At 42.9% G+C, this 245,048-nt stretch overlaps 13 protein-coding genes across 26 annotated transcripts; 7 read left to right on the forward strand and 6 right to left on the reverse strand.

Annotated features, from left to right (window-relative positions):
• Positions 1 to 9,827: 9,827 nt before the first annotated feature.
• rpl10a (ribosomal protein L10a) lies at positions 9,828 to 12,133 on the reverse strand. Its single transcript, XM_084553656.1, has 6 exons — positions 12,086 to 12,133; positions 11,564 to 11,635; positions 11,393 to 11,473; positions 10,413 to 10,561; positions 10,148 to 10,320; positions 9,828 to 10,038 (listed from the first exon to the last, which is right to left on the reverse strand). Exons 1-6 carry the CDS (start codon positions 12,088 to 12,090, stop codon positions 9,868 to 9,870), a joined length of 651 nt encoding a protein of 216 aa, XP_084409782.1. The 5' UTR covers positions 12,091 to 12,133; the 3' UTR covers positions 9,828 to 9,867.
• Positions 12,134 to 13,195: 1,062 nt separating this feature from the next.
• fance (FA complementation group E) lies at positions 13,196 to 17,329 on the reverse strand. Its single transcript, XM_084553999.1, has 10 exons — positions 17,031 to 17,329; positions 15,610 to 16,153; positions 15,448 to 15,492; positions 15,300 to 15,356; positions 14,850 to 14,993; positions 14,639 to 14,762; positions 13,973 to 14,048; positions 13,799 to 13,865; positions 13,593 to 13,718; positions 13,196 to 13,494 (listed from the first exon to the last, which is right to left on the reverse strand). The coding sequence occupies exons 1-10, from the start codon at positions 17,228 to 17,230 to the stop codon at positions 13,390 to 13,392; spliced, it is 1,488 nt and encodes a 495-aa protein (XP_084410125.1). The 5' UTR covers positions 17,231 to 17,329; the 3' UTR covers positions 13,196 to 13,389.
• A 142-nt stretch (positions 17,330 to 17,471) lies between these two features.
• mkrn4 (makorin, ring finger protein, 4) lies at positions 17,472 to 21,576 on the reverse strand. Of its 3 annotated transcripts, XM_084553008.1 has the most exons (9): positions 21,445 to 21,576; positions 20,484 to 20,612; positions 20,126 to 20,388; positions 19,907 to 20,042; positions 19,822 to 19,867; positions 19,457 to 19,722; positions 19,248 to 19,355; positions 18,484 to 18,583; positions 17,472 to 18,388 (listed from the first exon to the last, which is right to left on the reverse strand). In XM_084553008.1, the coding sequence occupies exons 1-9, from the start codon at positions 21,513 to 21,515 to the stop codon at positions 18,233 to 18,235; spliced, it is 1,275 nt and encodes a 424-aa protein (XP_084409134.1). In that variant the 5' UTR covers positions 21,516 to 21,576; the 3' UTR covers positions 17,472 to 18,232. The 3 variants fall into 3 exon arrangements, with proteins under 3 accessions (XP_084409134.1, XP_084409133.1, XP_084409132.1); XM_084553007.1 differs by having other exon boundaries at positions 19,822 to 20,039; XM_084553006.1 differs by having other exon boundaries at positions 19,822 to 20,042.
• A 148-nt stretch (positions 21,577 to 21,724) lies between these two features.
• On the reverse strand, positions 21,725 to 29,850 carry ppardb (peroxisome proliferator-activated receptor delta b). The gene is made up of 8 exons (XM_084553256.1): positions 29,498 to 29,850; positions 26,908 to 27,312; positions 26,669 to 26,820; positions 26,422 to 26,560; positions 25,709 to 25,911; positions 25,268 to 25,474; positions 24,926 to 25,169; positions 21,725 to 23,750 (listed from the first exon to the last, which is right to left on the reverse strand). The coding sequence occupies exons 2-8, from the start codon at positions 27,251 to 27,253 to the stop codon at positions 23,503 to 23,505; spliced, it is 1,539 nt and encodes a 512-aa protein (XP_084409382.1). The 5' UTR covers positions 27,254 to 27,312; positions 29,498 to 29,850; the 3' UTR covers positions 21,725 to 23,502.
• Positions 29,851 to 31,580: 1,730 nt separating this feature from the next.
• LOC311494417 (differentially expressed in FDCP 6 homolog) lies at positions 31,581 to 39,536 on the reverse strand. 2 transcript variants are annotated; one of them, XM_084553458.1, is made up of 12 exons: positions 39,360 to 39,536; positions 37,762 to 37,902; positions 37,484 to 37,669; positions 36,512 to 36,739; positions 36,281 to 36,427; positions 35,300 to 35,353; positions 35,062 to 35,170; positions 34,682 to 34,980; positions 34,423 to 34,589; positions 33,923 to 34,121; positions 33,251 to 33,341; positions 31,581 to 32,745 (listed from the first exon to the last, which is right to left on the reverse strand). In XM_084553458.1, the coding sequence occupies exons 1-12, from the start codon at positions 39,453 to 39,455 to the stop codon at positions 32,549 to 32,551; spliced, it is 1,914 nt and encodes a 637-aa protein (XP_084409584.1). In that variant the 5' UTR covers positions 39,456 to 39,536; the 3' UTR covers positions 31,581 to 32,548. The 2 variants fall into 2 exon arrangements, with proteins under 2 accessions (XP_084409584.1, XP_084409585.1); XM_084553459.1 differs by lacking the exon at positions 35,300 to 35,353 and having other exon boundaries at positions 31,584 to 32,745.
• A 1,282-nt stretch (positions 39,537 to 40,818) lies between these two features.
• troap (trophinin associated protein) lies at positions 40,819 to 48,977 on the forward strand. 3 transcript variants are annotated; one of them, XM_084553112.1, is made up of 14 exons: positions 40,819 to 41,146; positions 41,601 to 41,708; positions 41,904 to 42,141; positions 42,229 to 42,724; positions 42,973 to 43,085; positions 43,259 to 43,310; positions 44,545 to 44,675; positions 44,802 to 44,856; positions 44,950 to 45,023; positions 45,120 to 45,197; positions 46,352 to 46,459; positions 46,565 to 46,904; positions 47,022 to 47,224; positions 48,614 to 48,977. In XM_084553112.1, the coding sequence occupies exons 2-14, from the start codon at positions 41,647 to 41,649 to the stop codon at positions 48,686 to 48,688; spliced, it is 2,025 nt and encodes a 674-aa protein (XP_084409238.1). In that variant the 5' UTR covers positions 40,819 to 41,146; positions 41,601 to 41,646; the 3' UTR covers positions 48,689 to 48,977. The 3 variants fall into 3 exon arrangements, with proteins under 3 accessions (XP_084409238.1, XP_084409240.1, XP_084409239.1); XM_084553114.1 differs by having other exon boundaries at positions 42,979 to 43,085; XM_084553113.1 differs by lacking the exon at positions 40,819 to 41,146 and having other exon boundaries at positions 41,544 to 41,708.
• A 4,617-nt stretch (positions 48,978 to 53,594) lies between these two features.
• Positions 53,595 to 63,171, forward strand: pfkma (phosphofructokinase, muscle a). Its single transcript, XM_084553464.1, has 22 exons — positions 53,595 to 53,735; positions 54,396 to 54,473; positions 55,542 to 55,731; positions 55,992 to 56,157; positions 56,284 to 56,328; positions 57,119 to 57,227; positions 57,328 to 57,423; positions 57,518 to 57,610; positions 57,697 to 57,822; positions 57,907 to 57,971; positions 58,498 to 58,561; positions 58,686 to 58,832; positions 59,043 to 59,113; positions 59,195 to 59,282; positions 59,399 to 59,551; positions 59,640 to 59,804; positions 59,938 to 59,999; positions 60,303 to 60,414; positions 60,526 to 60,625; positions 60,861 to 60,966; positions 61,050 to 61,838; positions 63,133 to 63,171. Exons 1-21 carry the CDS (start codon positions 53,664 to 53,666, stop codon positions 61,189 to 61,191), a joined length of 2,250 nt encoding a protein of 749 aa, XP_084409590.1. The 5' UTR covers positions 53,595 to 53,663; the 3' UTR covers positions 61,192 to 61,838; positions 63,133 to 63,171.
• On the forward strand, positions 63,131 to 75,909 carry larp4aa (La ribonucleoprotein 4Aa). Of its 4 annotated transcripts, XM_084553460.1 has the most exons (18): positions 63,131 to 63,783; positions 65,769 to 65,886; positions 66,135 to 66,293; positions 67,817 to 67,901; positions 68,003 to 68,139; positions 68,225 to 68,328; positions 68,435 to 68,545; positions 68,652 to 68,705; positions 68,816 to 69,025; positions 69,125 to 69,157; positions 69,877 to 69,980; positions 70,182 to 70,223; positions 71,444 to 71,680; positions 72,127 to 72,181; positions 72,279 to 72,437; positions 72,535 to 72,674; positions 72,761 to 72,965; positions 73,296 to 75,909. In XM_084553460.1, the coding sequence occupies exons 1-18, from the start codon at positions 63,667 to 63,669 to the stop codon at positions 73,686 to 73,688; spliced, it is 2,463 nt and encodes an 820-aa protein (XP_084409586.1). In that variant the 5' UTR covers positions 63,131 to 63,666; the 3' UTR covers positions 73,689 to 75,909. The 4 variants fall into 4 exon arrangements, with proteins under 4 accessions (XP_084409586.1, XP_084409587.1, XP_084409588.1 ...); XM_084553461.1 differs by lacking the exon at positions 69,125 to 69,157 and having other exon boundaries at positions 63,132 to 63,783; XM_084553462.1 differs by lacking the exon at positions 70,182 to 70,223 and having other exon boundaries at positions 63,133 to 63,783.
• A 2,603-nt stretch (positions 75,910 to 78,512) lies between these two features.
• asb8 (ankyrin repeat and SOCS box containing 8) lies at positions 78,513 to 83,549 on the forward strand. The gene is made up of 4 exons (XM_084553898.1): positions 78,513 to 78,612; positions 79,583 to 79,759; positions 79,840 to 79,944; positions 81,323 to 83,549. The coding sequence occupies exons 2-4, from the start codon at positions 79,631 to 79,633 to the stop codon at positions 81,956 to 81,958; spliced, it is 870 nt and encodes a 289-aa protein (XP_084410024.1). The 5' UTR covers positions 78,513 to 78,612; positions 79,583 to 79,630; the 3' UTR covers positions 81,959 to 83,549.
• A 1,679-nt stretch (positions 83,550 to 85,228) lies between these two features.
• Positions 85,229 to 100,687, forward strand: atf7a (activating transcription factor 7a). Its single transcript, XM_084553897.1, has 12 exons — positions 85,229 to 85,264; positions 90,308 to 90,379; positions 93,461 to 93,557; positions 93,722 to 93,834; positions 94,215 to 94,379; positions 94,554 to 94,702; positions 94,932 to 95,025; positions 95,124 to 95,243; positions 96,196 to 96,342; positions 96,585 to 96,773; positions 96,989 to 97,094; positions 97,648 to 100,687. Exons 2-12 carry the CDS (start codon positions 90,332 to 90,334, stop codon positions 97,878 to 97,880), a joined length of 1,461 nt encoding a protein of 486 aa, XP_084410023.1. The 5' UTR covers positions 85,229 to 85,264; positions 90,308 to 90,331; the 3' UTR covers positions 97,881 to 100,687.
• A 3,734-nt stretch (positions 100,688 to 104,421) lies between these two features.
• On the forward strand, positions 104,422 to 148,273 carry dip2ba (disco-interacting protein 2 homolog Ba). The gene is made up of 38 exons (XM_084553896.1): positions 104,422 to 104,683; positions 127,042 to 127,113; positions 128,378 to 128,533; positions 128,623 to 128,748; positions 128,974 to 129,207; positions 129,300 to 129,428; positions 130,182 to 130,301; positions 130,689 to 130,886; positions 131,182 to 131,273; positions 131,356 to 131,466; positions 131,653 to 131,776; positions 132,097 to 132,206; positions 132,993 to 133,095; positions 133,280 to 133,344; positions 133,452 to 133,545; positions 133,764 to 133,883; positions 134,021 to 134,135; positions 134,872 to 135,011; positions 135,132 to 135,268; positions 135,702 to 135,782; positions 135,948 to 136,075; positions 136,250 to 136,364; positions 136,897 to 137,098; positions 137,211 to 137,323; positions 139,596 to 139,676; positions 139,832 to 139,955; positions 140,077 to 140,198; positions 140,717 to 140,828; positions 141,906 to 142,015; positions 142,287 to 142,417; positions 142,513 to 142,681; positions 143,116 to 143,286; positions 143,400 to 143,461; positions 143,567 to 143,624; positions 143,756 to 143,830; positions 144,057 to 144,231; positions 144,948 to 145,071; positions 145,191 to 148,273. The coding sequence occupies exons 1-38, from the start codon at positions 104,599 to 104,601 to the stop codon at positions 145,441 to 145,443; spliced, it is 4,737 nt and encodes a 1,578-aa protein (XP_084410022.1). The 5' UTR covers positions 104,422 to 104,598; the 3' UTR covers positions 145,444 to 148,273.
• Positions 148,274 to 149,688: 1,415 nt separating this feature from the next.
• LOC311493791 (transmembrane protease serine 11D) lies at positions 149,689 to 155,967 on the reverse strand (the record flags this gene model as incomplete). The annotated part of the gene is made up of 6 exons (XM_084552575.1): positions 149,689 to 150,340; positions 150,415 to 150,574; positions 150,933 to 150,936; positions 151,491 to 151,806; positions 152,215 to 152,399; positions 155,868 to 155,967. The coding sequence occupies 6 exons, from the start codon at positions 155,965 to 155,967 to the stop codon at positions 150,107 to 150,109; spliced, it is 999 nt and encodes a 332-aa protein (XP_084408701.1). The 3' UTR covers positions 149,689 to 150,106.
• A 1,786-nt stretch (positions 155,968 to 157,753) lies between these two features.
• On the forward strand, positions 157,754 to 194,284 carry scn8aa (sodium channel, voltage gated, type VIII, alpha subunit a). Of its 6 annotated transcripts, none has more exons than XM_084553107.1 (26): positions 157,754 to 158,098; positions 162,361 to 162,494; positions 165,032 to 165,112; positions 166,239 to 166,367; positions 166,927 to 167,018; positions 170,096 to 170,317; positions 170,489 to 170,552; positions 170,733 to 170,874; positions 172,455 to 172,661; positions 172,763 to 173,044; positions 174,289 to 174,603; positions 176,135 to 176,267; positions 176,504 to 176,742; positions 177,779 to 177,952; positions 178,099 to 178,455; positions 178,566 to 179,039; positions 179,706 to 179,823; positions 180,311 to 180,465; positions 180,867 to 181,040; positions 185,824 to 185,946; positions 190,403 to 190,687; positions 191,076 to 191,129; positions 191,693 to 191,830; positions 191,934 to 192,038; positions 192,142 to 192,412; positions 192,509 to 194,284. In XM_084553107.1, exons 1-26 carry the CDS (start codon positions 157,820 to 157,822, stop codon positions 193,666 to 193,668), a joined length of 5,907 nt encoding a protein of 1,968 aa, XP_084409233.1. In that variant the 5' UTR covers positions 157,754 to 157,819; the 3' UTR covers positions 193,669 to 194,284. The 6 variants fall into 6 exon arrangements, with proteins under 6 accessions (XP_084409233.1, XP_084409231.1, XP_084409232.1 ...); XM_084553105.1 differs by lacking the exon at positions 166,927 to 167,018 and adding an exon at positions 167,224 to 167,315 and having other exon boundaries at positions 176,132 to 176,267; XM_084553106.1 differs by lacking the exon at positions 166,927 to 167,018 and adding an exon at positions 167,224 to 167,315.
• Positions 194,285 to 245,048: the final 50,764 nt, after the last annotated feature.

The following is a 245,048-nucleotide window of genomic DNA, read 5'->3' on the forward strand; positions in this document are numbered from 1 at the left end:
GCACAAAGAGGTACAGGCAGAGGAGCGCCCATCGACAGCGATACAGCCAGCGGGTCAGAGGATTTTGCTTCCACACAGACCCATACCTGAAGAGAGCAGTCAGTCAGTGTAATTATGATTATTATCACTGCTAAAGTATGATGTGGTGTTCACTTACGTGGCCAAGGAGATCCGTCTGTAGATGTTCATTGTCTTTTTTTCCTTTTTCTTTGTTGACGCCGCTCTGCCCTTGTGTCTCTGCTGCAAAGTGTCCACAGAGGAACTGCAGTAAAGGCAAATGTGTTAATTATTTCAGTTTCACACGTAATTAAATAAGACTCGCAGTAATTACAGACTCACTTGTGCACACTGTTCATGCTGATTTTAGAGTTGGTTACTGACAGAAGATGGAGTATAAGTCATATATTTACACGTTACACGTCAGATATTTAAAGGTCCCAGGGCTAAATGAAAAGTGAGACTGACTAGAGAACTCAAACCCACCCCCACCTTCCAATTGACTTGGCCTCAGGCCTCCAGAAACCAGAGACACTGAAGTTAATCAAACACAACTGCACAGCTGACATCCAGAGCAGACTCTCTTATTTTGTCCACCTCCTACAGTTCACTAAAATTTACTTTTTGTTTTGCGTCTTTCTGGCGGCCTCTTGTTTTGAAGAAGGACACTCTGGGTTGGAGGAGGGGGACGGGTCTGGAGGATGCTGAGCAGCCGAGCAAGCTTCTGGTGGATCTTCTTGTGGAGCCGAAGCTTCCTCTGCATCCGGTGGTCTGAAACAAAACATGCTGATTGTTAATATAAGCTTAAAGTTCAGATAATGAGCCGCAGAGTTTGAGTGTCTAGCTGACCTGTCATCCACTAAGCAGCTGGAGTCTGAGCTCTGGGAGGGGACTCGCTTCTTCCCCCCGTCTTGCTTCCTCTTCTCCTGTGGAGACATAGAAGACGCTCATCGTAGTTTGTGGATAAGAACATTTGCGATGAAAGTAGCAGTAATCACTAATAAAATCCACCGTACCTGAGCTTGGCAAGTAATGATTGATACACTGACTCTTCGGCGTAAAATAGTCTAATAAAAAAAAAAGGGACAACCACGAATGAAAGGCAGATCCAACTGAGGAAGAGGAGCTGTATTAATATTATGATCCAAATATCTTCATACCGGCTGAGAGCTTGCATTTCTATTGTCCCCTTCCTCTCGATCTGCAACAAAGAGCTCACTCACATTCTGCACACGACAGCAATGACAAGACAAGCGCCAAGAAACAGAGCAGGGCGTCAGAAACCTGGCGAGCCTCTGGGGTTGACGACGCTTCTGCAGGAGCTCTGCCGCTGCACCATCTTCCTGGCTTCTTCCAGCTCCGCTGCATTTCTCTCGTGTCGCCTCCTCAGAGTCTCCACGTGAGCCACCATGAGCTCGACCGCCCGACTCACTCGAGCCTCCTGTCCCAAGACAGAAAATAAAACGTATCAGGTGATGATTGCGGCGCCGTTTTAAATAAGGGGCACCATGGAGACATCAAATGAAATGTTTAAATGTTTAAAGCATGTGGCGGAGATTAAAGTCAAGACATAAACAGAAAAAATAGTTTGAGTTGGCAGGTTTTAAATCTACTTTTACCTGTATGAGCCCACTGATGCTGCCTTTCAAATGAGATCAGAGATATTGTTTACCATTCAGACTCATTTGGGTTTTATCCTGAGCCAGTGTGCGCTTGCTGTGTTTTTTGTGGTCAGGAAAGAGGTCTTCTTGTGACTTAATCATCTTTTTTTATATATATATATCTGGAAGAACTCTGCAGAGTCATTTTGTAATAATATGCAAATATGTACCTGATGCACAGCACCGAGCACCTCCGCCGTGTTGGAGATCCGCTCCACGGTCCCTCCGAGGATGTCCAGACACAGTTCCAGCTTCTGCAGGATCTTACTGCGCTTACTGTCCAAACACAGGCCCTTCAGTATCTGAAAACACACAGCCACACGTGAACCTTGCTCTCCGGCGGCAGCGTGAAGACAGCTACTCGGATCATTCTTCTCACTCTTCTGTACCTCCAGGGTCTCCCGGCCTCTGGTCAGCTCCAGCTGGACGTTCTCCTCCGCCAGGTTGCGGGCGTGCTCCTCGGCCTGCAGCCTCTGCTTCAGCGTGTACTGATCGCAGCGGAAAGCCAGGGTGATCTGAGAGAAGGCCGTCTGGGGGCAGGAGCAAAATTATTTACTTGGCTTTGGGTTTTAGTGCACCCATAGATTTAATGTTCAAGTTCAAGAGTCTGGTCCTGAAAAGAAATGCATTCACTTTCCAGTTCATTAGGTACACTAGTGAAAATGAACACATTCTGATATAACAGTCCTGCTGTAAATATTATCTTCATTGAAGGTTATGGTGTTCAGAATTTGTTTCAAATAACTGAGAGAGATGTTAATTCAACTGTGTTTTCATTTTGGAGCCTGTGGTTTGTAGTACTATTGAACTGTACTGTGTTGTACCAATGTTTCTATTATTTTGACAACCCCATTTTACTCAGTGGGCCAAACTATATCCTCCAAAATCATCATCAAACCTTTCTGATGCTGTTTCAACATAAACTGAACATTATAACAGTCATGAAGGAGGATTTAGTGCAGCACTGTCACATTAAAACATATTTGTTTTCACTTGTGTACCTAATGTTTTGGCCGCTTGGTGTAATATTTCATCAATTCTGCTCTACCTGTTTCCTACTCCTGGATAATTTTTGAGATTTTAATTAAAAAATGTGGGACTCAGGAAAATATATACATGTTGTTGCCCCCAAATCCCAAATGGCACAATCTGTCATGGGGTAGATAGAAGGGGGCCCATGGGGTGGTTGTGGAGTATTGTCAGTGCACTGTATGGCCTTAATAGGTTTTAGGTAGCCATCTAGTGGCCCCCTTTCTAATTTTAGTTGACTGGTTAGGCATCCTAGCATCACGTGAGTAAGCGTATTGCGTCATTTCCTGCTTCTGCACCGTGTGGTATTGCTGTTTACAGAGTGTTAGCGTCGCTCAAATTCCAAAAAACGTTCTGTTTATTGCGGGGAATTCTTACGCATCTTCAACCACCTGTCCTCTATAGCTACTTTTTGAACCACACACACTCTCTCTTCTAATCAACTTTGTCTGCTAACGTTAGCGAATTAACCATGGCTTCTCCCTCTGCTTCCCCTTCTCTCTCCTTCATCTCGTGCCACATGTTTAGTTACTCCTCTGCCTCCTTTAGTGGTAATGGTATGTGTAACAAATGTAGTTTATTCGTAGCACTGGAGGCGAGGCTTTCCGAATTGGAAGCACGGTTCCGCACCATTGAAAAACAACCAGCAGCTAGCCAGGGCCCTGTAGCCGGTGCGGACCAACCAAGAGTAGCTCCTGCTAGCATAGCTCCAGTTAGCTGTCCCCCGACAGCTCCCGAGCAGCCGGGAAACCAGGGCGGCTGGGTGACGGTTCGAAGGAAGCATAGTCCCACAAGGCCCGTGGAGCACCACCAACCCCTTCACGTCTCCAACCGATTTTCCCCACTCAGCGACACACCCGCTGAGAAACCAACTCTGGTGATTGGCGACTCTATTTTGCGGAACGTGAAGATAGAGAAACCAGCGACCATAGTTAGATGCATTCCAGGGGCCAGAGCGGGCGACACTAAATCTTACCTCAAACTGCTGGCTAAGGCTAAGGTTAAATACAGTAAAATTGTTATTCACGTCGGCAGTAATGACACCCGGTTACGTCAGTCGGAGGTCACAAAACTTAACGTGGAATCGGTGTGTAAGTTTGCTAAAACTATGTCGGACTCCGTAGTTTTCTCTGGTCCCCTGCCCAACCTGACCAATGATGACATGTTTAGTCGCACGTCGTCATTCCACCGCTGGTTATCTAGGTGGTGTCCAGAAAACAACGTGGCCTTCATTGACAATTGGCACACTTTCTGGGGAAAGCCTGGTCTGATTAGGCGAGATGGCATCCACCCCACTTTAGCGGGTGCTGCTCTCATCTCTAGGAATATGGCCGATTTTATTAACCCCCCGAAACCATGACAACCCAGAGTTCAGACCAGGAGGCGGAGTTGTAGTCTTACACACTTCTCTGCCGCTTCTCAAGGACTGTCTCACACCCTAAACTCTATCAACTCTATAGATGTTCTATCTGCTCCCAGATTATTTAAACCAATAAATAACAAAAGAGGAGTTTCTCGTAGGAACCTGATACAAATCAGTACAAGTTCATTGGTAGAACAGAAGAATAGGAAAATTAAATGTGGTCTTTTAAATGTCAGATCTCTCTCATCTAAATCTCTTTTAGTGAATGATCTGATAACTGATCATCAGATTGATCTATTTAGTTTGACTGAAACATGGCTACAGGATGATGAATATGTTAGTTTAAATGAGTCTACTCCACCCAGTCATAGTAATTATCATATTCCTAGAAGCACAGGTAGAGGAGGAGGAGTGGCAGCAATCTTCCACTCTGATTTATCTATTAATCCTAGACCTAAGGAGAGCTTTAATTCATTTGAAAGTCTTACTCTTAGTCTTCCCCATCCAGACCAGAAAATACAAAAACCAATTCTTTTTGTTGTGGTGTATCGCCCACCTGCTCCTTATTCTGAGTTTTTAGCTGAATTCTCTGAGTTTTTATGTGATTTAGTTCTTAGAACAGATAAAGTCATTATAGTAGGTGACTTTAACATCCATGTTGATGTTGTCAGTGACAGCCTTAGCTCCTCATTTACATCATTATTAGATTCAATTGGCTTTTCTCAGAACGTAAACGGATCAACTCACAGTTTTAATCACACCTTAGATCTTGTCCTAACATATGGCATAGAAACTGAAGGTTTAATAGTATTTACTCATAACCCTCTTTTGTCTGATCATTTCCTCATAACCTTTGAATTTGCAATAATGGATTACACAGGAACTGAAAAGACATTTCATTACAGTAGATGTTTGTCTGACAATGCTGTAACTAGATATAAAGAATTAATTCCTTCTTTATTTACCTCAGTGCCATGTACCAATGTTGTGGACGACAGCAACCACAATTTAACCCCTGCACTAATAGATTATTTTGTCGATGGCACTGCAGCATCGCTTAGTTCAACTTTAAACTTAGTTGCTCCTCTGAAAAAGAAGGTCATAAATAGGAGGAGGCTAGCTCCATGGTATAATTCACAGTTGCGCTGTTTAAAACAGGCAGCCCGAAAGCTAGAAAGAATTTGGCATTCCACTAATTCTGAAGAAGCTCGCATAGCCTGGAAAGATAGTTTAACAACTTATAAAAAAGCTCTCAGTAGTATTAGAACAGCATATTATTCATCATTAATAGAAGAAAACAAGAACAAGCCCAGATTTCTTTGCAGCACTGTAGCCAGGCTGACAAAGAGCCACAGCTCTGTCGAGCCATCTATTCCTTTAGCCCTCAGTAGTAATGACTTCATGAGCTTCTTTACTAATAAAATTGTCGGCATTAGAGAAAATATTCAAGGCATCCTTCCAACAGCTGTTAAAGATGCAAGTACAGCGACATTAGAAACTTTTGTAAGACCTTATCAATATCTGGAATCCTTCTCCCCAGTAGATCTTCTTGAGCTCTCTTCAACAATTACAGCATCTAAACCATCAACCTGTCTTCTAGATCCAATCCCAACTAAATTGCTCAAAGAAGTTTTTCCATTAATTAACACCTCCATATTGAACCAGATAAATTTATCTTTATTAACAGGATATGTGCCTCAGTCTTTTAAGGTTGCTGTAATTAAGCCCTTACTCAAGAAAGCCACTCTAGATCCAGATGTTTTAGCCAACTATAGACCAATCTCCAACCTTCCTTTTATTTCCAAAATTCTAGAAAAATTTGTTGCTAATCAGTTGTGTGACCATTTAAACAGGAATGGTCTGTTTGAAGAGTTTCAGTCAGGTTTTAGAGTTCATCATAGTACAGAAACAGCTTTGGTTAAAGTTACCAATGATCTCCTCATGGCTTCAGACAGTGGACTTGTCTCTATACTTGTTCTGCTAGATCTTAGTGCTGCATTTGACACTATTGATCATAATATTTTACTACAGAGACTTGAAAGTGAGGTCAAGATTAAAGGAACTGCATTAGACTGGTTTGAATCCTATCTATCTGACAGATTCCAGTTTGTTCATGTCAATAATGATTCCTCTACTTATACAAAAGTAAGTTATGGAGTTCCTCAGGGTTCTGTGCTAGGACCAATACTCTTCACGTTATACATGTTGCCATTAGGCAAGATTATTAGAAAACATGGCATAAACTTTCATTGCTATGCAGACGACACCCAGCTATATTTATCTATGAAACCAGATGAAACTAATCAGTTGGTTAAACTCCAAGCATGCCTTAAAGACATAAAGGCTTGGATGACCTGTAATTTCCTACTCTTAAACTCAGACAAAACAGAAGTTATTGTATTTGGTCCTAAGCATCTCAGAGATTCATTATCTAATCACATGGTGTCTTTGGATGGCATTACCTTGGCCTCCAGTACTACTGTAAAAAACCTTGGTGTTATATTTGATGAGGATATGTCCTTTAAATGTCACATAAAGCAAGTGACCAGGACTGCCTTCTTTCACCTGCGTAATATCGTCAAAATTAGGAACATCCTGTCTCAGAGTGATGCTGAAAAACTAGTTCATGCATTTGTGTCGTCCAGACTGGATTATTGTAATTCATTACTGTCTGGCTGTCCAAATAGCTCTTTAAAAAGCCTCCAGTTGATTCAAAATGCCGCAGCAAGAGCATTGACAGGAATTAGCAAGAGAGATCATATTACTCCAGTTTTAGCTTCTCTTCACTGGCTCCCTTTAAAGTCTAGAATAGAATTTAAAAACCTCCTCCTTACATACAAGGCCCTTAAAGGCCTAGCTCCATCGTATCTTAAAGACCTTATTGTACCATATCATCCCAGCAGATCACTTCGGTCTGAAAGTGCAGGCCTACTTGTGGTTCCTAGAATTTCAAAAAGTAGAATGGGAGGTAGAGCTTTCAGCTATCAGGCTCCTCTCCTGTGGAACCAGCTCCCAGTTTGGGTTCGGGAGGCAGACACTCTCTCTATTTTTAAGGTCAGGCTTAAGACTTTCCTTTTTGATCAGGCTTATAGTTAGGGCTGGACTAAACCATCCCTTAGTTATGCTGCTATAGGCCTAGGCTGCTGGGGGACGATGCACCAAACACATGTCCTCCTCCTTTCTTCTCTCTCCTCTCTCGCATCCTCCACTTTCTTTTCTCTGGCACAGAGCTCTTGCCCTCTAATTTCCTATATACTACTAGTCATACAATTCTGTGCTATTACTATGTAGAATGTTTACTGCTGTGTGTGTCCCACCCCCCTTCCCCCCCTTCCCCCCCTTCCCCCCTCTTCCCCCCTCTTCTTGTGAGTATCTCTGGCCTGGAGTGGTGTGTTTCCCGTGGAGCTCTATACTACATCTGTTGTCGTGGTCTCATCAGCCTGCCCAGTCTTCATGGAATCCTGCAGTTATCCACTCCTACCTGAATGAACAATTCTCCAACCTGCCTATGATTCCTCTTACATTTTCAAACTGTCATGTAACATCATCAGTTTGTATCATAAGATTCCTCATGTACACTTTAGTCAGATATGTGTATCTATGACAGATGTATGTTTATCTTGCTGTTCTCTTCTCTTCTCTCTTTGCTGTTCTCTTCTCTCTTTCTTCTGTCTGTACCCGGCTGGCCTTAGGCAGATGGGTCCCTCCATATGAGCTGGGTTCTGCTCGAGGTTTCTTCCTGTTAAAAGGGAGTTTTTCCTTGCCACCGTTGCCTTCAGGCTTGCTCTGGGGGTTTCAGGCCGGGTTTTTGTAAAGCGTCTTGAGACGATTTGTATTGTTATTGACGCTATATAAATAAAATTGAATTGAATTGAATTGAATTGGTTTGCCTGTCGTGAGGTGCACCCCTGCAAGCAACCATTCAGCTCTATTGTTTAAATAACTTCACTACAGAAACCCAACTCAAGACGGATCACAGTTTAAATATTAACAGCGCATACAACAGGAACAATGAACATATGATGTGCTACATATCAAATACATGAAAATGCACATGTTGCCAGAAAGAAGAAAGTCTGTGTCTGTAGAAGACGTGTGGGATACCTACCTCCAAATCCTTCTCTGACATCTCTACACTGTCAAAAAAAAAAAAAATAAGAAAAAGAAGCTTAATAAACAGCTGAATTAAAATCAGTAAATATATCTTTATTGTGGTGATAGCAGTAAACTGTGACACCTGTTGAGGCCTACACGCTCTATGATGGACAGGTCACTCCAGCACGTGACCGTCGACTCCTCCTGACTGGTTTCTGTTATAAAAAAAAGATGACTTTTACATTCAGAGCCACGCCGCTGACTGACGGTCTTATTATGAACTTTATTCATCTTTTACCTTCCTCACTGCCCTCGCTGTCCGGCATGGCGGGCAGGTTGTAAGTTTCCGTCTCCGTTTCAGGCTGAAAACGGTTCAGAAACGCGTTGATTACAAAGTGTTCACAGGAACGGATAAGACGCCGGGTAGATTACTGGACTCACCTCAGCCTTCATCACCGCACCAGATGATGTCCTCACCAAAATAATCCAAACCTCTTGCTCGGATGAACCCTCAAATCCACCTCACAGTCTAGGGTGGCCGTCCCACTGTTATTAAAACTCTGATATATTCCCTCAAGCCCGTGCTTGGTCCATTTCTTCCTCTGCCTTTCTCCTCTGCTGAGAATAGATAATCCTATTAAGAGATCCACAGTCAAACCTGAGCAGGTAGACTTAACCAAGAGGCTCATGGGAAGCTGTGCTTGTATCAATAGTAAATAGTTGAACCAGGTAATCAGACGTGTCACTTTAACGGGTCTCCCTCCTCCTTTGTAAAGAGTGATGCATTACAGTAAACTGACAGTATGTAATGTCAAGCTCACTTTTGTTCTGAGTGCAAATTCAACATGAACATGATCTGTAAATATCATGAACCAGTTTTACAGATTTACTGTCAAATTCCATACTGTTCACTTCCAGAAATAATCTTTACTGTTCCTTTAATAAATAACTCATGTATTAGTTTAGCGTCCCTCAGTTTTGATCTGATGTATATTTAAATTTTCCTCTTTTCCTTAGTTTAATGTAATAAAAAGGCTGTTACTAAGAGTATAGATGATACTTTTCTCATTTTTGCATCGTTTAATACAAGAAGCAGGACCTGACCCTCTTTTTTCTTTTATACACTAAGCAGATTTATTCATTTATTGCATATAAATGAATCGGTCACATCATTAAAGCTTGATATTGTGTAGGTCTCCCTGCACACCCAAAGTATTTGACTCATCAGGGAGCAGACACAGTCCTCGGTACTGTAAACCTTTGGGAGCTGAGTTGAGGGCCTCTGGTTTGGGTTTGAGCCAGGATATCCCACAGATACGTCATTTGGGCCCAAGTTTAGAGGCCAGGCCAACACCTTCTGCCACTTTTCACATTTTTGTGGTGCGGTCAGCCACATTGTTCTGCTGTGAATGGCTGCTGCTGCTCCTGTCAGGGAATGTCGTTGCTGTGTGGTGTGCACAGCTCATCAGCCACAACGTTTAGGTGGGCGATACCTTTCTAACATCCACATGAATGTCAGCCTTCCAAGCAGAACATTGAATTATAACTTCAATCATTAGCAGTTTTAATGTTGTGGCTAATAGGTGCAAGTTAGATGACCGATACCAACGGATAACAATGAACCTAGAGGACATTTAAAGTTTACACTTTGGATAAAAGAAAATTGACCAAGACCAGAAAAATTTGGATCATCTCCACTTTTATTAATAGAAAAGCTGGAATTTAGTAGAGGCGCTGGGGTTTGCCCATGGTGCTCTTGACGTACAGGGCTCTCACGTTCTGCCAGTTCTTCTTCAGCAGGGACACCAGGAAGTTGACAGCCAGGTGGATGTTGTACACGAGCTCATCCTCGGTCATCTTCACGTGTCCAACGGCCACAGCCAAACACAGCACCTACAACATGGAGAAAGGTTACCATACAGGGAATAGATAATCGATTTCAATGTGTCAGATAGATAACGCTTGGACAAAGCTTGTTGGTGTGACAATTTGCTGAACGCACCTTCTTCATCTGGAATTTGATGGTGGATTTGACCTCGTCCACCTTTGTGTTCAGGTTCTCGTTGTGGGTGAGCAGGGAGGGGAACTTGCCAGCCTTGTTCAGTCCAGGTCCGAGGATACGAGGGATCTGCTTGATCAGAGACTCGGAGGCCAGGAAGGCATCGTACTTCTTGGCTGTAAGACGGTAGAAATAAGTTAGAAAGCCTGTCAGCCTTTTAATCATCGGCCATCAGGTCTTTGACTTTGTTGCGACGTTCACTCCGTACCGAGCTTCTTGACAAGCTTCTTGTTTTTGTTGAGCTTCTTGAGAGCCTCGATGTCCATGTGTGGCATGTCGGCGGCCTTGGCCTCGTCACAATGCTGCTGGTCTCCCAGCACGCACACGGAGAACTTTGGCCTGGGAAGAGTCTTCAGCCTGCACATTACCAGAACAGTTAGCAACAGAGCTGGAGAGCATGCTTCAAAGCCACAGGTGTCAGATGGTTGTTAGAGTATGTGCATGTATTCATCATATGTAATATATTTTAGGTAAAAACCAATAATAATTACTAATGGGATCTTAGGTTTTCAGCATATGAATAAACCCCAGCTATTCCACTGTATAAATGTGTAAATGTATAAAACTACTGAAAGGCACCAGGACTACATTCACAATAGTTTTCCACGGGGTCTTTTATGGGACAATTTAAAAATGATTTAACAAGATTTCTCCCACTCGGTTGCATGCATCCGTTTAAGATCATGAAATAAACTGGTGGGGCTTCCTTTAGATGCAACAGCGGTTAAACTAACTCTGCAAGTAACTTGTTTGTTTGAGGTCCTAAACCACAAATTGTGACTTAACTGAAAAGTTAAATACAATCTGAATGAGCCCTCTCTGATTTTACAGTGTTAATAGAAAACGTCTTACCCATACCACCACAGTGGTTGGCGTCCAGCTGACCTCTTTGGTAATAAAACGCAAATTGGTCGGCTTGAGGACATGAACTAACCAGCTCAGACACTCAAAGCCTCCCCTCATGTTTTAAGACCCAGGGTAGGGGTCCGCCTGCTTCGCCTTCACCAGCCGAAGCCGGGGTCGGCTCAGTCAGACTACCCAGAGTACTTCTCCCATGTCTGCCCCGTGGCCCGTCTGGACTTTTGAGAGTTTTAATCCGATTCTTGCCGTATTAAAGGCTGTTTTGACACTCAGACAGGGCTGGACGCAAACAGGGAAAAGGGTGGGTGAGACAGTAAAAGGTCGAACCTGACGGTGCCGGAGAAACGCTTGTCCTTCTGGGGATCATAGTTTTTCAGGCTGATCTGAAGCTCCACCGACTCCACAAACCTAGAAAATGAAAACAGGTTACGCACTCTGCTCCTGCAATTACTTTTTATGGTTCTGTGATAAGTCTTTGGGTTCTACTTGACTACTCACTTCCTTGGCTTGGTCAGAGAGCCCTGCAGGACCTCCTTCACCGCCTCGTACAACGTATCCCTGGAGACCTTACTGTAACACAAAAATCACCACAATATTTATTAAAGCCACTTGATATAACTACTAGTGTTAACTAGTTTAACGTCCCATATGTGTTCACCAGTGCCGCTACATTAAAGCGCCAAAAAAAGGCTAAATTTTAGTACAAACTGTTAAAATTTTCAAGTTAATGTCATCTAAGAGAGTTTATCTAAACATTATATGGTGGCTTGTAGACTTAGAAACATTATACATGTGTGGATGATGGTGGATTACATCTAAAACCTTAGCGCTACACCCTCACGTCACACCAGCAGACGAGCCGGCTTCACCTTTAGCTTCAACTAATTCTGAAAAACTCAACTAAATGAGTTAAAGTCCGCTCAAGAATACGACTCTGGACGCTTAGGCGACGAGTAACAACTCAAAGTAGACGTGTCTGGGTTTAATTTTAAGACATTTATTCGTTAAATCAGGTCAGACCTCATTTCTGCTGCTTGTCCCTCTCGTCGTGCGACGCTGAAAAGGAAGTAAAGCAGGAAGTTACGCAAAATAAAGGCGATCGTTGGTGACGCCATCAAAGAGCGCGAACTATGGTAACAACGCTGCTGGTAATTAATGTTTATAAAATTGAATAAATATGCAATAGAGGAGTAAAATGAACACATCGTAATGAAATAAAAAAAAACAATATATAAGTGTCATTAGAAAGGGAACTATTTAACATTGCCCACAATTTAATGTAAAGTAATTTTTTAATAAATATTTCGTATCCATAGGTCCATAGGAGACTTTAATTGCATAAATAATATTTGTAAATAAAAGAAAATTATTAACAAGACAGTCAAGCTTTTCATCCTGGATGCCAATAGGAATGTTGAGATTCATTCGTTCATTCACTTATTTTACTATCATTGTTGAGCTTTACTCCTATAACCCTTACAAAGTGATCAGATATTGCATTTAATTTTTGAGAAATTTATGGCAATTTAGAATGCATTTCTTTTGGTTATGGAGGAATAGGAAAAGCAAGTATTTGATACAGTACTCCTTCAATACTTTCTCCTAACCTTATTATATTTTTATCATACAGGTGCACGTAAATAATGCATTTTTGCTCAATACAAGGTATGGGAATAACAAGTTATCTCAACATTATTTAATCAAGATAATTTTATTTATTTATTTTATTTTTCGTATTTTACACATATAATCTTTGAATGGCAATTTATAACAATGGGCTCTGTACTCAGCTATGGAAAGAAAATGTCAAAAGGGTGTTGTAGACATTTTTGACTAAATGTAACAGCTCCCAAAATGTTCATATATATATATATATACACACACACATACTTACATTCTTTGAAAAACAATTAAAGTATAAAGGTATAAACAAAAAACAATATCTACATATATTAATACATTCCATCGGGGAGTTTAATCCCTAAGGATCATACTGTATTTTATAAATTAATTTTTAATATCTTGCACAGATGTAGTGCTAAATGAAAATATTCCTTTCTATATGTAGCTTAAAATTTATTTTACCCACAGCACTTGACTAAATATGACACAAATGTTTTATTTGTTTTATTGATTTATTTAGGCAGAGAACCACAAATAATTCAAGTCAACAAAGGTCTGTATTGCAGCGATCAGCATTTCAGAGCAGTTTTTGTTAGACCTCTAGTATCAGTCACAGTCAAAGTGGTGAACTGAGGCACTTCATTTTCCAGTTCAACTTATTTGCAACAGGTTTATTAAGGTACATTAGGTCAGAGGAAACGTCACGTGTGAGTGATTCGTTTCAAAGCAGCTTGAAGAGACTTCTTCAGGAAGGTCTCATTTACCATCAAGCAGCTGGACAAGGAGTGTTTGTGTGCAGCAGTCACCTGCGAAAACAAGACTCATTCATATGCAGAACGATCACACGGACTACGTCATCATCCACTCTTCAGCCGTTATGCATGACATTAATTAACAAACTTACATGACTGCTATATTTGGTGAGTACTGTTAGCATCATCTTCGCAAACTTCACAGATTTTGTGAAGTGAGGACCCTGGCTGACGAGCTGTTCAGTGAACTGGGTGAAAAGTTCTTCATTCAAGACCGGCTGGAAAAAACAAAACAACTGTCAACTCAGAGACTATTTTGGTTTTGCGGCATGTCGCCTTGAATAAACAAATGGGTCACCTTGGAGTCAAGCAAGCAGTGGATAATGGAGAGAACTGGCTCACTCCATGCTATTTTGAATGTCATTCTGAAATAAACAAAACGTGGATGAGTGCATATGAGTTTATTATTATGTTGAGCTTATTTTGTCACAGCAGTTTCAGACCGCCCAGAATTTAAAATGCCTAATCTTACTGAATCAGTAGTAATCTGTAGTGAGAATCCAGGCAGCCTTCTATCAGTCTGTTCAGCAGCTCAGCCTGTGGATGCCCTGAAAACAAAACAAAGTTCAAAAGAGACGATCAATTGATGATGGGGCAAAGGACGGAGGAAAAAGTCCTGGTCCAGACCTCAGTAACATCAAAGCATCTGTCCTGTTAATGTTTACTCAAAGCAGGACTGAATCCCCGCCAGCTCTCAGGCTGCTGCTCTGTAACTGACTCTGATCTCTCTGAAACAGACACTACGACTGTTCACACTTTATACCTTATTCTTGCACATGTACTGCATGCACATATATTTTCAGATGTTTGTTTAGGCGCTGAGATGTCGTGGTTAGCACTGTTGCCCCACAACAAATAGGTGCTGGGTTTGAGCTGGCTAATCGGGGTTTGCATGTTCTCCCTGTGCCGGTTTTCTCTGGGTGCTCCGGCTTCCTCCCACATCTCAAATATATGTTATGTAAATAGGTAATCCGCTTATTAATTTTACCTTTTTCATATATATATTTATACTGTATACAGATTCTTACTCAGCAGCACTGTCACAGTAAGAAAAGCACAGGTCACAGTAATACAGTGTATGATGGGTGAATTCCTTTCCCCTTCCCTATATTTAGTCCTAGCTCGACTTTCGCCTCACCTATGTTCTTCTCCTCTAGCATTGGTCCGATTAGAGCGTGGCACACTGGTCTGGGGTACTGGCTACACAGAGATGTCACCGCACTGACCAAACATCTGGAAGCCGGTTCTGACAGGGACAGGACCTGGAAGGTTCAGTAAAATACTCAAATGTCTTTACAGGGTAAAACAGCCCTTTATACATCACATCAGTATCTAGTGAGGTACAGTACCTTCTCCAGCAGGAGGCTCTTGATGAGCATTGCTGCTGTGCTGTAGCTGAGGTCAGAAGGCAGAGCTAATATGCTGCTGCACAGTTTTGGCAGAGTCTGTTCTGGTAAGTCAGGTAAACTCAGCATGCTACATAACACCTCCACCTAAACAAGGAAGGCAGTGACATTAGTCCCATCGCACCCCGTCAGCAGAAAATATTTAATATGTCTGACTGTAGTGGCAACTAGGTGGTAGTAACAATCTGTTTGTTTCTAATAAGATTTTATATCAGGGCTGCACATGTTTGACGTAAAACAACATTTCTAAAAATACCTGTATATAATATTGTGAAACTATTTGCATTGCTGCAGAGTTGAAGCCAAATGAAATATGTGTCTCCTTTGGATGGGCAAACACATTAAAATATAGCATAATTCAGAGAAAACACTTGGTGAAGTAAAAATGCATACTTGTCTGGGGTCACAGTCATTCAGCACTTTGAACACATCTGTGGAGCTCTGGTCGCACTGAAACAGAAAAGAAATAATTACAGTTACACTAACTATCACTTCCACTCAGCGCTGTGCTAACTAGTGGAAAGAAAGAAAATCCTCCTACCTCTGTCTGACTTTCCAGTAATTCTCTTATTTGAAGGACACAGACCTTAACAAACATACAAATGGTAGAACGGGTTTGTTATTGTACATTACATGAATAGAATAAAAATGGCTGATAAATTTGTGGACAGGACGGACTAAGCCTTCCTTTAGGTTTGTTTACCCTTATGTGTTCGGGCAGGGCATCACTCTGAGTTTCTGCTGGAGCATCACTTTCTGATTTTCCTGTTGTCTCGGGTGTTACACTCTGTTCTTCTGCATCGACACACTCATCCTCATAGCCATCCCTCTTTACTCGTTTACTCATCTGTCCCGGTTCTTCGTCTTCTGAGTCCAGATTGATAAAACTGCTCTTCCTTTTCCTTTGCGTCCCCGAGGCTAAATCAAAGGCACCCTGAGATTGCGATTCTCGACTGCTGAAGCACTTGGCCCATCCACTGGTCTCACTAAAACCAACCAAACGCTGGGACAGCTCCCTCAGTCTCTGGCTGCACAGTGTTGTGTACAGAGGCTCCTCATGCTGGGTCCCCAGGTTTCTTTCCAGCTGTCTACTCAAAGCAGTGACCCAAGGGTTTGGATGAGAGTCTTGGCTGAGGCATTTCAGCAGACTGTGGACGGCCGTCTCAGGAAGAACAGAGCGGACCAGATGGACGAAGGACAGCAGGTTTTTTTTGAATAATGCAGAAAACAGGCAAACTAGTGGCTTCCTAGAAAAAGCGAGGAGAAAAACAGGTATGAGGCAAAGGACGTTATTTTTTAAGCCAACCAGCCGTTTTTTGGTGCATAGCTCAAGATTATTGTTTCACGGCACTATACAGACATCTGAAGAGTCACATGTTGTCGTTTAAGCCTCATCCTGTAATCCAGGTGTAACAGAGGCAGGTAGAGAAATATGATCTGAATATGTCTAGTGTTGTATTGTGCAAATTGGTAGCAGCGGAACAGGAAGTCAAGAATTTAAACATGTCTTACTTAGTGTAAGTATTAAAAATACAGTAAAAGAACTCCACGTTATTCGTATATTACTATGCAACATATGACGTTAGTAGATTAATAGATTAAGCATCGGTGCTTATGCATCATTGTATTGATGAAGGTGTGGAGCTAGTTTTGATGTTTGGTCCAAATGATCACCAAGGTACTGTAAATTATGATTTATGCAGTAAGAGGACGGAAGAAAGAACTAAATGTACTCTTGATGTAATATATATTGTGCCATACATGTGCTCTTCTCATATAAAAATGTTTTAAATGTTTATTTTGTGGAAGCACTGGTATAACTACATTTCATAACGTTTGGATGTTTAAAAATTATGATGTGGCTGATTGGTGGCTTTTTAATAAATGTAAAAACAATAAAAACAATAAATAAATATGCTGCCACTGCTCACCTTCATCTCTTAACATCTTAAATTGAGAAGTTCAACTAAAAGCTTTCCTCCCAGAACTTAGGTTCAGTCGTTGCCTATAGCAACAGATGTCAAGGCTACGTTGCTATGGTAGAACGTAAAGAAACCCGGTGACACGCACTCCGACATTACAAAAGTATTTTACGGTAGGTAGTTAGTGCTGAGCTTTACTCACACAGTTAGCGTCACCCCTTCAGCCTCTGCACGGGTTATTTCGTCTCGGCAAAGTGTTTGTATGAAATTACACAGCGACATATCCGGGTTAGCCCTCTGCTGCTTGTGGAAGACCGCTAGCGCTCTGTGGGGCCCAGAGGTTCCCGACATCAGCGCCCGAACCAGCAGCCTCGACTGGCCGTCAAACCGACTCAGAAACATCCCGGTGTTCACGCACTCCCATGTGAAGCTTCACACCGAGTCTGACTGACGACTCCCCGCCTGCCACCCATGAATGTACTGAAACCCAACTACCAAACACCCCGCCGCCAGCTTTGACTGCTCTTCTTCGTGAGTGTAGTTTGACTACATCTGTGCTCCACATCGCCATCTAGGGGTACAAGTCGGAAGTAATCGATTCTGGCACCAAAAAAAAGTCAATGAAGCACAGGACAGGTTTTCAATGAGACAAAGTGAGAAACAATGTTTTATTTTCTGTGTACAAGTACAACTTGTTTAAAAGAAATAAAATCTTAACATTTTAACTTCCTGCCAAAGTATAATTTGAGGTATTTATCAGCAGTAGTGGACAAGAAACGGTACAGTACACTTTTTACCTTTTAGGAAATTAAAACTACCATCCACAGAACACTTAAAATTCCAAAATTGTGCAAATCACTAGGCCAGAAGCCTAAACTGAGCAGTCCCAATAAACAGTAAATGGTAAACGGGAAAAATATCAATCTGCTACATGTTTGAAGCACTATGGCTGTGGAGGGGAATATAAACCCCCAGCTAGAACAAAACAGGTTAACAATATATGTACACTGGAGATACAAACTATGTGCCAAATCAGGGATGCCTATATCAAGAGCAGAGACAACATACCATGCGTTGTGGAGAGCCATGTGCACACGTGCCCATTTCCAACCAGACGACAGCAAAGAATTTCACAAGTTAGTTCCTCTCTGGTTAAAGGAGTGCTGGTCAGTGAAATTAACTGCTGTCGACTGGCTCATTAACAACTGTACACATTTTTCACTCCATGATGTATGGCCGATATCTCTGATCTTGATTAAGGGCTTCTCAAAAGGTTGTTTCAATACGGATTTCAAAGAGGATAGAAAGGTCAAAACACAGCCATGTGTTCTCCAGGAGCCAATGATTATTTTTTAAAGGCCCCATTCAGTGGTTTCAGGCACTGACAAAAACAATGGATAAAGCTCAGAAACCATACTGCGAAGCTAGGTAAAAAGGAAAATTGTAGTCGTCATCGTCGTCGTCATCGTCGTCGTCGTCACCAAGCAGGGTCATGGCTATGAAGAAATTCAGCAGATCTACACCGTCGCACTCATCTTCGTCCTCGTCTTCTGTAGGATACTTTGATCAGAAAAGAAACGCAAATTAACACACACAAATTATCTGGTGCATACCAACGGTAGTGAGAACTCACTCAAGGATTACTCAGCATTTACCCGAAGTGACGCGTGATGTGCATATCCATCGTGACGATAAAGGCACTCTGTTTTGAAGGGACACCATCTGTACCGGGTGTAGTAACCGCAGCTTTTCTTACTGAAATCATAAAGAGACAAGAGTACAAATAAACATGTGAACGTCTCAAAATTAATAAAAACTACTGTAGTACCTCAGATTTTAAACAATATGCAATACTAAAAAGGGAAAAGTGTGTAGCTCCACGTCAAGCTACAGGTTTATAATTTATTCAGTGCACACACATTTTATATTGCACAGTCAAGTGGCATCTTGCAGTGTGTCTTAGTTCAGAATATAATGGCAATGGGAAATAAACACATCAGATACAGCTTAAGTTGGGGTCCAAATAAGTGATTATGGTTAGGCAAGGTTGGTCATGCAAAGAAAGTGTTCAAAATGGTCTTCAGTGGCACAGTGGTATTCTTTGCATGAATTAAATAACTTGATTAAACCTCAGTTTGCAAACTTTGGTGACATTCTCTAAACTGGACATAAGAACCAGATATTTATCAAGGAAGGTTTGGGGCCATTTTTACTCCAGAAAAGAATAGACTACTGAAACCTATGTACAGTATAAAAATCTAGCAAGTATAAAATGAGTTCCAAGTCTAAGATGTATCCACACCACACAAAAACATTTCAACTGAACTGCTGTGGACATTTACATTTAAAAATGTCACCAGTCACGTTAAACTTGAAGCCTATGCTTTAGTGACGTTCTCAAACCTGAATCTAACCGTACCCGAATTTGTCTTTGAATGCAGCAATCACACTACTCTTTGCTTCTCCTTGAACCCAGTATTTGTGCGGCACATAAAAGGGAGATTTCACTCGGCACTGTGGGCAGGTCCTGAGGAAAAAAAAAAATTAAAAGCCATGATGTCAAGTAAATTTTTTTTTGGCTTATCGTCAGATACTGCCATGCTGGAGTCAAATTTTACTGAAACTTACTTCACCACGTCCGGCCCAAGGTCTTTTGTTTTCCTCCAGGTGATGATGCATTGTAAGCAGAAGGAATGGTTGCAGTTTGGCAAGATTGCAAAGACCCGGTTTCTTGCATCCGTCTTTTCATATACTGTGTCCATGCAGATGCCACAGGTCACATCTTTACTCTGGATGAAGGCTTCCGTTTCCTCTACTTGACTTTGCGTACTAGAGGCTGAAGCAGCAGCAGCAGCAGAAGCCCCATCCTCTGGTGTCGCTGATGAAGAGATTGCCTGAAAACATAAAACACATTTACAGTCAGAACATTCAGCTCTGGTCAATTTCTTACCGTGATCACACTTTAAATGAAAACAGCCAAATTAGATGCCCACCTCTTCATTCCTTCCTTGGCATGCACCTGCTTGAGCAACGTCCGACCTCTGGGCCAATTCCGAGTCAGCTTCCGCAACGTCCGACCTCTGGGCCAATTCCGAGTCAGCTTCCGCAACATCTGATCTCTGGCCTGATTCCAAGTCAGCTTGTGCAGCATCTGAGCTCTGAACCGAGTGCCAGCCAGCTTCTGAGCTCTGGATCAATTCTGGGCCAGTCTCTGCTAAGGAAAAACTGAGTCAAGTATTGAGAGATGCCGACTTTAAGCGCATTACACCTGAAAAAACAAAACAAAACACAGAATACCTTGTGACTGTTCTGCAGCGATATTTGCCGCAGCGATATTTGCCGCCCGGTATCCAACGTCATGTTGAAAATTTGAGATGTTAACTGCAGACTCCGGTCTGCTGAACTGCTGCCTGGTCATCACCTCAGCGAGCAAAACTGTAGCTTCTGACCCTCTTCTGTCAAGTGGAGAGTAAGTATGCCTAGAGTGGGAGAAGTTAGGCACAAAGCCTCTTCTACTTGCAAACGTCGGATCGACTTCTGGATGACGAATATGCCGATACCTGGTAGTGAAACACAACTGAATGAGCTACAGATATCTGTGTGTCAACCTCTTAATGAAATTGATTGGAAAAAAACAAAACAAAACATTGCTTACCTGCAGTTGTCACCATACCAGCATGCACCTTTCTGAAAGTACCTACATATTTGGGGTGACGGTCTAACTGGCCATTCATGTCTGTAACTACACCTTGCACCGTATCGGCAAAAGCCATTAAGGAAATGCCTGTAATGAAAAGGGAAAGGAGTACATTTCAACCACCATTCATCATCATCATCATCATTAATATTTCAGTCAAACATTTTAATAACCAAATTCAAAGTTAAAACCTCGTTGTAGCCAGTGCCATTATGGTAGTCATAACAGGCACAACATTTCAGTATTTAAAAGTGAGACACACACTTGTGCATCATTTCAAATTGTTTTAATTCAAGGTCAGGTAATTAACAGTAGTGTCCATTTAAATGACATATTCTTAAAAGTAAACACACAGGTCTCCATTGTAAACCAGAGGAACTGTTTATCAGTGCGTTTTAAAAAACAACAAATGCAAGTTCCGCACTGCAAAAAGTAAAAATCAGACACTGTACTAATATAATTAATTAATTTTTGCTGGATGCGGATTTAACTTCCCGTTTAGAGAATATTTAGTTAAGACATTAAGAGAGAAACGCTAAAAAAAAAACTATACAGACAGGATATCCTTATAATATGCAACGTTTATGTGCTGTCGGAAAGTTTCCAACAGTCACTAACGCAGTTAGCCGTGACAACTTTCGACTAATATTCAGCCTTTATGTTCATTTTTTGGTTGATACATACGCATGAATTCATACAAATATTCTATTACTCCTTAATGATAGGTTAAGCATCCACTTAATTGTCATATTTTACTTATTTTTAGCAACTTTTCATTTAGCTAAAAAGACCCATTTCGCCGTAGCGACTGCATTCGAACGCAGCATTTTAAAGCGCCACAGTTTGACAAGATAAGCGGTAAACTCTCCCACTTTTCGTCCACTTTGTCGGCTTAAAAAAAACACAACTGTTTGCTTACCTACAAATACTTCCACTACGAGCCGAGTCCATCCTCTGTGAATTTTGAGAAAGCCGCCGATTACGCTCCATCTCACTATCTAAATAGTTGACAGCCGGTTCTCCTTGTCAATTAGCGTAGCAACCAACCAATAGGAACGTTAAGATGACGTCAGCACGTCACGCACGCACCCCGTATACAAATAATCCACCCACGTGACCGACCCACGTTTCCGTATTTTTCATTATACACAAAAATAAAGATAAAAATGAAGAAAAAATCGGTGTTAATATTTCTAATCAAGTTTATAAGTGTGATATCGCTAAACTAAATCTGCAGATAGGTTACATGTGACCATCAGGAAAAACTAATTCAAGTCTTAAAACGTCTTTTTTTGTCAACAAAAATGTCAATCCATCACTTTTTCACAGGCATAGAGGTAGCTTACATCAACTTTTTGGTGTACTTTTCTCGTTTTATCCATCCACACACACAACCTCGCTGACTTGGCACACCGCACATCAGCCAGTAATTTCAAATTTGTAACGTGTACCAAAAGCAGGAATTAAGGCAAAAATAAATGTCAGGGATTAGATTAGACAGTGGAATAATGTCACAGATCGTACATTAGAGGTAGATAGGGATCGAGACAGAATAAGAGCATAAGAGGAGGACTCTGAAGGTGGACTGTGTACACCAGCGCTGACATAGTGAAGTCCATTCAGAGCATGCACAGTGAAAACAAGATACAGAATATGGGAAAAGAAACATTGGAAACTTCTGGATTTCTGGCTACAGTATTGTAAGGCTGTTACATTTTGTGACTCTCCTAAGAAACCAGACTGTACACAAAAAGAGTAGTAATCTAAGACCGTGTATATGATGAATACAAAAACAAAATACTAGATGCCGAATGTTGACTTTCAGTTATCATCAAATTTCCCAGTAACGATATCATGGTTCAGTATGCTGGTTTAACATAAATCCTGCTGATCCACAAAAACCCAATTCCTCATCACCAAATAATTGTCGGTATATGTTCGATGATATAATTGGTGCAACCTAAAACTAAACAGGCAGGTATGTAATACAAAAGAACACATATAGTTAATACATAAAACATGATGATAACTCATGTTTTGCCCTTACAAATATGATCAACAATTACAAATAATTAGTAACAGAATTACAAAAAAAAAAAAACTAACAAAGATCTTAAAATAGAAGGTTTGCGGTATTTTGCAAGTTGAAAGAAAAAGAAAGAAAAAGAACAAAGATGCTGTCCCTTGTACTTCAACGGGCCATGTGTTTCTAGTGTCAGCTTCAGAAATAAAATCTGTGCAGCACAGTTCAATAGTTACCGCAGGGGTAGATGGCTTTAAGACAAAACCTAAATTACTTGGATCTCACATTTATTGATGAATGTTAACGGTATTGCACAGACACATTGCTCTACACTGCTGGAGCCAGCCCAGTTTGTGTTCTTTAAACCAAATGGCATTCATTGTTCTTACGATGATGATGATGATGATGATGATGTAAACAAACATATCAATTTGTGCATCTTCAGCTTCACTAAAAGTCTGAGAACAATTACAATCACTCTGGCAAGGTATACACGGATGTCACCTTGCTAGTTCAACAATGCCAATGGTGTAAGAACCTGAAATGCTTTCCCTTTACAGCAAAACACAGAGCTGAAGTGAGCGAGGAGAAGCTCCCTCTAGACACTGCTCTGGGGTCAGCTTTGCTATTAGGATGAAACAGGAGCAGCCTTGGTGAGAAAACATATCATTCTTCCTGTTAAGTGACCATCGTGGGAAACTAGGACTTTCAGCAAATGATTCCAGATGCTCATCACACGCACACACACATACACGCATCGCTGTGCTGAGGGTAACGCCGACATTGTGAAGACTTTGCTGATTGTTGTCACCCTCCCGGGTGAATTCCCCTCATCTGCACGTTAAAACCCATGCCCATACGTGGAACAGTGCTTGAACTGAACGCAGTGTTTTATTATAAACGTTATTTCAGTCTGTAACAGTATTGCAAAAAGCAAGTCTGTGCTGGAGAACACTAATACATGTCTTTGTAGATCTCCTGTAGTAGAGGGTGGAGCGAGGTCTCCGACTCAGTCTTTTTGATCTTTTGGACGAGCAGAGCGTTCTCAGTAACCAGCTGACGGAGGTCGGCCATCTTCTGAAGCAGCTTGGGGAAGAGGTAGACAGAGTCAGAGTGGTTTGCTTGGAGGTGGAGGTCCAGGGCCTGGAGGATGTTGTCCTGACTCTGCTCCACCTGCTTCACGTTCATAAGTCCGGGACGATCTGCGTAAAACAAGATGACTCACAATTTACACTATGCTAGAAAGAAATTCCATTTTCATATCACACACACTGCAATTAAATACCAGTTTCACAATAATATCAATAATGCATGATGGAAAACGATATAGCTTTGAATTATTTATTATCATATCACACTTTTTCAGTACTTATTTTTAGCATAAATCAATTATAAATAACTGTTAATGCAACTGGCCTGAACTTGCAGTAGTATATATTCAAGTTGACTTATTTATGTATTTACCTTTATATCTATAAAGGATAAGGATAGTTCAGTTTCTTTAAAGTGAGGTTGTATGAGGTGCTACTTCATAATCACTGCTATATTATCACCACTTTACTTTGGCGTCAGACGGCCTTTCTCTGCGCTATGATATCTTCTAAGCCAACCACCAGACTCCACTGATGAACAAGTCTCTCGTCTACCACCCTCAGCTGATAAGTTTGCTTATGTTCCTGTGTGACCATGGTGCGTCATGTCATTTTGGTTTCAAATCAACATGTTAAAACACGAAAGTCACACAGTGGTAGACCAGCAACCCTGGTGTGAAGCAAGGTAAACTGTTTTTGTCAATGGAGTCTGGTGCTATGGAGACAGCCACAAAAAGTACAGTTACCTGTCAGAAACGGTTTTCTGCTTTAAAGGCAAAGCGATATAAGCATTCTAAATATAGCAAGCTGATTATTTTATGTGTGCCTTGTTCTGGTGGCTAAAACACACTTTGCTGCTCATCCCGCCCACAACAGTTCATCGCATGGCTTCCAAGCTGGTACTATTGCTTGCTTCTCCAAACTGGGGGAATGCTGACAACCATGTATTTACCATAGATAATTACTTCAAACAAGTTTAAAGAAATCGTACAAACCCTTTAACTAAACCCTTCAACTAAAATCAACACTCGGCCATTATGAGACAAGGACTTTCCTAGCAACAACAGCTATTTGTAGTAAAAGTGCTTCAGTTACTTAGTTAAAACAATGCTATTTTTAGTTTTATGAGACGGGCTGTCTCCCTACAGCCCAAATATTTAAACTATTTAAGATGTTTGTCAGTAAGATTAAAGACTTTATACTCTTTCTTTTAAAACTTTTAAAATCTAAAAAGTTTAAGACACACAGACAACAACATCTTTTACCATAAAACCCTTCAGCCTCACCTCCACAGAGAATTATGGCAGCGACAAACAGGGCCAGGTCGCTGTCATCCAGCTCCAGAGCGTTGAACTTGACCGCAAACTCAAACTTAGGTTCCATGATCTCACTGAAGGGCTTGCGTAGGCTGCGCAGGAACTCCCTCGTCACAAAGCCTTTACCGTTGGCCACCAAAAGTCCATCTTTGTTCATGAGAGACGGGAGCATAGCAAAAATAGCCTCGTGCACGCCATACTTCAGCAAAGTCACCTGGAAACGGCAAACAAACAGTTGTCCACTAGTGCCTTCCTACACAGCCACATACAATTCATCTCTTTGTACAGGAAACTGGGGAGACAGTGACTCACCTGGTCATTAAGGTAGAGGTCCACAAACCCTGGAATGCACTTGGCAAACTCTGTGAGCTCCCGCACAGTCTCCACCGTAGTGCACTGGCAGCGGTAGAAGACATGAACCCCAATCTCCTTGGTCAGGGGTGCGCCTGGAAGTAACTGGCTCCATACCAAACCACTTTCTGCCTTCCAGAGTGTGTCCACGTCGTAGATCACAAACGGCTAGAGGGAGGACAAAGACAAACTTTCAAACTCAAGCTACAACATAACTGGTTGACATTCAAGGTGGAGAGATGATGTGAGTGGAATATGTACATAACGAATGTAAACATTGTGGTCCCCTTGCATATTTTCACATGAGGCTTTAAACAGAAAGAATTATAATTATATGGAGTCTTTGCCAGATTGAGTTTCATGTATTATATATGAGCTATGACTTCCAAGACCAGAACTTACTGCCAGGCTGCTGGTTTTGCCAGTCAAGATGCTGCGGGCCCTTTTCTTGGTCATACTAAGGTTCTTCAGGTAGGCTGTGTTGACTTGTTTGGCCAAGGTCTTCAGGTCTGAGCCGCCTGGTTTGCTGACGTTCTGTTCCTCTGCAAGCAGGCCCGCCACCAGCTTCTTCCTCTCCGCCTCAGGCATACGTCCGTATCGGATCGCTGAGCAAAAACACACACATGCTGGGTCTTATTTTGAGTGGATATTCCCAAAACAAACCAGTTCTCGTGCTCGGTTTCGTTTTGGAACAAGTTCCAGGTCAGAGCACGGACAAATGAATTTACCAAGACGGTGCCAGGAATGTACATTTCCTTTTGAGCCTACCAACGTATTATATAAATAAGGAAGATCAGTATTTGATCGGTTGAGATTGTCAGTAAACTCATCTAATCCCAATTTATGTCAGCTGATGGATTTGTAAAAACAGATTTCAGTCATGCAGGTTATGGTGTATACAAAAAACAAATAAAACTGGACGTTTGAGTTTTCTTGAAGACGTTTTTCACCCAGGTGACTTCTTCAGTTCTAAAAGGGGAGTTTAGATGAAACTCACATGACCACATGAGTCTGTTAATGACACAATACTGCTCTGCAATTAGAAGGATATGCTCGGGTGGGTCTATGTTTTTTCCCAAGTAGTAGAACTTTAACTTTAATATTTTCCCTCTCACCATCGTGGGACATTCCCAAAGACAGGCACTTCTGGAAGCGACAATATTGGCACTTGTTGCGATTCTTCTTCTGAATCTTGCAGGAACGCTCACATCGCTCATATTCCAGTTTCATCCGAACAGTCCGCCGAAAAAAGCCCTGAGTGAGAGGGAAAAAAAAACACAACTGGTTCAGCAACTCATATCGGGGCAGTACAAAAACTGGCTTTACTCGACTATTTTGCTGTGACACACAAACCGCATTTACCTTACAGCCTTCACAAGCGTGCACACCGTAGTGGAAGCCAGAGGCCTTGTCCCCACAGACCTTACACTCCACACTGATCCCTGACCCCGTGTTGTCTTCTCGGCCAAGACGCAGCTGTTCTGACAGCGAGGGTGATGATGTATGGGACAGGTCTGCAAAAAAAACAAACAAAAACGTATGATCAGTCTGTCATGGTGCAGTTTCTATGAAGTCTTGGGCTACTGATATAAAAGTCTTACCTGTGTAGCTGGATGATGCGCTGCTGTTTTGTTTGTTGTGATTGTTTTCTTCATGATCTTGATCCTCTTTCTTTTTTTTCTTCTGGTCCTCTTTAAGGCCTTTAGAAGCGGGCGCTACCTCCTTCTCCTCCTCCTCCTTGCCCTCCTCATCTTCACTTTCCCTGGCCTTCAACTCTTGCAAGTCCGTTGACTCTGACACACTTGTCTCCCCACAACTGTCTGGTTCTCCGGACTCTCCCTTCGGTGGTGTCCACCTGACATCAGTCGTGTCCTGGGGGGACTTGGGCTCGCTGTAGCCGTTCACCCTGTCATGCTGCTCGGTAGCAGTTTGCTGAAACCCTTCCATGGTTCCTGTTGAAGCTGACTCAGCGGCTCATCTTCTGTCACGTCGCCATCATAACCCCACTATAATAATAATCACAGGAAAACTTGGTTTTAAGTGTGCAATAGTGAAAAACACATTAACACATGGCTTTGTATGCAGAGATAGAATGAAACTTGATCCAAGAGCATACAGATTGCTGCTAGATCCAGCATGTGAGTGGTTAACAGTCCAGATCCAGCTTGTCATAACATGCAGCAGAGCCTAATTGGTTTCCTAAATGCCAAGTTTTTCGAACAGGCCCATGGGTAAAAAGGTGTGGTTATTTAGCGCGAGTATATAAGCTATGTGTGTATTTAATCATCTCCGACAACATGTTTGTTTAGGTGTCCCTCAGTCAGGCAACTACTACTGCTTTTGTTTGAGCAGCCAGAGAATGTCCTTGGTAGTAATAGGCTTATGACATGCTGTACACATGCTGTGTAGTCATGCCTGGATTACCTGGGGCAAGCAGGGGGCACCGAGTTATCCTCATATTAGTAATATGAATATAATCCTCCACCATGAGATGTGTAATTTTGTCTCTGGACGGGAAAATGGACAGTAGATTGCACAGGAATATGAAAGAGGAGAAATACACTCACAACAACACAGCATTTGTTTCAAATAACTGAGAAAATTGCTCATTCGGCTGTGTTTCCATTCTGGAGGCTGTGGTTTGCAGGACTATTGAACTGTGTTGTGTGGTACCGACACATGTTCCTTTTATTTGAAGAACCCCATTTTAGTCAGAGAGCTAGGCTACATGACAGAAACGCTTTAGTGGCAAATTCAATCCAGGTTAAACAGCGCCACAAACTACGTCATCCGAAATGATAGTACGGTTGAAACACCACCGTAAAAGAAGTTAAAACACAGTCAAAAACGACATTAGATTAGATTAGATTAGATTAGTCTCTCTAAACCTCTCCGTAAATTATAAATGTCTAACAATACTTTGTGACTATGAGAGTAATGAAATGGGGGCTACACTTATAAAAAAAGTTTACAACAGAAGAACAACAACTCTACCAGTTCTTGGTCTGACATAATCTCGCTTGGCTGAACATTAAATACACAAATGGAAAAAAAAAATTAAGTATTATAGTATAACTAGTGCTGCACTAAATCCTCCTTTATGGCCGTTATACTGTTCGGTTCACGTTGAAAGGTGGCAATTTAAGTGTACGATCATTTCGGAGGATGTTGTTTATGGCGCTGTTGAACTGGATTGACTTCTATTATTTGGCCTAGCCCTCTGACTGAAATAGGGTTGTCAAAACAATAAAAACATGTGTCGGTACACCATAACGCAACTCAACAGCACTACAAAACGACGGCCTCTGAAGTGAAAACGCAGATAAATGAACAGCTCTTGAAACCAAGCCAAGATTTAGTGCAGGACTGTTGTATTTTAAATGGATTTGTTTTCACTACTGTACCTAATGATCTGGCAAATGAGTGTATGTTCACTGTGAACATTTCAGTCTGCTATCTTACAGCTTTAATGAAGCAGGAGGAGGTTGGGGGGGGGGGGGACATCTGTATTATTGTTTGCCTCGTTTCCAGGCCAGGGTGCTTTAAGGGGACAGGGTGCATGCACTGTGTACACACTGAGCTGTGTTCATGGATGGTGGAGGCGGTGAAGAGGGCTTTAGTGGTGGTGGGTGGGGGGGTTACATTTTTTTTTACCCCGTGGCCCCCTAGTGGATTAATCGGTCCATGAATGTAGCCTTGACAAACAACTCATTAGAAATGTGCGTTTTCAGAATGAATACTGACTCTAAAGTTGCGTCCAAAGGGGGAAGGATGAAGTCTGAACACTGTGTTCAAAGCGTTTTCCGTGATTAAAAATTAAATCGTAAGTGTTAGGACTTGTCCGGCGGGCAACCTGTCACACTGGTTCGAGGAAATATCTCCAAACATTACCGTGAATCGCGTGAGTCACTGACAGGACTGTAACTGGATACAAGCGTTTTGAGAAAATTAAAGGACGGCCAGGTTGTAGACACGGCCGTCCGTTAAAACTTTTATTACCAGCACTGTCGCCGAGCACTACTGCCACACACACTACCAGACCGCCGTCGAACGACAGTCGGCTCAGTTAGCTAACTTAGCTAGTTAGCTACTAACCTTGACTACTACTACTAGCTAGCCGTTAGCCTGGCTGACCCACATTCCCCGTGTGTGCCTTTAAATAACGTTAGCTGCCTTGCCAAGTTAGCTTACCTCTCCCAGTAGTGCTGCTGCCTCTGCCGCCGCTCCCGAAGGCAAAATGCCGAGCGGCTTAAAACAAACAAAGTCCCAAAAACAGTCCAGCCCCGAAGTCCAGTCCAGTCCGGGATCGATCGGCTGTTGACAAGTAGTTTGTAGTCAGCAGCAGCAGGAGTTAGCTAATAGCAGGAGCTAACGTCAAACCGCTAACTAACACAAACTTAAAGGCTGTTTCAGGGCCCCCCCTCGGTGTTGCTGTCAAATCGGTGAGATGAAGAGACGATGTGGACTCGTTTGCTGACTAGTATATCACATGAAAGTAGTCATAGTTGACTGGTAATCCCTCCCCGAGGTTGCTCCTTGCTGCTGCTGCTGCTGCCTGCTTTGCTTTACTCTGCTTTGCTTGACTCCCCCTCCTCTCCTCCTCTCCTCCTCCTCCTCCTCCTCCTCCCTCGTCACATGCCAGGACAACACAGCGCCCCCCGACACAACACTCACCAGACTGGATCCTGCAAACAGCTTTCTGACTGAAGAGTCAAGGTCTCTGCTGAAGACAAGCTGTTGTTTTCGCACTGATACCGGAATAAAACAACCTTGTGTGACACTGACTGTGTCTGCAGAAAACACAGACAGAGAGCATGTATGCAGAGGGATATATATATATGAGTTTTAAATGTGTGTTACGTAGATATAAACAGATTAAACTAGACTGGATGATTTGTGCACATTGGAGAAGATTGTTTTAATTCATTATGGTGATTTTTATTGCTAAACTCTAAAGGTAAATTGTCCCCAATACCCCAAGGAGCCCTCAGAAGATTGGTAAACCGTGCATTAAATATGCCAAATATTAGACTTGTAATATCAATAGATGAGGAGAACTACAGCCAACCTTATTCTGCCGCAGTACCAAATCAGATTCGCCAAAAAATAAGAGTAATGGGCTACAACCAGGCCTGCTCCTGCTTCATTACTGGATCTTGAGACTCTATACCAAAGAGAAACACCTCCTCAAACTCAAATATAACCCTTTTATTATTTGATGACTTGTATTTTGATATATATTTCTGCTTAAATATAGTTTAATATTAGCTCATAGGGATTTTATAGAGCTGATTATCAAAAAGGTAAACTGTCCCAGGGCCCCAGATCCTTAGGGGCCCTCAGAAGCCCAATTCAAGGGCAACATGCTTTGCATTGCAGGATCTTGAGGCCCTGCACTGAAGGCCCTGCACAAACTCTAGTTTTAACACTTTTTTTTAACACTTGTATCATCTCATGTGATATGTTTCTAAATAAATTTCTAAATAGACGTCATTTAATATGCACCCATGGTTACTGTTAAAGCAACATTTCTGAGATTAAGACTTGATTATCAACAAGGCAAAGGCTTGGGTTTTTTAAAAAAAAAAAAGGCAAATGCCGTTGGGAGGGAATGGACGAGAAAAACTAAAGCGTGTGATTTTAGTCTCCTGCGTTACACAGACACGGCACCAAATCGGATTAATTGCTGAGATTTGAGTTTTGCAACATCATAAAAACAGGTTTAACGGGCGACGAGCTTCATTATCGGATCTTCTGCACTGAAGAGAAACAACACGGCACTCAACACGACACGTCTGTTTCATGTTATGGGTCACATTTCTAAATTAATTTCGGTTTAAACTAATTATAAGTTTAATATCAGAGCAGGAACTCTGTACTAGAGAGACCGAGTTGCTCGATGTTCCCCTTAACCTTTATTTGTCCCACCACATTGTGGGACAAATAAAGGTTTTCTTATTCTTATTATTGTTTTCTTATACAGCCAAGGCTCTTGGATTTAGAGCAGCTATGTCAAAAAGTATAATCCCCTCAAGAGTGCTGCTACCTGGAACACAAAATAGCTGCCTACTTTCTATAGTTTTTCAAAACATACATTTCTATTTCTTATATTATATTTATTAATTCTTGATTTGTAGTTAGTAATTGTGACTTTAAATTTAAAACTTCTGAAAACTGCCTAATACAGCACACGTAATACAATACATTTAATGTAGAGCAGAAAAATAAACTAAAAGTATAAAGCAAAAAGACACAGACTGAGAAAGTAGTTATATATTTTAAAATTCGATCCAGCCAGCATGTAGTTTGCATACTTTGTCAGGGGATGTCTCTGTTCGCTGTATATGCATCGCTGGTTTTTGCAGGCGAAAGGCGTCAAATTAGTCAGTGATGACACATTTTCATCTCGCAAAAAGAGGCAGACTCAAATTCAAACCAAAGCGGATGTGCTGTGCGCAAGTTCTGCAGTGTGGGCGTCAGCTTCTTCCATTCTTTGGCATTTCTGTGGCTGTTTTAGAAGTAATAATCAGGGGCAAAATGTGGTTAATGTCTCTAAAGTGTCACGCTTTAATGTGAGTCATTTGAATTAAATTACGTTGCATATAATTTAACACAGTAAAGATACAAGTGGAAATCTGGTTACAGCATCGGCTCACTCTTTTATTTACAATAATGTTAGGTAACATAAGAAACAGGAAGTTTAATGAAAGTCTGTCTCTGTCGCCGCCTTTGTCTCTCTTTCCTGTTTATCAGGAGTTAAAATGTGGTAAACTTTAACACTGAACCGAATTTCTACACTAAAAAAAAAAAAAAAGTCAAGCCACAAATTACATATGTAAAAATTAAACACTGGTACGTGTCTATATTACAAGGCTAAATGACTGAGCTTCATTTACGTGGATTTTTTAATATTTAAACATCACAACGAACCTTCAGCATCTTTCTGGCAGCTCATTTTCTTTGTACTGAGGTATCATCCAAACACTCCCCACTCAAGACGCAGCCAAAGCGTTAGTCGAGCAGTGAATACGGTGAATGCGCTTTCTCATTAAACTGTCTGTGATTTGAGGTCAGTAAATTCAACACTTAATAGAAATGGTAGTACTGTCAATTCAGTTTCGAATGCAGATGTCCTGCTGCTTTCACATGGTTCACACATAAGACGACCGTCTCTTGCATTTCCTGTCAGAAAACCTCCCGCAGAGTAGAAGTGACCTAAGCAAGCCCCTCTGATTCATGTTTTTATGGGATGTCCATGTCTCCGTTAGAGGCGTGGGAGTGGCGTTTCTCAAGCTCGCAGCCAGCTCTGTTCTCAACGTTTTCTTTGCTCTCCTCGTCCTGATCCTCCGATCCCGATCTCCTCCTGAGGCGCAGCCCGGGGTCTCTCTGTGTCGGGATCTGGAAGCTTGAGAAGGAGCTTCCCAACGATGGTCTCTTCTCTGGAAACGAGGATGCGTAAATGTGATAAGAAAGAAGAAATTCACAGGTCACAAAACAAAGAATCAAATTTAAGGAAGTGTACCGACAATGCGGTATGAAACATCTATTTTGCCTCCTTTGTGAGAAACGGTACAGCGCAATATTCACTATGCGCTCTGACAAAATGCTCACATCAGTCCTCAGTTCTCTCTTTAACTCTGGTGCTTAGTGAACTTCAGTATGATCTAATGAGATAATTCCAACGTGAAGAAGTGCTCTTTAAATATATATTTATATTACTTACTTGCCTATTTTTTTTTATACTTGGTTAGCTAATTTTATTCTATTTTTATACTTTTACCTATACTGTTTCTGCTTTGGCTTGCACTGGGACCAGGGTAACTAATTTCCTTCCGCCTCATGTACCAACATGTGTTGAAATGACAATAAAACTCCTTGAATCCTTGAAAACCACGTTCTCCTGTCCCGTAATGCTTGGCCTCGTTATGCAGGTAGGACACATACCCCCCGGTCCGATTGGTCGCATCAGTCTGTTCATCTGGACGTTCCAGTGTTTGACGTTGGTGCTCGCCTGGCGAAGCTTCCTCTGGGCAGCCTGAAATAAATAGAGCCGCTGAAGCATTAGGTACTGATAAATAAACAGACTGATAAATACTTTAAACAAAAAGTGGCAGCAGATTAATCAGTAAAAAAAAACACACAAAAGAAGATAAGTTTCGAGTCAAGTCTATTTTTTAGGGGTGGGTTTAGTTTTTGAGGCAAACCAACAAATAAATAAATGAGCTACTGTTAGCATGACAGCTCGCTTCAGTTGATAACCGCACTCATTATAAGTAACGACATGAGAGGTCCAGAGAAATTAGAACGGAGACACTTCTAATGAAAAAAGACGTGCCGTCACTTTTAAGTTTAAACTGTTTGTGGCTGCGTCTGACGAAATTTGTCTGTCTGCAAATGATGTGGACCACGTGTCATGTTTTCAGCTATTCCGAGCAATCTGAGAATTGCGCCTCTATACAGTTCAGGACTCTCACACTGATCTCATTAGCAGCATACCGGCGGCACTAGGCATGACGCCTCTATGTAATACGTCCGACAGAAGTGTCATCTCTTGATGTTGTGGTCCAGTTCAGGTGTAAGGTCCCACCGTTTTTTGTTGTGTGTTTATTTACTCACCACTACATCCTGGTCAACCCTGTGCCGGTTTGCGCGGACCTCCTCCAGCTGCCTCTGCGCCTCGTCCAGGGCCCGAGACTTGACCTCCATTTCCTGTTTGAGCTCCTGCTTCTCCCTCTGCGTCTTCAGGATGTACTCCTCCTGTTCCTCCTGCAGGGCCATCAGGGCCTTCATTTTCTCCTCCTCCTCGGCCAGTAACCTGAGCACAGACGAGAATAGGGTGAGTTACGCTGTCTCCAGCCCCTCATTGTTTGCAAATGAGGCACTTCAGCGAGGTTTTGTGTGTGACTAGTACATCATTAAGTGCACAGCGACACATTGATCGAGGTGACAGCAGCAACAACTTCCTCTGTTGGCAGCTCAACTTCCTCAGGAACATAACGCAACATGAACTTATTTTCTTTCTCGACGTTTGCTGTTTGCACAGAAATGCAGCTCCCCTCTAACAGCTTCCTGTACTGTGATGGTCAACATCTGTTTGGTGGCATATTCTACTTTACCCTGCTTGAGCGTAGCGGAAGGCCTCCTCATCCAGCCTGGCTTTAATCTCCTGCTGCAGCGCCTCCTCCAATCGCTTCTGCATCTCCTCAAGCTCCTGGATCCTCTTCCTCTGCCTCTCTGCTTCCTCCTCCTTCAGAGCCATCTCCGCCTGCATACTGACCCGCGCCTTGAGACACACAAACAGAAACAAAGGAATAAACACACACCTTTCTGTGTTTTTAAATGATTTTTTTCCCCTGTCTTTGCCCTCACGCTCACCTCCTCGGCCTCACGAAGCTGAACCTCGAGGGCGCGCTGGAGCTGTTCGTGCTGCTGGCGCCTCCTCTGCTCGTCCTGCTCCAGGAGGGATTGCGCCTGCTTCTGCGCCTCCTTCAGGAGATCCAGCTCGGCCAGCTTCCGCTCCCGCTCCTCCTGCAGGGCCCGCAGCCTCTGCAGCTCCTCCTCCTTCGCCTGTCGCCTTTTCTCCCGCTGCTCGCGCTGTTCCCGCCGCTTTAGCTTCAGATCCTTGTGGAGGGACTTTTTCCCTTCCACGTGCAGCCGGATGGCCGTCTGAATGGCTGTGAAGAAGATGACGGTCAGTGTCTGGATAGATAGAAGCTTTACAAAGGTAGATTTATAAATGCTGAGTCTCCTCTGACCTGTAGTCCACTCCTGTCTCTGTTTGGTGTCTGAGGCGCTCATTTCATAAGTCTTCGAGAGGGTTTTAAGACAAAACATGCACCTCTTCCCATCTCGGTCTGGCAGCACCTGTTCAAACAAGGAATGCTCATTTTATAAATATCAGGTCAGCGTGAGTTGTTTTGAACTTTTGTACATTTGTTGTGACTATGTCTTAAATACACAGTGATAAGGAGGAGAAAAAACCATTGAACTCACTGTATTTCTGATCCATTTTGAATCACCAAACAATATTTGACCATCGTCTACATCCTATAATAAAGCATGGTTTTAGAACGATTGCTTGTTTTTCATCTGGAGGTGCAGTGCTGCATGTTTATCACGACTGGTTTTGGTTCTGCGTTGCATTGATGGGCGACCACTTGAGAAACTCTCCCTCTCTCTAACTCTACCCTCACTGCTCCAGGCTTCAACTTTCAGAGAGGCTCTTTCATGAGTGAGGCCTAATGTGAGGACTAATCAGTTCAGTTCACTTGAGCTCTGTGAGATTTGTGGGGAAATCTGGTTGTGAATGTGAAACAAGGCAACATTCAGCTACAACTGTTGCACTTCTTATAAACCTTGTGTGGGTTTCAACACATAAATACCACTGCCATGAAACAGTGTCTTCTTCAGAAATGCATGAAAAATGACTGGAAGAAGTGGTGGTGAGAAAAGGAAGTCTCTTCTAATTCTTTAGCTGGACAGATGGTGGTTTAAATATTATGTAAGACAGTGGCCTGAGGGGTATTGGTTAAAAAAAAGACTTTACGTCGGCTTCTTTCCTTCTCTACACATTTTTATTATTATAATTCATTCTTAATAATTTATGTAAAGATTATTTGCACCAACTGAACTGAGATTAGGTACTCTATCATAAAGGGAGGGTATTACAATGTTGTTCTTGGTCGAGATAATGATAAGATAATAAATTGTTCAGCCCTACAGTCATTTCATTTTAAAGTAAGTATTTCACAAGAAAAAACACAGATGAAATCATTTAAACATCTACGAAGGGATTTTGTAACCCCTTAAGCTTCATCTTATGCCACCGAGGGAGAGTCCCCACCTCAAGTTGAAAACCAGCGTCATAAAGAAAAGATGCTTTGACTCAGCTGAAGAAGCAAATGAGCACCATGAGCTTCTTTTGTGGATGGACCGCCATGCAGCTTTGAAAAATGATCACCTCCACCTGCTTACCTCCACACAGCAGTTCCCATCCAGGGCTATATTGCCTTGGCAGTCCTTGCGGTCCTCCCCGGTGTAGTAAGACAAGTTGCTGGGCCGTAAGGTGAACCAGCGTTCCTTCCAGTTTCTCCTCAGCTGGCCTTTTTTCCACAGGTAACCCTGAATGCACCCAAACACACGTATGCCGTCACCAACACGAAGTCTAGAACCAAAATATAAATGACCTCTGGTGGCAGATCCTACCTCTTTGAGGACGTCGCCAACTATCTCCCTGTACACTTCTTCAATGGCCATGCTGATAATGCTCTTATCAATTCCTCTGGTTACCTTTCCGGAGTTCATCATCTCCAGAAAAACCCAAACAGTAATGCCGCTCTGCTGCACTGAATCCTGGGAGAAGAAGTCCTCTAACTCCACACAGTTGAACTCAATACTCATACACATGCATATCTTCTTGAGGAGGTACTCCACCTGAACAGGAGTGGGATGAATTAATTACAATACATTATAACTTAATTTAAATTTTACTTCAGTGACTTTCCTCTGAATGACTCTTGCTTCACTGCAGGGCTTTTCACAATAATGTTTTTTAATGTATACACTTTATTTGGTTGGTTCCAACTCAGTAAAAAGTATATCCAACAAAACAAACTGTAAGTAACTTGCTTTACCTATGTTGTTTTTAGACTTAAATTTGTTAGTAACAGTATCTACCGCACAGTAGTATTCATGACACCACAGCTCTATGCACTACAGTGGTGGCCGTGTGAGACCAAAATAAAAGTGGATAATACTTTCTTAAACTCTGCATAACAGAAACTGCTCTGCCCTTGAAATTTAGGGCTTTCTCTTGGCAGCGGCTGAGAAAAAAACGCACAACAGGAAACCAAAACGAGACTTTGCAAGTGAGAAACAAGCCCACAGTGCAGCATGAAAAGAGCATCGTGTTCCATGATGGCAAGAAGCAAAGTTTCATGGGCTGTAAAAAAAAAAATCCAGCCATGTTTTTAGGTCAAAGATCAGAGACTCATAAATATGCTCAACAACAGGGATCAACAACCTTAAATGTCAATAAGGCTAAATTTAGACTCTACAAGGTCAACTACGCGTTCAAGAATTATATTTTTAACCACATAAATTGCTTCATCAGTCCATATTCTTGCGCTTTGTCACGATTATTAATAAAAATTAAAAAAACAACAACTTCACACTCACCTCGTCAGGAACCATAACCAGAGGGTACTTGTCTTCAGAAAGAAAATTAAAAAGGCACCACAGCCGAAAAGCATCTTTGTCTGGCAGAATGGTGCTGCTGTTTCTGTCTGGCTGATAGTTTTTCTTTGCCGTAAGAGTCCAACAGAGCTCATCTACGTTTTCCTTAATAAAAGAGCCTTCAACAACCTGCAACAGCAAAAAATGTAGGGATTAAAACTGCGTCCTTGACTAGATTACGCTTCTAATTTCGTGAAACAAAAAGCTGTTGTTGTTGTCACCTTATCCAGGATGTATTTGTTGAGGTAAGGCATGTAACCCTGACTGGAGACTGGGCCGTCGTCATCATCCCTGAAGTGCTCCTCTAAAGCCACAGGGTCGTGTGGGATGGACAAGACTGTGCACAGGTTGTGAGATAGCACCTGAAAAGGCACAATGTAAAAGGAAAGAGCTAAATTACAGTTTGGGATTAAATTTCTCTGGATTCAGAATCTGAGGGCGAACGAACCAAGAAGAGAAAACTTGGTTTCTGAATTTCTGCTGCATAAAATATATCTCACGGAAAGATTAACATAACATTTATCAGTGTGAAAACAGTTGTGAGGCCAGAGTCAGCCAAGTTATTAAGGAAACACGTCATTGTAAACCCAATCAGACATAATCGAAGATTTGTTGGTTGGTTTATAGGGTGATTAAATCTACCAAACTTCATTTATACAGCATTTGTCATGCATGTTAGTTCTGAAAGGGCTTCACAGTTGACAGAAAAATAATAAGAAGAAAACAAAAATATGTAGAGATGTGCAGCTAAAATGTAACGTATATAAATGCACAATATATAAAGGCAATCAAGAATTAAAAAAATCCACAAGGAATTAAGTGTAATCAGTGTCAAAAAAGGTGTTATACTATAAACACCTTTCTTCCTAACTGAACTTTTTCGGTGCAACATCTTGAAATTTCTGATGCATACTATCAGATAACTTCGGTCTCTCTGTGTTAAGCCATAACCACATCCTGTCTCCAGTCTCCAGTGCTCTACAACATCTGTCACGGCATGCAAACTGCTCGCTTTTGAGCAGGCCTAAAGAACGTGGCGCCTGTACACGGGCTGCACGCATGAAGGGGGATAAGCCGAGTCATGAGGGGTGACTAGCTGCAATCCAGGAGCGCAGGGCAGCAGCAGAACGCTGCAGGAACGTGGAGGTGGCTGGAAATTGAGTCTGAGCCACGGCAAGTCATATAACAATGAGATCAACAAAAGTACAGTGGCCTCGTTGAAGCCCTGTAGCGAGAGACAGCCATCACCAGCATGTTTCCACTTTGTCCGCGCTCTCGTTGTAACAATGTTCTTTTGACGTAGATGGGCTCGTGCTGTGAACATACTCTATTCAGCAGGCTGTTCTCTGGGCCGGTCCAGTGCCAGAGGGCCCTTTGCACTACAAGCTGCTGCATCGAGGCCCAGTGTGAGCACAGCTTGGAGATGAGGGCTCCTATTCATATACAGACTCTTGTGCTGCTACCAGACAGAGGTGTATATTGTGCCCGCTTCCAGCAGTGAAAGCATTTCACTCGACATACAGGGAACAAATTTGTTCCTTGTTGAACGGTATGTTGTTCAAAACAGAACTTCACACAGGAAATATTAACGATGATATGTAAGATCAGATCGTGTACGCTCTTATTTCCTGACTCAAACTGCCACTGAGCAAACAACAAAGTAGTTGTGACATTTAGTTTGCTAAGAATTTGAAACAGTTCTAATCTTCTTCATTGTTGGCCTACAGTATGAGCTGACGTGTAGAAACGAGGGAAAACAGTGCGTCCTCAAGCAAGTTTCCTCAAGTCCCATCTTCCAGGTTCAGGTCCCTCCACTCACCTTCAGCTGAGACTTGGAGACCTTCCCACTCCTCTCCAGATCCAGGGCCGTGAAACCGTACCAGATGGACTTGAGCAGCTCAGAGCGCAGGTCCATGTCTACAGCAACGTTATTTGCTGGTTTCCTCCTTTACGTCTCTTCTTCTTCCTTCTGTCGTTGACACGGGGCCCCTGGGTGACAGGCAGACACCCACTCTGTGTTGCTGCTGTCAGGCAGTCATGAAGGCATTATCAGACTGCAGGCAGCGACACCTGCTGGACGTGGTAACTGGTGAAGAGGGAGGGCCTGATTGTTTACATCCTTGGATCCTGCCATCCAGTGGTAGAAGTGTTAGGATCCTAAAAGTAAATAAATAAATATCATGACATAAAAATACTAAATATAACTAAATTAAGTACAAATCAGTGGCATATGTAAGGTATAGCAAAGACATGTTATTAGCGTGACATGGTTGTATTATTATTATATATTTTCTATTATTAATATTATTGCAGGTAGACATGCATGTAATTTAAATGTATGCTCAATTAAAATCTTAATCTGTAAAGTACATTTTATATATTTACTAAAGTAGTGGAGTACTGATATAACACTCTAATAGTACTAATAGTACATTGATGTTGTACACTAGGCATTTTCGCAAATGCTGCCTTCAGGGTCTAATAACAGAGTAGTACCTATGAAAACCCTAATTTTTAATATTTAATATGAGATATGACGGTTTGGAGTCTGAAGTACCAACTCAACTTTTATTAATAGTTATGTAATATGCAAACTTACTGAGTGCCTTTTGTTAATCTTTGATCGTTGGGTTTAAATTTCAGCTAATTAGCAGTTGGCTAATGCCTAGCCGAAATTAGAACTTAGCTTAACGTTAGGTTTGCTCGGTTTTGCTTGTCTCTCAGTGTAACGTTGTATTTAAACAACGTCTTATGTATATTATGTTATTTAGAAGTCATCCAACAACTATGTGCTAACCTATTGTGTGTCTTTTTTGCATTGTGTAGAAAAGATAAATAAAAATTGAGTCAGTTCTTGTTTTTAACCTTTCTATATTTTAGCCTTTAACGCATCGCAACTCTCAAATCTCGCGAGACGCCTGAATCTGAAATCAACGCTTTTTAGGAAGGAATTAGATTAAATATTGAAATAACGTAAATAATTAATACAATTAAAATTGGTTGAGCCAGAGCAGAATATTTCCCCGCATCAAACATGAGGTTAAATAACATACCAACTGATGCTGTTCTTTAAAACCCAACAGTGGTTAATGAGTTTGCAGTGATATTAGTTAATTTAACCTTAGAAAATAAAATAGCACATATCTATCTATCAATCTAGCGATCACTGCCTAAACTGCAAAGGCTTCATAAATTAGAGACGATCACAAACAATAAAACAATAAGATGAAACTGAATTTCTGTGGGGGGAGGCCGCGGCAAAACGCCGTCACGTGGTAAAACAACTTTCGCCCTCGTTGCCATGGAGCTGTTTATGAAAATCCGTCGCTGATTGGCCGATGATGTTGTCATGAGCAAAGTGCACGCAGTCATTGGCTTATACGGCTTCTTATCTCGACCAATGGGGGAGCGCGCTTTTTACAAACTGTTGCGAGTCCAGGAAGTTGACAGCCCCACTGTGGTGTGAAAGGACGGGACAAGGGATCTTTAAACCTCCACAAAACGGCTGGAAAAACAAAACATTTGGAATTGATTGGATCCGAAATAAATTATTGGATGTTCAGAAGGAGCTAACAGAGGCTCTCTGGTATTTTCAACGTTTGTAAAGTATGTAACTATTGGCTCAATATCCGTATGTAGCATGTGCTAACGAGAAAAGTCTTTAAATGTAGCTACCCATCTGCTCGGGTTAAAGCTAACTTCTCTGGAAATGGTAATCAACGCGTTAGTTTGTGCTGTACACATGCTTCGCTGCCATCAGGCATGTGATCCACTTAATAGGCAAATCAATTTCATTATTTAGTGCACGACTGTTTTGTTACCATTACCACTGTAGCTGAAGCTGGCATCTGCCTGCATGGAGCTTTATCCACTTGATTGTTCTTGTGCTTCTTATCTTTAACCTTAAAGCTGTTGTTAAACGCTTAAAGTCTGATGGGTTTGCCATTGCATGCTTTATGTATTTTGCTCATCTTCATATTTACTTTGCTATAAGCCTGTGTAGTGTTTCATATTTAGTTGCCCAACTTTCATTTGTTTTTGGCATTCCTTGCTCCTCCAGTTGTTCTTCACACCTTCACCACTCACTTCCCCCTCTTGTCATCATTATGGACTCCTCTCCAGTCCTCCGGCAGCAAAGCCAGAACAAAATCCGCAATGACTTTCTGAGGTAAGACTTTTTATAAAGTAGAATGTTAATTTATTCGTTGTCCAGATAGTTCCTAATTTACTAGCAGCTTTACACCGCGGTTCATTAACGTTTTCACATATTTTGTCTGCTTTTGTTAAATGGAAAGTAGGGCATCGGTATTCTCTGCTCCGTTTACACATCTCATTCTGCATCTGACTGTTTTTCTCCACACAGAATGAAGAATGAGCACAACAAAAAGCACCCAGACCCAAAGGCTTCCAAGCTCGTGTCTGCACCTCACCTTTCCTGTAAAGACAATGAGAACAAAGATCCAGGAAGCTCAGAACATGGTCGGAAGGCACCTGTGCGACCAGGTGTAAGCAGACTTCCGGTACTTGCAAAGTCCATTCATCTTCAGACTCCCTCTGACTTCAGTGAGTCCCACTGCAGGTGGGAGGAGAAACCTCTAGCTGTAAGTGGCTCCTTTCACTCCTTTTAGATGTTTTTATTCAATTAGAGAATTCTGGTATATTGAACACTTTATAATTTTTTTCTGCAGGGGAAATCTAAGAAGAAAAAGCCATGCACCAGACCTGTACCTTTCAACCTGTCTCAACCCAGAAGTACAAGAATGGCCAGCAAGGATCAGCAGCCCCTGTCTGTTCAACAATCAAGGACTGGCACTCATGCTACACAACCTGAAAACAGTTTATTCAACGCAAAAACAACTAAACATCCAGTTGTCTTAAACATCAATGGGGACTCAACCAAAGCTATGGGGAGGTGTCATGGAAAGATGACAGAAAATGCATCGCACCTGCCGGGACAGTCTGGGCCTTCCAGCAATTTTAAGACTTCCACTACTTTGTCCAATCCTCTGTCATCCATTGCTAATAACACGATGCATCAGACCAGCACCACCTCTTCTGTGCCACCTGCTGTCAGTGTTGCTGGTGCAGAGGCCTGCTTGGATAACATGAACCTACTGAGTCTCAAAGATACGTCCCAGACTGCTCAGCTGTCTACACAAGGCAGTTCTTCAAAAGCTTTAACTGGTAAGTATGTGATCACTTGCACCTTGCAGAACATATTTGGATCTGTCTAGTTATGTGTTCATACTAAATTGGACTCAATCTATCCTTGATACACTCGTAATTACACAATAAAGACAGACAAGTCTTGCAGCAGTTAGAATAAAATTTTCCTCCTGGTCTCCATTCTGTTGACTGCACTGCAGATCTATTTGTGTATTTGTTAGGAGTCATCCACAGTGTTTCTTGGCTTGATCTCTTAAACATTTCAGACAAAGGTGAGAACTTCCAGACCGACCATTCGGCTCTGCTCAGCATCCTCCAGAATAAGGGAGTCACCGCCGTGGCATCTACAACTCCCCAGTCCAAACCATATAACTATTTGGTGAGTTGGTTTTAAAATAGTCCTCTTACAGTTCCGCCTTTCGCCGAGTATTTTAGTCCCTTCACTGGCTGATGGGTTAATATTGGTTTTCAGTGTTTATTTTTGTCTTGACTGCTCTTTTCACCTGTTTTAATCTTTTGCGAATGTGTTCAACACAATCATCTTGTCCGCAGCCTCAGCGAGTTCCCGTGACGAAGACCCGACAAAAAGCTGCACCCTCTACAGGTTAGTATAGGACGGAGAGCAAAACATGTACTTTTATGTACAGCGTGTGCTCTCAATTGATGTAGTTTTGTTAGAGGTTGTGAAGAAATGTCTTTTTACATTTAAATAATTATTTGATAAACCTCAGATTTTACTGAGAGTCACATGAGAAGACGCTAATAATACTCTCCTGTCTGCAGAGTAAATATAAAGCTACAGGCAGGGTCTGGTTAGCGGAGAATAGCCTAAAGACTAGAAAAGAGAGAAAACTGCTCGGCTGACTCTGTACAAAAGTGACAAAAACAAAACAAAACAAAGAAAAGTGGCAAAACTCCAGGTTTTAGTTTGGTGCAAACGTCCGTGCCAGACTAGTTTTTGATGGGATGCAGTAATTTCCTGGAGTCTCAAAGGTTCCCGGTCAGACTTCCTGAGCTGACAAACATGTGTGCGTTTTTTGATGACAAGCGACATGTATTACAACATAATGAATGAGACTGAGAGCTGCTGGTAAGCAGATGCTGTTACCTTTGCACTTGTTTTCTAGCTTTTCCCCCAGTGCTCTCATTTCACAATATTTCTTTAATCTAAACAAAGTGACTGCTGTCTGATTATATCTACCTCATTGACATTAGAGCGCTATTTATCGAGAATAAACCAGAATACACCAGTGATCACTGTAATGATAAGAAAAAAATGCACTAAATCTTATCTTCAAGAAGCTTATGGTATTCAGTATTTGTTTCGAACAACTGAGAGAACTGTCGATTCAGCTGTGTTTTAATTCTGGAGCCTGTGCTTTGTAGTACTGTTGAATTGTGTTGTGTGGTGCCAGCACATGTTTCTGTTATTTTGACAACACTATTTTAGTCAGAGGGCTAGGCCAAATAACAGAAACAATTCAGTGTTTAATTCAATCCAGTTTAACGGCACTACAAACTACGTCCTCCACAATGATCACACGGTTGAAATATCACCTTTCTGATGCTGTTTCAGCATAAACGAGACATTATAAAAGTCATGAAGCTAAGATTTAATGCAGGACTGTTATATAAGAGTGTTGGAACTTTCACTAGTGTACCTAATGATGTGGCAAGTGTGTGTGTATGTTACTGTATTTAGTGTCATTACCAGTGGGAAAACCCAAGATAATTTTAGAATTAACAAGGTCACTTTAAATAAAGCAGAACATCATTGTCACTATTAGATGAATTTGTCTCTTTCGTGTCCGTTTAATGCTTTTGTTCACTCCTCACAGCGGAGTTCTCCCCGGACCCGGCCGCTCTGCAGAGTATCCTCCAGAACGAGGGTGTGAAAGCTGGAAGGGTCACTGGTGCCACACCACGAAACTCGGTCTGTCCGCCAGGCAGAGGAACTTCAATCTACAGAGTAAGGGCATATAGGATTTATTTTCACTTCTGCTCCTCATCACTATGGTTGTATTTTTAGTACAGTGTCGTTTGTAGATTACTTTTGAAACACGGTTTCATTTACTGTGTGGCTTCCTTTTCTCAGGCTCAGAGAGTGCCTGTTAGAAAGAATCGCGCGGAGTCGACTGGCGGTCCAGTGGGTAAGACGCAGCATCATTGTTATCTTATGAAACCCAGTGCGCCCTTATCTACTTGTCTTGTACCCTGATGTGACGCGGCTGTTTCCTCCTCAGCAATAGCGCTCAAAGAGATCAAATGGACCCCACAGAGAGTCCCCAACACCAGACATCAACCTATGTCTGCCATGGTGGGTATACATGTGTTGTATGTCCGCACTCTGTTCATTTGTCATGTTGTGTTTGTGTTGTGTCACCGCCTTATCTCATGATGCTGTCGTTTTCAGAAGTGGCACATGTCGACGAAACAGTACAGCACACCCGGACGCAGAGGCTGCAAGAGCAACGTTCAGCCGCAGCAGGAGGTGAGAACGGATCATGACGGTTTTAATGATGTGTTTAAGAACGAAGCAGAAGTGTTGTAATGAGGAAATGAAAGAGAGAATGATCCAAATATAATATTAGTGCAGTTTAAGGATTAAAAAAAACAAAACTTGAAGTTCAAGCCTTTCAGTAATCACTATTTTAAAGAGTGGTTTATAGCAGATGGCAACATTTTACGATCAGGCACTGCATTATGACCACCTTCCTAACATTGTGTAGGTCTCCTTTGTGCCACCAAAACAGTTGTGATTCATCAGAGAATGGACATGGTCCTTCTGAGGGTCTCCTGTGGTGTCTGGCTACAGAATGATGTTAGCAGGCTCCTTTGGGTCCTATGGGTTGAGGGGAGGGGCCTCTGTGGATCAGGCTTGTTCCAGTGCATCCCACAGATACTTGATCAGTTTGGGATCTAGTGAATTTGGAGGCCAGGTCAACACCTTGTGCTGTTATTCATGGTTTTTTGAGTTTGTGTGTTTGTGTCAGGCTGCATCCTGCTGGGGACGGCTGCTGCCATCAAGGAGTGTCATTGCTATGGGGTGGAGGTGCCTGGTCTGGTCTAGGTGGGTGCTACATGTCTAAGTAACATCCACATGAATGAATGCCAGGTCCAAAAGTTTCCCCAGCAGAACATTGTATTGTCACAAGATGCTTAAATGGTATTTACTTCATCTGTCAGTGGTTTTAATGTTGTGGCTGATCGGTCTATTGGTTGGAAGTGTTGCTGTGCTGCCATGTTCTGCCACCTCTTGGAGAGAGAAGGTAAAAGCACAGATGCACGTTTGAATGTCTCCCCAAGCTAAAATGATGTTTCCGTAACTTTTGATTATGTCAGCAAACCTACATCGATCAGCCACATCATTAAAACCACCAACATGTGAAGTGAATGACATTGAAGATCTCATTTAGAGGTAATGTTCTTCTGGGAACCTTGGGTCCGTCCTGGCATGTATGCGGATGTTCCTTTGATACGTACCACCACCTGAACGTTGTTGCGGACCAAGCACATCCCCATGGCAACAGCAAAGGGGTGTTCCCTGCATCCTGGTGCCATATGATCCCCGTCTAAGCGGCACACAGTGTCTGATGGCTGATTGATGTATAGAGTAAAAGCTTCAACTTTGTTGTTTGTTAACAGGAGGTTGTCCAGAGACTATTTGATGATCAAGAGGAAGAGAAGAGCACGAACGTGACTGACAAATATTCTGAGGCACAAGCGGAGCAGCTCCCAGTTGAAGCCTCGACTGTAAGAAGTCAAATCCAAAACGACCACATAGAAGTCATGAATAAATAAAGTTTATTTAAAAATGTACTGGATATTAATTTGTAATTTCCATCCACACTTCTTTAGGCTAAATCCCACTGTGAAGAAAAGGTAGAGACGAGCGAGACCAGTGCTGATGAGGACGAGGACGAGGACGAGGAGGAGGAGGAGGAGGAGGAGGAGGAGAAGTTTGTGGGAGGACAGATGTTCTTACAAGCGCCACACAGAGAGTCTGTTATTTTTTTCTCAACGGGCAAAAAACTGATCAGAGCCCCACGAGTTGAGAAGCCGGAGGGTTTGGCCCTGCAGCATCGACACGGTCCGGTTTCCTCAGAACAGAGACGGTTTGTGCCGGTGCAGGATGACGTGTCAGCGGAGTCCGAACCGAGCTGTCAGATCAACCCTTCTGTTCAGCGTCTGCACAGAGGTAACACTGACCTCTGCCCACCCCCCCCCCCCCCCCCCCCGTCCCACATACATACACCTTGTCTAGTGACCCGATATTTTTTACAGTGTGTGTTTTTTTTTTTTTGTCCTCTTACAGACATAATTGTTCAGAAGACTAGCTCACTGAGTCCTGCAGTGGCGATGCTGCGGAAGCGTCTTCCTCCGCTGGAGGAGCTGCGTATGGATGAGGAGGTGGCCACCTACACCTCGCTGTCTGGCCCCGCTCCTCCAAGGTTCCTCCCTCCTCCGCCTCGCTGTGGAAACCCACTGGCCTCCATCTTGTACTTTGAAGAGTCCACTGTAAGTACGCCGTTAGAATAGATAGGAAGCTGTTAATTGAGGTTGTCAAGTTCATGTTCAGCTGGTTAGTCGTGCAAAATGCTGCCATTTGAAATGCAAATCCGTATTTTATTTGCAACAAACACAAAAACAAAGGTGAGAATAAATGTCTCAAACCTAGTGTCTTCTAAAATAAGCACACTGCACACCGTGAAACCACAGCTTCAGTAGTCGTCCTTCCATCTTAGAGCAAATGTCACGTCCTCACAGAGGGGATGATATTTTGGTAAACACAGGCGCCATATTCTTCAAACGGGGACCTTTATTTACCTTCACAGGTCTGTGTTTGAGGCAGGCTTGTTTTAGAGGCAGGCCGTTATTTCTGATTCCCTCTGATTGGTCTCATGTTAACATGAAGCTCAGTTCTGATCTGCTCCTGCTTGCCCTGTTAGAGATATTACAAGAGGCTGCTAATTCAAAATCAGCACTTCCTGGAATCCTTTCAGATTAAAAGCGTTTCATTGGCCAGAAGTTTGATCACAGCCTGAGGGATTCTCGATTGTACGGAGTTGTAATAAATGTATGGTATCAGTCATGTAGAGCCAGGAGGCCAAAATGGGTCAAAACCTGTCCCCTTGTGCTTGGTGAAGGGAACAGCAGCTGTAACATTATCAGCAGGAGAGGTGCTAGTATGGTACAGTACAACTTCTATCTATGAGTTTCTTACGACGTATTTTACACCTTTATTCAGATTTATGTTCTTGTCTGACATGAACCTACCCAGAGATGTAACTGCTCGTTGAGGTGGTGCAGACCATAACTAGTAATGGGTCTAAAATGCATTTATCTGTCCACTTATCTCAGTGCCAGAACAAAGCACAGACAATTCAAAAACAACTGATGATCAGCATTTATTTACTTCATTATGAGACACTCATTGTTCAAAACACCATTACACAGAGAAACTACACAGCTGTTTAATTACAGAACGATACCAACTCACCGGTTTAAATCCTTACAGTGGTGTAAATCCATTACAGAGTTATGAACCAAGCTTTCCATTATCTTCTCTTCACCTGGTTTAGCTCTGGTGTAACACACATGAACTGGAAAGTAACTAGCCCTGCTGTAAACGAGACTGTCACTCTCAGCTGAAATTACACAAGTGCACTTACCATAGGGACTAGATATCAAATAAATATGTTCTTAGGGAAACGCTAGAGTTTGTCCACACTTATTTTAGCACCCTGACTTTATTTATGGAACCACCTACATGTCGTGGCCGCAGATTTTATTTGTGAAAATGATGCATGTATAAATGTATTACATTTATTTTATGACGGTGACTTCCAGTGACGTGCACGCATGTGAAAGTCCAACTAAATTATTTAATTTCATTTTCTTTTCCAGAGATTTGTGCCGATTGCCTTCGATGTCTCGCCCGGCTCCTCTTCTCCTCTCAGCTCTCCTCTGCAGGAGAGATGATTTGCACTACAAATACAGTATTTCTTCTGACTGTGAGAAGCTAACACCAGTGTACTGATTAGACTAGACATGTTTGTCCGACACTGTCGCTGCCTGTTTCATAGATGCTCTCTAAAAAAAAATATATATATAAAGTGATGTCTAAATGAGGCATTTGTTACATGCATACTTGTCGATAATGTAGATTAGAAACTTAACTCTAGGAGTCTGAGAGAATGTTATTTTTTAATAAACGTTATGTGGATTAAAAATGATGTTTGTAATGTACAGTGTTTATAATAAATCTCTATATATGTATGTCACTGTTGGGCCATGTATGAAATCTGTCAGTCTTGGAGGTAGGAAGTTGGAAAGATATTTGAGTATAGCAGGTATAGATGGTTACGACCATTCATTCATTTTCTGTAACCACTTGTCCTCTGGTCCTGTCATTGGAGTACACCCTGGACAGATCTCCAGTCTATCGCAGGTCTAACACAGAGAGACAGACAACCATTAACACTCACACCTACGGCCAATTTAGAATCATCAATGAACCCAACGAGCATGTCTTCAGACGGTGGAAGGAAGCCGGAGTACCTGGAGAGAACCCACGCAGACACAAGGAGAACATGCAAACTCCACACAGAAAGGACCAGTCAGCCCATGGATTCGAACCCAGAACCTTCTTGCAGTGTGCAGGATTTATTAGCTATAAAGTAATATGCTTTCACTTGCCAGTTCATTAGGTACCCTTGTGAAAGCAAACCCATTCTACTATAACATGAAGGTTATGGTATTCAGCATTTGTTTAAAATAACCAGAACAGCTGTTGATTCAATAGTTTTTTTTCCAATATTATAGATGGTACCAATACATATTTCTATTATTTTAATCCAGTTTAGCGGCACCACAAATTACATCATCCAAAATGATCATAAGGTACTTCTTTAACTATTATCAGAGTCTCTAATCAGGTCGGTGTATGTGGGTGCTCACATTAACTGCTCCACATTAATATCTGCAAGAGATCTTTATTACACAACGCTGTATGTCATGCTGTCAAGTCTTTTTTTTTTTAAATATGGCACAATAAGCCGCCCGGATCGCATGTTAAATTATATGAGAGGAGTCAGTACTGTACAGGTCAGCACAACTGAAACGCAGCCTGCTGCTCAATACACTTAACTCTGATTTTATTTGATGCTGTAAAAAGTCAAACAAGTCTCATACTTGTGATAAAATTATACAGCAAAAGGAAAATAATTCAAGCTGTGGCAGTTAAGGTTTTTTACACAATTAACTACACCACACTGACACACTCTACAGGAAGGGACAGAGCAGGCTCTACCTTCTGAGGCGACTGAGGTCTTTTGGAGTGAAAGGGGCACTCCTGAAGACCTTCTCTGACTCTGTAGTGGCATCAGCCATTCTGTACGGAGTGGTCTGCTGGAACAGTGGCATCACATAGAGGGAGAGGAAGAAGCTGGATAAGATCATCAGGAAGTCCAGCTCTGTCCTGGGCTGCCCCTTGGACTCAGTGAGGGAGGCGGGTGACAGGAGAGTTCTGGCTAAACTGTCCTCCATGCTGGACGATGAGTCCCACCCCCTGCACGGTGACCTGACGGGACTGAGGAGCAGCTTCAGTGACAGACTGCTTCACCCTCGATGTGTGAAGGAAAGATACAGAAGGTCTTTCCTTCCTGCTGCTGTTAGGCTTCAAATCGAGCACTCCTAATATGTGCAATATTATTACACCATAAGGTGTAATAACTTTACAACCCAGCTACACCAGTCGGTGCAAAATCTGACTATTCAATCTGTACAATCTCTGCCATGTCTGTATGCTGTTGCAAACTGCAATTTCCCCATTGTGGGACAAATAAAGGTTTTTCTTATTCTTAGTCTTATCGACACATCAGTGTTTTTCATATTATAATCCAGGGATGGGCAACTGACGGCCCGCGATCTCACTCGAAGTGGCCTTAGATTCATTTTTGAAAATTATATAACAGTATCCTCTGCGGTACTGAATCAGTTGTAATGACACCGTTGGCCACTAGATGGCGCCTCCAATGCAGACGCCGCCTCGTACACGCTTCCACCGGGTCTTCTCCACCAGTGAAGAAGAGACGTTGCGCCTTGGCTAAGAGCGGAGGAGAGAGAAAACTTGTAGATCGTGTGTGTGTTTCAGGTATAATGGGAAGAAGATTATCCGTTCACAGAATTTAAAAGCAAACCTATGTGCTTAGTCTGCTTAGAGACGTTATCTGCCATTAAAGATTTCAATTTAATTTGCCGCTACAACACGTTGCACAAAGCTAAATACAAGAAGTATACTGAAGCTGCCCACTGCTGATAGTGGTGAGGTAGAGTGGGTATACAGGGAAAACGTTAAACTCTTTCATAGTGTAAAAATGCACAAATTAGTTCTTGCAATTAATGTTTGTCTGCTGTTGTGCAGCTTTCTGTCATCCTTGAGATGGATGGTGATTTGTTTGTTTTATTTTCATGAGCCCCTTGCATTGAAAAGAAAAAAAAGAAAAATAACAGTAAGTGGTTATTTTTTTTTTTTGCTTCAATACACATATATATACAAACATATTTAAAATGGCAGTTTTATCATATCTGGTTATGTGTGCGTTCGTATGCGTTCAATAGCACCCCCAAAACCTTTGACAAATGTATTCTGTGCTTTTTCATTTATTTATTTATTTATTTGTTTTCTACAGAAACAAAACGCCTACTTAATACCTAAACCCACAATGAAAAAGGTGACAGCCCGTTGAATTTAGTAGGAAGTTGTTCCACCTTCAGCAGCAACAACTGCAACCACACGATAGTGATAACAAGATATCACTGTGGTGGAAATCTGGCCGACACCTGCAGTATTGCTTTTGGAGGATTAATTTGAGTATTAACTGCTCCTCTCAAGTCTCACCAAACGTCTCTGTGGTGTCCACACTTTGACTGGGGTGCTGAAAAACCTCAGAAGTGGACTTACCCTTATGATATCACTGCCTCGCTGCACTTGAGCTTTAACTCACAATCATATTGACTTGATGACGCGTTACACGTTATTTTATGTCGTAGAGCAGAATTCAAATTTCTCTCAATTACAGTAAAGTTGCCGCACAACTTTATGCTGCCACCTCCATGCTTGGCTGTAGGTGTAATGTTCTGCATATAACGCTCAGCTCCGATGCCATTTTTGACCGGTGTAGAGTCATGAACTCTGACCTTTATTGAGGTGAGAGAGGCCTTCAGTTCCTTGGATGTTTTTCCTAGAGCTCCCTTGGATGAGTCGACGTGGCTTTGCTCTTGGAGGAATTTTCGAAGGTCGTCCTCCTTTGGGTAGATTAATTATTGTTCCAGGTCTTAGTCATTTGTAGATAATGTCTGTTGACAACCTTTTTAGAAACTACCTTTTTCCAGACTGATCTCATTCCTTCCTTCCAGTGAATCTATTCCAGTTAAAACCATTTATCAATACAGCTTGGTAATTTTTTTTAATTGGATATAACTGATTTGAGATTAATTAACTCTGTATCCTGTCGCCTTAGTGCGGGTGCATTGTGTTTCCCTGTGTGTAACTGTCCCTTGCAGGTGACGACTGGGCCTGATTATATTTAGTAGGGCTGCGTGAGGGAGTGAGTGGTGGGAGGGGGCAGGACCAGGAACAGTGGTCTATAAAGCCTTCGCCTCCGCTCGTGATTCCCCTGAGAAGCTGAGAGTGAAGGAAGGGCACTCTGCTCCTTCTCCTTTCCCCGTCTCGTGGAGACCACCTGTCTGCCCGCTTCACCTGGAAACATGTCCAAGAATCTCCAAACGCCGCCCATGGATCCCACTAAGATGGGGCTGGGACGGTCCATTGCCGTGCTGACGTCAGGAGGAGATGCCCAAGGTAGGCAGGGGATGAGGCTCCACTGTTTTTAATCTCAGCTTTATTTTATAATGTTAAAAACGCCAAATGAGTCTGAAAAAGGGCTGTGTCATCTCTGCCAATGTATCTGAGCGCAAAACTGGCACCCAACCAGCTGCAGAAGTCTGTCTTGTGGAAACCATGTTAATGATCCGACTGAACGACATCTTATGATCAGATGCCAAAAGGGGGCGAGCAAATTTCTTCCAAGATGAGTGGCGCAGTCGAAGGCCAGCTGTCAAAAGGTTGATGGATGTTTGGCTCCAAGTTCCTGTTTGAAGACGTGAACTTGATCCGAGGATTACGTCTTGGATCCACTGCACCATCTTTGACTGATTATCAGTTAAAAGATCAAATTAAAATTGAGTTGCACACTTTACAAATCCCTGGCGACCTGTCCAGGGTGTACTCCCGCCTCTAGCCCGATTACAGCTGGGATAGGCTCCAGCAGACCCCCGCGACCCTTAACAGGAATAAGCGGGTACAGAAGATGAATGAATGAATGAATGAACTTTACAAATCCACTTTAACTTTGCAATATTTGGCGTTATTACCTATTGAAGTTGTTTTACTTTGCACGCTCCTGTGCAGTCTTTCTCGCCAAACCAGCCTTTGTGTTGAGACTTGATCCGCCTCTTGTCCCCCTCGTGTGTTCCCTTATTTTACATGTTTGGGGCTAATTTTAGTGGCAGTGACCTTTTTCTGGTATGGAGGAAAGAAACGCCCCCCTATCCACAGCTGCTGTCTCCTGAAACAAGAGCTGCAACGTGCCAGCCTGACACAACACAACCTCACCGCAGTGGCCTTTAGCGTACCGGGCATCCAGAGGCGAGATGTACATACAGTCCCCCTAAAACCCAGCTCCCGTCCCCCCCCCCCCCCCCCCGACGACTATTTTTGTCTCGTCCGTTGCCAATGTACAGAACAGACTCACTTGAAGGTTAAGAGGTTAAGACGGAGCTGAGAGGCTTTTAGCTTATCTCTGACAGGAAGCGTAAAGGAGACTCCCACTTGCATTTGCATTGACATGAAAAAGTCAGTCATCACAGATCATGTTGTTTTTGTGTCTCAGGTATGAACGCTGCAGTGAGAGCAACGGTCAGAGTTGGTCTCTACACCGGCGCCAAAGTCTACTTTGTTCATGAGGTTTGTGCTGCACGAAGGTGACTGTACACGTCAAAATACTGCAAATAAATACTCAAAAAGACTCTTTAGAGATATATACATTGATCAGCCACAGCATTAAAACCACTGACAGGAGAAGTAAATAACATTGACCAACTTTTGAACCTGTCATTTATTCATCTGGATGTTACTTAGACATGTAGCACCCACCTAGACCAGACCAGGCACCCCCACCTCATAGCAATGACACTCCTTGATGGCAGCAGCCATCCCCAGCAGGATGCAGCCTGACACAGGCACACACACAAAAACGGTTTAGGAACAACTAAAAAAAACATGAAAAACAGCACAAGATGTTGACTAGATCCCAAACTGATCAAGTATCTGTGGGATGATCCACAGAGGCCCCTCCCCTCAACCCATAGGACCCAAAGGCCCCCACTAACAACATTATGTTGCCAGACACCACAGGACACCCTCAGAAGGCCCATGTCCATTCTCTGATGAGTCAAAACTGTTTTGGAGGCACAAGGGAGACCTACACAATATCAGGAAGGTGGTCATAATGTTATGCCTGTTCAGTGTATCTATAATATGAAAGTTAGAATAAGAAAGAAACCCGTCCATGAGGTGATATAAATAAAGATATCAACCAGCGTGTTCGTGATTGTTTTGCTGCAGGGCTACCAGGGCCTGGTGGATGGAGGAGACAACATCCGTCCCGCCACATGGGAGAGCGTGTCCATGATGCTTCAACTGGTGAGAGATGTGGAGCTGAATGAACTACACACACACACACATAAAACACGTTTGTTTTTGAGTTTCATTGCATTATTACTAGCCGTTTTCTTTTTTTAATCAAGAATAACAGAATAACTGTCTAAAATTGACCAGTTTTCTGGAACTGAATGAACTGAACTGAACATTTGCCGTTGTTGTTATAAAAAAGTGGAAATAAGCAAAGACAGAGAGTAGAGTAGGAAGATGGAAAGAAACCAGTATTGTTTTTGGTCTTCAGTGAGTTGAAGTCAGTCACATCGACCCATATTTTTGGTTCTGTTCTCCGTGTTTTGAGATATCCACAATAAAGTCTTTGTTGCCAACACAATAGAAGCAGATGTAATTTAATTGTCTTTGGCACATCATTAAAACAGTCACACGTCTTCCCAGAAACAACTGGCACCTTTGAAAATCCACCGAATTCACAGGAAAAGTGCAGCCGAGTGTGACAGTAGCTCTTTTTAACCGGACTAAAAATGAAGTATAAGAGCCTCATGTGACTGTCGACTGTCGCTCTTGATATGGAAAGACATTGTGTTGTTGGAAGAGAACTCAAAACCTGTGGAGTAAAAGGTTAAACGATCCTTCCTCACTGAACATGACTTTAGGTAAGTGAGTGGATCTATTCTGTGAAAACAGGCATAACAAAACTGGCTTTAACCTTTAACACACCTCCTCCGCTTGGAGTCGGGAGCTTCCTCTACATCTCACAGGCTCTGATCTTTGAGAGATGACATTAAACTTGGCCGCTGGAGATGCGAGGATACTTGTGGAGCTCATGATTTGCATTTCTTTCTACCATCTCTGTTGCCTAAATAAAGCGTCCTGGCAGTGAAGAAGACATGTTGATCATTTCTGTGGCACCATCTTCAAAGCGTCCTCCTTGTTTACTCACAGAAGAGGCAGCCTCACTCACTTAATGACTTGTTATAAACCTGTCCTCATGCACACCACACCACACCACTGAGATTTATGTTTTGGAAGCCAGTAAATGCATTTGTCCCCTATCTCTGTGCTCCAGTAAGCTGCTTCTTTTCACGTCTTCAGGGAGGTACTGTCATCGGCAGTGCTCGCTGCAAGGACTTCAGGTCCAGGGAGGGTCGCATGACGGCGGCGCGCAACCTGGTGAAGCTGGGCATCACCAACCTGTGTGTGATCGGAGGCGACGGCAGTCTGACCGGAGCCAACGAGTTCAGGACCGAGTGGAGCGGACTGCTGGCCGACCTGGTCCGAGCCGGTACAGAGAAAAATATAAAGCACACGTAAAATCACTCAGGTTCAATGAAACCAGTGTTTATTGACTTATAATGAAGATGTTATTTATTCCATAATTCATAGCGTTGATTAAGTGGAAGTAGAAATGTCCATTTTTCCCTGACCTTTTAAAATCTTACTCTGGCCTGGTGATGGGGACAGACTTTTTAAATGTCCAACATGTATATTTTTGCTGATAAAATGTCTGACCTGTGTGTGTTGTTTTTGTTTTCTTTCCTGCAGGTAAGATCACAACAGAGGAAGCCCAGAAGTCGTCCCACCTGAACATTGTCGGCATGGTCGGCTCCATCGACAACGACTTCTGCGGCACCGACATGACCATTGGCACCGACTCCGCCCTGCACCGCATCATCGAGGTGGTGGACGCCATCACCACGACTGCACAGAGGTCAGACACCACTGTGTAACTCTGATGAGTCTGATGTCATTCTGAGCTCTTACGATTTTGATCTGCAGATGTACGATGTCATGTTACCTTCCTAATTTGTACTAAACGCTCTGTACTTGTCTACAGCCACCAGAGGACATTCATACTGGAAGTGATGGGCAGACACTGTGGGTCAGTACCTTGTGTGCTAAATCTAGAATTTAAAAAAACTGAGAGAGATGTTGATTCAACTGTGTTTTCATTTTGAAGGCTGTGGTTTGAAGGACTATTGAATTGCACTGTGCATATGTTTCTAGTATTTTTGTCACACCTGTTTATGCTGTGGGCTAGACTAAATAACACAAACACTTGTTTAATTCGTGTTTAATTCAATCCAGTTTAACAACACCACAAACTGCATCCTCCTAAATGATCATCCAGTTGAATTACCACCTGTTTCCAATATGAACTGTATTAGTTTTTAATAGTGTGTGTGATCTCCTTAAACATATTCTTTCACTTTGTTTGCTATGAAATCAAGACTACTAACAATAATTTATTTGCAGAAAGCTATGCATTAAGTCCTTAGCATGGATTAAATAAAGTAATTGTTGTATTGTGTGTCCAAAAACACATTTCCACTCAATGAATTGATAGTGTATGTTATTAATAAATGCTCCATTAGTGCAGCCTGTTGGCCAAGTGGTTTAAGAACAGTTTCACACTGTTACAGGTCACATCTCTGCTGCCAACTATCAGAATGACAGAAAAAATCCTTTATGAATTTACAAAAAAGTCTCTGTGAATGTTTACTTTTGGTTGCAGGACATACTTCACATCAATGATAGTGTCAGTTATTGAGATCTAGCTGCTGTTCAGAGTTTAGAGTTTTTCAGGAAGCATGTTTTCCTGTGAACAGACGTGTTTTCCTGTGTCTTAATTATGTACAGACTCTTCTGCTCTATGCTGCATGCGGCTGCAGGTACCTGGCTCTGGTGACGGCTCTGTCCTGCGGCGCTGACTGGGTGTTCATTCCAGAGATGCCGCCAGATGAGGGCTGGGAGAACCACTTGTGCAGGAGGCTGACAGACGTACGTACGTCTTTGTTTGCAGACTCACACTTTTCTCTTTCAGAATGCGTTAATGTCATTATTAGGAGTATTAATTTTATGTGCTGCTGATTATTTTTAGCAAAGGGCCAGAGGTTCCCGTCTGAATGTGATCATTGTGGCTGAGGGTGCCATATCCAGGGACGGCAAACCGATTACATCTGACCAGATCAAACAGGCAACCTCTTCTCTCTATTGTCAACATACTAAAGCGTTATTCTAAGTTACACGGACAGCATACCAAACAAATAGAGGGATTTATTTGTCTCCAGCTGGTGACCGACAGGCTCGGCTTTGATACCCGCACCACAGTCCTTGGACACGTGCAGAGAGGAGGAACGCCCTCTGCCTTTGACAGAATCCTGGTGAGTAAGAAATATAAAGCTCTACCTCTGCTTCTGCTCGCACACCTGGTGTTACGATCGAGTGTGTGTGTGTGTGTGTCCTCCAGGGCAGCAGGATGGGTGTGGAGGCCGTGATGGCGCTGCTGGAGGCCACGCCAGACACTCCCGCCTGTGTGGTGAGCCTGTCCGGGAACCAGGCAGTCAGACTGCCGCTCATGGAGTGTGTGCAAGTGGTACGTCAAAGTATTTTCACCTCAATGTAAAGATTTCATCAGCTGCAATAAGAGATTTCTTCATCTACTGTTTTTGCTTCACAGACCAAAGACGTTACTGCCGCGATGGCTCAGGGCAGATTTGAGGATGCCATCAAGCTCAGAGGAAAGTACGTATTTACCTGACTGTGATAACAACAAGAAATTAGAGTGCAATGCTAGATATAATTATAAAATTATAATCCTGATAAATTAGTACATTGGAGGCGTCTAAATGTTAAAACAACCTCGAAGCCTTTTCCCTGTGGGTTGACCAGTTTTAATTATGATATGGAATATGATGCACTTACAGATTAGTGAACAGAGCGACAAAAAGTTAAATTAAAAAAAGTTTTTACTGTGAATTTGGCAGCGTAATTCAATATTTAATTAATTACTGATGGCAGCAACTTTTTCTAAAGTTTAATACCACACTTAATAATAATTTATATGATATATTTTTATTAGTCTGTATGATTAAACATTGTTATGATCAAACAGTCCCATTGATTACTGATGATAATGAAGTGGAGGCAAAAACGAAGTAGAAAAATCAGCAAAAACCAAACTGATTAATATCACCATTAAAATATTTAAAGGCAAAACTCATTGTTTATCTAATAATGACGCTCACGCAGCCTGATTTATGATGTGCAGGAGTTTTGAGAACAACTGGAACACGTACAAGCAGCTGGCTCACATAAATCCTCCAGATGTTAAGGTGAGTCGCACTCATTACCTAAACCTCACCACTGTTATTATTATAAATAAAAAGGATTTAATGACAATGGCTACAATATCAACTTTTTATCTAATATCCTTGAGCCGTCTCGCCTCCCTCTCAGAGCAACATCAACGTGGCCATCATGAACATCGGCGCTCCCTGTGCCGGTATGAACGCTGCGGTCCGTGCGGCGGTCAGGATGGGCATCATCCAGGGTCACACCATGCTGGCTGTCCATGACGGCTTTGACGGTCTGGCTCAAGGACAGGTAACTATAGATTTCTATCGCTGTCCCAGACCACCTTCTCTACAGGTCTGAAGACATATTTAAACAGAAATGTGTGTTTCATTTTGGTCGTAAAGTCTGCAGCTGCAAAAAGTAGAGTTTTTGTGATAGACTGTTGATAATCACACTGACAATTTGACCATAGTAACAGCTTCAGGAGTGGATAAATAAGTGAATACCTTTACTTTTTAGGTTGAGCCCATCAACTGGACTTCGGTGAGCGGCTGGACAGGAAAAGGAGGTTCGATGTTGGGCACCAAGAGGTAAAACAAACTATTTTTGATTTTTTTTAAATGTTTCTTTGTCTAAAGATTATAGAGATTTTTTTTGTTGTTTTCCCAAAGAACTCTTCCAGCCAAAATCTTGGAGCAAATCAGCCTGAACATCGCCAAGTTCAACATCCATGCTTTGGTGATCATTGGTGGATTTGAGGTGAGACGTGACAGGAGTTTTTCCTTCTTTCTCTCAGTCATATGAATCCCAACATTTTCCTGCATCTTTTAGAAGCACACAAACTAATTCACCTCCGTCTCCTCCCCGTGCTGCAGGCCTACGTCGGAGGCTTGGAGCTGGTTCAGGCCAGAGAGAAGTATGAAGAGATGTGCATTCCTATAGTGGTGATCCCTGCCACCGTCTCCAACAACGTCCCCGGCTCTGACTTCAGCGTCGGCGCTGACACGGCCCTCAACACCATCACCTCCGTCAGTGGCTTAACAGCAACTAAACACACGCTCGCTTAAAAGTGAATAAAAAATAAAACAGCTAAACAGATATTCTGGTTCTCCGCAGACTTGTGACAGAATCAAGCAGTCTGCAGCGGGGACCAAGCGCCGCGTGTTCATCGTCGAGACTATGGGCGGATACTGCGGCTACTTGGCCACCATGGCTGGTCTGGCTGCTGGAGCTGACGCCGCCTACATCTATGAGGAAAAATTCAGCATTAAAGATCTGGAGGTGAGAAAGTCAAGTCTCACCTACGAATCCTGCACACTATTCACTTCCTTAACACTACACTACAATCTTCAGATCTTTTTTTTGCAAGTTTCTGCAGACTGAGCATGGTTGTGTTTGTGAATTCTGCCTACAGACGAACGTAGAGCATCTTTTGCAGAAGATGAAGACAACGGTGAAGAGAGGTTTGATTCTCAGGTAGGTTTTGCTCAGGGGTCAAGTGAAGTGCATCAATATGAATTCAGGTACAAGACTAAAGTACAAGTAGTCTCAGTGGACATTTAATTTAATTTACATTCACTCAAGTATCAATCTATTGACTTAACAGAGGCTTAATCATAAATTCAAAATACGGGGGCTTTCATTTCACCCTTTGACCAAAGCATAAATATAGGTTGTGTTATTTAATACGTATTTTTCTATACTCTGAAAACATGTACATCAGCTGAAAGTCCAAGTCCTTCCAGATAACAGTAGAATAATCTATAAATTCTTCTAAAGGAACGAGAACTGCAACGCCAACTACACCACTGACTTTATCTTCAACCTGTACTCAGAGGAGGGCAAAGGCATCTTCGACTGCCGCAAGAATGTCCTCGGACACATGCAGCAGGTGCGTCCCCGTGGGGAAGTGTTTAAAGAACATGAAGCAGCAATGATTTTCTTCCTGTTTTTCATCGTATACGTGTAACTATATACTGCCTGTTCTCTATTTTGTCCAAAGGGCGGCACTCCAACCCCCTTCGACAGAAACTTTGGCACAAAGATGGGCGCCAAGTCTGTTCTGTGGCTGACAGAGAAACTCAAGGAGTGCTACCGGCATGGTACGCAGACCTGAAAACAAACTCTGCAGCACATTTAATGACAAACGATGGGAAAAAATGGGAGTACGAGACAGACCTGTTCATGCTTTTGATGCCTGTGTAAATTTGAATTCTGCTACTTGACTTTACTTAAGTCAAGCATCTGAATACATGAATTATGAGTCATCTGTGTCTCTAGTGTTGCTATTAGTGAGAATGTCACTGATAGTTGTCTGTTCCCATTTCTGTTTTTTAGGTCGTATCTTTGCTAACACACCGGACTCTGCCTGTGTACTGGGCATGAGGAAGCGGGCGCTCACCTTCCAGCCTCTCGCGGACCTGAAGGGAGACACAGATTTTGAGTAAGATGCATGTTCTCCATGTGATATATTGCAAGTGCAGTTGCAAGCGTTAAGCTGACTGACGCCTCCTCCCTCTGCTGCAGGCACCGCATCCCTAAGTCGCAGTGGTGGCTGAAAATCAGGCCCATCATGAAGATTCTGGCCAAGTACGACATCAAACTGGACACGTCCGAACACGCCGACATGGAGCACGTGATCAATAAGAGGAGTGCACTTGGGAAATAGTCTGATCGCTTTCAGCACGTGGTCGGACGGAGGGAAATGTTCTGCCTTATTATAAAGCTGTCCACAAAGAGCTGCTGAATGTGTAGTTCAGTGTCTTGTAGCTCTACCAAGTCTCAAATACTTGTAGTGACTAGATTTTGCAGACGATAACAAAAATTTCATGAGAATGATTAAAGATATATCCTAAAAGAAATGTTGATTTGCTGTTGATTTGTGATGCAGAGTGTTGAATAGCTTGAGAAATCTCTCTTTTTCTAAAACTGGAGCTGTCTGGAAATGAATCAGAATCAAATTTATTGTCACGTATGCTCAGACATACGAGGATGTTATTTGGATTCATGGTGTTTTGATTAACAGAACGTACAGGCCATAGTCCGGGAAAAGTGCATTAATGTGTGTACTTGTGGCACGTAAGCTCACAGATGTTGAAAAAGATGTTGTGAAACACATCCAGATAAGACAAGAATGTGTTAGACCGTGTAACCACCTGTGTTATGATGCATAACATAAAGTGGGGACGAGAACGTCGTAGTTACAAAAAATACAGAGCGGTGTGATGATAGGTCATATCTGACATAGTTTTCCCACAAGAAGCTTCATCTTCACCCCACGGATGTGCCTGTAAGGAGACCAGGCGGTTTCTGCAGGTAAGACGTGAATTAGCCACCAAATATTACTTTGACTAAAATGGATGTAGCACTTGTTTCGCTTCATTTCCTTTGAATCAAATCTGGTCGAGGTGCAGTTGAGAGTTGTAGTTGTAATTTACAGTTTTGACTGGGAAGTAGATTTTGAAATCTCACTCTTGCCTGCTCATACGGATAATTAGACAAATTATATTTCTAATGTATGCCTCTCATCAGTAGAGCCAAAAAATAATGATTAAATGAAACCTAATCCTTATTATTGCTAGATAAAAGACATCTCCTACTACATGCTCTGTTTGAACACTGCAAGCTTCATGTTTCTGTCTTAAACTCAGATTTAACAGAAACTTTACATCACAGAATCTACATATTATGTTTTATAGTTATTATATCAATCTAGTCATTAAAGAGAAGATTGTATGTCGTGAGGTAAGTGTTTTGAGATGAACATTGGGATTCCAACAAGATTTTTTATTTTTTATTTCAATTAAGAAATATACTGAACTTTTTCACTGATTCAAGTCATTGCAAATCATAATATTTATATTTTCACTATTCACTATCATTTCTTCATTTTGAAGGAAAAATTAACGGTGGAGACATTTCTATCCACAAAGCTAATGATCTGTTAAAATAGTTGCCGTAGTAATACTATATGTCCTGTCTTTAATCAACGTTTTCAGGCTAATTTAAAGAGTTATCAATTGCTTATCGTCAGTTTGTGATTACATCTAAAGAAGCCTGATTACATCACAGCTCTCCTTTTCTTTTGCTGCCACTCATTAAACCTGCTGGTAATCACTGACCCCCCTTTTTGCACAGTGCCAGCAGCATATGAGCTCAGACTGAAGGCACCGCCTTTTCAAAAAAAAAATAAAAGAAGACAGGTGATGAATGTCGGAAATGGAAAGTTTCACAATGACATTTTGCAAATAGTAAGAGAAAAACCACATGTGGAGGATGTTCAAGCCTACAGAAAGAGAGGCGTGTGTCTGTGTTATCGTACAGATGTGGTTTAAATCAGGAAAGCGAACGACGGTTTGCTTTTTGCAGTCTTCTCTAATCCCTGGCTGGATGTCATATTTGAGAAATAAATAATTTTAACATAATTTTGAAGCTTTACAGGATGGCTTTAAAATCCAATGTTAAACTAAAAGTAGAGAAAATTCACCTCTTGTAATTTTTAAATAAAAAAAATAATATGCAAAGAATAAATCTACAAAAAACATTGACTGAAAGTTAAAAAAAAAATGCTGCAATAAACTAACAAACACTAATTTACCAGTATATACAGTCAAGGTAATTTACAGTGTGGATCCGGAAGAGGAACCGGAAATGGTTTCTGCAGAGGTCACCGAGAACTCGCGGTGGCAGCCGGGACGTCGGCGGACTGTGTGCCTGCGCTGAGGAAAGGTGCGTGTCCCCAGTGTCCGCTCCGGTCGCCCGGTTAGGAATGCGCCTCACGAACCCGGTGTGTGGTGTAATAGTTGATGAAACGCCAGCGGGGACTGTGGTCTAAGAAGAGTCATGGTTTGGCATCGCTTACAGCATTAGTATCTTAGCGTGCAAGCTTGATTCATTGAGCTAGCTGTCGTTAGCCCGCTTCGTTGATTCATAGCACGCTAGCTCGCTAGCCGCAGTCTGTAGCATACCTGCTAGCCGGCTAGCTAGCTAGTAAGCTAGTTTCAGTGTGCTGCTGGCCAATCCAGTCGAGCGACAGAGAACCAGACTGACTGCTGAACCCAGCCGGTGTTTCGGAGAGAGGAGGTGGTGGCAGGCGGGGGGGCCGGGAGAACGCGACGGGGTGGAAGTGAGTCAGGAGCGGCTGATGAGTTCAGACCAGAGCGGAGAGCCGCCGCTGCTGCAGGAGGAGGCTGATCCCGGACCGAAGACCGGTGGGAAGGACGAGGCTCCGCTGGGGAGCGAGGGAGGGTCAGGCGGCATGGTGAGTGCGGCCTTCTGCGGCTAGCTAGCTAGTTAGCTTGCTGGCTAATCGCCTGCTACTCGCCGGAGACCTGTTAGAGCAGGCAGTACGCCCCCCTCTGTGTGATGAGCGGCATTAATCGCACAGCAGTTTAAAATTAACCCAAACAAAGCGACTGTTAAACCACAAACCTTCAGCTTTTACCTTGTCAGCTTTTGCGTAATCTATTTACCACAATGCTTAATCATGAGACGATGTTGATTACCAACGGAAAGCGGTTACAGACACATACGGCAGCAGTTGCTCGACTACTTGTAGGTAATTTTACACTTAACATTAGCATTAGCTCCACTGCAGCTCCCCCCCCCCTACACAGCTAGCTAACGTTAGCTTAGCCACTGCAACAAGCAAGCTCATTAAGTAGTTTGCTGAGTAATCATTAGCCTACAAGTTCAGTTTTTACAAATATGTAGAATGGCGGTGGCGTTTTTTTTTTTTTTTAAAAGCCGCGAACCGCTGATTCAGTTTGTTTTTAATTTCTTGGCGATCGATGCTTCGTTTGTTGACCGTATGGTAAAAGGTTCATTCACTCCAACGTTATCTGTTAGCTAATCGCGCCGCCGCTAGCATGCCTAGCTAGCGCAGTGACATGCGTTGCAAATACCTGGCCCTGAGCTGCGCAGTGCAGTCAGCTGACGTGAACTTGGCTCGCCACGGCCTGTTACACAGCAGCACGCATTGTGACCATGTGTCAAGTTGCACCGCACATAAATGCCCCTGCTTGCTTTCTTTCTTTCTTTTTTATTTTTTTTGTTTTTGACCGACACAGAAGGCCTGTTTGGTTGGGCATAGCCATTCTTGTGGGGGTGAGGAGAAGTGTCTCAAGGCGTATTGTGGCTGGCAGCTGTTCTTGTCAGGCTGAGTGCTTTAGCCAAAAAAAAAAAAAAAAAAAAAGGAGGGCTGGATTAGCAGGTGGCAAGTGACAATGTCAAAATAGGAAGCTAGTAAAAAAAATCAGACAGTTACAGAGGCTCCAAAGTTGTCAGAAAGCTGCGATGAGAACATAATCTACAGTTAGTTCACATTAAGTTCATGTCAGTATCCGTGTGCCTCATTATGTACAGTATGTGATCTATTCTTGGCCACAGATCTTTGCAGGGTCAGGATTTCTCCTTCCCATACCAGAGCTAGTTTTAATATGGAGGGAGCTTATCCTTAGATAGCGCCGTTTAAAAAAATACGATTTATATTTAAAACATAACCATCCAGACTTGGGTCTAAAAACAAGTCGCAGGGTTTGTTTTAGATATACCATGACGTGAATGCGACACGGCGTCAGCTTTAGTTTTAATCAACTGGTTTATAACAGCTGATATCTTGACGACAGCAACAATTTTATTGCACCTCTTTGGTTCCCAATAATATACAGTAGCGGCTCAGTGGTGATCATGTGTTCCTGCCTTCGGAAAACAGTGCCAGTTATTTAAATATGAGGCTAAAGTAATCCATAAAAAGCAGATGTAATGGTGGTTGCTTATGACCTATATACTCTCTTCCTGTAAGGTACATTTTTGGACGTCACAGTGTTCTGCAGCTTTTTTTTTTTTAACCTTATTTTTGTAAACATCTGAAAAACATGAAGTACTTTGGGGGAACATCAACGTACAGAATATGATTAGCATGCATAACTAAATAGTCAACATTGAATCTGTCTTGCATTTCGTATGAGTTGGTATGCAGCAAGCGCAGATAAGATGACAAGTCTTTCACGAAGCAGCAAGGAGATTAAATACAGAGTAGTCAGCATAGAGTAGGTCTCAGTTATAGATGAGGCATTTTCTGATCTGTTTAAATATTAATAAGCTGCAAATTGGCAGCAGTCTCATTTAGATAACCAACTTGTTTCTCACACAAGATACTGTCTGCGTTGTTTTTCCATCCCTGAGTGTGTGTGTGTGTGTGTGTGTGTGCTGAACTCGGCTCATCCTGCTGTTTCTGTTTTGAAGGTCACCTCTAAGGGTGCTGGTTTGAACCCAAATGCCAAGGTGTGGCAGGAGATGCCTGTGGCCCCCAGCGAGGCTGTCACCAGCAGTCCTCATTGGCCTCCCTCAGACATCAGTGAGGGTGAGATGCACTTTCACCAGCACAATGAAATACCCATCTCATCGCACGTGACTGATATGTGACAATTTATCTGGATTTTAATATTTGAAAGCTTTATTTTCATTGAGATCTTTACATCGCTCGTATCAGTGTCTGCTAATAGAAAAACTTTGACATATAAAACCAAACCCGGGGAGATGTGGGGACTTTTTGCTAGTTTAAAAACGAGACTCTCCGTAGTTGTTTCTGAAATAAACTCTTGTTCACAGGTTATTCTGAGCCTTCGTCTGCTGGGTGCAAACAGTACACTGTGGGATTCACGGCCCCGGATGACGGCAGCTCCACAGCAACAGCTGAGATAGCAGTAAATGGAATGGACCCTCCAGAGTTGGGCTTTTCCCCCGCTGAGCCCACGACTGGGACCTCAGGTCAGTCACCACACATCACACGCAGTCGTCTCCGCACGTCGAGCGTGCCTGCAGCTGAGGATTACTCTGTTTCCACTACATGTGAAAATGATAAAGGGTTGGACGGCAAATAAAACACATGCACTGAGATAGCAAACTGTTTGGTCTAATACCATAAACGGTCTCACAGGTAAACCGTGTCACAGTGCATTAAATCCTCCTTCATGACTGTTATAATGTTCAGTTCGTGTTGAAACTGTGTCATAAACGTGGTGATTCAACTGGATGAACATTTTGGAGGATGTAGTTTGTGGTGCTGTTAATCTGAATTGAATTAACCGCTAAAGTGTATCTGCTATTTATCTTAGCCCAGTGACTAAAATGGGTTTGTCAGTAGGGTTAAGGTTGTCAGTAGAAACACGTGTCAGTGTAGTTCAGTAGTTCTACAAACCACAGGCTCTGAAAATGAACCGACAAGTGTTGCCTCACAAATTTGCTTTTCATGTTTTCATGTTCGCATATATCAGCTGATCACCTCTGCGTTTCAGCTTAGGTCTGTGTTTCAGCCGGGTGAAAGGTAGCACATAATGCTGGACCACACCTGTTTCAACTTTGGAATGAAGGACGCAAACCAAGCAATGCATGTGTGTCAGTTTATATAGCTCAGACAATGTTGGGAAAGTGTAAATATTTGTTATCACCGAAGTCACGTGTTCTAAGTTTGTGTCTTTCTCACGTTCATACATATCCAGTACGACACCACGATGACTTAAATGATATCCCCTTTAAAAAAAAAAAAAAAAAAAATTGACATGCAATAATTCACCTTTCTCCCCATTTTAACTGCGTTACTGGCAAATACTCGCAGAAATGACAATGTTCTGTTTTATTTCAAGTTCTCAGGGATATGATCAGTAGTAGTGCAAAAAACACGGCTAAACAAACATGAGATAAATGGTCATTAAACAACACATGCCTCTCCTTACCCACATGTGACGGCATGGATCTGTAATTATGCCACTAAAACAGTAGTCAGGGTGTACTTCAAACTGAGCGACTCAAGTTGGAGCTGATAAATGTCACTTAGAAAACAGTAATGAAGTGTAGGAGGCAGAAGGAGGGAGAATTATCTCTGCTCGTCCGGCCGCTGAGAGGTGCAGGGTCAGGAGCTGTGTCGTACCTAAACAAAGGTGACTGGACTCGAGTTTCTTGAAGGTCTTTCAAAGCTCATCCAGTTCTAAGTGACAGTGTGGGGAGTTTGGGAACTTATTAGCAACATCTGTGGGTGCTGCCCACCTGAAACTCAAACGACAGGGGACCCTAGTAATGACTAAGATGAGTGGCAGAATATCATCTACAAAACTAAAAACAAGTCCAGCTGCCTTAGTTTCAGCTTTTGTTTTTACTGATATACTGAGACTCTTCACAGAAATACAGATAACAATGATTAAATGTGGCTTAACCCTCCTCAGTCAGTGAGACGATCTGGAAAGTCTGTGTTTTACAGATGAACTAAACTCTATATTATTATTTTTGATTCCCAGTGGATTCCAAAACCGAAGAACAGCCGATCTCCTCCGAGAATCTACGAGAGTCTCTGAAGAAGGAGCTGGAGTTTTATTTCTCGAGGTAAGCGGAAAGCACCGTTTGCATATGTTGTCATTGTAAAGCGGGCTCATTATTTGTCAAGACGTGGCCAATCTTTATGTATTTGTCATTTTGTGATCCAGAGAGAACCTCTCAAAGGATTTGTACCTGATGTCCCAGATGGACAGCGATCAGTTTGTCCCTATTTGGACTATAGCCAGTATGGAAGGTATCAAGGTCCTCACCACTGACATGGACCTCATCCTGGATGTGTTGAGATGTAAGTGAAAGGTTAAGGATGATGCGTGTTAAAAATATCTTGATGTGTCCTTCTTTAAATATCGTTAAATTTGTCCCCACCCCAGCATCTCCTATGGTACAAGTGGACGAGAAGGGAGAGAAAGTGCGTCCTAATCACAAGCGGTGCATTATCATTTTGAGAGAGGTCCCCGAAACCACACCTGTTGAGGTCAGTCTTGAGTTGTACACGTCAAAAAAAAAAAAAAAAGCGTTATTCAAAGTGTGACATTGTGGTTGAGCTGAAGTGAGGTGGTTGTCGTGTGTCTAATTTACAGGAAGTAGAGTCACTGTTTAAAAATGACAACTGTCCGAAGGTGATAAGTGTCGAGTTCGCCCACAACAACAACTGGTACATCACATTCCAATCTGACACGGATGCTCAGCAGGTACAGCCCTCCACTTTTTATCGCTGTAGTGTGCTCAGTTGAAATTAAAATGCAGCGCCATGAATTGCCTGTTAACTCTTTTTACCTTGTTTTCCCCCCCCTCTAGGCTTACAAGTACTTGAGAGAGGAAGTAAAAACATTTCAGGGAAAACCCATCATGGTGAGTTATACTGAAACATCTGTCTTATTTAAAATAAAAATAAAAAATCCCCTTTTGTAAAGTCCTTGTCGCCTGCTCACACGTTCCCCCCCCTCATTTGCTCCCGACAGGCCAGGATAAAGGCCATCAACACGTTTTTTGCAAAGAACGGCTACCGTAGCATGGACAGCAGCCTGTACACTCAGCAGTCCCAGAGCCAGTCGCAGTACAGCTCTCCCCTCTACATGCAGCACGTCTACCCCCAGCAGCAGTACCCGGTCTACGGCATCGTACCGCCCACCTGGACACCGTCGCCCACACCGTATTTTGAAACTCCTCTGGTGAGTCCGTACGCTCGGAGCATTGAATTCGGTTAAAAGCTAAAAAGGCCTCGTAATTTAAGACGAAAACCTTATTGATTGACGTTAAATATATTACAGGTACAAGAAACATTTACAAGATTAAGTCACAAAGTAAGTAACTAAAATGAGGTGGTGGGAAAAACAAACGTGAAGTGATGGAGGTTTAATATACACTATGGACATCATGAATATCAGAAATACTGACAACTGTTCAAGAGTCTGCCTGCTGCTGACTTTATTAAAGTCTTAAACAAATTTACTGAAAATTGTTCTCTTGCAGTATTCATTTAAAAAAAAAAAAAAGGTTGTGTCCACAGCTGTCTGTAAAGCACAAATTTAATTGATTGTATCATTGGAAACAGTAATTAACTGGCGTGACTTAAAAAATTTATATAATTAAAATAGAAAATACTTAACAAAGAGGTATTAAAGTGCCTTAGAAATTAAGCAGAAATCCACTGCTCATGCACCTGAGATGCGGGAAAGTAACTTTTAAAACCAGACACCAGAGTCACTTGTCCAGTTTATTTGTTAAAGGGTCTGAAGTGAAACACACGGACTGAATGCAAATGAGACGTTCGCTTCTTGCCATTTGAATTCACTGTGACATAAACACCGTTTTGCATAACAACGAGTCAGGCAGGATATTCTGTTTTTTTTTTTTTCTTTTCTAAAGCAGCTCTGCCTTTAGACTCAGCCAATAGAGCGAATAACATTTATTTGTTCAGGTTCTTGTAGCTGCAGAGTAAATAAATGCACCAACTTGAAATGAAGTAGGATTAGTAAAAGTTTCTTCTCTTTACTTTTTTTTTTGTTCTTCCCCTGAGCAGGCACCGTTTCCCAACAGCAGCTTTGTGAATGGATTTGGCTCGGCTGGACACTACAAAACCAACTCCACTTCTCTCAATATCACACGCCCGTTCAACAGAAACCGGTAAGGAGGTCTTTTTTTTTTCTTTTTCTTTTTCTCAGTTTATTTGTATAAACATACTGTAACTGGGAAGTTGTACCATTTGCTCGTTTGCATGAAGTTAAGCAGTGAACGTCAGACCATCTGTAGTACAGTTTGTCTAAAGATAACGTCAGCCCACCAGGGAACTGCTCTTCACTCCCTGTCTTCTTACTGTCCCCACAGTGTGCCCCTCTATTCAAGAAAGAATGTAATAAATGCCTTCAGGTACCACTGTTATACTCTAAGCTTTCATCGCTACCCTCATCTCTCACCGTACTGCAGCAGCCAAATGACTAAATCCATAACTGGACACGGCCAGAATCCTTTTCATTGCTGTGATGAACATCCTGGATTCATTCTGTCATTTGATGAAATGTCAGCTGCTAATCTGATTGGCTTTTTCCAGTACCGGCTCCAAAACATCGTCTTTGCATTTACATTATTACATGTGACCGTTTCTGTCCATCTCAACTAACCATTCAGTTCATTTTTTTATTTATTTTTATTGTTTACTGCTGCCTTCATCAGTGATTGTATTACCATACGCCATGCGGTGTTAACGTGCAATAACAAAGACATGCTGACAGTTCTGCCGATCTTTGCCGTCATGTGAACGCTTTAAACGTTTTGTGAAAGAGATGACAACTTCTTACAAGGAGACTTGCAAAGAAATAAGTCAGACCTGATGATGAGATCATGATGCGCATAGAGGGAAGCCAGCGGGTGAAGTAACTGGCTTTGGTTCTCTCATTCTCTCCCACCTTTTCATTTTCTCTCTCTATCCTCTCCTTTCAAAGTCAAGTGCTTCACTCTCATCCCGATGAGCGTTCAGATTATGAGATCTGAGGGTCAAAAAGTGACTGAAAGATCAATTTGTGTCAATCATGCTGATAGGATTTTGATCTAAAAGTTTTATTCGTGGTACGTCAAGTTATTTTTAGCCTTGTCGGGTCGCGCGTTGGCGTTGTCAGCTCTGCTCAGTGACTTTGTGATTGGTTGTAGACAGGTTGCCGCACAGACGATGCGGTGCTTCAACCAATCATGGGCACAAGTGTAGTTGGAAAATCATCTGCATGTCTGCCTTTACTGAGAAGACACAGCATGCTGTCTCAGTCCTCCAGCGAACTGTCAGGTTTAGTTTGGTGTCACCAGTGTTTCCTTTGAACTCATTTAGTTGTTACAGCCTCCGTCACATCTGCTCGTGGACCCTCGACAAATACACTTTACAGTTACAGTGTCATTTTAACACTTTTATAGAGGCTGACGAACATTTATGCAAACAGTTGGAAGCTGTAAATTGACTTAAAGAGAAAACCATATGGCCGGTGTAACGCCCTATGAAGTTTATTCTTAAGTTCAGCAGGAAGCACTGGTTGCCGGCGGGTTTTCAGATTTTACACGATTGCTGACCTTCGCCTTCGATTTCCTTCCGTTCGCTGCGTCAGAAACCACGTGAAGCCCCAGGTGAGGACGGGCGAGGTCACCCCGGCGTCCATAACGCCTGTCCCGTTGGAGAGTCTGACTGGCCTGCGCAGCCCGCAGCCTCCTGCTCCGGTTGCTGCGGCGACCACCACTAACCCGGTCCAGACCACCGCTGACCTGAGCTCGGCGTTCTCGCACCTCTCCTCATCTTCCTCCTCTTTGGACCCCAGTGATGACGGCGGCATTTCAGGGCGAGGAAGGTAAACCTGATCTTCTGGTCTTAAACATAGTTCCTGCCGCTCATGGGCTGGTTTCCATAATTGATGTAGAATTACCTGCTGTTCAAACTCATAAGTGGCTTTTTTCCAAACGTATGACAGAGTGGATGAAAGGAGAGATTGTGTGGAAGTTGTGTGTCCTTGTTTTTAAACCCAATTCAACTGAAAGTAACACAAACTGCTCTGTTGAAAGTCTGAAACATTAATTTCCTCTGCTCAACATTTGAGCACTAAAATCAGTCACTTTAAATTCTAACACTGTCAGACGGTGGGAAAAAAAAAAAGTCAGGAAGCAGCATTTTCAATCACTGCACAGTTAAAGTCACAGAGTCCTTCCAAAATAAATCGGGAGAGTGTACATAAACGCGCTGACTGACACTGGACTGATGCTGAGTCACTGTTGACGAATCATTTCCGTTGTATTTCAGACGAAGCACAAACTACAGAGGAACGCGAAGGAGGCGAGAAGATGATAGGATTGCGGTAAATGCCAGTTCCTTGTTGTCCTGCGTCGTATTTAAAGCGTGAACCGCCTTGTGATCCGTCTGTTTGTTGGCTCTGCTTCAATTTCCCTTCACAGAGGACTGTTCCGTCAGCAGAGGTCAAGGTTCCTCCACCCAAGTTTGACTTGGCTGCCACCAATTTCCCCCCTCTTCCTGGCTGTGTTGTCAGTACACAGGGGGAGCCGGTGCTAGAAAACCGAATGTCTGATGTCGTACGTGGTTTGTACAGGGACAAGGTAAGAGTTTGAATCTCTGATTATTCTGCGTTGAGAGGCTTGTTGAGACCAGAGTCTCAGATGTTTAATGGGAATGCCTTCTTCTTGTGTTTTTTAGACCGAACAAGCCAATAAAGAAGCCACTGTGAGCACAGGTTCAGGCCAAGCCCCAGTCACAGAGGAAGCTGTGGCTGTCTCAAGTCCTGCCCTGGCACCAGTGAAACCTGCTCCTCAACCACTCGGACCTTCAACCCCCGGGTATGATTGCCTTCAGTTCTTAAATTTAGGATACTACGTTAAAAATAAAATACTAATCTGAACGTCTACAACCTTCGTTGTGACAGTATCCCTCGTCAGGAGAAGAGGGTTGAACGGCCAGAGCCCCCGGCTCCGAAAGCAACTCCACGCACACCCGTTCAAACCACCGTCAACTCGTCCCCCTCCACACAGCCGGTGCCTAGCCCCAGGCCTCAGCCCCCTGCTGCTTCCACGCCTGCGACCCCCAGCACGCCTGCCCCTGCTACAGCCACTATCCCCACCCCTGCACAGGTGAGACTCTGCTTCTTTGTTATGTCTTCAAACACCTGAGCACAGTTAGTCTTCCTGATGATGAGATCTTTTGCGCATAGAGGGAAGTGAGGTGGTGAACTGACTGGCTTTGGTTCTCTCTTTTTTTCTGTCTCTCCTCCTTTACGCTCATCCCTCCTTCCTCTCTTTATCTGCTCTATCCCACCAAAGTCCAGAATGTTCACTCCTACCCCAATGAGCGTTGAGATTATGAGATCTGAGGGTTTGACCACAGAAAACATGAATATATAAACAAAAAATTGTGATATGTTTCTTAAAAATATGTAATTTGATCTTCCCTCTATGGCTCAGGAGCCCCGTAAACTCAGCTACGCCGAAGTGTGCCAACGGCCACCCAAGGACCCTCCCCCTGCAGCCCCTGCCCCAGCTTCCTCTGGCCCCGCGTCAGGCCAGCCGTTGCGCGAGCTGCGCGTGAACAAGGCTGAGGAGCTGGGCTCCGGCAGTAGTCCTGGAGACAAGCAGGAGAAGGGCCACGACAGGGAGGGGGCGTGGGAATGCAAGGAGAGCCGGCCACCACGTGAACGTGACTCTCAAGGCTACTACCGCAGCAACGGCCCCAGGGGCACTGGGGGCCTCAAGTTCCGGGACCAGAGGCGCCCGCCCCCGGCCCGACGCAGCTCCCCCCAGGGAGGTTACAGGCACACTGGCAAAGAGCAGAATATCCCACCAGTATCGCCAAAGTAAAAAAAAAAAAACAAAAAAAAAAACTTGATATGAATAGAAAAAAAAGATGTATGAATATATACATGGATATATATAATTATATAAAAATGAATAACATAAAAGCAACAACATTATGGTAGCCGCCTTCCCCCCCTGGAACTTGTCCAAAGAAAAGCTTTTAAAATGACAATGAGACTGTGACAACCAGGACTCGAGGACAAAATGACAACTGAAGAACTTTTGACGAGTGATTGGAAAAGGAAAGAAAAAAAAAATCTTGTTCTGGCCTCCGGCATTATGCTTAAAAGAATTTAAGTGCGATTTCTCTGGAGGCCATTCATTTACGCTCTGCTAGGGACAGGTGGGATGCTGGGCCGCGTACCGGGCCCTCTACCTTTTTTTTTTTGTTTGATTTTAAAGAATAGATGTTGGTCTGCAAGAACAATATGCACTAAGAAGAAAAGAACATGCATATATGTCATGTACATATACAAAGATATCACTAACACGCAACGAAGACATCAGTTTTTTTTTTTTTTCCTTGTGTGCTTAGGTTTGCAAGTATGACTGAAGGGTTGACTGATGTCCATGTATGCATTGATTGTTAAGCAAAATGATTGAAGTGCTACAGAGTGCTGTTGCACTGTTGTAATAAGAAAAAGGATGATTTTTACATCAGAGATTCAGAATCATTGTCCCGAAAACTGGACAGTGTGATCTTCTAATGTATATTAATCAAATGTGTTCTATGGTGGTATTTTGATCCTGGTTCGTGATCGGCTTAAACGCTATCAGATATCAGAAGCTGTTGATGTACGCCGCAGTCAGATGTGTGGTTTTGTTTGAAGCCGAGAATACGCTTTGGGGGTGCTCACCGACCATCGGTGAACCTGCTAGCCTGGTCCAAAGTTTTTCATGTTGAGTTTTATCTCTGTCTATCTGAAGTGTTTTGGGTCTGCCCACTCCAATGGATTCAGAGCATTATCACGTTGATAATCAAGTCAGGTTTTTTGTTTACATGTTTGTTTGGGTAGTAGGGTTGTTTTTTTTTTGTTTTTTTTTCATGAGGAATTAAAAAAATAATAATAATAAAGAGTGGTTAGGTTAATGCTAAGATTTGACTGTTCAGTTCGCCTGGTGGTTTAGGTGAGGTTTGGCTTTTTCTACATCATCACAGGATATCCAGGTTAAGCTTATATCTGTGAATTGTTCTAAACAAAGGCATACAAAAATAGTGAGTGGTGCCGTTAGCTGAGGATGATAGCGATGTGATATCTGGCAGCCAAGTCGTGGGTATAAATAAAATTGGAACATTTTCACGTGCTATGTGCCAGCTGCCTACGATCATAGCCTGCTAGGATTTTTATTTTTATTGAAGAGGTCTGCTAAATAACGTAGTGTTGGGGGAAACTTTCGGCCCAGTAAAACTGGATTTTTGAAGAAGCTGTAGAGGTGTAGTTGCCTATGCTATATTGTAATAACCCTTCACTAGAAATGTGTGCGGGAGAATGTAATTGTTCTAGTCCTGAATTAACGGAGGGAGGCTTTCAACAGCAGGTATCCGCCAGATTGTTTTGTGCGTTTAGGGTGAGTTTGCTGATTTTTATTTTCCTTTTTTTTGTTTTGTTTTTTTGTTTTTCTCTTCCTTTTTTTTTACTTTTGAAAAACAAACAGGTTGACTTAGAATTTGAATTTTGACTCACTGTATGTATTGCTTTTTAAAAAACTTATTTATTTTAATTCTAATGCGCAACGCTTTTTTCTCCCAATCTTGGTAGGCTGGTTTCCCCAAAGTTGTGTGAAATCGCATTGGCAAAATAAAATCACGCATATGACATTTATACACTGATCGAGGTGTCAGCTGAGAGAAAATACTTGATGCATTGGGTTTAGTAATGCAGTAAACGAGTATCAAATCACTGGGGCTGTTTATTTTATTTTATTTTTTTTCATTAATGAGTATGAGCAGCTAGTGATTTAGTATAATTAAATAAATGCACTAACTTGTTTTTAAAAAGGATCTTACTCATGAGTAATGTGAAATCATTTTAGAAGCATATGGTTGATGTTGACAGGCTTGCAAATACCTACAGGAATTGCTCTCCATATGTTTGCGTTTTTTTTTCTGTTAATTTGGGTTTGGGGTGGCAAAAAGGAAATGTAGAAATGGATCAACCAAGTGTTTGAGACACAATCTTAGAACTGTATGAAATGTCACCAAAAATAAATTATTTTGATTTGGCTCTCAGTCTCGCGTTTCTTACTGCTATGGCTGTTTTGTGCCTACACGAGAGACACACACACACACACACACACACACACACACACACACACACACACACACACAGCCGAATGAAATGCAGCGTTTTATACATGTGAGGCTGTACTGTTTATTTATTGTTTTTCTATTATTCTGGGGGACTACGATCAATCCGAAGACCTCGGCAGTGTGACATTAATTCTTGTGCACCACCTGAAGTGGTTCTTTGGTATAAAAGAAACACACACAGCTCATAAATAAAAGTTATAGTATCAAGAAATCATTTTAAAAAGTGTGTAGTGCAAGATATAAAGATATTTCATAGGTTTGGAGTAAAAATAACTTAAGGTTAATAAAATATAGTTCAGTTGTGTGTATTTAAAGTGTTAGATTTCAGTGCAGTGTCATCATGGCTTGTGGGTGAAAACCATCCTTAAGTCTTTAATAACCTTTGTTAAAAACTACAACATGTACGTGTATGGGATTAAAATCTGACCATCTGAATTTGTCTTAAATGTTCAAGCAAAAACTATCTCATGAATCGGCTTCTGATTGGAGATCAGGGACATGTTAACACATAAATACTGTCAATATTTTTATTTATACCTATAAGGTTTTGGTTTAGATAAAATTTTGATCAGCACTTCGTCAAGAGCAGATGAGTGACACCTTTAGAGAATTTGCTGTTGGTCAGAAAGACTCCTGCTCCCAAGCAAGTCCAATAAAATAAAATAAAATAAAATGCATAAAATTTAGTTTTAACACATGGTCTTTGGGATGACCACAGCCACAAACAACAATCAACAAAACCACTAGTCTGCTTAACTTTTACTTTTACTTAATAATTTACTTAAAAAAATACACTGCGACTCAACTCCCCGGCCGCAATGGAGGAGAAAACACGAAGAAACAAAACTGGCTTCTTCTCACTCCTCCCTTGCCATGGTAATCAGGAAGACAGAAAGATAACAGCACTCCCTGCAGGCAGGGAGGGAGAACAGAACAGAACAACAGGCAATCTAAGACACGGTGTATGACTCACAGTAGCAACAAGGGTGCAGACAAAACAACAGCAGCACCTGCAAGGATAGCATAACAGAGTTCACTTACGGCTCTAAATGCCTCCTGTATAATGCATAATTTTGTTCACACAGTTCATTCAGCTGCTCTCTGGTTTAGTTTCACTAAAACTAATCATTAAAAGCTTCATGAAGATTAACATTATTGCGGGTTGTTAGATTGCACTGCTTTTAGCTTTGTGAATTTAATGATCTGAGAACCAGGCGTTGTCTGTGTTAAAAAACCTTGTCAATGGTTCAGGTGATTTCTGGAGAACCTTAACCCAAATATACAGTGTGTAAGTTTCCTTGTCATATGTCATGTTCCAATATGGTTGTTGCCGCAATATACATAACATTGACCATCTTGTGACAATGCAATGTTCTGCCAGGAAAGCTTTGGACCTGACAAGTGGTCATAATGTTATGCCTGATTGGTGTATATATACACTTGAAACTTACTAGACATGTTGCTTTGATTTATCCAGCACCAACTCCTGTTTCCAGCGCCAAATACCTGAGCACTAGTCTAAACAAGCAGCCGTGCAAGAATAAAACAGCAAAACCACGAAACATGAACCATGCTAGAGCAGGAAGATGTGATGTAGAAACATTTTATGCAGGTTTTCGACAGCAGCCATTTTGACCATACAGTCGATGATTTTAACCTGCAGGGTAAATACAGGTGGGACTGATGACATTGATTATGGGCCTGTTCCATTTAGTTGGGTCAGCTCCGTGGTATTGTGCATGCTGACTGACTGGAATGGTTGTGACACACTAAAAAGAATGGGATCATAATTTATGTTTAACACTGATATCTTGCTTACATGCTGTGACATATCAAAATGGCTGCTGAAAGGGAATATATATTTTTTTAAATTATTGTAGTAAGTGTTCTTGGCAAAGTAATATGTGCAGACCTTGGATAAGGGACAGAAATGGATGGATGCATGGAATTTTGTAGTATATATCTAATTTGTTATTATTATTATAGCTTTTATTTCTATATTTAGTGAATCATGCCGTGACGACCCACTTTTTGGTATTGGAGGCAAAACGCTGTCTTCTTACAAAATACAAACCTGGCATAGGTTTTAGAGTTCAACTGTCTACGCATGCGCTGTAAAATAATCTTTATAGAGATTTTTTAGACTTTCAGAAAATTATTATTATTATTATTATTATTATTATTATTATTATTATTATTATTATTTATTTTATTTTATTTTATTTTATTTTATTTTACATACTTTTACTTTTTTGCGAATACGTTACGTGAGTTTTACTTTCAACCGTTGGTTCGGTGTCTCTGCTGGTCTACTCCTTAACATGGACAAGGCATTCATGGCATGTGCCGCCATACATGACTATATTGGGAGAGAAAGTCAACTTGGCAAGGGCGTACCTTCCGGGCAGACCTAAATAACGCCGGTAGTTTAAAGAAAATAGTATTTCAATTCTCCGATACGCACTAAAACCTGCCGTTGACGTTCGCCAGACGTTTTTAAATACCGAGGCTCGAGAGGGGAAGGCGTGGCCGTTTCGTGACGTTCCGTGTTTATGTGAAGCCGAAAACAAATCTACACGGGAACCTGTCAGACCTTTAAACAGTGGAGCAGGAAAGGTGCGTTTTTCTCAACAAACGTCGGTAATTTCTCCACGGTCAATGCAAGGAGGCATTAAAAAGCGCCTTCACAAACGTATTAGTTAATGTCATTCGTCTTTTCTCCCGTTTTCGACTGTGGTTTTCTCGACGCTAACGTTAGCTAGCAGCTAGCAAACTGGATGCTAACGTAGAAAACAGACGGGGGATCTTTCGTTTTTGTTTTGTCGCCAAACCCGATCGTCAGCGACTGCCTTTTTGCTAAGTATCTTCCGTGATCTGTATATTAACGTCAAAGCTTTTGACTTCGTGTAAAGCACAAGTATTTCTCGTTAATTTTAGTTTTTACCGAGTGAGCTAGCGCTAGCTGTCAGTGTCAATCATTTGTTTAGTTACTTGCACGGCCGAAAATGTTGTTGTTCGTCAGACGATTAGGTAGCAACTGCAGAATAATGTTAGCTATAGCTATTACAGAACAACACACACTATTTGCAAAGATACTAACGAACCTATGGTGTCCTAACAGTAATTATTTACCACAATATTATTATAATCCAGCACCTAGGAGGCCGGTTTATTTGCGTGATATACACTTTGTCAATAAAATTAACAATTTGCATGAACTTTCCATCTTGAGGGCAACAAGTAAGTTGCTGTCGAAGTCTTTAGTCTTGGGCCTTTTCATATGTGAATAATAATAGGTATATATATATATATTTTCTTTTATAACAAGGTCCCAAATTAAATTAGTTTTTAATATAGTTTAGGACAACATTGTAAATCTACATGGATATAAATACGTTTCGTTGTGCATATAGTGTAACAGTCAATAAAAAACACTGGTAAATGATGTAAAGAATCTATTTTTGTGTGACAACCGTCATGTGATAATGAAATAATTTTTTGACTGCGTCTGCTTTAAATTAATTGCTTGTTTTGTCTTGTAGGTTTGTTAAGATTTTCTATTCACTTTCTGCAAAATGTGTTTCAGTGTGCTGCAGTGTCACCCCAGCCTGGGTGCGATGGTCCTGTGTTACACATGAGCTCTACTATGTGGTACATCATGCAAAGCATTCAGAGCAAATACTCCCTGTCTGAGCGGCTCATCCGCACCATTGCAGCCATCCGCTCATTCCCACATGACAATGTGGAGGATCTTATTCGAAAAGTGAGTGTGCTCGTCTTCCAGTCAAACTAGAAATGAATCACTCTCATCGGTTATATTGATATGTTCTTTGTGTGCCTTAGGGAGCTGACGTGAACCGGATGCATGGCACCCTCAAACCCCTGCACTGTGCCTGTATGGTCGCTGATGCTGACTGTGTGGAGCTGCTGTTGGAGAAGGGGGCAGAGGTATGTTATATGACTCGTAGTCTTAGAGGGTCTTTGTGGGACAAAGTAAAGCTAAGCAATCTGGGTGACAGTGTGCAAAACAATCAGTTAGACCTGTGCTAGATTAAAATAACATTTTCTCTCATGATATCCAGGTTCATTGAATTTAATGTTGTTTGTCGGGCTCACAGGATTCAGATATAAAGTAAAAGATGCAAAAGCTCCATGTCTTTCCAGAAATAGTGGCTCTGTTTATTTTCTATTTATTTAATCACTGTGAGCAGTTTTTACATGAACTGTTATGTTCGTTTTAGTAGTTTTAAGCATACATTGATGTTTTTATTAATACACAACAAAACAAAACGTGCAAAAAATAAATAATATATTAGGATTCCACTGTATTACAAACCCAAATACCACATGTACGTGGAGATGCTAGCGTTACGCACTGTTGTATTTGCACTGTTAAAGGAACAGTATGTAAGAAATGTATTTCAATTAATCATAAAATGGCCCTGATATGTCACTAGACATGAAGAAATCATGTTCATTTCAAATACTTATATCACTGACAACAGTGGTCCGGCCAGGATATTGTCATTTAAAAGTGAGAGTTGCAGCCCTCAACTGATGTTGATGTTGTCATGTTGTGTTTTGGCCTGAGGCGCCACCCTCCAGCTATGTACTAATCACGAAGTCAGTAGAGTCTCGTCTTCCGGGTTGCCAGCTCTGCTCTAGTTACCACAGCTGCAGCTACGAACGTGTCGGATAAAACATGTATAACGTTACTAAACCTAAAAGACCTCGTTATGAATCCGAACTACGTCGTGACAAAGTCCGGAATGGCATGGAAGTGACCCTCGACTTTTGGATGCTATATTCTACCATGTTTGTTGGTATAGGCTAAAAGCCCCGTGCTTCCGTACATATAGACAGTGGATTTTCCATGGTCGCCCGTGCTAAATGCGTTCATAAAAAGCGCTATCGTACCACTAGCAGGGTATGAAAACAATCTATGTTCTGACTGAAATGTGGTATTACAGTACATCTTTACGAAATATTTGGCTAATCGCCATTAGTAAATTTTTGCGATACATAATTACTTCGCAAAACATCTCTCGTGAAGCATAAACTTTATTAACAGAAAAAAAAACTTACTGTGTAGGACTCGTCACTTGCCATTGGAAGCTCCTTGTAGCAGCCTACGTTCCTGCTGGATCCTGAAGCTTTAGCTGGCAACCTCGAGTCAGGGGGGAGGGGGAGGGGATACACCGTTCTACAGTATTTTGAAAGTGATTGCAGTACCAGTTTTGGCCAGTTTTGACCACAATCCTACATACTGTTCCTTTAAAATCTGGCCCATTAACCTCACACTGCTTGTGTTGAATTTCATCAACAGGTGAATGCTTTGGATGGCTATAACCGCACAGCTCTCCACTATGCAGCAGAGAAGGACGAGAGCTGCGTGGAGCTACTGCTTGAGTATGGGGCTCTGCCAAATGCCCTGGATGGGAACAAGGACACTCCACTTCACTGGGCCGCCTTCAAAGATAACCCAGAATGTGTGAGGGCTCTGTTGGAGAGTGGGGCCTGTCCCAATGCCTCGGACTACAACAATGACACACCTTTGAGCTGGGCAGCCATGAAGGGCAACCTGGAGAGTGTCAAAGTGCTATTAGACTACGGAGCACAGGTCCACGTGACCAATTTGAAGGGCCAGACCCCTATCTCCCGCCTAGTGGCCTTGTTGGCCCGGGGCCTGGGCACTGAACAGGAGGAAGAGTGCTTGGAGCTCCTGTGTCGAGCAGCGGGGCGGTTTGAGATCCGGCGGGCTGACGGCACCCTTCCCAGGGAGCTGAGTAAAGATCCTCAGCTGCTGGCAAGGCTCACCAACATGGTGGCTCAAGCTCCCACCCTTCGCTCTCTGGCACGCTGTACCGTGCGTCAGAGTCTCGGAGTGCAGTTCCTCCCCACTGCTGTAAAAGAGCTTCCTTTACCAGAGACCATCAAAGACTATCTACTGTTGAGGGACTGATGCTGAATCCATCTGGGCATTCTCAAACCTCAGTGGCTGATTAGTAGACAACTCATAACACTGCATTTATTAGCAAGGAAGCGTCACCTCTGAATTTTAGGATATTATCTGACAGGCCCTCATTTATCCAACCTTTTACAAATTTATGTGCTGGGAGACGAAAACAAACAAAACTCTACATGTCTCTTCACTATTTAATAATTGCACAGTGAGCATTAATTAATTAATTAATTAGATTGGCCGGTTTGATCAGTTCGATATTAGTGATCCTCATTTTGTCACATAACCGCTTTAAAGCTAAATTTGTTGTTAGTACCGAAAGAAACTGTTCCAGATGGCGTTCAGTCCTCCCACTGTTCTAAATTATACATTTTAAGCAAGTGTATTATTTATTTTTGTTGTTTGTTAAATTTATGCTAAGTTTGGATATTGCTTTTAAAAATATAATAATAATAATAAAAAAAAAAAGATTATGCTGTATAAGTTTGTCAAAGAGGATGAGGAAAAGTTTAAACATAGGAGTGAAACATAAACAGGTTTATAAATGAGGGCTAATATCCAGTGATGCAAACTGTCAGACGGTGCTGATCCTGAAGTAGCTGCTGAGGAACTAATGTATCAAGGCAGGGTGTATAATAGTTGGAGTGGCCATTTTCCTCTCAGTGACGTCCCAGAGAACTCACCATGCATTTGTTTTTGAAATACCCTACAGGGAAACTTTAAAGAAAATTTAGAAAAAAAAAACCCCCACTGTTGAATAGAACAGAAATGGTTGTGCCAGACGGGAACAGTTTTGTTTATGTAGATGCAGCAAAAATGAATATTATTATTGGTTTCACAGATTTCTTTCACAAACTGTGCCAGGCACACTAACCATGCCTCCTTCTAGTCTTCTAAGAAAAATGTCTACTGTCATATATGATTCAGTATTTATTTTTTTGGTTTTATTTTAGTGATATGTGCCGTTCCAGTTGCCAAGGAGGAATAAAGTGTGTAGATTGTTTTTATAACAATGGATGTTTTCAGTCTTAACTTACAAAGGTTTAGGTTTTCAAGGGTGCTCACAGGTCCAAATGTTTGACAGTGACTTTATTTTAGATGTTTAAATGTTAGAACCGTGGAATGGCATGATTACTATGTTTTGTCCTTGAAAGATTCACTAAATGCAAAGTGTAAATTTGTTGAAGCATCTGTCTTGAATCTGACCATTTTCTGTGCTTGACTTTGTTTGCTTGTTCTGCAGATGTGTAAAAAAAAAAATTAACCCCTTAGATCATGTCTAGTGCACACCTGGAGAAGTGCTTTTTTTTTTTTTTTTTCTTTGTAAACGTACTGCAAGTAAATGCCTTTATACTCCAGTCCACTCATTATTTTTTTTTGTTCTGCTGTTCTTCTGAAAAACATAATTTTTAATGTTCAAACTGAAAGCCTTAACTCTTTTAACACATTACAAGTAGGCACCGTTGTAGAAAGCTATGAAACTTGTGGTGAAACACATCCATTATATTGAACAGACCCTGTTTACAGTGTACATAGCAGACACCTGTGCAGTAGGCTAAAAGAAAGATCTTTATTACACTGGAATTGGGTCTATTTTTTTTTTAAAGATCAATACATCCTGATATAAACAAAATACAACAATAACAATAATAACTTGGTGGAGAAAAATGCTATATAAGTGACTAGAATTAAATACAGTGCCTCTTTATTTACAGTTTCACTAATGAGATTGAAGTCGAGAGAAACTCACATAAAAGAAACCAGATTATACGCTCATTTGCCAATTCATTAGGCACACCGGTGAAAACTAATGTATTCTAATATAACAGCCCTGCACTAAATCTTATATTCGTGAAGGTTATGGTATTCAGCATTATGTTTAAAATAACTGAGAGAGCTGTTGATTCAACTGTGTTTTCATTTTGGAGCCTGAGATTTGTAGTACTATTGAATTGTATTGTGTTGTGCCAACCCAGGTTTCTATTATTTTGACAACCCCATTGTAGTCAGTGGGTGGGGCTAAATAACAGAAGCGTTTTGGAACAGCTTCATTAACTACATCCTCCACAATGATCGGTTCATAAGCTGACATAAACCGCACATTATAACCGTCATGATGACACTAGATTTATATATGCACTTGCAAATGTAGAATGTGTTTATTTTTGTGTCTTTACAGGAATTCAGAGGATCCTTTACATGCTCAATTCACAATTCATCCATCAGGGGTCTCTCTTGTCTATAAATTGACATTCACAGGCTCATAAAAGTGCCTATAAATAGTCACTGTCACTTGTTTATCGAAAAAAAAAATTGTAAGGTTAAGTAACAAAGGCTGTGGATTACATCAGCTGGTTCATATTTGATGCTTAACATGCTTTCAAACATCTAAACAAAGGTGAAATAGCGTGATAATCTCAGATCCTTATGTTCAACCGCATTGATCAACAAAATCTAAATCAGATGTTTTAATGCTACTTACATTCAACCACATATTTAATTTTTATTGAAAATATTGCCCATCCATCCGTTTCAAACTGATCACATTTCTTTTTATGTCCATACAATGGACAGCAGGCGTAACTGTGTTGAACATTTTACTATTATGAGAAGGATTATTTGATAGTCAAACATAATTTACAAAGCAATAACATTTGTAAATAGTGTGAAATGCTTTACTAATACATTATAATATGAAACATCTTGTTTTTTTATTTTATGGTTAGTCACTGCCTTAAACACAACTTATTTTATATCTTCCTTTATATATATAGTATATGCTGGACGATAGGGTGCCTCAATAATGTTTACATAAGGAAGGTTGGAAATATATATATATATAGGAAAATAACATTAGAAATGCAATTTTGGCACAAACATTAGGACATTAGTTAAAGTATTACTAGAGAAAGGAAAACAATAAAATAGATTCTTGTCTTGGTGGTCTGGATATACACTAATTTGCCAGTTCATTAGGTACACTAATTAAAACTAATGCATTATAATAGACTAGTCTAGTCTGAAGTCTTAGCTTCATGAGGGTTGTTGTGGTATTCGATTATAACAAGTGAGAGAGCTGTTGATGCACCTGTGTGTTCATTTGAGCGGTTTAAGAGGCAATACCATAAAAAAAGTTAATTATTAACAGTCACGAAGCTAAGATTTAGAGCAGAACTGTTGAGTTTATCCCTCAACGTGCGACTACGAGGTCTCACACGAAACCTCGCGATAACTCGACGTCGAGGGGAGTGTCAAATTCCAAGAGAGAGAGGAGAGGAGAGGGGAGTCAGAGAGAGGGGCGCAAGGGTGAGTTTGTAAACACTTTATTAACCTTTAAATTCATCAAAGATACGTCGACTACGCTAAACTATCGCAAAGTTGCGGCGGTTTTTCAGCGTTCGTTGCTGCTGAAAGTCCACGTCTGTGTAACTGTCAGAACTGTTGGTGGCAGTTAAAACGCTCCATTCGGACCCACTCAAGTGTCAGTCCGCTAACCAACTGACAAACTGCTAGCTCTCTTTTTCTGCTTTTTGTCGTTTTGACTGTACGCGCCGGCTTTCAAAGTACACCCGCTCAGTTTGGACGCTGACAAATGAGCGTTAGTGTGCGTTTGCTGTCACCACGGGAAGCGTTAGCGGCGTTGTTATTACACACTTTGAACGTGCCTTCGGCCTGTTGTTAATGCTAGCCACGGTAGCTAGCTAGCTAGCCATTAGTTTTGCGTGGATGCAAAAAAAAAAAAAAAAAAAAAAAAAAAGAAAAAGTTGATCTCTGGGTTTTAGCCAATGAGATTCAGCTAGCTTGTGTTATTGGCAGGCTCCGGAGCTTTGTGTGCGTTTGATGCTGCTGACTGACTGCGCTTCTGGCCTATAGCTGGAGAGAATAGGCGGTCTCGTTACGGGAAAAGGCAGGGCTAAATGTGTCCGTGCGCAGCCAGGAGGTAATGGAGGCTAAAAGAGACAAACCTTTTTTCTTTTTTTTTTTCTCAAAGCCTGTCAGCGTTGTCTGGAAGAAGGAACTTAAAGTTTGGGAACTCACTTTGACATTGACCTTTTTTTTTCTTCTTCTTGTTGTAACATGCTTTTAATATCTGTTGCAAGATTTGGGGAGGGGAGGGTGTCTGCAAGAAGAGCCTCGAAATATCTCAAAAGTCTCAAGTAGCATAACGATATCCATCAAGTTTTTGCAACTCGAACTGCTTGAACACCCCACGATCCGTATCCCCACGCATGTCAACACCTCCACTAGGAATGTAGGTCATGTTTTTTGGCGGAGTTGTACATCGTCCCAGTGAGAAGTGTAACACCAGAGGAGACTTGAGGATGTTTTGTGCAGCCTGCCGGACACACTGGCCCACTCTTAATAATAATGACACCGGTTAGAAATGCCCTTTGCTGGTGAATAAATGTCGTACAGGCGTGGTTTTAGGTGTAAATTGTCATATGTGTCTGCAGGAACAGACATTTAATTTGATTTATTATTGATTTATTAATTTCTTATAGACCTGGTAGGTATAAATTGTTATGGACATCACCAGAGGCTATATTTACTCTGCTGCCGTTACAAAAAATTCAAAGTTATATAATCAAAACGTGCACTACTCAGTGAGGTTATTTAATATTTAGAAAACTGGCACGCGTCCGCCCCGTGTTGTCCTGCGTTGGTGTGCTACCTCGGCAAAGGATTTATCTTTTTGGGCCCTGTTCGTTATGCAGACGTGGATATAGGGTTTCATTTGTTCCATTTAATAAATCTTGTGTTCACTTTGCTTACATAAATACGCGCTGCGCACACACGCCCAGCAACAACCTAGCTCTCTCTCTCTCCACTCCGCTCTCAGTCGCTCACAGATCTCACCTTTGATCCTTGCAAATATTCGTGATGCTAAAGTTACCAGCGACTGACTGCACTTTTATTTCTTTCTCTCTTTCTGCGTCTCCTCCTTTTCTTTTTGTGGGGTCTCCCTTCCCCTCTGGCAATTTAAGCCTCAGATTCCAGAGTCATGGCTGCGGCGCGAGCTATTAATACAGTTTGTTTAGTCAGTTTCCTAGCAGGCTGCATCAAACACTGGATGGCTGTGGCTGATTATAGCCGGGGACTTGTTCCCCTACACCTGCTGAGTCGAAGAAATCCAAGTTAACGTTGGGGCTTTGGCAGCAGCTCAACGAGAGGGACAGGAATCAGGGTACTTTGAGTGCTTCCGTGTCACCTTGGGTGAAAGGAGGCAAAAAGTAAGCGGACCTGATGTCAGGGTCCGTAATGAATACGAGTGCCTGTGCATCGTCGCTGATGTAACTCGCTGTCTGACTTGTGTCTTTCACAGATTTGAGGTTTGCATAAAATAGATACTTTGCAAGATGCGTTAAAACTTTATTTAGTTTACACTCATTCATCCGACGGTGGAAGTAGTTCATTAACTTCGCCATTTCTTTCTGTACACAGATGACACAAGCAGGAGATGACAGATAGCGCTGCAGTTTTTGAAGATTGCCTTTAAGATAAACTATCTCACCGCAAAGCCGAGACCTTAACACATCTGTTTTAATCAGGTTTAGATACCGGTTGGGGGCAGCTATGAAAACAAACGGTATTTTTCCGACCCCTGACGTCTGGAATTCATGGTGGACTTTCCACAGAAATCAAATCCCGCATTTCATGTTGGTGCCAGCCGGCCAAGTTAATGTCTAGCATGTCTTTAGTAAGATGTAAACTCCTAAAATCTGTTCCCACTCCTCACGCCAGATGTGTCCATTTCCCCCCACACAGTCCACACCCTCGCTATAACGAGCTGGATGGAGTGTTTCGTTTGCAGACACACATCTCTGCCCAAATAGACTCAGTGGATTGGAGGCACTCTGTGAGGGGGGGGCCCTGGCACTGACCTGTTGCCTTTCTCCAGAGCATGAGAGGTCTGCAAGAAATCAAACATGCTCAGCTGCGTGGACGTTTTCGATCCGTGCACCGAGGGGGCAGCTCGCACTCGCACTCGCACAAATGTGATGCAGCAAACCCCCCCTTTCCCCACAAAGACATCGGGCTGAGAGACACGACAGAGTCGGGGCCTGTTGCAGACTCGGCGTCATGGGAGAGCGTCATATTCCAGCGCGAGGCTTCAGCAATCATGTGTTGGCTCAAGGGCAGCTGTCCTCGGCGCTGCGGAGGGAGAGATGGAGGGAGGGAGGGAGGAAGGAGGAAAATAGTCTGACTTCAGCTTTGGGAAAACTTTCAGACATTTATGCCTCGCCAAAATAATGAATAATCCGTCCCACTCAATAACGTTCGGCGACATGCTCAACCCGTGTAGTAGGTGCAGAAGAGGTTAGGACAGGAACTAATATGAATACTTAACATTTTAACTTTCCAGTTTGTGACATAGCTGTGTGTTTGTGTGAAGCTTTAAATTAAGAAGTTTAAGAGAGGTCTGGTGTTAAATCATTTTAGTCGCTTTAAAGCTTGTGAATGGGCAGACTATAATACACAGAGCGTATATATAGTAGCCGGCGTGGTACGTACATATTGTACACTGAATGGCGACTACTTGTGTACATAACACTGTCCTTGATGCGTGTCTGTAGTTGCTGTAGTTGCTCAGTGGGACTGTGTTGTGTAATAGCTGCCAGACGTCACTTTGGGCTGGCTGAGCGTGCTAAAACATTAATACCCGTTCCCAGCCTCCACAAGCCCTCCTCCCTACAAATACCCTGATTTAAATTTAATGAGTTATTTTCCTGAAAACTTCCCACTTTGTCTCCGCGTGGCCGCACAGAGCTGGTGCACGGTGCGGTGCGGTGGGTTTTGGTGGAGTCGAGGTTGTGATAGAGGCCGTAAACGTAGCGCAGCTTTAGCTTCAAGTTCAGGTGTGTAGGGACCCAACAGAAGCATTTAACTCTCAACAATGTGCATTTAAAACATAATGAGAGGGATGAGCTGTTTAGAGTTTTGTTCAGAGCTTTGGAGGAGTTTCCAGTGGAGTCCAGCGTTCTGCATCGCTATCCTTAAATGCCCCTGTTTTCTATTTTCATTCTGTGTTAAAGTCACGCTAATATAATCTGTCGCGTTCTTAAAAATTGCTAAAAACATATCACAAGTGAATGATAGTGGGGGAAAAAGAAGCAGTGTATTTACAAATTATGATAGTTTTCACTGAGCCTGATCATTTCCCAGGAACATGTGACGTATAGCAGCAGCAGAGCTTTACGTGCTGCTCTCTAACCCGCGAAGCCAAGAAGGTAGATGTTAGATTAAATAATATTTATGCCGTGAGTATATAATTTGAAAGTGATACCAATGAAGCACAGTTGTCTTTTCCTGTGTTTCAACACCGTTTTCTAAACGTGTTTGACCGTTACGTCTGAGTCAGATCACCTCACCTACGTTTTACTCCTCAGAAGTAATGTCACCCTCATCTTACTCATACTGAAACTTTCATAAAATCGATCCCATTCACAGACTGGGTAAAGAAGCATGTTAGAGTTTGCCGGTAGCTCTCCATCAGTCACTTTTGTCTTCATACAGAAATAAAATCAGGGTGGAACGTGCTCAACGCAAGATATTTCTGCTGTTAACTTACAGTCACGTGCCATTTCATTAGGTACGCTACAGAAAACGACAACCCCTGCAGTAAATGCCCCTTTCATGCCTGTTACAACGAAAGGTGGTAATTCAGCTGTGTGATCATTTTGGAAGATGTAATTTGTGGTTTTGTCAAAACTGGAATAAACGCCGACTAAAACGGGACTGACAAAATAATAGAAACACGCGTTTGTGCAATAGTACTACAAACCACAGCTTCCAAAAAAATGAAAACGCGGCTGAATCAACAGCAGTCGCCGTTACGCAGAACTGTTAAATTAGATTAGCATCCATTTTCACCAGCGTACCTAATGAACTGGTCTTGAAAAAAGTAAACGAGGAGGTGACCGAACGCAGACACAGACAGCTGAATCAGAGGGACTCCGAAGGAGGAGTGCAAGCGGGGGAAAGGTTGCAAGGTGCTGGAGAGTTGAGCGGAGGGAGTGGTAACGAGGGAGGGAGGGAGGGAGGGATTGGAAGCGAGCGGAAAAATGAGACAGAAGGAGAGGGAGACGTCTTTGTGTAAACGGTAGCTATCGTCCTCGTCCTGCGAGCTGCTCCTCATTGGCCAACTGCAGGAGCCCCCCTGTGTGAAGGAAGTATCACCAGGGAAACTTCTCCTCTCTGCCTCTGTGCGTGTTTTCCTCCTTGCCAGGGTTATTTTTAAATAGCGTTCGGCTTCCTGCTCAGACTAAAGACTACAAGCCACAGCATCCCCGTTTTTGTTGTTTTCCTGGATTCGCCAGCAAAATGTTCTCCTCTTCTCCTCTCCCGCAGTTATATTGCAAGCTCTTTGCAAAAATGGGGGACGATCGACCTTTTGTGTGCAACGCTCCCGGCTGTGGACAGGTAAGTCCTCTTTCTCCCGGTCCTTCGTTTAAGGTGTGTGCATGCGTGTGTGGTAATGGTTGACTGTCACTGCTTGTGTTTTACTCCTTAAAGAAAAACTAAAAAGTAAATACATACAGGTTAGAGGCTAAATAACTTCAATATAGTGTAATAAAATCAATCAAATTTAACATCACCTCAAACTAAATCCTCTAAAATGCTCAAACAGCTGAATTACCGACTTTCTGACTCAGTTTCAACCTAATCTGACTGTTATATCCGTCATGAAGCTCAGATTTAGTGCAGGACTGTTACACTGGTGTACCTAATGTTTTGGCTGAGCTGAGTGCATGTTAGCTGAAAAGGCTTCCGATCCGCCAACACACGACCTCTCGTTAAAAGGTTAAAAGGTTTTGATCGAAGCCGCGCTCACACCGGACACCACAACGATAACATTTTAGCTAGCATGCTGTCTTGCGAGACAACAATGTCTCCCCTTCAGCGGTGACTCAGTGGAGGCTCCGGTGAGTAATGAGAGCACAGTTATTGTTTCAACCTGTCAATGCTGACTTCTAGCGCCTGCAGACACAGGTTTGAGCCGCGACTGTGACTCAGCCCGAGCGCCGTAGCGCACGCACACGCCAGCTCCGTCGCTGTACTGTCGGGCCTGGCTTGATATCACAGAAATTAGGATGTAGAAAAGTAAAATAAGTGCGTTGTAGGACTCGTGGATGTTTGATGTCGTGCTCATTTGGCCGTCTGATGTCGTGTTCAGCTGTGTGTGTGTGTGTGAAAGCCTCAGAGCTAGAAATTGATTATTTCTGGAGGAAGAAAGTGTTTATGTGGTTACATTTGGGATTCATAAGACCATTCTCTGATCAGAAGTGATCCGTTGTACATGTTGCTGTTTGAACAGCAGTCGTGTAAAGCAGCCAAACACACATGTTGGATAAATAAACAATGATTCATTTGGTTATTTTCAGAACATCATGGTCCATTGCTGTGTTTCTGTGATGTAAACACTCTGCGTATCTCGTTTGTGGATACCGTTATTAATTCAGTCGACAGTTTAAAGCTGCAGAATTATGTGGACGCTTTTCAAGGCAAAGTGAGGCTGACGACAGTGTGGGTCCACAGCTGTGGCGCTCCTGCCAGCGTTGTGTGAGTGTCAAACTGTTGTATAAACATGTCTGGGATTGTAGTAGGGTGCTAGATGTTTGGGTGTGTTTCCAGTGTTGCAACACCACCTTACTTTGAGGAACATAAACACATTTATTGACAAAGTCTTCAGATAAAACCGCATGAATTCATTTGGTTTTTCTTTTTTTTTTTTGTCTGAATTTAAACATTTTAAGTCTAGTGTTTCTTGATCTTGGCTCTGTTTTAGTCTACACCAACTCCTGAGGGAAGTGTCGCACTCTGTCGCTTATAATTAATCCACCGTGTTAATAAATTAGCGGTAGAGGCTAAATTAGTGTGCCTTACTAGACAGGTAAGTGGGTGTCTTAACAGAAAAGAAGGAAAAGCTCCTCGTTGATGTAAAGTATGCAACAATTCACCTCCTCTTGCGTTTGTTGCTTTTCACGTGACACAGTTATTGATCCATGACTAATGTAAATATATTGATAAGTACAGGTTGCTAGAAACACAATAAAATTAAATTAGGCGCTATCGGATTAAAGAATAATTAAACCTAACTACAGAAATCACCAGACGTTTAATTTGCTACCTTTAAATAACTTTTGTTGCACCAGAAATATTAGTTTTCAGCCCCCTCTCCTCACATTTGCAGGTTTCGTCATAACTTACACAAACTGTTTTCAAGTGTAGACTTGCGCTGCCATTTATCACCGTCTCACTGGACTAATAATATCATCTACATGATATTTAGTCGTGTACGTTTAGATATGGTACAGCCATTATGCCGGTGTGCCGTTTTACTGCTGCCCTTTACAAGCAACAGTTGTCTACCAGGAAAGTCTGAATCATGCCCGTAATAGAACAAGGATGATTGACTCCTGGCTTAGCTCAGGGTTTTCCTTCTACCAAGTTAACGACACCAACAACAACAAAAACAACAACAACGGCAGCCATCCCACCCTCCCACCCCACCACCCCGCCCCGCCCCACCCCACAGTACACGATGCGGAGTATTTATTGGGTGGGGAGGAGTAATCCTAGCTGCCATTATCTGATAGAGGGAGATTAGTTAGAGATAGTTTCCTCCACAAGACCACAAGACCTCGCCGCCTTGTCCAGAGGAAAGAGATAGATGAGACATGCAGTTGTATCGGCGATGCTGCCTGGTAGAGGCTAAAAATAAGGCTCCTGACACTTGACTGTGTTTCCACTTCACTCTCGCGACTAAACTCGCAACCGCAACGCGGTGCCCTAAAATAGGCTCCAGTGAATGGTGAATAGGCCAGTGCCAGAGCCAAGATTATTCCTCCTACGTCTCTGACTGAATCACCTCGCCACTTCTCAAAAGAAGCAGCTCCATGTCTCAAGAGGACGGCTGCTAGCGCTCCGCATGTCTTGATTGTCTTAAAGCCAGACCTCGTGTAGCAGCAGATACCAGAAAGGAAGTTACAGAGTATAATCATGACATTAACTGGTTTGCTAACAGTAAGTTAGATTGCATTCACTTACTGCTAACTTACTGATGTGTGTTCCCTGCTGGTAATTTTTGCACTTCCTCATCAAGTCATTGCCATCCACTGCTCATTCCTGACATTTCTGTGCTGTTTAAATCCCCGCCCTCTTCCACACAGTCATTTTTCACAAACTCTTTAGACGGTGCACGGACACATGAGCCCATATCCCGTGGCTATACTGGGCCTATACAGGTCTTTAAAGACGCGAGGAATTGTACACCGCACACAGCATTTTCTTTGTCACATAATGTTAAACTCTATAGGCCGCATGCGCTGGGCTTCATCTCCAAGAGATTGTCTGTCTGTGGCTATTGCAATACGATATCTGGGCTAAGGTAACAATATAGGCTGTCTCTTCAGGTCACCAGGACACAGTTACAGTTAACCTGTAGGCCAATTCATGCAATGTTCTCATCCTCCCTGCTTTCTTCTTCTTCTCTTGTTGCAGAGGTTTACCAATGAGGACCACTTGGCGGTACACAAACACAAGCACGAGATGACACTGAAATTTGGACCAGCCAGGACGGACTCTGTTATTATCGCAGGTGCTGTTTCTCTGTGAGACAAACGCTCAGCTTCCCTTGTCAAATGTCTTCTCAGCGTCAGCGTGTTCGAACACTATATATGTCATAGGTTTCTATATTAAATGCTTAGTGAGAACTAAGTGTGATAACGTTGAATAATTATATTTGTTCATTGCCTTTCCCAGACCAGACACCTACTCCCACCCGTTTCCTAAAGAACTGTGAGGAGGTTGGTCTGTTTAATGAGCTGGCCAGCTCCTTTGAACAAGAAGAGGAAGACAAGAGGGCCAAGAACTCTGTAAGGAAGGCTTTGGGTTGATTTTATCGGCATGTGTGTACTGAAACTGAGGGAATTTTCTGCAAAGACTCCCATGAAGTGACCGATTACGTTTTACTTCCTTCTTTTTTTTTTACCTCAAGTGCTAATGTAGTTATAGCTACGGCTGTAGTTTGAAAACTCCTTCTTACACTCATTGCCCATGTATCAGTGTGATTTCAACTATTGCCACATCTCAGTTAGACAGCTGTATTCAAATAGTTCAGTGTTTTATTGCACTTAGAACTAGTACTTCGCTGCGCCTGTTTAGTTTGTGTGATAAATACCCACTTCCCTTTTTTTATGTAGTGTAGACAGTGAGTAGTGTGAACTTATTCTCTTGCTCACTTGTCACTTATCAGCTCCCTGCTGCCAACTCTGTGGCCTTGGACATGACTCTGCAGACGCCATCAGACGTGAAGGTGAAAGAAGAGGCACCGGTGGAGGTCGACTCCTCGCCGCCGGACAGCCCCGAATCTATCTCTGGGAGTTCAGACTGTTACAGAGAGCCTGTAGTTAAAGGAAAGGTAGGACAGAAACGGGAGAAGATTGCATAAGTGTAAATGGAAGAATGGTGTAACTTTGCATGATGTAGTAAGAGTAAGTCTCATTATGACCACGGTATTACCGGCTATCTGAGTATGTCAAATAACATTTTGTATAGAAGCTTAATTTAATGCTTTATGTTCTGTTTTCGCTAGGACACACCACCCAGGAATTCAGCCCCTACCCCGACTATTGTGCGTCCAGGTTCACTCCCACTACACTTGGGCTTTGATGCTCTTCAGCCCACCATGCCTTCACCCACATCTGTCATCACACAAGCACCACCTTCGAATCGTACTTTGGGGTGAGTAAGGCTCAGGGTTGTTCTGCCGACCTCTGCCAACCTCTTTAACCCTGCTCTGCCTCTTAAAACGTTCTGTGGACCATGCACATTAAAGATGCCATGATGTTTTTTTGTAGCTGCAAAAGTTCAAAAGTGTTTGTTTTTTATGCATCTATTTAATAGTATTTGTTGTATCCCTAAAAATCATGTTTTAATCATTTATACAACCATGACTGAATCCCTTGTCTAGTTCTCCAACCAGCCATTACCCCATGATGATGCTTCCCTCCGGTCAGGCGGTACCTGTGCTCCCTGGCCCCGGACACGTGCCCTCTGTCATCAACGTAAGGCAGTCTAAAACGGTTGCATCTCAACTTTATCGTTAAGAAGTTGCTTAGGGTTTTAATCCGTATATATTTGTGTATCATGTCCTCGTCTCCAGCTGGCCCGACCCATGTGCATGGTACCCAACATTCCTGGGATCCCTGGTCCTCCTCTGGGAGGCAGCAGCAGCGGCAGCAACTCCCCCTCTGGCTACAGCATTCACTCAGAGGCCAAGATGGTCAGCACTAGATTAGCTCTCTATTTTTATCTCTTTATCTGTTCTTTTTGTCTCAATCTTCACCCTCCAGCCTTCCACAGCACTGGCTTGGTTTGTTCATCATATGACTTTTTGTCTTAAACCCCATCTTTATGCAACGATCCTTTCATCCGACGGAAACTGCACGCTCAGTTTCATATATTTATAGTAAACATACACAAGTATCTGCTTTTGTAGATCCTGTAATTTACACACAAACTACTTACTCCTGCAGTCATAAGTGGAAGATCAGTGGAAGGCTCGTTGTGGGCACATGCACACTCATGATTCTCTTGGTGATCACAGAAGCCTTCTGTAGGCATTCATGTGCTTTTGACCTGCTGTGTGCCTTCAGGGCCACAGTCAGTTGTTATCAAATCATTATTCACATCTGGATAACACATCATCTCAAAGCAAACGTCACCTGAAAAGTGTCCCCAGGAACATGCAAAGCCTCCAGAGTTACAGCAGGGTGTCACATGAATGATCCTGCTGAAAACAAGGTGGAGCTTGACGGCGTCAGGTCACCGTGGGTGAGGACCCCTGCAGAGTTAGAGTACCTTTTATAGATTCAGTCCTCAGAGGTTTTCTACTAAAAATATACTCACTTTGATCACACAGCTCATCTTGTGCTGTGTGGAAGTCTTACTTTAGGCTGTATTGAACAATAATAACTAAGGTTTAGACCAAGTTATTCTTTCTGAAGCTGTTAATAAGTGGGGAGGCTTACATGGAGCTGTTATATTGGTATCAGCATGCTGTTGGTTTTGAGTTTGACCTACTATCTTTGTTTTTTTCATGTATTGGGTCTTTTCTACAGTGAAGAAGCAATTTCTTTCAGAATTTCACTGCATTGTTCACACTGTTAGTGGGGTCTGTCTGTGCTAGATCCTGTACTTTTTTATTGATATTACATATAATTTATCTTTTATAGCGTCTGAAGGCTGCCCTGTCCCAGCAGAGCCCATCAGGACATAGTATGATCATGGCCATGGGTAGCAGCCCCATGGTACCTCAGAAGGCAGAACAGAGCCAGCTGCTTGTCCAACAGCCAGATGCTCCATCACCTGCACAACCTCAGGTACTCTAAATAAAGTCAGTCTCGAACTTGACTGTTACTTGACTTTCAGTGCCAGTGCCGTGTATTATATGGCAGTAACAGAAATGTTGTACTTCTTCTGTAGAGATGACTGTGATGTGTGCTGGCTATAATAATAATGAAACTGTGACTCAGACTTCCTTTTTCTTTATCGTCTTTCTTCCATTGTCCCCGCCTGTCTGTCTGTTTCCTTTTGACCTTTTACCCCTCTCTTGTCCCTACAGGTATCCCCAGCACAGCCTACAGGTGGGCGTCGGCGGCGGACGACAGACGATGACCCAGATGAGCGAAGGCAGCGTTTCCTCGAGAGGAATCGCGCCGCGGCATCGCGCTGCAGACAGAAACGCAAACTGTGGGTTAATTCCCTAGAGAAGAAGGCGGAGGAGCTCAGCTCTATGAACGTCTCGCTGTCGGTGAGTGGTCTCAGAGTGGGTGGACAGGGATGAGATGAGGTTTTAGTGTGCAAGGTCACACCGACTCTGCGCAGTTGACAAGCTTCCGACTAGTTGCTGAAGTTTGAGAGGTGGAGTCAAGATAATAAAAGTCAGTTTGAGAGTGTTATGAGTAACAAATGGATGAATATAACTGTGACATGACGTATTGATCTGCTTGATTTCCCTTCTGTCAGAATGAAGTGTCTCTCTTGCGGAACGAGGTGGCCCATTTGAAGCAGCTGCTGCTGGCCCACAAGGACTGTCCTGTGACCACCTTACAAAAGAAGACTGCCTACTTGGGTAAGCTCTGCACAGTTATGCCTTGTCACTCACATGGTGGTATTTAATCTCACAGGAAACTTAATTTATACTGGCATTTCTTACGTATCTGTCTAAGCAGGAATATGGGTCATGTACTGTTCCAAAGCAAAACTGGAACATTTGGGCTTTAGCCAAAATAAATAAACCTCATTTGAAATCCCTGCAACAATTCAAGAACATTTCCTTAACAGTATATCGTAGGCTAAACATCACAGCTTGACAGAAGTGACAAGAAGTGGGGAGGGGTTGTGACTAGCTCAGACATGTGTGATGATAGTACGACAGAAAACCATGAACGCTGTGGAAGCCAATAGACTTTAGAGATTACAACTAGGATTATAGATAGAGTAGAAAGGGATTTGCAGAGAAATATCGCAAATAATCTGAAAGAAAAAGTTGGTAGCCACATTTTAACTGTGTAAAAACAATGTCTAACAATGTTTTAGGAGAATGTAGAGTGTATTTAAAGTTAAAAATGAAATGCATTTGTTAATCTGCACTTCTCTCTCTCTTTCTCTTTTTCTATATATAGCTGTAGAAGAGAGCATGAAAGACGCCTCAGAGCCTACAGGTTCCCCTGCCCCGGTGATTCAGCACAGTTCTTTGGCGCCCAGCCCCTCTGCAGGGCAGAATGGCCTGAGTTCAAGGGCAGCAGCAGAGGCCATGGCTATGTCTGTGCTAGCAGGAATGGGCCAGCAGCAGAGGGTTGAGAGCGGATCCTCTCACATTATCATGGCTGCACAGTCTCAATCGGCTGCCAGATGATGAGCGATGCTTCCATGGCCCAGACGTGGCTCGTCACCCAGGGGGTAGAAAAGACGCCCAGCTTCCCCAATCTTAAAGTCTGAATTTCCCATCTTCCCCTTCCCCCTCTGCTCTTTCTGACCCTCCTGTGGAGCCATCATGCTGTGGCCTGGAGCTCAGCAGCAGCCTTCTGGGAATGGACTGAGACTTTTGATGGAGCTTCCTGTTCACTTTGCCATAGACTACAGGGGCTGGACTCCAATAACCCCCCCTCCCCCTGTTTGCCCCCGTGCCTCCCCGCTCATCCCCCCTCGCCTTCAGTCAAATGGACTCTTCACTGGACTGTGGGACTGCATCAAGCATACTGCCCTAATGAACTTACCGACCGTGCACCCTTTCAAACACACACACAGGTGTTGCATAAACATTCTTGATCAAACCAGTCACTAAACAACACACAGGGCTTCACAGCGTTTTCAACAGGGAATAGTGCCTCCTCGACTTTCTAGCCATGCTCACGCCCACATATATGCCATCACAGCATTCAGCCCTACGCATCCAAAGACGGGACAGCAAATGTCTAGATCTCAGTTATCCACCCAGACCTTTTGCAAACGCTTCCACCTGCAGGTGAGCTCAGTATGGACCCAGAGACCTTACCTCATGTACACCCCTTTATAATAAGATGTGTTAACTGTGTGTGTGGTTGTATATTTATGTACATCAGAACATAGCAGTTTGGCTACCCCTGATCTGATACATTATTAGATAGATCGTTGGCATGTGACTTTTTCTAATAGGGTGTTACGTTATCGATACGGTATGTGCAGCTATATTTTTTTAAAACTAATTGGCTCCCAGATTAACCCATAGAAGCAACACATGTTAGATTGTGATTTAAATCCTTGAGAAAATTTTCAATCTGTCCTGAAGGGAAATTCTCCTCTTAAATCCTTCACGTTTCTTTAAAAAAAATAAATAATTCAGGCAGTTTCAGCTGTTAATTGGAGGTTTTTTATTTTTTATTTTTATATGAAACTATTCTCGTGACTGTGTTTCTCTGTGTGGGCCCTGGACTTACTGTAACTGTTACTTTCACACTTCTCAGGATGGTTGCACATCCTTGCTGCTCGTTGGAAGTGCGATGAACCCCTCTAGTCTCTTTGCTCTTTACCAAACCCAAATTAAGCCATACTAACGACAGAACGCGTGTCCAGATCTCCAAAGAACGCCTGGTACTTGTTCTGGGGCAGGAAGTAAACAGCCTGACTGTTATTTTACGATTCAGAGGTGTCACGGGTCACAATCTACGTTATATATATCCCTGCTAGTTTCTTGCACTTACACACAGTCTCACACATGACGTCTGATGATTTTTGCCTTACAATCACATTGGTGCCTCTGATATTCCCACTTTAAATACACACAGATTTGATGATGTGAAAAAGGACGGAGCCTTACGGAAGTATGTTCGTCTTCATTTGTTCATTTTAACGAATGAGAAACAACCAAAAGATCTGGGGAAGATTCCTCGGAGCCTTTAACAGTGATGTTTAATTAAATCAGGAGTCTCTTTTCAGTGATGGGTTGTGTGTTGAAATGATAGAGTACACGTCTGTCATCTGGTGGAGAAACGCAGCAAAGACATTTTCCGTGGCGAAAGCTTTAGGGACAGTGAAAGACATCTCGCGACTGTTTCTTAAAGGCTCTTTAGAAAGATATTTTACCCAGATATCGATATATTTTTACATAAACAGAAAAAAATGTGGTTTGCTTTTATTTTTATTGTGTACTTTTGTCCCTCTTTTGTCTAATAGGATCATATATTTGCAAGATGTGTGATATTTCAAAAACAGGATATCTGTCCAATAACATAAGGACGTGTCTTTATGCACTAAAGTAATTATTGTCGCTTTGTAATTCTTTCGGTTCTCTTGTCGTCTTTTTCAGAGACGTCAGAACCTTATTTTTTTTTTTTTTAAACAATGGTTTTTCCTCTGTATCTGTACTGTACTCATGAATGGGAATTTGCTCAGCAACTTTAATACCTTTTACCTTTGACTGAACCTCTTACCCTACAGTCCCAATGGCGACCCCGGCATTTTGTCGTACTTGCCGGCGCTATACTCGGCCGGCAGTCCCTTGTAGACGATTGTTCATATGGAATGGAACATCAAACTGTATTTAGCGTTTGTGTTATTCGTGTCGTCGGCACCTTTTCTGTCACTTCTTGTTTTCTGTTGTGTGCCGTTTTCAGCGCCACACAACCTTTGTCATAACGCTTCTGATTGTACTGATGAATATAGAGACTAATTTCTTTAACACAAAGGTTTTTTTTTTTGCTTGTTCTCTACAGAATAATGTAGTCAAAAGAAATTTTATCCCCCTTTATTTTCTAAGATGAATTTGGTCACGTCTTTTGACTCCCTGTCTAACTTATTATTTTTTTTAATTTGGTCAAATAACGATATTCATTAAAGCCTTTGGCCTAGTAATGTCACTTTGCTATGGAAGAGCAATTATATGAGAAATGCAACAATGTCAAAGTTGCACATAGTGTATTGATGGTTTTTTTCACACTCCCATTGTTGGACTGATGATTTTAAAAATTGTCCTTGTACTGTACATATCTGTACTATATGAATATATTTACTTTTCCATGCATGTCCAAGTGGAATACCATGAACACTTACAGTGCTGCAGTTTTAATTAAAGAAACTACATCTTAAAGAACATTATACTGTTGTGTCTGTGTTCAGCAGCTCTTTCAGTGTGCGCCTGTAGCTTTACATAATATAAAGCAATAAGACTTCAGTTTAGAGAATTTGGTCTGAAAAACATGAGTCTAAGTACCTTGCACCTTGCAAAAAGTCACCACCTGGATTTAAGTAAGTAATTAGGTACACGCCTCCTATTGGATAATTACTGCATGGGTGATTATCTTTCAGTTGGCAACAAGTTATTTAACCCCAACTGATGCAATGAGCAGCTTCTCCTTTCTTCAACAACCATGTCTAAAGACACATCCTGTGGTTGTGGAAAAGATGTTAGTCTGTTTGAGAAGGGTTAAATCATTGGCATGCATCAAGCAGAGAAAACATCTAAGGAGATTGAAGAAACAACTAAAATTGGGTTAAGAAATGTCCAACGCATTATTAAAAACTGGAAGGATAGTGGGGAACCATCGTTGTAGAGGAAGAAATGTGATTGATCAGGATTGGCGATCACTTAAACGAAAACACATCGAAGGAAAACAACAGTAGAACTCAGGGCTATGTACAATAGTGAAAGTAAGAGCGTTTCCACATGTACAATGTGAAGGGAACTCAAGGGATTGGGACTGAACAGCTGTGCAGCCTTAAGAAAACCACTAATCAGTGAGGCTAACTGGAAAAAAAGCATAAAGATTGGACTCTGGAGCAATGGAAGAAGGGTCATGTGGTCTAATGAGTCCAGATTTACCCTGTTCCAGAGTGATGGGGGCATCAGGGTAAGAAGAGAGGCAGATGAAGTGATGCACCCATCATGCCTAGTGTCTACTGTACAAGCCTGTGGGGGCAGTGCTATGATCTGGGGTTGCTGCAGTTGCTCAGGTCTTAGGTTCAGCAACATTATGTTGCCCAAAGAATGAGGTCAGCTGACTACCTGAATATACTGAATGACCAGGTTATTCCATCAATGGATTTTTTTCTTCCCTGATGTTCACGGGCATATTCCAAGATGACAATGCCAGGATTCATGGGGCTCAGATTGTGAAAGAGTGGTTCAGGGAGCATGAGACATCATTTTCACACATGGATTGGCCACCACAGAGTCCAGACCTTAACCCCATTGAGAATATAGACTTTGCATAGTGTTCAGACTCTCCCATCATCAATACAAGACCTTGGTGAAAAATGAATGCAACACTGGATGGAATTCAATCTTGTGACATTGCAGAAGCTTAACAAAACAATGCCACAGCGAATGTGTGCAGTAATCAAAGCTAAAAGTGGTCCAATGAAACATTAGAGTGTGTGACCTTTTTTTTAGGTGGCGACTTTTTTTTAGGCCAGACAGTGTATAAAATAAACATCTTGAGACTAGTAAATCATATTCTCTGGATTGCAGGGTTGTGTTGTAGGACTTGGACTATGATGCGGCTTTTAGGTTCATGTCTTTCAGTCCAGAAATCCAGCAATTTTGGAAGTGCAATACGTGAGAGCAGCCTACAATTACACTATGTTCAGTTTGCTTTGAAGCTTGTTTTCCTTGAAAGACAATGTCTAAAACACGATCATAACTTTTTTTTATAAGCAGCTCTTTAATTGCACAGGGAGTGGCTGGAAGTGCATATTTATTTTTATAATATAACTACAGTGAGGATGCCGCATATGTGGCCTGTTGAAGGAACACATCTCAAGCAGTTTTCAGCAAAAATATTTGCATGTATTTGTCTGGATTAACAAGGAGTGGACAAAAATTAGATGGCATGTTGCAGCAGGAAACTATTATTAAAGTACAACACATACATTATGACCACCTTCCTAATATTGTGTCGGTCTCCAAAGACAAATTACAAAATGGTTGTGACTCATCAGAGAATGGACATGGGCCTTCTGAGGGTGTCCTTTGGTGTCTGGTAACAGGATGTTGTTAGTGGGGGGCATTTGGATCTTATGGGGCCTCTGTGGATCATCCCACAGATACTTGATCAGTTTGGGATCTAGTGAATCTGGAGGCCAGGTCAACACCTTGTGCTGTTTTTCATGTTGTGTGTGTGTGTGTGTGTCTGTGTCATGCTGCATCCTGCTGGGGATGGCTGCTGCCATCAAGGAGTGTCATTGCTATGGGGTGGGGGTGCCTGGTCTGGTCTAGGTGGGTGCTACATGTCTAAGTAACATCCACAGGAATGAATGCCAGGTCCAGAAGTTTCCCAGCAGATCACTGAATTGTCACAAGATGGTCAGTGTTATTTACTTCACCTATTCACTAGTTCTGTCTTCTTAAATGCTTAGTTTTTCTGCCTTATATCACTGTAAAATTAAAGTCTGATGTTTAAAATCCTATATAAACTAAAAATATTAATTTAGGAAATAATTATTAAAAGAACTTCTGATGAAAATAGTATGTAGTTGTGTCACTGCAGTCAGCATACACTAGTTTTGTTATATTTCCATAGAAACTAACTTAAAAACTTAAGTAACCCCAATTTTATTGCGTGTGTTTGTTTGTAGAACCCCTTGTGTGAGCTTAGATTTATTTAAACGTGTACAATTAATCAAATTACCCCACAGGAGCCACTTGGCATGCTGGGGCAGCAGGCTGCGAGCGGCAGACGCTAATAGACTCAACAAACTGATCCGCAAGGCCAGTGATGTTGTCGGGGTGGAGTTGGACTCTTTGAACACAGTGTCAGAGAAGAGGATGCTGGTAAGAGTTAAGACCATCCTGGACAACACATCTCACCCACTCCATAACACACTTGCCAGTCTAAGGAGTACCTTCAGTAACAGACTCATTCTACCCAGCTGCACAACAGAACGCCACAGGAGGTCATTCCTGCCTGTGGCCATCAAACTTTATAACTCCTCCCACTGAGTGTTGCTCACTCTTTAACACTTAGACGCTGTTCATTTATTTGCAAATTCTACCTCTGTAGATTAGATTATTTATCCCACAACGGGGAAATTCAACCGTTACAGCAGCAGAAAGTGTAATATACACCTGCACGGAATTTAAAAAATAGAAAGGCAGAAACACAATAACAAGGAAAAAAAAAAACAATCAACAAAGGAATAAGACACAAATATACAAACAGTACTGTTGTGAGAAATATTGCGAAGTAAGTAGTAAAAAAATAAATATAAATAACAGTGCAAGGTTTTATACAAGATAAGAAAACTAAATATTGCAGTGTAATGTGACCTGAAAAATTAGTAAGTGAAGTGATATAAATAATATAATATTGCAGGGGTAAACAGTGACTACAGTGACTATAACCACATGATTTCAGGTAATGCAGGTGTTGTAAAGCCTGATAGTGGTCGTATATTGTGAATACTTGTGCAATATTGTTCCTTTACTTTAAATGCATCTTACTTATTTTTATATATTAAATATAATATTACCTTTATTCAACTAGCAACTGTCACTTTATGGGAGCAACAGCAACAAAACAATTTCCTTGAAGGATTAATAAAGTATTCTGATTCTGATATCCTGGCATATTCCCCGCCCTTGCTTTCTGCTAAATCGGGGTGTGCCGGTGAGTGAAACAAACACATTAACCTCACCGAATAACACATTTGAACGTTACAAGGACTCGCTAAAAGACACAAAACTCACTTTGTTTGAGGTAGATGTGTTGTTGGGAAATTACACGGTGCAATTGCGTTTAAACCCCCCCGGCGACGCGGAGCGGTGTGTTCGTTTTCCGCCGCTAGAGGGAGCAGCGGCAGCGCCAGCGTCGCCGGCTCGGATGCGGTGAATCAACGCACAGGCGAGGCGTTGAGGTAAAGACGGTCACGTGACAGCCGTTCGTTGCCGTTGGTGAGTTTTTTTCCCCCCCCATTATGGCGGAAGGGCCAGCCGTGCGGATGGACCGTCTCTCCCACTCCGATGCTTGTTTCGTGTCTTGAGGGAGGGGTTGTGTTTTTTTAATTTTATTTTCATTTTCGTTTTTTTTTTTACACTTCCCAGCCACAGCCTGGTTTCTTTTCAAACCGGACCGCACTCGTGTTTTATCGGCGAAGTAGTCATGGCAGACCGCGGCGTGGATTTGTCCGCCCTGCCAAAGGAGGTTAGAGACCAGTTGGCGGAGTTGGATCTGGAGCTGTCTGAAGGTAAAAGGAGGGGAGGGGACTCATGAGGTGGTGGTTGGTGGTTGTTGGATGATGCTACAGCATATATACATATATATATATATATTTTTAAGCTAGCTATGTGTGTGTCTGGGCTGTCTTGCGTTATCCGATTAAAAGAGTAGTTTTAATTCTCCCACTTTTCTTTGATAATACATTGTGAACGGGGGAGCACACGCCAGGCTTGAACCACCTAGCTTAGTCTGTGCTAACACAGGATGTGTGCTCAGGAGCTAGCAGTGCATGACAAGCAGCATTGTACAGGAGACAGAGAAAGGCTTCCTCCCGTCTTCTCCTCTTTGTCCTCATTTTTTTTTAAATCCTAGCGTTCATTTATTTAAAGGTGTGTTTCTTTGTCTTGCCTCCTCACTAATGTTTGAAAGTCAAAGCCGGTCTGACAGACTGGATGGGGGTGGCCTCAGGCAAGGTCTGGACATCATGTCTTGACCCCCTTCCTTCCCCCTTGTCGTCATCTGTACTTCTACGTGTATTAAGATTTAACACGTGGCTTCCCCGTTGGACACCGTCCAAGCCTCTGACATGGTGTCTGTCTCCAGGTTGCAAATACAATTATTATTATTTTTTTTTTTATTGCTGTAAAACTGTGAGTCATTGTGAGTGGTGTTGAAATGTAATGGCCAGGCCTACAGTCATCATCCGCTCTGCTGTCATTTGAAGATACAATCTGTCAGGAATGAGTACCAGTAATTATGTTACGACCTCAATGACATTCACTTATGCGGCGTCAGTACAATCCAGATTGGCTCAAGACACTTTACAGAGAAACCGGGACCGTGACGACAACAACAAAAAAAAAACAACAAATCTTGAGCATCTCCTATGTGTGGACCAGTGTGCTTGAGGCCGGTGGGTTCCCTTGTATAAGCTGGCATCAACAAAAGGTGCACAGACCCATACACACACCTGCCATCACTGGAATCATAGGTCCACCTACCTGTGCTCCTGTCAGCTACTTGTGTGGGCTCTTTGTCAGGTGTAGGTGTACGATCATGGAGGTGACTGATTTTTTTTTTTACCATTCATTCATGAAAAGCATAGTCCAAATCAACCCCTCCCCCAGAGCAGCTGTTAGCCCCGCTACACCACCAATAACACACACCGTCACACATCTCTGACAGTTACACCCCCCACCACCTACCTAGGCTACATGCATACAGCTGAATCCAGTCAGTGACAATGTATTTTAAGCTCTCATTTCAGCTGTCCTTCCACGGCCATTGTACACTTTGCCGTGTATGTACTATGCAGATTGCACATGGTCTGTTGATTGCACATATGCGCTCACAGGCCACACTTTATTAGCTAATACCAGCGACTTGCTTGGACACCTCTTTTGTCTTCAGAGCTGCGTGATACACGATGGCGTCACGCAGTTGCTGCAGATTTATCGGCGGTTCATTCCACTACGTCCCAAATGTGATCTGTCGGATTGTGATCTAGTGGCTGTGGTGGCCTTTTCGAGTACAGCGATCTCATTGTCACGTTCAAGAAACCAGTTTGAGATGTTGCACTGCTGGAAGTAGTAGCCACCAGAAGATGGATGCACTGCGGTCTTAAAGGGAAGGACACGGTCAATAACAACACACGGATAAATTGTGGCATTTAAACCATCAGTTCAAGCCTCAGTTTTCTGTTCTTAGTCTTCTGCTGTTGTAGCCCATCTTCTGTATGTTCACAGATGATGTTCTGCATCCCTCAGATTTAACAAGATGATATCTGAGTTAGTATTTTTCTTCTATCGGCTCAAACTAGTCGTGGCCTGTCTTGAGAAAGTTGCGCGTAAGAAGTAGACGAGCAGTGCCTACACCAGCAACCATGCTACGTCACTTAACCACACTTAGGGGGGGAGATCAATAAAGATACGTCTTATCTTATCTTATTCCAATATTTAAGCCTTAAAAGGGGCCGCGGCGCTATAAAACTACTTAATACGTTATTTGACAGTTTAATTATTTGACCCAGTGTAATAAAAATACAATTACGCCTTCAGTAGCCCATTACTTTCAGAGCTGAGAATGTAATTGATAAAATATATTACACACTACATATTATACCAATATCATCAGTCAGTTATGGATGTTTGCTAATATCAGTCTCACTGAAGGTGTGTTGAAGATGACTGACCCCTTTTGTTAATGTATTTAGCGGGATGGCCTGACCCACTAAACCTCCAGTGGTTTAGCCCATTAATCACAAACAGGACATACTTACATTAGGTCATAGGAGATTAGTTTATACTGTGTAAACTACTCCTCAAGTGTTGCAGGGTGTGTTTTGGGCGGTGTTATAAATCAGTGACCAGATTTTAACACGGTACAAATCTGGACCTTTAATTTGCTGGAATAACAGCAGTATATGTCTGGTTGTTTTGTACAATAACACAAGTTTTTAACAGTTTTCAATAAATCTGTTACCACTATATGTGATTGTGGTGTGTTATAATTTAAACCGACAACAAAAGCCGTATTATAATTTGCCCACCTCTGTGTCTTCGCTGTGAAACTACAACTAGTTACTGATGTTTCACACCCTTTTAGAGATTGCCTTTATAGACTCATGAAACTTGCTTGTGGTGATTCTTTCCGGTGTCAAACATGCCGCCTTTATTTTTGGCCAGTGACGTGTAGTCGTGGTGCTACTGTGGACAGGAACTAGTTTCTTGTTGGTGCATTTAGGGGATTGTGATAAAACGTGAGACCAGAGGAAGCTGCTAAACTCACGTTATACTGGTGTTTATGTTTGCTCCTTTGCCAATCTTCAATGCTTGGTTGTCTGAGTACATGCCTTGTGAGTGCATCACTTCTTAGATTGCAAATCGTCCCAACCAGCCATGCAGAATTTGAGTTTCTTTGCTGTATAAGGCTGCGTGCTTCGTGTCACTACCTTACAGGCTATTTTTCTTGAGTCCACAACAAGCCTGTCATCTGAACCAAGTGGAAATGCCTGTCCCCGCGTTGCTCGGATAAGAACACAGGCCTGCCAAATGGCCTCTTAAAAAACAACTCAGTTCTGCTAGCCCCCTGTGACCATGGGGACACAATGAGGACCATTCAGCTGGTCTGAGCCGCCGTGGCCAGGAGCTCTGCTGCCATTTAGGCCATTCAAATGAACCCAGTCTTTGTGTGGCGTGTTGGAATGAGCTGCCTACCATATGAAGAGAAGGGAAGGGCCCGGTGATTGGTCATACTCGTGAAGATGACATGCATTGTGTACGTCTGCTGTGACCAAGGGATAAAGGGGGTCATGTCTGGTTCTTCTTCCCTGCAACCAGTCTACCTGGTTGACACCCTGCACCATCTGCTAGGTGTGTTGCGGGAAAAAACTCATATTGTTGCTGACACAAGCAAAGTTCTGCACGGATGAGTTTTTCCATCCGTGTGTCAGCAGCTTGTGGTTTCAGGCCAAGATGCTATTTATATATATCATAATAGAACTTAAAATGATTGGCGTTTCCTGCCAGTTTGCTTCTAACGTCTTAAAGTCAGTCAGTTTCTTGTGTGTGTGTGTGTGTGTGTGTGTGTGTGTGTGGAGTGCCCATGCTTATTTATTATGTATGTGGAGTTATTGTCTGTTTGCTTCTCTGATCAGTATGTGGAGGCTGAGAGTCCAGATGACTGCCAGTGGCTTCCTTTCTAGGTCAATCATTCAGATGCAGCAGCAGCAGCAGCAGCAGCAGGCTGTGTTCATTTGTGTATTAAGGGAGATGGTGCTCAGCAGAGGATGACGGCTCTAATGTGGACCGCATTAGCCGTCCGTTTTTCTGACCTCGGTCATCATTGTCGGCGTGTGGGACGAAAGCCCGATGGATCCTCGAAGATGACTCCTCGATCTGTGAAAACATCTCACGTAGCTGTATTATTTATCGGTGTATTGTAAGGGGCCAACAGTTGTTTTTGTCAGAAAAGAGTTATTTTGAGTCAGATTACTGACATGTGATAAACACTTCCTCAGACTCCTGAATGCATGCGGTACCACACTCTTGTTACTGAGGCGGAGGTCTGTGGTGGAACAAAAAGAGGAATTAGGCCTCTTAAAAGGTTGAGATGAACTCTTTACCCTGGTAAACACGTTTTGACTCAGGACTAGGGAATCAGAGCTCTTACTACCTTTGTACTACCTCACTAATGTTAGCACATATTTCTTGGAAATAGCTGCGGGAAATGATGTAAAAGTGATTTGTTATAACTGTCGCAGCATTATCTCTTTATATGGTAACATTTACATGCAGTCACAACACTATTATATGGTATTTTTGCATTTATTGTGCGGTTGTCTGTCTAGAGAGAAACATGAAACAAGGGCAGAGAGGGGAAGGCAGTAATGATATGCAACAAACGTCCCCAGCTGAAGCTAACTGGGAACATTATAATTACAGATCACTGGACTGCTTCTCGCAACTCTATTTACAGAAATGCAGGAGGAATTTTTTTTTTAAAAAAAGTGAAACTCCATGTTTATCCCATTGAGTCAAATGGGTTTCGAGTGTTTTTTTGTGTAACGCAAAGCTATAATTTACAAAAAATGTATGTTCTTAGAGCTCATTTGCAGATTCTCTGTGGCACATTTTGGCCAAACTTCAGTTATTTTCTTGTTCAGACGTAGCAGCTGTGAACTATAATGCACCGACATGAGCATTTTAAAACAATGTGATTATAAGGAGGAATGGTAATCATTAAACGTGATTTATTGCACAGCCTTGCTTGCAGGACATCGTTGGAACTTTTCCCCATTTTTTTTCCACTCGCTCGTTAAAATCATATTTGAGCAGTCCACAGAGTTTAGATGGATGGATGTTGCAGTGGTTTGTTGCAACTGTTCGGTTTATGCAAAGCACCCAATAGGTCAAAATGCAAAAAGCACAAATCTGCTTCTTTGTAGCCTCAGAGCCGGGGCCGGCAGATGGCCCGGGAACTCTTGGCAAAGGTTTCATTATGTGTGTTTTTGTGTATACAGTATGTTTGCGCATGAACATTCGACATAATACTGTTTCTGTGAATAGTTAACGATGGCCGTCGTCCCTTTCCCTCCTCCGGGCCTGTAGTAGGCTGAATTATTCACATGCTCTCATTAAATACCAGGACACCCTCACAGAGAGGCGTGGGTGGGTGTGTTGGTGTGTGTGTGTGTGTGGTGAGTGAGCATGACTTCTTAAGTTCCCCAGGTACAAGTTGAGGCATGCAATAAAAAGAAAACAACCTGACTTATTTGAATTTGTGCCAGGAGCTATACTGACATCCCACTCATCACTTGCTCGTATCTGGTGTGCAAAACTGACTTTTTAGGAGTCGAAGATGCTTAACTTGTTGAGTGAGCACTCATGTGATGTCGGGTAGCATGAGTTGATGTGGCAGAAATCAGCTAAGTGAGTATCAGCTATAAGTTTGAACATAAAAAAGGCCCAATAAGCACAGAATCATGCAAGAAATTAGATGCACACAACCATTTCTGTCCATCTTGTGGGGTCATATTGAATGATTGCCACGCCCCACTGTTAGGGCTCAGGTGTGGAAGTCTAAGAGGACACATAAAAGCCGTGGAAAGGATGAACAGTGTGTGCAGAGTGCCGTTGAAGCACCTGTGTCTGAAAGCCACTGGTCTGACGCAGAACAAGACATGGTCGACAGTATATGACTAAAGGTTGGCATTAAATTGACTTCCACTCATTGATGTGATGTGTGGCTTGTTTGTGTATCTCCAGTAAAAGTAAGTAGTGTTTAGAAACAGGACGTGTTTACAGACTTGGTCAGGCCTGTACCCTGACTTGTCGTGGATCCGTGAGTCACTGCAGTAAGGTGTGTTCTCTTCTCCAGGGCACATCCACCCACCACAAAGTGAGAAAACCAGTTTCAGCCTCAGAGTTTGAAGGCGTGATGCAAACTGTGACTCATCACAAGAGAAGAATGAATGGGGATTTTATGGTATCAGACCCTGTCTCGGAGTCTGAATAACACCCGCCTTAAACCTGGTATCAGTTGTAAACAGCGCTGCTCCACCTTCTTTCACCACATGACCAACCTGTCGTTTCTCACCTGGTCTCAGGGTGATAGTCAGACACCTCTGTGACGGTGCACGCTCCGTCCTCTAAGTGCATTTGTGCCCTGAAGTCACTTAGTCATTTATGCTGAGGCTGTGACACACCAGACAATGTTTACTGATCTGCTAAAAGATATTAGGTACGCTAGTGAAAACAATATGTCAATTATAATGTTCAGTTCATGTTGAAACTGTGTCAGAAAGGTGGTGATTAAACCGTATGATCGCGTTGGAGGATGTAGTTTGTGGTGCTGTTAAACCGAATTGGGTTGAAAGCGTTTCTGTTATTTAGTCTAGCCCTCTGACTAATACTGGGTTATCAAAATAATAGAAACATGTGTCGCATACGAATACGCTCTAATAATCCTACAAACCGCAGCCTTCAAAATGAAAACACGGTTGCATCAACATCTCTCTCTGTTACTTTAAACTAATGCTGAATATAATGACTTAATTATTAGTATTCATTCATTCACTAGTGTACCTAATGAACCGGCAATAAGTGTGTGTCTCGTAGGTTAAACATTGAGCTTAGCCGCTTTGTTATTTTGTTATTGCCTGTATGGGAGTTGATGCGGAGCCCCTCCAATCTATTGCTAGTATATATCCACTGCCCGGCGCACCACGTGACTGTGCTAATGCTCAAGAATGCTCTTGTGAATATAAATAGACCTGGCTGGCAAGACAAATTCGCTTTCATGCCCGAGGAGGAGAAAACAAGCATCTCTTTGACACAAAGGAGGCCACCCTCTCGAAAGTCAGCTCTAATTGTGTGTGTGTGCGTCCTTTTAGGTAGGCCGCAGCAGCCAGTGGTAAAACACATCCACCGCACACTAACTGGCCGGTTGGCTGCTAGCTACATGTGGGTCAGTGTTACGCCCATGGGTTGTGTGTGAAATACCTCAGCCTGTTTGGAACCGCCCTTCTTAGGTCGGCCGGCCGGCCTGCCGTCTGACCCCATGAGAAAGTTGTTATGTGTGCGCTAATTGTTAAAGCTTTCAGACCGGTGCTTTAAAATGTTATAGCATGTTAGCATGAGTTTCTTTAGAGGCAGACCGCAACCGGCTTCACTTCATGACGTAAGTTCCTCATAGGTTATCTCTGCATGTGTTTTGACACCTGACTTGAACACATCACGTGTCAGAAGTTCCTTGAACATGTGCTGTCGTTGTTATATCTGTATCATTGGATATCACTCTACTCTAATGGATAATGAGAACTTTGCAGTTTTAAACTATATTTACCCTGTTCTCACCAGTGGGAAAACCTCACGCCCTGACGTCAGCATGAAAGTACATACACTGTGAACCACACTGAACCATAGCTTTCCAAATACGAGGTAATATGCATAACAAAAAAAAAAACTGCACAACAGAGTGAATTCACTGATATCATCTTGCAGGTTAGGTAGCAGGGTTAGTCGCACAGCTCCTCAGAAATAGCCGTTCGGTTGGAAAATGCATTTGTAATTAGCCGGCCGCCTTCATTTGGAACTTGTCAGCACATGGTTTATGATCTGGGAAGTCATGTACACAAAATAGCAATAACATCAGCCCTACGTTGTGAGAACACCTCTTGCTAGGCGACAACTGCTCGTGTCTAGAAGCCACCGAGCTAATGGACAGGTAACTTCATGTTGGAAATGTGAAAGCATAAAGAAAAGACGTGGACCAACATTTCCCTCAGACATATGACAAAATTACAAAACATTAGATCACCATCCGCTTCTGCCATTTCTGAAAACGTCAGCAAACACATCCCCAACGTGTGAAGTGTCAAGGTTGTGAATACCAAGTATAGAGAGCCGAAGTCCCGCCCCTTCTACTTCCGGGCCATGGGACCTATCTTTTGAAAAAATATGAACGGCAGTCTATGGCGAAAGATAAATTATTTTCTGGTCCCGATCGACTTGTGCCTTGGATTATACATATGTTGTTTTTCAGAATAAAAAATGATTTTACATGTCAAGAATGTCACAGTTTGTCGCAAGATAGTTAAGTAAAACGCTGTGGAAAATACGTAATTAAACGAGCTACAAGTCCCGCATGCTGGCGCGTACAGAACCGACCAAAACTCCCTTCGTGTAACTACAGCTCTCGACATGACCCGATTTATAATGATTTTCACCTCGTTTGATGCTTCTGCCTTCGTCCTGGAAGAAGACGGTAAAGCTCAACGAGGAGACAGCCATAGTTCTCTAGTGACGTACATTGTTCGAGACGAGAGATGTAGTTCACTAAGCGATCTCGTACAAAACCTAATGTTGTTCAGCTTATTTACGTCAAATAATTTATCTCTTGACGTGAAAAATTATCTTTTAAATCCACACACATCATATGTGAAATTCATGCCACAATTCGAACGGGACCAAAAAATAATTATGATCTCTCCTTAGACTGCCGTTCATATTTTTTTCGAAAGATAGGTCCCATGACCTGGAAGTAGAGGCGCGGGACTTAGGCTCTCTATTGGAGTTCACTCGTGAAAACAGTAAACACAACGTTATTTGAAGGCAGCAATAGTCAAGACGGGTCATTGTAGGTCATGGTGTTAAAGTGGTTTTCTTTCACTGTGAGCAGATCTGAGGCTTAAAGGCTGAAGGGAGAGATTTAGGATATACCTTAAAAGATGATTTTTGTGAGTAATAGAGTAATGTTATTCATACAATGTGGTATTCGGTCACAAGTTAATGTTGACTGCAAAAAGAGATGAAGCGTGACCACAGCTCTGACTCCGACTGTTGTAAATTCTGCTATCGTCTTCTGCTCTGCGACAGTCATCGACACTTCAGCTGATCAATTAAACGACCTCCGACGTGGGTGTGAGGAACACGAGGTATTTTGTCAGCTGCTGGTCAGTTTCTAAATCTGAAACCTCAGCCCTGCGTCACAGGAAGGAAGCGCTCATGGGGAAACTAGAGATCAGGGGTAAAGCGGCCCTGCTGTTAATGTACAATGAAAGCTTCCAAAAGGTCAGCTGCGTTCTGTGAGTCGCTCATTGGGTTATTTCATTTGTTCTGTTGTTTTTTTTCTCTTCAATCTTTGTCTTGCGGACTTGTGCTTTGCACTTGAACGGTCTCCTTCCTAATTCTCGTGCGGTGCCAAAGGGTTATCTGAAATCCTCAGTGAGTAGAAGTCCTCAGGAAACCCCTTCAACAAGCTGATGTGTATCTCTCCTCTTGGCCCCTCAGAACACATTGTGCTGGAGCCTGGCTTGTAGTCATGGACCCCTTTAATTCAAATCTCCAGAGAAAGAGCTGAAACAAAGGCCTTGAAAACACATAGAGTGGGTGTGGCTCCAGCGTCTTAATCCCTGACTGTCAATAGCGCTGGTCTTTGTGCAAGTCTCTGTATTGCACGTCTTGAATATAAAGCATTACGTTATGTTTTTATTTGGACACTCGGAAGATTCTGCTACATTTCTGGCAACGCTGCTCTTAGTCATTTCCTGGAGATGAGCTATAATTGTTTGTTTGTCCGTAAGCATGATCTTTGTTGCTGTGATCTAACCATTTTTGGACTACGTTTTTATGATGTTATATATAGATGTTGTATAAAGGGGAAGTTACTGCACAAATGACTGCTAATAGTGTCAGTATACTTGCACCAATCAGCCTTAACGTTATGTAATATTGTGTGTGTCCGTGTCTCTGCTAATAATCCAGCCCTGATCTCTCGAGGCCTGGACTCCTCTAAATCCTCTGAAGGTGTGTTGTGGTGTCAGGCACCGAGATGTTAGCAGTAGAGCCTTTTAAGTCCCGCAAGTTGTGGCGCGGGGCCTCCGTGGAATTGCACTTGTTTGTCCAGCATGTCTCATAGATGCTGGATTGGATGCGGTGAATCTGGAAGCTGAGTCAACACCTTTAACGCTTTGTTGTGTTCCCCAAACCATTCCCCAGACATTTTTGTGGTGGGGTACATTATTCTGCCATCAGGGAACACTGTTTCCAAGAAAGGTTGTACGTAATGTTTAACTATGCTTAGCTTGTACATGTCAAAGTAAATTCCACATGGATGTCATTTCCCAAAGCATCACACTGCCTCCGCTACTCATGTGCTTCAATGTGCTGACCCTGATGCTGGTTCACCTGCAGACCAGGAAGCATCCCAATAGACCTAAAGCTTTCGAGATGCTCTGACCCAGTCATCTAGCCATCCCAAATCCTTCCACTTGCCGAGCTGTTGCCTAATTTGAGAATAAAATGTTCAACCTGTAGGAGGGCCTCGCTGTAAAGTAGCTTTGAGTCGTGTGTTACATACTCCCACAGGCAGTGACAAGACACTGATGACAGTTGTCTGGATGATACCAAAATCTCTTGGCTGTGATTGCAGTGAAACAGTCACCGACCGGAGTTAAAGTTGCATCTTGAGAATATCCAATGAAACTTCTCACTGTTGAGTCAGACCGTGTGCACACATAAGCATCCCAAGACACACCTGAGGTAGAATTACGGTTTTCCCAGGTGTTTGTCATTAAGTATAAACGTCATGTCTGGCTTTAGGTCGACACTGATGTACAAGTTCAAATGTTGTGGCCATTTTGTAAAGTCAAACACACTAACATGCCAAAGATCTCTCAGATATAATAGACATGGCCTCCTCCAGACCCAGAGGTGGCAAGTAACGAAGTACAAATACTTCGTTACTGTACTTAAGAAGATTTTTCAGGTATCTGTACTTTACTTGAGTATTTCTTTTTCTGACGACTTTTTACTTCTACTCCCTGCATTTGTACACAAATATCTGTACTTTCTACTCCTTACATTGGAAAAACAGGCTCGCTACTTTTTTAACCTCCACCGATGACGAGACATAAAACATGTGACATGATTAGACATGATTAGAGCATCGGACTAGAGAAGGAAAGTCGAGGATGCACTTCCTGTGTTCTTCTTCTACTGTTTTGAACATACAGCCTGTTGATTGGTTTGAGCTCTGTTGCCACCTAGTGACTGGAGGCTTGTTTATCGTTCAAGCGTCAATAGAGACACTAATACTGAAAGTCCACCTGACTCCACTATTTGAGAAGTACTGGTCTGGTATGGTGTGGTTACTGTTGCTATCATTAGCTTTTTGGATTATGATTTTTTGGAAGCTAGTTTACAACGTTAGCAATGCTATGGAAACACACCGTTTTGATAGTTTATAGCTAACACTAGCTAGCAGTTTATAAACAACAACCCAATAACCCTCAGTTTATTATTAAAAATGATCCAGATGCTCATGCAGGACATCTGGTCAATTCAGTCTAGATTATTCTGCTGGAACGTTTTCATTTTGCAAAATTATCAACGGATGAATTGTTTCATTAATAGCAAAATAATTTTTATTTTTTACTTAAGTACATTTCAGAGACTGTACTTTCTTACTTTTACTTGAGTAAAGAAGTTGAATCACTACTTTTACTTTTACCAGAGTATTTTTTTACACAAGTATCCGTACTTTTACTTAAGTACAGAATGTGAATACTTTTGACACCTCTGTCTAGACCCTTAAAGCAGCTTAAAGTAATTTTTGGCTCCATTAGCATTAAAAAAACATTAAAAACAGCAGAAGGTGTTGTCCTGGCCTCCAAATTCACTAGATCCCAAACTCATCAAATATCCCTGGGATGAACTGAAACAAGTCTGATTCACAGAGGCCCATCACCTCACCCCATAAGACCCAATGTCCCCCACTAACAACATTCTGTTGCAAGACAGTACAGGACACCCTCACAAGGCCATGTCCATTCTCTGATGAGCCACAACTGTATTAGGAAAGTGGTCATAATGTTATGCCTGATCCATGTAGGTATCCACCTTGCGAAGTTTGTACACAATCTGTTTTTGACAGCTGAGCTCTGGCTGCATCGTTAGTTTGTATCGGAGTAAAACAAGTTTCAATTGCCGTTCTTTCCTTCAGACACTACACTTTGATCTAATCCTGCACCTGCCTGCTAGTTGCAGATGTCTCTTAACAACCACTCCCCAACGACGCCACCTCTTCCTTTCCGCATGAAGTGAAATGTTTTGGTTGATTTGTTTGTGTACGTCAAAGCTTGACGGGCGTTTATACAACCTGCATTTCACCACAGTGCATTTCATACTTTTACGCACTCCTCTAGTGTTTCACCTCGTCGAGTGTCTCCGTGGGTTCACTGCCGTCACTTTTCACAGCGGCGATAGATCCCCGTCTTGATGACAGGTTGTTTAATGAGCAGTGGGTGGTATGAGGTCAGGACCATGAGCTGTCCAGAGACTGGAACGTAGGCAATAAGGGCTGTGGTTTTCAGTGTCAGCTGAACACTCAACACCCAGAATCTAAGTGTTTCTCAAAGGCCTCTCATGCCTTGTTATGAGCTTATCGTATTGATTTAATGAGTCAGCTGCCTGGTTAACATTCCTCCTTCTACATTAACGTCCTCCTTTAACCTCTGAGCAACTAAGCGCAGTCAAGGACCATCATTTGTGCATATGTCATCCAGAAGGAGATGCAGCATGAACAGAGCTGTATATTGCTAAGCTCAGTGTACGACACGTGTTTCGTCTTGGAGTCTCTCCTACTGAATATGTGTGTTGCGACAACAAATGACACTTCAGTTGATGTAAAGGGTTCAGTGAACCTCAGGTCAGCTCCATCCCACACTTTTGACCCCAGTGTCTCTTAACTACAGCACTACTGCAGTGAAACCTGACACCGCTCGTTCACTCTCACTGGTCAATACACGGTGGTTACCCAGCAATGCTGAAGCACCAGTTTGTCATGCAGCTTGCAGCTTGCTTCTGTCTAAATGCGCTTCGACTAGGGTTTTTGCTTTTTTTTAAATTTTTTTTTAAAGTGTGCTGAATTAGGTCAGATCAGTTTATAATCCTGAGCTGGTCTTTTTAATGTCGAATGTTTTAACTTCTCACTGTAGGAGATTACTAATAGCATTAAATAGCATGTAAGTATTTTTGTTTAAGACATGATAGAGAGGGAATTCCTGTCCCTGTAAGAGGGACATTGTGGGACCTTATTTTTGAAGAAATATGTATGGTACAGAAACAAATTGTTCTTTGGTCCATTTCGAATTGTGCCTTGAAGTACACATCTGGCTTTTATCCATTTAAAAAGAAAATTTTTGCAAGTCAAGAAAAGTCTTAGTTGGGTTGTCAGTCTATTTATTTATCTAGATATTCAGTGGCTCTGCATAACCTGTGGAGAGAGACGTTTATGATAACATCACTTGGTTAACGTCACAGTTTTTAAATTACACTCTAATACTTTAACAGTTCTACATCAATACGCACAATTTAAAACGGGATTAAGAAAATGATTTCTGTCCCTAAATATCGTATTTACCCAAAGGTCACTTTGTGGTCCATGATAAGTGGCGAGACTTCCTCTCTCTGTAGCACTTTTTGGAGGTGACAATGTCCATGTCACTGAGGCTGGGAAAAAAACATACATATACCGTATACTAAATATACTGGAGTCAAGACTTTTAATATTTGCGCAGTCAATCTGCTCTCAGCACTTGTTGTTATCTCTCCGATGATGTCTCATACTCAACTAAGAATAACTTGCTTAGTTTAGTTTTTTAGTTCAGTTCTAAAAGCAGCCACAGCAACACTATAAAAAAAAGTTTTGTCTTGTTTTTTGTCTACTGCACTAAATACTGTGATAAGTCAAAGTGCCTGATGTGAAAAATAGTCAAACTTGGTGTGATATCTCTGATTTAATAACACCGAGTAATAATCTAGTTGTCCGTTAGCTCTAGGTGACAGATAATCCCTGCTGCAGAGGACACAGTTCATGGCAGGTTAATAAAATAATCTGACCAGATATCTATCTGGGATTTGGCCTCTTGCCTCGTGTGGTCTCATTCATCTGTGCATCTAATGCCAGAAACTGTTGGCTAAAAGCCTGTTACAGTTGTATTGTGCTTTAGGGCAGACAGACGCAGGGACACACAGCAGTGACCTGTTTTGCTTACCAACACACAGCCACTTGTGTGCTTGTCTGACGTCAGTTTTGTTACTCTGCAGTAAACTCTCTCAGTTCTTCATATTAACGCACGTAATGAGATGTGACTTTACCTTTACAACAACTTGTCACTGCCAGGATTGTACACGCTGCATGTTATTGCCTTCAGGGCGACACACTGACTCAACTCACTATGTTAAAGTATATTAACTAGCAAAAATCAGTTGAATGTCAATACAGGATAAACTGTGAGTGTAAAAGGCACAATGTAATAGAAGTAATGGAGGAAGTAGGGCAGTAGTCCCTCTGCACTCAAACCGAATGCAAATGCTTTTAAAGCTTGGACGGAGCATTAGTTTGATTTCTTTGGCAGAATGCTGACTGTCAAGTAAGAAGGATAGTTTCTTACGCTTCATATGAGGCCTAATCTTATTTTTTATCTTAGCAGGGACAGCACAAAGTGTTTCTATCCCGTACAGGAAGGTTTGATTTCATGAAAACGATCAGATGCTTGACTCACGCAGGGTTGAATGTACACTCTTTTCTTAAGTGTTGCGTTCAGAAGCTTTTAAAGATGAGGGAGTGTATGAATGCCTCACATTTGGTAAGTTAACACAATGGCTTTGATGTATACGCGTATTTGCATTGTGAGCTGCCGTGTCTTTGTCTTTTGTAGCTCTTTCTGTAGTTTCCTGCAATGCCTTGCACATGGTTTCACTTCTAGTTTTCAGTGCCACTCAGGCCCTCTGTTACATCCTCTGCGCTGCTCGTGCCCTTTGAGACTCTACGGTTATCACCCACCATATACTATATATTGACAAATGCAGGTGTCGCACAGCTTTGACTGTAAGGCGTAAAAACCAGAATGGGAACTTTTCCATTTGAAGATGTCTGCGCATACATGCATATCTCAGTCCGCTTCCTCTTCACTTGAAATTTCTCATTGAGATTTTGCCAAGAGTAGTAGTAACCTATGTGACCTCAATCCACAGTAGAAAATGGCTGCACAGCAAATAAAGAGTGTAATACGTAGTAAAACAAAAAACAGTTTTAGTCACTGTATGCAGCAGTCCATGACAGGTTGTCTTGTTGACCTTTGTCACATCCTGTCCAGCTGAATAGTAAAATGAAGTCATCTTGAACTGTTCCCATCAAGTGTTTCTGTGAATATTCTTACCCTTGCTGTAGTTTGCATTGTTAATCTCCTCATCTCTAATAAGCCCAGAGGCAAACTGCGTGCTGCAACGCTTCATTTAAACATCTCCTGCCTTTCTTTATATACACTCTGTTCACCGGTTTGTTAGTCATGCTTAGCTGAACCAAATCGGGCTAATGCAGCAGACCGACAAGGTGCTGTTGTCGTGTTTTCTTTATCATTCATCACAGCAATTATGTTCAGAAAACTCAACCGTTATGAATGATGGCTAGTCACATTTTTAGCCACTCTTACTCAGTCATGATTCAGCCGTGACTGGACAAGGCAGTTAGCTGTCAAGACCTGCTGGTTCCATCCTCCGAGCGACCAAACATAAACTGGATCCAGTCTCCGATGGAGAATCTGCCAAGAGAAATTACACTCCCCCAGCTTTTGTCTCAGCTGGCCGGCAGACTTCTCCCCGCTATCCAGAGGCCGCTTCATCCTCCCTGTCTGCCTGAAAACCCCCACATGGGCTCGCTGGGTCCCAGGGGAATTGTAGGCCTGGTTTTGGAGTGGAAATCATCGGTCCTGGGGATGAGAGGTTTACGTACAAATGTTTGAATGACTACCCAGATATAAACAGAATACCCCCCGAGTGAGAATTCACCGTCGCTGATACGTAAAAGCTGTGATTCATGCAGAGAAGTCTACGCAGTCCTCCGCTCGGATTCCCCCAAATACTTTAACCAGCTGCTGCACATAAATAAAATGTCCATTATGATTTCACAAGGTCCAACATAGATGATTTTATGCAGTCTTTAATACTCCACACACACATTTAATGGAACATGATGCAAAATAATGAGAAGAAACACATCCTCTCTGTTTCTAAGCTGGATTCTTTAAGTAACTTAAATAATTTGCCCATTATAAGTGTTTGTGTCTTATTTTTCCATCAGTTGACTCATCAATTAATAGATGGCACTAAATTCAAAAAAATGAATCTCATACTATTAAAAAGCAGACTAGTATAATGTTTGTTCTTGTGTAACAGCTTCCATTTTGGAGCATGCACTATAAGCTTCTTACATGGACTTTAACTAATGACCAGGTGCCATTAAATGGCCTTGGTGTCAGACTCATTCATTTGCATTTCCTGCCAAGTGCTATTTACCCGTGTTCTCAGCACAGTCTGCCCATTGTTTTTGTGTTTCTGCTCAGTGTCTCTATAAATAAGCTCTTGTGGGTGACGTGAGTTCCTCCTCTCTCTCAGCCCTCTGTGTTTATGTGTGTATTTACATGTCAATGTGCGTACCGTGACTGTTTGTGTGGGAATTTTCTTTTTTGTGTGGTTGGGTTGCGTGTCCTCTCGCTGTCATTTAAAAAAAAAAAAAAGACCCTTGAGGAGAGTAGCTTTTTGAGTTGGTATCAGTTTCTTGTGATCTAATAGTTGTATGTTAGCGCCACGATTGTCACAGATTGCGAAACACTGATAAATAAAGACATCTTTGTGCAGATCAAACCAGCCCCGTTGGCTGGAAGCCTGGCCATGACTTCAGAGGGTTACAAGACATTCTTACACTGTAGGGTTAGAGGCTAGCACCAGTTCACACTTTTAACCAAACCACACAAATGTTCAGACTGGGAGATGTACAGTAATCTGTTGGATGTAATCTCAGATTACAGACTAGGCCCATAATGCCAACACTGGATGATTTTCGCTGTGTGAAAGGGATGTTTTATGCACCACTACCTTTGTAATTGAGGTAGTTATCCTTGTATGAGGTGTATGTTTGTGTACAGTTATGTGTTGGCAAGGGACCTGCCAAGCGACAGAGTGAGGCAAGAAGAAATTATGGGTGTCAGTCATGTCACTTGCTAATCTGCCCACAGTAATTACAGAGCTCTCTCTGTTGGGGGGGGGGATAAACACATATGTATAAGTAGGGGAGGGTCTTAGTAATCTGTACACGGGGTTTGCTATCGCAAGCTAAAGCCACACAAACCACATTCGCTGAGAAGACATTGCATTGTTGCAACATCTTCAACGGAGAAGTAACACAACTGACTCAGTGCCTTTTCTTCATATAACTTGAACATGTGAATCTCAGAAGGCTAATCAGCTGATTCTTAAGCCATTCAGTGCCCTCACCACGCAACACTGATGTTCTCTGCTGTTGTTGAACTGATTGTTTATGTGCATGTGGGGCAGGTTGGTGGAACGTTTAAAAATGTCTGTTGTCGTGACCGCAAGGCGTACAAGTGTTTACCAAGCCTCTCTGTGTTTTTTTTAAATCAGGATCAGTTAAGAAGGGAAGTCTGGAAGTTGGCAGCGGGCGCTACTCTGATTGAAGGAATAGCTGGGGAGCACACTGGCTTTGTTGCTGTAGATTTATGTAATCGTCTGATACTAAGTGCTCTTTGTTGATAGTGGCAGCTGGAATTAAACTGCTTTCAACGTTTAATTTCGCCCACTGTGGAGTGACCTGGAGGCTTGCTCAATGATTTTAGGTGCTGAGGTATCGTCCCTGTTCATTTGTGTTTTTTTTTGTGTATTTCAGCATACTCATATGAACATCAATCACCTCAATCTTTCCTTCCCAAACCACTGTGGTTGCGTTGCTGTATACCACTGTTCATTACTCATCAATTATTCCCTGTTGATGTGGTGTTACTGTTCCTCCTAAGGCTAGCCTATCCTTTATAGTAACCAAAGAAACAAACTTTCAATGTATCAGGCACAGTCAGTCAGATGATTCAACATGTTAGTTGCTGGGAGAAACCCATCGAAACAAATATTTAGAATGAATCCTGTGGTGTCATATGGCTGCTTTTATTTTTAATTAGACTGTCAGAAGTAGTCACGGGGAACTATAATTCCTCCTGATGTTCATAAAGTCACACATGCTGTTGCAGATCTCTGTTTAAAGCCGGGTATTTTACATATAGTGCACCATTTTGACTTTATACACCTTGTAAAAGTTTAGTTGTTTACTTAGGACACACCATGACTCTTATCAACACCAGTGAAAACAAATACACTCTAATAAAACAGTCCTGGACAAACTGCTCCTTCATCACTGTTAAAACATGTTGAAACAACATGATCATTTTGGAGGATGTAGTTTGTGTTTCTATTATTAAGCCTAGCTCTCTGACATGATTGGGGTTGTCAAAATAATAGGAATATGTGTCAGTACAACACGATACGATTCAATAGTACTACAAACCACAGCCTTCACAATGAAAACACAGTTGAATCAACAGCTCTGTATTATTTTAAAGAAATGCCGATTACCATAACCTTCATGAAGATGAGATTTAGCGCAGGACTGTTATATAAGAATCCATTCATTACTAGTGTACCTAATGAACTGGCAGGTGAGTGTAAGTTTAAACTAGGGCTGGGCGATAATTCGATCTCGATACGGGATCGTGATAAAATTTTGATCGATTTCGATAATATGCTTGGGACATATTATTCGATATCACATGAAAAAGCACGCGCAACAACAACAGTATCAGAGTCTGCTGGCTGCCATATGCAGGTAGCACACGCCCACTTCCCAGCGAGCAGCGTGGCTAGGCCTACAGTTGACAGGGAGACAGAGAGAGAAGGAGAGGGAAAGGAGAAAAAATGAGCGAAACTGAAGTCGAGGGCACTGAAAATAATGGTGAACGTGAAAGCGACATCACTACATCACTCGAGACCGAAGACATTGTTGAAAAAAAAGGTAACACGACGTCAATTGTGTGGACGTGGTTTGGATACGGCAAAAGCGACCAGGAGCAGGCGAAGCCGGTCTGCAAAATATGCCGGCGATTGGTACCAGCCAGGACGGGTAACACAACAAATCTTGTCCATCACCTGAGATGGCACCACCCCAGTGATTACACTGAGAGTGTGACCCTGCGGGCTCAAGCTGTCACGACACCACACACACAGCCAAGCAAGACCACTACGCCGCCCGTTAGCATCGCTAGCGGGAGTGGCTCTGTTAAACAACAATCCATCCAGTCGTGCTTTGCAGCCATTGCCCCGTATGAAAAACAATCTAAGCGGAGCACAAATATAACGAGCGCTATTATTGCCTCGCTAAAGATATGATGCCTCTGAGCACAGTGGAAAAAGACGGCTTCAGGAAACTGATCAAAGTGTTAGACTCTAGGTACGAGCTCCCTGGTAGAAAATACTTTTCTCAGTTGTTTTTTAAGTTGTTTAAATAAGTTGTCTGCATGAAGAACTTACCAAAAACATTTTGTGCTCATTATTGGAAGGCATATTATTTAATTTTTTATGTTATTAAACTTTATAATAAAGTTTCAGTGAATCTCTTGTTTCTTCAAGCTTCAGGATGTCCCTCACACTGGCAGCATCTGCAAAAACTACATATCGTGATAAGAATCGAGATCGATCAATATGGAAAAACATATCGTGATAAAAAAATTTTCCATATCGCCCAGCCCTAGTTTAAACCATAACATAATGGGATGATTTGCAAAACTGGTGCATGCAGTTTAGCTTCGCAGACACAACAAGTTGTTAAATATCTGTCAGAATGGACTCACTGTAGTTACTGGTGTAACTGGTAGCCTAGTGCTGGCTGTGTGTTTGTGTGTGTTCATCCCCTCTGTGACCTTGTGCTGTCAGCTGTGAAGGGATCAGATCTCCGTCTGACTCTTCTTGAGGTCGGAGGTCTGCAGCGGCAGTTCAAAGCGTCGGTCAAAGGGTCACTGCCTTGTCTTGTCTCTGAATGAACCAAGAGTGCCGCGGCCTGTTTTCACAACCCTGCGTGATAAACACAAGCTTGGGTGACAAGCAGAAGCATGATTACAGAAATAAGATTTGCCACACCACTACCCACAATGTGTTGAGCAACCCCTGGTTGTGTCTGGACAAAAACCACCGTCCAGGTTTGACATACTGACACACATCTTTTTTTGGTAATGCCGCCCCCTGCTCCAGGCTCCACCAGCATTCATTCCTCTGTGCACTGTAGCACCCTTTAACCTGCACCAGCTGTGTATACACACACACACATACGGATACATTAGCTTCCTGCACCTCGGGGGACTTTTTGGCCACTGAGCTCGCTCTCCTGTCCAGTTGGCCCTCTCACTTAGCGTGGTGTTTTCCAATCAGCACATTCCTCTTTCTCTAGACAGACGCAGGGAGACGATTTTGGCAGTGCACACACAGGGTGGGGTAACGCTCATATCCTGTCCCCTGACCTCAGATTACACACACACAGTTACTGTACTGTTTCGCTCACACTCCAAACTCCACATTCTTGCTCTTGAAACTCACAGCTTTTCCTCTGTTTTACACCAGCTGTCACAGTCAGTCTTTCAACCCGAGGCTCCTCAGTGTCTTCCTGCCCACTGCCAACCACAGAGTCATGGTCGTGCCAGTCCGTGCCTGTTGTTATGCCCCGACACCAACACAGACTCTCTTCTGTCTGTGTTAATGACCATCCTCCCTCCATCTTTCCATTCCCCTCTTCCTGCCTCCCGGGCACCAATTGGGCACCAGGACTTGGGCCTGGCATTGACCGTCTCCAACAACAATGACACTCCAGTCCGCTACAATCAATTTTCTGCTGATTACTGCGCTCGCATGTCTGTCTGTCTGTGAGAGTTTTCCTCTTCATAAACAAGCTTGTAGCATTCCTAAGAGAAAGAGAAACAAAAGAAAATGCTCGTTTGCTGCCGTCTTTTTCCAACCCTGGGTAAATTTCAGGCCAGCGTGTGTACCCAGGCATGAACTCTGAGCTGAATGCCGGCCACCCCGTTTGGGCTGTTTTACACAGAGAATGACAAAGCACTCAATCGTAGACTCCCTCTCACTGTAAAACTGTCTTGACTTTTTTTTTTTTTTTTTGTCTCTGCAGACGTTACTCCCTCTCCTCCCCCCCCTCCCCGGTTTCACATAATTTCAGTGTTGTGAAACCTCGAGAGTTTTCTGCATGGGAGGGATCAGAAACAAGAGTCTGCATTACTCAGATTCATACTGGCAATCTACATACTCAGTCCTGAGGGAAACTTCCTTTCTGATTCTGGTGTTTATCCAGCCAAATCCCACACTCCACGAGATAGTGACCAGAGTGTGAGAAAGAAAGCTTTAAGACACAACACACAATATCCGAGTTACACATGGGATTCCCCACCCAGCGCCGCCTTATCCAGCCCACCTCCCTCCAATCTGCCTGTTGAACTTTGACTCAAACTCATTTTATTTCCATTGTTGTTTCATACACACACCAGACTACGTTTCCTTTCTCTTCACTGCACCATATATTTATCACCCCCTTTCACTCTCTGCTCTCGCTTTATATTATGTTAGATGGAGGTCTTCTTGTCGTCACCATCAGTGTTAAGTAGGTGTCGGGGGATTGAGGCTAAGCAGCCCTTTGGCTCGTTGCACTTGACATAGCATACAGTGTTATCACTGGCCACAGAACGAGTGTGGGAGATTGTGGCATTGGGATTGTTTGTGTGTATAAAGGGAGTGTGTGCGCATGTCCGTTAACTGAGTGGGGCATGTTTTGCATGTATGTTTGCTGTACAAACAAACTGTGTGTTTTAGGGGGGGGTCCCAGTTAAGTGGACTTTGCCATGGCTCCGTCGCTCTGAACCTAACTCTGATGGGCGTCCTGCCAGCCCCAAGGCCGGGTGAGGAAGGGGTGGTGCTGGGTTGTGCGGTGGGAAAAGGGTGGTGGGGAGGATAAATGTTAGAGTCCCATGTGAATCTGGCTCACATGGCTCCCTTTTTTTTTTTTTTTTGGCTCTGCTTACCGTCCCAACTTATCCCAATAGCCTTCAGTGTAGTCATTCTTCGCTGCTTAAGGCACTTATCTGCTGGTTACTGGAGTCATATTTGGGTTTCATACCCTGGAGGAGGTTTTTGTGTGCTCGTCATGTTTGTTCACTAAGGCTAATGTAAGACCAAACAATGGTGTTATCTCTTTGTGTAGTTGCAAATGGACTTAGCTGTCAACATGTGGGGTTCAGTAGATCTGGTTTAAAGAGGATTATTATTATTATGACTCAACCCCTGCAAATGTATTAGCTAAAGCAGAATTTGTGTGTCAGTGTAGTGTTGTTGTGTACTTTATCTGGTGTATGTGTATACACAGTTGGGTGGTGTTTGTGTGGTAATTGTGACTAACATAACGGTGTGGTGTTTTCGTCCTCTCTCCTAGGTGACATCACGCAGAAGGGCTATGAGAAGAAGAAAGCCAAGCTGCTGGCCTCCTACATCCCCCATTTGCCAAGTAAGACCGACTCGTCTTCTGCTCTTTGTGCTTCCTCATTTCACGTCCAAGCTCTCCTCTCTTCCTACTCTTGAGTGATTGTCACATCCTCTGTCAGCATTGTTGTTGTGATTCACACGGCAACGCAAGTGGTTGCATCAGAAGAGTCATGATTTCTCTATTCTGGAAGGAGCAGCCGATGATTATTTTCCATCTGTAACGAGAAATTCACTGAAATAACAGTTTGTTTATAAAAAATGTAACTTCACTGACTCCTCAGTGTGAATGTAATTCTCTTTGTCCAAGATGTTCAAAGGGGGGATTTATGGTTTTCTGTGGCACTCTAGTGGTCAAAATGTGAATTGCGTATTTGGTAACCAAGCATTTAACGGTCTTCTGAAATAACTCCACTACTCCAGTAAAACCCCCGAATTGCGAAAGATGTGCTGTCATATATGGGTCTCCGATGAATTTGACACCGCTTTCGCAAACCAGCATCGGTTCTCCGTTGTAGGGAAGTAACAGTGAGTGTATTACCATAAGTCAGTCACCTCTGTGCTCACTGGAGAGTTGATTTGTCTGATTTTTTTTTTTCCCACTCTCAGCTGCCTCACATAAGGGTGTGGTGTTTCCTCAGGAAAAATTGCACCACATTAGCAGCGGCATGGAAAAAATCCTCCTTGATGCGTCACTGTTGGATAATTGGAAAGAGCAATTCTAAACAACTTTTCCTGCTAGTTTAACCTTGGCTTATTTTGACTTGTGCAAAAAGGAAATTTAAAGGCAATATGCAAATCTTATCCATACTTAATACTTGAATGATATTTCCATAGTTGTGTCGTGGGTTCTACTTTTTTTGTCTCATTTTGAATGTAACAGGAAGCTCTGAAATCCCAAAGGTGATCAAATGCTCCTGCACACATCTCCTTAAATTCCTTTATCCATCAAATCCATCTCGTCCACAGGGACTCTGGTGCCCAGCCCTCTGGGAGGAGAAGACGGTTGACTAAAAATATATTTGCTGGAATCTAACCTAGTTTCATGTACTCTGCTAACAGTATAAGTTGTATCGGTCAAGTAAATGTCCTTATTTCTCTTCTTGTACTGAGTCTAAATTTAGAGAGCTTCTTGGAGTATCATATAAAATTGATGCCGTTGTGTTGTGCTGTACTGGCATTATGTGAGGCAAGAGTGCGTGACTTTCCTAAATGTTTGTTTTATTTTATTAATGCTGCCCTACACCGTGCTTGTGTTGACTGTGCCCATGTGTAATTCTGCTCTGTAGATGCGGCTCTGTCTCTGCCAGATGTGCAGCTCTCCCCAAGCAACAGTGCCGACCCCAGCCCGAGTCCTGAGGCCCCCGGCCCCTCCACCTCTTCAGCCTCCAGACACCATCGCGCACACCGCAGTGGAGGGGCCAGGGATGAGCGCTACAGATCAGGTGCGCAGAATACTACACATAAAATAACACGCCGTCCAGCGATGCTATTTTTCCAAAGATGTCTCACTTTGTTTCTTCTGTTTGTTTAGACATTCACACAGAAGCCGTGCAGGCAGCTCTGGCCAAACACAAAGAAGAGAAGATGGCGCTTCCCATGCCCACCAAGAGACGATCAGCCTTTGTCCAGTCTCCCATAGAAACCTGCACACCTCCAGGTAAGCTTAGATACTTACACTCAATGAGCAAGTTGTTAGGTATGATTAGACGACCTTCGAGAACAGTGAGTGAACTGCTGAAATACCCTGGTGTAAGATACTGTGTCCTTGATAAATGCAGGGCAAAATTATAAATCCTTTGGGGTGGAATAAGAGGCTGTAATGAATTAAGGATGTAGGAGGAATGGAAGTTTAATCTACACTCACTGAATGTTTTTCTTTCAGACACGTCCTCTGCATCAGAGGATGAAGGCTCACTGCGCAGAAAGGCGGCTCTCAGTGCGGTGCTAGCCCAGACCCTGCAGAGTCCCGATTACTGGATAAACCGCTCCGTCCAAAGCTCTTCCACGTCCTCATCTGCTTCCTCCACCCTCTCCCATGGAGAGCCCAAGCCACAGCCCCAGCCTCCGCCTCCTGCTGCGTCCCTGTTAGCCGACGTACTGGCTCACACACGTATAGGTAAACTTTACTGACAGAAAGCGCCAACTGATATATCCCAGCAATAATATATTCACCAATCATGAGGCTTATTTTTTTTCCTCCCCAACCAGAGAACAGTGTCCCCCCAGATGTGACGTCCTCCACTCCACAGGAGAGAGGATCCAGGGTGGACCTTCCCCCAGCAGTCAGGGGCATGAGTCGTGGACAGAGCCGCTCCAGCATGCTGGATACTGCAGACGGTACATGACAGGATGAGTAGACATGTCTCTTGAGGGTGCAAATGTGTGTGAGGGTGCACGTTTATGTCACCTTGGGGAGAAAAAGGAATCTTCTATTCCCATAAATACGTGGAACTCTGGTTCTTTCTTCAGATCGGGAGGTTCATCTTCTTTAATTGTGACATTCATTGACATATTTCTGTTTTTCAGTTTCACAGCGTTGCGGTGACAAATCTGATTGATTGAGTTCAAATCATTAACGAATATACCCAGATTCATCCTAAATCACCTTCAACTTCATCCTCATTTCACTGTGTGGTGGATGCTGCTAATGACAGATCTTTTTTGTTCTTTCTTTTGGGTCCATTAATCCTGTCCCTGTCTTGCCTTTCAATTAAAAAAGGAAAAAGAAAAGGTAATATACATCGAATCTGGGGAAGGGGAGGGATGCTGAAGAGGCCCAAATCCGCTTGCTTTCCAGCCTGATGTCTATCTGTCTTTGTCTCGTGTCATAGGTCTAGAAGTAGAGAACTTCCTGTGTTTGATTTTTCCCTAAAAAAATCGTCCACTCTGTGTCTCTTTAATTACAAAATTTCCCTTTCGACTCCTTCCTGCTGCCGATTCTGATCCTGACTGTGCTAGTGCGTAGGCCTGTGTGAGAGCGCGCGACCAACTAGAGATCTGTGTTAGAATAGAAGTGCATGTGTGGGTGTGGGAGTGTTTTTGTTTGTTTGCATATGTTTGTGACGATGGCTGTTCTTGGTGTTTGTCCAGGCGTGCCTGTCAATAGCAGGGTGTCCACTAAGATCCAGCAGCTGTTGAACACTCTCAAACGGCCCAAAAGACCACCGCTCAGCGAATTCTTCCTGGATGACTCTGAGGAGATTGTAGAAGGTGAGACCGGAAGCACATTCGACATAATTGAAGTTCACCATCTCAAATAGTCTTTTAAACATTATCTCACAGTTTGTCTGACTGATTATGAGTGGCGTTATCATATTTTCCAGACTATTTAAACATGTATGAACGTACACAACATAACTGAGAGATGCTGTTCTTGTGTTTTCACTGGCACGAGAGCTACACTGGTTAAGATTTAATGCAGCTCAGAAATCATCTTGGCTGTCAAATAGGAGATGACAAGCTTATTTATTGCCCACAGATGTTTTTCTCCAGTTCACCAAAATTCTTGTAGCAGATCCGTTATGTTGCTGACAGCGTTATTGCAGAGCTACACCCTTATTCATTGCTTCCTCTACTCATGCCAATTTTCATGTCCAGTTCCCCAGCCAGACCCCAACACCCCGAAGCCTGAGGGGCGTCAGATCATTCCGGTGAAGGGGGAGCCCCTGGGAGTGGTCAGTAACTGGCCTCCTGCCCTGCAGGCCGCCCTCGCCCGCTGGGGGGCCACACAAGCCAAGAGCCCTGCCCTCACTGCTCTGGATATCACCGGCAAACCCCTCTACACACTCACATATGGTGAGCAATACACAGACTCACAGGAGTGTTGATGTACATGTTAAAAAGTGAAGTTTTTATTCATTATCTCCTCCATTTATGAAGCCCCAGAATGTCATTGTGTCCAGTGTAAATGTGAGATATATTTCCTGCATATAAACTGGATCAAATGAAGAAATATTTTTTGGCCTGAGCAGGAGAACACCTACAGTACATTTCCTTCTGAAGCTACAGTGGGTTGGAGAATTGAACAGTCCTGGAACAGTTATACAACATTAATAAATCATAATTTAACATTTTTGTTCTTCCCCCACAGGCAAGCTGTGGAGTCGCAGTCTGAAGCTGGCCTATACGCTGCTGAATAAGTTAGGCACCAAGACTGAGCCTGTCCTACAACCTGGAGACCGAGTAGGAGTTTCTCTCATTCTTTCACTCACTGATATGAATAATATAAAGGATGCAAAATAAATTAAGTTTTTGTGCTTCTTAGGTGGCGTTGGTGTATCCAAACAGTGACCCTGGCATGTTCTGGGTGGCTTTCTATGGCTGTCTGTTAGCTGAGGTCATCCCTGTGCCCATTGAGGTACCTCTGTCACGACAGGTAAATATGTAGTCTTTGAGAAATACAAATGATGGTGACTGATCATGACTGTGTAAACAAACGTTTTTAATATACGACCGATTTATTGACAGCTCGACTGTATGTGTGGTTTTTAATTGTCATTGCTCAGTACAGTAACCTTTCTCATTATGCCATAAGACTCTTGACCCTTGTCTCTTTCCGTAGGACGCAGGAAGCCAGCAGATTGGCTTCCTATTGGGCAGCTGTGGTGTGAGTTTGGCGCTGACCAGTGAGGTGTGCCTCAAAGGGCTGCCAAAGACACCAAATGGAGAGATCATCCAGTTCAAAGGTCAGCAAACCTAAACTGCTTTTACCAACGCTGCTGGCTCAGCAGGAGTCACCTCTGTCTCAGTCTCTTTGGGAGCCATTAGACGGACTCATTATCGGGAATATACAATATAATGTTCAATATAGACTGTATGAGGCGGGGGCATGTCGTCACCCTGTTTACGTATAGTATTGACTGTTCACCTTTGGCCTCGAAACCAGGAGGTTGCGAGGTGAACATTGTCAATTTAGTGTATCTTTTAATTAGTGCAACATTTCTGTTTTTTCTTTGTGTCAGCTAAAATATATTTGTGTGCTCTATGTTTTTTTTGTGGTCTCCAGGATGGCCACGGATGAAATGGGTTGTGACGGACACCAAGTACCTGACCAAACCATCCAAAGACTGGCAGCCTCACATCCCCACTGCCAACACAGACACCGCCTACATAGAGGTACACTTAAATGGATTTCTGTTTCGTTTATCACATTGATTTTTATGTATTTTAATAATCTTAAATAAATTCATGTTATTTCTGGCTCCTGGTTCATCTATTAAACGTCTTATGTTCTCTGATGCACTGGTTGATGGTCTTCTGGAGGGTTGTGGGGGTTCTAGAGCCTATCCCAGCTGTCACTGGGCAAGAGGCGGGGGAACACACTGGACAGGTCACATATTGTCGTCTATCGTAGGGCTAATACAGAGAGACAGACAAACATTCACCAATAAACCTATGGAGCATGTCTTAGGACAGTGGGAGGAAGCCGGAGGACCCGGAGAGAACCCACGCAGACACAGGGAGAACATGCAAACTCTGTTTTATATCTTAATATGTTAAATTGGTAGACTAGAATATCATTATTGTCATTGTACACGTAACATGAAACTAAAATGCAGCCCTTGTCAGTGCAAACACCTCAGTACAAAGCTAAACACACAAAAACAACTCGCACAAGACGTTTCATGTTATTGCAAAATCACTTCCTCTCAATGAGTGTGAGGTTAAGCAAGATTTAGTGCAGTTATGACTCTGGTTTAGAAGCCGTTTTGTAGTGTTTGTCCCCAAAAAGCATTTCTGCACGCCGCCATTTTGTATGACTGTTCCTTATAGTTCCTTGTTTCTACCTTTTTAAATTCCTCTCTGTATAGAATATATTTATGACTGGGTTGCCTCCGTGCTCTTCATAAATCTTATCGACATTTGTTTGTGTGTGTTTGTGTTTTTTTCCCCCTACCATAGTACAAAGCCAGTAAGGAGGGAACAGTGATGGGAGTAGCTGTATCCAAGATCTCCATGCTGACACACTGTCAGGCTCTGACCCAAGCCTGTAACTACTGTGAAGGTCAGAGTTCAGATCCTCATCTAACTTATGCGTCAATTGCTTCTCATCTCTTCTACTCTTTTTATCTGGCAGCAGGTCTTTTTGTTCATTTTCCCTCTGTTCTGCTCATACAGAGACGGACAGAAGCACATAGCGTCAAACAGACAACAAAAAACTTTGCTTATGTTTGTGTTTCCTGTCTTAGGGGAGACACTGGTCAATGTGTTGGACTGCAAGAAGGACATGGGCATGTGGCATGGCGTCTTAACGGTGAGGTTTACTACATGATGCAGAGAACACCCAGGCTAGGTCCCCTGTGTGACTTTGGTTTGATGCACAGTATGACATTGACAATGTGTGTTTTCTTTTCCTTGCAGAGTGTCATGAACAGAATTCACACCATCACTGTGCCATATGCCGTCATGAAAGCCTGCCCCATGTCCTGGGTGCAGAGGGTCCACATTCACAAAGGTGCAGTCAATAAAAGCTCATATTACATATCTGTGCAGTTTTACCAGTTCATATCCATTTAAAGTACAATAAAAAACGCTGTATGAGTACGGTTAGTAAATGGCTTAAAAATGGGTCAAGGAGGAAGTGGATTGGGAACTGAAATGTATACTTAAGGGATGGAACGGACTACTTCCTAAGTGTACTATATATAACGTGTTCCTGTTATGCTCTCATAGCACGTGTGGCCTTGGTGAAGTGCCGTGACCTCCACTGGGCCATGATGGCCCACAAGGAACAGAAGGACACCAACTTGTCCTCTATACGAATGCTTATAGTGGCTGATGGAGCGAATCCATGTGAGTCCCCCCTCCTCCACAAACACTGCCCCTTTGTAATGAAGACCTACTACATACGGTTGTTTTAATACTTTGGGCTGTCAACCATTTCTGCCCTGTTTTGTAATGTGATGTTTTCATCCCTCGTTTGATATCAGGGTCCGTGTCGTCGTGCGATGCCTTCCTGAATGTGTTCCAGTCACATGGTCTGAAGCCAGAGGTCATTTGTCCATGTGCCACCTCCCCTGAGGCCCTGACAGTGGCCATACGCAGGTACCACATCCACATGTTCTAGTGTAGTTTTGTCTATGAACAGGTAACTTTACTGTGGAAGAGATACTCACTGTAAGAATAAGTCCCTTAAATCATCTTGATCATGACAGAAGTTGGTTGAATTAGCTTTGAGTCCAGCATGGACAAAACTAGCTCAGCAGATAATATTCACAGAGTTAGCGTGTATGAAAATCAGGGATGATAACTTCATCAAATTAGTTTTATTCTTTGTGCGACTGATTACCCAATAAAAACAGGAAGGCTGAAAAAGAGCAACCAAGTAAGAGGAACGAACGGCGGTAAACTTTTTTTTTTTTGTGGTTTTGTCACCGACTGGCATGACTTTTGCTCTTCATCTGCTCTGTATAAAGTAAACGCATATCTACTCAACACTTGAGTGTAGAGTCTAGAGTGTAAAACAATATTAAAAAATTATTTTCTTAAAATAGCCACAACATCAACATTTTCCTTTAGATTCGACGACACATTTTGAGACTTTGCATCTACAGACCTAAGCATTATGTAGCCTGTCTGTGTGTCTTTTTCTATTCTCATAATATCACATCCCTTTATCGAGTTAAAGCCAAACTCACCTGTATGGGTACAACAAGAATCTATAACTGAATGAAATGTTATTAAAACAAAACATACTTGACTTAAATACAAGTAAGTAAATGCCACAAATACTGTAAGTTCACAATGTAGAACTGAGCATAAAGTTGTGTCTTCTCTACAGGCCTGGCGCTCGAGGAGCTCCTCTACCGGCCAGGGCCATCCTGTCCATGGGTGGGCTGAGCCACGGAGTGATCAGGGTGAACACAGAAGACAAGAACTCTGCTCTCACTGTACAGGATGTGGGCCACATCATGCCTGGAGGTTAGCCACCACGCTTCTACTGGCAGTGTAGAAGTGTAGCAGCTGCACCATTTAATTTGCGTTCTACCTACTTTCTCTGATCTGCTCTGCTCTTATGTTAATGTTGTTTGTGTGTTGCAGCTCTGATGTGCATTGTGAAACCAGACGGGTCTCCTCAGCTGTGCAAGACGGACGAGATCGGAGAGATTGTGATCAACTCTCGGGCTGGTGGCACCATGTACTACGGCCTACCCGGTGTTACTAAGAACACATTTGAGGTCTGTGAGAGACACTTGTTTAATGCTGTAGGCACGCTAATCAAAACATTGTCTTCTTATTTGCTTCAGAAACAGTGGAGCACAGTCTAGAGTCCGATTGATAGGATTGATTGAGACTGATCTATGCATATTAACATTTAGTGCTAATTGATGGAAAGGTTGGCTTGAACCCCAAAGGGAACAACCTGAGCAGAATTCACCACAAAGAGGAAAAAATGTAAAAATAGGGTGAATGTGAAAGGATGACTGGTTTCCACTAGATGGAGCCACAGAATTCATGCAATAATTTTACTAAAGGTGACGTCATAAGACTCTATTTCCATGTCCTTCTCATTAATAGAATATCTGCACAGGTGTACGTGCAAAACTGAATCTGATGACGTACATTTCGATTACTGAGTCCAGTTCCTCTGATCTCTCTGCTAATTTCTAGGTGATCCCTGTGAACCAAGCCGGAGCGCCCATTGGAGAAATTCCCTTCACTCGGACTGGTCTGCTTGGATTTGTGGGACCGGTATGAGGATGCATACATAATTACAATTACCATAGTTACAGTGCTGTGTAAATGTTATAGGGAGTAAACAAAGCCTAAAACATTTGCAATGGAAAGTATTAAGTCAAATAAAGGAGATGATATTGCTATGTCCTTGCTGAGTTATACACTTATTATGCTCTACAGGGGAGTCTGGTGTTTGTTGTGGGCAAGAATGAGGGGCTCCTGATGGTGAGTGGGCGACGTCACAACGCCGATGACCTGGTGGCCACCGCGCTGGCAGTGGAGCCCGTGAAAACAGTTTACAGGGGGAGGTGAGACACTGACTGGTCCCTCTGCCTAAATTTGCCTATAGAATCACTAATAATTTGATATATTTTATATTTCTAACCAGTGCAATAAATACCTCTTTAGGACCCTTCATCCTGTCCTATTATGTTTGTCTAGAGTGTGTGTTTGTGCTCAGTGTTTGGTTGCTGTCTCTGCAGGATCGCTGTGTTCTCAGTGACGGTGTTTTATGATGAGAGGATCGTGATCGTGGCAGAGCAGAGGCCTGATGCCAGTGAAGAAGACAGCTTCCAGTGGATGAGCCGTGTACTGCAGGTAGATATGCTTCTTTACAACAAAGTCTAAACATCTCTCTTCTAAAGGTTTCACCTCCATGAAAGGTGAATCTGGGGTCTTTGACAGACCCTAGTCATGTGAGTTTCAGGTAGGTACCACCCACAGATGTTCCAAATAAGAACCTGAACTCACCACCAGTCAGTTGGATGAGTGGTGAAGTGTCTTTAAGAAAATAAAGTCCAGTTGCCTTTATTTTAGCTTTATTGTAGATATACCATGACCTGGATGACTGACAATCTTAAAAGACAGACATCCACTTATGTCACCCCTAAATTAATCACTAGGTGTGTACATAAATATGATGTATGCAGCTTATTTAGGTACAATTACAGTCATCTCTCCCTTTTATGTCTTTAGTTACGTTTAAAAGTGTTAAATGCATTCACAATTAATAACATACGCACAAACAGAAAGATAATAAACTGCTTTTTTATCTTGTTAATATAGTATGTTGAGTTCAAATTCATTAATTGACATAAACTATATCACTTCATCCGTATTTCCTCTACAGGCCATTGACAGTATCCACCAGGTTGGGTTGTATTGCCTCGCGCTCGTCCCGGCCAACACCCTCCCGAAGACCCCGCTGGGAGGCATCCACATCTGTGAAACCAAACAGAACTTTCTGGAGGGAAACCTGCACCCCTGCAATATCCTCATGTGCCCACACACCTGTGTTACAAACATGCCCAAGCCGCGGCAGAAACAGCCAGGTAAGGCCGACTCAGGCACGATCAACCGATACTTATATTACCGTAATGAGTGTTTAACGTCCCAGCAGGGGAAGAGAATAATTATATAAATTATTGTTTTTGATCTGCGCAGTGGACGTCGGTCCAGCTTCTATGCTGGTCGGTAACTTGGTGGCTGGGAAGCGGATCGCTCAGGCTACAGGCAGAGAGCTGGGTGTGGTGGAGGACCAGGATCTCATTCGAAAGGTACAGACACACAGTACAAACCACAGTGTCACCACCCCGCATCTGACTCCTATAATGGATGTAGCATCGTTTACAGTGGTGTCAGGAAAATGGATCACTCTTTATGGGGGACTATTATTCAACCATTTATATGAAAGCAAACTAATCAGTTATTATTTTAATAATTAAATGTCGTTTATCAAGCAAAAATGCCTGATTTAACATTTTTGTAAACTAAAGATCTTTGTATTTTGCTTGCTGTGAGAAGCCCTTAATAAGACAGTAAATAGAAAATACATTTATTCAATCCTTCATAATTATCTGCACAGACTGAACTGAATGTGTTTGACAGCTTCAGGATGACCCTGTATCTGTCATGTAAATGGATGATGCTGATGTCTTATCCTAAATCTCTGTTGTTGTTCTGCCTTTACTTTGCTCTGGTTGGGCTTTAGCTCTGTATGTGGCCCACCATGATGGTAAGGCTCTAGCCTGGCCCCCACCCGTCTCTGCTTCCGCTGCTTCTGTCAGTCACATGTGCTTTTTGATAGCAGGACGACCGCCAGCAACAGCTTGGTCTGACACGATGACTGTCCAGGCCGGCTCCTTGGCCAGCAGGGGTCCACACGTTAAAGATTAACTTAAAAATTAACTTAAAACCTTTAAAATAACTCTTCACATTTTAGGAAGCCTGCTAGCTTTGCCAAACCAAAAAAGTCAATAATCCAATAATAAGTAAATTCATCTTTTCTAAGTGAGTGGAAGCTTTAATCAATTACTTAATAACAGACTTTTACCAAACATGAACAAAATAGATCTTTTAATTATATACTGTGACGTCTTATAGTGCAACTTGTTAAAATTAGGAGAATTTTGGTGTGCACCTCTGCTCGCTGTGTCCACTGTGATCCTCCCACATGTAGCATGGCTTGATGAGTGGTCGGGGCAGCTGGTCTGCATGATTTGACTCCTGATTCACTGTTGACCACAGCACGACGTGTCTTCTGACTGAGAGAGAGAGAGCGAGAGAGTGGGGGGCACAATGGATGACTCGGACCAGTGATTCTAATATGGCACTGCTGATTACTATGTCTGTGTGTCTGGAGCACTTTTATTTTCTATGTGCTGCCTAATGTCCACTGCCTTTAAGAGAATTCTTTGCTTTGACGTCCTGTCCTTGTTCTGTCCTGTACGCTGGCCAGTTCTTCGGCTTTTTGACACAAGGAAACGACAAGCAAGTGGTGCTTTTATTACACTTTATTTTAGGGATGTCCCAAGTTTTTGTTTTCCCCAGATCCGATCATATAATATTCGGTATCAATTCCAATCTGATCTGCAAGCAGTTGTACAGATGACGTGTATGACTACGCCGCTGTTACTCTTCTGTCCGTCCAAACCATTTGATTGTCCCAGCAGATCTTAGCCAGGGCGTAATCAATTCCTAACAGACCAACTTTCCCCTCACAAAAATGTTGTAGGTGTGGGATGTTTGGGCTGGTTTCCAGGCTAAGATGATTTTATAATTGTTTTATAATCTTACTTGTAATCTCCTAAATAATGTGTTCTCTGTGTAACTGTAATTAAGTACAATAAGCTTCAAAATTAACGCAACGTAAAGCATTAAGAAGAAAACAACTGCTTCCAAGCTATTCCTTGAAAGTTTTAATCTCTGTGGAAAATAAATAACAATAAAGAAGTAAAGAAACTAAAGCTATATTGCTCTTATTAAAAAAAAAAAACTGTTAAACATCCATATAAATAGCTCTTTGGTGTATAGCTTTGACAAATACTAAATTACAATTCTGCTTTAGTAAAAGAAGTTTCTTCTCAGTTCTATAAAGTATTTCCAGATAGCAGACATGTTTAGTCGTGTTTGGTTCTCGTTAATTTCAGCTGTAAAATAAATACATATGAGCTCCCAGTGCAAATCAGTAGCCGGTGAATTGTTCCCTCTGTGTTGCTTTATTTAGGTAAAGCAGAAGGTTTATTGAAGTTGCCGTGGATCCCTTTTTTGAAGGTTAATTTTTGACAGGCATCATTATCATCTGGACACTTCTGTGTGTTTTCATGGGAGAGTTCCCAAAGAGTCATAGATTATTTTCAACATACTCCAGTATAGATGTCTTTTTTGAGGCCAGCTTTTAAGTGTTTCTATCTGTCGGCCCTTTTTAAATACATTATTATTTGCCAGTGATGCAGCTTTATGGGTTATTTAATTGTGCTATAAAACATTGAAATGTTGAAATTTAATCCATCCTTGATGTTTAACGCAGTCCTCTCTGTGACATTTCAGCACCAGTTCTTGTCTGAAGCTCTGCAGTGGAGAGCCCAAACCGACCCCGAACATGTGCTGTATGTGCTGCTCAATGCCAAGGTAGATTAAACACAGACACACAATCAAAATGAGTAAAAGAAATTCATTTTATTATTATTATTATTATTATTATTATTATTTTTAAAGTGGTGCCGTAGTGGTGATCCATTTTGTTGCACATGAGTTTATCCGTACTTCCACTGTTTTTCCTCTAGGGGGTACCAGTGTGCACGGCAACTTGTGCTCAGCTGCACAAGAGAGCAGAGAAAATCACAGCGACTCTGATGGAGAGAGGAGGCCTCAACACAGGAGACAACGTGGTGCTGCTATATCCTCCTGGTAAGCACACAGACACACCTAATTAGTGTATACGGTCACCTTTCCTTATTTTTTAAACTTAAATAAAAAAGGCGCTGCTCTTGAGCATTGTAGTTTATTTGTCCGTCTCTTTCCTCTGCAGGTATTGACCTGATAGCTGCCTTTTATGGCTGTCTCTACGCGGGGGTCATCCCTGTTACAGTGAGGCCTCCACACCCACAGAACCTGGCTGCTACGCTCCCCACTGTCCGCATGATCATCGACGTGAGTATTAAATGTAGAAGTACTCAGTTACACTAAGCAGGACACAAACTATCTGTGCTTTTATTCAATCTTGCACTCTCTTTAAAAGATCAGAGCATATAAAACACACTTATTCTCTAGCACAGTCAAGTTTCTCTCTATCTGACATTACATTATATTTAGTTTGACGATATTAGATCACTTTCAGTGTGCATCACATACTTTGATGTGAATGTTAACCTTTTACTTTTGTTGCACCACTTGAGAGATCTATTATAAATAACGAACAGCTCTTCGCTAATAAGGTGAAATACTCCTGCTGTTGACCCCTGTAACTGATTTCCCCAGAGAGAAGCAAATAAAATTGAACTTTACCTCAGGGATCAATAAAGTATCAATAATTAAATGGATTTTGTTGAGTAACACCTTGAATAGAGTTTATTTATTTATTTATTATTGTTTTGTTTTTTCCAAATGTCACTAGCTGGTTGTTGGTGTCCTTATATGAACATGCTTCTGTTGATATTTGTGTGTCACAGGTGAGCAAAGCCGCCTGCATCCTCACCACTCAGCCTCTCATGAGGACCCTCAGGTCCAGGGAGGCGGCAGCCAGCGTCAACATCAAAACGTGGCCCACGATCATTGACACAGGTGCTGTTAAGATCTGTTCAAACTAAAGCAGCTGTGAGGCATTAGATGTCTGAATCCAGATGTTTTAACCTTTTATATTTAGTTCTTTGTTGCCTTTATGACTCGTCTCTGGATTCATAAAGATGGAGTAAAAAAATAAGTTCCTCCTTTGGCCACTAGGTGTCCTGCTTGCGCTTCTAGTTTTGAACATACAGTCTAACAATATTCATTTACTTTCTGATGTCGGTCAAATTAGTCAAAACTACATTTATAGCTTTTTATAATCCGTACAGAAACTGCACTTTTCTGTTTAACTTTTTCGAAAGAAACAAACGGGTTCTTTCAAATCCACTGATTAAAGTCAGATTAATAAAATAAAAGGCCATACACGGTACATATCAAAACTTAGACAGTATCTGTCTCACTAGCTAAATAAGCACACCATTTTTTCCAACATTTTACTCCCAGTTTCTTTTTGCAACCAGCAGTGGGACAGTTAATCTGAGCCCAGTTTTTAATGACGGTGTTTTTTGACTCTCTGCCAGAGATAGGAATCATCTTTGCTTTATCCATCAGCTGTTTGTCCAAGAAAGAGAGATATGAATGTTCTGCTGGTGCTTAAACCCAAGTCTTTTTAACAGAGCTTTAAAAAAAAAAAAAAAAAAAAAAGCTTGTTTGATCAGCCTCTATCTTTGATTTTAGTTTGGAAGTGATGAAACAACAAATCTTCAACAAAAAGAAGATTTATTACAATGTCCTGACCTCTTTCCTGTCTTTTCCTGCCATAACATATCATGTCCTTATTCAGTAGTGTGATAACGGGGTATAATTTACCTTGGAGACCTTTAGTGCTTCTTGAATTATAGGTGTCACTGAATATATAAATGTAACAAGTCCATTTTCCTTAACCCTTTTGACATAGAAACAGCACATTCATGTCTGAAGTGATCCCGTCCTCCCACTCAACAAAACCACTGAGTAATCACCAGGTTGCAGCGCATTCCCGATTCACTCAGCGACACTGACAGTCACACAGTGGGAGGATGTGTGATTTATTATGTCCAGTATTGAAATAACTCCACTTCCGTCTCCTTCTAGATGATCTTCCCAGAAAGCGGCCTCCACACATCTATAAACCTCCCACAGCCGAGATGCTGGCCTACCTGGACTTCAGTGTGTCCACCACAGGCATGTTAACAGGAGTCAAGGTAAAATAAAGCAGTTTATATGGAGTCATGCTTGTGGTGAAGCGATGGGTGTTTAACTTTCACTGCGTACAAAGATGCAGGTGGAGAGTTTGACTTTGGCTTTAATGGGTCAGTTGATCCGAAATAATCTGTAACTCAAAGAGGAGTGTTTTAATATATCTTAAAACGTGTTTGTAAAGAACTCTCAGATAAGTATCTAGAGGTCTGGTCAGTGATATTAAAGATGGTTAAAAAAAGAAATGACATTATGATACTGTCGTTCTTTCCTCAGATGTCCCACGCCGCAGTCAGCACTCTGTGCCGCTCCATCAAGCTGCAGTGTGAGCTCTACTCCTCTCGCCAAATAGCCATCTGCCTGGACCCGTACTGTGGCCTGGGTTTCGTCCTGTGGTGCCTCTCCAGGTAACCCCAACACACAATATCATCTTCCATGTTGAAAACACTTAGCTCCCATGTTGCATCGTTGCTGTAGCAAGCCTGTTTGTGTTTGTTTCCAGTGTTTACTCAGGTCACCAGTCCATCCTTATTCCTCCTCTGGAGCTGGAGAGCTCGCTGCCCGTGTGGCTGAGCACGCTCAGTCAGTACAAGATCAGAGACACGTTCTGCTCGTACTCGGTCATGGAGCTCTGCACCAAGGGCCTGGGCACACAGACGGAGATGCTGAAGGTCACGATCACACTCACACAAGCTGCCACACATGGTTCTGCTCTGTCATCTCTCTCATTACTCCAATAACAACACAGTGATAAATGAGTTTGTCAGGAATAATAGCTGCTGAGGAGGTGACTAATAAACACCTGTCTGATCATTTAGAGTGAATTTTTTTATAAAGGTGAAATTATTGTGTACTCAGTCAGAGCGAGTGAGCAATAACTACACACATCAGTTTACCTTTTATGTAACAGACCGCTGCCTCAGAGGACAAATGTAGACTGTAGTGCTTTGTCAGAATTTTACAACCATTTGAAATGCATGCTACCTTATCAAATGGATGTGTTTACAGCATATAGAAGCTTCCGTCTAAGTCATAAATCTGTGTAAAAATGTTACCCGTCTACCCTTGACTGCTGTGAATAACCTCCAGCCGTGCATGTCTGCAGGCGCGGGGCCTGAATCTGTCGTGCGTGCGCAGCTGTGTGGTGATTGCCGAGGAGCGTCCTCGCCTCTCTCTCACGCAGTCCTTCTCCAAGCTCTTCAAAGACCTCGGCCTGTCGCCGCGCGCCGTCAGCACCGCCTTCGGCTCCAGGGTCAACCTGGCCATCTGCCTGCAGGTCGGTTTCACACGGAACGAACTGTTTTCTTTTTGAGGGTTCTTTAATTTAATTTAACCAAAGCATTATTCTTCATGGTGTGGTTTTACTGAAATCACTTCTTGTATCACCAGGGCACTGCTGGACCCGACCCCTCCACTGTCTATGTTGACATGAAGTCCCTGCGTCACGACAGGTAAGACTGGAGACTCAGAAGCAGCTACAGACGTCACATGACGCCACTTTGGAAGACAAAATGCTTTGCTGAACAGTGATTGACAGGCCGTCTGTTGTCCCCCAGGGTGAGGCTAGTGGAACGAGGAGCGCCACAGAGTCTTCCACTCATGGAGTCGGGCACTGTGAGTATTGATTATCGACCGGTGGAACTCATTTGGGTGAAGCTCAGTGTGGCCACAGAAGCAGAGAGGAAATAGAAGTGGTTATGCTGTCCTTAAAAAAACTAATCTCTCCTCTTCTGGTCTCCTCTAAGATCCTGCCAGGAGTGAGGGTCATCATCGTGAACCCTGAGACCAGAGGCCCGCTGGGAGACTCGCATCTTGGGGAGGTGAGTGGGCAGAGAGGATTATGGGATGTGGACGCTTTATGATTATTGGTCATTGTCCTCTACCACCACATATTGAGTGGTTTCAACCGGCGCCAAGTCAAATGGACACAATTAGCCGGGTGTTTTTATAGTATTTTAATGTTATTCTCTAAAAGGGAAGTGAGTTTGTTTCTTGTTTCAAAGGTCAAACTCATTCAAAAATCCTTTATTTTTCTGTTTTGTTCAGATCTGGGTCAACAGCCCTCACAGTGCTAGCGGCTACTACACCATCTACGGGGAGGAGAGCCTGCAGGCGGATCATTTCAACACCAGACTCAGTTTTGGGGAGCCCCAGACTCTGTGGGCCAGGACAGGGTACCTGGGCTTCATCAAGAGAACGGAGCTGCTGGATGCAAGCGGAGGTGAGAGGACGCTTTAGAAGAGCTGAACTAATTCATCGACTTTCTTCTGCCTTGGTTTGGGAACCTTTAGTCTCAAGATTTACAATATGAATGACATCCTGTTTTTATCACACACCGATCAGCCACAACATTAAAACCGCCAACCTGTGAAGTGGGTAACACTGGAGATCTCATTAAGACGTGATGTTCTAGGAGACGTGGACGTGTGGATGTTATTTTGTTCTGCAGCAATGTTGTTGTTATGTGGTGGTACATAACAATCACATCCCCATGACAACAGCAAGGAGGTGACCCTTGCCTCATGGCGCCATGTGTTCTCTAGATAAGCCGTGCACAAACACCAGTCCATCCATCAGACTGGGACACCTTCTTCCATTGTTCCATGGTCCATTGTAGGAGCTTTCTGTGGGAACACCCCACAAGAGCTACGGTTTTGGATCCAGTCTCAAATCTTTCCACTCGTCTATTTTTCCTGCTTCTGACGTCAACTTTGAAGACAAAATGTAAACATGCTGCCTGATACATCCCCCTCCACTGACAGGAGCCAAGATGATCAGTCTTATTCACTTCATATTATTATGGCTGATCGCTGTAAATGTAATTTTATTTAGTGATATCAAAAAGAATCTGTGATATATTAATGTTTTATTTTTGTTTATTCAAGTCAAACGAAGACAATCAGTTTTGTTCACTGGACATTGTTCTTTCCTCCACAGATCGCCATGATGCCTTGTTTGTGGTGGGTTCCCTTGATGAAACCTTGGAGCTGAGGGGTCTGCGTTATCACCCCATTGACATCGAGACGTCCGTGTCCCGAGCCCACCGCAGCATAGCAGAGAGGTGAGGCTCCTCCCTCTGTCTGTGTCCCCAAACTTCACCAGTACTGTTCATAATGTGGAGCGGTTTGTTATACGGTGCTAATCACACTAATAACACAGAATCCTGGTCTCTCTCCGCAGCGCTGTGTTTACGTGGACCAACCTGCTGGTCGTCGTGGCCGAGCTGAGCGGCTCGGAGCAGGAGGCTCTGGACCTGGTGCCCCTCGTCACCAACGTGGTCCTGGAGGAGCACCACCTCATCGTCGGGGTGGTGGTGATCGTGGACCCCGGGGTGATCCCCATCAACTCCAGAGGGGAGAAGCAGAGGATGCACCTGCGAGACTCCTTCCTGGCCGACCAACTGGACCCAATCTACGTGGCCTACAACATGTGAACGTCCTCCGCCGAGCGATGCAGGAATCTGAGCCAGGCTCTGAGAACAGACGCGAGGGAGAAGGACCTGGGGTGGGAAACGGTAGCCGCCCCAGTGTTAGACCTCAGACACACACACACCAAACAATGTGGGAAAGCGAGAACAGTGCAAGTACTGTAACAACAACATGCTTCCCTCTCAGAAACTGTTCCTTCTTTGCTTCCACCTGTTTGATCGCTGCAGTCCAGGTTCACTGGTTTCTACTACAGAGGACAACTTTTCTCTCCTCTTCACAGTAGGCACATCTGTCAACTGGAAGGAATCGGATCTCTCTGCATCCCTCTTCTCCCTCATCGATCCAGTTCATGTTTTTAAGACGTTTTAGTTACATGCTTTCATCAAAGAAAGAAATCCTCCCTCATTCCATTCCCGTGTTTTATCCATACATCCTCGTGTGCTTGTTTTTATTTTTTTACCTTGTCTGTTCTTGAAGGCGGGACTGGAACTTCCCCCCTTTGCACTTTACGTCCTCGCCCCTCGGAGTCCGCTTCCTGTCTCACCTGCCTGGAGCGGGGACTCCCTTCATGTCTGCTGCTTTCCGAAGAGCAAATCCGCATCAGTATTAAAAAGTGCCACCAGCAAGCGGCGGCCGCGGCGGCGCGTTACCTTCCCACCTGGTGCTCCGTGGCTCTCGCCTCCCATCGCATCACAGCAGACGCGGCGTCGGCATTCACTCAAAACTCCTAAAAATACACTTGAATCATTGGTGCGGGAAAAGAAAGGCTAGCTTGAGAAACCTGAATAGTTAAGATGAAACAGATTATTAATTTTCAGTGTGAGTAGGAGTCGGTGAGTTAGATAGTTCGTATGATTGTGATAAGTACTAATAATCTTTTTTTTTTTTAAAAAGCACCCATTTTCAGAGCAGGTTTTTTCGGAGCTGTACCTTGTGTTTAGGTGTGCATGCTAACTGGGAGTGCAATCGATGTCTACGTGCAGGAAAAAAACAAAAAACAAACCAAGGAGTGTCAGAGCGGTGGGTTGGTTGGTTTTGCCTGTGTTGAATATTTAGACTCCAGTTGAATTCAGCGTCACAGCTCTCAGCATCCTTTATTTCCCTAAGAAATAAATACCTGACCTTAGTTGAAACATTAAGAACATTCTTTAATAACATTTACAGCTGTTCTCGAGGTATTTCTAATCGTCTGTGTTTTTTTTTTAACCCTCTGGATGAATAAATCCTCAGTTTACTGCATGAAGGGAATTTTTTTTTATTGCAGTTCCTCATTAAGATTAGCAGGACAAGACATCTTGAAGTATAAGCATGTTTTATTAAATTAAAATACAAAGATGGAGAAAGAAGGACTTATTCTCTGGCTACCAGCTTGGAAATAGTTTAAAAAATCTTTGCTGTGCAGCGCGCTGACTATTTTTAATTTTACGTTTTTGGAAATACCCTCAGAACAGCAGTATGTGTTGTGTTCAATGACCTTCTGGATTATTCAGAGCTTTACCGGGGTTTTTTTTTTATTGTCTAGAAAAAGTGAAGAATGTATCGGTAATAGACAAGATTTAAGGTTCACCCTTGATTTTAACAAGTTCCCGCATGACTTCAGAGCTGAACGTCCGCTGATTAAAACGGCTGAGCGTCTTGTAAAATGCAAGTAACCGGACCTTGAGGTGATTTTCTTTGACTGCTTCCTGGCTTGAGCTGAGCTGCTGGCGTGTAGTTGTTCACCTGAAATCAATCGTTCGCTTAATCTCGATAAGATAAATCATCGGAAGGCAACTCAGTGCCTTTTTTATCGCGGTGACATTTCTGATTATGGACTATTGAATTTCTTAAAAAAAAAAAAAAGAAAAAAGAAAAAATAATATCATGAAAGAGGAGAGAACGTTGCCTTACTAAACCTGTGGAACTTCCTTTATTGTGACTTTCACCAAATTTACACGAGGAACCGGTTTAAAATCATATCACGTATTATTAGAGGAAGAGGGAGGTGTCTCGTCTGTTTTTATTATTTTTTTTTTTTGCCTTTCTGATTTCAACATCGCCATCATTATTTAATTAAACCAGTTCTTTCTGAATGTCTGTAACACTGAAAAAAATAAATAACAAATAAGTAAATGAGCAACAACCCGTAAGCAACCTGTGATTTAAGAAAAAATTAAAAAAAAAAGAAGCAGAATCCTCCTTTAAAAGAAAAAAGTGAAGTAACAAAATGAGGGTGAAGATGTCTGTATACTGTATTAGAGGTCAAATACTGTATTACTGGTGTTCATGTGTACATTGAAATGACTTCTGTAGATAGAAAAAACACAAACTTGACTGATCTTTCATACTTGACAGCATTTTTTTTCTGCATTTTAAACGACATCGCAAAAAGATTCCGATTATTTGGGCAGGAACAATGTGCACTTTTCCAGTATCATTTAATGTGTGTCTATGAGGAAGTGTGTGTGTGTGTGTGTATGTATGAGTGTGTTAGTGATATTTGGCTTTTTATGGTGCAACAAGGTTTGTCTTTTGTAAAAAAAAACAATTATCCCAAAATATTCTTTTTATTTCTTTTTTTTTTTAAATGTCGCCTCCACTGTATTTTTACTGTTTCCATCCAGAATTGGAATTTAATATATTTTATAAGGGGTTTCATCGATATGTTCCTGATGCAATCTTTTATTTGGATCTGCACAACTTCTTGCAAACAGCTGGTTTGATTTTAGGAGCAGTACAAAATAAAAACCACTTTTCATTTACTCCTGAAAAAAAACAAAAAACAAAGTGAAGCTTCTGAGCTGCTGTGTGATAAATAAATGCTTTGTCGCTTTTAATAAAGTTTTATAATTTCGTGTTGGCCTTCAAAGCCTTTTCAATAGACATTGGTGCTATTCAACAAAGGAAAGATTATTTTTTTTGTGTCCTCCAATGTCATTACAAAATAAGGTTTCCTCCTGGACGCCCTTCGTTTGTGTGAAAACAAATCCTTGTTTTTTTTATTCAATCATCTCATTTCTCTCTCTGCTCCATAACAAACTTGTGGAACAGTCTCCTGACCTGGTCACTCAGTTCCCATCTCAGTATTTTCTTTCAAGCTGTGTACGTGAGGAAACATTTCAAACCTCCAAAGTTATTCTAAGCACAAAATGTACATGTGAGGTAAATGAAATTGGGATCTTTCACACAAAAATACAGAGGAAAAATAAAAAAAACTCAAGGGCCCCGCAATGTATACCTCAACGACTGTCTGTTCACTATGCATCGTCGAGCTGCAGCAGAGACATTCTGATCTAGTCTAATGGTGCGAGAACTTCTAACAAACATGTCTTACTTGACAAAAACACTGTCACACTGTCATTGGATGTGTTTCATGTCAAATAAAAAAAAAATAATAAATGCTTTGTCAGAGTTCGGCGTCTTGTTTTAGTTTCGGGTCTCTCTGGAAGCTTCGGGAAACTGTTAGAGAGGAAACATCGGCTTCCCTCCAGCAGGTGTCCCCGTTTCTGTTTCTGTTTGAGCAGCTGAAGTGAAATGGCAGCGTCCTGTCAGGTTGTAATGTCACAGTCCACTTTCAGTCTCCTTAAGGTTTTTATTTGTCACATGCAGCAATGTACAGCTGCAGAAGCAGTGCTGCAAATCCAACTGTGCAAAATTAGCAGGTAAAAGTTACATTAAAATTTTTTTTAAAAAATATAAAAAAAAAAAAAAAAAGCTATGAATAGTATAAATTAACATGGCAGCTGCAATGAAGGGTCGGATGAAAATCCAAAAAACGTGTGACTGTAGACGTAATAAATTATTTAGAGAAAAGGAAAATCTAACTATAAGTTGTGATGCTATTCACAGTAAAGGTGGAGGCAGGGTGGTTGTTTTTCTTCTTACTATTAAACCCCCACCCTTTACAAAGTGGCTCTCATTATAAATGGTACTATACACCGATCAGCCACAACATTAAAACCACCGACAGGAGAAGTAAATAACATTGACCATCTTGTGACGATTCAATGTTCTGCTGGGAAACTTTTGGATTTTTGGCATTTATTCATGTGGATGTTACTTAGACATGTAGCACACACCTAGACCAGACCAGACCCCCGTCCCCTAGCAATGACACTCCTTGATGGCAGCAGAAAACCCCAGCAGGATGCAGCATGACGCAGACAAAAACAGTTTAGGAACAACTCAAAAAACATGAAAAACAGCACAAGGTGTTGACCTGGCCTCCAAATTCACTAGATCCCAACCTGATCAAGTGTCTGTGGGATGATCCACAGAGGACCCTCCCCTCAAAGCCCCCCACTAACGACATTATGTTGCCAGACACCACAGGACACCCTCACAAGGCCCATGTCCATTCACTGATGAGCCACAACTGTTATGGAGGCACAAGGGAGACCTACACAATATTAGGAAGTTGGTCATAATGTTATGCCTGAGCGGTGTAATATATATTATAATGGCTGTTTAACAGCATCTGAATACCATAACCTTGATAGTGTACATAATGTTTTGGCTATTGAGTGTCTATCTGATTTAGACAGTGGGTTGACCAAGCCTTTAAACCAGCTCTAATCAACTATATATATCTTGTTCATTCATTTCCTAATGACGTCCAGATGTGTAAAAAGAATAAAACACACTGAATGCTGTCTGTACTTTAGCAGTGACATTCATTGACTGGATGTTTCAGAGCAGCAGCAGAGCTGAGCTGAGCAGAGCCGAGAGGAGTCTTGTGCTCAGCTGGCGAGCAGGAGACGCTGCTTCCTGATTCGCCTTCAACCAACCTGAAAACCTGCTGGTTCGCGCGTACACCCCGGGCCTGTGAGGGAGCCCGCACTGCTCTCCGAAGCTCGTCACCCCGACCACGTAGAACCTCTCCTCTGTGTCACTGTAGCACTGCAGGGGACCCCCGCTGTCACCCTGAACACGAACAGCAGCAAAGTGTTACTGATATCAAACCTGCAGCACGTAGTAAAACGCCCTGGGATCCTCACCTGACAGGCATCGGCGCCTCCGCTGTGCAGTCCAGCACAGATCATGTTGTCGGTGATGATGCCGTCGTACCAGGTGATCAGGTTACACGTCCTCCTGTCAATGAGCTCCACCTCAGCTTCCTGCAATCTGTTCAACAGCGGGCCTGCAGCACACACAGTACTTCAGTTTAAATGGTCTCTAGTGACTCCATCAACAGATATTCATTCATATTTTACAGTGATAAGCAGGTATACGAGTCTATATTTGTCATCCACAAGCAGCACATAAACATTTAATTGACAGAATGAATATAGTAAATATAACTAAACACAGTTGTAATCATATAAAACAACAAAAATCTTTAAAAAATCTCAGTCTAAAATGAGACTGTGCATCTTTTGAAATACATCCACATGTACAGTTTTACTTGACTAAAATGTTTGAGACCGGCTAATCAGAAGCTTCTAAAGACCTGGCATCATTCTCTATAATCTTTTAAGTTATTTAAAAGGCACAGTCAACTGAGTAAACATCTGACTCCACTGGAAATATAGTGAAATATAAGTGAACTGTTAACAACAGTCGGACAAATGACTTGTTTCACACGTGACGTAGACGTCCTAAACGACACACTACAGTATGTTTGATTCACTACGCCGCCGCATGACGCAGAAATATTTGTGAGTTACAACTTTGCCTCACTGCGATGGGGATCTACGGTTATGAATAAATAAAAGGAGGTTTTCATTCTAACAGCCATCCATCAAGGTTGAGGCCTTTAAACGTTATTGACTTATTAATAAAATATGTGTGGACCAGATGCTGTGCTGATCCCACTTAATTGATATTTAACTTGCCATCACCCAGCTGCATAAAGTAGCCAAATATAAATCAATAATTTAGCGTAAATTAAATCATTTTTTATGCCTTATGTCCTATTAAAGCTTTTAGCTCAGGCCTCCATGACTTCCTGGTTTAGTGAAGGCACATGTGCCTTACTGTGAAATGGTAACTTCTCCCTTTGCTGTGAATCTGAAGTCGCCAGCAGAGCCCCTTCAGCATCAGGTCTTCTTTAACAATTAGTTTCTACACCGACCTCTGAAGTAGAAGCTTCCCCATCCGGTGATGAAGCAGTGGCTGAAGTTGAGGTCCAACTCCTGGGTGACGTTGAGAGGCGCGCAGACGGGCTGGACGTGGTCCGTGAATCTGAGCGGGGAGCTGAGCAGCACCAGCGCCACGTCGTTGTCGGGGGTGACGTCGTCGTAGGCCTCGTGCATTTTGACTTTGCTGATGGAGCGGATCTGGGCGCGGTGTCCCGGAGACGACAGCGCGTGCAGTCCTGCCACCACGCGAAAAAGTCTCTTGATCCACCTGGAAACAAACAAAACAAATACATCAAGTCTGACTCGTAGCTGTGTTTGTCATCTCCTCTCATCTCTTCCACCAGCCCCCGTCTCTTTGCAGGAGAAGCCAGGTCTGCGCTCTCCCACCTTTAATGGCACACAGAGGTTGATAACTTCAGCTCACTGTACATGGAGTCAGGAGCATTTCCCAGTCTGAACTCATGGATGGATTATCGGCTCCCTGTGTTTTTCCAAAGGCCTCAAAACAGTACGACATTTAACACCAGTTTGTTTATGCTGTTTCATAGCTTTTGCTTTTCTTAAAGATAATCAGGTGGTCTTATGTGCTTCTTTTTAACAGGATGTTGAGATATTTCATAGGACAGTCCCCCTTTGTCTACTTCCTGTATGCAAACACAGGGTGACATGTGACCGTGTACGTTCAGGTCAGTCTGTTGTGTGTGTAGGCGTTACTCACAGGTTGTCGCGGAAGCAGTGTGAGGCAGTGAGGACCCAGAGGCGGTCGAGGATGGTGCCGCCGCACTGATGAACGGACAGGATCTGGATGCTGACCTGCCAGGGCCACGCCCCCTCGGGAGCCTCCCTGCCGCCCACTATCCGAGACGCACCCGGGGGGCCAACCAGGGGCCGCTGCCCACAACCTCATCGACAGAGACAAGCAGAGATTTCACATCAATTCTGACATCCTCGTTGTTTATTTGTCACCAACTAGGCAATAAAAGAAGCTTCTGCTGTAGAAGCTGTGACACGTCTTCAATACACCCAACACGTCCAGTTTCTTTTGTTTGTTTCAGCTCCGTTGTTATATACGATGACCTGGATGAGTGAGAGCCTCCATGGACGTTTCAGGGAAGAAAAAGTCCATTGATGGAATAACCTGGTCATTCAGTATATTCAGGTAGTCAGCTGACCTCATTCTTTGGGCAACATAATGTTGCTGAACCTAGACCTGAGCAACTGCAGCAACCCCAGATCATAGCACTGCCCCCACAGGCTTGTACAGTAGACACTAGGCATGATGGGTGCATCACTTCATCTGCCTCTCTTCTTACCCTGATGCCCCCATCACTCTGGAACAGGGTAAATCTGGACTCATCAGACCACATGACCTTCTTCCATTGCTCCAGAGTCCAGTCTTTATGTTCACTGATTAGTGGTTTTCTTAAGGCTACACAGCTGTTCAGTCCCAATCCCTTGAGTTCCCTTCACATTGTACGTGTGGAAATGCTCTTACCTTCACTATTAAACATAAGTTTTACTGTTGTTTTTCTTCGATCTGATTTCACCAAACTAAGTGGTCACAGATCACGATCAAGCAGGATGTTTTTCCGACGACATTTCTTCCTGGAAGACGCTGGTTCCCCACTATCCTTCCAGTTTCTAATAATGCGTTGGACAGTTCTTAATCCAATTTTAGTAGTTTCTGCAATCTCCTTAGTTTTCTCTGCTTGATGCATGCCAATGATTTGACCTTTCTCAAACAGGCTAACATCTTTTCCACAACCACAGGATGTGTCTTTAGACATGGTTGTTTCAGAAATGAGAAGCTACTCATTGCATCAGTTGCTGAAAGATAATCGCCCATGCAGTAATTATCCAATAGGAGGCTCGTAGCTATTTGGTTAATTAAATCCAGGTGGCGACTTTTTTTATTTTTTTGGCCAGTGTGCTACATCTGCCAAACATCTGCTAAAGTAAGTTGATATTTAATTAGCACTTGAATAATAGTTTCTTTAAAATTCAGCAAAGTATCTGTTTAAATATTACTAATAAGGAAAGAAGAGTGACTTTCTACAAAAATAATGAGAATTCATACAAATGGCTAGGCCTCCTAGTTAAAATATGTACAGTTTAGAATCCAACCTGACCACAACATCTAACGAAGGATTTCTCAGAGATTATATCAAAATACCTTTTGCTGGTTTGTTAATTATGAAAATATAAAAACAAAAATGAGTAAAATATAATCTAAAGTTCCTGTCTATGTCCGTGTACTCACTGTCTTGTGCTGAGCTGAGGGAAGTCAAACACAACACACTGACAAACAGCAGGAGAGACTTGGACTCCATTTAACTTTCTGGCTCCTCGCGAATTATTTTTTATTTTTTTTAACCGCAAACAAAAACAATTCCTTCCGGTCAGTGACGTCAGGTGCACGTTCAGCTCGTTTGCGCTGAGTCGAAAGTTAAAAAATAAAAATAAAATTCTGTTGTTGTAGTTGAGATAATCTAATATATAAATGATTAATGATTTTTAGTTTTATATTAATTCTTCTCACAGACGCTATAACAACAGAAGACAGGGAGCAGGTTACCAGATTAAGATTATTTCCATATTAATATAAGCTATTAACGTTATCTAAACATTATCTTAATGAGGGCTATAGCATTCAGCATTTGTCACACACTTCTTGTTTCTATTATTTTGGCCACCCCATTTTAGTCAGTGGGCTAGGTTGAATTTAATCCAGTTTAATCCAGCGCCACAAACTACATCCTCCAGAATGAATATACAGTTGAATTACCACCTTTCTGACGCAGAATATAAACTGAAAACCTTAACATTTAGTACAAGACTGTTATATTAGAATACATTTTCACTGGTGTACCTAATGAACCGACATGTGAGTATAAATCCATTAGCTGAGCCATATTATATGGACTCTGATATATTTATAAAGGCGTGTGACAACTGTATTAACGTCCAGTATTGATATGTGTGCTCACGTGGCTGTGACTTAAACGCATCTAAAATGTTTTTTTTCTTTTCTTCCTCCAGTCTGAGACATGCAGTGGCCTTCAGGCTGTCTCTAACATCCTGCCTCCAGCCAATAAATTCCTGCACTACAAACTCACCACACTGTGAGCCAATGCCTTTTGTCAGAAAAAGCCTTGTGCATGTTTCCTGCCTGTAGCACCACCTCATCCAGCCTGCCCTGTGAAAGGCACACGCCGGGGGTTTAGAGGCTGCAGGCCTAAATGACCTTTACGATTTGACGAAACGGCACTTGCCGACACTCCCTTACATTCTGCTGAGAGTCATCAATTATGCAGGGAAACTGCTCGCGCTGAGGGGGAAGATAGCAGCAACAATATGGCGACAACCGCAGTTTCTCCCCAATCTTTTCCACATCTGCAGTCCTGCAACGGCTCCCTGGATTCACTGTAACGCCAACAAAGTGAGTATCCTTCGTTTATAATGGTTTGGAGGAAGCGTGCATATGTTGGTAGGTGAGGCTGGATTGTCCTCCCTGTCGGTATCCTTGCGTAGCCTAAATGTCGCAGAGCTGCACACAGCCCCGCATCTCTTTTTTTGGGGGGGGAGCTGGTTGGAAGCGGGTGTCTGCGCCTGCTGAGCGTCTATCGGCTCAGCCAGAGCAGGTGAAAACACGTATTTATCAGTCAGGTGGCGTCGAGTGCAAGAAACAGATCGGATTAAGCATTTTGTCGAGCATCCGAGGCATTGATTAAGACGTTTGAGAGAGAAAATGGCTCATAGGTTTGGCTTCAGGTAGGGAGGGCGCCGTCTGACTGATCCAACGTCCAAAAAAAACGAATTATTTTGGGAAACATCGAATCATTTTTGGAAGTTTTGGTTTTATTTTTGATATTTTCACCCTGTGGACTTCATGATGATGCTCTTGAATCACCATAAGGCTTCGAAAGAGTGGCTGATGCTATGTAAGTAGCTCGATCTTCCTCCCATCATCAATAGCCAAGGCATTTTTTTTTTTTTTTTTGCATCCCTCCAGGTGATTTCGGTGTGGCATCACCGTGACCGGTCGCAATAACCGTCGTATTTGTTCCGTTTCGCCTCGCGTCGGAGGCTGTGTGTTGTTTTTAGCTTCATTCACGGGGGCTATCTTGTGCACAGATTGAGCCCTTATTGATCTGGCAGTCGACATGGCTCCACGGGTGTGGTGCAGATCCTTCAAGACAACGCGCAAAAACGCACAGAAGGAAAAAAACAGACACACACACACACAAACCGCGTCCCTTTGCGCCGAGCATGTATTGCACTGATTTATTGTCATACATCGACATCGCGTTCGTGACTTTGATGAATCCACGGTTGCGTTTACCTCAGCGTGACATTTTCAACATACAAACCACCCACTGCAGCAATATTGCTCTGGCCAATTCGGTCTTTGCGGGCCACGTCTCTGCGCAGTATAACCCCCACCGTCTCTCCGCTCCCAAGAAGAGGCATTTTTTAAAATTTTAATTTAATAAGATGCATTAAAATAAAAGCCTCCCTTCTTAATTAAAGGCTTTACGTGTCTGATTGTTACTGCGTCTGTGGAAATGAGCGAGAAGATGCCAGAATGTGCTGCTGCTGCCGAGCGGTGAGGCTGAGTGCTGTCATCATGACTTTAATGACACCGGAGAGAAATGAAGGATAAACTGCAGGCTCACACAGAAGGCCCGGTGGAGAGCAAAATGTTTATTTTTTCCGATCCAGACAGATCGGTTAGGACCCCCCTCCCCTTCCCACCCCCCTCTGTATGCATGTATTCACGCGTGCATGTGTGCGTGCGCGCTCGTGTGGTGCTGAAGCGGACAGCGCCAGCAGAGCAGCAGAAGGCTCAGCGACTGCGAGGTTCCGGGGTCCATTTTAAAACAGACGCCTTGGCTCATGGGCTGCATGTTTTTCAGGACAGATAGAGCCGAGTGTTTCCTGCTTGATACCAGAAATACATTTTTGCAATTAGACTGTGTTATGCAAGAGGGGCCAAGCAGGGAAGGGACAGGCCTTGTGCTGTTTAAGCTGCACCCGCCTCTCTCCGCTTATAGAAGAGATTGCTGTCTCTAATAATGGATTTAATATAGTGATGATATTTTTTTAAAAAAGAAAAAAGAAATAAACTTTCCAGGTGTGGCTGAGCTCTCCTCTCCTCTCCTCTCCTGTCAGCCCCCATCCTCCTTCCTTCAGCCCATGCCTCACATTGGTGGTACATTGACCCTGATGATGTCCTGCAGCTTAAACAGTTGTCATCAGACCCTTTTACATCCAAGCGTCTTGGAGAGCTTGTTGCAGCCATTAACTGTGCTGTGTTTCCTCTCAGCTAGCAAAACCCTCGGTCGTCTTCGCTGTCTCGGTTCTAACGTTGAGCTTTCTTTCCACCATTGAATATGACAGCTCATTAGTGGCATCTTTTTTACTGTTGATGTCGCTTGAATGGATGGTTAAATGTCTCTTAAATATGTAAATGAGCTTATTTTTGTCTTTATTTTTTAGTCTGTGCGCTCTGATATAAAACAGGTGAATACATAGACCATTATTTTGGAATAGTCTCTTCTAACAACTCCTCAGATAAAAATCCTCAGAAAGTGACCAAACATAAAGATATTTAACGAATGTTGTCCGTCATCCAGGTCATGTTACATCCAAAAAATGAGGCTCAAACAAATGTAGCCAGACTTGTTGGGTTACTTAAAGATGTTTCACCACTCACCCAAGTAGCTTCTTCAGATAAATTGGATGTAAGATGAATTTTTTTGATTTACTAAATATATCGGACATTGTGAACCACAAAACATCAGATATTTGTTACTTTTCGATTTCCAATGATCAAATAAACCAAGCTATGCTGCTGTGAGCTTACTGGGTGAGACCTCTAAAGAGGATGTACTCAATCTGATCATCTTTGGCACCTTGGCGTTTACATGAGTATAATCTTAATCTTAAATTGTCTCTTTATTTATGCGAACGAGGCATAAATTATAGAAACTGCAGCATTTACTTTTTAAGTTCCTATCTGAACAGTATAATGTCAAGATGCAAGAACATATAAAAATGTACACAAAATAAGATATGTAGCACAAGATAAAACTCCCATTGGTTCTCTGCTCTCCCACAGTTGTAGTGTTTTCTTTTTTGCATCAGTTGTAAAAAGAATCTGCCGATTGTCAACAAGAAATGTCGTAAATAAATAATGTGGCAAGGATGCAAGATTCAGGCAGCCTCCATGCCTTTTAGTAATTTCTTTTCTCCTGACTCTTGCAGAGCTGCTACTGTGGATGGTACAAACCTAAAGCCCAAGTAGCTGCAGGATGAAAACATGGCTGCACCCCTTATTGCACCGCCGGGACCTGATAGCTTCAAGAAGTTTACTTTGGAATCTTTGGTGGTCCTTGAGCAGCGCATCAATGAGGAGAAGAAAAGGAAGCCACCCAAGCAGGACAGCAGCTACCGAGACGACGATGACGAGAACAAGCCCAAACCCAACAGCGACCTGGAGGCTGGGAAGAGTCTGCCCTACATCTATGGGGACGTCCCTAAAGGAATGGTGGCGGTACCACTGGAGGATCTGGACCCATACTACCTGAATACTCAGAAAGTGAGTTCACAAAGAACCCATCCACACGCAATCATGCCATTCAAATGTCAGCACTTCAGGCAAAAACTGGATTCAGATACTCTAAGATTGATTTTGGTAAACGAAACCAAAAATCAAACTGAGCATTGGATAAATCTTATTGCTGCAGGTGTTGACAACCAGCACATTTATTAGTGTTTGTCCCTCTCTCTCAGGCTTCCAAAAGCTCAAATTATGAACACATATCCTGCCAAAAACTTGAATACTGAACCTGGCAAGTCAAAATATTACACCATTACATCACTGTGAGCATCCATCTCTCATGTAGAGCCCTTTTTTTCAAGGAGACAGTTTAGTTGTTTACCTTAAACAGAAAAACACATTGGTTGGCAGATGAGAGGCTTCATGACGTAAGGTGGATCATACATAATGGTGGGACTTTACTCCGACAGAGCAGAGACGCTGCGTGGTTTGCGATGGTCGACATCCAGGTGTGCCATGTTTACAGTTATTTTCGTTTTATAATTAGGTTGCAGAATGTAATTAGTTTTTTGTCTGCGAAGACCTATGGGGAGTGTGCAGGTCGGTCTCCCGAGCTGCTGAGCTGGTCGCTGCCGTACCTCTGAGGTGCTCACAGGGCTTTGGGGAAAAGGTCAGAAGCAGTTACCGTTGAAAGAGTGTTGTTCCACATGACAGACTTTCCTAATTGTTCAAAAATTAATCTGAGGCAGGAGAGACAGGCAGCAGCAGCGGGAGGCTGGTTGTCTTAGAGGAGACACGTGTCTCTCTGGGGTTTCTGTCATGTCTGACGCTCGGTGTGAGGACAGCCAGGTGACCTTGACGGTCTCTGAACATCACCACCATGTGCACCTGTCAACCATAACTGTTGAAGGAGGCTACACTGGCTTCACATGTCTTTTTCTTGCTCTTGTTGTACCAAGATGTTGACACCGTTACTTGCAGATCTTGAAAGAGGTTGAAACGTCCCTAAGATTTGCATTAATTTAGGATAATCTCGCCTCCGAAATGCCCTGCAGCGCTCCTGTTTTCAGACAGAGAGCTGTAATGTGAATGCTTGTGTCAAAATGCAAGAATAGTTGATCATAAAATGGCTGTGCTTCACATTTACATTCACCGAGATGTAAAGTGTGCTGTGGCGAGTTTAAGGCTGCCGTGTTTATAACAGGACTGTGCGGCGAGGCTAAAAGCTTCTGCCATGGTAACGCCGTTTGTTGTCTATTTTTAACAAAGAATTATGTAACGAAATTGGTGTTTTGATTCGAAACGGTCTCCTCCAATCACACGGTCATCGAAATCCTGCTGCACTTTTGGTAAAGACGTTGTATAATATAACAAGCTACTCCTAACTAACAAAAACAAGGTGGTAATAATCGGTTTAGTCATCACCGTTAGCTGAACGGAGCGTGTTTAGGTGGGTTCCTCTCCCTCCCCGTCTGTCTCTGTCTTATACCTCCCTGTTTTTACACAGTGCACGCTGACTGTTATGTAATGCACCAGTCCGGTGCACAAGGAGGAGGCACGATTCGGATGACACGTGGCAAACATGTCCAGCAATACGTGGGACTGTTGATTTTCCACTGGCTAATGCACACCTCCGTTTTTCCCCACGTTCCATGTGTTAATGCACAAATGCATGCGAATTGTGCAGACCTCATTGTCCTTTTTTGCTTCTTGACTCTGCTCCTGCCTTCCCCAGCAGCTCTCGGCTTCGGGCAAATCTAATTATGGCCCTCAATCTAGTCTCATCGTAATACCAAAGGGAACTGATGCTGCTATATGGGTGTAGCATGCCGTGACGTCAGATCAGGTGGTGACCTTGATGGGACAACATTGCTCTGTATGTCTTTGTCAAGTGAGCGGTGGGGGCCGGCTCTGGATCTGGTTACGATCCTCGCAGGAAGGAGGGGAGAAAGATGTGGAGGAATAAGGCTGTCCATCTTCTTCATGACGAATCTTAATTTGTGGCTCCTTTAGATTGGGTCATAGCTGAGGCGGAGGGCTGGCTGGCAGGCTGGGCGATGACGCAGCATCCAGTCCTCCCCGCCGGGCTAGTGGCTGGAGCAGGGCCGTGCCACGCTGGGCCCGACCGGGCCAGGCCAGGTCGAGCTCGACGTCACCGTACAAGGCCTGGTGAAGCATCATTTTGAAGGACAGGGGAACGAGAGAATGAGATGGAGGGAGGGAGGGAGAGATAAAGTGAGGACAGGGATGAAATGGACGACATGTGCAAGGATGCATGAGCACACTTGCTCTCCTTCTTGCAGCAGCCAGAATCACTGAAACGCGTTGTGCTGGGTATACAACATTTCTAAATACTATCGAGCTTCTGTAGATGTTCTAAGATTTTAGTTTGAAGTTTGAAATCAGCCCTATCAGTGAAATAAATGCCACGTCTATGTGTTTATTAGAGGAAGGCAGGGTCTGCTTGTTGGTCCTCGAATTAAACAACGAATATTTACAGTGATATCATCTCAGACATCACAGAAAGCTCAATGTGAGGTACATTAAATTTACACGATGTGAAGATCACGGTATAAGGAACACGTCGGCATGTCGCCAGATTTACAGAGAATCTTACTTTCTTTTTTGGATGTAAAATGGCAGTTGCAGGGAACAAGCGAGGCGAGGAGTACGTGAGCAGGTTAGCATCTACAACGCAACACGGCAGTTTAGCCCCGCGCCATTGTTCTACTCATGCGCCGGTGAATGTGAGGCTGCACCAGTAAAGGCGCCATAAAATGCAGGCCATTTACAATTTACCACATGGGTTGAAAGAAGGGCGCTCGTTGAATGGCTGCTGCGGCCCTCATGGATGCAGATGCTGCAGCCCTGCCTGCTGCCTCCAGCTTCGGTTTCGAAGGCGCTTTCTCCCTCTCCCTCTCTCTCTCTCCCTCTCTCTCTCTGTGTCTCCCGCCCATCCCCCCTCCCCTCCTCTTCGCCGTCTTCTGCCCTGCTCCCTCGCTCTGGCTCCCTCCGCCCTGCTTCTCCTCAGCCTGCTGCTGCTACAGTTGTTGCCTGCCTGCCTGCTTCACTTGCTCTCCATCTCCCCTGTTTTTCCGCCTTTCCTCGTCTCGGCTCTCCTCTTTGCTCAGCTCTGGATTATGAAATTTTCAGTAGCTTTGCAGTAGTGTAGTCATGCGTTGCAAAGGAAAAAAAAAAACGACTCCCTACATATACAGCACTGGTGTGTGTGTGTGTGTGTGTGTGTGTGTGTGTGTGTGTGTGTGTGGATGACAATATTGTTTACTCTTTTTAGTGCATGCTGGTTTGTGAGCAAATGTCACTTAATGCGTGTGTTTTTGAATCAGTTTGTGTGCATCAGTCATGCCTATGTGCATGATGCTCGTAATTAACAGAAATGTCAAGCTACTGGTATCTAGGACATTTCCAAGTGTGTCATTATATCTGACCATAGTGTGAACTGGGAATGTTTACAGTGTGTATGAGAGTATTAACTCTGACCTACAACAGTAACAAGAGAGTAAGATGATCTAATCATGTTTAACTGCTCAGGCTGGATCTTAGTTGTCTCTTGGTTTTAGTCAAATCAACATCGGTGAGGTCAACTGCGCCGTTCTCTGGGCGGAAACGTTTTTTGTTTTTTTGGCTGTTTCTGTTTCTCGTTGGCAACATCTCACACGTGCGCCTCATTTTGGAAATGCATGATCATGTGACACCCCCATGAGGCCTTTTTCCGTGCTTTTCCTCACCCGTCCTTCCTGCTTCTCTTCCTCCTCCCCCCTCCCTTGACTCCGCTGTTGGTGGCTCTGCAGGGCTTAATGTAGTGAGGGAGGCCTTGTTAAAAGCACAAGGGCCCGTATCACTTGTGCAAATGCACAGTTTCATTAAAGTTTCATGCAAATCGCCTATGTTTTATTTAAACGATTATGGGGTTATCCACAGAAAATGGCTTGCCAGCTCCGCTCGGTTTTGCTCGTTTCCTTCGCTTAAAACTGCCGCGGTGGGCCGGGGCGGCACTGAGAGACTGGGACACAACACACAAACAGTAGAGACATCCTGCCAGCTCTTTTTACTGTTTTTAAATATGCAACACAAAGTGAATGGCATGATACTTTACGAACAAATACACATCTTTTATATATTCTCTACATACGTATGTGTTTTGAATACTGATGTATATCCAGAGGACATACTCACAATGTAGAAAACAGGATGTTTTTAATGATTTATACTAATGTTCTCTGCATATTCCGTCTAATTAATTGACTTTCTCTCTCTCTCTCTTTCTGTTCTCTCCACAGACGTTTATAGTGATAAATAAAGGGAAGACAATCTTCCGTTTTAGTGCCACACCTGCCTTGTACTTCATAAGTCCTCTTAATCTGGTTAGGCGAATAGCTATTAAAATTTTGATACATTCATATCCTTTGAAATGGTGTCTTAACATCAGCGACAAAAGGGTTTCCTGTTCCCGTGTATTATTCATGGTGGCATGTTCTGTCTTTCTGCTCGTACTGCCACTGATGTTTCCTGTGACTGGTGCTGCGGGAGAGGATTGGTGGGTTACAGTCAGAAGACAGTAGCCATTTTATCATTGAAGGGAGAGACACAAATGATGAGTCATCCTTAACAGTAAACCAAGCCAGACCTTCTCAGTAAGCCCATTATCTGTGCCATCCATCTCCGTACCCCGAGCACTTGAAGGTTGTACCCCTCTCTAGTCAGAGGGCTGTCAATGACTCAAGAGCTGGAGAGAAATTGTTTATGGGGCAAAGAGCTGTGCAGCTGATCAGAGCTGCACTTCCACAATTCTGCCAATTTGATTGACCACAAGATAAAATCCATAGAGAAATGGATCCCTGATTGGATACGGGAAACTATCCGGTTACACCATATCTGATCTACAGATCAAACGCACAAGAGGCTGCATTACAGAGAAACAAGTCAACTCATGGTCACCAGTTGCTCAGGCATTAGTCAAAATCTAGTACATTACCCACAATACAACTCCACCTCCAACAGTTGAATTTCAGGTTTGTGATTTTAGAACAAACTATTCTATCCTAATCGTACTTTTTATCTGGTTCACTGTTCCCAAAGAATTATCCACATAAGCACACTTTATTATATGTAACTGCCAGACATGTAAAGTGTGCGGTGACTGGCCAATACATGTTTAGGGCTTACCTTAGCTATATGTTCTCCACTTCATTCGACCTGGCTGCAGATGCTGAAGTCGACTCTCTGCAGCTTTCACACCAAAGAATACTGCTACTACGAGCTCCGGTCAGGTTCATCCCTGGGAGAGTCACACGTTAGGCTTGTAACCACTTTGTTGAGACTTTTTGCTGAACATTAACACAAGCAAACTAGCTGAGAGATTAATTAAGTGATTTAAAGGATCAGTGCTTTTGATTTATGTGGCATTTAGAGATGTGATTGCAGGTTGCAACCAACTGAATGCGCCTGAATTGACACTCACTTGCCAGTTCATTAGGTACACTGGTAAAAACCATATACATTCCAACATAACAGTCCTGCACTAAATCTTAGCTTCATGTCTGTTATAATGTTCAGTTAATACTGCACCAGAAAGGTGATATTTCAACTGGATAATCAATTTGGAGGATGTAGTTTGTGATGTTGTTTAACTGGATTGAATTAAACATCGAAGTCTTTCTGTTATTTAGTCTAGCCCACTGTCAGAATAATAGAAACATGTGTCGGTACAACACAACACAATTCAAGAGTACAACAATCCACAGCTTTCAAAATAAATCAACAGCTCTCTCTGTTATTTAAAAAAAAAAAAAAACACCATAACCTTCATGAAGATAAGATTTAGTGCATGGCTGTTATATAAGAATGTATTTGATTTTACTAGTGTACCTAATGAACTGCAAAGAGAGTCTCTGGTGGCTGCCCCAAAAACAGGAAACTATACATGACTACTGGGTGGCACAGTGAGTGGCGTGGAGGTTCGCACTGATGCCTCACAGCAGAAAGACCGACTGGGGCCTTTCTGTGTCTGTGTGGGTTTTCTCCAGGTACTCCAGTTTCCTCCCACCGTCCAAAGACATGCTCGTTAGGTTAATTGGTGATTCTAAATTGGCCGTAGGTGTGCATGTGAGTGTGAATGGTTGTCTGTCTCTCTGTGTTAGCCCTGCGATAGACTGGTGACCTGTCCAGGGTGTACCCCGCCTCTCGCCTGATGACAGTTGGGACAAGCTTTAGACACCCCCTGACCCATCACAGGGTTACAGAAGATGAATGAATGAATGAATGAATATGGCAGGGCAACATAAAGGGCTCCATGGAAGAGGACATGCCCTCTGTATAGGTATGAAGGGCTCTAAGCTAGCCAAAGCATGACTGATAGTTCAAGGTTACACTAATGAAAACATACTGTTATGAATTTTTGCTGCTACTAAATCCCCTCGTAAATCCTGCTCACTGATCCTTTAAACAATTCATGACAATAACATGACAACATTGAGAATATTAACCGTTCCAATTCTGAAATAAAACAAAACAAAAATGCCCTCATTTCCTCCCATGAAGACACAAGTCGTGACTGTTACTGACCTCTGTTTCCTTTTTAGCTAATTCTGAGGTTTCCTTTGAGTGTTGACCTCTCTGCACTTAAAGCTTTGCAGCTTTAAAATGTACGATGTTTCATCACGCCATTGTATTTCCACTAAATATATACCATTTAAATATTTAATGGGTAAAAATAATGGCCTTTGTGGTAGTAGACCCACATAACCACCTTCCGTTGAGTGCTTGGAGTTGCTTTATGGCATTAACCCTTCGCATGTTCAGAGGCTGTTATGGCTGACTGGACCCCAGAAATCTCATTACTGTAGGTACTTTTTTTTATTGCTGTGTTTTACCTTTTCATTGAAGTTTGATGATGCACATAATCCCCTCTATAGTCCATGTTTTCCTTAACCCGCTCCTCACTCTTTTCAGCATGATCATTATGTGTACTATTTTGACCAACTGTATATTCATGACCTTTAGTGATCCTCCTGAGTGGTCAAAACAAGTAGAGTAAGTACATTTCTTTATATACTCGCTGTTTTATAAATGCATGCCAAGAGTTGTATACTGTATATATTTTTTTTTTTTTTTGTATACTGTATATTAACATTATGTTTGAGCTACAGAACTAGTATAGTTTTTATGTAAAATATATACCTGTTTGTTTTTGAAAAACTCACCTAAATATGCATTGTTTACTGCACAATTATCAATACAATATCCAACTGAAAATTCTTCATATTGGTAACCTGTTATTTTGATAACATACCTGCCTCTCCAGATACTACCTTGTTTGATCAGGAAGAAGAGGCACAATATAGGAAACATTTAAAAAAAACATTAATAATGTGCAACAGACAACTTTTCTTTTATCAAATGCGATTATCGGGTCAAATGCTGATATAAAACAAACCTGCTAACATTAGCAGGCCGTTAGCTTTGGTAGTGTTAGCCTATTAGCATGCTGAGGTGCCACACTTAGTTGTGTACACGGCAAAACAAACCTGCTAAGCCTGATAGAACGGTTGTTGTTAGCCGAGGAGCTAAATATAGATGTGGAATATGGTAAAAGAAACCTGCTAACACGAGCAGTTGGTAGCATTGTAATTTATAGGTTGTTGTTGAGGCGCTAAACTTAGACAGTGGATACAATAAAATAAACCTGCTGGGATGAGCAGTTGTTAGCGTTGTCATTTATGGCTTATTAGCATGCTGATGAACCAAACTTGGATGTTTAACACACCTGCTAACATTAGCAACCAGTTAGCATTGTAATTTCTAGCTTAGTAGCATGCTGAGGCGCTAAACTTAAACGGAGAACGTAATGAAGTCAACATGCTAATATTAGCTGTTGTTTGCATTTATATTTTTAGCTTTTTACCATACAGAGGCATTAAACTTATCTGCTGACTTTAGGTCTTTTTAAAAGATCACCTCGTGTATATATAAGCAAGTTGTTCTCATATGTATTGCTGTAAAAACAGTTTTATCTGATCGTATAATTCTAAATTTATCTTGTGTCCTACACTAACTTTAGCCCTTCCTGGGCGTTTTAACAGCTAATGAGGATGCAAACAGTAAGAAGTGAGCCGGCTTTGATCCATGAACTGATTCTGTCAACACTTTTGTCTTTCAGGTACACATTCACAGGAATTTATACGTTTGAGTCTCTTGTAAAAATCACAGCGCGAGGATTCTGTATAGATGGGTTTACATTCCTACGAGATCCATGGAACTGGCTGGATTTCATGGTCATCTCGATGGCGTAAGTATTTTTTCTTGTGATCAAACTGCCAGTGGATGATGAAATGAAATTGTGCGCAAATACTGTTAGTTTATTACAGAGGGTGGGCAATGAAACTGATGAGTTTTTTTGTGACGTTGTTCCTTCTTTTCGGTCTGATAACCCATCTTCCGTGTTTCCTCCATTGATCTGAGACTTCTCTGGTCTTTCTCTTTGGGAATTGAAGGTCTCCATCCGACACTCTGCGGCCTCCCTCACAACACCCGACACCTCAGTCCCATTCATCCAATTTATCTCCCTCCTGTCATCTAACTCTCCGTCACATTCACCTATTCTCTCTCAATCTTCCAGAGTCTACAACATCCAATTTAAGGCCCAGCATCTCCCTCGTCGACTATAAGTCATGTAGTAGTTTATAGCTACCAGCAAATACACACCCCAAAATGATCAGCACCGTGTAAAATACGACGTTTCATTGTTTGGGGAGCTGCCACAAATCCCATCTCTGTGTGAATTTACCTTTCCACCTCATACCTGCGTGTAAATAACAAGCTGTTGTAACTGTGGTTTGATCCTGCAGGTATATAACAGAGTTTGTAAACCTAGGCAATGTCTCAGCTCTGCGCACGTTCAGGGTGTTGAGGGCATTGAAAACTATTTCTGTAATTCCAGGTAAGACAGGATGGGGCGGGGGACGGTGGGGCGGGGTCGGTGTTAGGTGTATGTGTCTTTCTTTCCTTTTACCTTCCACCCTTCTCCTCAGTGGACAGGCTCTGTGAGTGGCGTCGTTTCCTCCTGGTTCGGTGGTGTTGTGCTCTTGGCGTGTGTGGTTTTTGTCATCGTGTTTGTTCTGTGTGTGATCCTTCCCCTATTTCAGATATATAACAGAGTTTGTGGACCTGGGCAATGTATCTGCGCTGAGAACATTCAGAGTTCTCCGAGCATTGAAAACTATCTCTGTCATTCCAGGTGAGACTCAGTTTAAACACTAAGGCTGATCCTCTCACCCTTTCTTTTCTACTCACTATTATTATGATTACAATTATGATTTAAGCAACAACAAAAGAATTGGAGACAACCATTTTTTGATTTATTTTTCCTCCAAAATTATCAAAAATGGTACTAATACATTTTTGATAGGCTTTGCAGTCTCCTCTAGGGCCCTTCAAAGTGTCTGCACTCTCTTCTGCCCCAGTAGCGCTCTCATTATGAGGCATGTTTCAAAGGCAGCTGTGTTTCTCCTTATAGCTTTAGTTTACTCCTTTGACTAGCTTTAAGAATAAGTAAATACCCTTATTATTATTATATCTGTAGAATATGCCCATCTTAATGCCAAAAATCAGGTGATTATACAAAGTATTTATCAGATAAAAATAGATCATAACTTCTCAAATTTGCCATGAATCCTCATACTTGTTCTATTATTAAAGAAATGTGTTTTGTTGCACATGTATAGCTAGTGACTGATTTGGAAAGAGAGGATTCCTGTTACTGGGATCCAAAAAAACACTCCACAATCCTGGTCTTATGTTGTAGGATATGAGAAATGACATAGCTCTCAGAGAGATCCCACAGAAAATACACCCATTATTTATGCATGAAGACTGCCAAGCCTAGTTTGTGAACATATCTCTTATGCTGCATGATGCTTTTCGGTCACTTGCTTTTATAATATTAGCCTAACAAGAGCTTGGCTGACAAATGGCATTGAAAGTTTGATTTGCCCTCTTTTGTCTTTTAGTTTGAGTATTGATTTGTCTTTCTCTTCTTTTTTTTTTTTTTTTTTTTACGACCTACTTGAATGATATACCACACAGAGGAAAAAAAATAAAAATGTGTTCACATTATAGAGGATGGGGACGCAGATGGGATGGTTGATTGACCTATTGACCGCTCTGAGTGACACTGACCGCTCATCTGTTCATCTATTGATAAAGAATGTTGAACAGATGTCGTGTTTACCACAGAGAGCTACTACACGGATGGCTTTTAAAAAAACTAGCACGTTCACGTTGTAGTTTGAAGAAGGAAGTAAATTTCAGGAGGGTAATATTTAGATTAAAGTGCACTACGAGTTGTATCATTTGACATCTGGGAAATGTATTTGTTTAGATAAGAAGTCAGTCTCATACAGCTCATACAGCTCACTAATTATCACATTATATCTGGTTTGTTTAATGTGCACTAAACAGAAGTGTAAAAACAAAATGTGCATAGCTATGTTAGTTTGTCAGCTTTAGAAATACTAGAGGGCAGATTGCATTACTGCCAGACAGAACCAGGCTAGCTGTTTCTCTTTATTTAGCGCTCTCTATGCTAAGCTAACTGTTAGCTTAGCATAAATCTTTAGAAGACAGGAAGTAGTGATCTTCTCATCTAACCGTATAAATTCCAAAAATACTGAACTTTAATTAATATCCCCAGCTCTGGGGTGATAAACATGTAGCTCATATAAAATATATACATAATTATTGCCACTTCATTAGGCACACTAGTGAAAATGAATCTGCTCTGATATAACAGTCCTGCACTAAATCGAAGCTTCAAGATTATGATATTCAACAAACTACATCCTCTAAAATGGTCATGGAGTTGAATTAAGTGCAGGATTGTTTTATTAAAAGGCATTTTTGAACTGGTAATTTAGTGTATAAACATTAGTTTAATACAGTACCTTACTGCAATTCATACACTGCTAATTTAAATTTGTCCATGGGATCTACTCACACATTACAAGATCAGAAAGATTATTTTACTTTAAATAATTCTTTATTTTGTTTCAATTGACTCTTCCAAGCTAAGATGTAATTTTATGAGAATATATGTTATATGTACAGCTGGTAAAGTCCACTGTACCGGTAGAGGCTGAACAGTAAAAGGGGGTGCGGGTCATCCGGCTTCCATGTTTGTGTTCCTCGTGGACCCATGTGAACGCTGCCAGAGGATGCCTGTCCGGAAGGTAAAGCGATTGATTTTGTTTTTAGTGAAACAGTGGATGAGACAGACTGCAGGGTCCGCGGTATGGGGAGTCAGTGCTTTCCTAATGTCACCTTACACAAGACAGTTCAAGAAAGTGCCCACACTGGCGCTGGCATTGAATTGCTCCTGTTCAGCCTTGGCGTTTAAATGACCTGCATGCGGTTTCCAGCCCCCTTGCCTGTGCCCCCTTCTCATGGCCCCTCGTTGTGCTGCTGTGCTCTATTCCTTATGGATTTCCTCACTTTTCTACAGTCTTCCCCCTCGTTTTCACTTAATCCGTCATTGGCAAGAAACACGCAAATTTCTCTTGTTGTAGAGCCAGCCATTTTGATTTGATCTGTGCTACACTAATTTATCTGGATAAGCCTGAAAAGAGTGGGAAGGCTCCTAAATATTTCCTGTTTGTTGGTTCTAGACATGTATGTAATCTGTCAGATTATTTGTCCAAAATGTATTACTACCCATACGTTGAATTAGATTTAAAATTTGACCCAGATAAAATGTTATTCATATAAATTCATTACAATGTCAGAAACATATAATTGTTACTAATTTACAAATTGAATGCAAAAACATTTCTGTAATCCGTACCTTAAATTCAATATGAAGGCAGTTTATTCTTGCCTCACCCCAAATTTTTACAAAATCTTGCTAGAGTAAAGAGATATATTTTTAGTAGACAGTCCAGAGATTAACCCCTGAGACATTAGCAGCACCTGCATCACCTGCAAAGCTTTGTGTACACGTGTGTGTTTGTGGCTGCCCCCCAGGCCTGAAGACCATTGTGGGCGCCCTGATCCAGTCTGTGAAGAAGCTTTCGGATGTGATGATCCTGACCGTCTTCTGCTTGAGCGTCTTCGCCCTCATCGGCCTCCAGCTCTTCATGGGCAACCTGCGCCACAAGTGTGTGATCTGGCCAATGAACAGCACCGAGAATTACCTGGCCAACGGCAGCAAGGGCTTCAGCTTCGACGAGTACATCATGAACGACAGTGAGTAGAGGCGAGGCGAGTCGGCCCATATCCTAGAATGAGAAAACGATAATGAGCTGGGTTGAATTGGAAATGCGTGAGCAAACTGTGGTTTGTGGTGTGGATTTGGAGAATATTTTGACAGAATGTGTGGGAAATGACTCATTATGGCTGCTTGTTTTTTTTCTTCAGCCAATTTTTACTTCCTGCCCGGCCAGTTGGACGCTCTGTTGTGTGGGAACAGCTCCGACTCTGGGTGAGATACCTCCTCCAAATGCAACGGCTCCTACCATAGACCTGCTGTGACTCTCCTATCTCCCTGTAGTCAGATTACATTACAAGTAAATAGTGATGAGTCATTTTCGGGCTGGATGCCCTGTTCTCTCTCTCTCTCTCTCTCTCTCTCTCTCTCTCTCTTTCTCTCTCTCCCCCTCAGCCGCTGCCCAGAGGGCTACACATGCATGAAAGCTGGGAGGAATCCAAACTACGGCTACACCAGCTTTGACAGCTTCGGCTGGGCCTTCCTGGCTCTCTTCCGACTCATGACACAGGACTTCTGGGAAAACCTTTACATGCTGGTAAAGCAGATGTGTCAACAAGTTCGGCTTGTTTCGATATACGACCACATATCCGTCACTAAATATGATGATGCGTATGAATAGAAGAAATGCAGAATGAAGCTGAAATGATTAATCGACTCATCGATTAATAGAAAATTTGTCACTGTCAATAAGTTATTTAGAAAAACTGGTTTCATGTAGCTTCTTAAATGTAAGGAACACAGTGATTTATACTATATTTTAAAATTTGGACGTGTTATAGACTAATTCAAACTAATGGAAGATCTCAAAGATGTACTGATGGAGAGTTTTCATCATTTTGTGGCATTTTAGAGGCTAAATTATAAATTGATTCATCAAAAACGGGTCATATTGTGGCGTGGTGGTGTTGTAGAATGTCATGCACGCTGTAGCACAATACCAAGCTTATTAAAGGAGCAGGACATCCCGTGACACTTTGACCCCCTGAAGAACCTTACGTGAACCACAGTGTTGTCAAAATGGACAATGATCCATCGCCTCAGCTCCTCCACTGGTTTCTGCAGCTCCACTTGTCAGACAGAAAATGGTGGACGCTTCTGGCTCTAGCTCCTCTACACCTGTTTTTTGTTTTTGTTTTTTTCCTGCACCCACTCATCTCATCTGGATACTGATGGCCACTGCCCTTCAGTCTTTCTGTCAGGCCGCTCCACAATGAGCCTCCCTGAAATGGTGGAGACGCTCCTGCCTCTGCATACAGAGGCGGAGTGGAACGAAGGAAGGAAGGAAGCATGAAATATTAACAGCTCAGGATCACAGTACGGCCAATGAGAGAGATGAGACCTGATGAGATCTGATGGGAGCATCCCATCACATAACTCTATTTTTACACCTGTCTTTTTTACACCTGGATCGTACTGCTGTTGTGTTCTGTATATTGTGAGCTATCATTTCACAGCCGTGTGTCGATTTGCTGCTGTACGTGCAGTAAAATTAGTAAATACCATCCCCGCTGGTCGTACTGTATTGCCACAGCTCACGGCCTGTTACAGTAGACACAAGGCTTAGTAATCGAGACAAAAAAAATACAACGTTTTGGCCTCATAATCAACTTACTCTTGTTGTGTTGCATACGCTTCGGAGCAATACTTGTCAACTGCATTCATAATTCATGTGTGAGTGAATTTCACTTCTCCGTCAAAGGAATTCCTCTAGTTTTTTCTCTGCGATAGTTTGCCAAAGGAGGCTGGTGATTTTAAGTCAAATGAGGGCTCCCACTATTAAGCTTAAAACCTTTTTAACGTATGTGAACAAGACTAAATCTATTCACCGTTCAAAATTAAATGACTGAGACATTGCTTGGCCATGCACTGGCTGGCATAGTTAGGTTAGGATGGAAGGATGGGTCAAAGTGCATGTTATCCTGACATGTGCGCCTGTTTACAACCATAACTAGTAAAAGATTTTTGTTGTGGAGGTCGCGTATCAGTCCGTGATTGAACAGCTGAGGTTGACACTGAGCTTGAGTCTGCGGTTGAGGTTGTGTATCAGATGTCATGAGAGTCTCTTCTGTTTCCCTCTTCCCCCCCTCCTTCCTCTGATGCACTGCCTCCTAACAGACCCTGAGGGCGGCAGGGAAGACCTACATGATCTTCTTTGTCTTGGTGATCTTTGTGGGTTCGTTCTACTTGGTGAATCTGATCCTGGCTGTGGTAGCCATGGCTTATGAGGAACAGAACCAGGCCACCATGGAAGAGGCGGCGCAGAAGGAGGAAGAATTCAAGGCCATGCTGGAGCAGCTCAAGAAACAGCAGGAGGACGCCCAGGTCAGTTCTCTGCAAGATGGAGGAGGAAAGACTTCCCGAATCATGCCGTGTTGACTGTTAACTATTGTACTGACTTTATTCGTGTGCTTGTTTCTGTGCAGACTGCTGCCATGGCAACCTCTGCAGGCACGGTGTCGGAGGACGCGGTGGAGGACGACGGAGGAGGGCACCTGTCTTGCAGTTCCTCTGAGATGTCAAAGCTCAGCTCCAAGAGTGCCAAAGAGCGGCGCAACCGCAAGAAGAAGTGGCGCCAGAAAGAGCAGGAGAAGGAGAAGGGCGACAGCGAGAAATTTGTCAAGTCCGAGTCAGACGACGGCAGCAAGAGGAGCCGCTTCCGTTTCCCCGATAACCGCCTGGGTCGAAAGTCTTCCATTATGAACCAGGTGAGAAAAGAAATAAATCTCAGCTTTGCTCGGTTGTTGTGCAGACAATTTGAAATCTCTGTCTTTCAAACATAATGAGGAAAATTTCCAAATAGATAAATCGTCGTGGAAAAGATGTTAGTTTGTTTAAGAAGGGTCAAATCAGTGGCATGCATCAAGCAGGGAAAACATCTAAGGAGATACTGGAAGGATAGTGGGGAACCAGTGCATCAGGGTAAGAAGAGAGGCAGATGAAGTGATGCACCCATCATGCCTACTGCCTACTGTACAAGCCTGTGCCATTTTTTGTAGCTTCAAGACATAGGTACATTTTTAGTTAACCATCAGGTATTTGTCCTGTTTTTGTGAAAGTTGTGCTGATGCTAAAACCCAAGATCTCTTTCTAAAAAGGTCTGAATAAAAAGACATGACCATGACGGCGTGTCCAAACTTTCTCCACATTCCCTCCACCTCAAGACCAGTTCAGTCAGGTTTTTTTTTCTCTCTCTCTGTCCAGATGTTGTTGGAGGAAGACACACAGAAAAACAAAGTCACAGAACAAGAGCAAGTCTATTTGTGGCTGTATGAAGAGAATATAGATGTCAGTGAATCACGTAGCCGCAGGAACAGCGTTGTTTTTTCTATTTTTTTTTTTTGCCTGTCGATTGATGGGGAATATTTCAGTTTAAGAATGCACAGTGTGTTGTTGCACTCTCTCAGATACAGAGCAGCAAATAGTGGCCAAAGATAAAGAAGCACATGTCCAGCTCTTGAATTATTCAATGTTTGCATGAATGTTTCAGAGGGAGAAATCCTGCAGCTTTGCTTCAGCCTCACTTGGACTCCACTTGCTCTTATATTCAGTTTTATGAAGTAGCATTCACCAAACAACATAATAAGCCATGTTTGTTTGTTTTTTTGCTTTTTGCTTTTAATCTACACATGCTTTCCAAAAAATGTGATTTCACACTTCTGCTAGCATACTTTATATGCAGGTGCAGTAGTACTCATACCAGCTGCAGCCCAGGTTGATGTTTGCATGTCTCACGTATGTTATTCCAGCTGGCTGCATCTCTGCCCCATGCGTAGGTGTGAACTTGACCGTATTATATTATTAAGTCACGGAAAGTGCCCTGGTTGCATTCCATTTCCCACAGATGTTGCGTTTCACCCTGACCTCCAAAGCCGATGATAAACAGCATAAAATGACGGTGCAATCAATTGTTACTGAGAAACGTCTCTTTCTTCTACCTCCTCCCCTCCAGTCCCTCCTGAGCATCCCCGGCTCGCCTTTCCTCTCCCGCCACAACAGCAAGAGCAGCATCTTCAGTTTCAAGGGTCGCGGTAAGGACGTGGGGTCGGAGAACGAATTCGCAGACGATGAGCACAGCACGGTGGAGGAGTGCGAGGAGCGCCGTGGCTCCCTGTTCAGCCCCTACCGGCGGAGCAGCTACAGCGGCTTCCAAGGGAAGAGGAACAGCACGGTGGATTGCAACGGCGTGGTGTCACTCATCGGCCCTGGGCCCGGTGGACGCCTTCTGCCTGAGGTGAAAATAGATAAGGCAGCTACTGACGACAGTGTAAGGAAGTCAATGAGTAGACCTATCTAGGCATGGCCCCCCTCTCGTCCGTTACGTTTCTTTCTGGCTCTCTATTTTCTACTCTGTCATCTTTGCAAGTCCGTATGTATCTCTTGGCTAAGCGCTCGCGCATTCCCTCCCCCAGCCCCTGCAGTGTATGCTGCCCTCCGACAATAGACAAAGGATGGAAATTTAAAAAGCGATTATATACCATAACCAACCCTGAATTCCATAGGTTAGAGAAACTGGGTCTATCAGTGACTTCCAGGAAATTTTGTTGTTTGAATTGAATGATGAATGTTTTGAATATGCTGATATCAGTTTTATTTATTATGCAGACACTAATCAAACATAATTCTGTCATTGTACTGCTTCAGCATTGGCCAATTAGATTTTACAAAACATTCAGATTTTATGTGTGGCTTTAAGGCACTGTAGTAAAAAAAAACAAAAGAAGCAGAATTTGTGTTAACAAACAGCATATAATGATGCGTTAACATGCTCCAGTGTGTTGATGTGTTCCTCCAGGCATCCAGGTCCTCTGCTAGCCTGTGTGGGTAGATCTACAATAGAAGGCGGAGGAACCAGAGGGGACCAGCACTGTAGAGCCACAGACATTTTGATCTGAATCCCCAATTCCCACATCCCCTATAATACTATCCTATTATATAAGTAGCACACACCATCCTATCAGGCCTTCATAAATTACTTTAGGAAACAAAGGAGGGCTGCTGTCCTTGTCTGTCTTTACCGTTCTCTGTTTTCCAAACTCTCCCTGGTCAGCATTAGTAAATTAGTCGTGTCTCATTCTAGTTAGCATGGTAGATTTAGACCCTAAATTAGAACAAGCATGACGTACTGTAGACAACTAGAACAATGGCTATGGTGTCTGTAATTTCCTCTCTTTGACTTGGAGCATGCTCATGCATGACAACTGGATGGATCTGAACTACCTGCCTCCATATGATCTCTGTAGAATGCTCTTGACTTGATGGTTGCAATATAAGTTGTATGGTTTCAAAGTAGGAAGATACAGTAGCATCAATTTGCAAGTAACATTAAAATGGCCAGATTTGGGAGACGATTTTTGTAAAATTACCCAATGATTATATTGCAATAGCAGCAACGCCTCCATTACTGCATGACAGGACTGAAAATGCATTCATGCAGAAGCAGTTCTCCTTGCACAGTATCTCACAATCCATTTATTATCCAACTGGGATGAGCTAATTACATTCAAACACAATTAGGTCAAGTAGCGCTAGACCACTGCTCCCACTTTGGCTGAGACCTGCATGCATTTACACCATACACACATCTTCCTTGAAACCAGCATTGATATAGAAAAGAATGAAACATTTCCTGTCCCCCCACCCCCACCCCCACCCCCTCCAAAAAAAATCTGATCCTCAACTACTTTTTCCTGCCAATGCTGTTGTGCACTTCCCTCCGCCGGCCACCGGTGGTGATGTGGGATGGTGTTCATGTCCTCTCCATGGGTGCTTGATTCTTCCTCTCCTCCTGACAGCCAACTACTGAGGTTGAGGTGAAGAAGAAGCTGTCGGGCTCCCTGATGGTGTCTGTGGACCAGCTCAATACCTCCTTTGGGCGGAAAGAGCGGGCCAACAGTGTCATGAGCGTCATTACCAACACACTAGTGGAGGGTACTGCCACTTTAACCCAGCTATTTAACCTGCTCTCTCATTATTCTTTAACTAGGGCTGCTCTCATTGGTTGATTAGTTTGACATGAATTTCCTGCTTATCTGCTTTGCATATCCAACAGTACCAGATACATACAATGCATACAATTTTTTCTATCATATTACACCATTGCATGCTGTTTGCTCAAGCGCACAAGTATGTTTGGTTTTGATGTATGATCCGCGCTATGTCTTCAGAGCTGGAGGAGTCTCAGCGAAAGTGTCCACCATGCTGGTATAAGTTTTCTAACACATTCCTGATCTGGGAGTGCTCCCCCATGTGGATTAAGATCAAGGAGATTATGAACTTGATAGTCATGGATCCCTTCGTGGACTTGGCCATCACCATCTGTATTGTCCTGAACACCCTCTTCATGGCCATGGAGCACTACCCCATGACCACTGACTTTGAGGATATGCTGTCTGTAGGCAATCTGGTGAGTGGAGACGTTTATGTTCTTTTGGTTTTATCCCAATTCGCCCGTAAAGAAATCTTCTCTGATTCTTTTCAGCAGCTCACGGACAGGCGTTAACCTCTAACCTCCTGCTGCTTCCCTGTATCTGTGGATTTCTAACTTTCACATGCGTTCCTCCGTCTCCTCCTTCTATCTCTTTCTTTCCTCTGGTTAAGTGGAGCTGCTGTTTGTTTCAGTGGGACCATGCTGCCTCTGTGCTGGTTGGCTGACTGGTGGGAGGCCTGCATTAATATTTCATGGTGCCTGATCGATGATGCTGCTCTAAAATGGTGCCTGAATCATGGCTCAGATAACTCATCCTGGCCTTATTCACTTTAGCATTTATTTATTTATTTTTAGAAAAGTGAGTAAATCTGAGCACTGGCACCATGACATGCTCAGTCTTTAGTGTATATATATACAGTATATATAAAATGAGATCAGTCACAAATGATACACACTTCTAATTATTGCAATGGAGAAGCTCTTGCTCTTCGTGTGTGTGCGTGTGTGTGTACAACACATTTCTGCTCCGGGATAATTTACCAGGAAAGGCCAAGGTGTTTTACAGGTGGAAATTTCTAGGTCACCTTGAAGCAATATGAGTCATCGTCTTGCACACGATTACACACACACACCCACACACACACTCACCCACACTTACATTATGTATTTATTCATTATGTGAGCTCTATGATTGAGGACAGCCATCAGTAATTTATCTGAGCTGTTACGAGTCCACAGAAGTGCCATTTCATCCTTACTGATTACTGAGCAGCTGACACGCACATACACTTACTGACATTAACTATACGTGCCTCTTGCCTCTTTAAATAATTAGATTTATCCTACTGGCCAAATGCAGTTACCATAGCTTGTCATTTATAACACGATAGACTTTTCTCCAACAAATATCGTAAAAGTCTTTCACCGCCGACTACTACGCGCGTCTCCCGTGAAACATGTCGTCGAGCCAAATCCATTTTTTTTCAAATCTGTTCTCTTTCCTACCTGCCAGGTGTTCACGGGGATCTTTGCAGGAGAGATGCTTTTCAAGCTGGTGGCCATGGATCCGTACTACTACTTCCAAGAGGCCTGGAACTGCTTCGACGGATTCATTGTGACGTTGAGTTTAGTGGAGCTGGCTCTGGCTGACGTGGAGGGGCTCTCTGTGCTGCGGTCATTCCGATTGGTAAATAGTCCCTTTAGCTCCTTCCTGAGAAAAACACAGAGTTAGCGTCGTATCATATGCACATTCTGTTGTAAAGCTGTTACTATATCTCAGACGACGTACTTGTTTGGATATTGAGACTAAATTCCATCTCTTCACTTCTGTAGCTGAGAGTGTTTAAGCTGGCCAAGTCGTGGCCCACCCTCAACATGCTGATCAAGATCATTGGTAACTCAGTGGGAGCCTTGGGAAACTTGACTCTGGTGCTGGCCATCATCGTCTTCATCTTTGCCGTGGTGGGCATGCAGCTCTTCGGAAAGAGCTACAAAGACTGTGTGTGTAAGATTGCGGCCGACTGTGAGCTGCCCCGCTGGCACATGAACGACTTCTTCCACTCCTTCCTGATCGTCTTCCGGGTGCTGTGCGGCGAGTGGATCGAAACCATGTGGGACTGCATGGAGGTGGCAGGACAGGGCATGTGCCTCATCGTCTTCATGATGGTCATGGTCATTGGTAACCTGGTGGTGAGTGTTCGAGGGTTCTTCAAAATAGCAACACATTTTATAAAGTGGTCAGAGATTAAAAGAATGACCTTTCAACATGTAGTCACTTGTTTCTTCTCATGTGTTCAAAGGTGTTGAACCTGTTTCTTGCCTTGCTGCTGAGCTCATTCAGCGCCGACAACTTGGCCGCCACGGACGACGACGGCGAGCCCAACAATCTGCAGATTTCCGTCAGGCGTATCAAGATAGGCATCGCCTGGATAAAAGCGAAGGTGCGGATACTGGTGGCCAGTCTGCTGAAGAAACCACCGATGGAGGACGAGCAGAAGCCCTTGGACGACATGTACGACAAGAAGCTGAACTGTATCGCTAACCACACCGGCGTGGACATCAACCGCGACCTGGACTACGCCAAGAATGGTAACGGCACCACCAGCGGTATAGGCAGCAGCGTGGGCAAGTACATGATCGATGAGGACCACATGTCGTTCATCCACAACCCGAATCTGACCGTCTGCGTGCCCATCGCTGTGGGAGAGTCTGACTTTGAGAATCTCAACACGGAGGACTTCAGCAGCGAGTCGGACAATGAAAACAGCAAAGAGGTCAGTAAGAGGAGTTAACATACATATATATTTATATATATATATATATATATATATATATATGTATATATATCCAGGAGAGAAATGACAAAAAAACTGAGAAGAATCTGCAGCATACACAACAATACAACACTAACAATTACCAGTATATAAATAATAATAAGGCTCGTTTATAATGCTCAGCTTCTCCGGGACAATAAAACCATGGGTGTGGCTGGGCTCTCTGCGCCGCTCAGACACTAACTACAACTCCATTACTCAATAGAGCCCTCTAGAGTGGCTAGAGCAGGCAAGGCAGTGTGAAAGAATCGGCTACCCGCTGATGTATGACTTGTGCTGAAATGTATTTATAAGACTTTCAGAGTGGATGGGCTGTCATTTGATCTTCCATTTCCGTGTTCATGTGGATGATATGTGATGTTCACGATGTCCATCTCAAAATGGAAAGAGAGCTCTGTGATCAAAGGTCATTTTTATTCCCTTTTAAAAACTGAGCCAATGCAATTTGATACTGACATAAAATGTACATTTCCTGACCGGTCCCAGAAGGCTTGATGAGTTCAACTTTTCCCTAAGTTAGCAGCTCTGAGCTCTGCAATGAAAAAGTGAAAAGTTTCAGAGTCACTGTTGTTGCTCCGTGTGCTCACGCATCTTTTTCCTCTGCAGCTGGACGACACCAGCTCTTCGGAGGGCAGCACCATCGACATCAAGCCAGACGTGGAGGAGGTGGTGGTGGTGGAGCCGGTGGAGGAGTACATGGAGCCTGAGCCATGTTGGACAGATGGTGAGAGCGCTGCTCCCGCTGCAGCCATTACCTCCACTCCACAACACAGAGACTCCCCCTGGGCTGAGTGGAAATTGTGTTGCGGCAGGGTGAAGGATAGTTTCATTATGAAAGATCACTCACCCGTGGAGAGTACTTATCAGACTGTCATATATCTGATGCTTGCACTAATACGCTGCATTTAAAGAGAAGTATTTCACTTAGGGTAATGGAAATAAACATTACTTACCTTCTATATTACGGATGCCATTATAGACGGCCGAAGTGAATACAAATACACAGAACTAAAATGAAATTAGAGAAGATGTGCTGTGATTTAAAACTTGACCCATTCTGAATTTACTAAGCTTGGTGGTTAACGACAACATTCAGACTTTAAACTGCATTCAGAGGTGTAACAATAAAGGCGTCCACTCAGTTAATAATTTTTTTTTCTCATCCTTTGCCTTACTAATCAAATGTCGTCCCTTCTCCTGTGTGTCCTCAGCTTGTGTGGCCAAGTATAAGTGCTGTGACGTTGACATCACCATGGGTTGGGGCAAGCCTTGGTGGTTCCTGAGAAAAACCTGCTACCTGATCGTAGAGCACAACTGGTTCGAGACCCTCATCATCTTCATGATCCTGCTCAGTAGCGGTGCCCTGGTAAGAAGGAAATAAAATAAATGAAGATTACAGATTGCACTGAGGAGGGGAAACATGTTGATCAGCGGTGCAGTCAGTTGTATGTTGGGACAGGGGCCAGAGGCGCTGGTGATAAATGAACTGTAACATTTATTAAGCCGTGGATCTATTTCCTGGAGTGGAGGAGGGCATTTTTCTCAAGCATGTCAAACGCTCCCAAATAAGAGTAAAGACTTCTACTAATCTATATTACTGGCATAGTGAGGAGAAATCTTTCACGCAGAACAGATCTTTTTCCTTCCTGTAAATCACCGTTAGTGATCATGGCAGCGGCGCTGCGAACAATTTCATTAGCGGGATCGTAAATCCTCACGTCACCCTCTTTGCCGTAACTGAGGCTTGTTTTCCCGCTTGCCCCGCAGGCCTTCGAGGATGTGTACATTGAGCAGAGGAAGACCATCCGGATCATTTTGGAGTACGCTGACAGGGTTTTCACGTACATCTTTATCCTGGAGATGTTGCTGAAGTGGGTGGCCTACGGCTTTGTCAAGTATTTCACCAACGCCTGGTGCTGGCTGGACTTCTTCATTGTGGATGTAAGTCTAGCTCCTTGTGTCCTCCATCATGTGTTGTAGAACAGAGTAGTTACTTGGTCCTCAACCACACCCTTGTCCAACAGCAACACACCGATTCATAAAGCCTCTTAAACGGCTGAGCTAATGCTAATTTCTCCATTTTTAACTGTAACAGAAATGATTTGTCTTTATTTGCTAGATTTTCATAAACCACATTATATGCACTATAATATTCTTTATAGCTACAGCATATGATGTTTTTATTATTCTATATCTGTGTTGCTCCTATTGTTGTCTATTGGGTGTGGTTAGGTTTGAAAGGTCAGGTTATTAATTGAATATCTGCTTCGTGGCTTGTATTAGGTGAGAGGGCATGCTGTTAGTAATAAAAAAATTATTACTAACTTTATGCTTATTACTCATGCTGTAAGGACAGTGTTTTACAAGACTATATATACTGCAGTCTGTCCGTGCCAAGCGCACACATGCCTTATTCACCTTTTACAACTCCGTTTATCTCTCTGAGTCGCTTGAATATGTGCAATGAACACCGGCTTCTGAATTTAAACGCTATTTGTCGGCGATCTAGAAGCAATAAACTGTTTTTTCTTTTTCTCTATTTCTGATTTTTGACAGAAACTGAACACACAAATATTTATATGCACAAATTAGAATCATCCAGTCAGTAACCGAACGTATTAATTACCACCATATTCAAGTCGTGCTCAGAGCCAGGGGATGTGTCCTCGATGTTTCTGTACAGCTGTCTCTGCCTGTGTTTCTGACCTCTGAGATGTTTGATATGTGCCTTTGTCCTCTCTCTCTGTGTACTGCTCTGCTCCTTGTGACAGTCAAGTCTGAAAGTGCAGAACAGGGAATCTTTACTCTATCCTCTGGCAGCTACACACATAGCCACCATTTAATCTGATTTAGTTTATTTTATATGATGTGTATATATATATATATATATATATATATATATATACACCGATCAGTCATAACATTAAAACCACTGATAGGTGAAGTAAATAACTTGTGACCATCTTGTGACAATACAATGTTCTGCTGGGAAACTTTTGGACCTGGCATTCATGTGGATGTTACTTAGACATGTAGCACCCACCTAGACCAGACCAGGCTCCCCCACCCCATAGCAATGACACTCATTGATGGCAGCATAATGCAGCCTGACACATACACACACACCAAAACTCAAAAATCATGAACGTGTTTGACCTGACCTCCAAATTCACTACATCCCAAACTGATCATGTATCTATGGGATGCACTGGAACAAGCCTCATCCACAGAGACCCCTCCCCTCAACCCATAGGACCCAAAGGCCTCCACTAACAAGACACCAGACACCACAGGACACCCTCAGAAGGTCCATATCCATTCTCTGATGAGTCACAACTGTTTTGGAGGCAAAAGAGAGACCTACACAATATTAGGTCATAATGTTATGCCTGATCAGTGTGAACTTAAACCTCATTGTAATGTTGGGAAGAAATAAGGGGATAGTATTGAATGCAAGATACTTAATTTGCATTTGACATGAATCAAGGACTGATCTATACAGAGTGGCGTGGTTGGATAGAATAAGAATTCCCCTGATTTCTGACTTTCTCCTTGAACTAACCACCTCTCCGCAGTGTCCAACACCTCAGCCAATACCTGTGAATGGACTCCTATCAATGGCCAGAAGTTTGAGTCATTATAAGCTCCTGTGATTTAACCCCCCCACCCCCCTGCAACAAACACACACATATTACACTCTTTAGATAATGAACACTTAAACTAATCCCACGTCCATGCATTTACAGCTATTTTTCATTCATGCTTTTAAATTTGACTCACACAGCGCACACAGAGCTTGTATTGATTATAATGATAGCACACTGTGCTGATTCTGGTTATTGCCAATTGTAGACTCCCTGCCTGTCAGGGCAGTGCGGAGCCCTATGTTTCCCTCCCTTCCTCTCCCCCCCGTCCTCCCTTCGTTCCCTCTTGGAAGTGTAAACCTCAGGAATGTGGTGATATTGTGCTGAGATGTAATGATGGTGGGTGACAGGCGGCCGGCGGTAAGTTTGGTCTTCACTAGCGCTCCCCCTTAAAACAAACACAAAAAAAATAAAAATAATAAGGCAAGACAAATACTTGTGCTTGATGATGAGTCTGGGCTGTGTTGTGGCCTGAGTGTGCCTCTGCTGTCATGTGTTGTGGGTGAAACCATTGCCATGGACTCAGACATGTGTGGGGGGGCACCATCATTAGACCGGCCTGTGTTTTATTTATTTATTTATTTATTTTTTCCTCTGAGTGTGGATGCACCTGACTCTTTGGATGAAAGTGTCCTCTCCTTATTTCCCTGTTATTGTATATTTCTGTTATCCATTAGATTTTTGTTATAAAAATGTCTTTATCATGTGTTTATTATGTCAGAGCTGTTTAGCATCATGTTAGCGTCAGTTTTACCATCACTGGATAACTCAAGCAGATCTAAATAAATGAATACATATAGTTTTGATATTTTTTTTTACTCGATAGGAATAAATATACTTTTATATTTTGAAATCCTCTTTTTAATTATTGTTAAAATAGGCTGTTCTTGATTGGCAGCGACACTGAGGAGTGTGAGCGTGAGGCTGTTAGGTGTCATACTCCACTCATCTTTCTTTTTCACTCAGATTATTATCATTGTTTTGTGTTTTGTTTTGTTTTTTCCTTTCTTTTGTTTTTAGTTTGTTTTATTTCTGTTCGGTATGTGCTGTCGTCATCATGGGATCACAGCCCCAGATGTCATTGGCCTTGCCTTGCAGAGCTCTGTGAGAAGGACGTTGAGACACTGAGGCCGCTACCACACAGCTGGCCCAGCGGGGGGGGCCAGAGGCAGGCACCCCAAAGGGGGGCTCTCCAAGGGGTCAGGCTGAAGGTGACAATTACCCCAAACACTGTAGTGTAGATGAAGGCAAAATCTTTATTTTACTGTCTCCCCTTCAGAGCAGCTGCTAACTCACTCAAGAGGCGAGGTTATTGATTTAAAAAAAGGTTTGTGCCAAAGAGTAAGTACTGCCACGTAAATTTAAATCAATGCTCACACCTTTCCTGCTGTTCTGTTCTGCACTTTTGACGGACTCCTCTTCCAAACAGTTCACCTCTTGTAGTCTTGTGTTGATAATGGCATCAGTCAAAATGAAGATTTTGCCTGTAACAAACCTCCCTCCGTGATTTTGGTAAGCTTTGAATGTTGTGTAATTCTTGCGGTGAGTTTGACCGGTTGGTGTCGATGGCTGGTTGGAGGTGCTTTCACATGTCTTTACTGTTGATATTTTTTACTTATTTGTAAGGAACTGGCACTCCCCTTGTTTCAGTCCTCCCAGCATCCGCACCAAGAAAATGACATTTAGGAATAAGAAATGACTTCCTGCTGATTCATTTCCCGTGACTGTGAACAAATGTATCTCTATTTCACCAAATTTCCTCTGAATTTATCCGCCTGTACTTGCATTTTGCATCTCTAATAATGTGCATTTGGCCAAAGAAAGCTTCCTGAACCGCCTCTAAAAGCCGTTCAGGGCTCTTTAAATGACTTCTTCTCACCACTCCACTTGAAACATTAGTGCAGCTTATTGACCGCTATTGTCCATTTCCTCCTTGGTTAACAATGTGGTGCTGTATCTTTGCCCAGCTTAAGTCATCTATCTGGCCCAGAAACACAAGCTGTGTCTGAATTTCCCATTTATGTATTTATTACTACAATAATAGCCCTTTACATTAACTGTATACTACACTAACTCACCATAAAGTGTTCCTTGGTGGCTGCCGCCAGACGTGATAAGGGGCTGGGCCAGTTCCTTTGAGGTTGTGTGCTGTTATTGTTAACCGTGGTTAACTGTGTGTAACTCGACTGTACTCCATGTATTTTTGTCCTTTCAGTGCCATCCAGTGCTAATAACTATATCCGGTGTGCCCTTAACCTCCATCCCCTCGTTTCTTGTGTGTGGTTCATGTGACTGTGGCTCTCCTATTTGACTCTTAAATGCCGTGTGACAAACTGAGTGTGACGTGTTGAAGAAAGAAAAAAAACAAAAAAAACAAACAAATGGCAAAATGACACACTTGTACATGTTTACTTGTATTCTTTCTCTTAGGTTCCGTTAGTTTGTCTGTCTTAAATTATATGGGATTTTATGCCTCAGCCCGAGAGCGACATGGAGAGACAATGTTAGAGGGGCAAGGGTAAGGCTCTCAAGTCTGTTGGGTTTTTTGTCAGCTTCCACAGGGTAACCTCTCTCTCCTTCCCTCCCTCCCCAAATCCTCTTCCTCTGCTCTTCCAGTCCCTTCGCTTGTATCTTTACTAAATCATGTAGCACTCTTTTCTGCCTAATTTACCCTTTATTTGAGTCTTATGTCTCTATCTCCTCTCTCTCCCTCTCTCTCTCCCCCTCTCTCTCTCTCTCTCTCTCTCTCTCTCTCTCTCTCTCAACCACTAATTTCTTTGCAGGTACAAAGGACTTTTCACATCTCGTCAACTGCCCCAAAATAACAGACAAACAATCCCTATGGCCTACTGCTACTAAAAAAAAAAAATACTACGCACATAAAACCTATACTAAACACTGACCTTCTCTCTCAGTGTATATACATGTATAAATGCAATATTATACATGCATATACATGCATAGATTTATGTGTGTATGTCAAGCAACTCTCCGCCTATACCAGGGCCGTCTCTCTTCCCTAGTGAATATTCTCACTTCTAACAGTTTGGAACCTCTTTTGCTTCTCTGTTTTTGTGTAGGTGTCTATAGTCAGCCTTGTAGCTAATGCGCTGGGCTACTCCGATCTAGGGCCCATTAAATCACTCAGGACACTAAGGGCCTTGAGACCCCTCAGAGCCTTGTCACGTTTTGAAGGGATGAGGGTAAGATCCAAAGCTAAGCAGCTGATCCTTCCGCATGCCCATTCAACAGTTTAAAGCATGCTAGAACTGATCTAAAACAAACTTAAGAGGACAAGAAAAAAAAAACTCCAAAAATATTGGGGATTGTTTTTTTTTTTTTTTTAAACCAGGTAATCAAAGCCAAAAAAAAAAAAATCACCTTTCCATGCGCAATCCTGTACCATGCCTTTGTTAGAGCGAAAAAATAAGTCATGATGCAGCTGGGAGACTGAGTAAAGTAACGGTAAAGTTGTATTGCCGGCAGAATAAAAATACATTTCAATTGAACTTTTGCTTAACAAAAAAAACAAACAAATTGATTTGATAATAAGAGAGAAAAAAATACCCAATATTTCACAAAGCTGCCTCATCACATTAAGAGACCAACTACAGGTTCTGATGACTTCATTTTACTTTGTTTCTCCTTGATTGGCCAAAGTGAATGTGAAATTATTCAAAGCTAACCAAACTTACATGCCATCTCATAGAGCATTAAAATCAACAGTTAGCTGTTCATTTGGCCTGATTCTCAACCACTGCTTTCAATTGAGAACTACCCCCCCACCCCTTCCCCTTTACCCTCCCTTCCACATGCCCCCCCTGCTCCCATAACCTCCCCCCTCCCCCCCAGCTCACACCATCCCTCAACGCATCTAGCATCGAGAACAACCAGCAGGAACCGGGGAGCTGCAGGACGCCAAAAACCTCTGCCTAACCAGTCACACTAAAACTCTGCATGCAGGACAGCTGCCAAACAGCCGCTCAGAGGACTCTGTCTTATCTGTTAGATTCAGTGGCTTCAGCCGTCTCTCCCTTAAATACTCAGATCTGATTGGTCGTTTCTGTGACTGGCGGTAGCGATAGGTTGCACCTGGTTGTTGTCACCCGTAATCCCTTCTGTCTCTTTCTCTTTCTTGCTCTATGGCTCTCATTTACCTCTCACTATTCTTGGACTGGTTGCCAAGTCTTCTAGTTTGAGCTTCTCCTCCTCCTCACCTCATAGTCTCCCTCTTCCTCTTCCTCTTCCCCACATGTGCAGCACTGTGCAGCACCCACTCCACCCTTCCTTCCTTCCTTCCTTCCTTCCTCTCCTGTTCCCCTTCCTCTGCACCCTCCTTCCTATCCCTCCTCACTACTCACCCCACCTCGACCCAGTTCGGCTGGGCCGGACCGCTGCAGGGTCACCACACTCTCTCTCCTGCTTGTCCAGGATCTTTCTGCATCAGGGACTGAGACAGAAACCACACACTCTCAGTGTTGTGGCTTTGGGAAGACGGTATTTGTTAAGCTTCTGCCAGTGCCAGCTCTTTGGGTTGCACCCTCTAACCAGCTGACCTGCTCCACTCCGGTGGCAGGTTCTTACTGTAAAAGTTTCTCAACATCGTCCATATTAAACTCATATTATCAGGCAGAAGCTTAGCAAATACGCTAGGCTGCCATTTCACACAAGGCATTTCTGCTGTCATGTCATGGCACCACATACTGTAGCGCATACAGCAGGCCCCGGCTTGCCTTCCACTCCCACAGGAAGTGAAACTGGGAGGCAACAACGGGCCTATTTAGATTCTGACTTTGAGTTCTGGGTGGAAGGTGGCCCATAGGTTAGCACTAGCACTTAGTTTAGACTCTCAACACTCTCAACCCTAGACAGACAATGTCTCGCCCCTTCTTTTTAGTACGTCCCAAAAATGACAGACCAATACGAGAACACGGCCTGTGCAACCGTTTAGAGAGCGGATTGATTGTAAGTGAATTAAACCTTCAAGTTTGCCTCATTCATACTAGATATCCAGCGACTAAAATGTGATGCCGTTGCACGTGAGCAGACATCAGTGCTTTTAGGCCCTGGATAGGCTTTATGGATGTTGTCACGGGTGTTTCACTGAAATTTTTAGACGCTTAAGCGTTAATTTTCGGGCTAGACCTGGTAATAAGATGTTGTCATTTTTGGGGTTGGAAGACAGCACATTTGCTTCAGTAGAGTGTATTAATGCCAGTACCAATGCCCCTATGAATGACCTCATTCACTGGGTGTATGTGGTAAGGGAGGCGAGGGTGGCCCAGTAACGCAAAGGTGAAAAAACAAAACAAACAGAGAGGAATTTGATCCTGCTGTATCAGTTTTCTTTACAATATTGTCTATGTTCATCAATTGAGTTACCATTTTGTTTGGACTGGAAATGGAAAATTTGAGGTCAAAGCAATAAATAAATGAATAGGGAAGTACATGAATGGAGAGATGACACCAAATGAAAGAGATTCTGGAGAGTTAGAACAATGAGAACTTCTGCATCCTCGCTGGTTGAGTCCCACAGCACGACAGCATCGCAAAGTCCCAACGCACCTCAACCCGCCCCGAGTGAGCAGTGCAGCTTCGATTGGACACATTGCACTGCTTAACATGCAATGACTATGGGCTGTTCTGACTTTTCTACTTTGCTCTCTCTTTCTCTTAATGCTGCTTTGTAATCTCAGTCCTAGTTTTCTGAGAAATGCATTGTACAGGAATGACACCACCTCTAGCCATTTTACCCAATGTATCCCCTTTTTTCCAGACGAACCTGCTGAAGAATTGGAAATGATCATTTTAGCTGTAACGGCTATGGAAGGCTTTAGATATAATGGGGGCTTTGGATGTAACCTCTGAACCCCAGTCGTCTGTTTTCACTACGAGCAGGCTAATGAAATTGTAGATATAGGTAGATATTTGTCAGACACCCATAAAAAAACAACTATTTAAACATCAAATGGCTCGTCTGACACACAATCAAGCAAAGCTTCATGATCTCTTTAGCCGCTATCTCTCTATCCACACATTTCTCTATTTATTTATGTATTGATTTGAGCGGTTCTTGAGATTGCACAATGCCATGTAACACGCATGTATTAAAAAAAAAAAACAACTGCCGATGCACATTATGCATTTTTGAAAGCCATTTTCCCTCTTTCTGAGAATGCTTTCCACACAGCATGGCCTAATTCTTTATTTTTAAACACTGACTCTTTGGAAGCGTTTAAATTCTATCTCAGATCGAGCCAAGAGTCATTCTCTCAGCGAGTGCACCCACAGCACCATTATTTATTTATTTATTTATTTTTAGCCCTAAAACAAATATCTGAAACATTTGACGCTACAGTTTAACAGCGTGCCCATTGCAGGTCGCATGTGAAATTTCTGGATCCACGTTACAGCACGAGTTAGCCCGTGAAGGCCGTGCACACGCTGAGAGAATCCTGCTCTAGAGCTCCTCCTGTCTGTCTGTCATGAGGAGGGAATATGGCTCCACAAAACGAGTCTGCCAAAGACATGCATGCTCAGCTGTCTGCCTGAGAGCTGCTGGTCGGCCTGCCTAACACTGGTAGTGAGCGGTTCACTGTGCTGAGCTTATTACTGGCAACTATAAACAACGGGACAACAGATAGGATGGCTAGACGAGCGTATATTAGGGGGGTGGTGACGGGTGTTATAATGCTGTAATGTTATATTGTTTAACTCAGGCTAATTATGGAAAAGAGTCAGCTATATTAGAAATTACTGTCTTAATGTTTGAGATTGGGGGTGGTAAGAGTGGACACTTCATAGTGGTATGGCAAACACTTTCTACTCTTTATAAAGTAAGCATTCAGAAATACACATTTATATCTATTTTGGTTCAAAGTCCAAATATTATAGATCACACGTCTCACAAATACTTCTATTATAACCTTATATTTACATGATTATGCATTGCATTACTTACAAATTTTAAATAACAGATACAGGACAGATAAACCCGTGTGTGTGTGTTTGTGTGAGTGTGCCTATAGCTATAATGAAATAAATATTAGGATTATATAGCTTTTGAAGTGTACATTTAATCTGTCAAAATAATTTCCAGAACATGAACCCAACGTTTTTTTTTTTAATTAAATGTGATATATATGTAAGTGTACAGTTCTCCCTACATGTGAAGACATAATACATGAAGCAGTCGCTGCATGAAGACTGATTAGATTTCTGAAGAAAGATTAAGTGTACGTAATAACTATGTGATTCATATAGATATTTTAGGGGTGTTTGCTTTGGAGCATGTGTTCGTATATGTGTGTGTGTGTGCGTGTGTGTGTGTGTGCTCGAGTGTCCCTTCAGCAGCAGTCCTAGCTGCGTGCCTCAGCCGATCAAAGAGCATCTCAGACTCACATCAGTGCTGCTCTAGTTAGACCGGGACTGATACGGCTCTCCATTCCATTAATTGCGCACACTTCAGTATGCACAGCCACATCGACGTGACGTCGTAGTACAACTGGGCTGCTGCTCTGTAATAAACGGTTTATGACATTTTTTCAAATAGTGGGAAGCCATAACAGTATGTAGTGTCTTGTTAGAGGGGGTTGACTGAACTGTGTTTGCTTTGTGGTTCTCACACTGTCATATCCTGTCTTCCCTGGTCTGGTCTAGGTGGTAGTCAACGCCTTGGTGGGTGCCATCCCTTCCATTATGAATGTGTTGCTGGTTTGCCTCATCTTTTGGCTGATTTTCAGTATCATGGGGGTCAATCTGTTTGCGGGCAAGTACTACTACTGTTTCAATGAGACAGCAGAGGAATACTTTCCTGTCGACATGGTCAACAACAAGACCCAGTGTTTGGCACTCATTCATCAAAACTTTAGTGAGGTCAGGTGGAAGAACGTCAAAATCAACTTTGACAACGTAGGCGCCGGCTACCTCGCCCTGCTGCAAGTGGTGAGAACGTCCCTCCTACAGCAACCTGCTCTCGCCCGACTCCATTTCTTGTTTCACGCTAACTTGGGTTTCTTTCCTGCTTACTTTCCTCATTTTCCTCATTTTTTTTTCTGTCTTTCTGAGCTTCACCGATGGTCTCTCGTTGCTTCAAACGCCTATTGTTCATACTCACTGTGCATATTAGTGTGTTTCTCCGCCCTTTTCTTCATCCACGTGTTTCTTTCCATGCACAAGCTGTTCCACGGGACATGCGTCAGTTTCGGTTTGAGTTTGAGTATTCTTTGAGGATTGCCATAATTTCAATTTATAATTTTCTTTGCATCATTGCTATTATTTTTAGGTTAATACAAACATGTTTACTCATGTCTCTTCCTTTTTTTTAAAAAAGGCCACATTCAAAGGCTGGATGGACATTATGTATGCGGCTGTGGACTCCAGAGAGGTACATGCATTGCTTCTTTGATAAATATTATCTCACTCGATGCCAGGTTGTGAAAACGTCTTAAAGGAATTGTTCAACATTTTAGGAACTTAATTTAAGAAACTTTCCACATATAATGTGGAAAAGGGAGTTTTTCCTTGCCACCGTTGCCTTCAGGCTTGCTCTGGGGGTTTCAGGCCGGGTTTTTGTAAAGCGTCTTGAGACGATTTGTATTGTTATTGACGCTATATAAATAAAATTGAATTGAATAATCCAAATATAGCAGCAGCCAGATAACATAGATTAGGACAAAGACTAGAGTATTTCTTGGCTAGGCCCAGTAGCCAGGGAATTATACATTGGGACATGACCCCTTGTAAAATAGTGAATTGTAATTTTTATACTAAGGTTTCAGTATAAAATGATTAATGTCAATAAGTAAACTTTAGAGATACTGGTAGATGGGAACTTTGGGCAACTTTATGCTAAGCTACATTAGCTGGCTGCAGGCAGTAGCTTAATATTTATTGAACACAGATGAGAGTGATATTGTGTCCCTTCAAACTCTCTTCCTGCCTTTTAAGGTGGAAGACCAGCCCGACTACGAAGTCAACATCTACATGTACATCTACTTCGTCGTCTTCATCATATTTGGCTCCTTCTTCACCCTCAACCTGTTTATTGGTGTGATCATTGACAACTTCAACCAGCAGAAGAAAAAGATAAGAGCTGTTCTTTATCCTAATTCCTTATTTTGCTCAAAGAGATGCTATGTTTAAAGAGTAAGGATATGATTATAATCAAATCTCTGCTTTGTCCCTTTACTTTGGAGGTCAGGATATCTTTATGACAGAGGAACAGAAGAAGTACTACAATGCCATGAAAAAACTGGGGTCCAAAAAGCCACAAAAACCTATCCCTCGACCACAGGTATGGTTTTTCTTTCTATGGTTACTGCTTCTATTTATATTGTCCAGCAAATTACTTCAATAAACGCTAACTTGATTTCTTTGTGTGTCCTTTCACCATCTAGAACAAGATTCAGGGAATGGTGTTTGACTTTGTGACGCAGCAAGTCTTCGACATCTCCATCATGATTCTCATCTGCCTCAACATGGTCACCATGATGGTGGAAACCGACGATCAGTCGGATGAAACAGAGAATGTCCTCTACTGGGTCAACTTCATCTTTATTGTAGTGTTCACCACAGAGTTCTTGCTGAAGCTCTTTGCCCTTCGCCACTATTACTTCACCAATGGCTGGAATATCTTTGATGTGGTGGTGGTCATCCTGTCTATTGTTGGTGAGTAACGGAAGTGGAAGACGGTGAACCAGTGACTTGAGAGTGTCACCATTTATTCCGATTATATTTCTTTTTTCCCCTTTCTCTTTTCCTCAGGTATGTTCTTGGCGGACATCATTGAGAAGTACTTTGTGTCGCCTACATTGTTCAGGGTGATCAGGTTGGCTCGTATTGGTCGTATCCTTCGTCTGATCAAGGGAGCTAAGGGCATCCGGACTCTACTCTTTGCTCTGATGATGTCGCTGCCAGCTCTGTTCAACATTGGCCTACTGCTCTTCCTGGTCATGTTCATCTTCTCCATCTTCGGCATGTCCAACTTTGGCTATGTAAAACACGGGGCGGGCATTGACGACTTGTACAACTTTGAGACCTTTGGCAACAGCATGATCATCCTGTTCATGATCACTACGTCAGCTGGCTGGGACGGCTTGCTGCTGCCGATACTCAACTACCCACCAGACTGCGATCCCAACTTAGAGAACCCTGGTACATCAGTGAAGGGCGACTGTGGTAACCCTTCGGTGGGGATCTTCTTTTTTGTCATGTATATCATCATTTCTTTCCTGATTGTGGTTAACATGTACATTGCCATCATCCTGGAGAACTTCAGCGTGGCCACAGAGGAAAGTGCCGATCCTCTCAGCGAGGATGACTTTGAGACCTTCTACGAGATCTGGGAGAAGTTTGATCCCACTGCCTCTCAGTTCATCACTTTTGCGAAGCTATCCGACTTTGCTGATGCATTGGAGCACCCACTTCGTGTGCCGAAGCCCAACACTATAGAACTAATTGCCATGGACATGCCCATGGTGAGTGGCGATCGCATTCACTGCCTCGACATCCTGTTTGCCTTCACTAAGCGTGTGCTGGGTGACAGTGGTGAGTTGGACATGCTGAGGCAGCAGATGGAGGAGCGTTTCGTGGCAGCCAACCCCTCCAAGGTGTCGTATGAACCCATCACCACCACCCTCCGCCGCAAACAGGAGGATGTCTCTTCCAGGATTATCCAAAATGCCTACCGCGCTCACCTTATCAGGCGTGGCATCATCTTCAAACGCCACACTTTTACTAACAATAAGCTCGAAAACGGCGGGACCAACCAGGAGAAGAAGGAGAGCACGCCATCCACTGCCTCTCTGCCGTCTTACGACAGCGTGACCAAACCTGACAAGGAGAAGCAGGATGAAAACAAGGAGGATTGGGCCAGGAAAGAGAAGGACAAAAACCAAAAAGATGAGTGGGAATCCAAGTGTTAGGATTCAGTGACTCCTAAGATCCAATAAAAACACAGCGAGATGAGACTCTGAGCCCAAAACCCAACAAATGTAGAAAAAGTGATCATTTGCAAGTAAGAAAAAAACAAAACAAAAAAAATACAACAAAAACAAACAAAAAAATGTTTACATACTCAAATACTACTGAGGCAATGTGGTTTCCTATGTCGTCAAAGACAGCTGAACCAAACACAATCAGTTTACCGAGGAACTTTTGCTGCATAGAGACCAAGTTCAAAGAAATGAGGAATAAGTACAAAATGAAAAACAGTGACTCGAAATGTGCTGGCCAGTGGCACACATTACTTTGGGGACCAAGTGCCAAGGCACAGAAATCTCTGCTAGATGATTGGAGAAATGCAAAATCACTGCTACCACCGAGTGTGGAACCTCGCAGCAAAGCGCCAGTGCTGCGAGACCAGATCACACAGATCCCAATAGAACTGTACTAGCAGTCTAAAAGGAGGTTCGTCTGTAAACGCTGAGTTTATCATCTTTATCAAGAAGGAAACGATATCAACCAAGCAAGTTTAGCTACGAAGGGAGGGGTGAAACCCACAACCGCAGACAAAGATTATTTCTGTTTGTTTGTGCTGAGTATACTTGCATCTTACTTCATTATTTGAGCAGCAAAAAAAAGAAAAAAAAAGATAACATTTAGCCCATGTCACAGGTCTTTTCATCTTCTCTTTGTTATACTGACATTAAAAAAAGGACGTTTTCTACATGGGCTTTCACACTGACCGGGTAGGGGTCACTAGTCATCGTTTTGACTTGGGCTGAAGGAGACTTGCTCAGACCGAGTTCCAGATAAATAGTAATTATTGTGCTCGTCCAATGCATAGAAATGACTTGCATGAAGGCATGTTTTGATCAGGAATCATGCATGAGTAATCATAGTCCACAAGACACTAGTTCTCAGACCACCGCAGTGGCTTGACTATAGGTTTGAGGCTGTCCTCTGGGGGAAATTACAAGAGCTATAAAAGGAAAATGAAGATTGTGGATAATGATATAGGGAATATTGGAGGAATGATATTTGTATGATCCCGCCCTTCACTAGTTTTGCTTTTTTCGACTGACAGATCTTTTAATTCGGCCCTTAATCCAGAAGTAAATGAAAGATGTAAGCTTTCAGAGGCAACGTGTCAGTCAGATCAGCCAACAACAGAAAACAGAAAAGGGTTTTTTTTTTTGCTGCTCTGAATGTTAAATAGTGTAGAAAGTCTGTGGAGTGTATGAGAATTAGGAAGCAGAATATCCTCACGTTGAGGATGCACAGATTTGGAGGGGCCGTGTCAGGAGTCCTGAACCAAATCTGGTGCTTACATCTCTTTGTTTACTTACTTCCATCCTACAGTCACTTTTCTTACTTACCCGTGGTCCCTGTTAGGACCATGAGAGCAGGTGATGTTTCACGCCAAGGAATCCATATGAGGCACCAGTGAGGGTCCGGTGAGCTCAAGTGTCGATAGGTAGCCCCTCTACTGCTGCAGAGGGGACAGAAATATGGTCTTAGCTTTTCGTTCAGGTTTTCTTTTTGGTATTTTGCTAGTGGAAGGACTGAAAACTGTGTTAAATGCAGGAGAATACATTAGGGGTTCATTTAGTTTAATTCGTTTTGTACTCTGTCAGGTCCACATCAGAATTTCCCAGTGAGGGATGTCTTAGGCAGTGCTTTTCAGACAATTTGAGTTGCCAGCTTTAGAAAAACAAAAAAAAACAAAAAGCCTTTAAGTCCTTCTCTGATGTCCTTGTGATCCAATCATTCTCCGAAGAGGCTTTGATCAGTGAGAGTGACGCCGACCATCTGATACAGCAGAGTTAACACGAGAATTATCACAAGGACATGCCTTGTCGTGCCTAGCATGTATGGAGGGTGGATGGCCATGAAGGGCTTGTGGTTTGGACTGTAGAATCAAATGGATTTTGTCTGGTATTTCAGGGAGGTGGATGGGTAGGGGTGATATATAACACAGCATAAACGTGGACCAATAAATAGGTAGAGGCCCTCCCTTAAGGGTTTTTGACTGACTGCCATGATAATAAGAGGGAAATACAAGCGGAATAGTGCGCTGGTCTGAGTCAGAGTGCTGAAAGTCCCATGTCTGTCAGTGTATCATTGTGCTTTTGTGGGACCTCTTAAACACTGTGTGGTGTTGGACCCAGGCTCGCACCATAACTTCTCATACTTGCAGGCTTTCAAATGCACATCACCTGCTTTGAAAACAATTAGAGACGGAGGTAAAAGCGCTAACACTTGCCGAGGAGAAAAAAAAAAGAAACAAAACACAAATAAATCATCAGCAGGCCTCACATCGACGCAGCTATGTTGTATAATAAGCTTTGTGAGTGTTTTTCATAAAATAAACGAGGCTTTTTGAAGTGGTAGATAAAACACAACTGCCTCCATAACGTCCTGCCATTTCTATTCTACAAAGGAGTGATGGTCCTATTTATAAGCGGATGACTGGATACGAATCTGGCGTCTGCCGTCACACCACTAACGCCATTTTGGTGTGTTTAACACTGCCTGTACCAGAATCCCCTGTCCAACAATAACTGAGGTCTGTTTACAATATGAGGTCTCTGAATCAGTTTGGCTGCTGCACATCGAAAACCAAATACATTCCCAATGAGAAACCGCAGGAGGAGCAACGTCATCCAACTGACCCATGCCCATCTTGGATGTAATGTTTTAGAATGATACATTCACACTTGAAGAAAAAAAAAAGAAAACAAAAAAACAACAAAAACAAAAAAAAAAGTCAAAAAAAAAAGAAAACACAAAAACATATATATGTACAGTGCAGGCTATGATGTAAATGGCACAATTGCTGAAAAAGAACGAACTTTTTGAGAGAAACTATAAATATTGTATTATATTCTTTTATTTTATCGGCATGCTTTGTTGTGTTTTTTTGTAAATACGGAATTTTAAAAATGTTACTACTAATAATCAAAAAAAATGAATAATAACAATAATATAGAATGGCTTCCAGCTATGCCCTTTGTCACATTTGTTACCTTTTGGATTTTTTGAGACACTTTTCACTTTGTTGACGGAAATTGAATGAAATATAGATATTATATAATACAAAAGATATATACATGTATACATATGTGTCTATATGTATATACATAAAACAGAAGAACACTGTTTGTCACATTTGATTTATGTGCAACACGTTCAGTGGATGTCTAAAAATGGTTGTTTCCAGCACCCTTCTATGTTGGGGAATAGCTCATGTGCGATGTTACTGGATGTAGCCTGATCTTGACGAAAGGATAATGTTACCAGCACATGTCTCACTTAACTGTCATATCTCTCACCTTCGGAGTATACAGGACACACCCTGCCGTGTCACAAACACACAAAAAGGTGACTCTCCTTCACTGCCCTCCAACTTTTACCAGTGATCTGTTCCCGAAGGACGTCAGCTGGTGTGACTGACTGCCTCATGCGCCCTGAGACGCTTACCCACCCCGGGGACTGTTTTTGTTTTTTGTTTTTTTTTTCCACCACGCTCACACATCAGTGCCATTACAGCTCAACACACACATACAACAAATCGTGTACTCGCTTCTCAACCTCACGTTTCTTTTTGTTGAATGGTTTGTTTCTAGTGTTCCACTCAATGGCATGTGCCTTTTTTCTGCTTTTTCTGCGAATCTGGATGTCAATGCCACACTGAAAAGAAAAACAAAAGACATAAATGGAAAAAAAAAAAAAAAAAAAGAAGTTAAAAACATGTTTCCAAACTGTGGAGGGTGAGGGTTTGGGGGTGAGCACAACATTAATCAGGGACGTCGAGTCAGAAATACTGCCAGAGGATCATCCAGACACCCCACTTCATCTTAATATTCAACAGTGTGTGATGTTAACAGAAAAACAGCTAACTCAAAAATGTCCTGTTCTTAGTGCTATGTGTGTCACCCACTTGGCTTGTGAAAAAGCAGCTTGCCTTCTATACTTTTGGTTTTGTTTCTTTCGATATTTCTGTTTCCATCTGAAATTTATTTTTGTATCAATATTTGATTCGAGGACTCATTCTATCTTTTTCTTTTTTTTTTTAAAGCATGGTTTACTATGGGCGTTTTTTCTTTTTCGCTGAAAAATTAAAAAGTGCTTTTCAAACTGTTGTTATCATTTGACACCGTGATAAAAGAGGATATACAGTACAATATGATGGTGTGTTGCACAACCACTTGGACTCTTGGTAAGAATATATGAAAGATTGTCTTCATTTGAGCACGAACCTTTTTATTACCAATAAAGCAGCCTTCCAGTTACAACGTGTGTGTTGGTTGTTTTTTTTTTTGGAGAGATTTAAACTCCCCCTTTTCTAACTTTCAAACTTTCAGCGGTGGTCACCATTTTGTGTGCATCGCGGTCACTTTTGTGGTGCCGTATATGGATGCGAGAGGATCACAAAAACGTCCGGTGAAATGGGGCAGAGTGGTAACGTGGTCGTGAAAGGCGGCCTTTCAAAATGTAATGGACTTATTGAATTTGTTAAGAGCCCTGTGTCAACCTCCCCCCGGCTGGCAGGAGGTGGTCTATAGCCCCATTATTGTGTCATCTATCTGCCCTGGGATGCTCTTGTTTGCGGTTCACCGTAAAGTAAATAGCCCGGAGGAATGATATTACAGTGACCACCCCATTATCTGCATGATGTGAACAAAGCAGAGATAGCCATGATGGGAGGTATTGATCTGTTGGTGCTTTCCAAAAGGTGGAGGAGGAGGAGAAATTGGTTTTTGTGTGATTGTATGCAAATGATGCACCGATTTGTCCTCACTGAATACATTGCCTGTTCTCAGTCTCTCTTTTTTTTTGTGTCACATTACAACATTTTTGTCTCCCAAGCTCCTGTCTCTCCCTTCAAGTCACGTGGACTCTCTGTATCGCCTCCTCCCCCTGGATTTTTTTTTTTTTTTTTTTTTTAATGATGTTTTAAACTCTCTCTGTCTCTATGTTATGCATCATGCACGCATGAAGGCAAACAGAACCTGCTCTTTATTGACTATCAACCCCCCTCTCTCTAAACGTTGTACTGCCATGTACCGGGATGGATGTGTGAGATTGCAGAGAGGCGGGGTGAAGAGAGAGATAGAGAGAGAGTGAGAGAGAGAGGGAGGGACATGGGGGAGGTAGAAAGGGAGGGGGAGGTAAGGAAAAAGAGAAGGGAATGGGAGGTGGTGGAGCACTGCAGTGCAGATAAATTAATGCAGCAGTCGAGGCTGAGTCAGCAGCACACTCCCAGTTTGGCCCAGTGCCTCCGTGGGTTGGTGCCCGTGCACGGCAGCCCGGGGGACCGACCGGCTCCCCCGCGCAAAACAATCGCAACCGAAATATTTTTGGTCCTAAAATTAGGCTCGCTTCCGACACGTGAGAGCGGAAAAATCTCGGGACGGTGGCGGAGCGCGCTCTGCAGAGGAGCTGTCCTTGGTGCTGGAGGTGGGAACCATGCAGGAGCACGGACGTCCTCTGCCCGGCTCTGAGGCGCTCTGGGTGGGGCCGGATCACGGGAGGACAGCCGAGAGCTGAACTAAATCCGCCATAAAATGTGTTCAGTGTGCGGAGGAGCTCGACCTAATTCAAAGAGAGAGCCACACCTACACTCCCCTCTCTTCCTCCCTCTGAAGTATGTTGCCACATAGCATGTGGTTTCTCTCCGGGTAAACATACATGGGAACATGTACAACTATTCGTTGCCATGATTAGATTTTAAGCAGAAGTTGTTGTTTTTTTTAGATGGCTACGCTGAATATTAGTATAAGAATCAATCACTAATGAGAACTCTTCATCCACTGCACTGCACACTGTTTATTTCTGTGCATCTGCCTCATTTCACTGCAGCCCTGCTGGTAAAATGTCAGATACCGAGTGTCAATAGCCAGCAGCAAAAGGGGGTTTTCCTACTATCTGATCCCATTTCAACCCTTTGACTGAGATCAGAGGGTTGTGTTTGTGCTCTTCTGGTGTGTCTCCCTCCCTCCCCCCTTCCCCGTTTCTCCCCTCCTCCCCCGGTCTCCTTCTATCTCCAGAGAGTCAGACCGTGGAGGAGGGAGCACAGAGCCCAAAAAGCTCTCCATCATCGTGACTGTGGCCAGATGACAAGCACACCCCCGCCACAGCTGCATCCTCGTACAACTCACATTTCTCAATGAGAAAGAGGTGGACAACCACTCACCTTCCCCCAATCCATTCCCCAAACACACACATAAATCTCTCTCTCTCTATAAATACACCACCACCATCATCAGGTCCAGCCTACAGTTTTTCTCCACCTACATAAAATCCTCCAGCCTTTCCCTTATCCTCTAAAAGTTAACAATGCATTCTCATCGTGTGCACAGTTTGCACACACAAATTGAATGCTATGTACACGTTTCACTGCAAAATTAAAGGCTCCTTCACACCCATTCACTGCCTCTCCCTTTATTTTTTTCCCCAAATCAGCCTGTGCTGAGCATGGGCTGCCTGACTGTTTCCATTTGCCAGACAACAGCACCCACCCGTGGTCGTCCCAGTGTATGTATGAAACGTGTCCTTTTTCACTCGGATCACTAGAAACTATCTCATCTATATATATATTTCAGGCCAAAACATTGCGGCTTTATAAGATTTTATTCTAAAACCTTAAATTATTTGAAAATACATTCATGTGCAACACAATATCCAAGGCATACAGGTGAATTCACAATGAATCCAGACCCCGAATTGATTATTTCAAAATATACTTTTTCATTGTGCATCTGAGTTTATTCATATGGCAGAGAAAATAAATTAAAATAAATAAAACAATGTCACTCTCTTGTGCAGGCCTGTAGCTGACGTTGTGTTTCAAAGAAAATAATTTTCAACATTTTAAAAAACTAAAACAAAAAAAAAACAAATACACAAAATGTAGCTTTTATCCAAGAATACCTCCGAGTACATAAATTGATGGATATTGTCCGTGTTGTTGCTGAGCAGTCTTTTATGCTGCTAGATGGCGTGAAGCAGTGGCAAACATACATCTTGACTGTGGTGTTTTATACTCCGGCTGCAATGTGGAGTACTTCTTCACGACATCTGTAAAACATGTATAGAGACATGAGTAACTAATTGCAGTATCCATCCAGTTTAATACCGAGAAAACAAACTATTCTCACTTTGACTGAAAAAAAAAAAAGATTTCCAGTCAGAGATGATAGTTAATCTTTAGCATGAATTATGAACAAACTTCAACCATGATAGATAACTTCCCCTTTCAAATCCATCGCCAACAGAAGCAGCTTTGGTAAAAACGTCTCTTCAGCTCACCCTTCTCTTTTGGTGCTCGTCAGCCACTCTACGAAATCTTTAGCCTTCATCTTATCGAGCGAGTTGGTCAGGTCGCTGGTGAATGTTCCGTCTGAATGCCTTTTGAAGTTTCGGATGATGTTCTGTCCTTTTTCCATCTGATACAAATGCCACCTAAGAGAAGCAGTGGTCATGGGCGCCAAAATTATTGGCGTATACAACTGACAAATAACTGTGAAGATGGCTACACCGAAAACATAAAGAGGAAAATTGACAAATTTATTGGAGCTGTTTTTCTCAATCTGAAACTTTCTTGATACCTTGATAAATACTTTAATGGTCTGGGTTCACCCACGGCCATTTCTTTAGTGCTTGAGCAGAGAAAAAGGATCAGCATACACCACAGGAGTAGGTTCATCCTCAGATCACCTGCACAAAACACGACCAATAAGATGAACAAACACTTTATCCTGAATTAAACAGACATACAAATCGTTTTATGTTTCAGGTTTAGGTTTGAATAATCAAACTCACCTTGGGGAAACTTAATCCGTCTCCAGTGAAGTGCTGTACTTGGTTGTCTGGTGCACATGCAGTGAAATATTGATGAAGCCACAGAGAAGTGCTGGTGCGCCTCGAAACAACACCTTCAAAATAAACTGGGGGTGGACTAAACTGTACCTACTGGTTGTCTCTGTCATTTTATAAAAACAGCAGGTGTCCCAGCGTGACACGCAGGTCACTTGCCACAGCTGACGTCCATCTTCCTCATTAAGGCGGTGCGGATCATAGCCGATCTGAACCCGAATCGTCTGTACTCCCCGCAAAGTTCAAAGGTCAGAGCCCACTCACACTGACAGTCGCAGGTGCGAAGAAATGTCGTGCTAGAGTCTGATGCCACCAGCATGACTCCTAAACTGTATTAGTTCTTTAAAAACTTGAAATCTATTACTATCACAACTACCACTTAAATGAACGTGTATATTAGCTATGTCGCTGAAAAGCTGTAAGATTTGCTGTGATTTCATCTTTACAACACACAAGCTGAGCAGGGCCTTGTGTAGAACGCTCAGGTCAACCTCACCTGAGAAGAGACCTCCATAGACGTCACAGCCAGACTCCATCTTGTCTCACAATGTCAAGTGCTGAATTCTGTAAAGTCGCAGAAAGAAATGTTTGAGATAATAATAATAATAATTTAAATAGTTCAGCAACATTTTACCCAATGAACACAAGCAGGAAATCAAATACACAGTTAAGTATTAAAATGAAGAATAAGGATAAAATACGACCACCACAGAAAACACAACATGATTTTAGCTTTATAGAACTCTATAAAATATATAGGATTTTCGTTTTATTGTAGGTGAAACAAAATCAGATCTTTTGATTTAATATTGTGTCTCTATTTACTTGCAAAACAGAGGTAAGCATACAATAGAGCTAACTACAAAAAAAAGAGGACACAGTCATTGAAATGTGTACAATTGGACATCAGAGTCCTGGCAAAAGTGTCCTCCATGCTGGACAATGAGTCCCACCCCCTGCATGGAGCCTTGACAGGACTGAGGAGCAGCTTCAGTGACCGACTGCTTCACCCTCGATGTGTGAAGGAAAGATACAGAAGGCCTTTCCTTCCTGCTGCTGTTAGGCTCCACAACCAACACTCTTAATATGTGCAATATTACTACACCACAAGGTGTAAAAACTCCAAAACAGCAGTTTGACACCAGTCTATGCAATATTTTACAATTCAATCTGTGCAATATTTTTATCCTATTCTATTTCATTGTTTATCTTTTATAAGCTACTCTTTTTGCGCTTGTTATTTTTTATTCTGCCTTTTCTGTAAGCTGTTGTAAACTGCAATTTCCCCATTGCGGGACTAATAAAGGTTTTTCTTATTCTTAATTCTGAGTAGGTGGGATTTATAATAGAATCCTCATGATTTTGGTTGCAGGGGACAAAACAATCTATTCACTTAACAAAACATTAGGCACATTAGTGAAAATGGATGCAGTCTAATACAGTACAATAAATAAGTTAAAGAAGTAAAGGATGATCAGAGGTGGCAACTCAACAGGATGATCATTTTGGAGGATGTAGTTTGTTAAATTGGTTTTAATTAAACACTAACTGCCTGTTATTTAGTCTAGCCATAACCCACTGACTAAAATAGGGTTGTCAAAATAATAGAAACATGTGTCGGTACTACAAGACCCAATACAATTCAACAGTGCTACAAACCACAACCTTGTTTGACTTCCTGTTTTGATTAGATGAGTTTTATTTTGAAACTACTTTTGGTGCTTGTGTTCTTCTTGTACACAACTGTAACTTGACATATAAAAATGTATTAAAGTGTAAAATGAAAACGCTGAAAGGGAGAGGTTTCAAGTCTTGATAACCACCGACGAGGCACAAGGTTAGTATCTACTGTCATAGTGTAATTGTAAGCTTAAGTTTAGTGTGTTTTATGATATGGTAACTTAATGAAACAGCAGAGAAAGTAGCTAAAACTTGTCGTTTGAGTAGCTACTTTGTTTTCATTGTGATTAAATGCTATCTTATTGTTTGTGGGTTTGAAATTGAAGGAAAACTTTGCAACTCTCTCCTTTTTTTTCCAGCGTACCTGCAGGGTGAGCCGCCATCTTGGAACATTATTGCGCCCGGCCGCGCATGTCACGTAGCCTTTACGATTTACGCTAGTTCCAGCTAGCTTGACTATAAGCCATAGAATATAATTGTTTTTCTACAGTTTATAATCTAAGCTAGTTGTTTATGAAGCTATGAATGTTGCGCTATCGTTTGGGGACATTAAAATTTACCGTAGCAAGTGTTACAGCGAAAGTTAACCAAACATTTTAGCTAACAAAGTACCTAAGCTAATTATCGTCAGTTACACGTTGGCATATTTACGACAAATTTAAACCACTTTACGGCACAATTTTTAAACGATAGTCGGTTAATTGGATAGATAGCTGATTGATGGTTTGTGGACACCACCTGCTGTAAGAGTTAACACACACACACACACACAAAAAAAGGAGCAGACTTTTATTTATTTGGCAGAGCATTTCTCATAGAGACTTCTGTGATTTATCAAAGAGTCCTCGAGTCGACGCCCTCCCGCCGCTGAACCCTGCAAGAGACGGCCGGGACATGGTTTTAAGATTATTAATATTTTATGGGGTATTTCCTAGAAACCTATCCTCATAATCTTCAGCAAAACAAAGATATTAATGAGTGACGTGGCTCTGGACAAAGAAAGTGTTCCTCTCATTCTCTCTTTAACTATTGGCTATATACACTATATTACCAAAAGTATTCGCTCACCCATTCAAATGATCAGAATCAGGTGTTCTAATCACTTGGCCTGGCCCCAGGTGTATAAATTCAAGCACTCAGGCATGCAGACTGTGAAACAAGACATTTGTGAAAGAATGGGCCGCTCTCAGGAGCTCAGTGAATTCCAGCGTGGAACTGTCATAGGATGCCACTTGTGCAACAAATCCAGTCGTGAAATTTCCTCGCTCCTAAATATTCCACAGTCAACTGTCAGCTCTATTATAACAAAATGGAAGCGTTTGGGAAAAACAGCAACTCAGCCACGAAGTGGTAGGCCACGTAAAGTGACGGAGAGGGGTCAGCGGATGCTGAAGCGCATAGTGCAAAGAGGTCGCCGACTTTCTGCACAGTCAATTGCTACAGAGCTACAAACTTCATGTGACCTTCAGATTAGCCCAAGTACAGTACGCAGAGAGCTTCATGGAATGGGTTTCCATGGCCGAGCAGCTGCAGCCAAGCCACACATCACCAAGTGCAATGCAAGGCGTCGGATGCAATGGTGTAAAGCACGCCGCCACTGGCCTCTAGAGCAGTGGAGACGCGTTCTCTGGAGTGATGAATCACGCTTTTCCATCTGGCAATCTGATGGACGAGTCTGGGTTTGGAGGTTGCCAGGAGAACGGTACATTTCAGATTGCATTGTGCCAACTGTGAAATTTGGTGGAGGAGGAATTATGGTATGGGGTTGTTTTTCAGGAGCTGGGCTTGGCCCCTTAGTTCCAGTGAAAGGAACATTGAATGCTTCAGGATACCAAAACATTTTGGACAATTCCATGCTCCCAACCTTGTGGGAACAGTTTGGAGCGGGCCCCTTCCTCTTCCAACATGACTGTGCACCAGTGCACAAAGCAAGGTCCATAAAGACGTGGATGACAGAGTCTGGTGTGGATGAACTTGACTGGCCTGCACAGAGTCCTGACCTGAACCCGATAGAACACCTTTGGGATGAATTAGAGCGGAGACTGAGAGCCAGGCCTTCTCGACCAACATCAGTGTGTGACCTCACCAATGCGCTTTTGGAAGAATGGTCAAAAATTCCTATAAACACTCTCCTCAACCTTGTGGACAGTCTTCCCAGAAGAGTTGAAGCTGTAATAGCTGCAAAAGGTGGACCGACATCATATTGAATTCTATGAGTTAGGAATGGGATGGCACTTCAGTTCATGGAATGAGTAAAGGCAGGTGAGCGAATACTTTTGGTAATATAGTGTATCTGCAAAGTGTCCCTAATCCATCCATCCATTTAAGCCAAAACATCTCATAGAGCGACACATATGCATTAATATATAATCAGTTAGTCAATAAAATGACTAAAATAACCTAATATTGTAGTTTACATGTTACTATAAATATTTTTGCTCTTGTTTTAGCACGAGGCGCTTCCTGATGCCCATTCTGCAGGACAACTTCCCCTTCATACACAAATCCTCCAGAACACTGGTAAGAGAATACGGAGGCTGGAACAACACCAAGCATGAACTTTGATGTCTCTCCATATATATACATTTTAGTATCAGGTGTAAACTGTGATTTTTGTGCCTCATCACATATAAAGGAGACCTTGTTTAGTCATTTCAAACATCATCAAATTGTGAATACATAATATTAAATTCACTGTAGTCAGGAAATAGATTTTCAGCTCTGCCATTATTAGACATTGACTGAAGTTTTATTAGTTTTGCTTGATGTTTGCAATAATTATGCAACAGTTTTATCGTAACATCTTACGTGTCATGAATATTGTTGTGTATTCGTAGTATTAACCACAGTTATGTCGATACTTGGTCGTTCTTTACAGGAGTGTTACGTCCACAGCCTCCTGAGGGTGACGGTGTACATACCATCAATTAGACGGGACGTGCTGGAGGTGATCATCGGGAAGCTGCTCAAACTGGATGTGAGTGCTACGACTCTGCATCACATGTTTAAAGTCTAGGTTTTATGTTTAACCTTAGCCGCATTTCCTCCCGAAGTTCCAGGAACTTTTAAAGTTTTTTAGACAAAAACAACCAACATTGTTTTTGGTTCCTATTGGTTTTCCTATTGATTTTATACGTTCGTGTGTGAATGTGTAAATGAGAGGCGTTAACTTACGGCACTTTGAAGAAGACGCTTAATTAAGTTCATTCCATTGACTCGTATTGGTTCGCAGGACAGAGCTGCCTCCTCCAATGTGGCGGCGACGTTGACGTACGGTCCAGCATTCAATGAGGCTTCTATGTATATATGTCTATGTCCAGAGTGGCCTGGTGTCTCTCTGTGTTAACCCTGTGATGTACTGGCAGCATGTCCTTACGGTATTGGGCAAAACATCTTTTGTCCATTTCCTTCTGGAAGAAGCTACAGACATCAACAGGAATCTGCCCTAGCCATCTACGGACAATGAATGAATGAGTGAGTGAATGAGTGAGTGAATGGTTTCATTAAAAAAACAAACAAACAACAACATACACGAATGTTTACACATCTCTTCTATAACTAAGTTCTGAGTTGTAAAGTATTGAGTATTCTGAATATTTAAAGTAGCAGGTGATTATACCGTGCTATAGATTCATGAAGAGTACTACGGAAGTGTAGTACCTTCTTCACAGTGTTATTGCTGAGTCTTATGTGTCTATTTTAATTATGTGTCTCCTTACTTTCTTATTGATGTGTTTGGACATAATGAGACTGCAATGTCTGAATTCAAACCATTGTTTTCTTATAGATAACACTAAACCTGTTTGATCTCAACAGCACACTGAAATTTATTACACAGTCACAAATACTAATGGTGACTAAACTGTCTGTGGGTGCGTAAAATGTCAAAGTAATGGTACGAAAACATTTATTTGTCTCTGAGAACAAAGAACTGTCTAAAATAATTTATATATTAATTACAAAGTGTCTCAAATTAGGTTTAAAATAAGTAAATAGGATTGTCTGTGATGGTTCTCAGTCATATAGATCATGGTATATTCACAAAGCGTTTAAACAAAATTGTCTTCTCAAAAACTCTTCAAGCCCAGTTACCTTTTTTAAAAAAACACTTTTTGGATAAATAGGGGATTAATGTTAAAAATATGCACAAACTTGTATCAATTTGAAATAACAGTATTTATTTCTGGTGCTGTCTGTTTACTAGTTTAAAAGGAGGCAAATAAAAAATAGTCTGCATAATTAAAACTAACTTAACATAGTTATCATTGTTCCTGTGGTTAAGACGGATACATTCATCTTAGTTTGCGTGAATTTATGGGATTGATATTTTTTCTGCATCAATTATGGTTTTAAACATATTAATATTTCCTCAGTTTTCTTCTCATCAGAACGTTATTTACATGGCCTAACATTTATCAGCTGGTTGAGCAGTAGTGGCAGGTTTATCAACTGTTAAGAAAGAGCAGTGGCCTGGACCACAGATGAGAAACATGCAGCTCTGCAGGATAAGAGAAATAAACCCTAACACTATAACTTCAGTATATTTTGGTAAACAGCTAAAATAAAAAGTGTAAAAGTGTCCAAACATTTATGGACCTATCTAGAACATGCAGTAGTTATTATTTTCCACCTCCAGTCAAATGAACAAATATGGAGATTAATAAGAGTCAGATGATCAAAACAAAGACTAATAGGGCAATAAAAATTCTTTGGGATGGGGGATAAGAACAGAAAAATACATTCATTCCCAGTTACTGAAAGCTCATGCATTACATTTAGACCATTGGTTGTCTTTGTTTTTACTGAAAGAAATGAGTTTGCTGGAGTGCCCCTTCATTCCAGTCCAGTGGGTGGCAGTAATGCACAAGGCTACAGGCGTCACTGCAAACAGAAATGACAACATGGAGGAGAATCCAGCGGTGCTGCTGTTAATCCTGATTTGTTGCTTCGCTAGCATAGTTATTGAATCAATGCTGGAAAAGAAAAAAAGCGGTTTTAAAGCATCCAAATGGCTAAACTTAAAGCAAGTACTACAGAGACTGTGAGAAGAACTGCAGTAAGTTCTCCACCAATCCGAAATGTTCAACACTGCAAGCCCCACCCTCAAAGTTCCTGCACTTTTTAAATGTGGCACCCAATAGATAAGAACTTTTTAGAGGTAATATAAGCTTATTATAGTTCCCTGCGGGGGCAACACATTGATGTACCTTTAAAGGTTCCTAGTTCTTAGGGAAAGTTCCTGCAGTGGAAAAGTGGCTTTTGAAAGTATCGGGGACTCGGAAGGTGGATACTGTCTCTTGGAAGCTAGTTATAGTTAAAATGTCTCCAGAGGATGTCAAGTTATTTGTTGTGGACAGACATACAGATCTGTACTCTCTCTTTTCTTGTGTCTTTTTTCGTCTGCCTACACTCTGTGACTACCAGAACCACGAGCTTACCTAGCTGGAGCTACACGGCGACAGTAAAGCCGTCCCTGGACGCAGGAGACACAAACCATGCAGTGATGGGAAGCTGCAGATGAAGCGCGCTGCTCATGTCCGGTATCTTTAAAACATTTCGTTTTCATGCCTTTTATTAATGAGTAAAGACACAGGGAGAGATAGCATGATGGAAAAGGGACACTGCTGTGGATTTTTTTTCTCCTTCTACCCATCTGCTGAACATTTCAGAGCAAATGCTAATTGTAAATATTAATGCAAAAATATCAAATGGACATTGGTTCTAGCGTGTACACTTGCGCTAGTGTCTTTTAATTCGATTAGGAAAAGATCTCTATTTTGGTGTATTTGTGTAATATGGGTATAGTCAGCCCATAGTTTGTAGCTGTCAAACATAAATATTAGCAATACCCATAAAAAGCCCTCAGTTTGAAATACATTTTAGATGCCTCATAAACTACAATATATTGTACTGACTAGAAGCATTTTCTTAATAATGTGCACGATCTCTACCAGCCGCTCTTATATTAGTAGAGCAGTTTGGGACGAGGATGTTTACTTATTTTATTTATTTATTTATTTATTTTTTTTTAAGGTCAAGATTGTACTCCCTCTGATCTGGATCCTGTACCACAGTGTTGGACGGATTTGTTTGGGACATGACTTCCATGGACAGATTGGGATGATCAGCAAAATACAGAGGATCTCCATATGTAAGTTAACTATTCATAAACTACATCTACATCTCTACTACCTGCCACATGTTTACACATGTTGCTTTTAAGTCAGATATTGTCACAGTATGGTTTTTGATAGACGGCTTATTCCGTTAAGGTTATAAAAGTATCAGGTATAATTTAACGCAGATTTGCTGAAATAACCCCACAACAAAGACTAATAAACCAGTACCCGTTATGGGAAAAAGCCCCATCTGTTAGAGTTTGTTTTTTTTCCCATCACCTATTTTTTTAAATAAGACCAATGGTAGAAAAAAATATTTCAAGGTCTTTATGGATATTTCAAAGTTTTGTTTTTAACGTTTACTTTGGTTTCTGAATGCAACACACTTCGTAGTCCAGACCACTAGGTGTCAGACTTCATACAGCATCCAGCAAACTCCCTTTTGCTCTGATGTTGAGAAGCTGAAACCTCTCTGACTGCAAATCCTAAATCCTTTCTTGGCTAAGCCCTTGCTTGACTTGACTCTGTTCTTACATTTTTTTTCTGCATTTCAGTCAAACCTAATGTTGCTCCAAAACTTGAACACTAAGAAATTCAACCTACGTCTTTCAAATCTTGGTTGTAAAGAGGATGTTTAGATGTCTGACCTAATGAGACAAAGGCACTGATGATGCGCTTGGTCTATTAAAGAATCTCTGGAAATATGATGGTCTGATGCAATAATACAGTGTTTACAAGGAACTCGGTGGATCCTTGGTGAAATATACACGCAGCTCAACTCCACTATTCTCACCATTTGCTGGCATTACCTCTGGGGCAGAAGGTATAAATGATCAAGTCTATATTCAGTATATATTATTGCTAAAAGAAGGTAGGGAGTTCAGTGCAGGGACCATGTAGCTGAGGGTCATGCTTACAGGGGCTGCAAAGCTGTTCTCTCAGCTGCCGCTTGAAAACATGGTGCTGATTGATACATTAATATTGCATTGATCTGCTCCTTCTCTTACACGGGGGCACTTCTTTACAAAGCATCGCATCGAAGCTCTGTAGTGGGGAGGTCCTTAATGCAGCATATGAGTTCCTATTGATTTTATTGCAGTTTTGTGCTTCATCCTACGTATTTATTTGTTTCACATGAAGAACGAGCACATACTAAAAGATGGTGCATTTCAATTTTAACGTACGAGCTACACCTGAATTAAAAAGAAAAGAATGTGCCTAGTGTTGAGGTGGATGTTACATGGAGTAAGAGTAGTTTACATTGAAAGAGAAACTCCCACACATTGGTTCTGTATAGACTGTGTGTCACTTGGGCTTTGTGAGCAATGTGTGTGAATCACAGTGGACGCTACACATTAGAGAATTTATCAGCAGCAACAAACACCTTCCCTGGCGGGGCACAGCGGATCTTTGAAACACCACAGGAGACAAAACATTCTGGCTATCTTATACATATCATGACTGAGGGCAGTGGCTGAGCCTGAGATTCTCCCTTCAATTTATTTTGGCTGTTAATGAGAGGCTATCAGATTCCTATCTCCCTTTCCTGCTCTCTCCCCTCCTCTGCTCCCTGCTGTAGCCTGGAGGACTGTTTTGGCGAGCATCTGGAGGCAGGCTGTTGAATGGGCTTCATTCTTGCAGGGCCTTGTGCTCCAGCGAGCGTACTCGGGGCATGGATGCTTGGCCACGGTCCTTGGAGGAGGCAGAGCTGGCGGTGGGGGCGGGGAGGAGGGAGAAACAAAAGGGAGCCTGCAAAAACACAGCAGCGCACGCTAGATGTGAATTTATTTATTTTTTTTATCTCAGTGGATTATTTGCTCCCATGCACTAAGTCCACACAAAATGTTCCGCTTGCCTCCCATTATTTTTTCCTTTCCTCCATCTGTTGTCTCCCGTTTTTAATTTCCCCGCAAATGAAAATGGAAGCAAAGTAGTCATGTGTCATCTCAGACCGAAACGGGGAGGCTTGATGAAAAAAAAAAAGAGTTTCTGCCTCGTATAGGATGATCTGAAATACTGAACAATGTTCTGCAGCATGGACTCAAGACTCTTCTCCGCAGGGGAGTAGGAGGTGGGGTGGTGTAGCAGTCATCTTTGGTGAAAGCGGTTGTGGGGCAGCTGAGGAAGTCTATTTTCTATTTTGGAGGATGTTTGTAGACAACTGTGGTCTCAGACCTCAGCCACCAAGTGATTGCCTCGTAACCTTTCGTAGCCACATGCTATTTCCTTTGGGTAAAGAGAGAAGATTATTTCAGAGCAGTTTGAATGTAGATTCAGGGGTGATTTCTTGACTCAGTCATTTTAATTTCAGGATTGCAATCACGGCCTGTCACTACTAGAGCACAGAGAGAGACTTGGGAATAGTTCATTCTGTGTCAGTTGCCCTATCACAACAGAATATTGCAATAATCTTTTCAGCCTGTTGAAAGCACTTAATCTTAAGTAAAATCCTCTGGTAATCTTTGACGACAAAACTTAACTATTAGAACTCCTCCAGATTTGCTTTGAAGTCTTTGGCAATTCCTTGCCTCCGTATTGATTGTGTAACTGTGAGTCTACGTTTGCTTGTGCCCTTGCTCTTTGCTGGTTCAGATGTTTGATCAAAGTGTTTCTGTCTGTGTGGGGAAGCTCGGTCTCGGCCCAGAGCTGATCTGTAAAATGTAATGAGATTGTAAGTGTCTGGCAGAGAGGAGTGGTAATGAAATGAGAGGCTGACAGCCAGCAGCAACAGACGATGCACAACACTGTGGATGTTTTCTCACACATGCGGTAATGTATGCACATTATTACATGTGTTTCTGCTTCCAGAGACTCGTTGCTCGTGCTGACAGTCAGACAGCCAGGAAGGACACCATGAATGAGTGTTTGCTAACATTAGCTCCGTGGGTTCGTGCGGTGATAGACAGAAACCTCAGTATGACAACATAGCTGCAGCATGTTATAACAGGGAAGAAGGCGTGACCAGCTCCTGCGTTTCCTTCTCGACTGATGGTTCTTATCTCTCAAGGCAGAGGAATAGGGTAATGCTGCCGCTGCAGCTGTCAAAACAGCCATTCTGTGTCTGTTTGCTTGATGCATGTCCTGAGCGGTGGAGCTTAGCTGTAAGAAAGGGGCTGTGGGCTGTCATAGTACAATTTGTACTAAACTTTTGTAGGAGGTAGTGACCATTTGGACTATCTAAACCAAACAAAAAAAAAATGCATTTCATCTTGTTGTTATATCATATTTCTGCCAAATCCTTACAAATTGTCCCTCTGTCATCCAGTGAATCACTCTTTGAAATCATCATATCAGTGCATAAGCCCTATATGTATCCCATTGTGATTTGGTTTGGAGAGCAGAAATGGCAGATTAGTCTGAAATCCGCCCAAGTAGATTATCCACTCATCTCTAAAGCTCATGCATTGAGGGTTCCTCATAATTGCAGCTTGCGGTTTAGAGGGCAGGAGTGCCCAGCTTACCCACGGTCAGGAGAACAGGACCGATCTGCTTCCACAATGCCATCCGTGGCTGCTTATTAAAAGTGCGGTTGACCCCAGTTTTTCCCCTGTGTGCCTCTTCCCATTGTATTGTATCTGATTGATGTTGACTGGGGTCACCTAAGCTCATGCAGGGGATCACGGCACAGTGCGCAGGGGGCTAAATGTTTACATGCATTCATTTGACTTTACTCAGGGGTCTGCTGGTCCAATCCGGTGTCGTCCCGTGATCACACAGATGAGGCCATATGCTATGGTTTTCTCCACCACTGGACTGAAGGTCAGACCATCAGGTTATGGAGGCTAGTTAAGAAGAATAAATACTCCTTGTGGGAGGATCCTCACCCCGTGTTTTTGCTCTAAGCTTTCAGCTGCGCCACTAGACACGTCTCTTATCGCGAGTGGGTTTGAGGAGCGTGTGCGACACTAATGTTTCTTCTCTGGCGACATTAACCTGACAAACGTGACAGTATAATATGTTCCCAGTGTCAGTCATGTGGCAAGCAAATGACAGTGAAGAATGGAGACAGAAGAATACACGGTAAAAAGTTGAGCTCTAACAAGAGAATGCAAAAAGCTCCAGGGATGAAAAAGGTTGGACGACCAGACGGCAGGAGTGACACAAACAGATGCGTTTTCAGTAGGTAGGGCAGAGGTGAAAAGCTTGCACGCAACAATAAGTGTTCAACAAAAGTAACTTCTGCAGAGATTCGACTTATCAGACAATCACTTCACAAGGGAAACCCAAACTCTCTCAGAACAATAAAGTGTGGTGGTTTTCAAAAAATAAAATCACCCTTTATCAAAGATTTTCTCGTGAATGAGAAATTGTTTCAAGCGTTAATACAGAAGACGCACCAGATGAGGCCTCAACAATATATTTATAGGCCCCTATGTGCAGCAGCTTTCCTAAAAGTAGCTGTAGTAGCACATTGCTAAAAGTACTACAGTGTACTCAAATATGTACAAAGGTACAGAAAATTACTTAAGTGCATTAACAATAAATCAGAAGACTCATTTGATTGGTAGTGAGGTTGTGGGGTATCTTGGAAATTGGTGGCCTGGGAACGAATTAATTAATTACTGAGTGGATGAATAGTTTTGCTTCAATATCTGGTCATATACATAACGTGACTGATACCTTATGCACCTTATTATGTAATTTCAGTCAGGTGAGGAACAATAAGGGTTAGGGTTAGGGTTAGGGCATCAAATAAAGCACACTGCCACATTGCACCTCACGTTGTTCTTGTGCTGCTTCCTCTCTCACGCTGCCAAGAAATCAAAGCAAAAAAATGCTCAAATTTAGATTGTGCCTAGGTGTGGAGAACGTGTGAGCAAACGCAGCGCTAAAGAATATTTTGCTTATACGTGGAAGAAGCTGCATTAATAATCACCTGGAAGTGTCTCACACACACCGGTGGCAAAGTTCTCAGTTTTGTGCTGACGCGGTGTTTAGTTTGGGGTCAGGGCGGCCGGGCTTCGGACAATACGCCTGGGTGTTGCAAGCAGCAGCAGCAGCAGCAGCAGCAGCGGCAGCAGCAGCTATGTCTCAGCGCTGTTATAATTCACCAAATGATTTAACAGGCAGCCATTGATCCACCCGGTAAACATTCATTTCTTTCAAACAGATTTTCCACTCTGCTCAGAGATCTCTCTCTCTCTCTCTCTCTCTCTCATGCTTATGCATTGGAATGCAAGTGTGTGTGTGTGGTGCGTTTTGAATTGAATGTTAACAGGCGGGAGGGGGTGGGGCAGCTGATTGTAGCCCGAGTGAACGAGTGTTGGTATAATGTGGTAGAGGCTAGAAGAATGGGACAGAGAGCAGACAGTGTGGTAGTAAGACATAGAAATGAAGGATTGTCTGCCTATTTCTCTCACCCATTAACCAGACAGGGCCATTGTTGCGTTCACTTCCCACTGGCACACTGTTGCCGTGACTGACAGCCCGACAAGCCGCCTCTGTAGGTCTGCCACATGGTGGGCTGATGAATGGGGAATGCAAAACGTCACTGCTTTGTAAAAACAGCTTACCTCAACTCTTTATGTTGCAGAAAGCTTTCACCTGCGCTTCACTTAACGCTTACTTTAGTAATTGCTTTTGCCTCACAGCCCCGAGGCCAAATGCGTGTTGGTTTTTGAAGCCATTCAGAGGATTACAAATGCAATGGATCTTGTGTTTATTGATTTCTGTGTTGGTGAATGTCAAATTTCATGTTGTGTTCTAGGTAGCTTATTTTTTTTGTTGTTGGTTTTATTTCTTTTGCACGCTCAGAGCTGCTGGGTCTCTTTTAGTTAGTATGTTTATACGTCTTGGCAACACCACAACACCTCTTGGGAAAGGCCAACGGGAACGGCAGCGTCTTGTAAGTATGGCTTGTGGAATCGTCTTGAGATGTGTAGCCCCATCCCCACTACGAGAGTCGATGTTTACACACACACACCGGCTCGGCACAGCCAGGATGGTGGTGGGGAACGCCGCTACGAGAGACGAGGCGTGTTGGAGGCCCGTCTCATGGAATTCCAGAGCCAGAGCAGGAGGCAGAGAGGAGGCTGCTGCTGGGGTAACAATGGCCAGGGACATCTGTCATGCGTGGCTGCACTCCCCTTTGCTTACAATGGGTCCAGGGGACCAGCCAGTGGTGTCTTTCTTTTCTCTCCCCTCCTTTCCGGGGACACTTCTGTCCCTTACAATGGGCCTTTTGTGCCCTCTCCGCTTTTTGCCAACATTTAACCCTTCGGGCCTGCTCCTTTTTCTGCCTCTTCTTTCTGTCTCCACTTGAAAACAAAACACGGGTGAAACCGCGACTATTCATTCACCTCCCTCTGCTTCTGTTTTTCATTATGACTTTTAGCTCTGGCTGTGCACTGTGCTCTTTGCATGGACGTGTCAAAAAAAACCCTCTTTATATGCCGTGTATGTTTGTGAAGGGCAAGTCAGAGATTGACAGAGGGTGGAAATGACACCCCTTCACTCCTCTTCCTGGTCTGCATACAGGAATAAAATAAAAAGCCTCACAGCCCAGCGCTCTCGCCACAGATCTGATTTCACCACATGTGAGTCCACTGGCTTCAACAAAACACAGCAGTAGCCTCTGGCACTTGAGACACTGTACCGCCTCAGTGTGCTCCCTAACCTCAGCGGTGTCCTCTTCCAGCTGGCCCCATTGTGCTTCAGCCAGGTAGCCGTGTCTCCAGGAAGACGGGCCACTAAGAGGTTGTCATCACACACTTATTGCCCGTTGAGGCGACACAAATCACTTCCCCTGTGTGGTACCTGATTGATTATCAAACCTGTGATGATGTTAGGGCCACAGCTCCGCACTGGCTTCGATGTAATTATACTCGGAGCTGTCTGTTTCTCTGTCTTTTCAACACTCATCAGCCTGATGTAAATTGCAAATTGATTTTTTCCCCAGCCTCTCATTCTTAAGGACTTAAGGGGTTCAAGCTGGTCTACAATTGATTAGTCAGATTGCAATTTATTATTGCTGTCAGCAACACGGCTTTTCAAGGGGAAACTTGGCAGTCTGTTGGGTAATCTAGACTCACCACCTCCGTTGTGCCAACTTGACAAAGCAAAAACCATCTGTGAGAGATACACAAGATCCCCTACAGCAGAACATGTGTCCGGAGCTGCTCTGTATATGACCACCCCTAAGAAGTTGTAAAGTTAGCTGTGCAAGCAGAGATTCCACAACTTCTACCCCGGCTCAAATGTATACCCTGCAGTGTTTGTGATCCCACTCCCCTGCTTCACCCGACCTTAATGGAGTGACTGGCAAGCTGGACGGCTGTGTCCTGTCCTGGCAGCTAATTGCTGCCAGCTGCTGAGGGGTCGGGAAACAAAGGGCTGTTTGAAAAGTTGATCTGTTGATTGCAGAAGCTGTCCTCCCTCCTGTAATGGGATGTGCATCACATGAGACGTGGCATCTGTGTACAGCGCTGCCTCATTCTCGCACGGCATCCCCTGGGCCCAGAGCACTGTAACAACACCGGCCCATCTGTGTTTTGAGAGTGGACGACCAGAGAGTGAACAACGGGAGAGGGCGTTCACGTGGATGGAGGGAGAGCCCGGGAGGTGAGTTTTAACTTTTTGTTAGTGTCATGATTCCTGCCTTGACACTTTTGCAGTCACTTTATTGCATAGGTAGATTACGTTAACATTTCTAAAACCTGATGAAAACACTTACACACATTTGGGTCTGTCTTATCTGGATTTTCAATCTTTTCTCTGCACATACCTTTTTAACTAGCTCGAGGAGGAGGAGGAGGAGGAGGGGGTTTAGGAAGCAAATGTTTCATGTGAGTGGCTGAGTCAGTCTTTGGAGATAACATTCTTGTCTTTTCCCTGTCAGCATAAATATTTAAGTAAACCTGTCAGTGGTGCTGCCTCACTCCCAGTGCACTCTCGGAGTAAGGAGAAAACAAGAGAGAGAGAAGGGAGGGAGAAGACGGAGGTAAGATAAAGGCGTCTGAATGATGGTTGTCTGTCAGCGGGGCTGTACGCCGTGGCCATAACCAGGACCACTCACATGCCGACAGGTCCTGTGTGTGTGTCTAACACCTCTCAGCGCTGTCTGTCTGATCGAACGGCCCTCCAGGCGTCCTGTTATGACAGCTCACTCTACGCCTTGAGAGACCTCATCTGGGGCGTGTTCTGACAGGGCAGCCGCTTGGAATAGCTCTGATGAGAGGCAAGCGCAGACCTCTATCATCCCGCTGCTGCTCCCTGTCACTCTTTCTTTCTTGCTTGCTTTCTTTGTTTCTCTGCTTGTTGTCTTTGTTCAAGTGTGATTGTATCCGGAAGAAAAAGCTACATCACAGAAATAGACGGGAAAAAAAGGAGTCATATTGTGTCTGATACACTGGCTGCAGTCACTTTAATTTATTTATTGGTTTACGTATATATGTAACATCTTTTTACAGTAAAATGTGGTGTGTACAGTTTACACCTGTATGTTTGCACCTTCCGTTTTGATTGGATTACTGCCACAGCCTGTTGGACTGCTTAACACTACACCCAGGGTTTCATCTCATCTCGGATCAATTTAGCGTTTTAATAATTTTTGCATGTATTTCAACGCCTGGATTTGTCGTTTCATTCCCACAGTTTTTTCTTTATGAATAGTGAGGTTTTATAACACTGCTCCTTTCAGTTTCTGAGCGTGGCAATTTTGTATCTTCACAAAATTTCAGAATAAAACTGTAAAAATACAGAAAGCAATAAATTAAGTAACTGATTAATTTGGTAATTTAGACACCTGCTTTCACGATCAGTTAATAGATTAATTTTCTATGATAGATATGAGTAAACTGAGGCTGGCGTTTGAATCGTTGCCATTTTTCAGTATTTTTATATATTTTATTAGCAAGTGGATTAATTGAGAAAAGAATTTGCAGACTAATAGATAAAATAGCAGTTAGTTGGAGCCCTTGAAACCATTGTATAGTGTTGTTTTATATATATTTGTTGTTGTTGTTTTTTTAGATACCAGCCATTTCATGACACACATCTATATTGTGCTAACACGACGCCATAACCTCCAAGTAAAGAAACCAATACAGAAAAAAATTAACCCCACATAAAGTCTTACATCTAAAGGGCTGGTACTGATTGACATTGTGAGGGTGAGATAAGGAGATCAGAGCTGTAAAAATGTCCTTGACAGAGCAGTGGCCTGGCCATAGTGAACAGATCAACCAGCACCATCTGTGACAACCCCAGAAGCAATTATCCCATATCACATCCTCGCTGACCAGCTATATTAAAACCTGCTCGCAACACCTGAGATTAACCCCACGCTCGCACCTCTCCTGCCGCAATCTTGCCAGCGCACCGGCCGCCGTTCCTCTGCTGCGTGGTTGAACCAATAGCGTGGGCTGGTTCAGGGTCAGCCTTCACCTTGTTCTATGTGTTCAGCCATGCTGCTGCCGCCGCTGTCGGTGGCCTGGTCTACAGTCATAACTATGGCTGTCATAAAATGTCCAATAGCTTAAAATGACTGTAAGCCACGTTATTACAGGCGGAGGCAGAGAGAGGAAAGGGGGGTGGAGGTTGTAAAAGCAGCATCATGGACTTCTCTCTGAAAAGGCACCTGAAGGTCAGTGGTTCAGTGAGGTGCACCAGCTGTGCTCTCACCATATCTATTTTGCGTCTCCTTTTCATATTTGATAAATCCTCCTGTTTCCGTGTTGCAGGAGGCACGGGACATACCGGAGGGATGTGATCTCTCGGTTTCGCTCGGTAGCTCAAGTCTGTTTTGGAAATATCATGTTATATTATTTAAAGTAAAAAGACAGCTGAGCTGCTCTGCCCTGTTCCCTCCTGGATAATCGTCTGAGCTATTGCTTCTCATAGCATTCACTCAGCAAAACCAAAAGTAAATCAGCCCCTGATTACATGGCAAGACAGATTATTTGAGGTTAAGCCGCAGGTCTAGAAAATAGTTAGGTGGGTGGTCAGAGGACTGACATTTCATATATTTTACTATTTGTATATAGTCATTTTCTTTCTGGATCTTTTCAAATACATATTTTGACACCTTTAGATATTTCCATTCCTCTACAAGGAACAAACTCACTGACAGACAGATAGATCAGAGTGTATATTGCCACTCACTGCGTGTTGTGCCCTCGTCCTAGAAAATGAACAGACCTTCAAAGTGCACAGGGCCACAAAGACAGTGTTCACACTTGTGATGTTGTCAAACTGAAAGGGAGTGAAATGCCACTGACGAAGGGCAGAGCAGAGCTGCCTCGGCTCGTTGAGATCCAGAGGTGAATAGGGACGTGGAATCCAGTCCGAGCTTGATTCTGTGAAAATGTTTTTCACTCGCCGCCAGACAATGCCCAAGGCTATCCTCTTCATGCGCACTGTCCTTGTGTTCTGAGCTGGAGCCTGTGAAAGGTGCATCCATTTAAGAGCGAAGTCCTAACCCACATTGTTTCATTGTTAAACGCAGGCCCACACAGTGGTCTTGAATGACGCGTATATGGGGTCCACTTGAAAAAAGAATCCCTGTCTCTCCCCTGTGCATGCTATTTTCTCTTTGCGGGGGCCATTAAGCTATCAAAGATGTGGCCTGTGAAGAATTGAAACATTGTCCAGAGAGCTGGAGAATTCCTCTGAGCTGGGGGAGGATGGGGGGGTAGGAGGAGTGGTGTGTGTGTATTGGGGGGGATTAGAGAAGGTTTGGAGGTGGAGGAGAGGATGATGATGGACAGACACGGGGAGCCCCCCCCCCTCCCCAGTATCAAAGCGGCAGGAATGTGGAGCGGGCTGGTAGGACCTGGAACGCTCTCCTAACCCTCTGATCTGATGTGATGTGTGAAGTGGAGGGGTGAGTCAGAGCTTAGCGCTCAGCACCCCAGATACAGAACAGGGACGCAGACATACAGCTGGTTAGCAGATTTTAACCGATGCTGCACATGAAGAAGGAGGAGGCATTTTCACGTGGGGTGCAGTCGTCAATGTTTTCCCGTATGGATGTGTTTTTGTTATATGAGCGTTTGTTATGCTTTGATGAATGTCCCCTTTTTTGTGATTGTGCAAAAAAAGCACAATACGCCTCAGAACGTCAATAAATCTTTTAACCTCGAGGTACCTCTCGCAAAAAATCCAAATCCCATATCTATTTAGCCAGAAGAAAAAACAGCCTTTGGTCAATGATGGCGTCTATTTAACCTGGTGTGATGATCTATGGGCGCTACCTTCTGCGTCTCGCTGGTGTTGTCCGCTGGTTAATATGTATGGAGGAATCAGAGCTCTGCTGCTTAATTGACTGGGGCAGCTCTCCATCCCCGCTCGGGGTCATGGGCCGGCTGGAGACTCGGTGCCTCCACACCATTTTATTTCCCACTAATAGACAAAACCCAGCTCTTCCTCAGAGTGTTCAATCACAATGAGAGGGACACACATGGAGTGTATCTCTTTGACCTGACTCATATCCCTGCGAGCACATGGACAGAGGCAGACAGAGAGGGAGTACAGTGCTGTCTGTGGTTAGCCATTACAGAGATGCCTAAAGCTTTTACAGTATCAGTCCAATTATGGCTATACATCCGCTTCTGCTTAAGTCCATTTGCTTTTACTTAATGCCCAAACTATTCCCTGATGCTTTGTTCTTTACTCTAAATACAAATCTCTCCATCCCCTTTTCTCTCTCCCCCTTAGTCTCCAGGCTGAGTGGCTCCTCACCCCCTCACTCTCTCCACCTCCCGCTGAACATATAAGCTGCTTCTCACCGGTGGCTGCAGGGTCATTAGCCCACCGGAAATTTTGGCTTTGTTTCCTTTTTTTTTTTACCTTTGCTTGGAACAAAAGGAAAAACATTCAATAGTTATTGATTTGGAGACATACAACTTTTACTGGAGATCCCATTTAATCACAAAAGCTGATTTATTGTAGGCCCTCTGACAATCCCATTAAATTGCTGTCTAGCTAATCAAGTCAATTCTTTCTCCTCGAGGACTAATCTTTTATGGGGACAGCAGAACAAATCCTGGCAGTAACAGGATTGGCGGAGGACTGGAACGTTCAGGTCTGCCTCAGTTTACCGTAAATGGGAAAAGAATCGTGAAAAATGTTTAACTACTCTGCACGACATCCTGGCTTCGCTGGTAAAAACAGACAGGGGATCAGACTGGCTTCGAATGATCGGATTATCTTGATTCTTTGTGGAGAAATAAATTATTTTGGGTGGCACAAAGTTTACTACTCATGCACGTGTTTTTTTTATTCTTGAATGTGATGAATTGTCCAGTTTCCTGCTACGAATAGGTGGATAATGAAGGTCACGCGGCGTGATTGGTGTTTGCCATCTTCCTTTTAGAGTTTAAGATAATTCTAGACTCTATGCTTGAGCCCACCATAGTGTTTTCTGTTTTTTAGGGGGGATTAAAAAAAAATAAATGCTTGCACATATATTTTTTGAATGCATGTCTCTTGCAGCGTTTCTCCCGATCTTAAATAGGTGAATCGCAGCCGCCCCCAAAGCTTCTCCTAATGAAATTGTCCCAGTAAACCTTTATGTTTTCACCCTTCTTCTTTTGTGTGTACATCTCCGCTTTACGAGTCACTCGCCCATTGGGCTACGGCACATCTACTAAATGAGGTAGAAACCCAAAAGAAATGATGATGGAAACCGGGAGACGCGTGACTGAATTTTATGACGCGCTGATAAAATTTCACTAGCCCTTGTCTCATCGGGTAACTTCGGGAAAGACGCAGCTGAAGACGTTATTGCTTCACGTGACAGCCGCCCACCTCTTTGTTGTTTCTACATTACAACCGTCATCACTTACATGCTGCGTAGTTCACCTTTGTGGAAATTCGGCATCGCACTAAGTACAGTGCTTTTCTTGTTGTGGGAGCGCCACGTCGTTGTGTTGTTGTAATTTTGTCCGTGAAGGGAAATGTCACTTGTAACATTTCCATTAGAGCGCAATGATGTTATTTCAGATTGTATGTGGTGGAGAGCTGTAATTGCTTGCTGTTGCAGTACCTTTAGGAATTCAATACTGTCAATACAATGCAATTCTGTGTCATTTACTATTACTCAGCTGGGCATGTTCCTTTTGATTGTCATCTGCAGAGAAACACTAAGTGGGCTGCAGGGTATCCACCTAACGCTGCTATCCCTTCAATATGAACTAAATATATTTATTCAATCAATTTCCCTCAGATGTTTCTCGATTCCAGGAAGGTGTTATGCAAAATGTGTTATAGACATGTTCTTAATCTGAGCCTAATCTCAGGTAGTTCATACATGGGAGCATGTTGTCACAGAAAACACTTGCAATAATAAGGTATCCTGCTTGGATTCGGGCCTGACACACCCGAGACACACAGGACAGAGTGCTGCCTCTGCAGGCTGCTGCAGAAGTCCAGCTCAGCACCTCTGGACCTCAGTGGAGCGACCATTGATTTGATCTCCTCACTTATTCCTCGATTGACATAGATACACTGTGTCACGGCATCTTGACAGAATAAATCTTAGTCAGTCCAAACAGGCGTATTGTCAGCAGACATTTTAAAGTTCTTTTTCCTTTGGTGTTTATGGAGATTTTCAGCTCCTGGCTCAATAGCCACACTGTTTAGCTTTAGATGGCAATTGCTTTTCTCCTATTTGCATAATAAGAGTGGGTTCCCACTGGAAAGATCAAGACAATCTATGTGTGGCCGATGCTGGACCGCTGCCAGGAAGACTCTGTCGATTCCATTAAAGGTGGGGCCAGATGTTTGTCATTACCTTTATTGATAACCACAGGGTCAATACTGTGATTTATTCTGCGGGGATAAGACTAAGCTTTAGTCACAAGTTTCACCAGAGCCTGATCAATAGTACACAATGGACAAGTACAACATGACCACATGTGAACTGAGAGCATCGGCAGCACTATGAAACCTGTCACGAAGTTTGGTGGCCAGGTGCACATATAGGGACCAGAGTTAAAAACTGTTGGGTGTGTTTCGTTTCTACTTGAAAGTGGACAGCCGCTGTGGGCGTGTCTTTTTATGCTCTGACATATGGGTCCTCGGATACTCTTTCAGCGCGGATGCTGTTCCAAAAAAAAACCCTTTAAAATCAAAAGTAAACAGTCTTGAGTTACATTCAACCAGTGCTCCACAACACCGCTTTCTGTCACGAGAAAGATCTCTTGCACAGCTAGTGCCCGTTAACTTAAAGGCTCATATGTTTGTTCCAGCAAACTAGAAACTAGCTTGACTTCAGCGAGGGCCTTTAGTGAGCAGAAAATAGACATCTGGATGATTGTAATGTAATGGTTAATTTGTGAGCCGCATGAATCCGATTGCTTATTATTTGACTTTGCTCCATATTTTGTGTGTAGCTTTATTATCTAATGTGACATGCACTGATGAAGGACGTTTATTTTTTTGTTTTTTTTAACAGATGTTTTCAGATTAAATGTGAAAGTTCACTGCTGCCTGTAAAGTGCAGCGGTGGAGTCAGAGCAGCCATTTGTCTCGAGCATTGTGTCCTGAGCTGGACATTCCTCTGGTGGTTGTGGTCTGTAGGAGGAGGCCACCGACGGCACCCTCTGAATAGACGCTGAGTTGCCGAACTGGACCAAAATGTAATTACCTCTCGCTCACAATGTCACACTGCAGACCTGAGCCTGACAGCGGCCTCAAAATGGAACACGCTGGGATTGAATTAACCTCCAGCTGGGAATGGTGTTGTTGTGTGTGTTGCTGTGTGGTGTGAACCATTCCTACACCTCTTCCAAGCCTGCAGGTTTTTTTTTCAGCTCACGCTGTCACACTATTATGCAGCACAGAATCAGTTTACTAAAATGCTTGGGCAAGCAGCGCTGTTTTGTGGCATTTTGTGACTTTTGGCCCAGCCGTCCAACCACAGAGGTCTGCTCACAGCGCTGAATATTGTAATGCAGTCTCACGCCGGCGTGCTTGGCTTTCTGGTTGTTGAGTCTGGCCGTAGATTTACCAAGAATATTCTACTTCCCTGAGCTTCTTAGACTCAGACCTATGATAGGCCAATACATTCAAGAGCTATTAGAGGCAGCCTCTCCCTGTGAGTGACAGTAATTTGCTGCTCTCAGGATAAACCTTTTGTCATAGACTTTAACATCTAACAGATTATGTGCAGTCACTTATTGAGATTGATTAATATTTTCATGATGTGATTTATTTGCCTGGGAGTGTACAGTACGCCCTGGCTGAATGGGCTAATGTAATGTAATGGGGACTTAAATGAGCCATTAATCTGACAGACCCAAGGGTAAAGGGACACGACAGGGATCCAGGGACCATGATGTAACAAGACGTAGGAAGCTTCAGATTATTTGTGATTTCTTATTTTAAAAATGAATGAATCGATTAAATCAATCAATTAAGGACTAGACGTGCCTCAGTCAAACGTCAAAGTGCTCCATTTATCAAAAGTCTAATGAATATCACTACTGGGCTGGGGTTTTTTTATTTCTCAGCGTGTTCCATCAAAAGCTGTTTATTCATAACACAAGGCCAGGGTCAAACTGAGGCTTTAAGAGGAGATGCCAGGTGCTCCGAGGTCGGAAATTGAAATGGAGATAGCTTCTGTGGACTGTGTGGAAAGGAAAGGGAAGCGAGGTGGTGATACACAATTATCTACGGGAGGCGTTAGGTATTATAAATGACCCTGTGAGACCGGGAAGAGTGGTCTGAGCCAGTGAGCTGTCAGGGGGCTTCCTGGCTGTATAATTGAAAATCATTCAGACAGCTGTACAGTTTAACCTTGCAGGACCATGTCTTAGTCACTAATTGATGGGTTGGCATGCGCACCAGTTGGACATTGTCTTAATGCACATGCTGGTTTTTAAGAACGCTTTAAAAAACACTTTCAATGTCTCTCTGATGTCCCTTGACATTTTCCTTGAATTTTAAACTGTGGGAGTCATTGCTGAGACGGCGGATCCACTGTCACTATTGTGATTGTAACTGTATGTCTTTAAGACACTGATTTCAATCCTGCAAACTTCCCTCAGACGTGATACTGTCTGATATAATAATACAATTTCTGGAGGGCGCTTGAGTTTTGGAGCGACACAAACCAGCCAGGCTAGTGAGTGAAGTCCAGGAAGTAATAGATCTGTCTGACCGGTCGGAGCAGAATCCTGTCTCCTTCCTCCATGCAGAAGGCTCAGTGTGGTCGTCTCTTCCCTCATGGAACCAGATGCATTATTGATGGATGGCTGATTGGGAACTCAATTACACAGAGATTACTGAGCTGGCAGACACTGGGACACCACTACACTGTCAGAACTATTGAATTAGAGCACAGGAGAGGAGGGAAAGTGTCCTTCAGAGACGCCTCTCTCCTCTCTCCAGACCTCCTGGGGATGCCAAACGGCCACGGCCTGGTTCAGACTCTGACAGATGACCTTCCCTACAACTGTAGCTTTAACTGGGAAGCCAGCTGGCTGCATAGTGCTGCAGTGTGCAGTGGTTAGAGGCTTATTACTAAAGTCTGTCTGAACAGTGTGGTGTGGCTATACATTTCATGTTGCTGTGGGCTGCTGTGCGTGTAGATGCACACGCCGGTGTGCGCCTCGGTATAATTTGATGTATCAAATGACAGCTGCTCTATCTGCAGTACTGAAGTAGATGCAATGATGAAAAAGGCTCAGAATGCGAATGTATGTGCATAAATATTGGCATTTCACCAAATCTCATTCATATAACATGGCCTACCTGAATGAGAATCGTGCCTTGCAGGGTCGTATGCTATTACAAGTTTAATGTGAAATCTGGATCGAAGAAGATGAGAGAAGGGGGGCTCGGCATCTGAAATGGAAGCATTCATCTTCCTTTTCTGTTGGTCAGCAAACGTGCGCAAAGGAAAGGAAAAAGCAAGGTGAGAAAAGTTGGTCTCGAAGTGCAGAAATCATTTTATACAACACAGTGAAACCTATTTCACCCTTTGTTCTGGCACAACTACCTGTCCAAGGCTACTATTTACTGCATTCATCAGAGGAGCCATGAAAGACAGATCTCACGTGTTTGTGGCTTCACATTTCCTTAGATGATCCCTTAGAGGGAATTGTACTTACTTGAGACGGTCATTTACAGATGCACTTTTCTTCCTGTGTCATTTGTGAGGAAAGCACATGTGTGATCATGGACAAGGTTTTTCCATTCCTTAAGTGTCTTCTTCTATTGTTGCTATGTCAGTGTGTCAGTGAAGAGAACGACCCTTGAAAGAGACCATTGTCGTGGTCGGCGTTGTCAATGGAGACGGGGCCATAGCCAGGATTAGCTGGACAACAGGCAGCTTTCACCGGGCTCCTGCTTTATCCAGGTCTTCTCCAACATGCTGGACACTCAGAAAAGACACCATGGTGAGCCGTGCCCCGCTCTGTTGCCCCTGTTTCCCTGAACACTGGGCACGAGTTAGCCCCTGGAGAAAAGGTTTAGTAAGGAGTGGAGAATAGCCATTAGCTCCCTACCAACCTCTGTTGATGGAGAAGAAAATAGAGGGACCATTAGACCAACAAGAACTATTGCAGCCTGTGACAATCACATCACAGGGGAAACTAATTCCCCTTCCTCAGGTTGAATGTGTCCACCACTTCTGAGCAGGAAAGACTCTAGAGCAATCATTCGAAAACCCCTCGAAAATGGTTTGTACGTATAACCTGAATTTTAATTTTTTTTGCTTTAATCCACCAAAGGGTTCCTCCCTTATTTGGAGATATATTTGTGAAGCTCTGTGCTCTTCAGGTTGAGCCTGTCTCCTCCCTTTATTACCCCTTTATTACACTCAGATCTGCAGCGTGTTCATGCACACACACACACACACAAACTAACCACCGTCTTATTTGTAAAACTCATATTCCCTCACATTTCCTCCCGGCGATGCCACGGTGTCACCGGATGCGCTCACCACTCTCCTATTTTGCATGCAGATGGCAAACATTGATTTTCCTCTTGCCCGCCCTGCATATATGAATTGTCTTCTCAAAATGAAATCAATTCCGGTCAATTTTCCCGAAGTCTGTTCTGTCACAAACACATCTATCAATAGCTGCTGGTTTCAGAGGATGGTGAGTGAGTCATAATTAAGTGGGATATCTAGCCACACATGCCTGTACCACTTCAGTGGACAAGCAGAGGTGATTTGATCAATATCTTGTACTTTAGTTTATACAAACAAGCTAGAAATTTATCTTTGTTAACTTGTGTTAATTGATATTTTCTTCTGTTGAACTTCTCAGAGTAAATTGGTTTTGTTTGCCAGTATTTCAGGATCAACGTATGTGGACGCTTTTTTTTAATCCAATTTTAAATCATCCACCTTTATTAATATTCTTTCAATCAGCTGAGTAGGCTGAAAGTGCAGTGTGCTCTTTTCCAAAAGACAAAATCTGCTGGAAGATATTTGAAATAATGAATACATTCATGCAATTTGAAGCTGACCTATTCGCTGTGAATAAATGCATGCCATTATTTAAGGAAATCATCTTCATTAGGTAAGCATTTTTGCAAATTAATGTCAGTGACTTATAGCATCAAGTTACACCTTGCCTCAGTAAGCACGGCTCTGTTTTGCATCAGTTATCATTTTTGATTAACCTGCCCTCATTTGTAGGACATGAAAGGAAATGTGCCCCTGCTATATGTCATTAGATATATCAGTGATGTTTTCATTTGATTAAAAGCAGACCTCTGTAGATTCAAGGTGAAATTGGAATGGGAGGAGTGGAGCAGTTGAGCTGGACTGAAAGAGCAAAGAGGTTAGATCGTCTTTAGTGTTGTTCGCTGGTGATATGGCAAACCAGCGGTCAGTGTTGGGCCGTTGCTGTGTGTTAGTGTTCATTTGTGTCTCCAAAACAGTTGTGACTCATCAGAGAATGGACATATGCCTTCTGAGGGTGTCCTGTGGTGTCTGGAAACAGAATGTTGTTGGTAGGGGCATTTGGGTCCTATCGGTTGAGGGAAGGGGCCTCTGTGGATCATCCCACAGATACTGGATCAGTTTGGGATCTAGTGAATTTGGAGGCCAGGTCAACACCTTGTGCTGTTTTTCATGTTTTTTTTACTTGTTCCTGTTGGTAATGGCTGCTGCCATCAAGGAGTGTCATTGCTATGGGGTGGGGGTCCCTGGTCTGGTCTAGGTGGGTGGTACATGTCTAAGTAACATCCACATGAATGCCAGATCCAAAAGATTCCCAGCAGAACATTGCATCTTCACAAGATGGTCAATGTTATATACAGCTTCTGTCAGTGGTTTTAATGTTGCGGCTGAGCGGTGTCCTTTTTCAGGAAAAGATCACTGGTCATCTTAGCCAACCAGTGAACCACAGGGCTCGTCTTGTTTTACATCTTCATCATCTGAACAACACAAATATTCTCATAACATGACCATCTGTAATGAATAGAATGAATCTATAACGAAACCAACTGAGCTTCATCATTCAGGTTTGTACGGCATTTTGTTTCTCTTCCTACCTTTCCAGCTAAGCATGGCTCCTCCGGTTTCTCCTTTTTTTTCTCATGACAAATACAGACTAGTGCTGGTGTGAAGACTTACATTTTCTCACGTAGGACTGGGACATACAGTACGTGTTAGCTGGGGATGGGGCAGAATCCACTCAGTTAAGAGTCAGTAGTGAACATGGACTCCACCATAGCATTCTAATTCATCTTCTCCCAGTATGATATGAGTCCAAAGATCTTCAACAAATTCCTAAAATCCTCAGAAAAGGTTCTGGAGACTGGCAGGGAGTTAGTTTGAAGGGTTTTGTCCAGAAGATGGACAAAGACAAAACTGGAGACTACTGCTCTGAGCATCCCCATGTCCATCCCCAAAATCCCAAAATTATATTAGTGAATTTCCAGTCCTGCATATGTGTCCTGACCAGGGATGCCCAATATATCGATCACAAATGACTGGTAGATCGCAAAGGTAGTGCAGGTATATCGCGTTACTCTGTTATCTATCCTCACTCCCTAAACATGTTCAGTCAAACACATGAGCTGCTGCAAAACTCTAGCAAGCTAAGTAGGTAGCCAATTTATATCGATTAAAGAAGGAGTATAACAATGAGTGGGAGTGCTGGGCCAGGTAAGAAGCAAAAAAACTAAACACTTCCATCTGGAACATATATATATTCAATTCAGTTCAATTATATTTGTATAGCATAGATAACAATATGCATTGTCTCAAGACACTTTACAAAACCTGGTCTGAATCACCCTGAGCAAACACGAAGGAGACGGTGGTGAGGAAAACCTCCCTTTTAACAGGAAGAAACCTTGAGCAGAACCTTAAGCTCATGTGGAGGAACCGATCTGCTTGAGGCCGGCCGGGTAGAGACAGAAAAAGAGAAAGGAGAGAGGAGGAGGGAGCAGCAGGAGAGAGGAACGAGATAAACATACATCTGTCATAGATACATAGATCTGGCTGAAGCGTACATGTAGAATCTAATGGTGATACAGGATGTAGCTGATGATGTTACATGAAAGATTGATAATGAATGTAAACCGGAGCACAGGGGTATAAATTTGTTAGTGACAACGGTAGTTTTATTACAGGGGCGTTAGCATTCTGTCTCACAGTTACATCAATATCTTCAGGGGATTTAAAATTATATTTTAAAAAAACATTATTTCTAAAGTTTCACTTGTTCTCAAGTTGTTGTTCTCATCGGTCCAGACATAGGAGATGTGAGGCAGTGTCATAGACGGCCTTCGTTACCAGCAGGTCTTTGTTGTCTGTATGTCTGTACCAGTGTTTGGTGCTGCATGTAGTGGATTAGCTCATTGTCCTTAATAACATGTACAAGTTGGCAGACTGGCCGGATGCACACACATGCACACAATCCGAACGTCTTAACAGCTAATCCAGTGTTAACATTAACGAATAATCCCACAAGTCATCTGTGCCGACTCTAAACAGAAACCACTAGAAAAACACCAAAAGACGACAACCCTAGCACAGATTGGAATTTGAAACGGCTAGAAGCCCAGTTAAAATCTAAATTCAACTCCCCGACCTCCGCGAGATCTGTTTCCATGCCATCAGACCGCATGCCTGCATGGTGTGGAAAGTTCAGGTTTCCCAGTTCCCAGTGTCACATGTCCCTCCTCCAGATTAACAACATGCATGGACGTGACCGCAGCCCATGTGACACTGCAGGCTCGCAGCAATCACGTATGAAGCGGAGAGTGTCCACATGTGCACAGGATGCACTGAGCGGTGGACAGCTGGTGTTTAACATGTTTAAGGACATTGTTCAGCTGGCTCTCTGAATAGTTTTCTCTCTGGTCACAGGTCATGGTTGGCAGCATAAAAGAGAGATGTAAAGAGTTTCTTTGTAAACCCAACACATACAGACTTTAGTTTGTGTTTGATGCTTTGCAGGCACTCAGGTCTCTCTTGAAAGGGAAAACTGAATAAAATTCCAACTGAGTCTCAAGCTTTTAGCAACCACTATTATGTTTTTCAAAGGCTCACCCGCGTCTGAAGTGCGAAGCTATTCATCGACCTGTGAAGTTTGTGAGTGTCTTATCGCTTCGGAGCGGTAAATCTGATGTGTCTGTTAAGTTTTGTGAATGACCTCTACGCTGTGTGTGTGTGTGCGTGTATATGTGCTGCGTCAGGATCTGCGAGCGCCGTCGGTGTGTGTAGCCATGCCACGGGGTTTAACCCCTCCGCATTGATCCCCAGGTTGCTCAGGGCTGCCGCCTAATTCTCCAATTTTCAGCTGTTAGAGATAGAATTGGAATAATAAACAGCTGAACCTCCCACTAATAATCCCGCTGACCCCTCCTCCTCCTCCTCCTCCTCCTCCTCCTGTCTCTTTCTCAGGCACACACTCTTTCTCGTCCCTTCCTCCACCGCTCAGCCGGCCCTCTTCAGGACAACTGGGGCCGGGGTAGAGTTTCTGTGTCTGACCTAATCCCGGCCAAAGCCACAGCACTCACTCCTCTGCTCTAATGAAATGATATCGGCCCACCTCGGGAGCCTGGAACTGATTATCACCACTAGCACACACCCACACACGCTCCCTCAAGAGCATGCACATTTATGGATTATTTGCACATTCGTTACACACACCCCCCCAGCACATGCAAAAATGTGCGCACACTATTACTGCTCATAGTCAGTGGATTGTTTTTATTCCTCTCATTGTTTCTAAACCTCGTTGAACTTTTCACAAGGGAGGGAAAACAGGAAATTAAATATAATACATGTTTTGAAAATCCTGAATGTGGAAAAATGTGCATTTTATCGTTTCTGTTGGCTGGCCTATATGTTTTAGTTGGATGTTTAGTTTTCCTTACGTGACGAGTTGGTCTTGCCAATTCACACAATTCCACAACATTTTCTGAGGTTGGATTTTCAGCTTTTAAGCATCAGTGCCTGTCTGAAATATGTCCATTACACGTTTTAGTCCTCATTAATATTCTTTTTTTAAGCCCACAAACTGTGACCTTAAAGGGGAACTACTGTTTTTTACAACCTGGACCTTATTTCTGGCATAAAATACGATTGTTTACTCACCCATATAACTTTTGTGTAATTTGTATTGGTTCGGGAGATAATTAGATCAGCATATATCCATATAGTGGGAGTGACTGGGGCACCGAAAACGCAGCATTATCTGCTGCGAAACTCGTTCATTTCACCAATATTTTGGTCTGTAGATTGACCTACAGACCCTGGATAATGTCTTCTGACCTGGATGATGTCATCTCTGAACGCCGCGCGCACCCGCGACGGTCAGCTTGTTTACCTGTAATTTGCTACTGTTATGGTTTGTCCACAACCTCAGAATTGGAAAAATATTCAGCCATGTTGCAAAAAACTGGCAGTAGGTCAATCTACAGACCCCGGACTCAACGGGGAATAGTACTAGTGTACGATAACAAAATATTGGTGAAATGAACAAGTGTCGCGGCAGATAATGCGTTATTTAGAGGCTGCGTTTCGGTGCCCCAGTCACTCCCACTATATGGATATACGCAGATCTAATTATCTCCCGAACGACTACAAATTACACAAAAGTTATATGGGTGAGTAAACGATCCTATTTTATGTCAGAAATAAGGTCCCGGTTGCAAAAAACAGTAGTTCCCCTTTTAATGTCATGGAAAGCTACTTTTCAAAATACTGAAAATATTTTATGTAAGAAGCTAAAAAGCCAAATATTATTACACACAGGCCCGCAGTCTTGACCATGTGACCATCCATCTGAAAACGTCACCCCATACCGCCCCAGCTGATCCACTGATCAAACCCTTCAATTAAAAGTTACGATGCCCGTACCAGTTTTCAGATGTGGTGGTGTGCTCTCCTAACATCACCTAGAACTTCGACCTATACTCGCTTCGTCTCGGCTTAGCGTGACATGTTGCTTAGCTAATCACTCGGCGGGGCTGCTCTGCATGCAGATTTCCATTTAACCAAATTAAATATAATCCTGATTCATCAGTTTGACCCGGTGGAAAAAAGGCTGACCCGCTAACGCAGTTCATCACTGGGCGAACAACCTGCTGAACGGAGGTGTTGGGCCGACACGCACTGGAGTATGAGGTCAAACACTAGCATGTTGACCTGTACCCTTTGTCCCTTCATGAGTCATTTTCAGCCACCATGGCTCTTTTGTCCGCCTCTCAAATCTCTCCATTAACCTCCAACCGCCAGGCACCTACGCAGCCTCCGATCCCTGACAGTAACCCGTATCCCCGGTATCCGCTGGATTAAAAATGTCCTTTGAGCATTGGGCAGGCCAGAGCTGTCACAGGTGTGTAGTAATATTCAATACATATTTGTAAAGGCAGACTGCCACCCGTCAAACTCACTTATGATATGGGGAACTCGTCTGTGCAGGCAATAGCTGCTCCGTCTCATTGAAACTCTCTGTCTTATTTTTCTCATTTTTTGGCTCGCTCCGAGTCCTGGGGCCCTGAAGTCTTTGTGCTGCAGTAGTGCTGGGCTCAGCATGCTGCCTGTGTCCACACACTGCTGCCTCAGCACTAATAAGGCAATAGAGTGATAGAGAGAGCGCCAGTTGTCTGCTTTCAACGTCCCTACTCAACCGTACCCTCACCTAACCCCCCACAGAGGCACCATTAGCAAATCTATTGAGGATCCCATATTAGGGAAAACATCAAGGAGTCTAATTGTGGTTCTGAACTGGGACTCTCTGGGTGTGTTAAGTTTTGTAACGACTCTAATGAGTTGCTGTGTTTCCTCCAATGGGTTTATTGCCCTACATTCCAATTTGAGCCATGTCACTGACCACTGGGGCATCCCCTGAAATAGCTCAACCCACATGTCATGTTACAAACGAGAATTTTCAGAGGTCATGTGCTTAAAGAGCCATTTTGGTTTATTACAGCCATTTTTATTGTGTGAGTCTATTATTTGTGTCCGTTACACAACTACTGACTATGAGTAATGAGACCTAATAATGAGAATAGTTTGAAACAAGAAAGCCTAACAGGACAGTAAGACTATCCGTTATAAACAAGCAAACATTACACATGGGGAAAGATTGTTTTTTTAACAATATCTCAGTAGTAATCTGGAAAAACAGCAATAATGATGAACGGTGATTACAAACAAGAGTAGTCGGCGAGCATCATAGTTCCCGTACAGGCTCATTCATTACATGTCAGCGTGCCTCTGGGAAAACACTTTCCATAATACTCTCACATGATGAAGTGCATGGGATGCTCAGGACGGCTACCATATGATCACAGTGTCACTCTCTATTTTCAGCCAGTCCGCTGACTCTTGTTGTGCTTACTTCTATGTGAATGTCTGTGGCGTGAGCAGCTTTGCGTGGCGATGCAACAGGGAAGCCTGGCCGCGGTACCGACCCCGTGTAACAGGAGGAGATGACTGGGCCATGTGGCCCTCAGTGTGGTGCTAAAAACAGCCTGACAGCTGTGTGTGAAGAGCGAGTAAATGAAACTGAAACAGCACCTGACCACGAGATGGGGTGGAGCTGAGTGGAGGGAATATTTGATCATAAACACGTCAGATGCTTTTAACGCTGCTGTAGGAGTAGCTATTGATTTAGTTTTCTTTCAAGTTTTACCGTGAACTTAAAAGACATTTCATACAAGAGATAAAAATCAATCCTTCCTTTGTTTGTGTGAGATTCACCGTCATCGTCTGCGTCAGAGCAACCTGGTTACACTTTTAGTAATAAGACGTATCTTAAACCACTTTTAAATCTAACCAGCTTAAGATAAGACTTTAATGATCCCTGGGGTGGCAGAAATTCAAAAAGTACAAGTTAGATAAATAAATAAAACAAGATTAATACACACAAGGTCAAAGTAGTGATATATAATTTGGAACATTCATCTTGAATACTGACAACTCAAATGGGAGCAGTGCACTGGTGTGAATAAGTCCAATAGCTCTCTGTTACTTACAATGCTTCTGCTGCATATATGATGTCTTGAGGAGTTTCTTGGGCACTACATAGTTACAGTTGCTTTAATGTTTTGTGTTTTCAAATGACTTGTTAGTCACTGATAAAGCCAGTGTTTGTAATATATGACAAAATGTATCTGGGGGCGGCCACCTATTTCTGAAGAGCGGCTCTGAATATGAATGTGAGTGGCACTGACTGCCGCCAGCATGGCTTAACTCTCGGCTTGTTCAGAGATGGTCGTAGAGGTGGGCGAGTGATGTCAGGGCAGACAAGCAGCCGTGCCCTAAATTATGCAAAACGTTAAGCCTTGATGCAAATTAAACAGTTGAGTTATACATAGTAAAGGTCAATGTTATTTCTGCTTTAAAGGTGGACATTTAAACATGGGGGTCTCTGGGGATACACTCGCTTTTGGAGCCGGCCTAAAGGCTCTTTTAGAGTACTGCGGGACATGGACGCCGTAACCTACGCACATAGCCAACGCCATTTATATCTGTGCCTCGCTCTGTAACAACGCCACCCAAACGCTAGTCGCCGCTAGTCTTTTTTACGAGTCGGGTTAATTTTTGTTTCTACTTCCTGTTTCACTTTAAACAGTGGCGACTGAAACATTTGAAGACGAGTCGTTCAAATGTCTGTATCTCCGAACCTCCTCAGTTAACCTTTCCTCGATGTGTTCCATCTTCATTGAAACAATCAGTTCGAAAATTGCGAAGATGGAGAACCCGACGGAAATACTAAAGCGGAAACACACTGCTACAGCTCTAGTGTCCTGTGTCGCCGCGGCACGTAGTAGCATGGCGGCCCTGGATTAGGGATTTGCGAGGACAGTGTTGCTGGGTCAATGATGTGTTAATCAGTAAATACCTCCAAACCTGGCTGACTGCTTGCCAAACCACATTGTTCTGTTTTCTATTTCTCATTGTGTCACGTACAGAAGATGTGGTTTGTGGGTGTGGCAGCTTTGACGGAGCTCTGTTGAGTAACTAAAAGGTTAGGTGACTGGTAGTGTAATGTTTTATTAGTTGGAGAGTGGATTTATGAAGTAGCATGTGTTTGAAGAATAAGAGATTGTTTGTGAGTATGTTTTCAACACAGTCTGACCACTGTGGATCTTCCTTAATCCTCCAGCGCCAAACCAAACTTCTGCTGGTCATTTCCCTCCAACTAAACTCTCTCTCCACGGCCTTCTGTGTCCAGGCTTCACTATGAGTGACTTCTCTCTCTCTGTCTTTCAGAGGGTGATTGGTCAGTCTCCCACCCTCCCTGCTGCCCTCCCCTCATTCTCCCTCTCTTCGTACTTAAATACTTTTAGCATAAAGAGAGAGAAGGAGGGGAGGGAGAGGGGGATGGGAGATCCATGGGGGAGGGGAGCTGAGTGCTCACTCTGTTGTCACTGGCCAGAGAGAGAGGGAGAGAGAGAGGGAGAGAGAGAGAGAGAGGGAGGGAGGGAGGTAGAGTGAGAGGTAGAGCGAGAGCAGAGTTGTGTCCCATATGTGGGAAAAAAGCATAGCAGTGCACACACAGGTCTGGTCTGCTCCAGGGATTATCGCAGCGCTTTCAGGTCTGATGGAGGACGTGCCGGCATGAATAGGTAAGGCGTCCTGTCTCCGCTGCATCTATGTGTTGATCTGCTGTCATGGCCCGCTGCTCTGCCCGCTGTTTGACTTGGCTCTGCTGGTTGGCTGGAGTTGGGAGGAGGACCGGAACTGAGCGCGTTGGAGCAGCTCTCCTCTTTGGCCGCTGACCATGAGACAGTTTCCCTGAGCACAACCAAACCTCCAAGCTTTCCCCGCTTTCTCCCTTCAACCTCAATCTGAACCGTGCAGGCACAGAGCCCTTGCTTGTTTGCAGGGGAAGCTGCGGTTTGCTGCCGCAGTGGAGTTAGTTATTCTGGGCGTTAAAAGTTGGCTGTCACTTGGAGCAGAGTGGGGTTGTAGTCGGAGACGGTGTTGTGTGTGAAGCCTGCTGGTGTCCAGAGACGGCCGTGTGGTCATTGCGTAATTTCCCCTCCATGTGAAGGGTGCATGACTGATTGTAAAACGGCCTTGTTGTTTGTTTTTAAGCAGAATCTCTGTTTCCCCAGGCATAATTTTGCATTAAGGAAAATAACACATTTGAGATTGTATGAGCCTTTTCTTAAAAGTTGACTCTACATTTATGGAAACATTTTTGTGCATTTGTCTAAACGTGTCTTCGCAGGTTTTAAAAGGTTGGAAGACAATTTAAATAATCTGCCTGTTTTACTCAAATGTATGCTCTTTTTATTAAACATTGTGTTTTGGTATCAGCATAATTTAGAAACAACACTAAATGCATTCTCATACAGTTGTTTTAATCTCATGGGCTCACTCAGAGAGCTGCTTCGTATTAGAATAAAAACAACTGAAACTGGAAGATTAAACTTCCAGTTTTTAATCCGAGTGTGTGTGATTAAAAAGCGGTGTTTACAACCCAAACCAGAATAGAGATTAAATATATTCTATTTATCTTTAAAAGAGACGAACAGACTTGGTTGAATTAATTGTTTTTCTATATATTTTATTTGTGATTTCAGTCTTTAGTACAAACTGTATCTGAGTGTTTTAAATGTGAAACTTGGTCGTCGTAACAGGATTGCTGCATTTTGCTCATAGGGCTCCAAAAGTGTTTGGTGTCCTAAGAATGCAGTCTTTATTGCCCCAGCGCACAGAGCAATGGTATGCATGAGTCTTTTTGTGAGGCAGATTTAGAAAGCCCTCTTTAGAGGCTGGACGCAGCTTCACAATCAGCTTAATGCCTCCCCATAATGAATGCCCTTGTGTGCTTCACTTTGGCAGGGTGTGAGTGTGAATTCAGTTTTTGTTACACTGATCAGGTTCTCAGGTTTGTCAGTAATTCTATCATACCCTGCCTCACTTCTGCGCCGTGTGTGTTTGTGCGCGTGTTGCCGTGCGAGCTCGCCCTCAAAGCGTTGGTTGACATGTGAGTGTTTGTCCAGACATTGTGCAGCAGCCAGTAACTGCCTCACCTCTCTCTCTCTCTCTCTCTTTCTCAGGGCTGTTCTGTCGTCAGTGCAAGCTCACGCCGGTGATGGACTACAGCCGGACGGGCGCTAACCTTAGCTGGCTTTCACAAAACAGCATTCCTCCTTACTGAGACCAGCTCCACAGAATGCTGAGTCCTATTGTCCCCTATAGTGAGTACACTACACCCTTCTTTTCTCTTTACCCTACACACAAAACAACCTCACTTGACTCAGTTGGACTTTGCCTGAATCAATGAGCCCCCGCTCCAAAAATAAGCCGGAGTGGACAATGTGTTCTGTCGAATGAAAAATGCACAGGTAACTGAAAATCAGCCTCGGTGCAGAAACTTGACTTTTTCCTTGACGCGCACCGTGGAAACGCTAAACCCCGGGCACTGGCCCTGTCTGAATGTTTCATCAGCAGGCGGAAGAAGACACAGATGGGGGAAGGAAGAGGGACAGAGGGAGGTTGGAGGGCTGATGGTTTAAGCTGCAGGAACCCCTCAGTTCTGCAAGTGTCATTTTACCAATACAGGACTTACCCCACACACACATGCTCCCTCTTTTTCTCCTTCTCTGTCTTTTTTCGCCGTTCAGTACTGACCTAATAACTGACGTGTCCAGTGTTGCCCCCCCTCCCCTTGCACCCTCCCACTAGGTTTCATTTGAGTCCAGTGCTCTGGCTCTCCAAAACAGCATTGTTTGCCGGCCAGCATGGGGCTGCCTCTGTGGCCTCGGCCTCAAGAGTCCCCTTTTTCCCAGCTCTTTAACTCGCCTCAAAGGGGCATTATTGCCACGACAGTTACAAGAAAAGAGGAAGAAATCAAGCAGAATGGTTAATTTAAAAAGTATTACTTTAAAACTGATCGTAGAGATTGCTTCAGTGTTTTAAGAGTGGTTTGCAGGGGCGGTGTAGGCAAGTGTGTGGGTGTGTGAATTCAAGCTGGACAAAACAGCAAGCAGATGTTTAACAGTAACCATGACTCTTTGTTTGCTTTTTCTATATTTCGCCCTTGGAATAGCCGAATAAGTAGTTGACCTCTGGTGTTGTTATGAAACATGTCCTGTCACAAGTGGCTCTCGGTTGATTCAATGCCAGTTTCCCCATTAAAGGATGTTTACAGTTGCTAACACAGCTTAGATAACACTTATTTGCATGAACATGCTTAAATATCTTCCCATCAAGGCCTGTTTAACTGGTCGTTCCATCAGCTCCTTGCACCCTGCCGGTCCGTGCTGACTGAGGACGCTCAGTGCTGCTGGAGTGGACAGCACGTCCGAGAATGTCACAAACGGATGGTGGAATATTTAGCATGCCTTCACTGCTGGCCCTTCGTGGGAATCTTCCAGCAGACTACGTCCTAGCCTTTGTGCGTGACTTTCTTTTAATGACGAGGGAACAATGCTGGTTTTCATCTTCTCCATCCAACAGCTCGATGGTTTTCCATGTGCAGCGTAGCACAGTTCTGCAGGACTGAGGTCCTTTCAGAACAGTCCACTAGTGTGTGTGTGGATGTAGACAGAGGGATCGGGATCATATGCACGGCAGTGTTAGGTAGTCACGCTGTTTACTCTCAGACCAGTGACACACAAACACACCCCTGCTTTGCTTTGTGGTGACACTGCAGCTCACTGTCTTTTACTTTAAGACTGTAGTCACGATTCCGCTACTGTGAGGGGCTTTGCGTATGTGCAGGACATGCGAAGACTCTCACCTCCATGTTGGAATCCCCTTTGTGGGAATGTGGAGCATTCCCGCTTCCTAGCGCTACTTCTGACTCCTGCTGAAGACATTTCTCTTCCTGCGCATAGTGAGTCCCAGTGAATTCACACGCAGTGACACGCCACCAGGACGGCTACGCACAACTACATTCAGCGCTCTTCTTGCACATCCACATCCTCAGTGATTCAGATCCCATATTCATATGCCTTCGCGTGTGTCTCGGTCTTCCTTTGCGTGTCCGGCCTCGGCCCTCGTCTCCGGCCAGTCCAGAATACCTCAAGCTGGGACGAGCAGCTACGGCCGGACCTGAGAAGAAACCTGAGAGAGATTCCAGGGGCCATGGATACTCCTGGAGGGATTTGGTGCAAAGAATCTGTAATCTGCACTTCAAACACACTCTTAAATCAGTCCCAGGCCGCCAACCCAGGAGTGCCCTAACTCTTGTTGCTGGGGGCCCCTGCTGGTGTAGCGATACCTTTTCTTTCAAAAAAAAGCACACACACACACACAGAGCCACTACACAGATCTGGCAGTTTTTATAGCTCTCCTCTGACTGACCCCGCTCCTTTCTCTCTCCGGCTCTGTTTTTATGTTTTGTGTGAGTGTCTTTGTGAATGACTCTGCTAAGTCATGGGGCAGTTTGTATAGAGAAAAAAAGGAGTAGATCTCATCCTGGCCCCCTGAAGGAGCAGGTTGGAGGACGGTGCGGCGTCTATCACTATTGTAGGCCGAGTGGTATGAGTGGTGGAAAAGAGGGGCCTGTGAGGCCCTTGAGTAAACACACAGCCTGCTAAAGTGTGTGTGTGAATAAGACCTAGGATCATTAGAGTGGGTGTGAATGGGCTCTAATTAGCCTCCAGTGTGCGTGCGGTTGTGTGTATGTGTGTGTATGTTTGCATGCGTCTGTGTCCACAAGAAAAGAAGGGTTAGGGACCCACGGCCCTGTGAGTCCACGGGCCCTGTGCTGCGTCTCTCCAAGGGTTTATCAGCTCATTAAGGAGACCTCCGCTCCCATTAAGGGTCCAATTAAGAAGCAGGGTGGTGAGGCTCATTTAGATGGCAACACTTCACCGGATTCCTGAGGCAGCAGAATTCAGAGCTTGACAATGTGACACGTCTTTCACACCAGCACAGCTAATTAGCAAATGACTACACTTGAGAAATAACATACTTTAATCGTTATGCCGTTAGGCGTTTGTTGTGTGGGGGGCTGATCGTAAAATGCGCTGCCAGAGAGGGAAGCGTGGCCGTTGATTGTATCGAGCTCGCTGTAATTTGTGTATATACAAACAGAAAACAACAAATCCCAGTGCTGTCCATGTGCTGAGAGCATAAGCTGGGAGCACAGAGGGGCCAGGGGATTTGGATAGAAAAAGGGTGGGTTGGGGGGGTGCAACATGCTCGCTGGGAATGGGGGGGAAATAAGGGAGGTGGAGAAGCAGAGAAACAGAGATAGAAGGAGATTGGACGGAAAAGATAGAGCTGAAGAGGAGGCGATGGAGTGAGTGAGAGATTGGGTGGGAGAGACAGATGGAGGGGGTGATTGGTCATCACAGAGCCTTAGGACAGCTGTTCTTTGATATATTAGTGGACACAATGACCTAAAGCCAGCCTGCAGTCACAGAAAATAGGGACCCTGTTTTTCTTGAAGGGAAGGGGGGTGGATGGGCTCCTGCCATTTGTGGACGTGCGTTAGCAGGCACGGGGGATGGGGGAGTTGTTTCTAAAATTACGAGCATGAAGTGACGCATCCAGCAATTATTCCGGAGGCTTTCTAGTTTTGGAGAGTGCTGAGAAAAGTGCTGCACACTCTCAGATGGGTCTTTTTTTTTTGCTGCACTATCATTAGCAATTCTAAACGCGTTTGTCAATTAATCAATGTTTAACAAATGCCATCAAGTAGTTTGGCTGCCGCTCCTCTTCATCCACTCTGCAAAATAACAACTTTTAATGGCGGCGATTATTCGTCTGCCGTCGATGAATTTGAGATAAACTATTTTGATATTGACTTAGCATTTACCTAAACTATATTTTATATCAGAGCATGTCAGTATGATTTTATGATTCAGTTTCAAAATACATAAGACGGCTTTATCGCATTGTCTTCTTGTTTTATTTTCCGATGAAGCAATATTAGCTCCACGCGCTGACAAAAACTCTTCTGACAGCTGCCCTGGAACATTCCCAGAGGAGGCCGAAACAAAACATAGAGTAAGTCAAACTGTCACTCTGATACATGCAGTACAGATAGTTCTATCCCCAGAAAAGACAAAAGTACAGAGATAGAGGGACGCACACATAGACACAGAGGACATCCCTCAATGCCACTGCAGGAGATGGGCTCCTTCCTCCTGGGACTGGACTGTTGAGGCGTGTTTGAAAAGAGCTGCGTCTGCTCGCGCTCTGGGCAGCAGGTGTGAAAACTCCCCACCAGAGCTCCCGCACTCTTCTGTTATTACATCTTTTTAGGCCCATGAAAGAGGGAGCAGATGAGCCGGAGGGAGCGGGAGGCAGAGCAGGAGTGAGGGATTGTGTTTCTTTTGAGCGATAGCAGGCCCGTGACTAACGCATAGATTTATAATAATTTTCCCAAGCAATGTCCAATTATGCACGGCTGATGTACGATGATCTCTGTTGTCCGGTGTGCACATTATCACTGTCTTAAGGCGGTGTGGCAAGCATCTCAAGGACTGACCTTGCACTTTAACAGCTTTTCGGCGATACCCCACACAGTAACTGAGGCTATTCTGCATCTGTGGGGCATGATTGCTCAGGATGACTCCACATTGCGTAACATGAGTACAAGACACAATACATAATTCACAATATACTATATGTGAGGAATTTATCACCATTTTGTTTCTTCTTTTACATGTTCAGGGACAAACTGTGCATGAGCTCATAAAATGTGTATTTCATACCGAAGTGAGAAAATGTCCGCAGACAATTTTCTACTGTCTCCACCAGCCAGCCACACTGTGAAATGCAGCCGGCCTCTCAGGATGGTGTTTTTTATGACAGGCCGAGAGTGTGCAGCGACGTACGGCCGAGAAAGAACGTCCTGCTTGATATTAGTGTCATAAATCACAGTGAACTTGAGAACAGAGGACTTTGGGCGCTGCGCACAACAAATCAAGATAACAAACATAAATAACACATTCAGAGTTTATACTGGTCCCACGCACCAAACCCTGCTCCAGTTCTTGGTTAAAGTGTAGCTATACCCCTTTGTTTTTTACCATAAGAGGTGATAACAAGCCAACAGGAGGGCTTGTCAGTCATGTTGAAGGTACTGCTGCTGCAGGTGGTTAAATGAATTGAGCAGAAAATGAATGAAAGTGATTTTAGTCGATGGGGATTGTTGGATCCATACAGCCTAACCTAACAATAATTATAATATCCTAATACTAAGTAACGGCAAAGCTAGAATACGCAAAAATCCCACCAAACTGCCTCAACTCAGCTCTATTTTTAGAAAGCATGGTGGCAATATATCAACAGTATTTGTTGTTGGCAGCCTCACTAAAGGGAGGGTTTTGATTCGTCCTAACTGGTTCAATACACCAGGCTCGTTCTTCTTGCATCTCTGGTCATTTTAGCAAACTATTGCTAATGCTACCACAACGCTACATCAGCAGTCATCTTTCAGCTGTTTAGCTCCAAAACACTCTCAACTTCTCACCTGAACATACTTTTTTTTTTTCTGGTTGTAGTGGACACAAGAAAACTTTTTTTCGGACAAACTCTGGAGAAATTTTCTTTGCAGTTTCACCTCATAGCCCTGTGGCACTGTTTCAGTTTAATTCCATTACCTTTTTTTCCGGGCACTTGGCCAGTTTTAGATGGAGGAACTTTTTAAGCCAGAAACGACGCGGTCCCTTGCTGTGCCGTTGTACAGTGCTTTTGATAACAGAGCTCTGATTGGTCGACAAAGCCAACCCGGAGCATCGTAAATCATAAACAGCTAGTGGATAGCCAACAACAACCATAACCATTTTCAGCAGTAAATGTTTCACTTCACCTCAACGGACCGCAACATGAGGATCACAGAGGCAAGGTCGATCCTCATGTTGCCTCTTGAGGAACAAAATGGTATCGAGAAGGGGACGGGACGAAGCTAGCCTGTCTGTATGCTAACTTCAATAAATATTATGTCTGCATACACTGTAGCTTTAATTTTGGCTCATTTTAAGCTAAAAAGGATTCTTGATGACAGACGTAGCCCAATCATTGGCTGGAGTTTCATCCACAAACAACTCATTCATCATGTTGTGCTCTCTGAATGCATAACGAGTGATGCAGTCATCAGAGCGCCAACTTTGTGATTTATCAGCGCGAATACTGCGTCCGTCACACTCTGCTTTCTGCCTGTCGTTGGTGTTGTAACTGCATCCTTTCAAGCATTTTCTTTAGAGCGCCTCTTTCTGAGATTTTCGTCTAAATTGAATCCCTGACATACTGACAGCCAACCAACAGCCCGAGCGACATTCTCAGAACCGCCTGACGCTCTCTGAAACTTTTTTTTTTGTTCGAGGTATTGAAAGAATTTTTGTATCGAGATTTTCTCTTTGCTCGCTCAGTGAACAGACAGAATGACCTTTCTACCGTGGCGGTGTCTGAGGCCAACATATCCGCTGAAAAAAGATTTGGCTGCACAATTTCTACACATGTCATATAGATTTTATGTCAAGCTTTATTTTGTTGTTGTGGTAGTTTAGTAAAGGTGACGTTGTTTGGATGAGTTACGCTCTTGTTATCTACGTTTTACAAGAAATAAGGAAGAAAAGTATGAAAAGGTTTATAGATCTCGGTTTTAAAAGCATGTGGCTCTACTTATTCTGCGTGGAGGGGTTTGATGGAGTGGTAGTGGATGTGGGTGGAGCTCGACCCTGAATAGACCCCTGATTGGATTGATCCGCACCGCTCTTGTTTACAAGCGGCCTCTTCACTATCGGCGCAGTTTAATAGCGCGCTGTCCCTGAAGGCTTGTTGCATCCGTGTCCGTTTTGTTCCTCGGGGCTGGGAAAACAAAAGTGCCGGGAATGGAGAAGGGGAAAGCAACCTCAGGGGAGCTGTGAAACTACACTGGAGCCCTCCGTCTCAGGACTTCCTGCCAAGATAACGTTTCAACTCACCCACTGATATTTCTTTTATAGGAAGCCACAACACAGTCAGGAGTAATACCAGCCTTTATGAGAGGAAAGCGACTTCGGTTTCACCCAGTCCACAGCGGATTCAGTCGCTTTGCAAGCGGCGGATGTGAGCATTTGGGGCAGGAATCACAATTCTCCTCACACGCTCTCCCCCTGAGCCATAAGTGGTCTAATTTTAATTTTAGGGCCTCCTCAAAGTAAATCTGGTCCCTGCTGAAGAGAGCCGTGCCACTGTCTTCATCACGCACTTCTACAATAGGATGCAGCTCACACAGGTCCCTCAATAAATCTCAGGCTGACACAAAAGCTGTCAGTGGACTGCTGCTGAATAGATTAATAAGATTTCCATAATTAGACAGGCCCCCGACAATAGGATCCCTTTGGCTTTGTCTCAGGGCCAA

This window comes from Chelon labrosus (assembly GCF_963514085.1).
Source record: "Chelon labrosus genome assembly, chromosome: 10".
NCBI lineage: Eukaryota > Metazoa > Chordata > Actinopteri > Mugiliformes > Mugilidae > Chelon > Chelon labrosus.

Bases quoted from the DNA above. Each gene is read 5' to 3' on its own strand.
- larp4aa (XM_084553460.1), top strand. From the start codon at position 63,667: ATGAGTTCAGACCAGAGCGGAGAGCCGCCGCTGCTGCAGGAGGAGGCT. The intron at 65,887-66,134 runs GTGAGATGCACT...TCTTGTTCACAG, and splicing joins TCCCTCAGACATCAGTGAGG to GTTATTCTGAGCCTTCGTCT. The intron at 72,675-72,760 runs GTATGATTGCCT...TCGTTGTGACAG, and splicing joins CTCGGACCTTCAACCCCCGG to TATCCCTCGTCAGGAGAAGA.
- atf7a (XM_084553897.1), top strand. From the start codon at position 90,332: ATGGGGGACGATCGACCTTTTGTGTGCAACGCTCCCGGCTGTGGACAG. The intron at 94,380-94,553 runs GTAGGACAGAAA...TGTTTTCGCTAG, and splicing joins AGCCTGTAGTTAAAGGAAAG to GACACACCACCCAGGAATTC. The intron at 97,095-97,647 runs GTAAGCTCTGCA...TTCTATATATAG, and splicing joins AAAGAAGACTGCCTACTTGG to CTGTAGAAGAGAGCATGAAA.
- mkrn4 (XM_084553006.1), bottom strand. From the start codon at position 21,515: ATGGAGCGTAATCGGCGGCTTTCTCAAAATTCACAGAGGATGGACTCG. The intron at 19,356-19,456 runs GTAAGTTTCAGT...TTTTTTCCTCAG, and splicing joins CTTGGGCCGGACGTGGTGAA to GACCTGCCCACAGTGCCGAG. The intron at 18,584-19,247 runs GTACGGTTAGAT...TTATGATTTCAG, and splicing joins GCATTCAAAGACAAATTCGG to TAAGAAAAGCTGCGGTTACT.
- scn8aa (XM_084553105.1), top strand. From the start codon at position 157,820: ATGGCTGCACCCCTTATTGCACCGCCGGGACCTGATAGCTTCAAGAAG. The intron at 170,875-172,454 runs GTAAAGCAGATG...GCCTCCTAACAG, and splicing joins GGGAAAACCTTTACATGCTG to ACCCTGAGGGCGGCAGGGAA. The intron at 176,268-176,503 runs GTACTGCCACTT...CTATGTCTTCAG, and splicing joins TACCAACACACTAGTGGAGG to AGCTGGAGGAGTCTCAGCGA.
- asb8 (XM_084553898.1), top strand. From the start codon at position 79,631: ATGAGCTCTACTATGTGGTACATCATGCAAAGCATTCAGAGCAAATAC. The intron at 79,760-79,839 runs GTGAGTGTGCTC...TGTGTGCCTTAG, and splicing joins TGGAGGATCTTATTCGAAAA to GGAGCTGACGTGAACCGGAT. The intron at 79,945-81,322 runs GTATGTTATATG...TTTCATCAACAG, and splicing joins TGTTGGAGAAGGGGGCAGAG to GTGAATGCTTTGGATGGCTA.
- troap (XM_084553112.1), top strand. From the start codon at position 41,647: ATGGACTCCTCTCCAGTCCTCCGGCAGCAAAGCCAGAACAAAATCCGC. The intron at 41,709-41,903 runs GTAAGACTTTTT...TTCTCCACACAG, and splicing joins ATCCGCAATGACTTTCTGAG to AATGAAGAATGAGCACAACA. The intron at 45,198-46,351 runs GTGAGAACGGAT...GTTTGTTAACAG, and splicing joins ACGTTCAGCCGCAGCAGGAG to GAGGTTGTCCAGAGACTATT.
- ppardb (XM_084553256.1), bottom strand. From the start codon at position 27,253: ATGGAAGGGTTTCAGCAAACTGCTACCGAGCAGCATGACAGGGTGAAC. The intron at 25,475-25,708 runs GTAAGTTCTGGT...TCCTCCCTCTAG, and splicing joins GCAAAACCAGCAGCCTGGCA to CCGTTTGTGATCTACGACGT. The intron at 23,751-24,925 runs GTGAGGCTGAAG...TGTTTTACGCAG, and splicing joins TGCCATAATTCTCTGTGGAG to ATCGTCCCGGACTTATGAAC.
- LOC311494417 (XM_084553458.1), bottom strand. From the start codon at position 39,455: ATGGACCTGCGCTCTGAGCTGCTCAAGTCCATCTGGTACGGTTTCACG. The intron at 37,903-39,359 runs GTGAGTGGAGGG...GTGCCTTTTCAG, and splicing joins TCTCCAAGTCTCAGCTGAAG to GTGCTATCTCACAACCTGTG. The intron at 36,740-37,483 runs GTGAGTGTGAAG...ACTCCTGTTCAG, and splicing joins TGGTTATGGTTCCTGACGAG to GTGGAGTACCTCCTCAAGAA.
- pfkma (XM_084553464.1), top strand. From the start codon at position 53,664: ATGAACGCTGCAGTGAGAGCAACGGTCAGAGTTGGTCTCTACACCGGC. The intron at 57,228-57,327 runs GTACGTACGTCT...GATTATTTTTAG, and splicing joins TGTGCAGGAGGCTGACAGAC to CAAAGGGCCAGAGGTTCCCG. The intron at 59,805-59,937 runs GTGAGAAAGTCA...TTCTGCCTACAG, and splicing joins TCAGCATTAAAGATCTGGAG to ACGAACGTAGAGCATCTTTT.
- rpl10a (XM_084553656.1), bottom strand. The intron at 10,562-11,392 runs GTTCGACCTTTT...GGTAATGTGCAG, and splicing joins CGTTTCTCCGGCACCGTCAG to GCTGAAGACTCTTCCCAGGC. The intron at 10,039-10,147 runs GTGCGTTCAGCA...TCCATGTTGTAG, and splicing joins TCAAATTCCAGATGAAGAAG to GTGCTGTGTTTGGCTGTGGC.
- fance (XM_084553999.1), bottom strand. From the start codon at position 17,230: ATGTTTCTGAGTCGGTTTGACGGCCAGTCGAGGCTGCTGGTTCGGGCG. The intron at 15,493-15,609 runs GTAAACAAACCT...ATGTTTGTTAAG, and splicing joins CCCTGCCCGAACACATAAGG to GTCTGTGTCCTTCAAATAAG. The intron at 15,357-15,447 runs GTAGGAGGATTT...TTTCTGTTTCAG, and splicing joins TACTGGAAAGTCAGACAGAG to TGCGACCAGAGCTCCACAGA.
- dip2ba (XM_084553896.1), top strand. From the start codon at position 104,599: ATGGCAGACCGCGGCGTGGATTTGTCCGCCCTGCCAAAGGAGGTTAGA. The intron at 127,114-128,377 runs GTAAGACCGACT...TCTGCTCTGTAG, and splicing joins CTACATCCCCCATTTGCCAA to ATGCGGCTCTGTCTCTGCCA. The intron at 130,887-131,181 runs GTGAGCAATACA...CTTCCCCCACAG, and splicing joins CCTCTACACACTCACATATG to GCAAGCTGTGGAGTCGCAGT.